At 41.4% G+C, this 237,524-nt stretch overlaps 8 protein-coding genes across 17 annotated transcripts; 4 read left to right on the forward strand and 4 right to left on the reverse strand.

Moving 5' to 3' along the window:
- Window positions 1-2,124: 2,124 nt before the first annotated feature.
- On the reverse strand, window positions 2,125-15,915 carry YKT6 (YKT6 vesicular SNARE protein). 2 transcript variants are annotated; one of them, XM_087969740.1, is made up of 8 exons: window positions 15,741-15,915; window positions 13,572-13,705; window positions 12,458-12,540; window positions 11,704-11,804; window positions 10,551-10,655; window positions 9,476-9,541; window positions 7,702-7,803; window positions 2,125-4,697 (listed from the first exon to the last, which is right to left on the reverse strand). In XM_087969740.1, exons 2-8 carry the CDS (start codon window positions 13,673-13,675, stop codon window positions 4,662-4,664), a joined length of 597 nt encoding a protein of 198 aa, XP_087825866.1. In that variant the 5' UTR covers window positions 13,676-13,705; window positions 15,741-15,915; the 3' UTR covers window positions 2,125-4,661. The 2 variants fall into 2 exon arrangements, with proteins under 2 accessions (XP_087825866.1, XP_026527172.1); XM_026671387.2 differs by having other exon boundaries at window positions 15,805-15,913.
- Window positions 15,916-19,016: 3,101 nt separating this feature from the next.
- GCK (glucokinase) lies at window positions 19,017-59,363 on the forward strand. 2 transcript variants are annotated; one of them, XM_087969989.1, is made up of 10 exons: window positions 19,017-19,145; window positions 42,211-42,373; window positions 42,627-42,781; window positions 43,375-43,494; window positions 44,400-44,495; window positions 45,573-45,672; window positions 47,846-48,029; window positions 49,637-49,792; window positions 51,457-51,690; window positions 56,948-59,363. In XM_087969989.1, exons 1-10 carry the CDS (start codon window positions 19,101-19,103, stop codon window positions 57,090-57,092), a joined length of 1,398 nt encoding a protein of 465 aa, XP_087826115.1. In that variant the 5' UTR covers window positions 19,017-19,100; the 3' UTR covers window positions 57,093-59,363. The 2 variants fall into 2 exon arrangements, with proteins under 2 accessions (XP_087826115.1, XP_026527175.1); XM_026671390.2 differs by lacking the exon at window positions 19,017-19,145 and adding an exon at window positions 38,766-39,032.
- Window positions 59,364-62,065: 2,702 nt separating this feature from the next.
- MYL7 (myosin light chain 7) lies at window positions 62,066-67,292 on the forward strand. The gene is made up of 7 exons (XM_087969805.1): window positions 62,066-62,124; window positions 62,805-62,915; window positions 63,596-63,671; window positions 65,290-65,394; window positions 66,264-66,342; window positions 66,487-66,535; window positions 67,033-67,292. Exons 2-7 carry the CDS (start codon window positions 62,880-62,882, stop codon window positions 67,132-67,134), a joined length of 447 nt encoding a protein of 148 aa, XP_087825931.1. The 5' UTR covers window positions 62,066-62,124; window positions 62,805-62,879; the 3' UTR covers window positions 67,135-67,292.
- A 5,292-nt stretch (window positions 67,293-72,584) lies between these two features.
- POLD2 (DNA polymerase delta 2, accessory subunit) lies at window positions 72,585-84,880 on the forward strand. 2 transcript variants are annotated; one of them, XM_087969721.1, is made up of 11 exons: window positions 72,585-72,979; window positions 74,606-74,842; window positions 76,325-76,446; window positions 78,706-78,829; window positions 78,946-79,060; window positions 80,102-80,300; window positions 81,186-81,266; window positions 81,376-81,533; window positions 81,937-82,064; window positions 83,043-83,144; window positions 84,578-84,880. In XM_087969721.1, exons 2-11 carry the CDS (start codon window positions 74,641-74,643, stop codon window positions 84,751-84,753), a joined length of 1,407 nt encoding a protein of 468 aa, XP_087825847.1. In that variant the 5' UTR covers window positions 72,585-72,979; window positions 74,606-74,640; the 3' UTR covers window positions 84,754-84,880. The 2 variants fall into 2 exon arrangements, with proteins under 2 accessions (XP_087825847.1, XP_087825848.1); XM_087969722.1 differs by having other exon boundaries at window positions 72,875-72,970; window positions 74,604-74,842.
- A 33-nt stretch (window positions 84,881-84,913) lies between these two features.
- On the reverse strand, window positions 84,914-119,299 carry AEBP1 (AE binding protein 1). 2 transcript variants are annotated; one of them, XM_026671392.2, is made up of 22 exons: window positions 118,187-119,299; window positions 112,454-112,855; window positions 111,335-111,385; window positions 110,267-110,338; window positions 109,319-109,390; window positions 105,700-105,786; window positions 103,996-104,073; window positions 102,719-102,775; window positions 102,043-102,135; window positions 101,681-101,752; window positions 101,161-101,270; window positions 99,213-99,352; window positions 98,555-98,639; window positions 97,753-97,897; window positions 97,399-97,490; window positions 96,974-97,097; window positions 93,374-93,570; window positions 92,455-92,634; window positions 91,268-91,610; window positions 90,473-90,612; window positions 89,418-89,517; window positions 84,914-86,813 (listed from the first exon to the last, which is right to left on the reverse strand). In XM_026671392.2, exons 1-22 carry the CDS (start codon window positions 118,449-118,451, stop codon window positions 86,254-86,256), a joined length of 3,465 nt encoding a protein of 1,154 aa, XP_026527177.2. In that variant the 5' UTR covers window positions 118,452-119,299; the 3' UTR covers window positions 84,914-86,253. The 2 variants fall into 2 exon arrangements, with proteins under 2 accessions (XP_026527177.2, XP_087825806.1); XM_087969680.1 differs by having other exon boundaries at window positions 103,996-104,076.
- Window positions 119,300-142,850: 23,551 nt separating this feature from the next.
- On the forward strand, window positions 142,851-153,887 carry CAPG (capping actin protein, gelsolin like). Of its 2 annotated transcripts, XM_026671399.2 has the most exons (11): window positions 142,851-142,988; window positions 143,310-143,562; window positions 144,875-144,909; window positions 146,712-146,884; window positions 147,343-147,497; window positions 148,388-148,555; window positions 148,909-149,058; window positions 149,618-149,710; window positions 151,697-151,829; window positions 152,416-152,504; window positions 152,745-153,887. In XM_026671399.2, exons 3-11 carry the CDS (start codon window positions 144,887-144,889, stop codon window positions 152,808-152,810), a joined length of 1,050 nt encoding a protein of 349 aa, XP_026527184.2. In that variant the 5' UTR covers window positions 142,851-142,988; window positions 143,310-143,562; window positions 144,875-144,886; the 3' UTR covers window positions 152,811-153,887. The 2 variants fall into 2 exon arrangements, with proteins under 2 accessions (XP_026527184.2, XP_026527183.2); XM_026671398.2 differs by lacking the exons at window positions 142,851-142,988; window positions 143,310-143,562 and adding an exon at window positions 143,576-143,768.
- A 9-nt stretch (window positions 153,888-153,896) lies between these two features.
- Window positions 153,897-170,808, reverse strand: LOC113414481 (matrix metalloproteinase-17-like). Of its 4 annotated transcripts, XM_087969709.1 has the most exons (12): window positions 169,889-169,972; window positions 169,738-169,810; window positions 166,583-166,820; window positions 165,668-165,800; window positions 164,834-165,011; window positions 163,914-164,197; window positions 162,465-162,641; window positions 161,363-161,453; window positions 160,157-160,239; window positions 158,919-159,071; window positions 157,422-157,676; window positions 153,897-154,696 (listed from the first exon to the last, which is right to left on the reverse strand). In XM_087969709.1, exons 2-12 carry the CDS (start codon window positions 169,797-169,799, stop codon window positions 154,404-154,406), a joined length of 1,947 nt encoding a protein of 648 aa, XP_087825835.1. In that variant the 5' UTR covers window positions 169,800-169,810; window positions 169,889-169,972; the 3' UTR covers window positions 153,897-154,403. The 4 variants fall into 4 exon arrangements, with proteins under 4 accessions (XP_087825835.1, XP_087825838.1, XP_087825837.1 ...); XM_087969712.1 differs by lacking the exons at window positions 169,738-169,810; window positions 169,889-169,972 and adding an exon at window positions 170,581-170,808; XM_087969711.1 differs by lacking the exon at window positions 169,738-169,810 and having other exon boundaries at window positions 169,889-170,041.
- Window positions 170,809-179,902: 9,094 nt separating this feature from the next.
- On the reverse strand, window positions 179,903-209,800 carry DBNL (drebrin like). Of its 2 annotated transcripts, XM_026671394.2 has the most exons (14): window positions 209,669-209,800; window positions 207,932-207,987; window positions 203,800-203,912; window positions 200,739-200,813; window positions 198,715-198,861; window positions 196,786-196,863; window positions 195,727-195,878; window positions 193,588-193,642; window positions 193,005-193,073; window positions 188,640-188,748; window positions 186,941-187,096; window positions 185,124-185,245; window positions 184,193-184,292; window positions 179,903-182,100 (listed from the first exon to the last, which is right to left on the reverse strand). In XM_026671394.2, exons 1-14 carry the CDS (start codon window positions 209,749-209,751, stop codon window positions 181,961-181,963), a joined length of 1,455 nt encoding a protein of 484 aa, XP_026527179.2. In that variant the 5' UTR covers window positions 209,752-209,800; the 3' UTR covers window positions 179,903-181,960. The 2 variants fall into 2 exon arrangements, with proteins under 2 accessions (XP_026527179.2, XP_026527180.2); XM_026671395.2 differs by lacking the exon at window positions 193,005-193,073.
- Between the last annotated feature and the right edge of the window lie 27,724 nt (window positions 209,801-237,524).

The following is a 237,524-nucleotide window of genomic DNA, read 5'->3' on the forward strand; positions in this document are numbered from 1 at the left end:
TTTTTTTTTTTTTGGCATTTCTTTTTCAAGGGGAGGAGTTGGAAATGGGGGAGGTGGGTATTCGAATAAACATGCAAAAAGGGAGATTTCACAGTGGGGGGGGCATAATATAATATGCTTGTATGGTTTTCTGTGGAAGACTAACTTGAGAAGTGTCTCTACATCCATGTATATGAAAAAACTTACAAGCCGCATGTTGAAACAGGTGTTTCATTATTAAACATTAATGTACCAGGGTTGCCTCCCCTTTGATGTTCACCTTGTTTACTGTGGAACTCAGTACATTGCTGGGGGTATTTTTAGACTGGGGGAGGGGGTTGAATTTTCTTTTGCATGACCTTAAAGAGAAGCAAAATCTGTGTGTGTGTGTGTGTACACACACACACACACATATATCTCTCTAGTGAGAACTAAAAGCAAAGCTGAGCTGTTAAGTCTGTTCTATGAATGCTGGTGGATCTTTTTTCTTCTGACTTAACTTTCCCTTTCCTTTTCTTACCATTTCACTGTCTTTTCTTTCTGAGCCTTGTAAGTGTAAAAAAACCCCAACCAATTCTGACTTTGTTTTTGTCTCAGAGAACTGCAAATAAAATAAAATTTAAAAAGAAACACATGCACACACCCAAACATGAAAAGGGGACTAGAAACATTAGGGGGGGGGGAAGTGTCTTGAGTGTGTTTCTGAGCTTTTATAACAAGCTTTCTTTTTTCCGTATCCTGCTTTCTACATGCTACCAAGTCGATTTTAATATAAAAATGCAGCTGTCAGCCTTCCTAGGGAAGTAAAGAAGGAAAATATTCTCTGTTTGCAATACACACTTGAAATCTGCGTTCATGTTTTCGAGCATTTTACGACTTTGCCACAGTTAAATGAATCACTCCAGTTCTTAAATTAGTAGCACCGTTGTTAAGTGAATCTGGCTTTCCCATTAACTTTCCTTGTCAGAAGGTTGCAAAAGGTGATCACATGATCCTGCAACTGTCATAAATGTGTCAGTTGCCAATCATCTGAATTTTGATCACATGACCATGGGGATGCTGCAATGGTCATGTGAAAAATGGTTATAAATCCCTTTTTCCAGTGCCGCTATAACTTTGAACAGTCACTAAATGAACTGTTGTAAGGCGAGGACTACCTGTATTGATCAGAATAATATCGATCATTCCAGGAAAGCTTGAATTGATGAGTACTTTCAAGTGAAGCCTTGTGCAGTGTCCCAGCCTCCTTCAGGAAATTTTATTTGTGGAGGATCTAAGTAGACTTTGGCCTGCTCTGCCTCTGTGAGAGGAGAAGATTCCTAAGGTTGGGCTAGCTGCACTAGATCCCATTGAGAATATAACATTAAATGCAGCAATTTAAGATATTCATTCTTCGTTGATCATTTGACAGACAGGCCAGATCTGCTTGAGTGTCATTCAGCTTCAGGTTATAGTTCTTGGTTCCCTTATTTATCACATATGATCATAGAAAATACCTGCTGGGTATTGGAACAAGCTGCTTTAAGGTTTAAATACTGTTTTTCAAAGCAACCCTCAGCTAGATTGGCACAATAAAATATTCAACTAAAATAGGGTTGTTTCATAGTTTGGGTGTTGGGGAACTCTATTATCTCATGGGGTGGCTCACCAGGTAAGGCACTGGCCTTGTCGGCTGGAAAAGCCAGCAGCTCAAATTCAAGCCCTGGGTCCCCTGCAACAGGGATGACTTCCCATCTTTGCCCCAGCTCCTGCCAACTTGGTGGGAAGGTAACAGTGTTCTGCGATGTCATGCTGGTCACATAGCAGCAGAAATGTCTTCAGACTGCATTGGTTCAATGGCCTTGAAACAGAGATGAGCACCATCCTGTCCCCTACAGTCAGCAATAATAACAGGTGAAGTAAAATCTGCAGGGACTCGTTTTTACCTTCTACCTTATTACCACACGAGGTCCTAATTTTTGGTCATAATAGAAATTGTTGGAACATTGTTAAATACAACATACAGGCATGGAGTTCAAAAATATGCAAACGCAGCCAGTTTTTCTGGAAGAACATATTGCAATATTGGAAGCATATCTAACAATTGCACCCCTGTGAGAAATATGACCAACTAAAATCCCCCCAGAGTTAATAAGACACAACCAATTCTAGATGATCAAGTGACAACTTTATAGATATATTCCAATAACCAGTACATACAGACATTAAGCAATATTTATTAAAATACAATCTTTAGTAAAAGCTTCCACATTAGAAAGAGGTTAGGAATTCATGAGCCTAAGGGGCAAAAAAAATATAATGCAAGCAAGTTTCTAGAGTACTGTACATTTCAAATCACAGAATGAGAGGAGGAGGACTCATTTTCTTTTACAGCAAGTAGTAGCGAAACTCACTGCAGTGTTCCACCTACCCTCTTAATCTTTCGGAGGAAAGTTAACAGTCCACAAGGAACTGACCACTGCAGAAATGGACTTCACAGAAAATACGACAGCCCTTAGGTTGATGCATCTGAAGCAGACATTGGAGGAAGAAAAAGAATTAAGGCTGGTGATTTCTGGCACCACAAGGGTGCTGCATCAGATCTGCCAAGGCAGCCTCTGCACGAGTTCTTTCAACCAGGTGTCTTCCCCCAAAAAAGACCTCACAAAGCAAAGTAGCCAAGTTGTCAAGTCCCAGGAAGTACCCAGTCAAACAGAAATGTGTTCAAACCCCAGGTTGCTCACTTGTTCCACTTTACTGTACTTTACTAAGTTGATGAATATATATAAATTGCACGGAAGTTGGCTCAATAAGTTATCAAGAGCTGATGCAACTGTGCATGACGGACACGTTTTAAGAAAGGAACAATGCAAGCCATAAATACAATTTCTCCTCAGAGTCACATCAGGAACCTTCAACTTTGCCTTAAATTGCCTTTTGTCATTCTGGCATTTTGTCTTCTTGGCACTAACTGGTTCCTTGCTAATGGGCAAGGACAACTTCCTGGTTTTTTACGTCTCTCTTCTGGAATGGAGAGATGGCTCAGTGAGTGATGTCAGTTTATCAACGGAGTTAGGAAAGCTGTGCCCAAGATGTTACATCTTCAGCCTAGAAGATGGACATCTGTCCCTACTGGATTAATATATCGGAGGAGTGATCATTCCACCATGGGTGGGTGTGCACAAACATGCCATTGAAGGGCAAAAGCTCCAAGTGACATGTTTTTCCTATTGCCTAGCTGAATTGCTTCACAAAGGACTCCTGGTTGGGGATCAGCTGACTTTAAGGGACATGGTGTGCAGACATGTCCAACCCACTTACAATAAAGCAAAACATTGGGAAGGAAGGCAGAAATACAGCTGTAGAACGGTAACCCTACCCACCCTGGCCTCCACCCTACAAAAGACAGAATGGGCCTTAGAGCCGAGATGCCACTGACAGAAAGACAAAAGCATTAAATAACATTTCCTACACTTACACAAAACCAGCAGGGACAAATTCTCCGACCATGGGAGAATACAGTCTTGGCCAAAGACACCACAAGACAACGCCAAGCTGCGTGGTTGCAGCAACGAACACACTGAGACCCAATACAGGATAGCTCATACTCTACAAGGCTCTGGTATAATGGCGAGTGTAAAACAGCAGCTTATTCTTTTGAAGGCAGCATGTTCAAGGAGGGCTGCTTACCAGGGCAGGTTCATCATCAGGACAGCAGCCATAATACATAGAGTGGGAAGGTATCCCGGGATTGCAATACAGCTCCCCATTCATTCCGCGTCCTGCTGAATGGTGTAGTATCACCAAACCATCAGCTTAGATGAGTTGCCAGCTTTTCATCAATAAACCCAACCTAAACAAACTGGAATATCCAAGAGCAACTGAAATCCTGGGTTTGATCAGTGGCAACGATACCGGATAAAAGAGGGAGCTAAATGCTGCTACTTATATCCTTGGCAAAAACAAAACAAATTCTTGGTTTGGGAAGGTTGGGAAGAAGTTTCCCACCTAAAATCAAGAGAAAACTTAAAAGCATGTACATATCTATATTAGTCCTAAAACCGCTTTCCCACTTCTTTGGAGTAAAGTATAATTCTATATTACAAAGTATAATCAGTTCTTGAGCTGCATTAGAGATCTTTTTTCTTTTTTTCATGCAGAACGCAGAGATCCATGTTCTTTGAACAATTCTGAATGGGTTCAAAACGGATTGGGTTTTGCTTCACTTCCAAAAATCAGCACCCAACATTTTAAGACACAAGGACACTATGCAAATCCTGGAAAAAAGGCATTTCCAGATGGCCAAACTCTTTTTCTTACTCTTAAGTATGCACGAGTCTACATCTGTTTGTAGTTTTGGAAAGGAGAGCAGCAAATCCCCACACAGATATCAGCCAATGACCAAAACAGGAATGTGTGTAAGCACCAGGATCCATTCTCAACTCCCTTTGTGTCACCAACCTAATATCCCAGATACACTCTTGCCATGAAAGTTCTTTTTTTCAAATAAGGTTTCAATTTCATGGAGCCCCCCCAACATGGTAGCCTATTTCTTGCCTCCAGTGTGGCTGTGACGGCTGAATCTGGGAACATCAGCTGCTGCTGTAGTTACATGTAGGTGCTGCTGCCTCTCTCCAGGAGTCATGAAATCCAATCCAATCCAGATAGTCCAAAGCGGTGGTGAAGGTACACGGTGGATGGAGTCACATGATGTCACAGCATGAATTCTGCTTCCGGGCCTTCCATGTCAGGAGAGGTGGGAAGAAACACACACTTATTACAGGTAGTCCTTGACTTACAACAGTTCGTTTAGTTCGAAGTTACAACGGCACTGAAAAAAGTAACTTATGACGATTTTTCACACTTATGACTGTTGCAGCATCCCCATGGTCACGTGATTTACATTCAGATGCTTGACAACTGACTCATATTTATGACAATTGCAGTGTCCCAGGGTCATGTAAACCCCTTCTGCCACCTTCTAAGAAGCAAAGTCAATGGGGAAGCCAGATTCACTTAACAACCGTGTTACTAATTTAAGAACTGCTGTGATTCACTTAACAAATGGGGGGGGGGTCATAAAAGGGGGTAAAACTACTTAACAAATTTCTCACCGAGCAACATAAATTTTGGGCTCAATTGTGGTCATAACTTGAGGACTACCTGTAATTATTTATATTAGGATTTATTATTGAGAGATGTCTCCTTGGGGGAGTGTGGAAGCTGCAGTCCCTTTCCATGATGGAGAGCTATCCTGTGAATCCATGTGTCAAAAAATGCACTCCTATGCCAGTTTTATATATATTATTGGTCATGGGTACCTTTATAAGGCACTCTTCGGTTTAAAAACTCCAAGAGTTGCTCATAAATTATACAAACAACTCTTTAATAATGAAAAATTCCAGTAACATCAGAATGAGTGACAAGGTAATGCGAGTGGTACTTCCATCATAATCTACATGAGTGCACTGGGGGAGGGGAGCTGTGTGGGTGGAAATAATGCTTAAAATATTAAAACTTTACTTTTAGGAATCTGAACTTTACTTCAGATTCCAGCCTCTGGCTTGTAAGTAACGTTCTTTGACATGTTTTTGTTTCTTAACCCCGCTGGCTTTTGGAAAGGGGGGGCTTTTGTAACTGTCCATTGTGGCAGCCATTTTGCTAGAATAACTACAGAATTTGCAAAATGACTAATATTGCCCACTGATGTGAAAAAAATTGGGAGGCCTTTTGCCAATGGTTCTCATAACATTAAACTTGCTCTTCTCCAAATTCTACTCACTTATTACAGGTAGTCCTCAACTTACAACTGTAACTGAGCCCGGAATTACAGATAGTCCTTAACTTACAACAGTTCCTTTAGTGACCGTTCAAAGTTACAACAGAGCTGAAAAAAGTGACATGACCGCTTTTCACAGTACAACCTTTGAAACAATCCCCATGGTCATGTGATCAGAATTCATATGCTTGGCATTGCAAAATGAAAAAGGTCTTCTGCAGTCAGGACACAAGCCTAAGATTGAAAATCTTGTCAGATGTTACATCTTTTCTATCCCGCTCTATGGAGTGGAGAATTGGTCTCTGACAGAAAGTCAGCTGAAGAGACTCAGAAAGTCAGTTGAAGAGCATTTGATATGTGGATTTATAGGCGGCTATTATATATAAGCTGGGTTGACAAAATTAGAAATGAGGTAGTGATAAGCTGTCTGGGAAAGCCAAGGGAAATCATCAAAACCATAAAAAAATAAAAGCTAGAATATTTTGGACATGTGATGTGACACCTGAAAAAATACGGCATACTTCACTTCATCCTCCAGGAAAGATTAAAGGCAAACAAGGTCCAGGTAGAAGAACCACCTCAGGGCTTCAAAATCTAAAGGACTGGTTTTGACAAAACTCAACAGCATTTTTTCGTGTGGCTGCTGATAAAAATAGGATCGCCAATGTGATCGCCAACATCAGATGACAGATATGGAGGAGGGAGGAGGAGGAGGAGGGAGGAGGAGGAGGAAAGAGGAAGGAGAAGGAGGCAAGTGGTTGATACTTATGATCATTGCTATGGTCCAAGGTCACGTGATCCCCTTTTGCGAAGCCAGGCTCACTTAACTCATCAATTGCAGTGATTCACTTAACAAATGTGATGAAAAAAGTCATAAAATGGGGCAAAACTCACTTAACAAATGTCTCACTTACCAACATAAAATTTGGGCTCAATTGTGGCCGTAAGTTGAGGACTACTACTAAAAGTCATGCTGGTCATGAATTGGGTTATGATTTTGTGAAGTTTTTGTGGTGGTTGTTAAGCAAGTGCACTGTACACAAGTGCAAGTGTACACAATGGACACTTTTTGCTAAAAGCAAATACCAGTTTCTGACCAAAAAAATTGTACCTTAATCATTTGACAGTGAGATCCTTCAAATGTCAATAAAAGCTATCATAAAAAATAAAATAAAAGTCATCAAACACTTAAAATATGATCATGTGATCACAGGGGGAGGCACAGCTGTCAGAACTTCGACTCTGGGTTGTAAGTAGCCCTGGCTACATCCGTTGTAACTTCTAAGGCTCACTAAGCAACCAGTCATAAATTGAGGACTACCTGCATAATAAGGAAGCTTTGCATTCAGTAACAATTTCATTCTACTCAAAGGCATCTTTTACCAATCTTTATGCACTTTCCCAATGAGTAACAGTTTTTTGTAAATGTATATTCATAAATAACTACTACTACTGTATTTTGGCTCTAAATGTGATGTATTAACATTACTATCTCCCGGCATTTGCCCTAAAGATGCTTTTCAAAAGGTGAGTTGTTGAGGCCACTTGGGGGTTTATCTGTGTCCTCAGAGTCTCTTGAATCAGAGTGCAAATGGCCGTGGAACGTTCTTGGGACTGCTGAAAGGACCATGCCATAGATAAGAGATAGATGGTGTCATATCCACCCCCCTCTGTTGAGAGAGGGCTGTTCAATTTTAACCTAAGATGGTCTCTCTTTCAAACCAGTGAAAACAAAACCTTTTCAAGGGAAAAAACAAGAAAGCTCAGTTGCCTTTTGAAAAGCAACTTTGGAACAAGTGAGACCTGAATGATTGAGAATCTCCATAGACACTTACGGCATTTGATTTTGCAGGCCACAATCTCCACTGACTAAAAACAACCCATACATTTATTGCCTCATAAATAATTGCAGGAAGATAGGAAACACTGTCTATATTACAGAACACTGGCCCAAATATACTTACAGTTTTGTAAAAGGCTTTTGACTGATTTCCAAGAATCTCTGACTTGGCCACTAAGTCATCCAGTTTCTCTCCTCGTTCTAACAAGGACTCCATTGTATTGTGCTAAATGGGAAAAAGACACAGCTGAGAGATAGAGATCCCTGACGTAGGAACCCAGCTGCAGAAGAGGCAGCAAACATGGGAGCCTATGAAGTGGTGAAGCTCCGATCGCCCTGTAATGCCTCAGAGCTTAATTTCCACATTTTCCCTTCACCCATCCTCTCAGCCCCCGTTATCAAGCGTTTACGGTTTCCACTTTCCTTGGTCTACCACTACCACCATCATTAAATCCGTTCTTCCACGTTTACTTTAGTCTCTGCCAGAATGCTATCAAAGAGCTATTTAAAGAAATTTACCCCCAAATAAAAATGTTTGTCTCAAAGGAATAGTTTTTGCCATCCTACAAATGCCATTGTCCTAATATTTTAAAATTAGAAACACAAATGTGCTTTCTCTCCCCCTGTGCTAAAAATACAATACTCTAGAGACCACAGACGATAATGGTGGCTTTCTTAAGGAAGGACACAAAGCAGGACATTCAGTGTTTTATCCCACAAGTCAAGAACCTATTCTGTAGTATTTCATACACAGCACACCTTGTGATCTTAAACGGTGGCCTATAGATGTTTGTTCCACTCACAACCTGTTCGCCTGGATGTGGACTATCTGTTGCTCTTGCATGACTTTTAAAAACTTTTATTTTTATTTAGCATTTGACAGAAATGTTTAATTTCCAGCCTCTCCCCATCACTTTTCAGCAGTATCAATTTCCTATTTGTAATCAGTGGATCACTTTAAATTTCTAACAAGCCAAAATGATTAGGGTTCATTTTGAAGTAACTGCAGTGTAGCAGAAACAATATTTATATTTGAATGTATCTAATACAAGACACATGAATCAACTGCTTACAATCCAATCAGTGTTAATTTTGATGAAAATTACTCATAGCGGGTCTCTCAACTAAATAACTCTATTGCTCCACAATACACAAAGAATCCCAGGATTTCAGAGGGATTTTAGGACTGACTATGCTCTAAGAAGGTTGAGGTCACACTATTGACCAGCCACTGAGGATACACTAACTACTGTTCTCCACATATTGCTAGAATGTTTATTCTAGAAAGAGTTTGAACAACCTACTCTGCGCACCGTGTTATCTGTTCACTGAATGGAAATCCCACCATGGCATTCAGGGCAATGGTGGGGAAGGTGGCCTCCTTGAGGAAGGACACAAAGCAGGACATTCACCGTTTTACTCCACAATTCAAGAAGCATTTTGTTCATTACTGGTATCTGAGCATCTCTGATGACACCATAATAGCCAACAAAAAGGAGGTCACAGCTAAGATAAAAATTAGTCATGACCTACTTTTATCTAATTGCATCATGTTTTCATCTTGTCTTGAAGAATTACATGTAATCATTAACAGACTGAATTAAAAGCTAGCCAGAGTCAGGAACATCTAGAACTATATTCACATGTACAAAAAAGAGAGGAAGTTTTGTTTTTATATAACATTCACAGCCTCAAAATAAAAGGATTCTGAGGACTTTAAAATAGGACCTGCATTTACTGAATCTGTACTCTGAATGCCATACACAGATCCCCGTGCCAAATAAATCTCCTCACTAAGGTTTTCCCCTAGAATTTGCTTTTTTAAAATTATTGTCCTGCTTCCTAATTTTACTGACATCTAGCAATCTCCATATTAACAGCAAGATGCTGACACTTACCAGGATAACTTTGGTCTCATCCAATTCGGCTTGTACTTTTGTCATTGCATCGGCATCACGAGGATTCTTAAAGAATGATAAAGACTTTTATTTGATGATGTTCTTGGCATGATACTAAAAATTGTCATTAAGGTGTTTATACAGCATTACAATGTAATATTTAGGAGAGGCAATTTCTTCAAGTATACCAAAGCCATGCAAACTCAGGCCGTACCGTGCCCTGAACATCAGATTTTATTATGATAAATATTTATTCCCTCTGCTCTTATCTCAGCAACCAACCACTACTATGAAACATAATTTAAAAAAAACAGGTTCAGTCAACAATGTGAGATCAGAAATATTAGGAAAACAGCCTAATGACAAGAAACAGATTGGTTTCTTGTCAGTCAAGAAACTAGTATGGTTTTTTTTTTTTTTTGGGGGGGAGATAATACTATTACAGATTGTAAATTTTAAAGGTTAAATCACGCATTATAGGCATTGTGGACTGAGTATAAATAAAATCAATTTCTGTTCATCATGTGAAGGTAAAAGACATTGGATTGAGCAGTGTAGAGAAGAGCATCAAACAAATTAGGGGACTGGAGGCTAAAACATATGAAGAATAGTTACAGGAACTGGGCACGGTTAGTCTAGGGAAGAAAAGGACCGGGGGAGACAGGATAGCGGCTTCCAATATTTGAGGGGCTGCTATAGATAGGAGGGAGTCAACCTATTTTCCAAGGTACCACCAGAAGGCCAGACAAGGAATAATGGATGGAAACTGAACAAGGAGAGATTCAACCTAGAAATAAGGAGAAATTTTCTGACAGTGAGAACACTCAAACAATGGAACAGCTTGCCTTCAGAAGTTGTGGCAGCTTCATCACTGGAAGCATTCAAGAAGAGACTTGACTGCCTGAATCTGTCAGAAATGACAGGAGGCCAGGGTCTCCTGCTTGGGTGGGGGACTGGACTAGATGACCTACAAGATCCCTTCCAACTCTATTATTCTCAAATCAAGTTATTTTTCTGATTTCTGAAACCTTTACAGATTTTTTCTCCCAACAATTTATATTCATTCCAACCATACCTGATATTTACTAAGGTATCCATCCAATGCTGTATAGGTTATCGTTGTTGGAGATCCAGAAGGCCAGTCTATCCTATTAACTTGCCTAGAGAATTCATCAAGTACCTACATACAGAAGACCAAGAGAAACCTAAGAATCCTTTTATGCAGATTTTCAAAGAAGTCTTACATTCCTTTGAAGGAATTCTACACAGCAGTCCCCAAAAATAAAATTAGATATTACATTTTTGTTAAAGCTCATAAATTCTAGAATTATATAGCAGGAAGGGACTACATGAAACGAAAAGCAGAAAGAACAGTGACAATGATTAACAATATTCCCTTTTGACACGGACAGCAATGACTCAGACAATCTGATGCTAGTGAAACAGTTTATTATTAGACTTCTATGTTGTTCATCTCGCCGAGGTAATAATTCTACACGTAAGAGTTTATTTAAACCCAATTCAAGTAACAGAATTAAATTTGTGAATGCATTTTACATACAGTTTAGTGGACTTATTGAAAGTATTCTAAGACACTTAAAAGTTTCCTCTCTGTCTCTGAGTTTTGTGTCATTTGGGCAGATTTTCTGGTCCTAAATTACTTTAAATTTTTTGTTAGGCAAAAAGCTCTAAAACCTGGGTGCATCTTGGAGAACTGTGGGCTTAAAGCTCCAGAATTCCTCAACCAGCATAGCTATTTCTAAACATTTTGGGAGTTGAAATCAATATATCATAAAATTGCTCTGGTTGGGAAATGCTTCTCTACAAAAGATGCTGCTTGCATACAAGAGCATACAAGACTGAAATGAATTTTAAACATTCATTTTAATGCATTTTTTTCTCCACCAACCTCCCCTACATCATCACACACAGTCACATGTGACAGTCCCAATGGGAGCATTGCTTTGTAAACAACTTTGTTGCTGCTGCTTTATATCTAGCATATTTCATTCCCTGGTTTTTCAAAATCTTTATTAATTCTAAATGACATTTTACCCTACGCTAGGCTTGGATTATGAAATATGATTAATGCAAATTACTTTAATGTGATGTCCGAACTAAGTCAGAGCTCTATTTCAAGGCAATTTTAACTATGAAACGCCTACTCTGTGTTATCTTGCAGTCCATCTGTAGATACTCAAATCCTCCCTGCACAAGCTGGTATTTACCTTATCCAACAATGTGAAACAAACCCGGGATGGATATTCATGATCTGCAATTACCACTCCAGCCAAACCATCATTCCGTACATAAACATGGCAGAGGTATTCTGAAATGAAGAATAACATGAACAATGTACATTTTTCCCATAAAAAATTCCACAGAATTTGTGAAAAAGAACCACAGATGTGTACAGATTCTCCCAATTCAGCAGTCCCTTTGTTTATTTTAGGTACAAGATGGCTGAGCTCTTTAAGTCTCACTCTGAACATAAGATTCATTTTGGAAAAAAAGAAAATCCAGCTTCCAAGCAGAAGGAATAGGAATCTTGCTTTTGAAATTTTCACGTAAGATTTAACAGCACTGAACACTATACACATTTCATCTTCTGTTATTACAATTTACCTTACAAAAATATCAGAATATGTAATATGTTTGGATGAAGTAGTCCTAACTCAAACTATTAGCAGTGTGTAATCAATATTTTGACCAAGAGGAGCAGTTTTAGAAGTAACATTTTCACTGTCTATTACTTGCCAGAAATTCCTAAGAAAGTCAATTATTTAATTTGACCTAGAGAAATCATCCAGAACATTCCCTTAGATAACTTCCAACATGCTTTTTTCCCCTTAGAGAGCAGTAGTTATCTACATCTTATTATCTGCATTATTCTCAATGTTAAGACCTACATTTAATATTTGCAGATATACACACCCTTATTTATTATAGTTCTGTCTAAGGCAGACTACTGTGTATGCCTACCTTGTTCCTTTACAGAAGCTCTGCTTCCAAGCTCTGAACGTTCTACAATCAGTTGACTTGTGAAGGTCATAAATTCTTGAACGCTTTTAAATAAATAATTTTAAAAATATCACAATTAGTTACTAAACCATCTATATTCAAATGCACTGTAAAGAAAATAAATTTTATTAGCAGCATCAGCTGCTAATAAAAGATAATTACATCATAAAAATTGTAAAAGCACATGATGTAGGTAGGAGACCACCAGGCTAAGCCCAAGGGAGGAGTCAAGTGCATCATCAGACTGGAGTCCAGCCCACCTTGAATTCCACTGATTCTTATCTACTGCCAATTTGCTCTGACAGTTGGTAGTTCAGAATCTTGTAAGAGTGTTTGGGTGTAATAAACCTGTATTCATTTGAACCATTCTGACTCCTGATTTCTTACACCAGACATATGGTTTTATTTTTTAAAAAAAAGATTTTCAAAAGCAGCATACAAATCATTTAAAAGTGTACGAATCTGTAACAGTAAAATAAGGCCACGGGTAAATGAATAGAAAAAACTAATCCTTTTAAATAGGAATTCAACGTATGTTTTAATGAGTAAATGTTGTCTATGGTGCAATACAATAAGAGTGCAAGTAACTTCAAAATATGAAAAGAAAAAAGGAATTCTGATAAACTGATATTGTTTTCTTTTCAAGCTCTGGTAGTTCCATTTTACGATATAATTTTGCAGGACGATAGACCCAACATTCAAAGGTCAAATGCAAAACTATATTTAGCCATATATATTTAGAATTAACAGAAACAGCCTAACAAATTCAAAACTGGTAGCATTCTGCTTACAGCTATAAGTATACATGAATGTATATGTTCAGATTTCCTCAAATAGGAAACAGTGTTAAACCTTAACAGAATTCATACTGAGGTGATGCACTTTAGAAACAGAAGCATGAATGTGAGGGCTATCATTTAGCATTATTTTTCACTACTTGGATTTAGAAGTTACATCAGGAAAAAAAGTATTACATCTTGAATTCAATGCAACAAATTCAAAGGGAATGTCATAGTGCGGTTACAGGAAAGCATCAAGGGGAGAAAGCTGATCCTAAAATGAAGTGAAGTCTTACCTGGATCTCTGGAAGAAGCTAAATGATGAGATATCATAAGCAGCTTTCAGTAAGTGCACTTTGGGATCACCTTTGTAAAGAACACTTAGACTGTAAAGCTTCATCTTTTTATCTGTTCAACCTTTCTTGACAACCTGAGCAAAGAAAAAAAAACCCACCTACCTTAATCAGTAATAAAGTAAAATACCACAAGGATAAAGGCAAACATGAATTCCTAACCAGAGATCTATCAGCCTTTTACATGGATACTTTTTACAACAGAAAACAAAGGCTAGCAAAACAAACTCTTGTATTAAACACAATGTGCTTATTTACCTGCATGATTGTCCTCTGAATTAAGAATGAAATTACCCTGCAACTAATCTTGATATTAAAGCAGCTGATTCATAGGAAGCAGAGGTGAGTCAGAAATGGCACTACAAACTTGAAGGACAAGTTGCCTGATCTAGTTAGGAAGCAGTAGGTAATCTACTCCCAATCCAGGATGATTTGGCATTTATTCATTATTCCAAATTCATTCTGCCATCTTTGGCCCATATGGGTAATCCTTGACTGGATTCCCTTCTATCTCATTTCCATTCCTCTGCATGATAATCCAATTCTAAATGTAGATGACACAAGGTATTTTTCCATACCAATAGGCTTCCCTTCTGAATTTTCTAAAATTTTTTGAAGAAGTCTACGGTTTAAACATCACATTTCCCGATTGGTTCCTGACTTCTCAGGTGAGTGCAGGTAGTCCTCGGCTTACAACAGTTTATTTAGTGACTATTCAAACTTACGTCACTGGAAAAAGTGATCCATGACCATTTTTCATAGTTACAACCATTACAGATCCCCATAGTGACATGATTAAAATTCAGACACTTGGCAACTGACTCATATTTATGACAGCTGCATTGTCCAGGAGTCACATGATCACCTTTTGCAACCTTCTGACAAGCAAAATCAATGGGGAAACCAGATTTTAGAAATTACATCAGAAAAAAAGTATCAAAAACCATTAATTTATCAACTGCAGTTATTCACTTAATAACTGTGGCAAGAAAAGTTGTAAACTGGGGCAAAACTCACTTAACAAATGTTTCACTTAGCAACAGAAATTCAGTGATGGTCATAAGCTAAGGACTACCTGTATGTGAATAGTGACCAGCAACCCTTCACTCAAAGGGGGCAAATCTGAAAGAGGTTTGTAAGGTTAAAACTATTTAACTTTACAAAGGAAAATCCAAGAGCAAAACCCCAGAAAAACTTCCCATATTCCTACACAAATACATCAATCAAATGTTATATGCAAATTTATTTCAACAAGACCATTCAATTTTCATTTTTTCCCATGAAGGTGAAAGACTCTAATCTTCGACTTAACAAACTTTAGTGACTGTTCAAAGTTACAATGCAACTGAAAAAAGTGACTTACAACCGTTTTTCAGTTATAACTTCTGCAAGCAATCCCAGGGTCATGTGATCAAAATTCAGATGCTTGGCAACTGGTTCAAACTTAAGACCATTGCTGTGTCCTGGGGTCACATGATCCCCTTTTGCCACCTTCTGACAAGCCAGGTCAATGGGGAAGCCAGATTCACTTAACTGGATTACTAACTTATTAACAGCAGTGGTTCATTTAACAGCTGTGGCAAGAAAAGTCGTAGAATGGGGCAAAACTTACTTTAAAAAGGTCTCACTTAAGAACAGAGGGGGTTTTTTTTGGGGGTGTAATTGTGGTCGTAAGTCGAGGACTGCCTGTAGAAGAAACACCCCCCCCCCACCCCACCCCCAAAGAAAGGACCCAAGTGAGTTTTTGAAAAACGACTCAATCCACAGGGCTGCTTTCTGAAATAAAGGCCCGCCCTTTGCCAAAAAAAAGATGGAGACGATGAGCCATTCGTTCGTTTTAAGATTTGTTTTTCCACGCTCCATTTTAAGGCCCCTCCCAGACCCAGAAGCCAAACCGAGAGGCCGCCATGTCTGTCCGCACCCACCCACCCCCGCTGAATTCGCACCCCCGTCGGCCACTCCAGTCTCCAGCTGGGCCTGAAGGAACCAACACACCCTGGGCCGCCCTTAGTAACAAGCCCTTCCCGACTCCAACCCCCTCAGGCAGCTGGCTGGGGATAATAGGCGTGGGTGTCCAACCAGCCCGGGAGGTCTCTAAGGCAGTAACAGTACCGGTGTGGGGGTGGGGTTCCTCGTCCCCGCCCGGTAGGCCGCTTCGCTTCCCGCAAGGACCCACCTCACGACCCGAAGGGAGCCCGCCTCAGCCCCGCGTTGCCTCAGAGACGGCTGAGCGGCCCGAAACAGTGATGGAAGCGGAAGCCGGCACGCCCTTTGACCCCGTGACAGAAGAGCCGGAAGAGCTGCCAACTCGACGGCCGGCTGAGCCATAGAGTTACGAAAAATGTAGAGCTAGGAAAGGGGAAGAGTCGCCCCGCGCCGCCTGCTGCCGCGTACGCGGCTGGACATTGCTCGGAGCTGTTGGAGAGACAGCGTGTGGCGGCGGGGGTGGGGGGGTGGATATCTCTCGGGATCTCCCGCTGTCAGACTGTCCTTCTCGTAATCTCTAAGTAGCATGGGCATTGTAGTTCGCCACAACGGTGGAGTGCCCCGTGAATAGGATTTGTAAATGCACGACCACAGTTGAGTCCAAATGAATAGGACGCTGCCACAAAGAAAAGGGGGTCAAATTACTCTCCAAAGCACCAGGACAAGAAACAATCAATTGAAACTAATCAAGAAGAGAAGCAACCTGGAATTAAAGAGAAATTTCCTGACAGTGAGAACAATTAACTAGTGGAACAGTTTGCTTCCAGGGCGTGGGCGCGCCATCACTGGAGGTTTTTAAGAAGAGGCTAGAGTAGACAATCACTTGTCTGAAATAATATAGGGTCTCCTGCTTTTGAGCAAGGGGCTGAAGACCTCCAAGGTCAAGAATATAGAACTATATTCCAGCTCTCTCTATATATATATTCTGGGATATATTCTTGGATATAGAAGAACGTTGGTTGCAACTTTCTGGGGCTGCTGTATCGTGATCCTGCTGTTTTAAATGCTGTAATAACATGCCAAAACAACATGCCTTTTTCTAAATGTCAGGAACAAGGCAGTGGCATAGATGGGGAACAATTTCTGCTTTGGTGCAAGCAAGGATCTTTGCACGTGAGAGTGCAATGGCTGAGACCTGTGCAATGAAAGATTTTACTCCACCTTCCTTCTCGTCACCACAGTCCAGCTTCTCCACAGCAAAATGTGGCTGCAGCAGTGTCTTTTGCCACGATTGGCAATTGAAAAGATGTTTGTTCCTCTGTGAGCACAAAAATTGGACAATTACACATCAGTTCAACCTCATGGAAACATGGAAGAATATCATGCAAAGCTGACAAAATAGGGAGAAGCACAATAAATACCCTGTTTCTCCAACAATACGGCCTCCCCAATAGGAAGTCCCAGCATGTTTTATAGGCATGAAATGAAATTAAGCCCCTCCCCAAATTAAGGCCTATATTAAAACATGTGAAATGGAGGGGAATGGTGGGGGGCTTGCCGTTAGGAAGTACTTTGTTGCACACCCGGATATGGTGCTGCCTGCGTTGACCCCGATACGAAGTGCCCCACCAACGCCGAGGTCAACATTCAAGCCGTCGCTGCCCGCCCGCCCAAAGATGCAAGGGGGGGAAATTAAGTCACCCGAAAAAAGACAGCCTAGCCATTTTTGGGCTCAAAAAAAATAAGACCGGACTTATTATATGAGAAACACGGTAGGAAACACTACCATTTTACATATTGTAGATAAAAAGCCACTCAGATCTTCAATTGCATGTTTCTTGGAGATCCTTGGACATTTTGGGACTATTGGGTTTTTTATACAACTGAATCTTTTGTACTTGTAGTACAAGTGCTAAGAAGGCAGAAGACCCAAACTTACCAACCAAGAGGTGTCAAGATTAGCTCCAACCCAAATAGATGAATTTAACATGGACACCCTCCTCTTTGATTCCATAACTCACAATAGGACTGGCTCTTTTTTATTCCTCCTCCTAATTGTACTAATCTGTCAACAGTGGAACCTGCTCAGGTTATAATTCCAGTCAATCAGAATAGATCTGGAAGGGACCTTGGAGATCTTCTAGTCTAACTCCCTGTTCAAGTAGGAGACCCTATTTAATTGTTCTCACTGTTGAGAAGTTTCTCCTTAATTCCAGGTTGCACCTCTCCTTGATTAGTTTCCATTCATTGTTTCTTGTCTAGCTTTCTGGTGCTTTGGAGAATACAGGTAGTCCTCGACTTACAACACGATTGAGCCCAACATTTCTATTGCTGAGACACCTGTTAAATGAATTTTGCCCCATATTACAATCTTTCTTCTCACAGTTTTTAATTGAATCACTTCACTTGTTAATTTAGCAATATAATTGTTAAGTGAATCTAGCTTCTGCATTGACGTTGCTTGTCAGAAGCTGGCAAAATATGAGCCAGTTGTTGAGCATCTGAACTTTTATCATGTGACCATGGGGATGCTGCAGCCATTGTAAGTGTGAAAAATGCTCATTGTTTTTTTTTCCAGTGCTGTTGTAACTTCAAATGGTTACTAAATGAACTGTTGTAAGTCGAGGACTACCTGTATTGAAGGTAGATATGAGTAAACTGCAAAGCTATTTCAAGAGAAATGGGTGCTTCATTCTAGGAAATGCTCGCTTGATATTGCTAACTCCAGGTTGGTTGTGGAAACACCTTTCTCCCTTTTCATAAATATATGCCCACTGACCTTCCGCCTTTCAGAGAAGGATGCTGATGACCAACTACAGGTTGCTAAGCTTGGCAATTAATTGGCAGAGGCAGCTAAAAAAATAATATGGTTGCTATGTCCATTTGAATTAAGCCCTATTTCCATGGTAGCTCTTCCACATGACAGCTTTAATAGAATGGAGAGAGTTGATGTGCAGTGGAACTGCAAAAGAGTTTCGTCCATTACTATGGCAATGCAGTGTTAGTCTTGAGACTCATCCCCGGAAGTAGGCCTTGTGGACCGCAGAAATGACACAGCATCTCCAAGCACTAAAGTAAATAAATGTAATGTGTCCAGAAGAGTAACTTAATCAAGAGGACGTCCCAAGCCGGGTTACTCAGGAGGCAATTTTTCTCACTGTGAAACAGCTCACGACTTTGTCTTCACCAAAATGTTGATGGACAAAAGGGATCTTTGGGCAAGGGAGATATCTGCTCAACACCCCACAAAGTGACTTTGAGAGGAACAAAGTCAGAGAAATCCCCAGGCAAGGAGAAACCCAGAGACCAGAAAGTTCATCGCTTCAAACGTCGTTTTCCAAAGGAGATGAAGTAACATTTTGCCTGACATAAAGCCACCAGAGACAGTGGAATAACGTCAAGAGGCAGAACAAGGAAAGCTGCCTTCTTTGTTAAGGGCATACAAGGGTGTGGTGGGAAAAGAGACGCATTTGGCCTTGTTTATTTCTGGACCTTGGGCAGATTGATTTAACCACTGTCTCCTGGTCGGTGCTGAGAGTTGCCCCCATGCTGGATCACAGAAATAGGATGGATAGCTCCCAGAAGGAAAGGGTAAGGTCCTATCTTTGTTTTCTCATTCTGGGAAGTCCAGGGTGGGGCTGAGTTTTGCAATTTTGAAGGCCACTCACCAAAAATTAAGATATGGGGGCATTCTTTAAATGGAGGGGGATACAGTGCAAAGCTGTAACCAAATGCATCTAGGTTTATGTACCCCAGTGCAACAGTCTAAGGTTTGACGCAGCAAAGAAACAAGGGAGATTTTTGAGTCATTACAGGTAGTTCTCAACTTACAACCACAACTGAGACCAGAATTTCTGTTGCTAAGTAAGATGATTGTTAAGTGAATTGCACCTGATTTCACGATCTTTTTGCCATGATTGGTAAGTGAATTCCTGTGGTCATTAAATGAATCATGTGGTTGTTAAGTGAATCCAGCTTTTTCTGTGGATGTTGCTTGCCAGAAGCAGGCTGGGAAGGTCCCAAATGACAGTGGGATGCTGCACCTGTCGTAAATACATGCCAAATATCCGCAAATACCAAATATCCGAATTTTGATCATGTGACTATGGGGATGCTATGACGGTCATAAGTGGGAGGATCAGTCATAGGTTACTTTTTCTCAGTGCTGTTGTAACTCTGAACTGTTGCTAAATGAATGGATGTAAGTTGAGGATTACTTGTACCCCACTTGATTGCATCTGATACTATGAGCAAACCCTCAATGTGGATAGCAAATGAGGCAGATCAGTGGGATAGGAGAAAAATTCCATCCCTTTCAGTTGAAAGAATCGGGAAACTTTATCCTCTAAATTCATCTGGATAACTTATATAACAGCAAATTAGAGATACCTTTTCAAAGTAAGATACAGGCTACAGACTTGTCTTTCCAAATTTATTGAACTACTGATTGTTCTGAAGTTCAAATGGGCACCCCAAGAGCCCAAAGATTTTGTTAGCCTTGAGAATCCCCATTCTTTGATTTAAGAAGTTAGATTCCCCTTGAAGGTATTTTGCTGTTTTTCCCATTTTTTTCTACTGAGCTCCCTAAATTGGCTGCTTCCATTTTGACACATCCTAGTTGTCTTGCAATACAATCAGTTTATAAATGAGGCTGAACTATAGCGACATTTCTATATCAATCAAGCCTGAAAGTGAACCTATACACTATGTTCAAGCGACACCCAAGTATCCTTGTTCTCAAAAGATCCTGAGGAACCATCTGGGGATACTGCTGAAAAGTTGAATTGAGGTAACTAAAGCCTGTTTGTTCTTGGCCTCTGGTAACTATACATACAAGTGGTAACACCATATGAAGATGTACTTACATATAAGCCATAAGGGAGGGAATTGCCTAGTCTAGGAATAAGATTTCAGGAAACCAAAATTAGAAGCACGCCAGTCAGATATTTGCACTTTGCTCAATGTAATTTTAATGCCTGGACTTTAATATTTGCTGTATTTTTGAATTGATATAAACAGGTTCCCTGAATTTGCATGAAGTGGGTAACCTAATTAAGCATAGCAGGAGTTGCTGGGTTTTTGCATATGTGTCGTGTCCGTCGCAGGGAAGGAGACTCGGGAGCCAGTGACTTAGTTCAACTCTTTATTAAGTCCCGAGATCGGCTCGGGCTACAGAATAAAAGCGGCGGCTTTTATTCTCTGGCCGCGGCGGCCGAGGCCAATGGCACCGCTTTGAATCTCCCGCGATTAGTTTCCACCAATCGGGGGGATTCGCGGCGGGCCAATCAGTCGCGGCTCGCTCAGCCAATCAGGTTGTCGTGCGTTCTGACCAATCACAACGCGGCGCTTGCAAGTATGTTAATGGATCGTACAGAACACCCCTCCCCTCTTGGTATGGTCCTACGTAACGTAGTCCCGTAAGTAGGCGGGGCTCCGTACTTGCCTACTTGACCTGCGCAGGTTAGTTGCTGGTTGGCCTTCGGCCGGTTCGGTCGGGTTCTGTGTCGCTCTCTGCCTCGTCGATGGAACCGCCTGGAAGTGTGAGCCGGGCCTTTCGTTGCAGCTCCCTCCCGGTCTACCCGGGTTGGTTGAGCTGCTGTTGTCGCTGCTCCCGCTCGGTCTTTCCGGGCTGGTTGAGCTGGCCTGGCTGCTTCTCCCTGGTGAGGCTTCGAGCTGGGTGTCGGTTGGTAAGTATTCCTGGTTTCTTTCTGGTTGGGGTTGGTTCCCGGGGCCTTCCCTCCCCTCTTGGTTTGTGCTGGGGAGGTTCCCTTCTCTTTCTGGGTGTCTGTCTGTGCTTGTTTGCGTGTCGGTTGTGTTTCCCATGGTTATTCTTGATCTTATTTGATCGATGTGTCGTTTCCATTCTTGTCCGTCGGTTGTCCGTAGGCGGTACGAGCGGGGACCCGTTGCTGGGTTATCGTCGCCGGTATCCAGAGGGGGTCCCTCTCAGGTTTTTTGCGTATACCGTGTCGCCTGGTGTAAATGTTCGGTACCTGCTTGATGAATCGGTGGGTTTTTCAGGGTTGTATGTGGGGTGCAACCTATCCAGGGGGGACCTTAGTTTCCTCCCCATTAGGAGTTCTGCGGGGCTTTTGTTGGTCGTTGTGTTTGGGGTTATGTGCTGGATAAAAAGAAGTTTATTTATTTTTTCCTGCATGTTTCCAGTTTCGATTTTTTGAATTGTTTTTTTCGTGAATTGGACCATTCGTTCCACCCTACCATTCGCCGCCGGATGAGCCGGCGCTGTCAGGGCGTGCCGTATTCCCCGTTCCGCTAGGAATTTCTCGAATTCCAGAGCGGTGAACTGTGGTCCGTTATCTGACACGACCACGTCTGGGAGGCCGTGGGTTGAGAATAGTCTATTGAGTTCTCGGATGATAGGGGGCGTGCATAAGCGCACCAACGTGCCTACCGTCCCTGTCCTATTGTTTCTCTTATTCTTTTATTTTTCTTATATGTACCCATTTCATGTATTCACAACTATGTATACATTTATACTTATTATCTTGTAAACAATTGGCAAATCAAATAAATAAATAAAAATAAATAAATGATGGCCTCGGTGGTGGTAGTTTTCATGTCGCTTACCTCCAGCCAATTGGAGTAAGCGTCTACCGTTATGAGGAATGTATGTCCTTTTGTGGGTCCGGCGAAATCTATGTGTATCCTGGACCACGGTCCCCTGGGGGTTTCCCACTCCCGGATTGGGGCGGCGGGTGGGCATGGTCTGGATTCCTGGCATTGCTTGCAGCTAGCCACCCAGGCTTCAATTTGCTTGTCCATCCCTGGCCACCAAGCGTAGCTTCTGGCCAGGGCTTTTGACCTGACGATTCCCGGGTGCCCCTCATGTAACAAGTCCAAGAACCTTTTTTGTAATTTTTCTGGGATTATCAGCCCTGTCCCCCCATAATATACAACCCTTCTGCGTGGAAAGTTCCAATTGTTTGTTTTTAAAAGTCCTGAATGTCTCGTCGACGTCCTTTTCCGGCCAGCCCTTCTCCGCCCATTGTAATACCCGCGCCAGACGTTTGTCTTTATTGGTTTCGTGGGCAATGTCTGCGCGGTTAGGGGAGGTTGGGTATGGCCTCGATGCTCAAGGTGGATGTTGTGGGTGCTGGGTCGGCGTCCAGGTCGGGTAGTGGTGTGCGGCTCAAGGCGTCTGCATGTGTGATCGTTTTGCCGGGTCGGTGGATCAGCCGGTAACTGTAGGCGGCAAGAAACTCAGACCACCTTGTCATTCTTGGAGATAGAATGTTCGGGGTGGCCTTGTTCCCTGCCAGGATGCCCAACAATGGCTTGTGGTCCGTGATGATGGTGAATGTTCTGCCGTAGAGGTACTCATGAAATCTTTTGATGGCGGCGATGATTGCCAGGGCTTCCTTGTCGAGTTGGCTATAGTTCCTTTCCGGCTTCGACAAGGTTCTTGAGTAAAAGGCGATGGGTGCTTCGTTTCCGTTTGGGAGTGTGTGGCTGAGGATCGCCCGATCCCGAACGGTGATGCGTCGCCGACGTGACTGTCAGCGGGAGGGTCTCGTTGTATTGGATGAGGACGACATCCGATGTGAGTAGGTCCTTGGTTTGGTTGAAAGCAGTTTCCTCTCGTTTCCCCCAGGTCCAGGTGGCTGTTTTATCGAGCAGCCTATGCAACGGTTCCGCCGTGGTTGCCTTTTGGGGTAGGAAAACATTGTAGAAGTTAATCAGCCCAAGAAATGCCTGCAGTTCTGTTTTGTTCCTTGGTCTGGGGGCTTCTTTGATGGCTCTGATTTTTTTTTCGGTTGGGTGAATGCCGTGCCGGTCTAGGAGATATCCTAGGAACTCGACCCTCTCTGTATGCAGCTGGCATTTTTCTTTTTTGACTTTAAGCCCGGCCTCTTTGAATTTTGTTAGTACCTCCCTCAGGCGACCCTCCAGTTCTCTTTGGTTGGCTGCTGACACCAGTACGTCGTCGAAGTAGGGCACCACCCCCTTGATTCCTTGTAGGAGTCTTTCCATGAGGCTCTGGAAAATTCCTGGGGCTACGCTGACTCCGAACTGGAGTCTCTTACAGCGGAAAGCCCCCCGGTGGGTGACTATGGTCTGCGCCTCGGCGGTTTCTGCGTCGACCGGTAACTGTTGGTAAGCTTGTGCCAGGTCGAGCTTCACAAAAAACCTTGCCTCCCCAGTGAGTGTAGGAGGTGCTGCACTACTGGGACGAGGTAGGCGCTTTGTTGTAAGGCGCAATTTAGGGTGGCCTTATAGTCCCCACAGATTCTCACCGACCCATCGGGCTTGACTGGGGTGACTATGGGGGTCTCCCACCGGGCGTGATCAGTTGGCTCTAGGACCCCCTGTTTCATGAGCTTGTCTATCTGCTCATCGATCTTCGGCCGGAGTGCGAAAGGTACCCGCCGTGGTTTTAAACGTATCGGAGGAACGCTGGGGTCTAGATTGAAGGAAATAGGGGGCCCTCGGTACTTGCCTAGGGTGCCGTCGAACACTTCCTGGAAGTCCCTTGCGAGTTGCTCTTCCCAGTCTGCCTCTGCGATGCGGTCGATGCCCGTCACTTCGATTCCAAGCGGCGCGAACCACTGTAGTCCCAAAAGGCTGGGGCGGTCTCGGTCCATGACCGTCAGGGGAAGCTTTGCTGTGCGCCCTTTGAATGTCACTTTGAAGTGTCCTGTTCCGACTACCGGGATGCGGTTTCCTTGGTAGTCTTTAAGGATTAACTTCTGGCTTTCCAGCCCCCTCTTGTGGATTCCGGGCACCAGGCGCTTGATTTCCCGCCATGCAACCATGGAGAGGTAGGACCCGGAGTCCACCTCCATTTTGCATGGCTTGCCCTCGATGCCCACTTCCACGTATACCTTCCGGGCGTCTGCGCTTGATGAATGGCCGATGACGACCGTTTGGTGGGTCTCCTCTCCCCTCCGGTCCTTGCCGTCCCGTCGGCCCCGTCCGTCCCGGTTCCAACGACTCTCGGCTTGTCGATCCCTGGGCCTGGGGGGGGGTGCCGTCTCGTCTCCGGCCGCTGTTTTCTCGTCGTCGGGGGCTGTAGGCTTTCTTAAGGCGGCAGACTCGGGCGATGTGGCCTCTCTTATCGCAGTGTCGGCAGATCGCGTAGAAAGAACGGCACTCCGATCGAGGGTGGTCACCTCCGCACCCGGCGCATTGGGTCCCCGACTTACGACTCCGTCGATCGCGCCGGTCCCGTTCTGTCTGGAGTCGATGGATGTCCTCCTCTTCATCCGTGGTGTTGGAGGCGGAGTCGAGGTCGCCATGGTGGGTGGTGGTTTCCCGGTGGCTTGCTTCTGGACGCGTCTCAGTTGTCGTGCTCGCCTCGGAGGTCGTGGCTCGGTCCCCGGTGTTCTGTCTCCACATTCGAGCCGCCGATTTCCGGGTTGCCTCGGCGGCGGTGGCCTCGGCAAGGGCGTCTGCGAGGGAGATGTCTCCTCTTGCCATCAGCCGGCTTTGTAGGACCGGGTCTTTGAGCCTGAGGACGACGCGGTCTCGTAGTGCCTCATCCATGTCCGTGAAACCGCACAGGCCTCCTAGATTCCGTAGGTCTGCCACGAAGTCGCTGATGCTCTCACCCGACTTCTGGTCCCTCCGGTAGAAGTCATGCCGCCGGATGAGGGTGGGCACGGCGGGAGCATAGTGGCCTCGGAGCAACGGTTCGAGGTCAGCCCAGTCCATCGCCTCGGGTCTCGCAAGGGCTTTCGCCATTTTAAACACTGCGGGCCCGCAGTGTGTCAGGAAAACAGCCCTTTTTTTCTGCCCGTTTGCGTCCTTGAGGTTGCTACTCTCTAGGAACATCAGGAACCGATCAATGTACGATTCCCAGTCCTCAGTAGCTTGGTTAAAGGGTGCGGGCAGTGCGAGGCTGGCCATCTCGACGGTCTCGTTCCCTCAGGACCACGTGCTCGGTGGGGATCAGTTGCGGAATCCCATCCTCATCGCCAGTGTCGTGTCCGTTGCAGGGAAGGAGACTCGGGAGCCAGTGACTTAGTTCAACTCTTTATTAAGTCCCGAGATCGGCTCGGGCTACAGAATAAAAGCAGTGGCTTTTATTCTCTGGCCGCGGCCGCCGCGGCCAATGGCACCGCTTTGAATCTCCCGCGATTAGTTTCCACCAATTGCGGGGGATTCGCGGCGGGCCAATCAGTGCGGCTCGCTCAGCCAATCAGGTTGTCGTGCGTTCTGACCAATCACAACGCGGCGCTTGCAAGTATGTTAATGGATCGTACAGAACAATATGTGTGTTCCTTATTCTACCATAAGTTCCATTATGTCAGGACTCAGAAGGAATTTAGTGGATTTTTAAGGGATTTTGCTAGTATGCAGTCCATTTCCTTGATCCAGTAATAACTTAGGATGCGGTTGCACTAACACAGGAAGGATGGTGTAGATTTTCACTTAGGTCAGCAGAATATATAATGTTAACTCAGACCAATTTGCTCTTGAATTAGGTCACTGTGATATGACAAACATTTTTTAAAAAACCTTTTTATCTGAAGGCTCAAATGTTTAAAGAACGGTTGCGGGAATTGGGTATGTGTAACTTAATGAAAAGAAGGACTAGGAGTGACATGATAACAGTGTTCCAGTATCTGAGGAGCTGCCACAGAAAAGAGAGGGTGGGATCCAAAGCACCTGAAGGCAGGGCAAGAAACAATGGGTGGAAACTAATCAAGGAGAGATCCAACCTAGAACTAAGGAGGAGTTAGAACAATTAATCAGCTTGCCTCCAGAAGTTGTGGATGCTCCAATGCTGAGGGTTTTTAAGAAGAAATTGGACAACCTTTGATCTGAAATGATATAGAGTTTTCTGCCTAAGCAGAGGGTCGACTAGAACAGGAGTCTCCAACCTTGGCCACTTTTAAGACTTGTGGACTTCAACTCCCAGAATTCTTTGCTGGCTGAGGAATTCTGGGAGGAGTTCTGGGAATTCTGAGGAATTCTGGGAGTTGAAGTCCACAAGTCTTAAAGTGGCCAAGGTTGGAGACCCCTGGACTAGAAGACATCCAAGGTCCCTTTCAAATCTGCTATTCTGTTATTCTGTTCTTTAAAGGAGATGTTGGAGAAGTTATTTTTCCTCTGTGTAGAACGTTTCTTTTCCTCATGGAATAAATGTTCCGGCATTGCAGAAATAAGTATAAAACTGACAAGCACCTTAAAAGAGGAGTTCTACCTTCTCTCCAGCAAGATAGAAAAGCCTTTCCTATAATGAGGTGTCCTGCTACCACTTGCAGAAACTGTCTTTCTCATGTAGTTTCATCACAAGCTTTCTCATAGATTATTGTTTCTCAGACTTGCCATGAATCAACTGGCAGCAGTTTTATAGCAGGTTTTATAGCAGGTTTTGCCAAAACAGGGACGCTATCACTTTACCTTGTCAGTCAACAAAATCCAACGTAGCTGAAGGACATCGCATTAGGAAAAGTTATTTTAGAGGAAATGACTCATGAGACTTTGCACCCTTCTTGCAGAGGCTGCAAACTCTCTGCAAGGGGAACTTCTGCTTAATCCTTTTCCAAATTCAAAGTTTTTGGCAGAGCCAGTACATGTTCTAGAATGTCCACACATCAGCTGGATTCTCTGCTTTTTCATGGAATTATATTGGTGACAAAACAGATATAGATATGATATCCATCCTCTGGGGAGAAGTAATTTGTTGGGTTGAGACACAAATTTATGAAAATATGAACATCATAAACTACTAAGGCTACCACCTAAAGAACACATATTTGGAGATAAGGCTGGTGGAGTACAATGGAACTTATTTTTGAGTGGATGTATGTAGGTCTGCATCATAAGTTTTTATGAACTGGATGACCATCTTATAAACGTATAACAAATCCTACTCCTTTAAAAATAAGATTTTGTTTTTTAACCCATCAATAGTAAATTCCCACAGATTGGGTATGGAGTATATTGGCATAATTAACGGTAAAGGTAAAGGTTCCCCTTGCACATACATGCTAGTCATTTCTGGCTCTAGGGGGCAGTGCTCATCTCCGTTACAAAGCCGAAGAGCCAGCGCTGTCCCAAGACATCTCCGTGGTCATGTGGCTGGCATGACTAAATGCCAAAGGCGCTTGGAACGCTATTACCTTCCCACCAAAGGGGTCCCTATTTTTCTACTTGCATTTTTACATGCTTTCAAACTGCTAGGTTGGCAGAAGCTGGGACAAGTAACAGGAGCTCACTCTGTTATGTGGCGCTAGGGATTCAAACCACCGAACTGCCGACCTTTTGATCAACAAGCCACTTGTCTTAGCCACTGAGCCATCGCATCCCTCACTTTCATAATTAGACAGTGCTAATTTTTAATTTGCAAGTAATGTGCAAGAGGATTATTGTTGACAATGAAGGAGGAATTAAGTTGTGGTGTGATGGTAGGTTTGTTCCATATAACTCACATCAGCAGAGGGTGCTGCTCTACTATCCCACATCTCCAATTTCCATTTCGTAAGGGACCAACAGTCTAATCAAAGAACTACCAAGAAGAAAACAACGCTCCCATCACTTCTCACAGGCAAGTTACTTGTATATAAACAGAGCACAAACCCCACTCCATTCTAGCACTGATGATGTTACTTATTTGGGTGATGAAATGTCTGCAAGCAAACAACCAAACTCAGAAAGCATTAAGGACCTCACAGTTCAACCCTGAGCTACAAATATTATTTTCTATTATTTTGCCTTTTCTACAATATTTCTGCATTAAACAGAGAGGTTTTCCTTGGGGTAAGAGCAGAGGTGGTATTCAGCAGGTTCTGACCAGTTCTGGAGAATCGGTAGCTGAAATTTTGAGTAGTTCGGAGAACCAGCAAATACCGCCTCTGACTGGCCCCACCCCCATCTATTCTCTGCCTCCCGACTCCCAGCTGATTGGCTGGGTCTTCTTTCTTTGCCCTGAATAGGAGAACAGAGCTGGAAAGCAGGTTAGTAGGGTGGAGTGGGAATGGGATTTTGCAGTAACCTTCCCCCTGGAGTGGGGTGGGAATGGAGATTTTACAGTATCCTTCTCCTGCCAAGCCATGCCACTCCCACCAAGCCACGCCCACAGAACCGGTAGTAAAAAAAATTGAATCCCACCACTGGGTAAGAGACACTCCTAAAATTTACCATCCAAATTAATACTAGGAATCTATTTGTCTTTGGCTACTTCCCGTAAAAGCATTTTATAAATCACAACATCTTCTGTGATTTCTCATGCAATTTCCTCTTATCAATATTGTCTGAGCAAATACTGCTTACCAAGTGCAAGATTTCCAGTCAGGAAAATTAGATTCTGTGTTTTACATTCTGATGAGTCTTCCTGCTTCAGCTCAGACAGTCTGGATATTTCTGAACAAACAAAATAAACCCAAGACACAACTTCAAAGCATACAACAATGGCTTGCATTCCACAGGTGAGTGCCAGATCACCTAAAAAAACATATACCGTACATGCCACTGGGTAATGCAGGATTTGTAGTTCACAGAGTTCTCAAATATGCATCACTATGTTCATGTTGTTAGTTCAACACTTTCTAGGTACTGACATCAGCTGTTGCATTATATTGCTAAACTAATAGTTAAGTGGAACAGGCCAGGCCTTTGGTCATTACATGATCTTCTAAATATTAACTCTATGTCAGGAATAACCATTCAACAAAGGAAGAGAAATGTCAAACAAACAAAAAACACCCTCTTTGGATCCCATACAAGGAATAGGAAATTCTAAGTTTGTACATTGTTCGTTCCATTGCATAATACAGATGACTGATTTCTTCCACAACCTTTCCCAAGTTAATTTTAACATGAATTTGGGCCAGGTTTGTGCATGGAGAGAGAAATAAACTAGAAAATACTTTTTGTATAAATCAGCAACTGGGAAACAAGATTGTTTATTGAAAAAGATTACAAAGAAAGAAGGAACCTACATTCACATGACCCATGAATGTGCCCCAAATCATGATTTATAAATATTGGAAGCTGGATCAAGATAAACTGGGGGAGGGAGAGATATTATGGGCAGCATAGATTAATATCTAATATGAGCCTATCTGACAACAACCATAACATATGGAAGATTGTGATTAGAATGTAAGAGAAAGAAATGGATATAGAAATGAAATTGAAGATAAATAGAGATGTTAAGTGAAATGAAGAGAAAGGGGAATATGTAAAGGTCAGAATGAAAGTGGTTGGGGTGTTTTTTTTGGAGCAGTTGATGCAGAGAAGTGAAATGAAAAGTTCAGTTGGGAATGAAAGGGTTAAAATGATTGTTGTGGTTCACCGGCAGCCTATGCAGATGGCAGTGGAATCGGACAGTGGGGAAGAACGGGGACCAGTCCGGGAGTCTGGAGAGGAATCGGATGAGGGTCCTGCGTCCAATGCAGAGATGGGGCCAGGACCATCTGGGAGTGGTGTGTTGATTCCGGAGCTTCCAGAGTCTGGCAGCTGTGAGGCAGAGGAACAAGGGGAGCCTCTTCCCAGTGCACATGTGCACAGAGCTGCTAGAAGGCAAGAGCAGCTGAGACAAAGTATTACGCCTTGAATTACGCCGTCTTCGGTCTGATTTAAGTATGGTATATAAAATCATACATTGCAATGTCCTACCTGTCAATGAATACTTCAGCTTCAGCCATAACAACACAAGAGCAAACTATAGATACAAACTCAAGGTTAATCACACCAAAATTGATTGCAGGAAATATGACTTCAGCAACAGAGTGGTCAATGTCTGGAATACTCTACCCGACTCTGTGGTTTCTTCCCCAAACCCCAAAAACTTTAACCTTAGACTCTCTACTATTGACCTCACCCCTTTCCTAAGAGGTCTCTAGGGGGCGTGCATAAGCACACCAACGTGCCTACCGTCCCTGTCCTATTGTTTCTTTTATTTTTCTTTTATTTTTCTTATATGTACCCATTTCATGTATTCATAACTATGTATACACTTATACTTATTATCTTGTAAAAAATTGACAAATCAAATAAATAAATAAATAAATAAAATAAAGTAGGCGACTCGGGAGTAAGGCTTGGAGGTGATTGCCTCTCCCATAAGGTATAAAGGACAGGCAAAGGTAAAAAAAAACCTTTGTAGGAAGCAAAGTCGTTCATTTTGTCAGATTAAAATTAAAGCTCTGTGTGGACTTTGTACTTTGGTTGGTTTTTTTACAGTACATTTGGCACTTTAGTTGTTGGCAGCAATTCAAAGGAGAGAAAGGTGGGTGCTTATCTCGAGGGACTGTTTGGGACTCATTATAGGCCGGGAATGAATATTGAAATAAAACAATTGTTTTAACTAAGCGCGTGCTTAATTATGATCTCAGGAAGCCTTGGTCAGAACAATGATTGTCAGAAAGTTTGAACTGGTATCACTGAGATTACTGGAATTCATAGAAGATTGATAGCTGCATAGTATGCTTTAGTGAATGGTGATAAGAAAAGAACTAGATATGAGTTTCAGGAAAACTTCTGCAAGGTTCTGAATGAATGAAATTCAGAGGAAAATGTTACTCTGTTAGATCACATAAATGGAGAAACAGGAAAGAGACAAGAGAATAAAGAATAAGTACTTTTGCCATCTGTAGACTCAAGAATGAAGGAAGGAATGCCAATTGTTTGGTGGCGATCTATTTAGAAGAAAGTCTGTTTATTTTGAATCATAATTTAAGTATTTTTAAGTCTCCTGAAGTTGTCATAGCAACTGTTCTGCAAAGAAGTCTAACTGGGTGTTCTTTCGCTTTTATTCTTATTCTCCATTTGAAAATGTTCGTTTCCAATAACAATTTTATTCTTGCTTAACCTCTGAGCAAACACAATCACCTTTTGGCTTACCTCACAAGGTTGATTGCAGGCAATCATTATGTTTACACTTGTTAATATAACCAGGGCCCTAGGAAAAGGACATTTCTATTTCTGGGCTTAATATTAATGCTAGCTTAATTATCTGATGATATGCATAGATACACCAAACCTTAAATTCAGATTAATAAAATATAGTGTTAAAATACTGTAGTATGCTATGCCCACAATTACTTTTTTGTGGCTTAATGAATTGATGCCAACCTTGGGGACTTTAAGATCTGTCAACTTTCAACTCCTAGAATTCTCCAGCCAGCATGGGGAAGTTAAAGTTGCCAAAATTGGACACCCCTGGTTTAACGTACAAGACTGGTTCCATTAACAACAAAGGAGATGACATGAAACCTGGTTCCTTGAGGTACCATCTGCCTTCCCATAACATTTGCCTGGCAGTTTTGACCCTGCAGGGCTGGCAGCCTCAGGTTCCTTCATTTGTACTATTCATGTCTGAATGACATTGAACCTCAAAGTATACCTTCTCACTGGCAAGGTTCCTCCTGACACCTCTTCCCTTCCCTTCCCTCCCTTTCTTTCTTCTTGTTAGCCTCTACTCTGAATTTGTTTAGAAGAGTTGTGAGGACCTGGTCCTTCACCCAGGTTTTTAGTGAGGGAGAGTGAGAACCCTGCTTTATTATGCTTGCTGTCTTTTTTTCTTCATTTTTAAAAATGTTTTATTATAATTTATTTGATTATTATGAGCCACCCTGTGTCTGTTCCTCAAGAAGAAGCAAATGGGAGAAAGATTCAGTTGATAAATGAGTCCATCCATCCTATTACTTTGCATGTACTCTATTTGCATGACCTAAGTTGACCTAAGTTCCCGTCATAAATTTCTTTTCCAATAGCAAGTATTGATTAAATGAATAGATAAATTAATTAATAGTATGGTAAGACTGGATGAGCCTGGGTGATGTCCCTATTCCCTTTTTGGCATTTCCTTGACTATTTACCAGAAGAAACCAGTCACAGAAAGAATGATGATGAAAGAGAAGCTGGTGATCTGCAAATAACTGGAATGAAACTGATCCAAGTGAAAATCCATTAACACATAAAGTCTCACAGGTGGTTGATTTCTCTCCAACCCAGCTACGCAACCTGGAGAGAGAGGGAGAGAGAGGATTGCCCATTGCAACCTTCTGCCATAGTCCAGGAAAGGGTTGGCTCATTAGCTTAAAAAAATATGTGCAAGCCACACGTGAGCATTCAAATAATGGGTTTGCCTCAGGAAGCAAGTGTTACACATTGTGGGAAGTTTATAGGGGACTTACAGAAAATACCAAATTACTGTGTGTTCCACATCTGCAGAAGTACAAATAAAATCAAAATGAACTTAAATGTTTGAGAATAGTTACAAGACAAACATCTTTATAAACCATGTAGAACTAGACCTTCAGCATGTTTCACGATATATGAAACACAGGAAAACATCATCTAGAATTAATAGACACACTGACTCCTCTTTTTAAGCTTTGTCTTTGTATTTACAAAACAATTTGCCCAATTACCTGTATTCTTTCACCATGGCATCTGCAGTGGCTGAAAATTGTAAATGTAGCAGGTTTCCTGACATGTTCTACTCTGAGTAATAAATAAAAAGGAATGATGACAGAATGTGTACATGAAGGCTCTAGATCAGGGGTGGGCAAACTTTTTGGTTCGGGGGCCGCATTGACTTTTACAATTTGACAGACGGGCCGGGTCAGCACAAGATTTTTGGGAATCGCCCCCCACCCTTCCCCCCTTCTCCTCCTTCCCTCCCTTGGAGGCCCCTGAGTCAGGAGTTGCTACCGCTGGCGCGACTCATGCGCTCCAGTCCCGCGTTGCCTCGGGAAGGAAAGGCAAAAGGAAGAGCCGCGGCGGTGCTTTGCAACGGGAGCAGCGGCACCGGAGGCTCAGGCTCAGCGGCTCCTGGTTTTGCCTTTTCCTTCCCAAGGCAACGCGGACTGGAGCCATGCGGAGCTGCACCGGCGGTAGCAACTCCTGACAGCCCCAGCCGGACACCTGAGCGGAGCCCGGGCGAAACTGCCTGTTGCTGCTGCCGGAGCACCGCCGGGTCGCCTCCTCCAAGCAGCCTGTGGCTCGGGGCCAGGCGCGAGCGCCCACGAGTTAAAACGAAGCGGAAAGTTGCTGGGAAGTTGCTCGGGTGCTGGGAGCAGGCTTTTAAAGTGCCGCCCGAGCAGGACCGCTGAGCCGGGAACGGGGCACCAAGGCAGGGCAAGGGTCCACCAGCAGCGGCCTAGCTTTAGGTGGCTCCAAGCAGCCCGCCCCCCGCCCGCGGGTGGAACCCTTCCCACTCCTCGGCGGGAAGACGCTCCAGCCTGCAAGCTTTGCCTTTGCAAAATTTAAGCCTGGAAGCCCCGGAAAAAAAGGGGGATCGGCAGGGACTCACCTTCGAGAGGTCGCACTCAAGGTGATTTGAACTCCCAGCCGAGGCTTTTGCAAATTTATTTTCTTTCCTACCCCTAGATCGCTCCGCACTGTTTTGCAGCTTTGGGGGCCACGTGGCACAGGGCAATACGCCACGCCCAGCAATTTTTTTTTCAGGGCGGGCGGATTGGACAGACCAATGGCAGCAATTTTTTTCGGGGCGGGCCGCATTGGACAGACCAACGGGCCGGATGTGGCCCGGGCCGTAGTTTGCCCACCCCTGCTCTAGATGCAGAAACAAATCAGTAGTGTAACAATTTTAGGAAGAAGACAAATGGGCACTAAAAAGAAATGATAGTGTTGTGCAAGTCTTTGCAATTCTCTTTTTCACATAAGACACTCAGCAAACTTACCACTGCTTAATTCTGTAGCTACTGAATTCAGTATCGTCTTGTCCTTTCCATCCTCCTGTTAAGAAGGATGTGTTCCATTAGAGGTTGTCAATAAAGGAAAATATTGCTTAGCTTCAGTCTCAAATAACCAATTGTGAGATACTTGCTTTTCAGCAGCACTCGGAGGAAATTGTACTAGCAAGAGGCCAAGAGAGCAAGCAGAGAAAGGAAAAAGCATATCAGCAAGGCACTTTTCCCCGTTTGCTTAATCCTCCCTGCCACTGCCTTTCTTCATGATTCCTGTCTTATCGGTGCTGCTGGAAAAGGAATTACACCACTGCCAAATGAATGCTATTGAAGCAGTGGTAGGATTCAAAAAAATTTATTACTGGTTCTGTGGGCATGGCTTGGTGGGTGTGGCTTGGCTTGGTGGGTGTGGCTTGGCTTGGTGGTCATGGCTTGGTGGGCGTGGCAGGGGAAGGATACTGCAAAATCCCATTCCCTCTGCACCCCACTAACCTGCTTTCCAGCTCCGTTCTCCTATGCAGGGCAACCAAAGAAAACCCAGCCAATCAGCTGGGGCATAATGGGAGGCAGAGAAGAGGTGGGGGCGGGGCCAACCAGAGGTGGGATTTGCCTGTTCTCCAAACTACTCAATATTTCTGCTACCAGTTCTCCAGAACTGGTCAGAACCTGCTGAATTCCACCTCTGTATTGAAGGATTATCTTAGACAAGTATCTTGAGGGAATGAATTTCATCAGCACAAGAATAGAAAGTGCTAAGAACAACAGAGTGTCCAATCATGAATACAGGTAGTCCTCGACTTACGACCACAATTGAACCCAAAATTTATGTTGTTAATGGAGATATGAACTTTGCCCCAATTTATGACCTTTCTTGCTACAGTTGTTAAGTGAATCACTGAAGTCATTAAGTTAGTAACACGGTCATTAAGTGAATCTGAATTCCCCATTGACTTTGCTTGTCAGAAGCTCACGAAAGGGGAATCACATGATACGGGACACTGCAACGGTCATAAATATGAACCAGTTACCAAGCATCTGAATTTTGATCATGTGACCATGGGGATGTCACTTTTTTCAATGCTGTTGTAACTTTGAATGGTCACTAACAAACAGTCGTAAGTCCAGAAATACCTGTACATGATACGGATGTCATCATGCTGTGATCTGTAAATGTTTAAAATGATATATGGGAGAAGATTTGAAACAAACAAAATGTGCAGCAGTATTTTGGAAAGAAGCAGACAGGTATGAGGAGAATTGTTCTGAGGTACATTAGAAAGAACTTCGGTAATCCAGGGGCAACCACACCTTTCATACAGAAAAGGTTAACTTGAAAAGATTTGGAACAATGTATTGATAGACGGTGTGTATGTAGTTCTCCCTCCTTCTCTTTTTCCCTTCTCAGCAACCCTGTGAGGTAGGCCGCGTTGAAAGAGACTGACTGGCTCAAGTGATCAGTGAGCTCCCATGACTGAAGTCACTGTATACTCTTATGTAATTTATTTTACACTGCCATGCAATATAAATGAGAACATATTTATTTATTTGCCCAGAGTCACTTAGGTGAGACACACAGGTAAATACAGAAAATTAATAAAATAAATTAATTGGTAATAGATAAAACTGCAAGATTGGGATTGACTGATTGATTATGTACCATCCAGTCTTTTTCAGCTCCTAGCAAACACATAAGGTACAGGTAGTCCTCAACTTACAAGAGTTCATTGAGTGACAGAAGTTACAATGGCAGTGAAAAAAGTAACTTAGGATCATTTTTCACACTTACGATCCTTGCAGCATCCCTGTGGTTCCGTGATCAAAATTCAGAGAATCAGCAGCTGACTCATACTGTATTTATTGATGGTCCCAGGGTCATGTGATCCCCTCGTGCGACTTTCTGATAAGCAAAGTCAATGGGGAAACCAGATTCACTTAACAACCGTGTGACCAACTTAACATCTGCAGTGATTCACTTAATAACTCTGGCAAGAAAGGTCACAAAACTCACTTAACAAATGTCTCACTTAGCAACAGAAATTTAGGGCTCAGTTGTGGTTGTAAGTCAAGAAGTACTTGTAGTCCTTTCCACGCTGAACTATTCCTAACCTGGTCTTCCAACACGATCACTTCATGCAACTGTATATACAAATAAGCAATATATTCTGCATTTCTAAATCTTATATAGTAATGTTCAGATTTCATTGACAAAGGAAATTCAGTTTAATTTCAATTGATTCATTTTTTCCCCTTCAAACAGTTGTCTGCTTTTCCAAGTCTAAAACCAATTGTTGCTTAATGCCAATGACTAAGATCTCATAAGGAGCTAAATTGTGCCTGGTTAGAAATCAAAATACAGGGTGTGGTTTGAAGGGAGATTATAACATAAGTTAAGGTGACTTTCAAGGTTGGAGGTCTCCTTTGGTCTCCTGTTTTTTCTCTTATCTATTTGAACAGCACATGTAATTTAGAATGACTCTTTTTCATCAGGTAAATATTTTAGTGCAGCATCCAGGTTTCTAGTCAACCATTAACTCCAAGACCTAGTTTCTCATCCAAACAATAAATTATCTTCTAGCTTGAACCCTTCAGACAGTAATTCATAATCCTTTTTTGTGGTTAGAACCTTTACATAGGCAACTAGCGCACTAGGACAGGAATAATAGATTTGGAAGAGACCTTGGAGGTCTTCTAGTCTCAATATTTCCAGTGTTGGAGCATCCACAACTTCTGGAGGCAAGTTGATCGACTGATTGTTCTAACTGTCAGGAAATTCCTCCTTAGTTCTTGACTGACATCTTTTTTTCCCTAATTATGGATCTATTTTATGATCAGCATTCCCACTATTACTGAAGTTCGAAGTATGAGTTCGGTTGTTCAAAAAGCACTACTCAAGTTCCTCAAATGTTAGGTCTAGTTGGCACTTAGACAGCAGCTCTCATGCGACAATGGGAAGTTGAAAAAAATACCTTGGCCGAAGGCATTGGTTATCTCCTAAGGTCCTTGGCTATGGAAAAAGGCCTAGGATATGTTAAGGTCTGACTGTTCCCATACAAATTGAGCCGTACTGGAAATATTTTTAAAGAGTCCTGTCTCAGGTCGTTTCCTGTTGTAGAGGGAGAGAGGTAACCGTTGAATCATGCAAATATCCCTCCCCTGCTAACTCATTGGGCTTCTTCTCTGTTGACATTGAGACAACAGGCAAAAACTGTGGTTTTCCAGCCAGTTTTGGGAACCTTGAGTTTCAGATAACATTTCATTAATGATCTGATTCAGTCTAGGAGTTTGTTCCTAGATAATGTATCTTTTTTCCTACTATTTTTTTCAATTGCTAAAGAAGTACATAAAATTGGGAGAACATTGTAACCCAACACTTACAAAAGCCCCATAATGTTAGATAGAAGTCTTATCTAACACATGATATGACTTTTTTCCCTCTATCTCCATGTATGAACATTTATTTTTTATGCAATATTTTTGGTTTATTCATGGATTTGACGTATGTGGATTTTAAATTTGACAAAGGAAATTCGGTTAAATTGATTGATTCATTTTTTTCTTCCTTCAATTTGTTCATTGCCTTTTAAGCTATGAATTTTTAAGGATATGCATATAACTTCTCAGTCATGGGGCTAATATGTATAGTACACATTCATACTTCCAATAAATGAACTGGTGTATAAATAAAGGAAACTAGAGATATTTATGCTACAGACATTATGGAAAATGAGTAGAAATTAATGTTCAAACTTCTTAGTTTTGCGTGAAAAGAATTAAACCATGACAAATCACCCTGTAAAGGGTAAAGAAATTAGGCATAGATGAATACAAGTAGGTATGAAAACAGTTATTTATTTATTTATTTGTTTGTTTGTTTGTTTATTTATTTATTTATTTATTTGATGTATAAGATAACCCTGGGCGACATACAATCATAAATGCAAACATTTTGGAATGTTTTATGGAAAAGTGTTTGTTAGCAGAATTGTGGTATCAAGGAGTCGTGGTAGTGCAGTGGTTAGATCGTAGTACTGCAGGCAAACTCTGTCAACAGTTGGAGTTCAATTCTGACCGGCTCAAGGTTGACTCAGCCTTCCATCCTTCCAAGGTCAGTAAAATGAGGACTCAGATTATTGGGGGCAATATGCTGACTCTGTAAACTGCTTAGAGAGGGCTGTAAAGCACTATGAAGCAGTATATAAGTCTAAGTGCTATTGCTATCTCAATGGCTGAACAATTGCTTTGGACAGGAAAAGTTGATGCCTGGTCGCAGTCTTGTCTATTCCTATATTGATTTATTTAAGGGGCCATAAACGTACCAATTCCTTGCTTGTTTGAATGGGTTTTCACCTTGTGCTTAGTCATGGCTTGTTTCAACATTGTTGGCAGGTTTCACCCATAATGCTGAGGTATAAAAGCATGATTAACAATCCACGTTGCCCAGAGCCACCTAGAAGCTGAAGTCCTTCAAAATCCCTAAGAGGCTAAAGGATGAGTTGTCTGGAATGCTATTTGCATCATTCTTGTTAGTGTTGCAATAATGGGTCTCTGTTTTCTGTGCTGCGTTGGTAGTAGCTGGTGCTTTTTTGCCTCTGCCTGATGAACCTTTAATCTTTGGGGTCTAGAAACGTTGCCCCCAGATCTCAGCAATGCTCAGCCTTGAGCTTAAGCAAACAAAAGAAACAGGCAGCTGAATTGCCTTGTCACTTTCAAAGACCAGGTGGCTGAGCGTGTTACAGGAAGGGAACAGGTTCCAGTCTCTCTCTTGCAGCACAGACCCTCTTTCGTGCTTGGAGAATTTTGAAGACTATCACCGTCAGTGATGAAGAAAAAAGACTTTGAGACTTTGAGACTGGTAAGAGGATACTCTTTCTCCCCAAAACTTTGCTTTTAGGCTTTAAGAAATTATTTCAAGGAAATTGCCTTATTATTTATAATTTCTGAGTGTGTAACCAAGGGATGGAGGTGGTGGGATTTCGGTGAACGTAGAGTGCATTCCCTCCTTTCTGAAGTCTGTTTCTCTTGCCTCCAGGTCTGGATTTCTCTACTAATTTGGGGCCAATTTCCCTGGAGTTCAGTTGCAAGTAGGAGTGAAGTTAACTGTTAGACAACTGTTGGACAACTGTTAGCCATACCCAAAGAAACTGAATAACCACAAAGCACAGGATGCTCTTAAGCATGGTGATATGTAAAGAGGATTTCAGTGCTCTGGTGTACAAACCGTATAGATATGAGTCTAGGTTTACCTATCATCCTGAGATGTTTTAATCATGGTTTATTGAAGAGTAGAGTAGAGAATAGAATAGAAGCTGGAAGGGACCTTGGAGGTCTTCTAGTCCAGCCCCCTGCTCAAGCAGGAGAACTATACCATTTCACACAAGTGACTGTCCAGTCTCTTCTTAAAAATCTCCAGTGATTTCTGAAGGCAAGCTGTTCCACTGGTTAATTGTCCTCATTGTTAGGATTTTTTTTCTTCAATTCCAGGTTGCTTCTCTCTTTAGTTAGTTTGTAACCATTGTTTCTTGTCCTGATCTCTGGTGCTTTGGAGAATAAATTGACCCCCCTCTTCTTTGTGGCAGCCTCTCAAATACTGGAATACTGCTATCATGTCACTCCTAATTCTTCTTTTCTTTAGACTAACCAGACCCAAAACCTGCAGCTGTTCTTCATATGGTTTCGTCTCCAGGCCTTTGATCATCTTAGTTGCTCTTCTCTGAACTTCTTCCAAAGTCTCAACATCTTTTTTTGTAGTATGGTGACCAAAATTGGTTGCAGTATTCCAAGTGTGGTATTACTAGGGTTTTGTAAAGTGGCACTAATACTTCGTATGATCTTGATTCTGCCTCTGTTTATACAACCCAGGATTGTATTAGTTCTTTTGGCTGCTGTTGCACATTGCTGGTTCATATTCAAGTGATCATCCAAAGTTCCTCTCACAGTTGCTGTTTTTGAGCCAAGTCTCACCTAATCTGTACACTAAGTGCAACTCCTATGGCTTATTAACCAATTTGGGTTTATTAGGGTGGGATTATGCTTTGCAGTAAGCCTGAATTAAACTAACCACAGTGCAGCAATGAGGGAACCAAGTAGCTTTGTCATCTCAGTATCAGCCATTCAATTCACAGTTGATGGCAAAAGGAAACATCTCTTTCACACACTGCTTCATAAATGTCTGGAATCCTCTACTCCAAGTGGGTTTTACTGGTTTTGCTTTAGTATGTTACCCATACCCCTATGATTTATGGCTGTGTGTGATCTGTGGAAACACTCTGAACTGGGATTAACCAAGCAATGACTAGATGGAGAGGTCCTCAAACTTTCTTGATTCATAGCACACTTAGTGTCCCCCTATTTTTTTCCTAGAGCTCTTATCCCAAAACTGTAAACTATCTTGAGCTGGTAGTTCATGACCTTAGTTCATGCCCCTTTTGAGTTTGCTACAACATTTTGTGGGTATCTTGACACACAATTTGGGAACCATGTCTGTTTAGAACGCAATTCTTGTTAAAGGCTATGAATGAAAGCCACCTGCTTCTCACTAGTTGTCCATGTTCAATAGACAGGACACTTGCTCTCTCAGGTGCTGGAACAAGCAGTAGAAGATGAACTCCTGCTGCTTTCTGATGCCCCATGGTTCTAAGATTTCTAGTGATATCTAACTGATCATGGTTGGAAATAGAATACTAGGGGGTGTGAAATATATCTTCTCCTGTTTGCCTACAATGGTATTGGGCAAATGTCCTTTGTTTCTGAAACAAAGTCTCACTAAGAAACATGTATTCTTATGAACCAGCAAACTATTATAAACTGTTATACTTAAATAATGTAAACTGCTCCGTGATGGCACAGTGGTTGGAATGCAGTACTGCAGGCTACTTCTGCTGACTGCTGACTGGCTGCAGTTTGGCTGTTCAAATCTCACCAGGCTCAAGGTTGACTCAGCCTTCCATTCTTCTGAGGTCGGTAAAACGAGGACCCAGATTGTTGGGGGCAATAGGCTGACTCTGTAAACTGCTTAGAGCGGGCTGGAAAGCACTGTGAAGTGGTATAAAAGTCTAAGTGCTATTGCTGAACTATTTGTTGAATCAGTGTAATATTAGTGTACTATTACTTGAATCAACATCCATAGTAGCATGGATTTAGAAACACATGCAATCATTACCCCATCACAGAGGTCAAGAAAGATCACAGTTTAATGGTGCAATAGTATTCCAACCTGACTCCAGTCTCCTTTGGTTGTCCAAAAGTGGAATCCTGAGAGACTAATGTAAATATTTAGAGTTTATACTAATGTTAGGCAAGATTTTGAAGGTTTTAAAGAGCAAACTGATCAATAAAATGCCCCCTTGTCTTAATCAGTTAAAAATAGAAGTGAGGGAGGAAAGTGCACGCTATTTTGATTGTATGATTATTATTTAATTAGCCGTCATTCCATAAGTAAACTTACATAATCCACCTTAACTGGGCCAGAAAGACAATGATTAAAAAAAAACCTGTGCATCTGAATTAGAATTGTAGAATTGTGGATTTATGAGGTCCTTGTATTCTTAATGTTTTTCCCCCACTTATGTTGACTAACAATCTTGGGAAGCAGCTGTAAATTGGAATCAGCGGACAAAAAGGAGAGAGATTCTCCCCCACCCCAATACTCAAGAAATTTGAAATGCAGAAAAACACAACCTGATTTTCTCTCTTGTTAGATCATTTGTTGGTTTAGATATTTTGTTGCCTGTCATTTATTCATTGCATTGATACCGGGTCCTTCAGATAATCTAGAGCACATAGTATTTAGCCTTTATAAAAATTTCACAACAAGGGAAGCTAGCCACAATTGTAGAAGTAGACATGGATTGCCTAATAAACTCTGTAGCCAGGGAGAATTGGAAGATAATTTCCCTGAAAAGTACACAGTTGAGAAAGCGATTTATCCAGATGCAGATACAAAAAAGAGAAGAAGGGGAGATGAAGATTATCCACTTTTAAAGTACTTCTTTGCTTCTTCTTGAACCTTTCTTGTATTTCTCCTCTCATAGGTGGAAGAGATCCTATCTGAATTCCAGCTACGGGAAGAAGATTTGAAGAAGGTGATGCGTCGGATGCAGAAGGAAATGGACCGAGGCTTAAAACTGGAGACGCATGAGAAGGCCTCAGTGAAGATGCTTCCCACATATGTACGGTCCACACCAGAAGGATCAGGTACTTGTTGCCTCATTAGAAATGGATGTTGGGAGATGCAAACTTAAACACTTATTTTTTTAAAATCTCCTTGGCATTGTTCAAAGACTATCCTGGAATTGTAGTCCTGGGCTAGAAATAGGGGCATGCTGATATTAGCCATCATCTTATTGAAATGCCCAATAAATCAACCATGGGGTTCATTTGGAGGCAATTGATCCAGGTTGCTTTCCAAAGACATAAATTGACATGGTGTCATACTCTGGGGTTACAGAAGTTGGAGATTTCCTGTCTTTGGATCTTGGAGGTACCAATTTCCGAGTGATGCTGGTCAAAGTGGGAGATGATGAGGAAGGGCAATGGAAGGTGAAGACAAAACATCAAATGTACTCCATTCCAGAAGATGCCATGACAGGAACTGCTGAAATGGTGAGTTGATCATCAGGCCAAAGGAACCAAATGAGAGGTGGGCTGGATTTGCAAAACACAATAAGCTATTAAACTTATATGCTGCCCCTTTCATTGATAAAGCATCTCTGCATAGCAACTCAAAAGAGACACAGTCTATGGAACTTTATATATCAGCCAAATGCCAAAAAAGCTTCAAGTTCCTACAATTACTAGAAAGTCAGCGCAGTGTAGTGATTAAAGTGGATGAACTAATACTAGGAAGATCCAAATTCATTTTTGCCTTCAGTCATGGAAACACTCTGGGTTTCCTTGGTTGCTGTAGAAATAAAATAAAGAGGTGGTCATTGAACCAATGTCTAAGTCAACAGTTAATCCAAAGTTGTGTAGAAGACGGTCTTTTAACAGCTATTACATATTATGAAAATAGCAAATTATCAAAGTCCTGCCTGTTATTGGAAGGATGAGGGTGCCTTGCTTTTACCCTAGGATGTTGTGTCTTGTTCGTTGTCAAAGAACTTGGGTTCTTGAATAAGCATTCTACAAGAAGTGAAAGAAAATATTCATTGAAGGGCAATAGAATTTGTGTGTGTGTGTCTCTCTCTCTCTCACAGCTCTTTGATTATATTTCGGAATGCATCTCCGACTTCCTGGGCAAACATCAAATGAAGCACAAAAAGCTGCCTCTGGGCTTTACATTTTCCTTCCCTGTTCGACATGAAGATATTGACAAGGTAAGATCTGAAACCAGGAATTTGGAATGCTTTCTGCTTTTGACTGCATGACTTTCTCAATGGAGCTGATGAATCATTCATAATCATACATCCCAAAACTATAGGAGGGTATGATGTTCCTTCTGTCTCTATATGAGGGAAGCTTGGGAAAAATATGCTAAATCAGAAAACAATCAAACAAGTAAAACCCAGTCCCTTTGTGCTATGGAGGCTCAGAAGATGATCAATTTCTATAGAAAGTGACTTCTATTTTAAAACAAAGCGAAGCACTTTGATGGTGTCAGCCTTGAAATGAAGCATAAAACCTACATAAGTATACAGGTAGTTCTTATCTTACCACCATTCCTTTAGCAACTGTCTGAAGTTATAATAGCACTGAAAAATTGAGTTGCACTAATGTGCAAATCTGCCAAGGGAAATGTATCACTCTACTAATGTAAGTAGATTCATTGTAGGTGAGCTTCCAGACAGATTCTTCAGCAGTGAATAGACCATGTTAGCCATGAACCATTGTACGATTTCTGCAGGATTGCAGACCTTTTGAAAAATTATAATAGCCTCACTCTCCATTGTTGCCTCATCTCCTATAAGAATATTAAAGAAGGCAAAATACTCAGTAAATATAAATTTTAAAAATCTCTTACAGCAATGTGAAGAGTTTGTGAGAATGTCATCATTCTCATGTGAGATCTAGTCCAAGATGATCAAAACCAGACAATCTGCAATTATTCTCCATTGCTGGTACACGGTTGCCTACATCTGCCGGCCCTTCTGATTACAATGTGGCTTTTTTCTTTGCTTGAGACAAACTTTTCCTTAATATATTGACCCATATTGTTTGTTTCAGCCAAGTTGTGCTTGTTTTGCAAAGTTTCGTCTGATTCTTTCCATGTCCTGATTTGTAGGGCATTTTGTTGAACTGGACAAAAGGCTTCAAAGCATCTGGAGCTGAAGGGAACAACATTGTGGAGCTTTTGAGAGACGCTATCAAGCGAAGAGGGGTGAGAGGAATAATTTGGTAATGTTTGATGCCTGGCTTCTTTTCAGCTAATTCTCAGGGTCAAGAAAAGCAGCCTTCTAACACGTTGGGCAACTTACTCATTGAGCATAACCCTGTCTACTTGCTCTCTAAAAACTGTGAGACTAAAATAAGATGTTTTGATAAGGAACTGCAGAAAAATGTGGGAGAAGGGAGCCATAGAAATGACTGAACCTGTCCTTTATTCCCTAAGCTTAAGACCACATTTTTCAGGCACTGTCATGTAAGATGAAGAACTAGATGGACACAATGTCGTGCTTTGCTTTTAGCAGCAGAATATTTAGGGTTTTCCTACCCCAAACGGCAGGCATAAGACTGTTACCTTGCCATTTATGAAGATTTTTAAATTGGAAATGTCAAGGGTTAAACTTCCAGCATCATATGTGAAGGAACAAGATCTTAAAAACATGGCAGTGTCTACAGAGAGATCTGAAATGAATTAATTATCTATGATACCAAATGGGGGACCCTAGGAACAAAAGAGAACAATTTAGATAGAAGTAATCTTTTTTGGGAGACTGGAGGTAGGGCCCACCTCTTGATTATGTTACTTTCTGATTAGTTTCAGTTCCCTATAGGTACAGAACAATCCAGATGCATGACATCTCCTAGACAATAAGAGAAAGGGATAGATCTCTTCTCCAAGGAATTTATAGCCTATTCTTCAACACAAAGGAGGTGGGAGGAAAGGGAGGGGAAATAAGAAGGTTAGGAAATTTGTTTCCCTCTTCCATGATTCCAGATTTGCAAGAATGCTTATAGAATGGCCACCTTCAAACCCAATGACACATAACAAAAGGAACATAGCATTTATTTTGTGGTGTGGTGTGACAACTCTTCTTTTGGTTTTGTGCAGAATGTTAGGAAAATCCCAGAGAAATTTACCTTAATCTCTAGCCAACTTCAGAGACAACAACCTCCAACCTCCATCCTTGGAGTTATCTGATGGTATCTTTCTGAGAAGGTGGTCATTCTACATGTGTTATTTCTTGAGATGTCCTTCTAGAAAGATAACAATGCTTTTTTCAACCCACTGCAGGATTTTGAGATGGATGTCGTTGCAATGGTCAATGACACAGTAGCAACAATGATCTCCTGCTATTATGAGGATCACAGATGTGAAGTTGGCATGATTGTGGGTAAGTGGACCTACCATGTTCATATACTCCCCCCAGGCAAATCCATTGTAATCTGAACAACTCCTTCTTGCTGATTCAAACAGAACCCAGTCTTACAGGGAGGCTGCCTTAAACCTTCCTAGCTTGATATTATCCTGGTGGCCTCCACCGGTCTTAGTCAATATGGCCATAAAATGTGTCGATTGGAGATTAAGGGAATTATAGCTAAATATGTTTGGAAAACAGCACATCCAGCCAGTGATGTGATTTGTTGAACTAATAGTTCACCAACAAATTCTGACTGCAGATGTTTATATGGATATTGTAGAAAACCATGGACATTGCCATTTTGGATTATGGCCTTTCCCCAGTGCTATAGCTTCTAAAAAGCTGGGTAGTGGGATGGAATGTTGTCCAGATTCCAGAGGATCAAGAGACATCACAGTTTAGATAGTTTGTGTGGGAGAAAGAGGGTGAAGATGTCTCCTTCCTAATAGTTTCCAAAGCATATATTTTACAGCGCTTTAGTTTGCTTTAGTTTGTCAAACTGCTTTAGCTTTAGATTTCTGTCTATAGGTGAGGAACAGTGAAGGAAATTGCTTGGAAGAATCTCAACGGATCTTTCTTGGGTTTTGGAGCCTGATAGCACAATTAGTACATCTTTACAAATAGCTCCATCTCCATTTGCTCGAGCACTGATATATGTTTAATGATGTTCCTGTCGGATTTTTGAAAGAACACAATGGGAACAGAATGAACAGGCTTTTTCCTGTAATGGGCAGGTGCTAAAGAACTACAAAGTGAGGCAAGATTTATTCATTTATCTGAAGATGAGTAATGTTATTTGCAGTACAGAGAGTAGGTTGCCTGGAAATTTGTGTTTTGGGTTGCTTCCCCCCACCCCTTTAGCTCAGGTGCTCAATATGGCCAAATTCTTATGTGACTATTATTATGATATGACTATTCTGGAAACAGCTGTTATATATCAAGTGGACATTGCCAAGCGGTACTTTTTTACCAGCACCCGAGGTCTTTCTGACATTCTAAATATATATTAGTTGCAGCAACCACAGTAATGACTCTGCTTCACTTGATTAAATGCTAACTAAGAGACTTGCAGGTGTTTTACAACACAGGAGTCAGAAGCACTCTGCACAATCTCCTTCTGCAAAGTTGTAAATTCTACATTGTTGTCAGTATGGAGAGTCCTTGACTTAAGTCTAGTCATTTAGCCACCATTCAATGTTCCAACAGATGTCCCCCAGGCTACTTACAATCCAGATTTGAAGTTCTGATGTCTGCTCACACACACACACACACACACACACCCTGCCACAGTTATACGATTACATTTTGGGTGCTTGGCAACCAGCCCACATTTATGGCTGTTTGCAGCATCACATGAATAAGATTTATGACTTTTTTTTTGCAGGAAACCAGCATTTATTTCCAATTTCTAACAAAAACAAACAAAAATGGATTTGTCTAATGATTGCAGTATTTGCTTTCCAAGCATTGCATTTGCTTAATGACCATGCAAAAAAGTTGTGAAATTGAGTGTGATCACATGGTGATCTACATAACAACCAGCATGATGTACAACTATAATTACAGTCCTAAATAGAGGACTACATATATGTGTGTTGCATAATTTTCATAATGTAATTCTCTTACCTTTAATGAAAAGAAGTACTAAGGGTGACATGATAACAGTGTTCCAATATCTAAGGAATTGCCAGAAAGAAGAGAGGTTCAACCTATTTTCCAAAGCACCTGAGGGCAGGACACGAAGCAATGGATGGAAACTAATCAAGGAGAAAAGTAACTAGAACTAAGGAAAAATTTCCTGATAAATTTCCACAATTTATCAGTAGAACAATTTGCCTCCAGAAATTGTGGGTGCTCCAACACTGGAGGTTTTTAAGAAGACGTTGGACAACTATTTCTCTGAAATGTTATAGGGTTTCCTGCCTGAGCAAGGGGGTAGGCTAGAAGACCTCCAAGGTCCCTTCCACCTCTGTTATTCTGTTACTCTGTTATCAACATTAGCCTTTATATGTTCCTGAGATTAGTTGGACCTGGAGTAAAATGTCAGCTTCCAAAAATCTTCAACATAATAGACATGTCAAGGGTCTCCCAATGATACTTGGACTACCGTTGACTGGGAAAATCTCTTTGCCTCTCCTTCTCTTAGGCACAGGATGCAATGCTTGCTACATGGAGGAGATGGAGAATGTGGAACTGGTAGAAGGCAATGAGGGACGAATGTGTGTGAACACCGAATGGGGGGCTTTCGGAGAGTCGGGAGAATTGGACGAATTCCTCTTGGAGTACGATCGTGTGGTGGATGAAACCTCATTTAACCCCGGTCAGCAGCTGTAAGGAATATGGCAGATATAGTTAACCTAATTGTTTATTCTTCTCTGATGTACTGGGGAACAGGAACAGAGCACTGAAGCTGGCATGAAAGCTGTGGTCTCACCATAACATCTAGGCACAAGTCTGAGTTTGGGAGAAGGCAATTCCTTGTGCTATCAATCCTCTGCATGGTGCTAATTTTAAGATCAATGTTTCTCAACCTTAGCAACTTTAAGATGGGTGGTCTTTAAGTCCCAGAATTCTGGAAGTTGAAGTCCAAGTTGAAGTTTGAATCATGGAGGTCCATCTGAAAATTGCCAAGGTTGAGAAACACCTTGGCAATTTTTGAGAGAGTAACATCTGCTGTGCTTTTCTAAACTTAAAGTAAAGGTGGGCACTTAACTCTTGAAAATTACTTTGTTTTAGAAGTAATCTGTTAGGGTTCATGTGCAGTGGTGAATAGGGCTTAATCCAGAGATAAGTGGGAACCCTTGTTTGTTTGTTTGTTTCCTTCTTCTTTCTCTTTCTTTCTTTCTTTCTTTCTTTCTTTCTTTCTTTCTTTCTTTCTTTCTTTCTTTCTTTCTTTCTTTCTTTCTTTCTTCCCTTTCTTTCTTTCTTTCTTTTTCTTTTTCTTTCTCTTCCTTCTTTTTCTTCCTTTCTTTCTTCTTTCTCTTTCCTTTCTTTCTTTCTTCCCCTTTTTCTTTCTTTCTTTCTTTCTTTCTTTCTTTCTTTCTTTTCTTTCTTTCTGCCAGCCCTCCCTTCTTCTTCCTCTTTTCTTTTATCCAACATCCAATTTTTCTCTCTCCCAAACAGCAGATTGCCAGGGAAGAAACAGAGAGCTCTTACCAAAATCTGGACTGATTATGTGCACATTTTAATAAGTACTAGAATCACATGACATTCTTTGGGCTATATGTAGTCCATACTTTCTGTAGAGTAGCTTTGGCTAATCTGGCCACCTTAAGATGGTTTGGAGGTCTAAGATATTGGGACAAAAATGGTTATGATATAAAGAAAATGCCCCAGAATAGAGTTTTTTAACTTGGTATGTCTAAGCTTGTTGGTGTTATGTTGGTAACTTCTAGATGTGGGAACTTCAACTCCCAAATTCTCAGTAAAGGCCATGTTGGCTGAGATTTTGAGAGTTGACATCCACACATCAGGAGGATGTTCAAGTTGAGTAAAGCTGCTTTAGAATAGAAGTAATAACATTCATGGTTTCCTTTCTTGGCCTCATAGTTAAAAGCAGGACTTGCAAAAAAAATATATAGAAAGAAACCCTTCTAATACTGAAAACATCATAGACCTGAGATTTAAACTGGCACAAATGACCTGTGCACACACTGGTTACTGGAAAAAAGAAGTCAAGTTAAGCAAAGAGGGAAAGTGGTTGTTTTTCCTTCGTTCAGAGAAAACAACCCCTGTTGTTAGGCAATCAATCTTCCTACATGAGTGGATTTTGTTCAAACAAACTCAAGTGATTTCATCTGACACACTAACACACTTAACCTTCCCTATTATATATATATAAATGATCTCCATGCCTTGTGGGTGTTGATGTGTCTGCCTTTTTTCCTTGCACAGAGTTTTTCCTGTGTGTGACCAAACTGTACCTTCCTTTTTCCAGATTTGAGAAGATCATAGGGGGGAAGTACATAGGAGAGATTGTACGACTGGTGCTGCTAAAACTGGTCAATGAAAACCTGCTCTTCAATGGAGATGCTTCAGAAAAGCTGAAGACCAGGGGATCGTTTGAAAGTCGTTTTATCTCTCAAATTGAAAGGTAGTCAATATGTACAAAGTTTACTTGGGGCACTTTGGAATCATCAGGAGAGGCTATTGGTTGCTCTTCTAATAGTTCTTAGTGAAAATAAGTGGGAAGGTTGTTTTGATGACACAAGCAGGTTTTTGAACACCCTGGAAAAAAATATTGCAATGCAGACTGGTGATTCCTCCTCTTACCACTTAACAATATATCAGGCATTTTAGTCCTTTGTTATTTAGAATTTTATCCATTCTTCTGCAGTAGTTTTATTCTGTTTTAGCTTTATGTTTCATCATCATAATAATAATTTGGTTTTCAAAAAAGAAGGTGCTGATTTGCAAAAAGAAAAATCAATGTGCACTATAAACTCTATACTAGGGGATGAATTTAAAGTACCATAGGCTCTTCTAAAGTGGCTGAAATCTATCTGTCCAAGACAGTGGTGGGATTCAAATTTTTTTACTACCGGTTCTGTGGGCGTGGCCTGGTGGGTGTGGTAGGGCCTGGTGGGTGTGGCCTGGTGGGCATGGCAGGGGAAGGATACTGCAAAATCTCCCATTTCTACCCCACTCTAGAGGAAGGATACTGCAAAATCCCATTCCCTCCCCACCCCACTAACCTCCTTTCCAGCTCCTTCTCTTGTGCAGGGCAACAAAAAAAGACCCAGCCGATGAGCTGGGACTCGGGAGGCAGAGAATAGATGGGGGCGGGACCAATCAGGTGGTATTACGAACTACTCAAAATTTCTGCTACCGGTTCTCCAAACTACTCAAAATTTCCACTACCGGTTCTCCAGAACTGGTCAGAACCTGCTGAATACCATCTCTGGTCTGGGAGTATAAAAATTCCAACAGAGTCTCATCCTTATCAATTTTCTTCTGCAAATATTATAGACTCTTCTGTTAATCAGCCATGATGAATAACAAGTCAAAATTATCTGCCGTTTTCTAATTCAGATTTTCGATTGAGGCTTGACAGATTTTCACTGAACCGTTCATGAAATTTTCATGATGTGGATGGTTATATATGACCATCAGTTCCATGGTTGAGAAGGAAGAGGGTTTTTTTTTTATTCATGCAGCAATAGATTTTCTGCTTTCCAAGGGAATACTGGGCTACCTTCAGTATAGATTACTCAAAAAAAAGAGGGGGGGAATGCCAATCATAGATTTCCCCTGGAAATTGTCAGGCAGTAGGTTAGATTAGAAAGCCAAAAAACGTTCAGTCAGAAAGCAATGACAAGCCACCAGCTTAATGCTATCAAGAAAGCTACATGGATGTATCCATAAAGTCATTTCTGACCATGACTCAGAGGAAATTTTACTTTTAGGGGGATGCAAAACAATCTCAGACCAGAATACTTCATCCTCATGTTGTCCTATTTCACGATTCCACAATGGCCATTCCAGTTATGCCGGAAACGGGCCAACCCTCACATAGATTGTTCCAACCTTGAACCTTTTGCACAGCTGTATTTACAATCATCACCTAACCATTCTGCTTTTCTCTAAATTCTCAGTACAGTCTTGCTTCCTATTCCCCTACACTCTACAACTGGGGTTGGCTCCCTTACTGGCCTTGCTGTATCCATCTGATAGACATGATTCAGAAAAGCTTTTCTTAGAATAAAATTAACTTGTCATTCTGCTGCCCTAAGTTTTATATTTCCATTTTGCTTCCAGTGATGCCGGTGACTGCAAGCAGATTTACAACATTCTAACCTCTTTTGAGCTGTTGCCCTCTGCAATGGACTGTGACATTGTCCGGATGGTCTGTGAGAGTGTCTCCACACGGGCTGCCCAGATGTGCTCAGCTGGGCTGGCTGGAGTCATCAATCGCATGAGGGACAGCAGGAACGAGGAGAGGCTGAACATTACAGTGGGCGTTGATGGCTCAGTCTATAAGCACCACCCCAGGTGAAGCCTTGACACAACAGCCTTGTTTTCCTTTTTTTTAAATATAATTTTTATTTTATTTATTTATTTTTTAATTACACAAAATTTAAAGTTTATTAATTTTTCTTTTCTCTGGTTTGTTCTGGTATGCTTCTAATGATGATGTCAGAGTCACCCAGATCAATTATAACAAGTGTACATACTCTGTAGTACTTCCCACAAGCTGTTCCCAGTTCAGAATTGTTGCCACTGAAGCGATGGACACCAGTTTTGACCAACATAGCATAGTACTCAATTTCTGATTTTCTCAAAGCAGGACAGTTATTGGCTAGGGTAATCAACTTGGTTTTGCCCTGCTGAATCATTTTCAGAGTTTGTTTATAGCCAACTACATATTTACCACTTTTCTGAAGCTGAAGCCTATGGACTCTAAAAAAATATTTTTTATTGAAGAAACAAAATGAAAACAATGGAAATGGAAGGAAAGGAAAGATTGTAAAGAAGTAGCTTCCGATCTTTTTGACAGCATTTATATTTTACCCTATCTCTCTAAGATAACATCATAATTTCCTTCTTGCTAAGCTACTCTTTCTAATCTTCAGGCTCATAAATCCCAAATTCATTTCTCTCTTTTTTTCCAGCAAAAATCCATAAGGAGTTTCCAATAAATGTTGTTGTTGCTCTGTCTCTAATGAACAAATTAATTTTGTTATCTCTTCTAGTTCTGTTATCTTCACCAACGATTCCTCAGTTGTCAGTATTTCAAAATGTTTCATTTTTTTAAAACAAATTTTATTTCGGTTTTCCACATTTTAAAAAGTCTCTTTTTAGTGAACAGCATGATTACAGGATCATCTTTACATACAAATATGACCATAGTTACGTATACAATTTTTATATTCAACTTCTTATCCTAACAATGCTTTTATACATTTTCTACTTTATTATATTATTCCAAATGCTTGCCTCATTATTTAATTCACCAATATTTCTCATATTTCATAGTTATTATACTTCAATACTTTTAACTGTCATATTTGCATATTTCATCACATATTCTTATAACATCCATTCATAAAATCTAATTTAATACAATCATTCTATAAAATTAGTTTCCCCCTTAAATTACCAATTTTAAGTGTGCCACCTTGTTCTGTCTTTAGACAGCTGGCTGAATATAAAGACAGACAGACAACTCTACAAAGGCTTCCATACAATGTTTCTTTATTGAGTCACCAGGCATCCTCAAATATAACTCACGGTTATGTCGAGATCCATCTAATGTCCAATTCTTTGCATAGCTGATTTCATAGTGTAAAAGAATAGTGATCTTTCATCCCATAACAAAGGAGCAAGGGGGTGAGGCACCAGCACGCTGCTGGGGTCCAGGCAAGAGTGAAGGAACCTCCCCCAACCCAACCAAGGGTCAATTCAGTGACCAATCAGGATTACAGATATGACCACATGACATGAACTACATTTCCCAAGATGCATTAACTACATTTACCATGAGGCATTCCCTTAAGGGGACAGCTTCCGATTCTAACTTAACTATCTCAATTCCCATTACCTATATACTGTCTGGACAGCACACACCTCTAAAGTTTACATATTCACTAATTATCTCTTTTAATCTCAATGAACATTTAACTTTTATTACCTAAAAATTGAAATTAATAATCCTTTTAAAACTACATAGCAAATATAAATCAGATTCTGCATGGTTTTTTCCCTTCTTAAATTCATAAAAATTATTTACAATTTCAAACTAAAGAAAACATATTAATCTATTCATTTAATCCTAAACTCTGATATTAATTCCATTCCAGCTCTCTTCCTATATCATTTCAATTATTTTAATACACATATTCCATTAATTATTCCATTCATCTTTATATCATTAAACAAAAAAAAGCTACTTTCCAGAACTAAAAAAAATCTACTCCATTACAACCCCCCTCATATTTCATTTCAATTATTTCAATATATTTAGTAAACATCTTCCATTAATTATTACATTCATCTCTATATATATAAGAAAAGAGCTTACATTCCAATACCAAAGAATATCAGTTCTATTTTCCATCTTAATAATCTATATATCCCTATTTCCTACAATATTCATAACTTTAAGTATATTTAAAGTACTACTCCTCATCTTGCAGAATCCCCTTTTAAGATATTAATTAGCCATTGTCTTTATGCCTTCTAAATAAACAATTCCTTTTCATTTTTTACAATTCCCATATTTCTTTGTTTCCAAATCCTGCTTCTTATCCCTTCTTTTCCCTTTCATTTTCCCCTTTATTCTGCCACTCCAGTTTTTATCCCCCTCCCTATTTATAGCTTCCTTCCACCGTTCAATTTTCTGCTGTTTCTGTTTACCTTTTTTAATTTTACAAATATTCCCTTTTTTATTTAACTTCTTACGTCTCATATTTTTATTTCCCACTCTTCTTCTCCTTCTTTGCAGAGTTCTTTGTTCCCGATGATAGTTCTGTAGTCAGCTACACCTCATCTTCCATCTTTTGTCTTTGTTGTCTTTGTTGTTCATATTCTAAGATCACATTTTCCAAAAAATTGAAAGTATAACCCAATGATTCATCTCATTCTTATAATATTTCTTTCATGTTTCTGAGGTCCATTTTTAATTCCAGAAGAGATATCACCATTTTACATGTTTTTGTCTAATAATTTAATCTAAATAGTGTCTATGAGGTTAGTTTCCAACAGTCAACTTTTGTTTTATTCCTCTCAGATTTGAAGTTCATAACTAGTCCAATACCAAGTCCAGCCAGAATCAACAATTCAGGGCAGAATCTTCCTGCCTTTTTTTTTGTTTCAAAGTTTTAATTTTTCAAAGATCTTGTTATATTGTATCAACCCTTAAGATTTTTAAGAAACAGTCATTTAGTAAAAAAAACAAGTTAACTTTAACCATTAAATGGCACTTTTTATCATAACAAATCTTCACCCCCCCTTTTTTTAAATTCATCTGTTCGAGGCTTCCAAAAAAAATCAAATCCAATTGATATTGCGTTTTCTCTTTGACAGTCACAAATTCAGCCTTATTAGTGCTTATATGGTAACAGAATATATTTATCCAAATTAGTTAAATGGTTTCTTTTTCCAGCTTCTACCTTTTTCAGTTCAAAGCCCCACCACTGTCAAGAAACAATCCACACCTTTTTTTATCTCCTTTGTCTTCACCGCTTTAAATCCTTTTTTTAAAAAAAATCTTAAAAATTAATCCTGGGGTACCTTTCATTTAGTTATAGCATCCCGTTTCTCCTGCTGTCCGCTTCTTTCTCTCTCCAGCACAATCTTATTCCGGCTTACTCTTCCCCTTCAGGGTGGCCATTTTAGACCACCGCTTCAGACTTCTTCGGGAGGGAGCTTTGCCAAGCCAGGGAGGGGGTTTGTGACCCCCCTTTACCCGGCTGACGGTCTCCCCTTCCTCCAACACCCCTATGAGGCAGCTTCTGCCCCAGATCTAGCTGGTCGGGGCTCTCAGACGAAGAAGGATGGACCAAGGCCACGGACAGTCGTGGTCAACAGTCCGTCTTCAGGGACGTCTAAAACCGGAAGCCCAAAAATGTTTCATTTTTGTGCATATAACACTCCCAAAATAGTAATCATATATCAAAATAATCCTCCATGGCTCTTTTCTAATTGCCTATCCATTAATCCCAGCAAGAAAAGTTCTGATTTCAGTTGAAAGTTGATCTTTAAAACCCTTTGTATTATATAGTATTTAATTGAAACAGAAATTGTTGGGGTTTTAAAGTCTACCAAGTATGACCCTTCACGTTGTCTAAATTTGAAAGATCCTTATACAATCTAGACAACTTTTCTGGAGTCTTTTTAGCAACATATATCATTTGATAAACTTTCTAAATTATAACATAATGCAAATTTCATAATGCAAATTTCAACTATATATTTTCTCACAATTCCATCTCTATAGTGGGTCCAAAGTTGTCCATGTTATCACACATACTTTCATGATACAATTTTGGTTTCCTGGTGTACAGGGGCCTTTCAAATGATCAGATATTTGATACAGTCACACTGAAATGTTGCCAATTGTGAAAAAATGTCTAGGATCCCAGGTGAAGGTATTATGAGAGGATTTTGGTGTCTCAGAGGACTGGACAAAATATTTGATCCCTCAAGCAAAACAGCATCCTAACAATCTAAACTATCTCTTGAGGGACCAAAACACTAGACCAATGGTTCTCAACCGATGATTCATGGACCCCTGAGGGGGCTGTGATGTCATCACAGGGGTCTACAAAGGCTTGAAAAAAAGTTGTGCTTTAAATCTTAAGTCTTGGGCATCCAGGGTCATGGTCCATGGCCACAAAAGGTATTTAAACAGGGTCCATGTTGAAGAGAATGTTGAGAACCTTTTCGAGTAAATGCAAACTTTTGAATATGTGTTACAATCTGATTTTCCCATTGTTTCTTAGAATCTGGCATCCTCTGCATATCAAATACATAATTTTGTGTGTGTGTGTGTGTGTGTTAGTGCATTCATGACTTTTTAAATATTGTCCATGTTGCAAATCCATGGGCTGTCCGTGGGAATGAGAAGAGTTACAGCTGAAAAGCCATAGGTGAACAAAAGATTAGAGGTGCTTTCATGCATAACATGTAGCTTGGCCCTTATTCAGCCTGGTTGAAAAAACTGCTGCCAAAGACATTCAATTTGCTCCAAAACAGCTCCATATTGTGACAACAGCAAACTTCAGAGTACCAGGCAGGATATCAGAAACAATAACTGGAAGACGAAACACCTCACTTCCGTGTTTCAAGCTCATTGTTGAGGCTTAACCCAACAAATTGGACTCTTGAATGCCACAAAGGGCCTGTCTACATGTCTAGGCTGCTTTCAACACAACCTGCTTCATCCTGGATAAAATGAAACCTGAAATATGGGGTGGATAGGAGGGATCCATTTTAAGAAGTGGGAGGCTTACCAGTTCATGTTGTTCAGAGTTCTGCAGATCTAGCAGAGTGTTGTTCAATTTATACTCCAGAGTTTCCTGAAACCCAAACAATTTAACCAGGTTTGGTTTTATAAACAAGGTCACCATGTTGTGTTAATATAGCTGTAGAGTTGCAACATTGATGTCTGCATGGAAGGGCTCTGAAAACCCTGCCTGTGCAAGAGATTTCTTCTCAAGTTTGGAGAAGACTAATTCAAGAGGGTGATTCTGAAAACACTTACTCTTCCTTTCTCCTCCTTCTCTTCCTGTTTTTCTTCTGTTCACAGTTTCAAAAAGCGTTTCCATGCATCAGTCAGGCAACTCACTCCGGGCTGTGACATCACCTTCCTGCAATCAGAAGAAGGCAGTGGCCGAGGAGCCGCTCTCATTTCTGCTGTAGCATACAAAATGGCTTGCATGATTGCCCAATGAGATGGACCATGGAAGGAAGGCTATCTTCAAGGAAAGCATCTCTTCTTTTCAGTGACCCAGGATGTGGTGTTTGGGATGTGCCAGGAGCAGGACCAGTAGGAGGAAATTTTTCCTGGGGAGTAGAATGACCACTGGACAGCTGGATGATGGCTGGATCAACATTGGGTTCCTTCTAATGTCTATTTGTAGAGAATGCAATTATTCTTTCAAACTTCAACTTTTCCTTTTTCTTCAAAATCTCCTATAATGCATGAGGGTGGGAGGGGGATATGGGTTAGAGTTTAACTAATGAATTGAGGGGTGTTCAATTTATGTATTAAAACAATTCATGTAATTCTATGGTGGTGTTAAGTGAACAGGGAGGAAGTTAATTTGTTGGGAGCAAATTTGCTCAACAAAAAGATCTTGACCAATTGGTCAATAAGAAGAATAACCCAAAAACTGTTTTCCTAGTGAAATGATTATTGGAGCCTTGTTTTATAGAATGCAGAGCATTGCACTTAGAAGATAGCAAAGGAAGGCACAGATACCAAGTCTAAAGTGTAGAATCATCCAAAATGTACTACTGGTTTCTTTAGAAAATTTGATTCTAAGGAGATTAAAACAGATATCATCTCCATTTCAATGTTTCTAGGAAATGTTGGTGCTGATTTTCTTCCCCAGGTAGCTCTTAATTCTGTCTTAATGTAACTTGGGCTATATTATCTCCCCACTTGCTTTCAACCACAGCACAAAGATCCCCTGCCATAAGAACCTCTTTTTTCCACTGGATTCACATGGCACTGCCTTCACTTTGTCCCTAACCCATTTGAGACTGACTTATTTGTGGTTAGCCACAAATATTTTCTCCTATCCCCTGACAGATGCCTTGAAGCTGCTCCTGCTAAAATCTGTTAGACTTTGCCAGCCTTGTCCTGGAGAGAACTCAGGGCGATGACTGGGATCAAAGACATTAGAAGCAATAAATGGATCACAAATGAGAACAGCCAAACTCACATTCCTTATAGTTTTCTGTCAGCTCAACGCAGGTGGAATTCAACTGATGAACAGAGAAAGGCCCTAAGTGAATGTATCAAATCTGAACTTGAGATACTGTCTCCAGAAATAGTACAACCCAGATGTTTGAAGCTTCATTTGCTTTCATGACATTACAGATCTAGGTCAAACGTGAATCCAGGAGGCCTGAGAACAAACAGATTATTCTCTATACCAACAATGACGTTAGAAGAGTGGGAGAGAGGCAGAGTGACAGGCTCATTAAGCATCTGGCTGAATCCAGGGGTTACATTTTCCCCTAGTAAATGTGGGCTTAGGTAGGATTCACTTGTGTTGGGCTTTAACACCCAGATTTAATTTATTTGCAGTAGAGGTTAATTGCCATTTCAGTGTGATTGCCCATAAAACATTAGACTACCACACTACCTATTGTTAACAAGCATTGGAAGAGTCTTGGCAGAGTATAAAAAAATCAGTCCTGGAGCCTTACATCCTTATCATTTCCTAATTTTCTTTTTCAGCTTTTATTTTTTAGCTCTGGTTCTATTTTTAGAGACTGAGAAAAATAGAAACTGCAATACTTCCTCTAAAAACACAGATCCCAGACTGTCATTTGCTAACTATGAAACGGTTTTGCAATTTCCCTACATGGCTGAATTTGGGCTGAGCAATGATTTGTTGATATTCAAATAATGAGCCGATTAATGTGGAGTTGTAGTTGGAAAAAAAATGCCAGTTAGTAAAGACAAGGATGATTTGTGTTGCAGTGGCTGAAATTGACAATTGGGTGAATGCTATAAAGATTCTAGTCCAGATGTACTTGAGATGAAATAAAGAAAGATTTATGGGTAGAGTAATGAAAAAAGTTGTGGGGAGATCCTGGAGCAATTTGTATGAAACACTGGGTAAGATGAAGAATGTACAGGCCCTTGACATAAAATCAAAAAGATAAATCAGAAAGATAAATTGATGAGCAGGTCAGAAAATGACAAACAGACACATCTATTTCCTGGATGTTTAGAATACAAACATATTTGCACAGTTTAGAAGCACACATAATTCTGCTTTTTTAATGGAATATCTTGCCAATCTCCATTTTCCCTATTGCGTTTTTGGTCATACAGTTGCTTGGCTTAGGCACACTTGCTTTCTTATCACTGGCATAATATTGTTTATTTTCCTGTTTTATTTTACTTCTGAATCCTGCTACTTTTCCATAGTTTTGGAGGGCCTTTTATATTAACTCACCTACATTAAAATAAATTAAAATATGGGTAAAAGTTATTCCTGTGTCATTCATTTTCCAATGATTATTCTATGCACTAAATCGGAATACAATACATAACTGCAGTATCTGTAAAGAAGTAGTATACAGAGAAATCCCAGGCAGGCAGGCAGATATGAAAGTCAGCCTTACTCTTTATTTATTTGTACAGGATTTCAGAATGGTTATTAGAGTGGGGTATGAAACATTCAAATACACAAACAGTGATGAGAAACTTAGGGAATAATTTAATAACATTCACTTGTAGGGTATTTTTAAAAATATGAGTATATATAACCGTGATGGCGAACCTAGGCCATGCGTGCCAGAAGTATCACACAGAGCCATCTCTCCGGGCACAACAACTGTCGCCTGTTGCTCTTCCGGGTTCCAGCGGGAGCACGAGAATCCAGAAGAGCAGCTTCTGGCACACATGCACACGCCAGCCAGCTGGTTTCGCACATGCAGGAGCACCGGAAACCAGTTCCCCAGCATGCATGCCCATGCTGGCCAGCTGGTTTTCACACGTGCATACACGTTAGCAGTGCTGGGATTCAAAATTTTTTACTACAGATTCTGTGGGTGTAATTTGGTGGGCATGGCATGGCTTGGTGGGCGTGGCAGGGGAAGGTTACCGCAAAATCCCATTCCCTCCCTATCCCATTAACTTGCTTTCCAGCTCCGTTCTCCTGTGCAGGGCAACAAAAGAAGACCCAGCCAATCAGCTGGGACTCGGGAGGCAGAGAAGGGATGGGGGCAGGGCCAGTCAGAGGTAGGATTTGCCAGTTCTCTGAACTACTCAAAATTTCCGCTACCGGTTCTCCAGAACTGGTCAGAACCTGGTGTATACCACCTCTGCATGTTAGAAACCGGAAGACCAGCGCGCCAGGAAGCTAAGCCTCTGGTTTCCAGCACTCCTGCACGTGCGAAGACCAGCTGGCCAGCACGTACATGTGCTCTGGGGAGCTGTTCTTCTGGTTTCTGGTGCGCGCATGCACGTATGCTCCCATTTCAGCGCTTGGTGCCAAAAAGGTTCATCACCACTGATATATAATAAAATGAATTGCTAGTTATTAATATTCCTAAAGAATATAACATATAAAAGCATCCAGGGAATGCATCGAAAGAAAAAGAAGATGTAAATATAAGAGACTGCTTATAATATAAAAACGCCAGTATTTATGCTGCAATGGTAAATTTCAAAGTTATCATTTAAATGAAAACAAAACACAACTCATCCCATAATAGTGGCAACTAACATGGTAATCCTGCTAAAATAAATGGGAAAATCCCACTGGGGGGCAAATGCACTTAGAGTTAGGGTTAGGTCCAGTGGTGGGATTCAAATTTTTTTACTATCGGTTCTGTGGGTGTGGCTTGGTGGGCGTGGCAGGGGAAGGATACTGTAAAATCTCCAGTCAAAGGTGGGATTTGCCGGTTCTCTGAGCTACTCAAAATTTCTGCTACCGGTTCTCCAGAACCTGCTGAATACCACCTCTAGTTAGGTCTCTATGAATTCGGAAAACTAAATGGACATTGCCAATTGATTCGGAGCACATTGCTATGCTTAGGTGGATACTGGCTTTTCAAGCCTGCCTTATCTACATTTCCTGGCAAAATACATGGAAAAACTCCATCAGGGGGCAAATCCATTTAGAGGACTAATCTATTAGTTTATTGGCAGGCTCACTCCTGAAGCTTAATTTTCTGAAAGTCTGATATTTAAAATATTGTTTTTAACTTTAAAATTTAAGTTTCTAATTTTAAAGTTTGGAGCGATGAATGGCCTGTAAACTCTCATTGTGGGCAAAAAGTGCAAATGAACTTGATTGCCCAGTATTGGGGGTGGCTTATAATATTGTTTTTCTGTTCTTCGTTAGTCAGCCTAGTGGGATCCTCACTGGTACATAAGGAATGACTCTAGCAATTCCAGTAGATTTGCTTTAAGTAGGAAATTCTAGTAGGTTTTCTTTAAATAATTTCATGAATAAAAATGGTGGTAAAGTAGGTGTGTCGTACAATCAACTGTTAATATATATACTGCACCCATTGGGATCAGCCAGGAAAACTCTATTCAGAAGGGAATGCTCAACCTGAAGATCCAACCTTTTTCCATCAGTGAAATGCTATTCCCTGGGCCTTATCAATCATTACAGAGTCAAACAACCAAGTTTGGCTGTCTTCTGCAACTGAGTTCCTAATTTAGCTCACTAAGAGATAAGCTCTGAGATATAGGCTGAACTTACCCGCAACACCAACTGGACAACCTTTGTTCTTCAGGAGGAAACCCAAGATGGTGAGTAAGACCATGTATCCATTGTTGTTCTGTTGTATTTCTTGCAGTGGTTGAGTTTTGACTGAAGACAGTTCTCTCCCCCTCCCCTGTACCACATTAACTGAGCTGAGGAGCCTACATACATTTTTTCAGTCCATAGAGTGAACAAGCAAGCCACTTTTGGGCATTTAAGCATGCAAATAATAATAATAATAAGCAAAGAAACATGCTCCAGTCATGCTGGAAAGATCTCATATCTCTATGGTTGAACACAGTTTTTGTAGAAATTCAATAAGCAATTGCTGAATCAAAATAAAATTGTGGCATGCTTTAAGGCATAATGCATCTGCTTTAACTGCTTCCAGGGATAATCCTGATTTTTTTAAAAAAAAGATGTTTCATTTTGGTACTCAGATTTCTCGGATCCTTTGCTTTGCATGGAGACACTGTTACGAAGAAGGGTTGCGTGGAAGCAAAGAAAGACTTTTTTGCAATGGGTAGTGTTCCCCCACCCCTTCATCCAGTGAGTTCAGTGAATCTACAGAGGGTATAGGAACTGAGAATGTCAGAAATGTTGTGTATTTTGTTTCTTTTGTACTTTACAAGAATGTAGGAGCTAGTACATCCGTTTGGTTGTTCTCAGCAGTGTTTCTTAAAGTGTGGTCCTAGGACCTTTTCAGAGCTCCTCATTATATTTGCCAGATATGGAAGGTATCTGCAAACTTTTAAAACCAGGGCACTCTTCTCATAGTATTTTTATTTGCTGAAAAATATAGGGTTGTTTGGGAACAATACTATGTTAATCCAGTGGTGGGATTCAAATAATTTAACAACCGGTTCTCTGCCCTAATAATTTCTTCCAAAAACCAGCTCACCAAACTGCTCAGAAAGTTAACAACCGGTTCTCCTGAAGTGGTGCAAACTGGATGAATCCCACCACTGTGTTAATCTCTAATGAGTCTATTGCTTTTCTTAACCTGAATCAATAAATACATTCCACGGCATCATTAAATTTAATTTTTAATATAGTCAATGTTGATAAATATAACCCTTGAAAGAAAAAACATTTTGACGAGTCTGCCATAAGTTTTAAAAACAGGGAATGGTTCTGGAAGCAAAAAGGTTAGCTGAGCCTTAGGATTGTGGATTTTCTATTGATCCTTCTTCCTTTTTCCAGGCTAGTAGAAAAGCCGGGACCCGAAGCAAAACTGCTGCTAAGCGGGCACAGAGAGGTTCTTCCAACGTCTTCTCAATGTTTGAGCAATCACAGATCCAGGAGTTTAAGGAGGTGAGCCAATCTAGGATCCTGTAGCTAAGAAATTTTCAATCAAAACTGTGTCCAGCATTGCTTCTTTTTAAAATATTTATGCTGTTCTCTTTTAAAGCCATTTCAGCAGCTCCTTTATTGTAATGATGATTATGCTGTACTCGTTGTTCCTTTAAAAGGGGAATTTTTCTTGCAGGCTGCTTGATGTAGCTAAGGATAATGATGTTAAGTGCCATGTGAATAATCAGATTTTAGCCATATGGTGAGTGGAGGTAATTCTTATCTTGAATGGGAAGATGTTTTGCCCTGTTTTATAGCCAGTTCCCTCATTAATATGAACAATAAAGGAGAGGGTATGAAACATATTCTAGGGATGTTTTAATTTATTTAAAAAGATTAAGTACATTCCAAATCCAGTTTTGGTGCAGCCGCTTTATTTTTCAGACTGGGTTTATCACTTGGTGTTGGTGATACAGGCTAGGAAAAAAATATTTGGAAGATATTGCATGAAAGTGAAGGAATAAATAAAAATAACACTTGTGGCTTCTGTCAAGCATCAAGGATGTCTACGCTCTTAAAAGAGCACACTCGCAGGAGAGATAAGAGTCTGAAGAATGTGGTTCCTGAGAATACAAGGCAGGAACATATTTGTATGAGTAATTGTACTTAAGGAACCTGACTATGTTTGCTTACTCCCCAAGGCATTCAGTTGCATTGACCAGAATCGAGATGGAATTATCAGCAAATCTGATTTGAAGGAGACATACAGTCAACTCGGTGAGTGAGTTTACTGTGGTTATGAAACAACAATCTGAGGAAGTTCAAGAATTTTTTCTTTAGTAAAGATATTAACAAAAATAAAAACAGCCTGGCATTTTCCTGAGATTTGACGGCCAGTTTTCCAGCAGAATGTCACAAAATTCTGGTCTCTTCCAAACTTGAAAGCCAGATTGAATCAGATAGTATGTTTATCTACTGCTTTATTCATGGAAACAACTAGGACATAAATTCATAGTAAGTGTAGCAAGATGTAAAGGGTTATACTAATAAGGCCCAGGTATAGTGGAAGATAAATTAAACCATCTAGCTGGTTTAACCATGGCTGGCTGGGGAATTCTGGGAGTTGAAGTCTGCAAGTCTTAAAGTTGCTAATGTTGGACACCTCTGAGTCGGACTATTTATTTAATTTGTTTAGTATTGCTTACTCCGACCAGGAACAGTTTTACAGGTCTCAGGTAGAGAGAAACATTTCTCACATTTTCCTTTTCAGCTATCACCCCTCCTCTTGTTCTTTCCATGCTAGAGACAATAGGAATGTTTTCTTTGCAAAAAGAGAGAGAGAGAAAGAGAGAGAGAGTCTTTTAGCATTTGTTCTGCTCCCCTCTGCTCTTAATTCCTTCTTTTGAAGAATTTGTTACATTTCTCTGGACCGAAATGCAACATTTGCAGTGATCTTTCAAAGTGGAAGTACAGTGAAGGGGGGAAGATGAGGAGAAAGATGGAATTTGCTTATCTGTAACACTAGCTGTAGTTGTGTTATTTTTGGAACTCTAAGTACTCCTCTTCAATTCTGGATGGTGTTACTGTTAATAAACAGTTTCATAAGATGGAATGAACTTTCCCTTTTTATCATGCATGCAACGACTGGTATACTGTGCTTTAATTTGACATTGGAAGACCCATCCAAGGACAGTCTTTTGTTTCAAGGCATTCTTTCCTTAGAGGAGAAGAAGAAAATGTGAAGGTCATAGGACTGGATGTGGCCCCTCAATTCTAGGATGCAAGATACCAAGATGTCAAAGTATTGCTTCTAAAATTATAATTGTTAATGTGCAGGAGAGAATGGTTACTGATAGAAAGAGAATATTTGTAGCTAGGGGTTGAACTACGGGGCTCTTGGAGCTCTCTGAGCCTGGTTGTTTCCTTGCAAATGTTTCATTACCAAACTAGGTAACATAGTCAGTGCTAGTGGTTGTAAAATTATCACGTTGTATATGAACTGGTTCACTGCTTTGTCCTGGTATTGTCTTGTCCTGAAGGCCATGTTAAGGGAAAATATACCTTCAAATGATGCCCTCTCTGAAAAGGCAGCTATTGGAAGTCTGTTGGTAAGTAGAGATGTTATCAAAATTCCACATATCTGATATTTTCCCGAGATGTTGGGAATCTGGATTGTTTCCTCATGATCTAGAAGACCCCCAAGGTCCTTCCCAACACTGTTATTCTGTATAAAAGTGAAAACAAAGCATTCAGGAATTGTGCCTTGTTCAAACATTCCACATCTGCTATACTCTGGAAGGAACTTTAGACTCACAATTGGTCAAAGCAAACAATAGTCAATATAGGCCATTGTTGCAGCTAGGAATGTTGACTGCGATCAGCTTTCTTTCTACAGGCAAAATGAATGTGAAGGATGAAGAGCTGGAAGAGATGCTGAAGGAAGGGAAAGGACCAATTAACTTCACTGTCTTCTTAACACTCTTTGGGGAGAAACTGAATGGTAAGCGAGCATTATCATATCTTGGAATTTGCTCATTAATCAAGAGGAGTTTCAATATTTTCCTTTTGTTCCAACACTCCCAAATTTCCACTTCTTCTTAGAATGTTGATATATTCTGTCATTTCTCTCCCAAGACAAGAGGAACATCTTCCCCATACAAGATTCACTGTTTAGCTACAGTTAAGTGGCAGAGTCCCACTATCATGCATGCACAAAACTCCAGACTTTATCTAACACATTTCCAGGGGAAAAAAACTTTTATTTGAAGTCCTAGAGAGGTGCTGGCAGTCAGGGGCTGCAATTGCACCTTATATTTAACCAGGTTTAATAAAGCTTTAACAGAGGGCATTTACACCACCTAAATTTGATTAAATTTAATGGGACATCTGCAAAATAAGTAAAGAAACTTGGGAAAGTGCATCTTTATTTACTAGCGGATAAACATGTTGCACAAAACCAGCCTGTTTCAGTGATTTTAAATTCAATGTATAGTACCAGCGCAGGAAATCAATTAATTCAATAACCAGGTTAAGTAAAGATTCACATCCCTGGGATTGTGGGGTGATAAGCAGCATCCTAAAGCCTTGGATCCATTTTCTGGAAATCTCATAGTTGTTGTTTTAATGTGATAGAAGAGGACAAATATTAAATCCATGACAATAAGCATATTCTATTATAATTCAATTTAAATAGTATGAACTCCAATTTAGCTTTATGATACTAATTATTTAGAAGGTTGCTTCTGTATCCTCTAGCCTGGAAAATTTTGTCCACACTTGATTTAAGCAGTATCGAGAGCCATCCATATCCAATGAAAAGAACTCCAAAAGGCAGTTTTATCTGTTCCTAAGTAACCGTATCTTCTTTAGGCACTGATCCAGAGGAATCCATCCTTGCTGCCTTCAAACTCTTTGACCCAAATGGAACTGGCTTAGTGAACAAAGAGGAGTAAGTTCAAGAACTGTGTGCTTGTGTATGTGTTTTATTATCCCTTCAGGCCTTCTATTGAACAACCAAAACCAGAGTTCTGTAGGCAACATTTTCAACAACACTGACACTTTTTAACAACACTTTTAAAAAATTGTTTTCCAGGTTTAAACAACTTCTGGTAACTCAAGCTGACAAGTTTTCTCTCGAGGAGGTGAGATAATCCTTCTATCAAAATCCCTTCTTTGGCACAAATTTTTTTCTCACAAGACCAACCAAACCTAGGAGATGCCTTTCACTCATATATCAATTGATAAATGCTTGATACTGATAGAATTTGTTTCAAAATGGCTACCCTTGGCTACATGTTCAGACATGATACATGGAATTTTTAATTTTACTTTTCAGATCCTGAGGTTTTGTTATTTAATCATTGCATTAGATCTATTTAACATATCATATCTATTTTCTTTTTTCAAAACACCTCACCAAATGTTGGAAGTTTGCTGTTGATTTTTGAAAACTTTATGCTGGTGTTCTCAGGAGCTGTTGGAAAGACTGAGGACGCCTGTGTGACCAATGGGTTGTTTACCATTGGCCAGGGCTTTGATGGAGAGAGGAATCCTCAGGGATCTTACTGCAAGACCTTCAAAGGTTGATTGACTGTGATTTCCCATACTTACTCTAGTCTCTGGGTTTCTTCCTATCTAGGTAGAGCAAATGTTTTCTCTTGCTCCTATGGATGTAGCTGGAAACATTGACTACAAATCTTTGTGTTATATCATCACACATGGAGATGAGAAGGAAGACTGAAGACTTGAGTAAGGCAAGGCCTGGAGGCAACTCCCTTTCACCCACCCTACTTTGTTAAAGATTACAATAAACAACTTCATGAAAAACAATGAGACCTTGGTTGTGACAGGTGGGAGAAAAAGATGAAGGATACAGAGTAGAAGTACCTCTTGTGTTTGTGTGGTGGCTAAGGATTATGGATATCGTAATACATCCCATCTGGTGGGCACCAGATTGGGGCAAAGACGTGGTTGCAACTCAGTGACTTGCTAAACAAGTTTTGGTCTTGTTAGTCCCAAACTTGGGCATATGCCAACCCAGGGCCAAGAAAAATATGGGTTGCCCACCTTAATATGGATTTCTTCAGCTTTGCGATGAGATAATAGGCCAGTTCCAGCTCCATTCTGGGATGGTCAGAACAAATGGGGATTAAGTTAGGGATGCTATCCATCCTGCTCAGCAAATGCCACCGAAGATTCCTCTTTTCTGCATATGCCAGTCCTACTTTCTGTATCCCAAGATAATACTGCCGCCTTTTAAAGAGACCATGTTTAACTTGGAAAGTAACTGCTGCCAGATAGCTCTTGGCTTATTTTTAGCTGAGTAGACCTGGGCTAAAATGAGAATTTTTCAACCCTTACACTGCCACCACCAATCTGCAAAAAAAAAAAAAAAAAAAAAAACTTGAGTAGATTTGGTGTGGAAGGAGAATAAACTCATGTTCCACCTTTTGGTTTTGAAATGACGATGGGCATTGGGAGAGCAATCGCAACAGCACTTAGATTTATATACCGCTTCACAGTGCTTTACAGCCCTAAGCAGCTTACAGAGTCAGCATATTACCCCCAACAATCTGGGTCCTCATTTTATTGACCTTGCCACAACCTTGAACCTGTGAGAATCGAACTGCTGGCAGTCAGTAGAATTACCCTGCAATATTGTATTCTAACCACTGCGCCACCCTGGCTGGTGAAGAGAGAAGGACACAAGGCATAATGATGATGATCATAATTCTTTAGATTTCTTATTTGCTCAATCATCTATAAGTAGCTTTCTTGTTCAATCCCTCTAAGCTATCATATTGAATCTGGCCCCATCCATTGAGAAGTGTGTATTTGTAGTGGGGAATAAAAGGGAAGCAAATGACGAAACAGACATCTGACAGTTGCAATGCAAACTCTGCTCCCTTCGCACTTGCATCATGGTGTAGTTGTTTCCTTTTTGCTCTTGGCCTTGATGATGATGTGGTTGGTGTTATTGTGGAGTTATTATGTGCCTCATGCTGCACTCTAAACTTTCCCTTGTCTTTCAGCTCTCCAAATTGATTGCAAGTGAGCTTTTCAAATAATGTTTCTGGGAAACCAGTATTTTGATTCAGTTTCTCTGGAAGGCTAAATTAGAGGTGAAGATAATAGTGTAAACAAAATTAAAACACATGCTATTTGTCATATAAATATAAATAGCACTGACAAGGAAGCTCAGAACTGAGTGGACGGGATGAGAGAATTTAACTCTTTCCCACTCTGATTCACACCAAATTCTCTTGTAACCACATAGGTTACAACCTGTATTTTAAAGGGAATGCAAGTCATTTGCTTAATTGAATGGAAGACAGCCCTGTCCTTAAGATGCTCAACTTAGGAAGAGTAAAGATTAAAATTAAAATTTTGTCATCTTTTACCAGGTTCTTAATTAATTTAAGACCCACTCAAATATTTTTAAAGGTAAATATTTGGTCTAGTTTTCTTTTCAAGTAGATAGTATATCTACTTTGAAGAGGCATGATTTTTACAGCAGACTATGGCATAAAAAGTAAAATCAGCAGATTTATTTGATCTCTGACAGAGATCATATATTAATATCTTTAAAATGGGAAAGAACAAAATAAAAATCACTCCAATAGTACACTAAGAGTGTTGGTATCTACATGAAACATGGAGTGCTGATGGTCAACTGGATAAGAACAGAATGAGGGAGTACATGCATCTGAAGAATGTTGGTTCAACAGCCTTGTTGATTGCAGAGCAGGAGAGAAGCATATCTTAGATTTATATGCACCCATTCTGCAAAGCAACTTTTGGCAGCTTATAAATTTAAATAACAAATAATAATGTCTTGTAGAAGGCAATTACATGTTGCACTCTTTTGTTGCAATATCCACTGTAATAGCAGTTCCATAAGAAGTGAGTCCTAAAATAAAAACAATGCCTTTAGAAGAATGTACCTTTTTGTTCATAAACTTTAACATGTCATTCCTGACACATCTCACTGTGGAATTTTTATGGTCTCTTCATCTCCTGGCTGTCTCTCCCAGAGGTGATAGGTTCCGGTCATCTGGGTTTCATCCCTCCATTGTATGATGTGTAGGTTATACAAATTCGATATAAGATTAAATATATTCAGGTTACATCAAGAAGGATTTCTTTATCAGTCCCCCCCCCCCCCAATTTCTTCTTCCATTGAAGAAATGACAGATACACAGATCTGACACTTTGCTTGTTGGAAGCCATCTGAGAAGATTACAAATTATGATCACATGACCCAAAGCAGGACAGTGCAACCATGGTAAATACATGCCCAAATTTTAATCACATAACTCTGGAGATGTTGCAACAGTCATAAGTGTGAGGACTAGTTGTACATTTTTTCAGTGCTGTTGTAACTTCAAACAGTTGCTAAACAAATTGTTGTAAGTCAAATACTATCTGTAATAGTCTTCAGATAATGAATTGAGGATTCCAGCTGAATCTCTTAATGGTAAGCATAACTTGAAATATGGAACCAATTACTTAAAGGTGGGGTATTTCCTCTTGTTGAATGTGTCCAGCACTTTGTCAGGGATACTTTAATTTTGATTTATATGCTGAACAGATGGTTCAGTCTATGATTCTTTGATCTGGAAGAGATGTTTAAAATTGAGGTGAAAACTTTGAAATCCCAGTGGTTTCAGACAAGGCTTTTGCCATCTTTTCTCCTGGTTTTATGATTATAGATGATTTATTAAATAAGCTGGTATCTCTATTTTTGGCTTCTACAATGAAGCCCAAATGTATCAGCAGCACCAGCTAATGGCTAACGTAAGTGTATAGATTAAAATCATAATCTGTAGGTATTTTTCTTTAATTCTCCAAACACTTGCTGCCATGTAGTCAAGCCTAACCATTCTGTATTTTGTTTTTTTTGGGGGTGTGTGTTTTTTTACTTTATAGCAATCTCTCCTCCCTTTAAGGGATAATACACATTTGGGATGATTTGCTATTTCAGGAGAATGTCAGAAAACAGTTATTAGATGCTCTCTGATTTCTGTTGTGGTGGAGTGAGTTTTATCTATCATTTCTAAACATCAGAGCATGGTACTGTAAAAAGTTAGCATCTACCCCTCTCCTAGAAGAATGAAATATTTTGAGAAATATTAAAAAGGCAGGATGAAATATTTCCCCTAGAAGAGAAATAAAAATCCTAAGGGAGACAGAAACTCAGAGCTCCAGCTCCCTGCCCCAAGCAGATACTAAGCTGAGGCCAGCTTTTAGAAATGCAGATTTGGTCATCCATTACTCCCTGCATCAAGGTCTGAACAAAATAAATAGGATTATTTATTTTATTTATTTGTTTATTTTTGTCAATTGCTAACAAGATAATAGGTATAAGTAAAAACATAGTTATGAATACATGGATACATATAAGAAAAATAAAAAAAATAAAAGAAACAATAGGACAGGGACAGTAGGCACGTTGGTGCCCTTATGCCCTCAGCGATAATAGGAATTGCCCAACACCCTTTCACAACACAAGCTCCTTCATTGTATCATCTCAGTTGCACCACACCCTCCAAACTTCGACCAAACCTGGAAGCTCAGACAACCTACAGAACCAGCTATGGCCCCTACAACAGCCAATAGAATACATATTCTGGAACAGAGGAAGCTCAAGTTCAAAGCCCAAGAGAAGATATAAAAACCCACCCCTCTCAACTCCATTTTGTCAGCTGCCCAGAACTCATGTGGTTCTGCTTCATCATTAAACCATCTTTCCAAACCGCCTCCATGTTTCCAGTATCTTTCTCCCGGCTTGGAACTGAACCAAATGGATATTCAGCAGGTTCTGACCAGTTCTGGAGAACCAGTAACGGAAATTTTGAGTAGTTCGGAGAACCAGCAAATACCACCTCTGACTGGAGATTTTACAGTATCCTTCCCCTGCCACAAGCCACGCCCACAGAACCAGTAGTAAAAAAAATTGAATCCTACCACTGTCCCAACAGTATTTTTCACAGAATGAAATAAGACCCATTTCAAGCTGCACTCAGGGCAGATCATTTTGGTCACCTCTTGTTAACAGAAGTATTAGAAAACTTGGAATGCTATCACTGGTGACAGAATCAGTAGTACGTAAGGAAACCTGGCTCTCTTTTCTAGCTTAAATTGACTTTCTGTGCAACATGGATCTGAAGGAAATGCAAGCCTTGCCTTTTATGCCTTGGTAGAACTATCTTTCAAAAGAGTATTACTCACAGAATATACAATATAATAAGCCCAAGGTAAGGCTAGTAGATGCTTTGGAAAGTGTTCGTTAGGCAAGATGTGGTCAAATGCTTCAATTGAAGCCAGATGTTCATTGATCCTGAACTCCAAGCCCAAATGACCATGGAGACCAGAGCCACAAAGATAATTTCTCGACACTGTAATTGAAAACACTGAAAGCAGGATATGGCCATGCTATAAACATAGATACGAGGGCAACCGGTTCTCAGATCAGTTCAATCTTTCAGATGAATGAAAATATGCTGTAGCACCAAATAGAAATACCAATCTAACTCATTTTTTAAAAGCCATGTTGTACAGGTCCTGCCTGCCTTCCTTCCTTATTCATTTCCTAGTTGAATTATTGTAGAACCACCAAAAGGTATTGGGGCACCGAAATGCAGCTGTTTTTATAGGGTTGTTTTTTTTGAACAACCTACAACTGTAAGCATAGATTTCTTCTAAAACAGTTTATTATCCTGTCTTCCAGTGTTCTAATCTAAAATACTAATTTCCGGGTTAAATGAAATACTCTCTTGGTCTTTGAAATTGCTGTTCTATCTAGCCACCATCCTTATGTCCAGCATGGCTGGAGTGACCCTTAGAATAACTTAGTATTTATCTTCCAGGCTTTCACTGAAGTTTCTCCCCTTTACTTTTTATAGAAAGAGTAAATATCCAGTGCTTCCGAAGTCAGTCTGTGTTGGGGTTCTAATCTAAAGGGTTTTAAGGATATGGTTTTTCTGTGCATTTAAGGAGAAGAAACCTCGCATGAATCCAACACGCATCACACCCTAAAATGGATTCAGCGCATGCGTTGTTGACAGCCCCCCCCCCAACACGCCCCCTTCCGCGTGCCGCAGAGCCAGCCGTTCTAAAACGCCCTCCTGCGGGGCGGTGTCATAGGAAAAGCCCTCCCCTCCCCCCTCAAAAAACCGACCCGGAAACATCAGTTCAAGGCGATATCGCTCTACATGTGAGTCCATGGTGTGATTCTATGGAAGGAGGAAAGACTGCGCGGCGCCTCTACGTCACTTCCCGTCGGCGTTTCTCAGTCCCCGCCTGGGATCTGCCTTTGGGTTTGGCGCGCTTTTCCTCTTCGCGCGCGGTCCTCCCAGGTTTCTGAGGGCTAGATCGGCGCGAAGGAGCCGCTGACAGGCTTTGACGGGGGAGATTTTCTTTTCCTCCGGGTTAGCTCTTGAAGCGGAGGGGGCGGGAAGACGGCGTGAATTTGTACGGCAGGTGAGGGAGGGCAAAGGCGCTCCAACGGCGGTCGGGAGCCTTGAAAGGAAGAGCTGAGCCCGGCAGGCGGAACAAGGGAAGCCTTGGGACTTGGGCTTGGCGTGGTAGGTTTGCATGGGTTCTGCCTCTTCTTGTTGCTGCTATTATTTTTTGAATGTATCAACCCCCCAATTCCAATGGACTCTTGCTCCCTCCTCCTTGCAGAGTACTGGCATGCAGGGAACAGAAGGTAACTGGCATTTCTAATCTAAGAAAGATTAGAAATGCCAGTTACCTTCTGTTCCCTGCATGCCAGTACTTTGCAAGGAGGAGGGAGCAAGAGTCCATTGGAATTGGGGGGTTGATACATTATATATATATATATATAAAAGCGAAATACCCCTCACGCATCATCACAAAATCTCCAGAACCGTAAAGCCTACAAACTTGAAATCTGGCACTTATGTTCCTCGTGGCTTCTAGGTGCTCACTAAGAAAGGATTTTTCAAAATGACCATCAGAGCGTTAGTATTTCCTATATTATTATTAACATGCTCTGATGCTAAGAAGTTCTACTCCCCCACCCCACCTGAAAAGAAATCTCTTCCAAATGCAAAACACAAGCAGAGGAGAGGAGTTTCAGTTTTACTTTCACAGCTGCAAGCAGTTTTAGTAAAAACAGTTGAGCTAAGCCACGCCTAGGCTTCTTGCTGTCTCCTTGCTCACACAGCAAATACTGTTTCAGTTTCCAAACAGCCCTCAACTCTCACACACTGACAAGACGCTAGCCAGATGAATACCGATGGATGCTGGTAGGCAGAGGCACAACTTTTCCCCCTTATTCTTCCAAAAAACTCAGCCTGATCACATAGTTTCTTAGCAAAGCACAGGTATAGCTAGTATTGCATAATACTATATGAAAGGATGCTTCACAAGCAGTAGCTTTTACATCACCAATCTCAGATCCTGAAATTTAAAGGGGCTCTTGAGTCAGCCCCAGCTCAGGACAGGAGTCAATGTGATAAATGGCTGCCAAAATTAACATCAGACCAACAGTCAAGAAGTACCGGTAAATAGCATTCCAATCAAGGAACTGCCTAAAAAGCTAACAGTAAACAAGCCAAAAGACCCCCAAGATCACCCCCACCAACACTGACAGGGCAAGCCCCTAGAATATAAACTTGAGAGGAAATCCCACTTCCTTAGTAGCACTGAAGATGCCCCAAAAGGTGCTTTTTCAAGAGGCAACTGGACTTCCTTGTTTTTCTTTGAAGACGTTTCACTTCTTGGATGAGAAGCGAAATGTCTTCAAAGAAATAGAAAGTCCAGTTGCCTCTTGAAAAAGCACCTTTGGGACAACTATGTTCTGGATGACTGAGAATCTCCATAGACGTTTAGCATGGATGATGTTACCTAGTTCAGGTAATAAAATATCTACAAAAAACAAGCTCAGAAAACACCAACTTCAAATACCTCTTCCACCTAACAGGGTCATTTACTGAGATGGGTGATTATAGCAGTCAATCAACAAGCAAATAAATAAACATGTTCTTAAAGGTTTAACTTCTTGTGAGTTTCAGCTACTTTTTGAGATACAAAAAGTGGCAGCTGGTGAAGTAAGCTACATCTCATGAAAGTTTATGCTTCTTAAGAAAAACATGCTATGTCAGAAAAGGTGCTACCAGATTCCTGATTTCAAGCTCTGTAGAGTACTTCCCTGATTACTCACCTAATTTCTTCGTCTCCAACAGAAATCGTCTACGTAGCTGCTTAATTCTGCAACACAATGTTCTCAGAGCAGGGTATCCAGTCTGCACAGGGCCTCTTGACTTCCACCTTTGCCCGCGTGCCCATCTCAACGTATACCAACTGCTCCCAGAATTTCAGGCTTGGGGAGCGAACTTTCAATCGGCAATACGCTCACATCTATGCTACACGCCTTATCCAGATGAGACCGTTACTGGTGGACAGAGCCAGGCATAAATGGGGTGAGCTTATCATCCTAATGAAGTCTTGTTTTGTGGACAGTGCAGGACTTTGACGACGTACGTAGTGTCGCAGTATTTTTTAAAAATCTTGATATGTGCTTACTTTTATAATATGCTGGTTTGGAACTTCTATTGAACATCCTTCCCCCGAAAATAATACATAAAATCTTACATTGTGAGCCCAGAAACTAGACAGATGTTGGACTTTCAAGCTGGTTGACCAGAAGTAACCCTTCTAATTAACAGATAACAGATAACCAGAGTTAGAAGGGACCTTGTAGGTCATCTAGTCCCCCCTGTCCAAGCGGGAGATCCTACACCATTTCTGACAAATGGCAGTCCAATCTCTTCTTGAAAGTCTCAAGTGATGGTGCACCCTCAACTTCCGAGGGCAAGCTGTTCCATTGGCTGATTGTTCTCACTGTCAGAAAGTTTCTCCTTATTTCCAGGTTAAATCTCTGCTTGCTCAGTTTCCATCCATTATTCCTTGTCTGGCCTACAGGCGCTTTAGAAAATAGCTTGACCCCTTCCTCCCTGTGGCAGCCCCTCAAATATTGGAAGACTGCTATCATGTCTCCCCTGGTCCTTCTCTTGACTAGCCAAGCCCAGTTCCTGCAACCGTTCATTGTATGTTTTAGCCTCCAGTCCCCTAATCATCCTGGTTGCTCTTCTCTGTACTTTTTCTAGAGTCTCAACATCTTTTTTATAATGTGGTGAACAAAACTGGATGCAGTACTCTAGGTGTGGTCTTACTAAGGCTTTATAGAGTGATATTAGTACTTCCCTTGATCTTGATTGTATCCCTCTGTTAATACAACTTAGGATTGCATTAGCTTTTTTGGCAGCGGCTGCACACTGCTGGCTCATGTTTAGCTGGTTGTCCACTAAGACTCCAAGATCCCTCACAGTTACTGCTATTGAGCCTGGTTTCACCCAGTCTATACTTTTGGTTTTTCTTGCCTAAGTGTAGGACTTTACTTTTCTCTACATTGAATTTCATTTTGTTAGATACGGCCCAGTATTCTAGTCTGTCAAGATCCATCTGGATCTTGAGCCTATCTTCTTGGGTGTTAGCTATTCCTGCCAGCTTAGTATCATCTGCAAATTTGGTAAATTCCCCTTCTATTCCCTCATCTAAGTTGTTAATGAAGATATTGAACAGTACTGGCCCTAAGACGGAACCTTGTGGCACCCCACTGCTTACTTCCCTCCATGTAGACTTAGACCCATTAAGGACTACTCATTGAGTATGGTTTGCCAACCAGTTGCGAGTCCATCTAGTGGTGGTGCTATCTATTCCACTTTTTTCTAGCTTACTAAGAAGTAGGTTGTGGTCTACTTTGTCGAATGCCTTGCTGAAATCTAAATATATTATGTCCACAGTATTTTGCTAATTTAGTCACTGTGTTGAAGTGAATTAATTCCACATCATAGGCTCTTAACATTTTCTCATATTTAATCCATTGTCTACTTTTCCTAAAGGGAGCAACATTACAGTGAAAAAGCTATGTGAGTTGCAGATCTCAGAAAAGTGTTGTGTGGTGGGAACACTCTTCAAGTGCATGCAGCTTCAGCCTTCCATCTTACGGGAAATCAGTGAAGAGGTATGAGAAAAGAACCTTGCAGGTTTCATTCAAGAAGCATGGGAGGCGTCAAAGGCAGGCTCAGATATCTTCTGCATCTAAAGAGTCTGCAATTGATTTTCAGACCCTTTCAAGTTTTGCAATGGCCTTTCTGGACTCACAGTCCTAGTGCCTTGTATAATGCTGGGGTTAAGAAAACATTCCCTGAACAAATTCCTCTTGCATAATAATTGCTCAGATTTGTGAGCAGAAATATAAATTTTCTGTCTGGAAGGACTTATTGTCTGTGAAACAGACTTATTGTTTTAAAAAACTGCTCTCTTGCACAATTGGCTTAACATTTAGCTTATTTTGGAAAGACAGTTTATGAGTAATATTAAAATTGTCCCAGTAAGACATTCAGACATGACTTAATGGCAAACGTGTTGGAAATTTACCACCAAAAATTGGCTTTAAAAGCTATTGATTAGATGGATAACATCATTTTGTTGGTTTGTTTCATAAAACCCACTTGCTGTGTTCCTGAGTGCCAACAAACAAAATAGAAACATATTAGGAATTACTGTTGATCCATTAGTCAGGACAGATTGGGAAATCAGAGCTATTCATTCTAAGATTATTTTGCCTCATAGATCTGTTTTTTGTGGTTGATTCATTGCTGTCTTGTCAATGACTGAAAATATCATAAATCCACAGGGCTGTTGATGATTTCAAAAGTATTATTTCAGAATGTTAAGAGTCTAATGATAAAAATGTGGGAGGATTCAGCCATTTCCAATTGTCTGTCTGTGCATGGGATGTTGGAGAAAAATTGTGGGATCAGGGGGCAGGTTGTTTTTGCCAACAAATGCCAAGTTTTTCCTGTGGAGGAAAAGGCTTCTGCCAGGACTTTTTGAGTTAAATGCACAGTGGAAACTTGACTGTTTCCTGTTTATTGAACATGTGGTTCTTCAATCTTCCCTTTAACTCTGCAGTCTGAAGTTACTTAGTTATCTATTTACGGTCTGCAGTATTTTTTTCTTAAAATGCCGCCGACATAAAACAGAATTTTATTTGCTGTAAACCACTAGTGACAGTGGTAGAGAAGCCTCTGCTCTGCTTACCATGGGAGAGCAATAGAATATGTGATAATTCCTAAAAAATATTAGCAGGCATTTCTGAAGGTAGTATAGGATGGTAATCCTCGATTTATGACCACTACTGAGTCCAAAATTTTTGTTGCTAAATGAGACATTTGTTATGTGAATTTTGCATTTTACGACCTTTCTTGCCATAGTTGTGAAGTGAATCTGGTTTTCCCATTGACTTTGCTTATCCAAGATCACAAAAAAAATGATCGCATCACCCCAGGACATTGCAACTGTCATAAATAGCATCCAAATGTAAATCATGTGACCATGGGGATGCTGCAATGGTCGTAAGTGTGAAAAACCTTTATAAATCACTTTTTTCTCTGCTGTTTAATTTTGAATGGTCACTAAATGAACTGTTGTAAGTTGACGACTACTTCTAGAATAAGAGGGTATTAAAAAAGTATCTTACAAGCCACAGCAGTGCTAAAACTCAAACTATCAATTTGAAAACTATAAAAAAAAATCATTGATGGCCATAGGATAATTCAGTGCTTAAGCAGCTTTCCAGAACAGGTCTTGACGCTCCCTAAATGTAAAGCAATGAGAGATGAGTATGTTGTATCCCATCCAAGTATTTTGTTCCTAGACTTTTAAACACCTGTGTTCAAGGTTCAAAATGTATCTGGTGGTCATCTGAGCTCCTAGGAGCCATATGTTCAGCTTCTACAATGCAGCAGCTGCTGACTTAACCAGGGGAGGATGATTTCAGTGTTCTCAGAAAAGCTTGATAAGCAACTGTATCCATACATTGGTGCTCTCCTTGTGTCAGCCAGTCTGCCTTCCTTATCTGATTCTTGAATTTAAGAAAAGTTGGAACAGAACATTGACAAAAAAAACCTGTAGTCTAGAATTGCAGGCAATCTTTTGACTACATGCAGATCATTGGGGGGAGGGAGGTGCAGGAGAGTGACTGGAAGAAACTTCATCAGTTTGCACTATGCTAAATTGTTTATGTTCACCGTAGCAATCTTTTTGTGAGCCTCTTTAGGCCAAGAAGTGATTTAAAGGTCCTTAGGCCAAGAAGTGATTTAAAGTTAAGCAGCTTAAAATCTGTGCTTTAGCTCCTGCCAAGTGTATCAGAAGCTCAGCATCAAAGCTGGTGCGCATTTTCTTCTTCCTCACAGCAAGACTCTGTTCATCTTCACAGCACAACCTGCCTCCCCATCCTCCCCGCCTCAAATACATTCACGAGTCAGATGAACTGATCCTGGAGGATGAGCTGCAGAGGATCAAACTTAAGGGAGAGATACCGATTGACAAGCTGGTGACAGGTGGGCTGATGACCCTGTTTTGAGCTTCTTGCCCTTGACATCTTTTGAATGCCTGGCTTTTGTGGAGGCAAACGTTCCATTCGATTGCTCACATCTGTCCCTTTCTGCTGTTTCAGGGACCATCCTTGCCGTCTATGGTACAGAGAAGGACGATGGCAGATTCCTTGTGGAAGATCACTGCTTTGCAGATATGCCAACCCAGCTGCCTATGATGGGGCCCAGCACAGACAAGTGAGGCCCCCTATAACCTTGTCCCATGACAACCTCTGCTGAAGCAGTCCAGGGTTCTCTGTCACTCAGAATACAGGTAGTCCTCAACTTATGACCACAATTGAGCCCAAAATTTCTGTTGTTCGGTGAGATATTTGTTAAGTGACTTTTGGCCCATTTTATGACCTTTCTTGCCACAGTTGTTAAGTGAATCACTAAAATTGATCAGTTTATAACTTGGTTGTTAAGTGAATCTGGCTTCCCCATTGACTTTGTGAGTCAAAGGGTTGCAAAAGGGGATCACGTGACCCAGGGACACAGCAACGGCCATAAGTGTGAACCGGTTGCCAAGTATCTGAATTTTGATCTCATGATTCATGGGGATTGTAACTGAAAAATGGTCATTAGTTACTTTTTTCAATGCCATTGTAACTTTGAACGGCACTAAGTGAACTGTTGTAAATCAAGGACTACCTGTACTTTTTCCACCAATTGCCAGTCTAGAACTGGAACAAGGAACAGGCTCCCAGGTTTGTTCTTGCAAGTGGCCATCTGCAGAGATACAATTCCTCAGAGATCTCTCCTTAATGGTGGATCAATCAATAATTACTTAATTTATGTGTCGGCCACGCTATAAGTTCCCCATCTTCCTTTGGTGGTATGGACCTTGGAGTAGCTACGATGGCATCACTGAAACTTAACAGCAAACTGACAAAACACCAGGCACCCTTTTTGGCAAAGAAAGTAAAATAGATGCATGAAACCTTGACTAAGGGTAATGCACATATTGTCCTTTTTCTTTAAAAACAACAACAATCCCTCAGGATAAATGAACCTAAAATTGTTCTCCATTCTCTGGTGGCAGCATGGCATCCCTTTACCCTCATGGCTGCTGGATGCTCATTTACAGGGACCATCTTTGTGGCCGAGAGATCCTAGTGATGGGCCGGCTTCCCTTCTTTCCTTAGAAGTTTCTTTGTTAAGTGTCCCGACATAAGCCATTTCCCAAATACAAAGGCCACTCTGTGTTCTGACCGCTGTGGCTTGTATTTCACCTTGCAGATTTGTCTTGCTGGTGTCAGGCCTGGGCCTTGGTGGCAAGAGTGGAGACAGTCTCCTGGGCATGCAGCTTCTGGTGGACATGGTGACAGGACAGCTGGGCGCAGAGGGGGAGCAATCCAGCGCGGCCCTGATTTCTCGAGTCATACTGGCAGGCAACTTGCTTAGCCAGAATACCCAGAGCAGAGACAGCATGAACAAGGTGAAGGTGTCAGAAATGTGAGCCACACTATTGGTGTGCATTGCATTTATGTTGTGTCTTTCTTTCACTCTCCATTCCAAAGAGGATGCATTTATTTATTAGGTTTATTTTTATCATATCATTATTGTAGTGTGAACAAGGCGGTGACCGTTGCTAATACTCCCTCCTATTTTCCCCACAATAACCATCCTCTGTTGGGCTGAGAGTGATTGGCCCCAAAATCACCCAGCCAGCTTTTGTGGCTAAGGCGGGACTAGAACTCAGTCTCCTAGTGATTGGCCCGTCCAGCTGGCTTTCATGCCTAAGGAGGGGTTAGAGCTCACAGTCTCCTGGTTTCTAGCCTAGTGTCTTCACCACTAGACCAAACTAGCTAAGATGTCTAGTTCTGTTCCTTCAGATGGAAGATCACAGCAAACTCATTGATGATCTTACAGTAGTCAACCAATCCCTGTGAAAATTTCTCAAGAAAATTACTATGGAATATTAAAACAAATGGATAGCTTTAGTTCAAGCCAGGATTCCAACCTATTGTAGTCATGAAATCTCCAATGGGATTTTTATGCTTTACCAATTCAACAGCATTTTGGTTTATCTCCTATTTTGAGTTGGGAAGTTTTGAGCCTCTCTACCAACCCACTCCAGACTGTGCTATCACTTTCTTTGTATGTGTTTCATTCCATCTTTTGAACTTTGATGTTAATCTTGAATATCAGTACAGCCCTAGTCCTTGTTAAAAAGAGATTTAACACAGGGGATATTTCTGCCTTATTAAATAGGGGGGAAGAGCCCTTCAGTATTATCCTTTAGCTTTTCTTGTATTCATTCAGCATTTATTTCATTTCCTTTTAATTCATACTTCACTCTTTTTTGTACCTTGTCATGCAGGCAAAATACCTCACCAAGAAGACTCAAGCAGCCAGTGTGGAAGCTGTAAAAATGCTGGATGAAATTCTGCTGCAGCTCTGTGTAAGTTTTTTTTTCCAAGAAAGGGTGAAGAAGCTTTTTCTGTTCTTCCCTCTGTCCATGGTGTGCAGTGTCCCCTGGACCTAAGGGCTTGCCCACTCTCCCCTTACAGATGTCCATCCCTATCGATGTGATGCCAGGTGAGTTTGATCCAACCAACTACACGTTGCCTCAGCAGCCCCTGCATCGCTGCATGTTTCCTCTCTCAAATGCATACACCACCCTGCAGCTAGTCACCAACCCATACCAGGCAAACATTGATGGAGTCAGGTAAAAACCAGCATCTTTGTTCTGTACGGGTTGTGGGACCAGAATTTCCATCGCTAAGCAAGTCGGTTCTTACGAGAGTCTTGCCTGGTTTTATAATCTTTTATGCCACAGTTGTGAAGCAAATCACTGTAATAAGTTGTTAAATGAATCATGCGGTTGTTAAAACAAATCCAGCTTCCCCCATTGACTGTTTGTCAGGACCATTTTTTTCAGCACTATTGTAACTTTTAGCAGTCATTGAATGGTTGAACATTAAGTGAGGCCTGCCTGTATGTTACTTCTGAGTTACTCTGAAAATATATGAAGAATAAAAATATAATGCATTAAAGTCCCTTCCTTGACATTGTACACCAGAGTTTCTTTTTATTCAAATATAGAACAATTGCCATTTTTCTCTGTGTAGGTTTCTGGGAACTTCAGGCCAAAACGTAAGTGATATTTTCAAGTACAGCAGCATGTCTGATTATCTGGAAATTCTGGAATGGACCTTAAGGATTGGGCATCTCAGCCCCACAGCTCCAGACACTCTGGGTAATATAACTAAGAGATAGCTTTGCTGGGTTTTGTTTGTCTTATTTTAAGCTTTGCAGATGAGCTAAACCAACTCTCAGTTTGTTTGACCTTGGGTGTATTATGGGGGATTAAAGTCTGGTTGCTAGCAAGACCTCTCAAATATGCAGCTCGTGCATTTTGGGGTAAAGGAGGAGGGGATGTTTGCCTGTAGTAGAAGATCAGTGTCTGCTTCCTCCTCTTTGTCTTAATTTCTGTTATATATCTTAAATATATGATTAAATATGAGATTGCTCTATCATAAAAGAGTGCCCATAGTATCTAAGCCAGTGAGAATGCAATGCAGAAGCATAAAACTTGAGTTGCAAATGGAGAATACAGTACCTACATTTTCAACAATATCTCCTAGGGATGTACAGTAGAACATTGTAGGTAGAGCATTCTATGCACAGGATAAAGCATCTGTGCTTTGTCAGTGCATGGAACTGGAGCAGGTGTTAAATCCCTGCCCAGACCTGAAGCATGTGTATTCCAATAGAACTGTTCTGTGGGAGAGAGCAGGGAAAAGGAAGGCTGGATGTATGCTTTGGCAGGAAAGTAAGACTAGATCTCTTGAGTGGGTGTGGAAGGAAAGAAAGCACAGGGAAGATGGGAATGAGGCCCAGTGGCTATGCATATGTGCTGCATTTGGATTCAACCAGAAGGGAGGTAGGAAGGTGCCAGAAAAATCATAGGGCAGAAACACCATGGAGAGAAGGAGGAGCAGCAGAGTGAGGTGCACCAACTGAACCCTACTTACCCTTTCAAATTCCCTTGGTTTTGGCCCAAACCCAAATCAGCCTAAAATGATCTGTTATTTTATAGGGAGGTCACAGCCTGCCTGGAACTATCAATCTTCTGAGGCATATCATGTTGATTCCATGCAAGGAGCAGATCACATGTTTTGCCTTAAGGTTGACGGCCATTTATTTAAAGTCCCTGATCTGCCTTGTCTTTCAGGCTGTTATCCATTTTACAAGACAGACCCTTTCATCTTCAGTGACTGCCCTCATATCTATTTCTGCGGCAATGCACCCTCCTTCAAATCCAAGGAAGTCAAAGGTAAGCTAGTATTGGCAGCTGCGTCTTCTGCAAGACAGGCTTGACTTCTTCCTGGCTGAGACTTGGTGGGGTTTTTCCCTAAGGGTGTAAGCAATACATTGGAAGCCACTGTCCTGCAAAAGACAAAGTTCCACTGCCAGATAGAAAAGAATAAAAGCAGGTTGGGAAGCCCAGGATGCCTCACTTGAGTTTCATTGTCCCAGCAAATATCATGATTTAACCACGGTTGATTAAATGAACATATTTGCTGGATCGCCCATCATGCTAAATCAGAGTTGGCAAAGAGGAACCAATAATTTTCTGGGGGGGGAAAGGTTTTTTTGGGGGCGGACTGCTTGTTTAGTTGCTTTTAAAATCAGTAACTGTTCATATAAATATTAGGATTGACACAGGATATAGACCTGCTCTTTGGTTCCCCCCCTTCTGTAAAGTGGATTGCTCCATGATGGAGTTTGCTGTCTCTTATGGGGTTTGTTGCAGAAAGGAGCCTGAACCATGCAAAACAAAAGGGGTGGAGGGTGGCAGACATTGCCAAATCATGGAATGTTCTCAATATACCATAGAAATTTCTCACAATTCCTCTGTGCAGAGGTTTTGATGCGGCCTTTGTAGCTGTTGCCAGCATAACATGACTGGCTGAAAAAGTTCACCCTTGTGTAACCAAGATGTACTTGAGCCTACAATATTTTGCCCAACAGTCTGGGGAGTGAGTTAAACCAGGCAGAACATTCAGATGCAAGATTATATAGTTTTCTGTTATTCAATGTAAGTCATAAATCTATCCCAATAAGTTAGATAGTTCAATGTTTTTGTAAGTACCGAGACCCTTTCGCATCTGCATCAGTTCTGGTTTTATAAGTTGGTTTATTTTTATTAGATATTTTTGTTAGCAGATCCCACAACAGCTACATTAGCCTAAAGCACTGGAATCTGTGTTATACCAAGAGCTTTGTTCATCCAGCCCACCACCACTTGCCCCAAGTCTACTGAAAGTCAAATAAAAACTGCTCTAGGTAGAAAAAAATGTCAATCCCCTGAATTGCAAGTTGTTTCCTAGAATATTTTATGTCTTTACCGTCCCCTAATCCTTAATCCTTTCTGATGAGAGCAGGGCTTCAACTTGGGAACTGTACAAAGCACACTCTCTGCCATGGTAGTAGGGCAGGAACGGGCAATGTGAGTGCATATTGCAAACACGGCTGAATCTGGCGTCTCCCTTGGTGGCTCTAAAAGTCAGTGGTGAGAGAGAGGCAAATGTTAATACAAACCCTGATAGAGATTAGGAAAGCTTTCTTAAAAACCAACAGCAATCAGAAATGTTTTTCCCAACTTGGGAAGAGGGGGACAAGAGAAAAATACTGACCCTTTCCTCATCCTCACTTGTTCCTTCCAAAGTTCTGATAGTGGCCTTCACTTTACTTCCTCCTTTGCAGGAGAAGATGGACAGAAAGTCTTGCTGGTGACACTTCCTGATTTCAGCTCAACACAGACAGCTTGCTTGATCAATTTGTGCGATCTCACTTGTCAGCCGGTTACTTTCTCGGCCTTTGGTGATGACGAAGAAGAAGAAGAAGAAGAAGAAGAGACAGTGATGGAGACTGGTGACTGAGAGACATGGACTTAGGTCTCCTTCTTTCTGGAACTTGGTAGTCATCCCTGTTCCTGCTTTTTACTGTAAAGTTTGACCTTTGGTTCAGATAGATAGGAATAGAATAAAATATTCTGGTTTGTTCGTATATGTTTGATCTTCATGACCAAAAACAAGGGAATTTCTTGTATAATTCATTTTATTCAATGAATACAACTGTTGGAAAAACAAAAAGGCTCAAGGTGACCCTGGACTGCCTCCTGGGCAGCAGCTGCTTCAAACTTAGCAAATCACAATCTTCCTTCTTGACTGTTGCAATCAAGGCAGCAGCTTTCCTTGATGTTAGGAGGACCACAACGAAGTGATACTGACTTTGTAACTGGGAAACAATTAGGTTGTATCAACTCCTCACTTTGGAAAATACCCAGAATGCTGGGTATATGGGAATTCAAGCCAAATCAAGTGAGCAAAACTGAAAGAAAGTCATTTATGCTTTGGAAACTTAACCTGATTGGCATATTGAGAAGTCAAAAATAGATTTTTCCCCTCAATCAATTTTCAACTTAATTTTTGCTTGGTTCTAGTTATGGCTCTTATTCTAATGCTTTAAGAATTCTTTCACTTCTTAAATAGAACTGGAAAGAAATCTGAATTTTTCATATAGCACATCTCTTTCATAAAAGTATTAAAACTGCAAATAAACAGTCATGGGAGCACTTGGATAAAACTGTTGGGTTGTGTCCCAAATATGTGTCAGTGCTTGATGGGCTCCATTATTTCAGTGGGAAGCATGGGCAAGCAACAGCTGTGGGCCACTGGATAAAGGCCTAGCCTGCTTCTCTCTCCCCATTGCAAGAATCCTACACTGTAGATTACAGTAAAGCAGCTGCCCCCAACCTTTTGGGCACCAGGGACTGGTCTCATGGAGAAAGTTTTCCATGGACCGGAGGGGGCGTGGTTTTGCATGCTCCCTACATCCTATGGATGGGGCTTTGCTTGTTTGCGCTGCCCAGTTGCTGGCATGCTGAGGACCAGTGCTGGTCCTTGGACTAGGGTGGTGGTGCTGGGGACCCCTGCTGTAAAGAACATCATAGAGTAGAATGGAGTAAAAAAAAGTGAATATACCAGAACGATAAAGATTAAGCCAGATTATGTTCTTAGCTTGTTCCCTATTCTATAGTCAGTCTGAGATGTACAATTGGTTCACCTCAACTTTCCATTCAGCAGGGCTTTAGTGTTCCAGCCCTATATAGAAAGCTGAGCCTTTTTATCCAAAGAAGAAAGAGAAAATTGTTCGTTGGAAAGTTGTGTGTGTTTGAAAAATAAGTGATACAAATGTGACGGCTCTTGGAGCCTGCTTAAAGCAAGGGGTTCCTGGTGGGTCCTAAAGCTAGGAGAACGTGCCTCCACATACTACAGTGAATAGATATCACTACCTGCTCCAGAAGAGGCGGAGTAGGCTTTAGGAATGTCTTTAGAGCGTTCCTGGCCTGCAGGCCTCACAAACTTGACAGACTAATCCTAATCGCCAAAGTTCACTGTGTACGTCTCTGCTGTGGTCATGGGAAAGGCTGTGCCAGTCATCTCCGCCTCGGTTATTTCCTCCGTTACGGTTTCCCATTCCGTCACCGTCTCCGTGTAGACATCGGCATCCCAAGAAGTGGCTGATTCTGCTATGGGAGGCTCTTGGCTCCACGGTGGGAGCGTGGTGCTGCTGAACCAGAAGGGAAATGCAGAACTTGGAGGAACGGTGGTGGGAATGCTTGTGTTGGTTTTCCGCAGCCGTTCAAGCATCTTCTGGCGCAGGCGAGCTCTTTGGCGCATCCTCATCCTCCAGCGCATGCGCTCCTTAGGTGTCATGGGTCGTCCCAGCATGGGCCTCCCAAGAGGGTGGTTGCCGTTCATGGCTATGATCTCTCGGATGCGTTTCCAGTTGGACCGTGACAAGATGAAGTTGCACTGGGTGGCTCCGATGTCATAAAAGACGCTGCAGGTTTTGACACTCGGATTGTAGGCCTCGGCCTTGGCTGTAACACGGTATTCGCCAGGATTCAGGATGCGCCAGTAATCGCCTCCACTTGCTGGAAAACAAGAGAGCAACATCTGATGAGCCATGGTGGCACAGTGGTTAGAAAGCAGTATCACAGGCTAATTCTGACTGCCCACTGCCAGCAGTTCAGCAGTTTGAGTCTCCCCAACCCAACGTTGACTCAGCCTTCCATCCTGAAGTCGGTAAAATGAGGACCCAGATTGTTGGGGGTAATATGCTGACTCTGTAAAATGCTTAGGGCTAAAAAGCACCATGAAGCTGTATATAAATCTAAGTGCTATTGCCATGATGCTGAAACTGATTGCAAATAAGGAAATGTGTTCCAGTATTTGAAGGGTTGCGGAGAGTCAACCTATTTTCCCAAAGCACAAGAAGACAAGACAAGAAACAATGGATGGAAATTAAAGAGGGAGAGAAACTAGAACTAAGGAAAATTTCCTAACACTGAAAACAACCAGAGGAACGGCTTGCCTTCAAAAGTTGTGGGTGCTCCATCACTGGAGGCTTTTGGTCTGAAATGGTATAGGATCTCCTACTTGAGCATGGGGTTGAACTAGAAGACCAAGGTCCCTTCCAACTCTGTGTGTATGAAAAAAGGCACATGCGGCTTCCGGTTTGAGCTTCTTCAGCGACAGACCGAAACCTCGTCTCTGCGAGGCTTCGATCCGTGCTTGCCGCTGGAGCGCCCCGAGCTGGCTGGTTTCGGGGCTAAGCCACCCTGTAGAGGTGGTGAAGAGAGGGGAGACTGCCAGCAGGGTTGAGGAGAGCTGCATCTCTCCTCCCCAGCTGGCCATTACTCCCTTTCCCGAAGGCGGTTGCAGCGGTGGTCAGAAATGGCCACCACAAAGAAGAACTCAACCGGAAAAGAATGTGCAGGAGGAAGATAAGAAGAGAAAGTTTTGGTTGACCGGGTCAAACAGCAAAAGGAACAAATAAGGTACCCTGGAATTGAAACTATTAAAAAACAATAACATTGTTCCCTAAGAAGTTTTTTAAGCTGCGAAGGAGAGAGAAAAGGGAAAAGATTTGGTTTTCTCTTTTTCCTATACTGACAGCTAAGAGACTTAAGCAAGAAATTGGAAAAAAATCCACTTTGACATCAATAGGAAGAGAAAGTCGAAAAAGAAATAAGAAGATATAACTCAGGACTATCTGGATTACTTGATGATTTCTGGATTCTTGGTTATTGTTTTGAATGACTAAAATCAATCGGGTGGTTGTTTAAAACTGTTTAAAATGGCTCCACTTTTAGAAGAACTGAAAATGGAACTTAAAAAGTACAAAGAAGATGCACAAGAAGGGAGAGGTTCTTTTGGCTTCGTATTTCAGTTTTTAGAAATGGAGATTTGGAATTATGAGAAACAACAAGAAATGCCTGCAGAACAAGAAGATTGCGACAAAGAAGAAGCCATCTTTAATGAACAAGTAATCTTAGTTAAAGGGGGGAAAGAGAATGGAAAGTTTAAGATTGGGAAAAACAACTCCAAAAAAAAAAAAAAGAGTGAAAAATAAGTGTAAAATCAGAAAGCAACAGAAGAGGGAAATGCAGAAGAGAGAATTAGAACTAGAGAGACAAGGGGGTTAAAAAGGGGAGGGAGAAGATGAGAGGGAAGAAAGAAAGGAAAAGAAGTTATAAAGGACAGAAGCAAAATATAGAGAAACGGCCTATTTAGAGATAATGGGTGAAAACTTAATGGAAAAAGGGATTCTGCAAAGGTACATAAGATAGTATGGTTATATTAGAAACAAATAATTTTAGAAAATATGAAACAATGTATGATTAAAATGTCTGATAAAATAGCTACCGTAATTCAGTGGAATGCTTGTCAATAAATAAATGTAACAAAAGGTATATTTAATGATTTATAAAACATATGTGAAGAGAAATAAGGGAAAAATTAATTATGGAGATTATATGTGTTTTTAATGAAGTATGATATTTAATTGAAAAGAAGTGTTAAAGATGTTAAGATTTTAATGATTATTAATGATAGAACTGAACTGGAATGGAATGAGGGTTTATAATTACATATATTTACAATCTTTTTTTTAAAAAGAATATAGTGTGTATTATAAGAATGTACCAAGCAGAATTCGATTGGAAGTTATGTATTATGTATTATATTGAAGGTCATAAACTTAAGGTATATATTGAAGTTTAAATAAGAGTTGAATGGATGTAATTAAAAGATATAAAGGTGTCATACTCCAATTAGTAACTACAGGAGAAAATTTGTTTAATGAGAAAAGATAATATGAAATTGAAACAGGACAGACAAAAGTATAAATATAATGATTTGAATTGAGATGAGATAATCAAAATAAAATTGAGAAAATTAAAAGAGGGGAAAAACTATATAGAAAATGTAAAATAGTATAAGATATGGAATAGAATACAAAAAGGAGCATGAAATTGAGTTTTGTGTCTGTATAAATAAGTTCAACCCGGGACCATGCTATTTTCAAAAAAGATGTTTTACTTGTATTTTGTATGTGTGAAAACCCAAATAAAACTTTATTAAAAAAGAAAAGAAAAAGGGCACATGCTTTGCAAGCAAAAAGATCAAGGAGATGTGTGTGCTAAGAAGGCTCGATGAAAGGACTTGTATATTTGTCTTCACTATTCTAGGCATACCTGTTTGCACATCGTGTTTGATCCCCATCACAGAAATGGATGCATTTGCAATAGGATCTCCTTGTTGATCTGTCACTGTGCCCTTAATACCGCGATGTACCTGTAAGACACAGCCTTTAAGGTTGGAAAATTACATTTTTATTTTAAATGGCTTAGATGTTGCCTTTCCTGTGGTCATCTACCTCAGATCTCCAGGCTTCCAAAAAGTCCATTAAGCTACTATGAAAAGACAGGTGCCTGCTAAGAACTCAGGTGGCTCACAGAACATGCATGTATTCCAAGTTAGTGCACTAGATATTTTGCATAGTACGCAACGGGGAAAAAAGCATGTTCTGGTAATCTCCATCCACCAAAATGTTTGAGGGTGCTCAGAGAAGGACTGTAAAGGAACTAACCCTGTAAACACTGTCCAACCATCCAATATTTCTACTGTCCTTGAATAGCAGAGACAGAAGAGCTAACCAAGCTTTCAATGCTCCAGCGAAGTACATAAAAACAATGTAGTTTAGCAGATTAGGCACTAATCTTGAAGTAGAGATACTTAGATTTAAATACCTGTCCAGCCTAACAGTTTATTAAGTGACTTGGGGCCAGTCACTTAGCTCAAGATAATAAGTTCATTGGTTTATTGATGGGATAGTAAGTAGAGACTCTGCTCGAGACACCACCTTGAACTCCAAAGAAAAGATGGCTTATAAATGTAATTTTAAAATGTACATTAATCATTTCCCTCTTTTCCATTAAAATGACTATTTGGAGACAACAAAAGAAAGTACAACTATTTTCCATCTACTCTATCCAGCCAGCCAGCTGTGTTGTTGTTCCAAGTTGTTCTCTTCATGACTTGGTGAAGGACACTCACCTTCTTCTACTTCTACATGCAAGTAGAAGTAAAGGTATATTATTGGCTTAATCCTTATTGACTGAGCAGGTTATCAGGTGCACCTGATGTATATTGAGATACTCTAAGCACAAGGTGCTACTGTTCTATATCTGCCCTGTGTATCTGAAAAGGTTTGTTTACTGCCACTCTGTGGACCAATTCTGCACCTCACCTGCTCCATGAATGTCAGCAGAGATTCCTTGTTGTTTTCCCACTCCTGTGGAAGTTCACTTTCATGGGGAAATTTGTCACACCCAGGATAGATGGAGAGCTCCAGACAGTTGGAGTGTAGGTAGCTGAAATCATTCAGGGCTGAAAGAGTTAACAGGAAAAGGACATCACCTTCCACTCTCCACTTAAGGCCTTAATTCCCTTGACAAACTCACTTCTACAAGTTGTACAAAGACTGCAAAGTCAGGATGAAGTGAAATTTAGAAAACCCAATTGATGTTTAAACCCTCAAAGGGTGAGAAACCAAACTTCACGAGAGAACTGCTTAAACAATAAAGATATCCTATTTAATCTCATATTCTATTGGAGATCATACTGATCCAGAAATCTATCTAAACCTAGTGTCACCACTGCACATGCATGCATGCACACACATACAAGATTACAATTCTGAAATTTCCTTATGCCTTTAAATTCTTCAGCTTGCTAATTCTCCGTTCCTTTTTGTGTTCTACAAAATGGGAGGATACTTTGAACCAAAAAGATCAACATTGTAATGAAAAAAATATAGAATGCCTCTCATGTGCTCTATGCAAATTCAGAACCAAGCAGGAGAGGACCAAAAAGGCATTGGACAAACACGAGTTGAAAGCAAAAAGGAGGCAGGAGAACTTGAAAGAATCTTGTTTGAAATGTGTACATCCACATGCAGCTCTGTTTTATCAATAGCAGCACTTCTCCTAACAGATCAAACGGTTGAGGTTCCTTCTGCTTTTCTTCCATGCTTCATACTTACTGCCCGTTTGTGGTTTCCACTTGGCCCCATTGACAATCCCCATTCCATTGGTCACATCTTGATCCTGACAACCTCCACGAAACGTTTCCGTCATTGTGAGATGGGCCGATGCATAGGAAATCGCCAGCCAGCGGAAGATGGCATGGTCTGGGGTCTCTCTGACTTCTGGGTTTTCCTCTTCATAGTCTTCCAGGGATGGTGGCGGACCTACTTCATTCTCATTGATGGACCGAGCCATGTTAAAAGGATAGGTAATGAGTTTCTCTCCCCCTTGGAAGTTGGCACCAAGCACAAAGGGGATCTTCTCCATCCAGGCTAGGATGGCCTTCACCTCAACTGCCACCTGGGAGAAAAAGGTTCCAAAGTAAAGTCATGGATGCTGGAAAGAATGTGATCACACCACAATATTCCAATGAAAAATAAGTATTTTTTTTTCTTGTAAGCCATGATTAAGCTGCTTTTTTTTTCCATTTTAAAAGTGAAGCTATATAAAGTTCTACTTCAGTTTCCATCTCAACTCCTGGTGACTTCAAAAATCAATTTAGTTTTCTTAGTAATAGCACAGAACCAATCTCTCCTAGATAGCTTTTTCAACAACTAGCCTAAAGCCCTGTTCAGCTTTTCTAAAATCAGCCAGCCCAAGCAGATGGAAACAAACAAAAAAGGTTGGGTCACTCTTTTTAACTGATGGAAGCTTGTTAAAGAGAGTTCCAACTTAGAAGTAAGAAGATTTTTTTTATGACAGGGACAACAATTAATCAATGGAATAGCTTTCCACAGAGTTGTGGGTGTTCCATCACTGGAGAGGTTCAAAAATGGACTGGACAATTATTTGACTGGGATGGTATAAGGTCTCCTGCCTTGAGCAGGTAGTTGAACTAGAACAGAGGTCTCCAACCTTGGCAACTTTAAGACTTGTGGACTTCAACTCCCAGAATTCCTCAGCCAGTTGGCTGAGGAATTCTGGGAATTGAAGTCCACAAGTCTTAAAATTGCCAAGGTTGGAGATCCTTGAACTAGAAGACCTCTGAAGTCCCTTCCAGCCCCATGACTCTATATGTTTCTTGAACTGGATTATTTCTGGCTTTAAAAACCTCACATACATATTTTAGGGGTTTTTCCTGCACCAGCATGCTAGTTTTTCCTGCACCAGATGTTCACCCATCTTCTTCTGTCTGTGTACTTACTGCAGCATCTTCTGCAAGGTAGTGATCAGGAATTGGCATGTGGTGGTTGGGGACTCTGTGTGGTACCCATTTTCTCTCTTCTGCAGCCCAGAGGATGCTGTTGAGATCAGGGAAGTTCTCAAAGAGATCAAAGCCTTCTTCATTCCAATGTCCCAGAGCCCAACTCCCTAATTCTGAGCCCTGCAAAGAGGACGGTGATGACGTTATCCATTCAATTGTGTCCGACTCTTGGTGATTGTATGAGCCAGGTCTCTCCACATCTTTCAATCTTACACTAGTTCTTTGAGTTTTTCTATGCTCTGGCTGGTGTCAGTTTTGATGGTATCCAGCCACCATGTTTTTTGGCAGCCTGGTTTCCTTTTACTGCTAACTCTTCCAAACATAATTGCTTCCTCCAGTGAATTCCTCCATGTGACATGGACAAAATGTGTGGGAAAGAGGACATGCTTGCATAATCATATTCATGGGTAGGCCTTACATTTATTTTTTTTTGGTTTTTTTGTTGCTTTTTGAGACAGCCTCAATCACAAGTAGGCCTCCCTATTTTTGTTTGTTCCCTGTGGTGATGATGCCAAAAGCTTTCTAGAAACTGTTAAGGTGTGTATAAAACTAACATGGCAGTTGTATATAAACACTAACTTCAAATTTGCAAGGCTGAAAATTGCTTGGACGCTTTGCGCTCAACTTGGGCAGAAGACCTAATTCTGAAATGGCTCAACCAGCCAACTTTTTTGTTTTTCTAATGGAGAAAGCAAGGAACAGCAGTGCAAAGCCAAAGCAGATCTTAGTGTGCATAAATTTAGAAAGTTAGCAAACTGGTATAATTGTTGTTGTTGTTGTTGGCCCCAGCTCTCCTAGCTTGAGGTTCCCTCCATCTGTCTTTGGATTCCTTCAGCTCAGTCTACCGAGTCAGACTCACCATTTGGCTGGCAATCTCATAGCCATCAGGATTGAGCGACGGGACAAGGTGGATGCGGGTTTCCGTCACCAGGTTCCGGATGCGTGGATTTCCATCCTTGAACTCTTTGCATATAAACTGCATCAGCATAAGCAGCAGCTCCCGACCCAACACCTCGTTGCCATGGATGCCAGCTGTATAGCGGAATTCTGGCTCTCCTATAATAATCCAAAATGAAAAGCTGCTGATACTCCATTAGAAAAGGCAACAAAGAGCCCATATTTACACCAACACCCATCATGCTGTTCCTTCCTTTGGAAACCATGTTATGCAAAAGGCAGAAAGAAAGTAGAGGGCAAAACAAATTAGAAGCACATTTTATAAGGTAATGAATATATTTTCTTTTTATGACCCTATAATCCCTTTATTCAGGGTGGAGTGAGGGTGACTGAATGGAGCTGAGCGTTTACTGGCTGGATGCCCTTCCTGACACCTATGTGGAGTTTGCAGCAGCTATTTTGTCTTTGTGTCCTGTTAGAGAAACCTCTGCTGCTGCCTAGGATTGAACACTCAGCCTTCTGAGTGGTAGATGAGTGCCTTCACTTCTAGGCCACCACGCAGCTTCCACTTTACTTGAACTAATATTATATATATACTATTTACGTATAGCTTCAATTATTTATGACATTATCTCTATCAAGCATGACTACTTTTGTCTTTAATATCGTAATTTTTAGATCTGCAGGTAATCCTTGACTTAGAACTATTTGTTTAATAACTATTAGAAATTACAACAGGACAGAACTTCTGGTTTGAAGGGCTTCGGTGACAGACAGAAATCCGTGATCGTGCGCGGTTTCTGTCTGGGCTCGCCACTGGAGCGCCCCGAGCCGGCTGGTTTCGGGGCTAAGCCACCCTGTAGAGGTGGTGAAGAGGGGGGAGACCGCCAGCAGGGTCTAGGAGAGCTGCATCTCTCCTCCTCAGCTGGCCATTACTCCCTTTCCCGAAGGCGGTTGTAGCGGTGGTCAGAAATGGCCACCACAAAGGAGAACTCAACCGGAAAAGAATGTGCAGGAGGAAGATAAGAAGTGAAAGTTTTGGCTGACTGGGTTAAATTGTAAAAGCAACAACCAAGGTACCCTGGAATTTAAACTTACAAAAAATAACATCACTCCCAAAGAAGAGTTGGAAGCAGCGAAGGAAAGTGAAAAGGGAAAGGTTTGGCTTTTTTTTCCTTCTCTCTCCTTCCCTATACTGACAACTAAGAGACTTAAATAAGAAATCAGAAAAATCCGCTTTGACATCAATAGGCAATTAAGCTGAAAATAAAACAAAATGCCAAAGGGATAATAAAGATTTCTGGACATTAAAATTTTTCTTTTTCATAAGCAGGAAAGGAGAGAAAAAGAATAAGGGCAGGATCTGGAAGAGGGAGGAGACTGCCTGGAATTAAAAAGAATCTACAGTAAAACTTCAACAAGACTACTAAAAGATACATTTTAACTGAAACTTTGCAACTAAATAGTAACCCCAGGAAGAGAAAGTGAAAAAAAGAGCAAAAAAGAAACAGCTTGCATGTATTTGGATTATTTGGCGATCTTTTGATTCTTGGTTATTATATTTGAATGACTAAAATCAATCGGGTGGTTGTTTAAAAATTTATACAATGGCACCACTTCTGGATGAATTGAAAATGGAACTTAAAAAGTACAAAGAAGATGCACAAGAAGGGAAGGGTTCTTTTGGCTTTGTTTTTCAATTCTTAGAAATGGAGATTTGGAACTATGAGAAACAACAAGAAAAGACTGCAAAACAAGAAGACTGGGGCAAAGAAGAAGCCATCTTTAATGAACAAGCAATTTTATGTGGGGAAGAAAAAGGAAAGGGGGGAAAGAGAATGGAGAATTTAAGACTTAAAAAAACAACCAAAGAAAAGAAAAATAATTCGAAAAATAAGTATAATAAAGCAACAGAAAAGGGGAATACAGAAGAGAGAAATAGAGGTAGAGAGACAAGGGGGTAAAAAGGGGAGAGAGAAGAAGAGAGGGAAGAAGGAAAGGAAAAGAAGTTACAAAGGACTGGAGCAAGATATAGAGAAACAGGACCTATTTAGAGATAATGCGTGAAAATCTAACTGAAAAAGGGATTCTGTAAAGGTACATAAGATTGTATTGTTATATTAATAATAGAAATAACTTTAGAAAATTGGAAACAACGTATCATTAAAATGAGGGATAAAATAGTTAATGTAATTTAGTGAAATGTTTGTGAATAAAATAAGTGAAATAAAATAAATGAGAAAATTGAATTAGGAAGGAATGGGAACATTTTAATTAGTTAATGTTTTATAAAATATAAGTGAAGGGGGGGAATTAACTATGTGTTCCCATAGAAGTATGATATTTAATTGAAAAGTAATGTTAACGATGTTAAGACTTTAATGAATATTAATATTAATGATAGAATTGAATTGGAATGGAATGTTGCTTTAATTATATACATTTATCATTTTTTCTTTTTTTAAGAATACAGTGTGTATTTTAAGAATGTACCAAGCAGAATCCGAATGGAAGTTATGTATTATATTGAATGTTACAACTTTAGGGAAAAGATATAAAGGCGTCATACTCCAATCAGTAACTACAGGAGAATTTTTGTTTAATGAGAAAAGATAATAGATAATTGAAACAGGAAAGACAAAAAATATAAATACAATGATTTGAATTGAGATGAGATAATTAAAATAAAACTGAGAAAATTAAAAGAGGGGAGAAGCTATGCAGAAAATGTAAAATAGTAATAAGATATGGAATAGAATATAAAAATGAGCATGAACCTGAATTTGTGTCTGTACAAAGAAATGTAACCCGGGATTACGCTACTTTCAAAAAAGATGTTTTATTTGTATTTTTTTTTCTCTTTGTGAAAACTCAAATAAAATTTACAAAAAAAAAAAAGAAAAAGAAAGAAATTACAACAGGACTGAATAAAATGGCTTATGACCAGTCTTCACATTTATGACCATTACAGCATCCCGACAGTCATATGATCAAAGTTCAGGTGCTTGGCAACCACCATGAATTTATGACAGTCGCAGCATCCCATGGTCATAGGATTGTCATTTGCAACCTTCCCAGCTGCCGGGAAAGCCAGATTGACTTAATGACTGCAAGATTCACTTATCAACCACACTGATTTGTTTAACAACCATGGCAAAAAAAATATCATTGAATGCTATCAACACTTAACTTATTAACACCCTTCTGAAAATAACAAGTAAAATTTGTATGTCATATTGTGCATATATGTATGTATGTATGTATCTTTGGTTATTCGGGTTTTCTCCCGCGTAAAATTGGAAGTATCCTGGCGACGTTTCGACGAAATCTCATTCGTCATTTTCAGGCTTGTGTCTTTGGCTTTGTGCTTCTCATACAAATACCCGCGAAAACCTCAGAAAACATATATATATATATTTCTTAAGTTTATGTTATGTCTCTGTGTGTACACACCGACTCTTCTCTTGAACTAAGACAAAAAGATCTGTGATCCAATCTGCCTAATATTTTGGGATGTCTGCCTCTGTGGGGCCTGGCCTGCCAACGGCAGTGGGATTCTTACCCAGTTCATGCTCGCCTGGATTATCGGATATCTCCATAGCGTAGATCTTAAGTCCTCGAAAGCTTTTGCCAATATTGTAGATGCGGGTGATGGTGGGACATTCTTCATTCACTACTTTCATCAGCTGCAAGGAAAGAAAACAACGGTACTCCCAGCCCGAAAATTAAAGTTAGAGATGGGATTAGACTAGGAGTGGGTTAATGGAAGCTTTTGAACCATTCACAACCTGCAACGGTGCTGAACTCCACCCAAGGAGAATTCATAGGGCATACAATCCATCTCAGACACACTGCTGCACTCAAATTGAAATTGAAACTTTAGTGGATATGTCACCTACTATTTTTTAACCTCTTTACTTGCCTAAATCCTGTCTCCAAAGCAGCATTTCTTGAAGAGTAAAGATCTTTTTCGACATGCATATTTACCTGTCTCATATCCTTGTAGTTGTGATGGCGAAAGTCCAGGTTGTCCACTGATGTCATCACTTCGTTTTGCAAACTGTAATAGTTGTGCATGCCTGCGAAAAGAGAGGGGGAGCGGGAAGGGAAGAACAGATTAAACATGGCTGGAACTTTAATATCAAATCTTCTCCCTTTGATACCAAATGAATAGCTGCTTTATTACCCAGTCAGAATTTTAGCTCCAATTAGAGCAGTTTTGCTAGCAGCAGACCTCTAAGAGTTTAGTCTTTCCCATCACCTTCCGCAAATTACCTTCTTTTTAAATGGTCATTTTGAACTGGACAAGGGACCAAGGACTACTGTTTCTTCCATACTTACTGGAGAGGGGACAGCCCAGAACTTCCAATCTCATACAGAGACTACCATTCCACGTCAATGGATAGAGCCGAATATAACGGGCCACCTTCGGTTCTGGAAATTCGGTCATTACTGGAGTGTCTCTGTCAACATTTCCATAAAAAAGCTAGAAAAGAGAGAAGGAGAAACAGGGAAAGCTTTTTTTGTTTTGATTTTTTGCCAATCAAGAAGATCCAGCTACCATATAATCCTTAAGCCTCTCATTTTTCTTTTGTTCAAAATCTTTCTAATGTACTTTAGCACTTTAGAGTCCTTTGGACATATGTCCATGAAAAGAAGTATTTTTAAAAAAAAATCTGCCACACTTTTCATATCAATTGGTGCTCCCTTGAACAATTTTTAAATAGTTTTGATTGTCCTATGAGTTTGCACCATCAAGCGTGATCATTTTCTCTGCAGTCCTCTGGAAATTAATCTTGAAATTGATAGACAGATTTGCAAATAAAGTAAATAAACCAAAGTAAAGAGTGACTATGGTCCTCAAACTTTCTCAACCCCCTTGAATTCAACAGCACAGTACAGGTCCTGGCTAATCAGGATAAAGTTAATCAAAGATAAAGTCAGACTGACTTTTTCTACTTGACATCCTTTAGCTTGTTAGGACTAGAACCTCCATAATTCCCAGCCCGCAGAGTCACTGCCAATTTTGGGAATTGCTGTTTCAGCCCATCTGGACGCAGTCAGTCAGGTGTGAATAACATTGTTAAAAGACAAACCATTTCACATCAGGCACCAGAAGGCTTTTCCAAGATCAAATACATACCATTTCTTCATAACCATTACTGTACATGAGCCAGTTCTGGCTATCGTTGCTAAAGCCAATGTAGAAAGTGGTGACAAAGTCCTCACTAGGACAGACAAAAGAGAAAGAGAAAATGAATCAATGGGAGCTAGAAAGCTCATTGGAGGCAACATCAGTGTTCTCATCTCTCCCCCTTTTAAGAAAACCAGAATTCTAGTCTTGATGAAGAGAACCTGAATATATGGGAGTGATGCTTGGTAAGGACTCAGAAGCCAGGAGATGGTCCAGAAAATCTTCCTTTCAGTGGCCTAGAGGTGGAGCTCTCGCTTCACAATCAGGAGGCTGTGAGTTCGATCCTAGGTAGAGACTAGATGACCTCCAAGGTCCCTTATTATTCTATGATCTACTTCCACTAATCAAACTGGAATGCCCCAATCCTATTTGCTCATTATAGCAATAATTATACAATAAGCAATTATAAATTCTTACTTAATACTGTACCCATCATCTAGAATTCATTTTCTTCTTTAGTTGCAGAATTGTAGAGCATGTGGAGATCTAATACAGAGCAACACTATATTGTGGTCCACTTTTCCCATCCACATCCATTTATTTCTCCCATTCAACTGATTCTCCAAGACCCCACACATACAGCAGACTTGCCCAGACCCTCACATACTGGAGCAGAGAATCCCGGCCTTGGGTGATGACGCCCGTGAACTTGGTAATTCGCCTAGTATCCACTTGGATCCACTGTGTGCTACTGTCATCTTCTGCACACCATGCGCCATCAAAGTAATCATTCTCATTGGATCCAGCCTGGAGGGGCAAAACATAATAAGGAAAGCACAGAAGTACATCTTTAAATCAGCACTGAACTGATTTAATGCATGCAAAGCATGCAAATTGTTCAACTTTCTGGGAAAAGATGTATTTTAACAGATTAACAGAGTTGGAAGGGACCTTGTAAGTCATCTAGTCCAACCCCCCACCCAAGCAGCAAACCCTACACCATTTCTGACAGATGGAAGTCCAGTCTCTTCTTGAAAGCCTCCTGTGATGCCTTCACAACTTCTGAAGGCAAGCTGTTCCATTGGTTGATTGTTCTCACTGTCAGAAATTTATCCTTATTTCCAGGTTGAATCTCTCCTTGTTCAGTTTCCATCCATTATTCCTTGTTTGGCCTTTGGAAAATAGGTTGATTCCACTCCTCTCTGTAACAGTCCCTCAAATATTGGAAGACTGTTATCATGTCACCTCTGGTCCTTCTCTTCACTAGACTAGTCATGCCCAATTCCTGCGATCATTCATTGTATCTTTTAGCCTCCAGTCCCCTGATCATCCTGGTTGCTCTTCTCTGCATTCTTTCTAGAGTCTCAACATATATTTTTGTGGTGTGGTGACAAAAACTGGATGCAGTACTCTAGGTGTGGTCTTACTAAGGCTTTATAGAGTGGTATTAGTATCTCATTTGATCTTGATTGTATCTCTCTGTTAATGCAACTTAGGATTGCATTGTTTGTTTTGGCTGCTGCCACACACTCTTGGCTCATATTTAATTGGTTGTCCACTAAGACTCCAAGATCCCTCTCACAGTTACTGCTATTAAGCCTGGCTTCACCCAGTCTATATGTGTACTTTTGGTTTTTCTTGCCTAAGTGCTAAGTACTTTTCTCTACATTGAATTTCATTTTGTTAGATATGGCCCAGTGCTCAAGTCTGTCAAGATCCATCTGGATCTTGAGCCTATCATTTAGGATGTTGGCTATTCCTGCCAGTTTAGTATCATCTGCAAATTTGGTAAGTCCCCTTCTATTCCCTCATCTAAGTCATTTATGTAAGATATTGAAGTGTACTGGGCCTAAGATGGAACCTTGTGGTACCCCAGTGCTTACTTCCCTCCATGTAGACATAGTACTATTAAGGATTACTCATTGAGCATGATTTGTCAGCCAGTTACAAATCCATCTGATAGTGATGATATCTATCCTACTTTTTTCTAGCTTACCATGAAGTAGGTTGTGGTCTTCTTTGTCGAATGCCTTGTTGAAGTCAAAGTATACTATGTCCACAGTATTTTGCTGATCCACTAATTTAGTCACTGTGTTGAATGAAGCGAGTAATTGCTAACACCCAGAATTGCTGGGAATTTGGCAGCAAATAAATTTAAATTATGGATGGTCACCCAGTCAGCTAGATGTTTAAACTAGATTTGACATTTTGTCCACCTATTGACCCCTTCCCAAGGATCTAGGGCAGGCAGATGCTGTTGGTTAATACTATTTAATAATATCATTGAAGGATGCAAACTGTTCCTAGTAAAACTGCCTTTTGCAATTGACTGATGATGGTGACTTTGTCAATGCCAATGATGTTCAAGTGGTGTTCTTAATGCTTGGGAATTTGAATCAAGGTATCTATATTACTACTGGTACTATCTTTACTTTCTTCTGCCATAGGTATTCTACTTCTATTCTACTTCTATTTTGTGATTTTTCTCCATTCTTTCTCTTCCCTTCTGCTTTCTCCAGGTATTACAAAGGCCACTATCCAGACTTTTAATTTACATATTAATATCATTTCAGAGACATAGATTTACTACTTGAGATATCAATTCCAGGAAATACCTGCATATTGAGACGTCCACGCTGAGCTCCTAAACCATGTCGCAGCATGGAAGAAGACAAGATCTGATCATCCTCAATTCGATGAGATTCCATTCCAATGGGAGGGCATTCTAAAAATCGAAAGACACAGACAGGTCACACTTGTAGACACTTTGATAAGCAGCTGCTGCATCAGTTGTCCAAAAAAACTCTGAAAGGAACACTTTTGAACCGGTATATAGTCAAGCAAAGACCTTCAAACGGCAAAATACAGAATGATTAGGATTTCACAAATAGATACAATCAGTTGCATTGACGCATCTTTTACTCCTATGTACAGGTAATTCTTATCTTACAACCAGAGTATTTGCCCCCTCTTATACTAAACAGAATCAAGGTGGGGTTACATTGAGTCTCTTTCTCACACTCCCTTCTTTCCCAAGACTGAGGTGCTCATTTCTCATTTGTTTTCTCTCAACAGTTCTTCTACCAACTCTCACATTCCTTTGACAGTGTGATCCCTACATTCCTTTACACTTACTTATTTTCTCTTCTGGAGTCCACACATTTTCATCAGTTTCCCATTTTTTCCCTCCTGTTTTCTTTGGCTTCCCTGCATGCAAGGAAGAGGCAAAAGAGAAGTTATTCAAGTAGGAAAGAAAGCAACCAAGAAGATAAAAGACAGTAATTGAGAAACTGATGCATGAAGGGGAGGCACTGGATAGATAAATGTTAGAGATATCTCTCCAATCTTCTGAAGTCTATGATCCTAAGTTCACTCATAGGAGCTGCTTGGCAGAACCTAAGCACCAATTACTCTGCACCAATGTAACACTAGAGCAAATAATCTTTAAATTACAAGCTCATGAAAATGCTCCTCTCTTCTTTCTGAAGCTTACTCACCTTTCTCCTTGCTTTTCTCCTCTGTCCATTTGTTCTCCTCTGTCTCGCCCTCCTCTTCCTCCTTGCTACTGCCTCCTCCTTTCTTAGGTTTCTCTGATCCAGAGCAAAGAGAAAAAGTGTTAATATCAGGCACTGAGATTCCCAACAGTGCAGACTCAATCTTTCTCACGTTCTTGTTTGTTGGGGCAAATGTACAGATAAGGAAGATAAGTGACTGAAAAGCAATCTGATGGAAATGTTTTAAAGCCAAAGTGGTGGCTTACAATTGATGGAGAAGTGATAATCATGCAGATGTGTTAATTCATGGAGGAAGTTATTGGGGCAGAGTTGCAGGGACACCAATGTTGACTCCCTTCCTTGCTTAAAATTGAGAAGGTTGGGATGGTCCAGTGTGGTGGCCTCACAATCAGGAGACTGAGTTCGATCCTAGGTAGAGGCTAATATTTGGAATAGCCTCATCTACTTGAGCAGGGGTTGGACTAGATGGCCTCCAAGGTCCCTTCCAACTCTGTTATTCTATGTTTAAAACTCAACCTGGGATCTGCCACATCTTGGGTCAACCAGTTCATCCAATTCACATTCCCTCCTAACAACAAACCCCTTCCTGCAGAATCAAGCCAACCCAGTTTCCATGTCCTCATTTGGTTTGAGTTTCTCCTCATCTTCTCCATCTCACCTTCATCTGTTTCACTGGGGAATTTTTTGGGCTCCTGGGGAGGCAGACCATAATCCACTACAGGGGAAAATGAAATCAGAAATGCAGTTAAAGGAGTATTCAGGGTCTCCACAGTTTCACCATCCTTTCAAACTGAGCTATTCCAACTTCATGATAGATATATTCATAGGGATTTTTTTCAATGTGTATATTTCATCAGCATGATTCAAAACTGTCTCCATAGCCTAGATATTCTCTAGAAATATGGACTTTCCTGCCAACATATTTTGGAATGAGATGTTTCAGCATGTTTGTACACTATTACTTTGGATAAGGCTGATCTAAAGACCATGGTGCAGCAATTACATCTGGTCTTGGCCACTTCAGAAATGTATGTATATTGTTATAAATTTCTGAGAAGGCAGAAAAAAAATGGAGCAAATAAATACTCCACTATATAATCATTAATTTAACTTTTCTCCAAATCCTAAAAGGTTAATTCATCCAGGCCTTTCTCAAAGTCATCAGTTTATTTCATGACCAAGTTAGCACAGCCCAGTATGAATAAAGAAGTTTAAAACCTATATTGTAGTCACCTAACTGGTCTTCAGAATGTTGAAGAATATTGCCCTCTTCCACCCCATGGTCCCAGCAAAATCAGTTACAGAGGGAATTTTTGGCAGCAGGGAAAGAAATAACACAATATTCTCTATTGCAATTGCTGAGCTGTTCCATATTAATAGTTTCATAATAAACAAAGAATGAAGTGTACATAAAAGAAAATTCTTGGGACCCTTTCCAACTGGAGGTTCAAGAATACCAAAATGGATGTGCACCTGTTGAAGACCAAGTTGACCTTTCAGATTTATCTCTTCTGACAAAGATCCACTATAATCTTGCTGTGTTGGGAAGTCTACTGAGGTACATTAAAGCAACACCAGGACCCATTCCACCTTCCTAGCTGAAAGGGGGCAGTTAACTGAGGAACATCTCTGCATTGTTTCATCTATGCCATTCTTCCTCAGCCTGGTTCTTCCTGGATGTGGCTCATGGGCAAGATAGCTGGGAAGAAGAAAATTGTAGCCCCACACAACAGTCAAGCACCAATAAGGAGAATTCTGCTCCAAGCCACGTGCTTGCCTAAAAACTCCAATGATCGCTCAGGAACATTGGAGAAATTGCAAAAGAAGAGTCTATGTGAAGGAGATTCATCTTGGGAGAAAGAAATTAATCAGCAGAATAATGCTGATTCTTCTTCTTTTATGACTCTTCCATAAAATACATGAAATAGCACATACCATCTTCATAATCTGGCAGCTGTATCCCTCCATCATAATGACTCTCGAAAGGAGGGATGGGAGGTTCCTCCACCTTCTCTGCTGAGCAAAACAGAAACAGTAGTTGGATTCCAAAGAGGCAACAACTCTTTGGTTAAAGGTCCTGTGGAAGAAGCCTGTTTACATCCAGCTTGAATACTCCAATAAAAGTCCAGGATCATTTTCATTTATGAAAACTTACTTGTTTATTAAACACATAACATGATATTACTGAGGTGAAACTAACTCTGAATTTATCTAGCATCAGTTCACAATATTAAACAATGAATTTCCCAGTCCAACCCCCAGGATCCCACATAAAGTATGTAAACAAGTTCTCTTATTATGGGAACCATCTGCCTTTCTCTTCACATCTGTTAATAAGTCCTTGAAAAGTTTCCACATTTCCACAAGCTTCTGTGGGACTGCAGGAGTTTCATTTCTCCAACTAACCCATTTGTAATAAACACCTCCCCATCTATAATGACAAGTTGAAATGAATGAGGCAGATAGCTGCCAATGTTTCACTCTTGCCAAAGGCATTTCTAAGCAGACCATGCTTGTGGATCTTTTGCTACTACCAATTGTCCCAATATTAAGTGTTTAGAAGAACAGAAACACATGGCCAGCAGACATCAAATTGGAGACCATGAAATATCTTCTGCCTCTCTTGTAACTCAGAGCAGGAGGAAGTGGGTGAAAATTCCCATTACATGAAGTTGATCGGGAAGAGATTATCCAGTTAAAATTAGCTGTGCAACCCTGAGCAATCTGAGTGTGTGTGCATGCATGCACATCTTTGAGTCAGTGTTGACTCTTGGCAGCTGTGTGGACAAGTCCCTGCAATTTTCTTGGCAAGATTTCAGAAGTGCTTTGCCATTGCTTCCTTCCTTAGGGCTGAAAGAGAGGGCTTGGCCCAAGGACACCCAGATAGGTTTGTGTCTAAAGCAGGACTAGAACTTTTGGACTCCCAGTTTCTAGCCTGGTGCCTTAATCACTGCATCAACCTGGTTCTCTACTAATCAGAAGGTTGATTTTTTTTTTAATGAAAAAAGATTGGCAGGCTTCCAAGGTCACCATTTTCCATTTGTGTGTGAAACTAAATTCCTCAGTGTTTTAAGCTTTATGAACTTTCAATATGTACCTAGATAGGGAAGGAGAAACTCTCCCCAAGGAAGTGGAAAGAAATGGGCTAAATATCCCCCTAGAGTGGTGTTTCTGAACCTTGGCAACTTGGAGATGTATGGACTTCAATTCCCAGAACTGAAAAGAGTTGAATGCACACATCTTAAACTTCTCAAGGTTAAGAAACATTGTCCTACAGCACCATGCCCACTACAAACCTCAGTGAGAAACCATAATAATGACAACAATTATTACAATACAACACATACATACAGCAATTATTACAATACAATACAATACATTATAACAATTTGTCCTAGCCATCCACCAAAATGACCACCTATTGCTGATGGTGTAAAAACAGTGGCTTTCCAAGGATTCAATAACTTTCCCAGCATTATCTTAAAACCCCAAGCCAATAAAGGGTCATTTTATTCCTTGCAACACTGTGAAATGTTTCATCATTAGACTGAGAAGCATCTTCTTGCCTGCCTCTGTCTCTCAACCTCCTTGTATTTTTGAACCTTCTGGTGAAATGATAGGGAGCCCAAGGATACCTACTTGGTTTCTCCTCTGGTTCCAGCCTGGGTCTCTCAGGTTTCTTTTTCGATGGTTTTTTGGGTTTTTTCTCACGCCGGACATATTGATCTGTACAAAGAAAAAGGATTTCATCAGAAGGAGACCGGGAGGTTGTAAGGGAGGAGATTCCATCCATGCATTTCACCCTATGTTCTATTTTCTCTTCTTAAAGCTATGGAAGGTCTCAGCAGTTTATTTATTCATTTGTATCCTGCCTGTATTGTTTTTATAAATAACTCAGGGCGGCAAATATATCCAAACACAGCTTCATTCCCCTATTTTGCCCACAACAACCACCTTGTGCAGTGGGTTGGGTTGAATGAGTATGACTGGCCCAAGATCACCCAGCTCCCTTTCATGCCTAAGGTGGAACTAAAACTCAGAGTCTCCTATTATGATTAGCCCAAAGGCACTCAGGTGGCTTTCATGGCTAAGGCAGGACTTGAACTCACAGGCTCTTGCTTTCTAGCCTGGTGCCTTAAACACTAGACCAAATTGGCTCTCTCAGTTAACGAGAGGGACTGTTACTTTGGATAAAATGAACCAGTGGTCTGTCAGATCTGATGTCATAATCTGGGAGTCCTGCAGACACAGAGGCCTCAGCATGCAGAACCTTCCACAATGCTATCAGAGGTGGGAACTCCAGGAGCCGAATCTCACATGACTTGAGGGAATCCAGATTGAGGAAGGTAGTCATATCCAATAAGACAGACTTTCATGGCCAAGTTGGCCAGAGAGTTTTTGAGGTCTCATTGCAACAGATTTAAGGCCAAATGTCATGCTCACACAACATGGGAAAGTCAAGAAAGTCATTTTGGGCTCAGAACAATTGCAAATGTATCTATCAAAACAGCAGAGAATCTGATTTTTTCCAAGTTTATCAATTGCAACTGTTCAGAGTCACTTGAACTATGAGATGGACAGAAAATAAAATAAAGAAAATTATTGTGAATCCATTCTGGAGCCTAACACAACTCTAACAAAATCCAGCTTGCAACTGCATCTCTCCATTAATCCCTTTTTGACAACAGTGCTGGGAATAGCCCTCTTTTGTCCACTCAGTCCTGGAGGGGCAGGGGAATGTGCAAGCCAAAACTTCAGGAAGTGCCAGTGAGAAGTGAGCATATATAAAGTCGTAATTGTTTAACTTTATAACTGGAGAGACGGAAGCATTCAGACTCCTGGGCTTCCTAACTCAGTGGTTGGCATAAAATAAGGAAATAAGAAAATACTTTTTCACCCAACCCTGATGCTGGGTAGATCTACATTTGTTTTGGCAAAATCTCTCTCATCAGTCAAACATTATTCAGAAAACGCTGGGCATTTTCCATTCATGTAGGCCAAACTAAAGCCAGAGCACATGAGGCGGAAATGAAGGGTAAGTCTGAAAGATGAGGGGGAGGGAAAATTTCTGTGGTGCTGAACTGCTCCCTTCTAAGCCAGATTCAAGGCAGTGCAATATGGTAAGCATGATGATGATGATGATGACATCAACTACAACTACGACTACCACTACGCATCCATAATTTCTGCCATGTACAAAAGGAACTGACTTTCACAGCAGAGATCAAGCCAGGATCCGCCTTGATTTCCAATTCACAGCATGGAGCTAAAATAGTTTTTCTGCAGCTCTTAAATGTTCTCTTTCTCTTTTTCTCAAATGCCTAAATGGGAGCAATAGTTTTCTTCTGAAATGTGGCTTGGAGAATTTTCGACGCATGTGTCTGCAGGGCAGAAACAGGCAACATAATGCTCCCTTTATGCTTTCAAAAATTCAGTGCAACTGGGCCATAGCCCCTCTCTTGGTAGAAGATGATCCCAAAAGGCAGTCTAGATTCTCACTGGGGTTGACATGAAAGAGCAGGAAAGAACAGACCTGCTTGGTCCAGGGAGGTGAGGCACAGACAATAAGGAGAATATAGGTAGCCCTTGGCTTAGAGCCATTAATTTAGCAACTGTTCAAATTTACCATAGCACTGGAAAAGGTTATTTACAACAGGTCCTTGCACTTACGAATGTTACAACTTCTCCATGGTCACATGATCCAAACTCAGGTCCTTGGAAACAGCAAGTATTTATGACTTTGCAGCATCCAGAATAATGTGACTGCTGTTTGTAACATTCTCAGTCAATGGGAGAAGTTGGATTCACTTAACAATTGTGTGATTCCCTTAACAACTGCATTGATTCGCTTAACTGTTGCAAAAATGGTGATAAAATTGGGTGTGACTCATTTAAGAACTGCCTTGGTTAGCAATGGAAATTCTGGTCCTAATTGCCATCATAAGTTGAGGACTACCTGGAGATAGTATAGAGCAATCTTTCTCAATTTTGGCAACCTGAAGACGAGTGGGGTAGTTTAGGCAATTCTGGGAGTTGAAGTCCACATGTCTTAAAGTTGCTAAGGTTGAGAAATATTGATGTAGAGCAAAGTTCAAAATATAGAAAACACAGGTGTGTGACCTGCAAAAACAATCAGAACTGGCGCCACTTTCGGGGGCGCCATTAGATCACCCAAAGATTGTCCTATAGCAAAAAACATTGAAGTGGCAGAGCCTGGCAGACCCAGTTGTAAAAATGTCTGCCCATGCCAACCCAAAAAGGCAACTTCTGATGAATCTATCAGAGGGTCACTTCCTACCCTTAACCCTGAAAGATTTCAAAATCCCATGTAACCAAGCAATGAGATATTAGTTCTGTGATCTAGTCCGCATCTCTAGAAGCAGGGAGATGTCTACAGAGATTCTCAGTCATCCATGGTTGTCCCAAAGATGCTTTTTCAAGAGGCAACTGACTGAACTGAACCGAAGAAGCTTCTTAGATGAGAAGCAAAATGTCTTCTAGGAAAAACAAAGAAAGTCCAGTTGCGCTTGAAAAAATACCTTTGGGATAGAAGCAGGGAGGACCCTACAGTACTAATTCAGCATAGCCTCCACCAGTATCAACCAATGCTTAGCTCCCAAATTCCTAGCCACCATAGATAATATAGTTAGGATTCTGGGAGCTGGAAATCCCCACATCTGGAAAGCACTAGATGGGGAAGGCTGACATGACTGATCAGCAGGACCTCTCCAGGATATGATGAATATTTTCCACTCATGGAGATGATGGAAATTAAACCCAAGATCAGTTGCATAAATGTATTTGTTCCACCACTCAGCCAAAAGGCTAAACACTAAGTCAAGTCTCTTCATAAATACATTCCAGATCAAAGCCCAGCATGGATTCTGCAAACTTGAATTAATTTTGCTGGTCCCAGGGCATAGAAACAGGTTTTAAGGATCCTCTGACCATGGCCATGTCATTAATCTTTCACATTATCTTTTTTTTAGTCACCAGATGTTTCTACACAACCCAAGCAGCTTTGTGGCTAGGAAGATTAGGTAACCTTTTCCCATAGAAAATAATTAAGAGGATAGGAATCTCTGTCCAGAGGTCCTGAATTGCATTTAAGAGCATCAGATCATGCCTGAATCAAAGAAACACAAAGAATCTGCTATCCTGAAGCTTTGCTACTCCTCCACCCACAACAGGAGATGGCTACTCCCCAAGAAAGAGTATGATTCGTGGATAGAGTAAGTGAACAAGAATGTCACCGTACAATCCTCGTAGTCCTCACGCTCGATCTGTTCATTGTGGTCCAGTGTTGGTGGCTCTTGTTCTACAGGAAATTCTAGAGAACAAACAAAAAGCACAGACTTTTCCTGAGTTTGTGGGATGTGTCCAAGACACAAAGTCTTGGTTAGTTAGAAAGGCACTGGTTAGTTAGAAAGAGTTAGAAAGGCAATGGTTAGTTAGAAAGAAAATAGGTTTGATTCACTTCAACCATCCTTTCCCAAGCTGGTGTTCTCCTTCCAGGATAGATCTCAATTTCTTCCATTCTCTGCCAGGAGGGACAAAATGTGTAAGACATAGATGTATTAAGTGGTCTACCATGCAGTAATACATCAGAGGTCTTATATTTTTAGCTCTTTCAAAAACTCTGCAAATGTTTTGACTACAACTTGCCAAGACACTTCAATAGCAAGTTGAATATAGAAAGCTTAACTTCTCCCCAAAGCATTAGAGCACAGAAAGGCAGCAAAGGAAGATATAAATCACAATTTGTCTCTCACAGCAGCCCTGCTTCAGTAAAATAACAACTATTCCCATGCATCACATTGACTATAGCAGATAGTTGTGGCTGGCCCTTAAATTCTTCCAAAAACCTGTTTCTAGCATGCTGGCTTTTTACACAGATGACACCAGTTACATTCCACTCTGTAAGAAAATTTATAGTGAAGGTCTGCCCAGACGTAGAACCAGGAATGCATCTATGCAGAATTTTCTAGGATAGCTAAGAAAACTGATCTAATCCCACAGTGGGATTCAGGAGTGCTCTTAGGCATATGCCAGTCTCTGGGTGGCTTTAGAGGACAAGCTAAGAAATTTGTTTGCAAGAGGAGTGAAGAAATATCTTCCTTAATCCACTTTGTGGTCTTGACAACATGATTTAAAGATAGCAAGAGGTGTGAGAAACAGCCAACTTTGGGAATTAATGTCTGTTTACCTGGCTGACTTTCCGGATCTTTCTCATCGGTGGGCGTCTCCTGTGGCTCCGTTGGAGATTCATAGACATCAGCTGAACAAAAAGCACAATCAAATTAGCAGGGATGTAAATACATATATACCTCCATAAAGGATTCATTGCAGGGTGGGATTCTACCTGGTCAGACTGGTTCCATAGAACCGGTTGTTATGATTCTGCCCAGTTTGGAGAACCGGCAAATTGTGTCACTGGCTGGCCTCACCCCTCCCCTCCCCATCCCACCCACTCCTTACCTGGCATGTGCGCCATCAAACTTGCCTGCTAAATTGCTATTTTTCCTTTTTTTTTCCCCGACCATCAGCTGTTCTGCTCTGCCAGGAGATTTAGATTACTTAGAAAGCAGGAAATCATTGGATTTCTTGCTTTCTAGCTAATCTAAAAGCAGAGCTGAACCTTCCTTAGGACTGAAGCTTCTATGTTTCAGTGCAGACTCAGGCAGCAGATTGCAGAAAGGTAGATCTCTAAGTGAATCTGTGATTCTGTGAGCAACTCAATCTGCCTGTCTGCTTTGCTTGATTTTGGGTAAAAGTTGCTCTTTTTTAAATAAAAAATTAAATATTTACATATTTACAATTTTTACATACAAGCCACGCCCACCCAGTCACTTGATCACCAAGCCACTGAATTCACCCAGGGCACTTTGTTGTTAAATCAAGTGCTTCAATGTTAATGCATGTTAATGCTTGAAAACCCATTAAAATGGGAAGATCACCTTCTGGATTAAATTTAATCCTTTCCTAGCATGGTCCTTTTCTGTAACCCTTCAGCACATATGTCAATCCCCAATATTGTTGCTACCTTGAATTTAATCATCCTTGCCCTGTTCATATGAAATCTCTTTGGCTCCTTTCTATCAGGATGACTCTACATTATGCAACTTCCTGATGAATATAATATTTTATCCTAATCAACTGTATTCATGTCTTTTCTCTTTTTCTAAATGTTAAACTGCTTTCCCACATAGTCTTAGCAGCCTATAAATACCTGTTGAGATGTTATTACTATACCCCACAATCTGATTATACTTACTGTGAAACCTGGATGGATCTTGTTTCTCAATTACCTTCTCAGGATAGAGAGCTGCAGGATAAAACAGAGGGAGTCGAAGATGAACATTCTTTCTTCACATCACACTAAACTTTGATTGTTTGGATGTTTTTTATGTGATTCAACTAACCCAGAAGCAAATATATTGCTTTAAGGTTTAGTGTGATGTGTGATACAAGGCAATGAGTGTGTTTGCACAAAACACTATACCCAGATTTTTTTAAAAAACTATGGGCTCCTGAACAAGCTAGGAACCATTCAGGGTCAATCTTGTAGATCCACAAAATAACGATGGGTTGTTTGTCCAGTTTGTGTCTGAGGATGACAATTTTGCAGTGCAACATTCCTGTAGCGTCAGCTCAGTTTGGAGGTAGAAGAGTGAAGATAGAAAATTGCTAGGAGGGAACAATTAAATGACCAAACAGAAGAAGGAAATTAAAAGGAAAATGAAGCAAAAGAGAGTAAGGTCTGGGTAGATCTTATGTATGTGACTAAACTGGCATGTCTCATGATAAATTATGTCTTAATGCTTTGGAAATAGTTCTGAAATAGAATAACAGGATTGGAAGGGACCTTGGAGATATTCTAGTCCAACTCGCTGCTCAAGCGGGAGATTCTATTCCATTCCAGGAACGTGGCCGTCCAGTCTCTTCTTAAAAGCCTCCAGTGATGGAGCACCCACGATTTCTGAAGGCAAGCCATTCCATCGGTTAATTGTTCTCACTGTTAGGAACTTTTTACTTAGTTCTAGCTTGTCTCTGGGATTTAAACAACTTAGAGGAAAGACAGCACTGCAAAGCTCCAAGTGGTGCTTTTTGGCTATGTGTGGGAGAAAGTTTCTGCCTGGGCCTTTGCTTCCAAAATGCCTAATCACTACTTTCAACTAATGCCCTTCTCTAGGGATTCCCAACAAGCATCTTTGCCCCAGGGTACTTTCTTTTAAGAAGTAAGAGAGGGAAGAGAAAGTAGCTTTAAAAAAACAGGAAACAGAGTACGTCTGGGTTCTCTTCTCACATCAAGTCTTGACATTATGTGCAGGCTAAGTCACTGTGTGGTGAAGACATGAGGTTGTATGATGGGTGAGAAATGCCCTGAACTTACATTCGCCCCCTTCTTCGTTGACTCGGGAGAAGTCGTCTTCTCGTCCGTAGGGTAAGAGATCTGGCAATCCATAGCCATCTTCAACTCCTGTTGTGGGTGGGATCAGTGGTGTTTCTGGAAAGTGATACCTCTCTTCTTCTGGTGGAACTGGAGGAGAAGGCCTTTCCACCTTCTTTCCTGCTGCTGGTTTCTTGGTGGCCTTGGGACGCTTCTCCTTAGGTTTCTTGGTGGCTTTGGGACGTTTCTCCTTTGGCTTTTTGGTGGGTTTGGGAGGCTTCTCCTTTCTGGGAGGTTTTGGCTTTGGGGAGCTCTTGGGTGGTTTTTCCTTTGGCTTTTTTGTAGGTTTAGGTGGCTTCTCCTTCTTCCCTTTCTTGGGCTTCTCCGTCACTCTCTCCTGTGTTACTTTGGGAGAGAGAAGATGGTTAGCATCTCCTTTTCTAAATAGAATCCAAGAGTTGGAGAATTTATTACACCGGACACATCTAACTCTTATTCAAACAAATTTTTGGTTATAGACAATAGGCTTACTTGCGAGCCACTCAAAAATTTTTACCCAAACATGCCATAAAACACAACTAGAATCACCATCAAGATAAAGATATGATTACCACCATTGCTCTTTTCTCTCTGATTCAGTAACAAATGGATGACCCCATACTCTGGACACAAAACTAGATTTCATTCAGGATTCCTTATGGGATTTTTCCAAAACTTTTCTTTCTGTAAAATCCTGAACATGAAGGCCTGAACTAGATCTGGGCAAAGGGTCTGGCTCTATGAATCAGAGGCTCTCCCTGGACAGACTGCTAGTGATTAATGTCAACTCATAACCCCAAGAGAGCAACAGCCTCATTCCTAAATTCTGAACAGCGGCATTTCTACAGCCTGTGGGAAAAACACTCCAGGCCAATTTGAGCAACCAGCTGTAAAACAACCTGGCATTTACAGTATACCAAGAGCTTGCCTTGCTGGCAGGCTGTCTCAGAAACCATCATTCATGAGAATTATGAATCCACTGACATCTCTCTCTCTCTCTCTCCTTCTGCCATGAGATACCAAGTCCACGACTAAAGCAAGGTCAGGAATTTGCAGAAGATAAGAACAGATCTAGCTGTCTAAACTCTTCCTGCTGTATCCAAGCCACAAAGGAAATCAAGGTTGGAAACTCTACTGCAGCCAGAACCAAACCAGAATGACAAATGGCAAAGAACAGCAAAGAGTTCTTTGGGGCCATTGTGCCTAAGAAAAGATATGCTTCCAATTCCAACTGAGTCATGTCCCAGCTGGGGTATCCTTCCACCCAGATCCAGACTGCATGGGCAAGTCCTACATGCCAAGCTAAGCAACTGCAGTTGAGATTCATCAGCAATGATCCACATGGGACTCTCTAGCTAGTTCATGGCTCCTAAAAGGGCAGAAAACAACAATGTTAAGAAAGGCAAGCAAAACTATCAGCTAAGAGGGATTAAACAGATGGGGAGAAATTAGGAATGCAGTAAAATCACTTGAATGCATCATCAGAAGGATGTTTCCAAGAACCGATTGGGCTTTCTCCAGCTGATTAGAGCTTTTGAGAAGCCTCACTTGAAAGCTTTGCACACATTACCAACTAAGATAATTTCTGTGTAATGAGGAAAACTGTGCAGACTGTCGTATCAGCGACCTAGTACAAGCTCCTGTTCTGCTGCCAGCACATACTCAGCAGTGAAAGCAAATGTCTCCCACAAAAGTATCTCCATTAACGGAAAGCATCGTTGGCCTGTCAGTGCTCTTACTAAAGACCTCTGCCCCCTTTGTTTGGCAGGCAAACTTTGACAGACCCTGAAAAACAACAGAGCGTTTTCCAACGCTTGAAGAAAGTACAGAAAAACCAGTTCAAGTGAAATGTATTTTTAAAGGAAGAAGCCTTTTGAGCTCTTGTCTTGCCTTCATGGAAAACAGGGGGAAAAGATTTCATCCTGACTTAGGTGCAGGTAGTCCTTGACCACAACTGAGCCCAAAATTCCAGTTGCTAAGCGAGACGTGGTTAGGTGAGTCTCGCCACATTTTGTGATCTTTCCCACCACAGTTGTTAGGTGACTCGTGCAGTTGTTAAGTTAGTAACCTGGTTGTTAAGTGAATCTGGCTTCCCCATTGATTTTGCTTGTCAGAAGGTCATAAGAGGGGAATCACATGACCCCTAGACACTGCAACCGTCATAAATATAAACCAGTTGCTAAATGTCTGAATTTCGATCATGTGACCCTGGGGATGCTGCAGCAGTTGAGTGAAAACCGGTCACTGCTTTTTCCAGTGACTTTGTAACTGTGAACAGTCACTAAATGAATGGCTGTAAGTCAAGGACTACCTGTGTATGATAGAACTCACTGTATGCTCGGTTCCTCCTAACTCTTGATGTCTCATCTCAGGCCTCCAGAGCATCGTTCACCCTTCGCCTAAAGTGAAACCAAAGATCTCCCACTAAGAAGCTGCATGATTGGGTATTATGGGGGGGACCCAACCACCAGTCGCACTTTATGATCTGGAACTGATCAATACTATCCAACCTCCAGCCTCATGGGGTTGCCATGCAGATAACGCCAGAAAGACAGGGTAGAAACCACATTAATTTTCTTTTTCTTTTAAAGCAGGAGGAAAAATTGTATACAGGTAGTCCTCAGCTGATGACCACAATTGGGCCCACAATTTATGTTGCTAGGTGAGAAATTTGTTAAGTGAGTTTTGCCCTACTTTACAACTTTTCTCGCCATGTTTGTTAAGTGAATCACTGCAATTGTTAAAATTAGTAACTTGGCAGTTAAGTGAATCTGGCTTCCCCATTGACCCATTGAGCAACATCAGAAGGTCATAAGAGGGGATCGCATGACCTGGGGACACAACAATGGTCATAAATGTGGGTCAGGTGTCAAGCATCTGAATGTGAATCATGTGACCATGGGGATACTGCAACGGCCATAAGCGTGAAAAATGGCCGTAAGTCACTTTTTCAGTACCATTGTAACTTTGAACGGTCATTAAATGAACTTTGTAAATCGAGGCCTACCTGTACACTGTCTTGTGCCTCTTGGAAGAATGGAAGGTGAAATGGGTTATAAATGAATATAATGTACTACTTATGTTTCATAACACAATGCAATAAAGCACATTTTTGGAGAATGCGTAATAGCATAGGCTTTTATCTAGCTACTGGGAACAGGGCTATCATTCTTGCAGGACTGCTTCCATTGGAGAAGAAATGGAACTGTGAGCCCGATTCCATAAAACAAAATTTAACTAGCTGAAATACATTCATCAACTTTCCTTGTCAAGGGCTTCTGCTCCTATTCTAACTGCAGGCAAGAACTTGCAAGAACTTGCATCAAAGGCATATAATCAGCCAGTTTAATGGGGATCAAATAAGTAGTGCGGTGGTTTCTTGCAGATAAAGATGCAAGAATTAAATCTATACCTCACAACTACACATAGGGAGATCTACCATGGGGCAGAGACTACCCTTGGGGGCACATGTCTAGCTAAAACATTTCCTCCCACAAAGTTGCAGGTGCACAATATACTGTAGTAACTCTATTGGAACAAAGCTGATCTAAGTTCAATCAATGGAAGCTGCCTGAAGACCTAACCAATCTTGCTAAATCATGGTTTTACCAAGTTGTACAACAAGGCACATACAACTGTATGCTATAAAACACTGTTTACAATGTATATTAGCTAGGTTCCTAATCCATGGGAATCCAAAACCAGTCCAGATATGTCCCATGACGAATGTGAGTTGACACCCCTGCTTTACTGCATCTACAATTCTACACATTTCTTTAAGTACCAATAAGAGAACAGAAGTGAAGCTTTTTCTGTCCTCAGTTGTGAATGGCATGCCATGTGGTGAAGAATTAATAAATGCCAGTATAGTACTAGTCATAATATGACATCATATGAGTAATAGGCAATAACTATAAAAGGAGTGGCTGCTGTTCCATAAATATATGCTTTAAAAAGAAAGGAAAGATCACGTATTGGCACGAACCACCTTCCTCTTGGGACACTTCTTGCTGGTTTCTAGGCTTTTAAGGGACGGTTGAAAAAGGAATTGAACAGGAATGGACGAATTGAGTAGACACAACAGGACAGTTAACTGCATAGTTTGCTGATTTCTCAGCCCAAGTGCATGAAGTGGAAAGGAAAAAAAATTGCATCCACAATCATTCCGTGCACAATTCCTGCTTTTTTCCTAATAATGAACAGTAACAATTTTATAATAGCCTCAGTTTTCATGGACTTCCTTAGATGAGTTGCTATCTCCAATTGGCAGCTAAGGACAGCAAATGAACCCCAACAGGAAGAATGGACAATGACTTCACTCCTAAAATTAGAAGTATGCTTTTTGCTTTTCAATAACTCCATTTTCTTTCCATAGGTAGATCAGCCAACAGAGTACAATAGGCTCTTATTCTTGAGAGCTTCTAGCACAATAAGTCTTTAGGATGCAAGAAAGCTACTCTGCTGTATCCACAGATGTTACAAAGGCTGATGTTCCTTGAGGGACCAACCTCTGCAACAAAATGTTGGGTCAAAAGATCCTGAGCCTAAAACCTTCTAGCAACTAATGTAGATTGATTTATTTGCATTTATTCATTTCAGGTCTCCTTATCCTGTCTTCATTTGGGGAACTCAACAGGACACCTAAGGGGGTCTGCCTCATTTTAGGCAATAGGTTGGATTGAGACATGGTAATCAGTTCAGTTAACAAGAGTCAAGTGTTTCCCAGATTGTAATCCAGCATCTTCAACATTAGCCATATAAACTTCCAGAAGCCCTGAGTTCCTAGAGAACAGTAACGTAGCACTCCTGGACTGGGATGAAGAAGAAATGAAACACAAAACTTTCCTAATAAATATTAGCACATCCAACTTTCAGCATCTTCCAAACTTAGTAAATGACCTTTGATTATCTAAATTTACTGTCACTGCATTTAGGGCAAGAGGAGGCTGTGACTCAAAACATTATTTACTTTCACCAATAGATACCATTGTGGAAAGTTTAAAATTCTTCATGCTACAACATTTAAATGTGGTTTGCTGACTATGAGAGAATTGGCCGGGTTCACATATCATGAAAAACAGAGGAAATAGGGACATGTTGGATCTCCAGATGTTGTTGGATTACAACTCCAACGATCCCAGCCAGCAAAAAGAGATGCTGTGTGTTGCATTTCATAGCCTCTAGAAGGCCACAAGTTTTCCATGCCTGGATTAAAATGACAACATTGAACTCAGAAGCTGCAGTGGCTGGATTCCCACAGCACATCAAGATCAAAATAGATTATGACTTTATAAAGGAACCTGTTGTTAAGTCAAGCCACTGATCAACTGTATCTAATCAAAGGTTATCATGTCCAGGGGGCAAAAATTAGATAGCAGCAAGATAACTCTGTGTTGCCATTAAAGAGTTTTGCAGCCCAGATATATGGGAAGCCTAATCTAATCCACAGTATTCTGAATAGCAGTTACCTCCAGGCTGCAAGCCTTTCCTATCATTTCTCCATCCAAATGAAAGTTTAGGATTTACTTCAGGTACAACAAGCAACATTTCTCAAACTTGTTTAAGTTTAAGATCAGAATTCCAGCTGGGGAATTCTAAGAGTTAAAGTCCACACATCTTAAAGTTGTCAAGGTTGAGAAATACTGATTGTAGAGGAGATCTTTGACCAATGAGATAGAATGACATATCAGGTCTCACCTTCTTCGACCTCCTCCGTTGGAGCTTTCTCTCTTTCTGCAGGATTCGGGTTTCCTTGATTTTCGGGAAGCTCCTCACCAACAGCCACCTTTCCTGTCTCTGGCCCTTCCAAGTCCTCATCCCCCTCTCCCAGGAAGCCTTTCAGGAATTCCTCAATTTCGTGGTCGGTCAACACAGACTGGGGTTCCACAGGACTGGGGTTCCAGAGACACAAGATTCCCACCAGCAAGGAAAGAAGCAATCGGGGCCCATCACCTTTCATCATGCAGACGCAGATGGATTGCAGTGCTGGAAGAAGGGCAGGCAGATACGTCCAGGTGATCTGCTACCTGTTTTTCTGGTATAGGATCTGACTTCTCTGGAAGGCGCAGCTGAGTGGGGAAGAGGCTAGAGGCAGAGGGAAGGAGAGAAGCACCAGCCCAGAAATACGGTCGAGGACTTGACTTGAGGAAGGGAACGAGAAGGAGGACGAGTCGATCACAGGCTCGTCGGAAGAACGAGGGAAGTCGGCGTTGGTAGAAGCCAGGCAGGGTCTCCTCTTCCCAGCTCGCCCTGGAGCTCCAACCGAGCAGCTTCGAGGCTTCCGAGCTCAGCGGGCGACGGCAGGACTTGCCAGCAGTTCGCGCCGTCCAATCTCGCGCGGCTGCTTCTAACGGAGCCCAGCAGCGGCTGCCAAGTAGCGAAGGGAAGCCGGAGCGCCCAGAAGGGACAGCGCCGCTTTCCCGCAGCCTCCTTTAGCCCCGGGAGCCTTCAGTCCTGCCGCAGGGAGATCGGAACGGGGGACGCCGCCGTTCCGCGCAGATGCTCTTGCCTTGCCCTGAGCTCGCTCCGTCTCCTCTTGGCAACCAAATGCGGGGAGGGGACCAAGGGCCTGGAGACGGAGGGAGGGAGGGAGGGAGTTGCTGGCAGCCGCGGGGAACCTCCAGATCCAGTTCGAGCAAACGTCGCTGCTGGTCTCCTCCCCTAACTGCGGTCGGTCCCCCTCCCCGATCCGATCCCAGCGAAGGGTGGGTCTCGGTCGGCTTCGCCACGTGGAGCCAGCGCAGTTCAACTCCGCTCCTCCGTTGCTGGCTGGGGCTCCGCGGTGGGTTTCCTCCTCTGCCCCCCAAAGACGCCTTGCGGGAGGGAGGGGGTGGCTTAATTCGCGGGCGGGGAGGAGGGGTCTGTGCCCGATGCCGGGCATTTCTTGTGGGAGCAGGGGGGGCGCTGCGATTATGTGATCGGGAGTGCCACATAAATGAAGGATGGAGGTAGGCAGAGACAAGCAAGCATCTGCCTGCCCAGCCTCAGTTTCAGCCCCATGGATGGAACCAACCTGAAGCTTCTAAGGAGCCCTGGCGATAGAATCGGCGGTGGGGGAAAAGCATTAAGAAACTGCCATGGATCAATTCAGGACAGATGTCAGCGAACTCTTTAGTTTCGCCAATACTGTTTGCTCAAATTGACAGCAACCCTGCTCCCTACAGAGGTCTTCTTTATCTGTTTGCTCAGGCTTCTCTCTCTAGTAGGCCTCCTTCGCCTCTTTTCACTGGCTATAGGCAGTCCTTGACTTACAACCACAATTGGGGACAGAATTTCTGCTGCTAAGCAGAGTGCCTGATTTCATCACCTTTTTGCTATGGCTGTTAAACAAATCGCTATTGTTGTTAAGTGAATTGCAGGGTTGTTAAGCAAATCTGGCTTCCCCCATTCCCTTTGCTTGTTGGAAGCCAGCTGGGAAGGTCACAAATGGGGACCAGAGAAGCCTGGGATGCTGCAACTCTCCTAAATACAGGCTGGTTGCCAAGTGCCCAAATTCAGATCACATGACTAAGGGGCCGCTACAAGGGTTGTAAGTGTGGGGGCCAATTGTAAGTCACTTTTTCGGTGCTGTTGAAGCTTTGCACAGTCACGAAATGAATGGCTGCAAGCCAAGGGCTGCCTGAACTGGTCATCGAATCCAGGAATCTTTCTGGGTCAAAGAGGAAGGAGCTTTGCTAAAGAGTGGTGAAAACTTTGGGGTTCAGATGTTGCTGCAACTTCTCAGGACCAGAATAGCATATGCCTTTCAACGGAGCATCTGGACCACAGGATGCTCTTTCATGCTTCCCCAGAGTCCTATTGACGGCTTCAGATCCATTGCACTGAAGTATTGTGCAACATGGGCTGTCTCCTTCCAAGAAGAAACTGGCCACAACGCTGTAATTGTGGCGTCCTCGGTGCTATACTTTTCCATCCCACATTTGCAAAGACTTTGCTTTGCTGTGCATTTTTGCCACACACAGACCACAGGCTGCCATTTTTATTACACACAGCCTCATTAATGGCATCAACCTCCAAAGAGTGGGCGACTCATGCTTAAGGTTCCATGACTTGCCATTGCAGGGCAGTAGCCGCTGCCAGGAGCAGTGGCAGATTAAGGCTCACTGGTGCCCTAAGCACTGAGAAATCTTGGTGCCGCCACTCCTTTGTACATACCGTGCAAACGAAGCCATATTCTCAACTTTGTGGTGCCCCCTTTGGGCCTGGTGCCCGAAGCATGTGTTTAGTCTGCTTAATGGTTAATATACCACTGGCCAGGAAAACATCACTAAATGGATTCTTGATCATGAAAAGAAAAAGTTCCAATGTGGTTAACAGATCATGGCCAGAAATGATCTGACTGACCCTAAAACTGCATCTTGTGTTGTAGCAGAAAGGCAACATCACTGCAATTATTTGCCAGTGATTTTTCTCCATAAGGTATCCTTCAACCATTGTCCCCTTGTTGGGCTTCCAAAGTCATGTTGCAAGAGAAAACTTCTCTGAGAAGTAGATAGACCTGCTGAAGAACAAAATTCTGCTGAAGAACAAAAAGCAGAGTAAAGAGTAGGGGCTAGAGAGACTAATCATCCAACATGTAGGCTTATATCTTAGATTGAACTACAATTTACTTTAACTCCACTTGTTGAACAAGCTACAGTGGTCACTTTCAAGTAGTAGGCTGTGCCATTAATTATTATTTACATTCGTCACAGCTTCATCCTGCACGTTAAGCCAAAACAAGTCTCATTGGGATTAATAAGTTATATGAAATAATGGACTACTTGTTCAGGTTCCTTGTTGGCAGATTCAAGGAAAGGCTTCAGAATGAAAGTCTATGGAGATTCTCAGTCATCCAGGTCAGGGTTGTCCCAAAGATGCTTTTTTCAAAAGGCAACTGAAGAGTTCTGAACTGAAGTTCTGAACCAAAGAAGCCTCTTAGATGAGAAGCTAAGCGTCTTCAAGGAAAAACAAAGCAAGTCCAGTTGTCTTTTGAAAAATACATCTTTGAGATCAATCCTGACCTGGATAGCTGAAAAAAGCATCTTTGGGATTTCAGAATGAAATAACAACAAAAAGAGACAGGGAATTGAAGGCTATGAAATGTAGAAGTCAGAAGTCAGAAACTACAATGAGAAGAGGAAAATCTATTGGATATTGAGATGACTTTTGGACTTTTGACAGTTTATAATCTCTTTCATCATAGAAGAAATAATGATTTTATTGCTTTTTAAAACTCACACAAACAAGTTAACTTGAATAGAAACAAAGAAGAATAGGAATACTGTCCAGTGTTTTGCATTTATGAATGACATTTGGATCCATTTATGGTGACATCATGAAAGTCATTAAATGAATCCAGCCGCAGTTATAAATTGGAAGGAAATACAAAGGCATGACATCATTAATCATGGGATGCAATGCCTTTTATCTGAGTAGGCATTGGTCCACCAAGCATTTTTTATGCAGTGGTAATCTCCTTGGATCACTGACATAATTTCTTGTGACTTTTACTAATCTTTTGCAAATGGTGCTGGACATGGTTTTGTTTATTTACAAAACTTTAGTGACAAGAATATCCTGCTAGATTAGGTTTAAGATCTACTGCATCTAGCATCAGGCTTCACCAGAGGCCTGTTGCATGAATCTGAAGATAACAGCACTGGCTTTCCCTCACAGTGGAACCACCACATAATAGTAATAGACTTATATACCACTTCACGGTGCTTTATAGCACTCTCTAAGTGGTTTACAGAGTCAGCATGTTTCTCTCAACAATCTGGCTCCTCATTTTTACCCATCTCGGAAGGATGGAAGGCTGAATCAACTTTGAGCTGATGAGAATTGAACTGCCAAAATGCTGGCAGTCGGCAGAATTAGCCTGCAATACTGCATTCTAACCTTGCACTACCATGGCTCTAAAATAAATAATATATTTTACCACCTTAGGCAGAAATTCTCTTAATTCTCTCACTTTCTCATTCTCTCATAATAAAACCAACAATCAAACTAAATAGCAACAATCCAATTTTTCATGATAATCTTCTCAGATAGTCAACTCATATTGCTTTGTGGCAGGATAACCAACATATAGCCAGTTCTGTGAACAACCATGAATGGACCAATTTTCCTGCTTAAAAGCCTCAAAACATTAAAACTCAGACCTGAGTTTTGTTCCTTTCCCTTCCTTCTTCTATTGGGATATTTCCTTTTAAGCTTGGAGGCAACTAGAAGGCATGGAGGATAGATGATAGATAGATAGATAGATAGATAGATAGATAGATAGATAGATAGATAGATGATAGATAGATAGATAGATAGATAGATAGATAGATAGATAGATAGATAGATAGATAGATAGATAGATAGATAGATAGATACTCCACTGTCTCTATATAAAATTAGCTGCCATTGAATAGGGTTCGGTTCATGCTGACTGCATGGAAAATGTTGAAAATTTTATCTCAGTAATAACCTGTAGCTCTTCCAAGGACATTTCGTAATCTCTTTGGTCCCATCCATCTATTTTATCCATTGTCTTCCCCATCTCCTATTTCCTTCCACCATGCTAAAAGGCTTGCCCATTAATCTTTTCACAACACAGGTCCAATATATAAACATTTCTGGCTGAAAAAAATGTTCCTCGGTGTTTTGGTTTTAAAAAATGACTAAATGAAGCTGTCCCACACAACAAATAGTTGGCTCTGAATGAAAAAACTCCTTCAACCTGCTCAGTGAATTCCACTGCAACATCACAATGGAAAGATGTTTACTCAGTGCTCATGAAAGGTGAGTCTATTTTCCACAGATGCCCCATCCTTAGCATGATTCCCATATTGATGTAGAACTATACCTTTGAGATATCAATCTGCAGAAGGTTTGAACTGGAAGAGTGCAGAAAATGGGATAGGCTGACCATTCTTTCATTTGTATTTGTTGAGTTAAGTAAGTCCAATATAGTTAAAAGAGATACATTGACATGTAGCCATATTATTTTCCAGGATAGTATTTCCAAAGCTGGAAATCTCTCAGACAGCATAGTATTCTGGGATCTGTAGTTCTAAAACATCTGGAGGGCTCCCGGATGGTGAAAGCTGCTCTAGAAGTGAAGAAGCATCTTGGATGAGAAGTGAAATGTTTTCAAAGAAAAGACCAAGGAAGTCCAATTGCCTTTTGGAAAAAGTGTCTTTGGGAAAAACTTAAGTTAGTGTAGATGTTTCACATTCAAAACTGTTGGCCAGCAAGGAGTTAACAGGAAGTCTTCTCTGAGGTCTGGGGGTGGGTTGATTACTAATATTAACTGGGCTAATGATGAATAGCTCTGGCTTTAATTAGAAGTGAAGAGGACATTTCAGTCCAAGCACATCCTCCAAACTCACAAGGAAATGAAACTAAATAATTTTGAGCTTTGTTTGATGACCTCATTGATAAAAAAATAATAATTCTGTCAAGGACAAACAAGGCAACACTTTCCTTGCATGCAGAAGAGTCATCAAACTTTCCTTGCATGCAGAAGAGTCATCAAAATGTTGATGATTCCAGAGTAACCTTTTGCTACAAGGAATTGAATACAAGTGGGGAGGAGAAGGCAGCTCACCCAGTTTTATTTGAAATGGCATAAGGTTTCCTGAGCAGGGGGTTGGACTAAAAGATCTCCAAGCTTCCTTCCAGCTATGCTGTGCTCTGCTATTCCCATTCTACTTATGGAGTCTTGCTATTTTATCTTGTATTTATTGGGAGTGTCTGCAGGACTCCGCTTGGACATTGGCTGTGGAAGAGAAGCTGAAGATCTCAGTCTACTTTCTGATGACTCCAGTTAAAAGGAATAAGGACTGAATTTGTTGCACAAATCTAATCTGTGCCTATGAAAATACAACCCACGTATGTTTACTGAATTAATCTCAACACCCGGGTTCCTGCAACACGCGTTATCTAACCTAGCAAGCTGTGCAAATCCAGCCCCTGGTGTGTTGCTTGAACATGCACATCCAAAGCCCAGAGGAATTATGCAGAAAGGAAATCTTGCTCGAATCAGATTGGGGAACACCCCCCCCCCCCCGGCTTCTTTTCCTTAGAAGACCCTGAAGCAAAATACAAAACTGAACATCTGTTCCTGAAGGGGACAGCCTGAAGATGACATCCATTCTGTATATTTCTGACGTTTTCCATAGGGCTATGACATCCAGGTGTCAGCTTTAAAATTCAGCTGCCACATTTTTTTTAAGAGAGTTGGAGGAGTTGAAAAGTTCAAGGTTATTCTGTATGTCGTATTAAGAAATTCCAGTGGCAGTTAATTGGTTCTCGTGATTTATGAAGTGTAGAAGTGGGAGGAGAGAAGGGAGGAGAGAAGGTGGATTCTGTGTAACGCACAAAAATAATTTCACTTGGGAAATTGCCTTTGACATGCCAGATCTGTTTCTAAATAAATCAATTGGAGAGAAAGGTCTCGGAGTGATTGATATCATGGATACTTTCTGGAGGCCTTACATTTATTTCCCAAGTCAAACTTTTATTTTTGAAGGGGCTTGGCTGATACCCCGGAGTTCTTTTTCCTGAGATGGAGAATTATCAACAATCAGCCGAAGTTGGAAATATGCAGGGGGAGAGTATGGGGGCCCTCCCTCTGGAACATTAATTGAATCTGCAAGCCTTTGTTTGGAGGAGATGATGGATGCTTCCAGAATGACAGTAAAAGAAAGAGGTTTGGGAGCTATACCGAAGTGTTTGAACTCAAGAAGTTGTTATAACCCAGAGGTAACCCAGCTGGTTGAAGAGAAATCTTTCTTGAACCCCAGGCAGATTGCTATTCTGTCTGATTGGAGGGAGGAGGCTATACAGATGCCCATTGGAGGAAGCCAGAAAGACGCATCAACTGACAGAGGTATGTCGCGGCCTCCGAGGCAATCCCCTCATTTTCCAGAGGGAATTTTGCCCACTGCAGAGAGTATCCCTCCAGGGTGGGGATTTTATCCAGGCCAGGGGTGGGTTCAATGCCAATGGCAGCCAGCACTAACCCAGCCCTGGTCTGAAGGGGGGTTGCCCAGACAACAGACAGCAGCCACTTCCCCTCCACCTGATCAGGGAACCAGGCTACACCCATCTTCCTCCTGGCCACCACAAATGCAGTCACAACTAGCAGCAAGGCCACAGGGACCCCTATTCCAGAGAGGCACCACCCAGGATACAGGGGGCCTACCCAGCCTACGTACGCCACCAGGCTGGTTCCTTTCATTCCAGTACACCCTGCAGGGGCCTGGCCTGTGGCACCTCTGCAACCACAACCCAGGCTGGACCAAATACCCTTTAAGGCCGTATTTGATGGCTGCCATGAACATTTCAATTACTTCCTCACTCAAATCTGATCCCATACAGAACAATTTGGAGATCAATATGCCACAGAGTGTGATTTGATTACGGACATAACAAATGGAATGAATGAAGGGGATGCTTCAGACTGGGTGGCCCAACTACACAACGAACAAGCCCCCGAATTACACGATGTAAATGGATTTATTCAATTATTAAGACTCAGATTTGAAAATCCAGACAGGGTAGCAGAGAATGAAGAGAAGTTAATGGAAATGAGGCAAGGCAAGCGACCCTTGTCAGAATTTATTTGGGACTTTAAAAGGGTCGCAAGCCACCTCATGGATTGGCCTGAAAGAATGACTTTACAGTATTTTAAAAATGCCATTGATCCAGAAGTAAAGAAGGCCTGTGAAATTAGGGGAATCCCAGAGACCTTACAATCATGGTATGTCACATCCCTCAGCTTAGATCCCAGCATCAACCCACACAGGAAACCCCTTCCAGCAGCCCTCCCTAAGAGAATTGTGGCTAGGAGACCACCAACTGGATTAGCCGAACCTGCTCGTACCCAACCTACCAGGATGCTGAAATGTTACTTATGTGGCCAAGCCGGCCATAGAGCAGCAGACTGTCTGGCCCCTCCTCCTGTACCACAAGCTCCGCAGTCGAAGTCTAATCCAGCTGTTAGAGGTCAGAAGAATCAAGAAAGACCTCCAGCCAAGTGTGGGTTTGCCAAACACATCTGGGAAAGCCCCCTCTGTGCAAATGGGAGCAACGTACCTCCAGACCGCCACCACATCCCTGAGAATCCGACCTGTGAAGACAACCCAATGGTGAGTGATCCCATCATACCTTTTACAGTCAAGGTCAAGTTAGTGGTACCAAACATGGGGGAGGCCGGGGAGTTAGAAGCTGTCATTGATACTGGGTGTTCTAGATGTCTTATCGGCCTTTCCATCGTTGAACAATTGGGCATAAAGACTAACCTGCTAAAACACCCAATCAGATTTGAGCAAGTGGATGGAACCTTAATTGGGGGGGGGGGGCAGCCATTCAGATGACTGAATTGATCAAGATGAATTAGGGCCCCATCGTGAACTCATACGCTTCATAGTGGCCCCCAAGATATCAGAATCAATCATACTGGGACTTGCTTGGCTAGACAAATGGGCCCCGATGATCAAATGGGAGGATGGATTCAGGAAAATCCTCATTGGACCGGGCCCATTGCCCCCTCTTCCACCCACTACAAAGCCACCGATCAGTTTGAACCCAGAGCCTGAGCCAGCATCCATGGCATCCCACTTTCTCCCAGATAACCCCCAGGTACTCGACCAATACAAAGACTTGGCTGAAGCACTCAGTGAAGAAGAGTGTAATGTCTTACCTCCCCATCGAGCCACTGATTGTGCCATAGAATTAGAGCCCAGGGAGAAATTACCAAAACCAAAGATATATTCCATGACGCCTGCTGAAATGACTGAATTAAGGAAATACATCAACAGCAATTTGAAATGAGGTTTTATTTAGCCTGCCAAATCAAGACTAGCTGCCCGTGTTGTTCAAGGAGAAGAAAGATAGCGAGTTGATATTGTCTGTTGACCTTAGAGGCGTGAACGCATGTACCCTCTCCCCCTTATCAAGGACTTATTGAATCACCTGTTGAAGGGCAAGATATTCACCAAACTAGATCTCAGGGAAGCTTACTACCGGGTCCACATCAAAGAAGGAGATGAGTGGAAAACTGCTTTTAACTGCCCTCTGGGTAGCTTCCAATTCAAAGTCATGCCTTTCGGACTTCAGGGGGCTCCTGCAGTGTTTATGCAGCTCATCAATGAGGTGCTACACCCGCACCTTTCTGGGGTGTCCTCGTGTACCTTGATGACATCCTTATCTTCAGTGAAACCATGGAAGAACATGTTCAATTGGTCCGACAAGTTCTAGAAAAACTTCTAGCCGCCAAATTATATGTGAAACTCTCAAAATGCAAATTCCACAAAGAGTCATTGGACTACTTAGGCTACCGAATATCCAACCTGGGGATTGAAATGGACCCTGGAAAGGTGAAAGCGGTGCTGGACTGGCAACCCCCCAGAACCCGAAAACAACTTCAAAGTTTCTTGGGGTTTGCCAACTTCTACAGACAATTCATTCCGTCCTTTGCTGAAGTTGCCCTCCCGTTGACGGAGCTATTAAAAATGGGCCTGTCACTCACCAAACCGAAGCCAAGTCAACCCCTGGCTTGGACTATGGACTGTCAGAAAGCTTTTGAGGCCTTAAAACGCCTCTTCACAGCTGAGCCCATCCTCCAGCACCCAGACGCGACCAAGTCTTTTATTCTCCAAATGGATGCAAGTGATGTAGCGATGGCAGCTGTTTTGCTGCAAAAGGACTCTCAAGGTCGACTGATGCCTTGCGCTTATGTGTCCAAAAAGCTGACAGACGCAGAGCGAAGGTCTGGAAGAAAGAAGCATTCGCCATACGATGGGCTTTGTTGACTTGGAGGCATTTTCTAGAAAGGGGCGCCAGAGGCCTTTGAGGTATGGACTGATCATAAGAACCTCGAGGCTCTAAAGACCCCTAGGAGATTATCACCCAAACAAGTCCGCTGGACCCAATATTTCAAGCGATTCAACTTTAACATTAAATATATCCCCGGAGGGAAAAATGTACTGGCGGACGCTCTGTCCAGAAAACCTCAGTTTGACAGCCACCGAGAGGAAATAGTACAAGCCTTAATTTCAGAAGCTCAATCAGCAGGCCAAGTGACCACTTGAGCCCAAGCCAACTGCAACCCCAAACACCTGGAAGATAAGCTGACTACAGAATTGAAAACGGCCCTATTGACCGACCCTTGGTTCCTGGAGCATCAAACCGAATTGACAATGAATGATGGACTAGCTTGGAAAGGGACTAAGCTTTATGTACCCACAACCCTAAGACTACTGGTACTAAAGCGTAGCCACGACTCCCGGCTGGGAGGCCACTTCGGATTCCTAAAAAACCTACATTTACTGAGAAGTCAGTTCAGGTGGCCAAAAATGAAACTTAATGTCGAGGACTATGTAAAAAGTTGCTCAATTTGTGCCACAATGAAACACAGAACTGGAAAAACCCCTGGCCTCCTGCAACAAGTTGCTGAACCAACCCAACCTTGGGAAGAGATCGCAATGGACTTTATTGTTGAATTACCTAAGAGTGAAGGGAATACGATCATTTGGACTATAATTGACTTATTCTCTAAACGGGCCCACTTTATAGCCTGCAAAGGACTTCCATCTGCAAAAAAACTTGCAAAGCTGTTCGTGAAATGTATCTATAGACTACATGGAGTAGCTCATAGAATAATATCAGACAGAGGGGTACAATTTACCGCAAAATTTTGGAGGGAATTTCTGAAATCCATTGGTTCATCTCAAGGGTTATCCTCAGCTTTCCATCCTGCTTGTAATGGAGCAGCGGAGAGGACTAACGCCATGATTGAACAATACATTAGATGCTATGTAAATTATCAACAAGAAAATTGGGCTGAGTTATTACCTTTTGCAGAGGTTGCTTACAATAATGCACTACATAGCAGCACGGGATTAACTCCATTCCAAATCAACACTGGAATGGATTTTGTCCCGATGCCAGAGTTACCTAGACTACCTCCCTCATCCATGTCCCTAACAGAATGAACTCATTAAAGAAAGGATGGGAAGATACAAAAAAAAGCTTTGACCGAAGCTGCAAAAAATTATAAAAAACAGGCGCATAAACATAGATCCGTTTCAACTGCCTTTTAAAGTAGGGGACAAAGTATATTTGTCGACCAAGTATCTTAGGTTGAAACTGCCCAGTAAGAAGTTTGGTCCAAAATTCTTGGGTCCATTCCCAATTTCAAAGATAATCAATCCGGTCACTGTCCAATTAAGTCTTTCTTGAATATTGTGGAAAATTCATCCAGTATTCCATTGTAGTTTACTAAAACCAGCTACTACATCAATGATAAGACCACCGCCAATTGCTCCCCCTAAACCGTTAATGGTACAGGGGGAAACACATTATGAAATTCAAAAAATTCTCGATTCTCGATTACACCGTGGCCGATTGCAATATTTGGTCTTATGGAAAGGATACCCCCTCTCAGATGCTAGTTGGGTAAAGAGTTGGGATGTTCATGCTGATCAATTGGTTAACCAATTCCATGAGGATTTCCCCACAAACCGAAGGGTCCTCGTGTGTGGGGGAGAGGTGGTTAAGGAAAATGTGTTAACCCCCGTATCTGGTTTTTTTCCTTTCTTTTAGGAGGAGGAGTTTTCAAGGGGGGACGCCTGTCAGCTTTAAAATTCAGCTGCCGCATTTCTTTTAAGAGAGTAGGAGGAGTTGAAAAGTTCAAGGTTATTTTGTATGTCGTATTAAGAAATTCCAGTGGCATTTAATTGGTTCTCGTGATTTATGAAGTGTAGAAGTGGGAGGAGAGAAGGGAGGAGAGAAGGTGGATTCTGTGTAACGCATGAAAATAATTTCACTTGGGAAATTGCCTTTGACATGCCAGATCTGTTTCTAAATAAATCAATTGGAGAGAAATTTCTTGGAATGATTGATATCATGGATACTTTCTGGATGCCTTACACCAGGACCCAAATTTTTAGAAATTAAAAGCACTTTGTAGATATTAGGCTTGCCTGCATACAGACAATTCAAAGAGGTTCAAAGTTTCTTGTACAAAGGTTTTCATTTCTTCCATCACATAAGAACTGATCAACAGTAGATTTCTTGGTTCTCAGAACATTGTTATGATGTGAAGGAGAGACCAACAAGCCATAGTTTTACATTTCTACCAGTACAATTAACACACTGAACTTTATAGATATTTTGTTCCAATCTTCCTCACCTGAATATTCTTGAGGTGGCTGGAAAATTTAGGTATTGTAGTTCAGCAGGTAGGGGGGGGGGGCTGTTAGAACCCTTTTTATGGGCTTTAGAAGGAAATAGCACCAACTTGTGATGGCTGGTTGCTATGACTTCCCATTTTATCCAGTGCATAAAGTAAAGGGGAAAAAACATACCTTATTTTCATCAGAATGTCATATTTTGGTACAACAGTAGAAACTATCTGAGATTTGGAAGAATAATGCACACATTATGAGAGATAATTATTAGTTGTAAAGTATAGAAGAGCCATAAGTCGACAGTTGGAGATATTGGAATTGAACCTAAGAGATTTTAGCAGCATTTTAAGCTACCGTATATACTCGAGTATAAGTCGACCCGAATATAAGCCGAGGCACCTAATTTTACCACAAAAAACTGGGAAAACTTATTGACTCGAGTATAAGCCGAGGGTGGGAAATGCAGCAGCTACTGGTAAATTTCAAAAATAAAAATAGATACCAATAAAAACTTTCACTAGGACAGTTGAGAATAAGTTTGATGTTCACAATTTCCTCTTTGAAAGAGACCAATAAATAGGGAACAAGAAGATGAAGAAAAAGAAGTGTGTTTTTTCACACTTTTCACACTGCAGTGAACAAAAATGGCATCGTAGGAACAGGCTTATTCTCAGTCCAAAGGTTTTTTGTGATTTCTTCCCTGATTTAAGGGAAATTTGGGAAATGATATCACTATCATGAAAGGTTTAATTGATTCACTAACCCAAAAGAAGATGATGATGACAGTGGGAGGCAGGAGTCACTCTCTCCTTGCAAGAAAAAAGCAAGAGCCGTTCTTATGATCTCTCTCTCTCTCTCTCTCCGTAATACAGTCAAGCCCTTTCCAGCACGCGCGATCTGCCGCCGCAGCTTTGTACCTTGCAAATGCAAAATCCGGGGTTTTTGCATTTGCAAGGTGCAAAGCGGTGGGGTGGATCGCGCATGCTGGAAAGGGCTTGGCTGTATACGAGAGAGAGAGAGATCATAAGAACGGCTCTTGCTTTTTCGTGCAAGGGAGAGTGACCCTGCCTCCCACTGTCGTCAACATCTTCTTCTTTTGGGTTAGTGAATCAATTAATTTGGGAAATGATCTCACTATCATGAAAGTCAGTGTTCTCTGCCCGTGGGGCGTTTGAAGAAAACGCCCGCGGCATATCCACGCGTGTGTAAGGGGAATCAGAAATCCCGCTTCAACGCCTAGCACGCAGCTGTGAGCAAATACTGGGAAAATCTGATTGATCAGAAGGAAGGAGGCAAAAGAGGGAGGGGTGGTGGTGGATGGAGGTCCCACTGGTATTTGTGAAACACTTGGTCGGCAGCGCTTAAAGTCAAGGTCCTGGCTCCCACCCACCCACCCAAAGCCACGAAGTCCCCCAATTGCGCAGCCCAGAATTGCCCTCCCCTCGGGGCAGCAACGACACCCGGTGTTTCCTGAGACAAGAAGCTCCACCGTGCAATGAAAGTGCCCTGGCTCTAGGCTCTAGGCTCAGAAAACAACGCGAGCCGCCGCCACCACCTCCTCCCCCTCCTCCCGAGCGGACTGAAAGCAGCTGGAGATGAGGAAACGAAGCTGCGCGGCTCGAGCCGAGCGACCCGGCGCTCGCGTTGTTTTCTGAGCCCGGGGGACTTCGTGGCTTTGGGTGGGTGGGTGGGTGGGGAGCGAGGACGGACGGAGTCCGTGAAGTGGGGCTTGCCTGCCCTTGCTGGCTGCCTCTGCTTCCTTAGGGGCAGGGAAGGGGGCTCATCTGGACCAAGGGTGAGTCTCCCCCTCAGTTTCCCCTGAAGGATCTTCCATCGCTTTTGCCTTCTCCCTACATCTTCCCTCTGTTAAAAATCCCCCCCCCACACACACACACACTTATTTTCGGGCGGATAGATTTCGTGTCTGAGCATTCTCACATGACGGTGGGTCTTTCCCCCTAAAAACAGTTAAAAAAGAAAAACAATATATCCTCATGCAAGAACTTTTCTGCTTCCGATTACCCCCATGCTTAAAAGTTGCAAAGGAAACACGGAAGCAGGGAAGCGGCTGCCCAGCTCCGGAGCTCCACACCATTTTTTTTCAGAGGGAATCTGACTCGAGTATAAGCCGAGGGGGTTTTTTCAGCACAAAAAATGGGCTGAAAAACTTGGCTTATACTCGAGTATATACGGTATGTGCTTCAGTATTGATTGGAAAATAACTGATTTGGCTTGATAAGAGGCATTGATGGGAATGTTAATGCTCAGAACCTGGGGTATGCTGGAGCCAAACTTAATTGCCAAAGGTACTTGAAAATTACAAAACAGCACGAGGTTTTTATTATATTATTCCAGTTGTTCAAAGTGGCTGTGGAAATGTCACCATGATCCAGTGCCATTTGGTAGGATCCAGCCTTAGTAGATTCATTTGCTCAATGGATGTCTGTCTTAGGATGTAAATGGTCTTAGGCAGGGATCCCCAACCTTTTGATGCGCGGCCCGGTACCGGCATCAACTGGGCGCCGCCATCTTTTTGACGAAAAAGTGCTTCCGGTGACCTCACCGAAGCACTTTTCGTCAAAAAGATGCGGCGCATGCGCTCGGTGAGCTTTTTCGGGTAGAAATGGCTTTCTACCCGGAAAAGCTCACCGAAGCGTGAGCGCCGCCATCTTTTTGACGAAAAAGTGCTTCCGGTGAGCTTTCTACCGGAAAAGCTCACCGGAAGCACTTTTTTACCAAAAAAAGATGGCGGTGCCCAGCAACCAGCGGCCCGGTAAGACTTGTTCCGCGGACCGGTACTGGTCAGCGGACCGGCGGTTGGGGACCCCTGGTCTTAGGGACATCAAACATTATAAAAAGCAGTGAAAGGTCACACATGATATTATAGAACTAAGATTGGTGTGAACTTAAGGAACTCCAGATCAGGTGGACATGGGAGTAACTCTTACGTCTCTGGGCCATTTGGCAGGCTTAATCTATGCACCCATTTAATTTCCTACTGCGCTGTAGAGTAATAGAGAGGGACAATGTGGGCACTTAGATCTAAATTCCTTTTTCTGGCACTATAGGGAATAAGAAGGAGCAATGAAGGGGGATCAGATCAATCACTGCTAGCGGGTCTTGGGAGCTACCCAGATTCCCCAGGAGTTGACAGCAGGTCTCTCTCAGATCATGCTGGTGTGCCCCTTTCGTCTGCAAAGCTCAGTTTGTGATCGGGAATGCAGAGGCCATCCAAAATTTGTGCTTTGCATAAGGAGGCCTAATAAAGGATCAGATGGGGATTATTGTGTTTTTCATGAAGGAGGGCAGGCAAAGCTTCCAAGAGCAACATAACTCTTTAGTCAACACATTATGTAAACAGATTATGAAACAGGAAGAATCCAGAGGTGAAAATCAAAGAAAGATGAAGCAAATGATTTACTCAGGGAACTGAGATCCAAATATAAAGAGGATTCTGGAGCAATCCCAATTTTCTCTAATGGAGAATTCAAACGTTTTAAGAATTCTTTGCCCTTAGAGTCACACACCATATTTGGATTAGATGACCCTCAATTTGCTGCTCAATGCTGGACTTTCAGATATTCCCAGAAGAATCTGGTTTTTCGTCAATTTGTAAATCTGGAATGGGCAACCTAACCCTAGCCGTAACCCTCAAATCTTAACATCACACATGCACATGACAACCCCACCTGCTTTGGATCACTGCTCCTTCCATTGCAACCCTTCAGCATCATAAAGTTGCCTTCCTCTTGGACTGTCTGAAGTAACTTTTCCTTATTGATTTCTTCAGAATTGTTATGCACTTTGGAAGATTTGCCTTAATCCAGCCTTCCAGATGTGTTGGATGCAACATCCATCACATCTAATTAGTAATGCTGAAGAGAATGAGGGCTATAATCATACCCATGTGGAAGGCAACAGGTCAGGGAAGATTGCTTTGACACAGCCCGAGTTCAGGAAAATAAATGTCTTCCTCAACTCTATTCTGAAACATTACTAAGCCTGAATGGAATCACAGCACCCCAAAACTTCTGGCTTCATCAGTTCATTCATTCATTCCATGAATAATCATGGCAAACTGGACAATTGGCTATTCTTCTGAGTTGTAAAGTTTGAAACGCAAGAGTTTATTTTGAAAAATGAATAGCTTTTCCCTTTGGAGAATCATATTATTTCATTTGCCTCTTATAAAAACTAATTTGTCTTCTCCCAAAAGTGCTTTTTCAGAAGGCAACTGGATTTTATTTTTTCCTTGAAGATGTTTCACTTCTCATCTAAGAAGCTTCTTCAGCTCTAATTTGTCTTGTTTTCTCATAATGGCCACATCCAGCTGCATTTTCAGGCCTTTCTGCTAAACAAAACTCATAAATCAGTATTATTGTACAAAAATAAATTGATCCAGACAGTACACTGTTCACTAAGCACTTATATATGTAATGTGAAAATATATAAATAAACTGTTAAAAAACCCTCAAAAAACAATCTTTTTATATATACAATTTGTAGGCCACACAACTTCCAATCACTCTGGGTGGCTTACACCAAAAGTAAAAAAAAAGAGTACAAAACTCAAAGAAGAATCCTGAACAGTCCTAGAAGGCACAGAAAGCCAAAGAAAATCCATCCAACTGGGACTCAACCTTTGTCCTGCTCTAGCGCCTGGGAAAATAAAATCTTTAATAGCTTCCTGAACGTCATCAGGCTGGGAACCATCCAGATCTCTTTAGAACTTTAGAAATTAAACTGGGACTCTCACAGAACACACAGACACACAAAACAATCTTATTCAGATAGTCACAAAGACAGGTGACTGTCTGAATAGAATAGACAGGTTCATATCTACCAGAGGTAACTAACTGTCCATGCAATTGCTTGCTCTCCATGGAAAACACCACAGCTCCTAATCAGCACCAGCAGCCACTCATCAGATGGTAATTGGCCAGTGAAGCTGCTTGGAAACAAGGATGTGCTCCCAATTAGTTCTCCCAGGAGAGCCTCCCTGATGTGGAGTAAGTCCAGCACAGGAGGTCTGTGCATACACTTCATTAAGGTGCTGCTCTCTGTAGTGATGAACATTTGTCTACCCTTTGGAGGAAAAAACAAATTATAAGAGAATTTTTATACAAGTTAGGAGGGAGAGCATGATGAGAATTCTGCATTCTGGAATTCTTTTCAATCCTTTTATCAGAGCTACAGAGCCTGTTTATTCTCGTGATGTGTCTTTTTGTGTTTATGTATAAATGCACACTGGGAAACATTAAGTGGGCTTCACATGTTCTGCTCTGGGTTCATATGCTTGGGAGGGAGGAGGCAGCTACCTTTCCAGCCATTGCTCAGCTGTGTCTCCCATAGGATGCATTTGGGAAATTGTGTGTGTGTGTGTGTGTGTGTGTGTGTGTGTGTGTATTTCATAGCTCTTAGACAAATCCAGCCTATTTTCAAAATTGGTCTTATGTTTGCCAACACTTCTCTGTGTAGCAAATCTGTTCTCTTTTCCAAAAGTGATCAGACTGAGTCCTGAGTTGTTCAGGAAATTTCTTTCCAACATTCCTCTGGATTGGGAAGCATAAAAGGGAATAAAAACAAATCCTTTATTTCTAGGTAGGGTTCCTAGAATTCAAAGCTTCCTTCCTTCCTTCCTTCCTTCCTTCCTTCCTTCCTTCCTTCCTTCCTTCCTTCCTTCCTTCCTTCCTTCCTTCCTTCCTTCCTTCCTTCCTTCCAATTCTCCAAATAGATTATTATTCTTAGTTCAAAGGATTTTTTTTTTCAAAAAACCCAAACATAGAGGAATGAAGACCTGGGAGAAAAGAAGCCAGGCAAATACAGAAACAATGCACTGATTAGAGGGCATTGAATCTAGCATCCCAGACCACAAATGAGATGAACTGGGTTTCTGAAGCATTTTGCAAAGTATTAGAAGATTGGGGGGGGCACAGCTTTTTACCCTTCTCCTTCTCCCACACGTATCCTTTCTTGATTTTCAGGTGATCTTTGCCAGCTGCACCCCATCTGGTGCTTACAAAGGACAAATGATGGGTGGAGGAACAGAAAAACATTCCATCTGACTCAATGTATCTGTGTCAACTTGTCCCCTTCTTCCTTGATTTGCAACCACAAAAATGTATTATCAATCTTTTGGTGTCACATGCCTACAAGTAGAACATATACTTTGAAGGTTAGCCTCTTCAACTCCCAAGAGCCTAGTCAAGAAGGTCCATGATGAGGAATTCTGGAATCTGTATTCAGCAACTTCAGGACAGCAACTGGTCTATCCTGAGATAGTTAAACTCTCTTTCACTCTGATGAGAATTGATAGCATTGGATCAAGTTACTATCTGTGGCACAAGTATCAGATAGTTGTACTATCTGAGGAGGAAAATAAGGTGACCTAGACATTACCTATTACACAGCAGTAGTTGACACTCTGGACTCGCACATTGCACTAAGTCAAAATGTAGTTTGTCTGTTGGTGGTTCAGTATGTTGTGCAAATCCAGCCATTGTGGTTTGTAAACCATGCTTTATGAGCTCAGCTAAGAAGCCACAAACAAACCCAATGAACTCTGTGGCATTTCCAAGAGTTACCATCTCTAAATTTCTGGATGGGTGGTGCAGAAGCATGCTAAAATGCAGCCAGGAACAGTTGCAGAATGGTCTATACAATTGAATTGAACTCAGTTCCTAGTACAGTGCTTCTCAACTTTGACAACTTTAAGATGTGTAGACTTCAGTTTCCAGAATTCCTCTGGGATTGATTCTGGGAATTGAAGTCCACACATTTTAAAGTTGTCAAGGTCGAAAAGCCCTCTAGTTTTCTCAGCAACAATAGAGAAGTGCTTTGGCATCAGATTTTTTTAATAAAAGATTTTCATTCAAAAGTATGAAAGTATAAAAGTATAAAATATGAAGGAGAGGAAGGGATCATAATGGAATCCCAAGTCCCACTTCCTCACTTTCTGCAGTTTGGTCCAAATACAGTTCCTTGCATTGCTGCCTTAAAGCTCAGGGTGTGGCTACTTTCCTACTGTTTTTTATAAGTGGAAAATGTGTAAATAATACCATCACAAAGAAGGAGAAGAGATGGGAACAATTTATGGGATGATTTGCAGCTCTCACTCAGCTCAACCCAACTCCTAGACCAGTGGTTGGGGGGGAAAACAGGAGAGATTTGTATATTGCTTTGAGGAAAAGTGAGATAGAAATCCAAAGTATTAATCTGTTAGATGGGCAGGTGCTATGGATATGGGTTACATATGGAAAAGTAGAAACAATTGTTATATGTTAAATAGAAATGCAATTATTACGGCAGGGAAGACAGTGACAGTGTGAATTGTATCTTTGCTAGGCATTCTGAGGTCACCATGGACCTGATATGAATTGCCTAGTTATAATATTTGCACACTGATGTTGCAATGTACATGTCACACACTCATTAAACATGACCTTAATGTACCTGCTATCCCATTACCCTTTTTTGTCTTTCAAGAGGATTTGGACTGAACAACTTTTCAAATAGAAGCTGCTTTAACTAAAGGACCCAATCATTACGATCTACTATTCAAGAGCTTTTTTTTATCATAGAGCAAACTAATTTCTATATAACATACATTTGCTTCATATATTGTGGTAAACAGTTTTGAGAGAGGGAGAGAACTGAACCTATAAAACTTGGGGATCTGTAATGCAAAACTTCTCTCAAAATAAAAATGGTACAAGTGCTGTATATTCATTTTATTGCTGTCACAAGTTGGAATTGGGAAACATGTCTTAAAATTAAAAATATACTGTTATAATTGCATTTCATTGCCAGCAGCCTGATGCCAGCCCCCAAAGTAATTTTTAAAATGCTGTGCTTTTAAAAGGGTTTGGACCATTGTGAGAATGCTTTAAAACCTTCATCAAGTTTTAGGAGAATTTTATTGGCAAAGGAGATGGTGTTTACTTATCCATTTGGCAGTTGCGTTTAAGAATAAAACTGAGTTTCATAGATTCTTCATAACTTCAAAATCAGTGTTATATCTAACATGCTGGTTCATTGGTACTCAATGAACAACCAACCCATAACCACACACATGGCAGCCTTCCCTAATTCATGTTCTTTAGATGCCGCATCTGGAAGGCACAACGTCTGGGAAGGCTTCCATATTGTGATCAATACCCTTGCATTGCAAATGATTTTTGGATCAAATATTTACTACAAGGCTTCTTAAAATAAGATGTCAAGGGGAAGTTAAGGGGAAAATATATATTACATTTGCTGCATGTTTAAAAAGATGGGTTTACCCTTTTATCTGCAAGAAAATATAACTTGGTGACTTTCACGCCAAAAACAGCTCCTTAAATTACTACTTCCTGCAGTTGCTTTTACTCCATAATAAAACTAGACAGGAGTTGTGTTCCTATTTAATGCTTGACTGATACTACAACTCATCTGAAACTCATGTTTTGCTCTTGGAAATATATCTACCTGTCTTCTGCTCTCTGTGTGGTTCAGAAGATCCTGAAAAGCCATTAGTTTGTCCTCCATCAGTTGTATGATGTGTAACGGGGGCAGTGAACAATTTTATACTCTGCTTCTGGATGTTGAATGTGGTCGGTGACAATAGCAGAGAAGTAACTTTCTTCATCCAGCTCAAAGGGAGGTTAAACTAACCAGCAAGAGGGAAGATCAAAGGCAATTTCAGTTCAACTATGGAAATAACCACAAGAAAAAAATAACAGGTCATTCTTTGGAGAAGTGCTCTGAGTTAATTTCCAAAACCCCATACTGCTTCTCCTAGCCCCTAGCATGATGGAACATTTTGTTCATCCAATTCAATCAGGCTGATTATTATTATTTTTTAATAATAAACACATTGTCAGATTTGCTAGCCAGTCATTCTTTTTTAAAAAGCGGACGGCTAGTTTATGGGAGAGTATCCTTTACAAAGCAACTTATTCAGCTGGGCATCTTCCATACATGCAGGACAAAATCTCCCCTCAAATCAGAGGACATCCATGGGCAACAGAAGGTGAAATTCAATGTATTTGGAGGGCATTTGTTTAGAGAAGGCTGCCCTAAGAATAGATCCCCTTATATGTCCTTATCTAATAAGGCCTCTATAGCTGGCCATTAAAACAGAAGCTCAGTTTGCCTTTGTCCCAAGGTGGGTGGGACTGGATCAGAGGTGCTATTCAGCAAGTTCTGACCAGTTCTGGAGAACCGGAAGTGGAAATTTTGAGTAGTTCGGAGAACCGGCGGTAACCTTCCCCCTGGAGTGGGGTGGGAATAGAGATTTTACAGTATCCTTCCCCTGCCACGCCCACCAAGCCACGCCCACCAAGCCATGCCCACAGAACCACTATTAAAAAATTTTGAATCCCACCCCTGGACTGGATCCACATACAAGTAGTCCTTGACTTGTGAGCAGAACTGAGACTTTCCACTACTAAGTAAGGTGGTTAAATAAACTATGCCTGATTTTATTTTTTGCCATGGTTGTTAAGTAAATTGCTATGGTTGTTTCCTCCTCCTCCTCCTCCTCCTCCTCGGTTTGCCATTGCCTACATTCTAGAACTCTGAGAGAGTGACTGCCTCAAAGTCACCCAGCTGACTTCACACCTAAGCAGGACTAGAACTCTAGCTGATGCCTTAACCACCACACACAAAGTGACTCTAAACCACGTTTGGCTACCCCAATGGTTGCCAGCCCCAACCATATTCTATCTGAGTGTGTTATCTGCCTATAGTCATTCTGTGGAGCCATTACATGGCTGTTTGCTTTGATTTAGGAAGTTGTTTAATAAATACCTTCTAGTTTAGTGAACCATGGTTTCTGAACCACCTTTTAAGGTCCTAAAGCTGGTTTTAACATGAGAGGCAAATGCTGCTTTTTCTGAATGCCTTTGAAGGCTGGAGATGTTTGGCTTTTACTTTGGCAGGCAAAATAATTCTTTCCTGATTCTCCAGCCAAGCTGCTGGAATGTGAATAAGAAGATATCAGGGCAATAGCGACTGATCTTAGTTCTGGGCTAAAGGAGCACATCCGCTAAAGTGATCAGAGGGGCCGCCTGCCCCGATCCAGGTCTCCTTTGCTGGGGAAGACAGGAGCAGTTCACACAAAGTAGGAGCAACAGCCCCGAAGGCTCTCTGGGCATGAATGGCAGCGGCGGTGCAGAGAAGACCACTTGCGTCCCTCCCTCCCTCCCTCCCTCCCTCCAAGCTGTGCAGTAGGGAAAGACTTGCTCTGGCCAGAGGCTGATGTGCATCTCTCTCTCTCTCTCTCTCTCCCTCTCTCTCTCCCTCTCTCTCTCTCTCTCTCTCTCTCTGTGTGTGTGTGTGTGTGTGTGTAAAAAGGGGAAATGGGGATCCAACTTGCTTTTAATCTTCTGCTTTCTTGCAAATCCAATTTGGCAGCCTTTCAGAAAGGACAAGATAAAGAGCAGATCCATTGGCAGGAAGTCAGAGAACAAGCAAAGGGGAGCTGTAATGGGTGCAGGAGTAGAAACTCTAAACTGCGCAAGAGTCAAGGAGTTTAATTAGGTCTCTTCAAATTGCAGTGGGTGACTGAGCAAGCTTTTAGACTCTCCAGGGTCCTTTAGCTGCATTCATAAATCTGAGCCTGATTTCCTCTGACTAGCCCTGTATTTGATGCTGTGACCCATTGTTTGCTTTGCCTTTAAGGGTTGTGTGAACCCCACAGGTGTATTCTATAAATAGACCAGTTGGGTTTCACACAACACTCAAAGGCAAAGTGAACAATGTGTGAACCCTGCCAGTGGGAATAAAGAACAAGCAGAGGTCTTAATGGAATAAAGCCTAGGGGAGACCTGCGTCCAAATTTTGATTAACTCATGATGCTCAGTTGCGGATCCTTAGTCCAGCTACCATTCATTCGCTTTACCTAGCTTAAGGCTTTGCTGCGAAGATTTCAGGAATCCAATATTGAAATCTAAATGGAGTTTTACAATATGATGCTCATCTGATATTCGGGGACTACAATTCTTATCATTCCTAGCCCAGTTGCTTTAGACTCTGTTGTTTGATGGCTGTTTTGCAGCATCTCAAAAAAGAAAAGAAAAAAAAGAAAAGAAAAGAAAAGAAAAGAAAAGAAAGAAAGAAAGAAAGAAAGAAAGAAAGAAAGAAAGAAAGAAAGAAAGAAAGAAAGAAAGAAAGAAAGAAAGAAAGAAAGAAAGAGAAAAAGAAAGAAAGAAAGAAAGAAAGAAAGAAAGAAAGAAAGAAAGAAAGAAAGAAAGAAAGAAAGAAAGAAAGAAAGAAAGAAAGAAAAAGCTAGCTTTGTTTACTGCAGGAAATTGCATGTTTGGCAGTACTATTTCTCATTTTTCTTTCAAAAGGTTACAGTGTCAATGGAAACTCAACTGATTAGGAAAAATAAAACAAACACACTGTGTACAAATTGTGTGTGGTGGGCTTGCTTCAATTAACATTTGGGCCTATTTTCATTATTCAGTAGAAGAAGGATAAAGACCAAGCTGAAGGAATAGAAAGGTAGAGTTCAAAATGTTTGCGAGAACCACAAAATTATCCTCCTCATTTTAGTGCATTTTAGTTCAAGCAATTGCTTGAACCCTGTCTACAAACCTTGAGGTTCTCCAAGTTTTCTGATCCCTTTCTACTATGTATTGCTGCTGTTTTGGCTACTTGAGGATCCATCTTCCCATTTATTAAACCTATGGAGTCAGACATCCCTGAAATTTATGGTTCGAGAGACAAACCCAGAAAAGAGATGAACTCAGTAACTAGATTAAATCTGTTGTGTAAACATCACCATTAATCTTGCTAAGATATAATAAGCTAGCTTTCTCCACCCTGATGCCTTGGAGATGGTGTTACACTGCAGAACATGATATTAAAGAAGGAAAAAGAAGAATAACATTGTTCAGGACCCTTTGTAAGGTTGCAGCATAGAAGATTTATTCAAGCCTATACACAAGAATCTGGACAACTAAAGTTCAACGTTCAATTGGGCCAGATAAGAGTCAATAGAATTCAAGAGGGGTTGGATTAGGAACACCACAACAACTTTAAACTGATGACGTGCTTAACCACAGAACTCTCTCTCTCTCTCTCTCTCTCTCTCTCTCTCTCTCTCTCTCTCTCTCACACACACACACACACACACACACACACACAGAGAGAGAGAGAGAGCTCTGTCTGGTCTTCTTTACTCACTAAAGTTACTGAAGTTTGCTCTTACATCCACCATAAAGTTCCACATTGTTTACTCCACTTGAATACCTTACTTGAGAAGAGGATGACATCTTGTGGTTGAGGAAAAATACAACATCATGCATTAACTGTAACCTTTTCAGATCTGCTGCAGAGACCACGAAACGGTGTGATTTTTGCATGTGTTCACTCTCGTTAGGTGCTCTTATACAGTGAAGGAGAATCATAAGCCTGATGCAGAAGGGACATCCCAGGAAACAAAAAATACTAAGGAGTTAAGCTGGTACCTGGCTGTGGGATCAGCTTTTGTTACAATACTTTAAAAATTTATACTGGGAGTAGAATAGAACAGAAACATTATTGGGGACAATGCCCAGTCCATCTGGAAGTAGAAACAACTGAAATTCTAGACGACGGAGGCTTTGTAGTATCCTTGGCCTCAATATCTCTAAATATTTTCATGTCACTGTGATTCCTTCCTAACTCAGGTTTGCAGAATGTGCCAAGCATCCAATGGAAGAATCGAAACCTGAACCAGTTGTGCTTCTGGTTTACCTTCATAAAAATTGCAGTGGGTTGTCTCCTCCGGTATGCCTTTTCATGTATACTTGACATGCTTCAGGGCGTTTTTATAGTCGTTTCCCCGAGAGACTGCCGTGAGAGGCCATGAGAGACAACCCAACGGATGATGCAGAGAGCGCCTGACGGGAAGGCTGCTATGAGTTGCTAATCGGAACCAAAGTGAGTCACCCTCCTTTTAACTACATGTGGCAATCTCTGCCTTTCCTCTCCCCTCCCCTTCGCCTGCAGCCACAAAGAAGTTAGGTTACTGAGCAGTTTGACTAGAGAGAGTCAAGAAAAGTCTCCACCCAGGAAATCTAATCTAATTTCACATTTCAGTGGTGGAGAGCCTTGTTTATACAGGGAGCTGGTGAGCGACGGCCTTGGTGAGTGCACACAATCTTTTTCTCTTGGCGTATGTGCTGATGTTAAAAGGGGTGACAAAGGTGAAGCTGAAATAGTTGGCTCAGCCTGTAACTACAGAAATAAAAACAAAAAACTAACCCTGAACCTCAGATTGGCCAACTAAGGACTTTGCAAACAGCTAGGTTGGGTGGATTCAGCTGTTCTGGGTGGCTTTTCTTTTATATCTTATTCTGTTCAACTGAACGCTGGAAACATCTGAAAATATGGCATTTATTATGGAATGGATTTATTAGTGCAGGGAATAAGGTGGGAATTACTCCATAAGCCTTGGTTCTTTCCAGAATTAGCCTTGACTTCTAAAAACAATAACTTAGCCAACATTGCAAAAGATAATTCCCTCTGCTTCTAATTTGAGCACTTACTTTCTCTAACTTTCCACTATTAATTGTTGGAAATAAGTTCTCAGACTTTTACAAACCGTGGCATGGAATACCTCCCAACTCCTAATACCACCATTTTTGTACAAATCTTCAGCCATGATCTTCAGCGTTACCTGAGCAAGGAAGAAAAAAGGAATCCTGCATCTTGATATCTTTTCTTGCTTTATTATAAGATAGATCAAATAGCACTAATTAAATTCGGTAACTACTTAGCAGGAATCAGTTAAGTGAATAAATGATTTGAGCTGATCATAGGATAGTAGCATTTTACTGGGCAGCTTTTGGTTGTAAGACCAAGAATTGGAAAAGGGGAAAGAGGAAAATGATTTGCTTATCTATCCTATTGTTCATCCATTCATCCCATTCCAATAAGATGCTCACATGGGAGATGTTACTTTCTTCAAGCCCTGCTTCTTAGGATGGGCAAATTCTGGCTTTTTTTCCCCTGCGTGAAATGGGTTCACAAAAGTTAAAACTATTGTTTGTCAGTGTGATTTAATTTCCTGTTGTTTCTTGTTGTGATAATGGTATCAGTTTGATGCTACACCTTTTCATATGTCTTGGAAGGTCACAGCTCCAGTTTGGCTCCTCCTCCTCCTCCTTCTTGAAAACTAGGACTCTTACATTCAATGAACTATACTTACTATTTAATGAAAGTCCTAATCATGTTTGCTATTTCTCACCAGATCCTTGGAGCCATGTATACAGCAAACCCCAAAAGGTGAGGAATAACCTTTATTCTCATCCAATCAAAATCCAGTAACCATTTCATAAATAAAATTGAATATCACAATATTTATAGGTGGTCTGTATGAGACTGTGGGGTTTTTCAGCTGGGTTTAAATTTATGTTTTACTTTCAGAGCCATCTACCATTTTGAAAATCCTTGTTCTGGTTTCAAAAGTGGAATATAAATTGAATTAGTGTTAATCATTAGTTAAGGGTGTAATATTGCATCTGCTCTCTTGCCCCTACAAGAAAACTTTCCAGGCCCTTGTCTGAAACATATTCTTAGTCTGGTTTGAGGCCACATACAAATTATTCCCAACTTGCTTGTAATTTCTTTCTTGAACTTATCTTCGGTAATGAATAGTCTTGGAGAGTTGAGATGTGTGGTGAAAATAAATATTTGAAACAGGAAACCAAAGTGGATAATTATCAGGATATGTTCCATACTGGCATTTCTTTAAAGGAAAAATTAACAATGAAAGCATGTTTTGAGGAAAGAAAGTTTGAATAATATTGTTTTTTTTTATTTAAGAAGTAGGTTTGATTGCATCAAGCAACGTTTCCATGTATTGTTACTGTTTGATCTTTGAAATTATATTAAAACAAGCAGGCAAGCAAGCAGATAAATCTGAACATGTAGTTCCCCCTCTCAGTACTTTTCTTTCATCTGAACAACAGAATTACAGAATAATAAAGTTGGGAGGGATCTTGGAGGTCTTCTAGTCCAATCCCCTGATCAAGCAGGAGACCTTATATCATTCCAGACAAGTGGCTGTCCAATCTCTTCTTAAAAGCCTCCAGTGATGGAGCTCCAACAACTGCTCCACTGATTAATCGTTCTCACTGTTAAGAAATTTCTCCTTAGTTCTCCTGGATTTCCCTCCTATGATTTCTCCAAGGTGAAGACCCCCCAGATTTATTGGACTTCAGTCCCATCTTTCTTCAACTTTGCCTATGCTGGTTGTGGGTTTATGGAAGGATATTCTGGAATGGTATAGGGTCTCCTGATTGAACAGGGGTTGGATTAGAAGACCTTCAAGGTCTATTCCAACTGTGTTATTCTGTTATTCTTAACTTGAAGTCAAGAGCACTGCAAAGCTCTATTCTTTTTCATCCCACCTTCTTGATTCTTGGTTCCTTTTCTAGATATTTATTTATTTATTCATTTATTTATTTTGTCAAGCAATTATAAGATAACAGGTACAAGTATAAACATAGTTATGGAAACATGAAATGGATACAATAAGAAAAATAAAAAAGAAACAATAGGACAGGGACGGTAGGCACGTTGGTGCGCTTATGCACACCCCCTACAAACCTCTTAGGAAAGGGCTGGGGTCAATAGTAGACAGTCTAAGGTTAAAGTTTTTGGGGTTTGGGGAAGAAACCACAGAGTCAGGTAGAGTATTCCCGACATTGACCACTCTGTTGCTGAAGTCGTATTTCCTGCAATCAAGTTTGGTGCGATTAACCTTGAGTTTGCATCTATTGTTTGCTCTTATATTGTTATGGTTGAAACTGAAGTGTTCATTAACAGGTAGGACATTGCAATATATAATTTTATATACTATACTTAGATCGGACTGAAGACGGCGTATTTCTAGGTTTTCTAGGTCTAGAATTTCAAGTCTGGTGGCATAAGGTATTCTGCAACGAGTAGAGGAGTGGAGAACTCTTCTTGTGAAATATTTCTGGACTTTCTCAACTGTGTTAATATCAGATACGTAATGTGGGTTCCTATTTATCCTCTCCTCTTTCTTCCAATTCAATAAACTCCAACCTTCTGTTTGGTAGTGGTTCTGCCTTTGATGCTTCGGCAAAAGAACCAGGCTTGCACATCTGGCGTGTGGAGAAAATGAAGCCGGTTTCTGTTCCAGATGAGATGAAAGGCAAATTCTATTCTGGGGATTCATACCTTGTCCTTTATAATGGCCCAGATGGGCATTCCAACCTGCATATTTGGATTGGTAAGCAAAAGGTCAAAATAAACCTTAAGTCAACAAGTTTTATCTGGGGATGAGGCATTTCTATAGCTTATTGCTGAATAAACCCTATTTGTCTGCATTCATTTCATACAATATATGCTTCACAGATCTAAGGGCTGAGCTAATACAACATACTCAACCAATATTAAAGAAACCATAATAAGGCTTAGTATGTTTTGTAAGCCATTGGTACCTGCTTCAAGGACAATTTCTTGAACCAAATGATGTGATCATGCAACTTGCAATACAATACCCTTTAGCAAGAATGAAGACTTTTCAGAAGTGGCTTCTTATTACCTCCAATATGGGGTTTAAAGTAGGATGTAAGAATCTGACACATAAAACCCTTTCTGAGATAGCTGAAGTTGCCTAGGGGCTATCACTCAACTGGTTGGGATACCTCCTTGCAAAGTAATGCTCTCTCTCTCTCTTTGTCTCAGGTCAAAACTCCTCCAGGGATGAGCAGGGAGCATGTGCTTTGCTCTCCACTCACCTCAACTCCATCCCAAAAGAGAAGCCGATTCAGTATCGGGAAGTGCAGGGGAATGAATCGGATGTCTTCATGGAGTACTTTCCCCACGGCATCAAATACCAGGTGAAAGGAGACTCATTTTTCCAGTTATAGACCTTACTCTCTTTCCAGAGCACTCTTGCTAAACCTTAGAGCCTCTTAAGAACTTTCACTTAGTTAAACATTTGTACCTGTACACTCATACAAAGTTATGCTGTGGAGTTAGTGGAAGACCAACATCTCCTTCAGTCCCCATCAGGCTCATATGAGTCCAGTTGGCTGACATCTTCCCTTTTTTACTTCTTGGGAAACTGTTCTCTATTTTTTTTCTTTTTGCTCAATTTCCTTTCCATTATTTCCTCCAAGTTTAGCTTAAATTTTCTTCTATTGTAAATTGGAGAAAACAATAGTAGAGAAGCTAATTTGATCTACTCACAAAGTCGTTATGCTTCCTTGTGCCTGACACAACAGTCAAAAATCCTAAAAGGTTTCTATGACTCACAGCCACCCCTTGCATTTGATTTATTTTTTTGTTCGCTTCTAGGCAAATAAGGCACACATTCAAATAAAGCTGTAGATTATAGCTAACCACCATCTTCACTTCTCTTTAACACTTTGCTCCTTCTATAGCATTAGGTTTCCCCTTGATGTCCTGATGATGTCAATAGCAATAGCACTTAGACTTATATACCACCCCATAGTGCTTTACAACACTCTCTGGGTGGTTTACAAAGTCAGCATATTGCCCCCAAGAATCTGGGTCCTCATTTTACCAACATCGGAAGGATGGAAGGCTGAGTCAACCTTGAGCTCTGTCAGGATCAAACTCCAGGCTGTGGGCAGAGTTTACTTGCAATGCTGCATTTAACCACTATGCCACCAGGGTTCCTATAGTCCCAAAGAGTCTTTCCTGACCCCTATCTTCAAAATCTAGCCTCTGTACCCCTGTCTCAACCCCAGTTTATGGTCTATAGGAAGGCGGTGTGGAGTCAGCCTTTACCAGAACCCAGACCAACCATGAGCAAAGCTCAAGGCACCAACTCTATCAAGTGAAAGGAAAGAAGAATATCCGGGCTGTGGAAAGAGAACTGAGCTGGACCAGTTTTAATACGGGTGATTGCTTCATCCTGGACCTGGGAGAGGTGAGTCTGAGAAAGGAGATATATACCTGCTAGAAAAAGAATATATGTCATGGCAGTACATGGTAGTGTTCACATGACATTGTGACTCATATATTACCCAACCATATTGCCCATGTTGTTAGCTTGTAGTTCAATGCATCCTCCAAAGGCAATGCATGGCTAAGCTAATATAGGGAAATTTTCCAAGAAGGGTTGTAGATCTCCCAATCTGGCTTTGGATTGGAGATCGTGGGAGTTGTAGTCACAACACTCCTGTTGAATATATGGTGGGGAAATTAAAAGGTGATGGCTAGATGTTAGTCAGCTGGTAGTCTATTGTAAATTGGACAACGGGTTTCTACTTTTCCTTTTAGAAAATCTTTACCTGGTATGGGGGAAAGTCAAACATTCTGGAGCGCAACAAAGCTCGGGATTTTGCAACAGCAATCCGAGACACTGAGAGGAAGGGAAAAGCAAAGATGGAGATTGTTGTGGATGGGGAAGAACCAGCTGAGATGACAGCGGTAAGATTTTTGTGGGGAACAAAGAATATGAAGGGTAGATGCAAATCAGTATCTAGGTTGGCCATTTCCTCGTCTGCCCCTTTCCAGATGTGTTGGACCAAAGTTTTCCTTGTTGTCAGGGGATTGTAGAAGTTGTAGAATTCATCTGAAAAATGAGTCAGGATCAGAAGGCTGGATTAGAAGATTCCAAGAAAAGGTGTACAAAAAGTATCTGAAAAGTTATGAAATATTCTTTATCCATGGATCACTGTAGCATCGGGCAAGGAGTTTCATACAGAGATGGACCACAGGAATCAAAGTTGCTGTTTTAGATTAATTCATGGTATTGATTTTTTCGTACCAAGAACTACATTTTAGTAGTTGATACAGCCAGAATCAGTGTCCTGGTGCATTTCTATTGCACATGGATGAAGAAGTACTTTCTACATGGGAATACATTTCTGGCAGCAGCTGCATGACAAACACTGCATTTGAACAGGACCATGTTAAGGTCCCACTGAGGTTCCAATACAGGAGGGACTCTGATGCAAAGAGATATTGGCATGATCTATTTCTCTAGGTTCTGGGTCTTAAGCCAGTTCTGAAAGAAGGCACCGCTGAGGAAGATATTGTGGCTGATCAGAAGAATGCTATTGCAGCAGTATTGTATAAGGTAATAACCAAAAAATGAGAAGAATTTTACTTGAGGTTGGATGGAGTCTCCAGGAAATTGTTCTCTTGTGGGCACCTTCTGAAATCCATTCATCCTCTCCTTCTCCCCAGTGGTGGGATTCAAATATTTTTACCACTGATTCAGTGGGTGTGGCTTGGTGGGTGCGCTTTGATCATGTGCGCACACTTTGTGTGTACGCACGTGCCAAACACACACTTTGCGCAGGCACAGAGGCGTTCTAACTCACCTCCTGCAAGCCTGCACTCTCCCGGTCGCTTCAGCAGCTGCCGTGCGGCATCTTCTGTGCCACGCAAAGCAGCTGCGCTTCCAATTCAGAGGATCAAGATGAGTATGGGAGCCCAGGTGGGCGGGCAGGCCCAACAGCAGAGCAGTGGAGAGAACCAGTTCCGTCTCCGCTGCTCATCGCCGCTATCAGCTCGGCAGAACCGGTAGAATACCACCACTGACTTCTCCTTCTTGGAGAGGGAAACCTATTAGCTGGTGGTTGAACATTTGAATTTAAAAATCTAACTATCTCTTTAATCGACTATAATGCCCCAGTATAATCCTACGCTGGACATGGTATGCCTTTAAAATGATGGCTAACCACAAATCCATGATGCCACTGGAATGAGAAGGCTTGCTGATGTCTTCCAGGCGGCCCTGCCATACCACAAAACATTAAGCTTACAAGCAAACCTCAACAGAAAATAAACCCAAATGACTTTCTCGGTGTCATTTACTTGCTGCAATTTTCAGTCTGTGGGTTAGATGTGTGTAAATGCACATTCATCTTGAAGTAAAAATGTGGCAGTGGGGGGGGGGAATAGCTGTTTTCTATGATTAGCTGAGCCATCTTTGTTTTTTGCTCACTTTTGTTGCATATTTATGATTTCTGGGGGCATTATGAGGACCCCCGGATTATTTCCAAAGGCAGATATGGGGACTGTCAACTCATAAAGCATTTCTCTGGTCTTTTAGAATTGCCAACAGAAAGGGAGGGGGGAATAGTGTAGCAACTGCAAAATCGAAACTGCTTTCCATGGATGTTTTCATAGATAGTTTCCAGGTGACCAAAGTTTCTGCCATGCAAAATTCTAACTGGAGAGTATGATTGATGACTCTTGGCTATGGGATGTGTCCCATTGGAGAATATGAATTATGATACACCCAGGGGGTGGGGGAAAACCAGGGTCAAGGGTGACAATGAATGTATCTCAGAGTCAGCTACACTCAGGCAGCACCGGCATGTCTTCTCCTAACAAATCTTCTTTGAGCTTTGAAAATCAGGCTAGAGACTCATGATTTAAATGGGGGACTACCGGAGCCCTGACAGGGACTCCATGTGTGGTAGAACTCAGTTTCAAGTGAGTGTATTCATATACATAGACTCTGTCCTTTAAAACCATTAAGCCCAGAGACTATAATTGATCTAGTTACAGTATACCACATCGCACTGAGATCTGGAATCCTGACAACATCCCAATCATGCTTGCTTAGACCAAAGATTCTTCTGATATAGATTTAGATTTGATATAGATTTGCCTAACCCCCAAATTCTACTATAGCTCTCAGAACTGTTTTCCACACTGATTCTGAGGGTTACTCTTCTGTTACTTCTGTAGAATATGAAATTAGGGAATGCTACGTCAGGGTGCGGTCTTGCTTCAAAGTGCTTTCTGACCACAATTTTCAGCTGCTAACAACTGGATCAAAGGTTCCACTGAGGTATTTTCCCTTTGATATTAAGCTGTTAGAAGTTCTGGATGCATTGATTCAGTTTTAAAATGCTGTCCAGCATGTAGGAAATACAGAATATAGGAAGGAATGGGCTCCATGTTCAGGCATTTTACGCTGTCTCCAGGTTAGTGGATGAGAAAATTCTGGCTTTAAAAAAATGCACCATAAAGCTCAAAAGCTGGACATCTACCCTGTGATTATTGGATTCCATTAAGTGTAGTAAATTCTATACTTCTCAATCCTGAGGTCTCTGACATGATGGGAAAAATGAGTCTGACTAAAGTCTCCGAATCCAGTCCATTCCTCCAAGACCAGCTCATTACAGATGACTGTTTCATCCTGGACAACGGGCAGCACGGAAAGATCTTTGTTTGGAAAGGTAATGCCCATCATATGTTGTCTCAGAACTTCTCGGAACCATAAATACAAATATATGCAGTGAAGAGTAGAAGAGTAGTTGAGAAACTTTTACACCAGAAGACAATCTGGTCAATGTTCCCCAAATCATCAGCTTCTATTTATTTATTTTTCTGGCCATCACCACCTTTGACATCATTCCTTTCCCTTTTTTCTTTACAATGATTTCTATGATTGGATAGTGGTTAAGATATTGGACTAGTAATAGGGACGTCCAGATTCAAATCCATCCTCAGTTATTGAAGATCTCTTTCACAGGGAATGGAGGAAAATAAAGGGAGAGGATGCTGTGGGTGCCACCATCTTGAGTAACTGAATGACAAAAAATGGGACAGGGAGGGAGGAAGGGAAGGAAGGGAAGGAAGGAAGGAAGAGATTGCTCTGCCTTTCACCTGCATATAAGCAGATGCACTTATAATTAGGTGGTGGGACATGATAGACATTTCTCTTTTATTGAAAGGACTACCTTGGCTCTTCTAATCCAGTGTTGGCCAAGGTCCCTCTCCCAGCTCTTGTAAATTATCATCCTCCTTCATCTTTATCTGCAGGCCTCAAAGCAAATGAACAAGAGCAACAAGCGGCCCTGAGAGTAGCAGAGAACTTCATCTCACAAATGAACTATCCTCAGAACACTCAGGTAAGGATCCCTCAAGCTTGTGCAAACAGTCTTCAAAATGCCCAGAAAGTTTTCATAAAAGAATGACACACCTCCGCTGACAGGCTCAGAGAAGGTCTAGGATGAAAAGTCTGGAGGAGAACATCAATGTACTGGTGTAACTCAAACATCTGAAGGGTTCTCAAAGAGAAATGGAGAAGGATTTGTTCTCTGCTTCCTTTAGTCTTCTCCGTGTCTCACCTGCTTTTAATCTGGTTCCAGGTACAGATCCTGCCCCAAGGCCGTGAAAGTCTGCTCTTCAAACAATTCTTTACAAACTGGAAGTGAAAGCTTATGCTGGCAGTTCTCTGTGATTGTGCCTTTTTGCCCCATCAACCAACAAGCCTTATTAAATTGGAGAGTCACTGTATCCTCATTGCCTTCAGTATTGTGATAACAGTAGTAGGGCAACCTTAACTAGAGGGACCCTCCCTCTTAATTTTTTTAATCAGTTCCTCCCAATTGTAAGCCTCTTTTTACAAGCTAGAATTGATAAGCAATTAACATGTTCTTGGAAACAAACATTTTGTGAATTAAGGGGGAAAGTTGTGGCTGTTGCCACCATCAACGGAAAACCTAACCAGCACAAATGTAAATTGGAGTTCACTGATAGCTCCTTCTTGCCTCCTCCTTTATTAGTGCCTTTGTACACTGAATTATACCTTTCCTGTTTTCACATAATATATTGAATCAGAAACTAAAGAGACCAGGTTTGACCCAACCAATCAACTCTGCTCTAATCCTAACCAAGTTTAACATTTTGTTTGAACACACCTGTCAGGTTAGATGCGTTGTGCAAACATAGCCAATGGGGTTTTTCATTGCTAGTGACAGCTTGCAATAAATCATTCTAAGAACACCCAGAATTGTATAATTTCATGCTGGTTTTAATAACGTTCCTCCTTTTCCCATGACTTTCTGGGAAAAGACATTTTGTGTCTTTCTTCCCAGCTGGAACCCAGGGACACCCCCCCCCACCATCAACCTGGGTGGGACAAGAAAGATGAGTAGCAAGGGAGGCAGATGTCCTGCAGGGAGTCTGTGCGTATCCTTTTGGCCGGAAGCAAGGACCGAAACTTGTCTAGTCTCAGACATGTTAAGTTGCCATTCAAGATCTATCGAAAGTTGCCTGGTAGGTTGGATCTGACTCCATCTGTCTTAAAACAGCAAAGGCCATGCTCTTATCCACCCTCTAGGCATTCTTAATCTTTCAGTCATCTCTCTTTCTCTTTCTAGTTATAGGCTGCAGTGAAGCTTTCCTGATTAGCTTGACAGGCCCTGACAAGCAAGATTGCATCATTCCACAGCTGGGCTGATAGAGTCAGTGTCAAAAGCAGCAGTTCCTTCCTGCCCCTGCCAGAATTTTTTTTTAAAAAATGGGGGAGGAAAGACTCACTGCTTCCTTTCCAAAACAGCAAATCAGATCATCTTTTGCTCAGGGCGAACTTTTACAGCGTAAAAAAAAACTGACCAATTAGGGAGCAGATATCTTTGGTTCCTTCTATAAAAAAAAGAGCTCCATATTTTCCATTTCCTAGAGTCTACTAAAGCTCTTTTGCCTTGTGGTTGGACATTCTGATAACTTAGTGTCCACCTCCCAAGTCCTTCATAATTTTATACAGACATTGCAATTTGAAGCACATGTTCCTATTGCTCCATATGTTAGGACTTTGATACCGTCCTGTTCTAGCAAAGTGCACTCCCTGAAGGGTGGGCAACCTCAGCCTGCATATCTCAAGGGCTTGTCACTTTCAGTTTCCTCAGGAGCACTCTCTTTTTGTCTGGCCACAGATGTCCAGTGTGATCATCTGAGATAGTGCCTCCACTCGTGCTCAGAGAGAAACACATAGCGCAATCCCAGGTCAATATTCCTCACCCGTGCTAGGCAAGTGCTTGCAGTGTCAGGAGAGCCCAGGGCAAAACACTGAGCAAAGTGGAAGAAATGGCACAAAAAGCAGCACAAAAACATACACGTTCCTCAATTTTCAGCTGAGGGCCTCGGAAGTTGGGTGGAAGATTCACTCCCAGTGAAGGGCTAGTAGGCATTATCCGGAGAGCTTCGACGGTGCAATCCAGCCAATCGGTGGCAATGGAACGAGGGTATCCTGCTTGGAGTTGCAGGGTCTCCTGGTCAAACTTCCAATACTGTTGGCCCTTAAAAACATACACCGTTCCTGCAGAAGGACAGAGAAGTGACAGCAGCAATAGATTGACGCAAAGTTGCAGAAGACCAAGAAATGTCCCTGGAATAATACACAGTACGGGATGGTTTGGAGCAGAAGTGATACAGGTAGTCCTCAACTTACGACCATAGTAGATCCCAACATTTGTTGCTAAGTGGGACAGTTGTTAAGTGAAGTTTGCCCCCCTTTTGCGACCTTTCTTGCCACAGAGGTTAAAGTGAATCACTGCAGTTGTTAAGTTAGTGACACAGTTGTTAAGTGAATCTGGTTTCCCCATTGACTATGCTGCTTAGAAGGTCACAAAATATGACCCCAGGACTCTGCAGCCATCATAAAAATGAGTCAGTTGCCTAGCGTCTGAATTTTCATCACATGACCATGGACATGCTACAAAGGTTGTAGATGTAAAAAACTTTTTAGTGCCCTTGTAACTTCTAACGGTCACTAAATGAACTGTTGTAAGACTAGGATTACTTGTATTGCATCAGAAATAGAAATGTGGTTGCTTCAATGTCCAATATTCCAGCTGAGAATGCTATAGTCCGAACAAGAACCGAGCACATTCAGTGGCCACCAGACGTGGTCTTCAGTAGATTCTGACCAGTTCTGGAGAACTGGTAGTGGAAATTTTGAGTAGTTTGGAAAACCTGCAAATCCCACCTCTGACTGGAGATTTTACAGTATCCTTCCCTTGCCAAGCCCACCAAGCCACGCCCACAGAACCGGTAGTAAACAAATTTGAATCCCACCACTGGTGGCCACGGAAGGTTGTTAGCTGAGCATTAGCAGACAGGGAGAAAAGTGAGACTAAAATGGAACGGAGGGCGTTATTCTGACTATTGTCCATCCTTGGACAATATGAAGCAGCTTCTGCCTCCTGGAATAAAGTGATGACTAGGAAAAAACTGGTAGCCAGAAGCAAGGTTAGATTTAGTGGACAAGCTGGTGTTCTAAATTCAGGTGCATCCCTACCAGGTAGCCTTCTGCTTGCAGCCATTCATTTAGTGATTGTTTGAAGTTACAATGCCACTGAAGAAGGTGACTCACAACGGGCCCTGGCCCATACAACTGTCCCAGCATCCCCTTGGTCGTGTGATCAAAATCCAGGTGCTTGACAACCAGCATGTATTTACAATGATTTGCAGGGCTATGAGATTGCCATTTGTGACCTGCCCAGAGGGCGTCCAACAAGCAAAGTTATTGGGGGAAGCTGCGTTCACTTAATGACCACGTGAGTCACATAACAACCATGACAAAAAAAAAAGATTGTAAAACCCAGTGTGACTCACTGAAAAACCACCTTGCTTAGCCATGGAAATTCTGGTCCCAATGGTGGTTGAAAGTCAAGGACGACCTGTAGCAGTAACTCCATAAAGAAGCATCTAGAAAGGTTTGGCAAAAAGAAGGGGACCCCTTAACCTTTTTTTTTTTTACCAGCCGCTATTCAAACTCTGATTATCAGAGATGGGCTGGAGAAACCACTAGAGTTTTTTCGGCAAAGGTTTTCAGAAGTGGTTTGCCACGGCTTGCTTCCTAGGTGTCCTTCCTGGCCTTCTGTTACAGACCCCTCACATCCTGGACATGAACTGTTTCAACTCCTTCCCTCAAAACGATGCTATAGGGCAGTGATCCCCAACCTTTTTTATGCCGCGCCCGGTATACCGGCATCAACTGACAGCGCCGCCATCTTTTGACGAAAAAGTGCTTCCGGTGACTTCACCGGAAGCACTTTTTCGTCAAAAGATGGCGGCGTAGCGCTCGGTGAGCTTTTTCGGGTAGAAATGGCTTTCTACCCGGAAAAGCTCACCGAAGCGATGCGAGCCGCCATCTTTTTGATGAAAAGTGCTTCCGGTGAGCTTTCTACCCGGAAAAGCTCACCGGAAGCACTTTTTACCAAAAAGATGGCGGCGCCCAGCAACCAGCGGCCCGGTAAGACTTGTTCCGTGGACCGGTATCGGTCCGTGGACCGGCGGTTGGGGACTCCTGCTATAGGGCACTGCACACTAGAACAACTAGACACAAGGACAGGTTTTTTGCTGAACGCCATCACTCTGCTAAACAAATAATTCCCTCAACACTGTCCAACTATTTACAAAGTCTGCACTACAACTACTGTTAATCTTCTCATCACTCCTTATCGCCCCTCCCCTCCCACTTGTGACTGCATGACTGTAACTCTGTCGCTTGTATCCTAATGATTTTTATTGACTGTTTCCTCATATGATTTGATTGCTTATTGTACCCTATGACTATCATTAAGTATTGTACCTGATGATTCTTGACTCTTGACGAATGTATCTTTTCTTTTATGTACACTGAGAGCATTTGCACCAAGACAAATTCCTTGTGTGTCCAATCACACTTGGCCAATAAAAGAATTCTATTCTATTCTATTAAATGGGTGCTTTAGCACTGGCCACACCAGCACCCAAATTGCATTGTGGTGATGCTCAAAATATGCTTCCAAATGTATCCACCAACCGCTGATGATAAATCATGTTTCACCCCTATCTGCAAATCAGGGCCTTTTATTTAATGGGATGTTCCTTGGAGGAGTGCCTTTTGTGCAAAAGACCTGCCTGTCCTGCACTTCTTGAAAGGACAGGGTAGATTGGAGAGCCTGGTGGCATTCCAGAATTCCCAGGTGCTCAGAACAACATGCAATGAAACATCTAAGTCAGCCTAAGTTCAGCTTGGGGGCCACAGCCCAACTCACCATCACTTTCACTCAAGACAGAGTCAACAGAGGAAAACTGCTTCCAGGATTCCTGGAGGAGTGGGGAGGCTTCCTCTATGTGTCTTGTGGTCTCATCATAGCACCAGTGAAGGTCACCCTTGAAGAAATAGGTTTTCTGGTCTGAAGGCCAGGAGAAAGCACCACTGATGCCCCCTTGGGGCAAACCAAAGTCCGTGATTGGCCGAGGATAACCCTCCTCCACACCATTGTCCTTGAACACCCAGTAGAGAGGTCCTTGAGTAAGAAAAGGACAGAGAGAGAAAGAGGATGGTGTGAAAAACAGAAATAACTTGTTATTGAAACCATTAATTCATGATTACCTGCCCCATGAAATGGAAACTTGAAATCATCTCCCTTAGTGCCACCAGGCTCCTGGCCTCACCCGATTTATTTTAAAGAACAAAAATGAGAGGGAGATAACAAGCACGTCACAAAAGCAAATCATCAGCCTAGCATCTTCATCTCTAGAATTGTTCCCAAGATTGATGCTTTTTGGCAGTATGGCCTTCGCCTCTCAGAAGTCTCTGCATTACCTGGTGGGCTGAAGTCCTGTTTCTGGAGAAACAGTACGGAAATATGCTCATTTGTCTCAAATGAGATGGGACAGGTAGACAGCATCTGGAGGGTTGAGGGAGCGGTTAAATCTTTTGGTTTGGAGCAGCAAATAGTTGAAATTGAGGTGATGAATTGGAAGATGGTCCTGGTAATTTGCTGGTGGGCAGTGCCAATTCAAGGGTATATGGTACTCCTCACCTCCCACTGATACAAAGATTTTCATTTTTATAAGGATTTGAAAGGGGGGGCAGCAGCACTGGAGCCCCTTATTGGTGGACTTCTCAGTGGTGCTGATTGACCAGGCTTTAGTCAAAGGTTGCTGGGCAGAGTACAGTTAGTCTTTGACTTACAACCACAATTGAGCCTGCATGATGGTCCTTAAGCAGATGTGCCCAATTTTATGACCTTTTTTGTGGCAGTTGTTAAATGAATGCAGCAGTTATAAAGCAAGTCCATTGTTCGCTATAGAATTTTTTTTTTTTTTGCCTGAAATCAAAAGTAAACCCCAGTTTCTCACAAAACATATTGCAAATCGGGGCCACATGATTACAGGACACTGCAAACAGATGGATTATTACTAACTGTTTTTGGGGAAACCATCTCTCCTAATTTCAAAAGGCCACTAAGCCACCAATGGTAAGTCAAGGACTACTTGCATGTGAGATGAAACAACAAATCACTTCTTATTCTGCAGGTTTTTGTCTGGGCCTGCAGTTGATTATAAAGAGGATGGGTGTGTATTTTGTGTCTGGAAATCACACTAATTGCTTTAAAGTAATTAAATAAGACCGCTTCTTCTGTGCTTGGTCCTGCACTCCGTACATCTGCCATGGCTATTGGCTCAAAAGCACGTCACATTTTACTGGAGCAGGATGTCCTTCTGCCTTTGTCCAGCTCACTTTTCACTTGTGATCTTCTCACCACTGAAGAAGAGGATGCGATGATCTGTAGGTCTCTCATAAACAGCATCCACTTTGTGGAGGGCAGAAGGAAGTCCTCGCCAGAAACGAGTGGTCAGAACTGGTTGGGGAGAAGTGAGATGGCGGCTTTGGGACAAGCGCCAGAAGTACTGATCTGCCACCAGTGCAGGAATAGAAAAAAGAAAAAGATTAGTTTCTGTGAGGACACGGGGCATGGCACAAAGGCAACACAGTCACATAAGTAAGAGGAGTCCCTTTAGTAACTCCAACTTTGCCCCCAGTGTCCAGCTACCTTTGGCTGGAGAAAAAACTCTCCCAAGAACAGTCTTTAAGTGGAGGAAATTCAGTCCGAAAACAAAGTACAAATAAACTATAAATAAAAATCCACACAAACCACGCTGCAGCAACTAACTGGACAGGGCAGGATAAGGAATTGCAGACTTCAAAAGCCAACAAAACACACACAATTGGGAAGACACCAGGAACCCAGATAAGCCTTGACACTAAAAGATAGCTCACAATTTGCTTCCAACAAGTTGCTGTGTGCAAACTCCCTTTTTAAACACTGTGTTCTCAGCTGCAGCTAATGAAGAGAATCAGGGCCCTTTCCTCCCCTGTAAGCCACGCAACTCACATTACTCCCTTCTCCGTTCCTCCCTGTGTGCCCTAGGATGAAGAAAGGGTGGGCCTGGATCTTTCTCCAAATTCCCTCTGCCTTGCTCTACTTCTCCCCTGCTTTGCACAGAAGGACTGTGCCCTTCTCCAGTTTCTTCCACAGCCAATGGAGCCACACTCCCACTCCCCATCAGCTGCTCAGCCTCCCCCTCAGAGCCAGATTCCGACAAGGGCATGACATTTTCCATCTCAAAGGTGACTCTCTTTCCTGGCAGGTGTTTTGGGGCGTGACATGAATGAACATGAGCCTATTGAAGGCATTCAAAAAGGATAAGGAAGAATTAAAAAATAATGATCAAAGGAACTAGAAAGACAGAATGTTTGGGGCTTCTTTTAAAAAAAGGCAGGTAAGCGAAGACAAGATTGAAGTTTGTAAAAAAGTATGTATGATATGGAGGGTTTTGCCCTGCCTGTTAATACTGGAATTTCTACCCAATTAAAAAAGAGGAGTCTGACTCTGAATCTGGGTCTCTTGACTGTGTGCCCAATAGCCCCCCAACAGAACAGCACTCCGGCCTCTTTTGTGCACCCTGAGCGGACTGCTTTGTCTTCAAGGTAACTAACCTTTGAAAAAGAACGTTTCTCCTCGGATCTGAGCAACAGCATCGATGTTGGAGGTACATCGGTCAGGAAATCCTTTTCCTAGTCTGGAACAAGGATATTGGGGGAAAAAAACAACAACTCAGCCAGTGGGGCTCCTAAAAGCTGCCTTGGTTTCATTTGAGATGGAAAAGGAGGTGTGAAAATATGTACATTCTACCCCAATGTAGCAATGTGTATTGTCTTTTTATGAAGTAGATTTTGAGCATATCCATTAAATCTCCCTCTGGATAAAACCAGGGCAGAATACATGAAAAGCACATTCCCACACATCATGTCCTTACTCCAATACTGAATCAGGCTGAGTGGCAGAAGTTATTTCTATATCTCACCTGAATTTGACTAGTTCCCTCTTTTATTCAAAGCACTTTGGGTTCAACAGCTTCAGACCATGATTTAATAGCCAGGCTTACTCTGGTATTATTAACCAGGTTTTGACCACATTTTTGAACAAAATGAGAAAATATGTTTAGTGCTGGATTTCCTAGTTTATTTGTCATCATGGATGGAAAAACAAAATCCTCTTTCGGTAGTCAGAATACCTTACTTACACCTTGTCTTATTAAGAAGAAATATCAAAATCAAAATAGGGTCCTATGTCCAGTTTATAAATGCCTTTGTGAACTCCATGGCTAAATTGGGATTATAACCTGATTTCTTCAGCCTTAAATTTTAATCTAATATTATGCTATCGTTGCATAAGAAAGTGGCATTTGCTTAAATATAAACTGCTTTATCAGACAAAGACTCAAATTACTGACTATATTAACAATGATAAGAAGTGTTATTTATAAATAAGGACTTTATTGTTACCTTTTAATCTCTGCAAATTAGCCTAAAATTAACTGTAGTAAAACAAATTTGAGGCAAAGAATTGTAATGTTAGTGCATACAGTCACAGAATTGTAAAATATCTGAGATACAGGGAAATGGCGCATATATTGTGGTTTCTAAATTATGACTGATTTAGGACTTAGTGTGCTGTCTAAAACCAGATAATTGTTGTTTGTTCAACAGATCATGGTCATGATGCATCTTTCTATAGAATCTTTTACCTAATGCTGCAGAGGTGCCAAAGCTGGGATCATCCAATAGATCCGCGCAGAGGCTATCAAAAATATACCTTGATTTACCCTTCACAAATGAACAATATAAAGACTGTCTTCTAACCTGAGTGGAGGGAAATTCTGTGATAAGGAGAGAAGGCCTGGCAATGGAGTGGTTACGTCCTGCTTCTCTGTAGAATGAAAAACTTTATTCCCTGGTTAAAAAAGGAGAGAAACAAAAAAATGTATGAAGAGAAATGAAGAATGTTGGTAGCATACATTGCAGAAAATGGGAATAGAGAGTCCAGACAAATGTAGAAAAGAAGGCCAATGCAAATTAGACTGAAGGCTATTGAACTGCCGCCCACATACACACACAAACACACAGTCCATCACTAAAAGTTGGGCTGGACCTATTTCAGAACTGATAGTGGCACATTTGCATATAGTGATGAGCCACTGTCTGTTTGAATGTTTGATTCTACAGAAAATATGGGAGCTTGACTGATTGACCTTACAAACAATCCTGATAATGAGTATGAATATTATTCATTATATTACTACATAAATAATTATTATATGAATCAAGGATATTAAAATAATGAATTTAAATTAAAAGTAGGGGGGAAAGAACCACACAGTTCTTATTCACTATTTCACCTCTACAGATTAAAGAATGGGTTGGACACGCAAACCAATATCTTCAGAGTTAGCTATTGTAAGATTTTTTTAAAGATTTTAATTGCAGTACATCTCCTTTATCTGGTCTTTATCATAGCTCTTAGATGTCAAGCCTGTTGCTGGTGGATATTAATAGGAATTGAAGTCCATTGCATCTACTGGACCAAGTTGAGAAAGTTTGGCTGATCCAAAGGACTCAGGCAAGGTCTTAACTCAGAAGACAGAATGTCAGATTTGAAAGGGACCTTAGAGATTTCTAGTCCAACCCCCTGCTCAAGGAGGAGAATCTGTATTATTTCAGACAAATGGTTGTCCAATCTCTTCTTAAAAGCCTCCAGTGTTGAAGCACCTGCAACTTCTGGAGGCAAAAATTCCACTGGTTAATTATTGTTAGGAAATTTGTCCTTAGTTCTAGGTTGGTTCTCTCCTTGATTAGTTTCCATCCATTGCTTCTTGTTCTGCCTTCAGGTGTTTTGGAGAATAGCTTGACCACCCTCCACCACCCCCAGCAATGTTTATTTATGATCCCATATTGTTGCACTTACCGTAAAGCTTCTGGATTTCAGCATGATCCTCTATGTGCAACTGGTATTGCAATGGGTCTCCTACTGGTCCCTGGTAATATGGGTGCATGATTGAGTGTCTGGAAGATGAATGTGCTAAGCCAAGACTGTGCCCAAACTCATGAATGGCTACAGCAAAAAGGTCGGTGCCAAAGTCATCTGTCAAACAGTAAAAATCACTGGTTGAATGATCTGGACTGAGTCTACAAAGTGAGAGAATGAATCACAAATGCACAGAACAGAATCAAAAAGACAGCAAAAATATCATCCTGTCCAGTAATCTCCTATAAAGTAATGTATCCACACTGTTGAATCTTTATGGCATCTTGAGAGCTGTGATCAATGCTCAGTCTAGATTAGAAGGAAAAGTACCTATGGATAATGGCTGCCTCCTCTTAAAATGGTTCATCTCCTTCCTTTGTTTTTCCTTGAAATCATTTCACTTCTCATCCAAGAAACTTCTTCAGTTCTTGGATGCTCACCCAAGAAGCTGAAGAAACTTCTTGGATGAGAAGCAAAACGTCTTCAAGGAAAAACAAAGAAATTCTAGTTGAAAAAGCACTTTGAGGCAACTTTGACCTGGATGACTGAGAATCTCCATAGACATTCCTCTCCTACAATTCTCAAACTTTAGCCATTAGGTACCCCAGAGCAGAGAACTGGATTTGCCCTAAAAGTTGAATCTAGGTCTCCATCCTAGATAATGGGACCAGGTTGCATCATAGAGTGAATCTTTGGATACAGGGCAACATCCCAGCCTGCTTAGTGGATGGAGGAAAACTCAAATGGGCCAGACTAGCAGAATTATTTTATTTTTATTTTTCCAATACTGGCTTCCACCAAATCTTCCCCACATGAAATCAGAAGGACAAATTCTTCTTGGTTATGGTGAAAGTCTTAGAGTGCTGTAAAAAGATGAAATAATGGGAATAAACCCATGATCATGATCAGAGGGGGGAAAATTATTTCTTGGTTGAGGTAGACGTTAGGGGCCCTACTTGGGAAGTTTGACAAAACAATGAAAAATCCCTGTGATAGAAGAACCACTTCATAAAATGCATTAGGGAATGTATATTTACTGTGGTGTTTTTTTTGTTTGATGGTTGCCCTACTTCTATGTCACAACTTTAGCAAAGCCTCCTTCTCCTCAGGTTCATTGTAGCTCCTTTTGGGCATTCACTTGAACCCATAGAGAGGTCAGCATGGGGGAAGAAAAGTACATGCAGCCTTCAGGTCACTCAGAGGGTGTACTCACATTCAAGGGAAGTATAGTTGACCTTCAGACCTTTAGGTAAAAGTGGGGTAACAAGAGAAGACAAGGGCAGGATTCTATGCATGGCCCCATTCTGCATCCAATGTGAGCCTTCCAGGGAAACATCTGAACAGGTTTACAGTTCTTAACTACTCCACTACTCCTGAAAATCAAATCACCTGGTGAGCGGAAAGTCCATTCTTCATCCCCATCAAAATGGACAGTGCCAGCCCTCTGGGGGTCTCTGGGAAAGAAAGCATGTGCCACCATCCCACCAGGTCCATCAAAAGGATAACTGTCATGGTGATCCAGCTGGAGGAACTCCACAGAGATGTCAGCAGTGTGGCCGCCAACCTCATGAAAGGTTAATGGTATAGCTTCACTCCAAACCTTTAGGGCATAATAGATCAATACTCGCATCGTCTCTCGGCTAAGACGAGCTCTTCGGGGGTAGCTCTTCACCCTATGGGAAAAATAAAATGTGCAGGTGAAAGCAACAAGAATATCATTTGCTTTCCTAAAGCATACTAAATTTGGCTTGCTTGAAATTTAGTTTTTGGGGGGACTGAGGATGTAGTGTTAACCTAGGACATTTGCTTCATTTATGGTGAAGGGCATTCTGCAAATGCGGAAAACTGGTTTCCTCAAAAACCTTTTAATCATGCTGTGCCACTCTGGTGGTGTAGTCAAAATATTGGATTGGATCCTAAACCAGGTTTAATGAAACACAATTCCTGGCTTCACATAACAGACTACCTCCAAAACAAATAGACTTTATAATGGCTTAACACAATGCCCAGGTTCACTTAGCTGGCAGACTCCATTGCTAGGTTCATCTAACCACAATAAACCAGAAGCTCTCCATTTCCATGTTCGCCTAGTTTTCTGAACGCTGGCACTGAATGACGGTGTTTGTACAAGGTACAATTCTTTTCTCAATCTAATTTCCTACCAAGTTAGTGTTTCTCAACCTTGGCAACTTTAAGATGGGACTTCAACTCCAGTATGCTGACTGCAGAATGCTGGGAGTTGGAGTCCACCCTTCTTAAAGTTGTCAAGGTTGAGAAACATTGCATTAAGCCTACATGTGGATACCTACTTCCAGGAGATGTTTCTTTTGGTCCAAACTGAACCAGCACTGCGCCTCTCCAGACTTCTTCTCCTTTGCCACCTCTTCTTCCTTGCACGCTCTTTTAAAGAAAGCTCTGAGGGGAAGTTGGGGGTAATATCAGGCAAGGCACAGCGAGGCATCCGGATCAGACTCAGTGTGGCATTATCTGCAAGAATTCAAGGGAAGAGAGAGAGAAAAACCCCAGAAAAATTTAAACGTTCGGTCCTTGCCCTGTGTCTTTCAACTGGCTTTGCCTCAATTTCTTGGAAACAGGCAATTCTGGGGCCAGTTTTACTAGCAGAATGGCTTAAACCTAAATCTCTGATGGCATCAAAGGGTCTTTTGACCTGAAATGAACTGATTCTGCAGAGTCGCCTCCTATCATGAGATGGGTGGCATATAAATTTAATTAATAATAAATCTGAAAATTAAAGCAGTATGTGAAACATGAACCCTAGTCCTAGCTGAGACATTAATACTACACCCCATGTAGTCACAGCTAGCAAAGATATATATTTCCTAACAGAATAATGCAGATAATTTTTTCTCGATAGTTTCCCTCATTTTATTTCATTTTAGAATCCACTTTGGAAAACAAACTGTTGTAATTTTGTCTAGAAGCATAAATTCCATACTCTTCTTCACTGAAGATATTCAAGAAATGCCTGGGTCTCTCAAGAATGCTACGGTAGCATCTTTCATTGAAGTTCAGACAGTTGGACTGTCCTCTCTCATTTATGGGTTGAGAGAAATATCCATTGCGAAACCATGGCTCCCCAGGGAGAACAAGCAAGATACTAGCATCTCTCAGTTTTATTATACCTAGAATCCCAGTTTCTGCAATGCCAGCAAAACGTTGCATCACACGAAGGGCTGTTGTCACAGCTTCCCAGGTTTGTAGTTGGCCTGTAGTAGGATCTGCTGGTGGAAGGTATCCATAATGGATTAACCACTCCTAAACAAAGAGGATCAATAGAAAACATGAGGTACTATAGTCCTTACCTTTCCTCCTGAGAATTATAAATTCCTTAAACTGGGCCTCTCTAAACTAATTTGTTCCTGTTGTATATTGCTTCTTTGCCTATGCAGAAGAAAAACCACTAAATTCAATGGGGCCAATTCTCAAATACCTAGCTACAAAATTGCAGATTCTGCATTTTGTCAAAGCCCTGAAAGATTCAGCCAGATTTTTGGAATGCTTGTCTGTACCAAGTTGCTGATTTTTCATTTCTTAGAGTTTCCATTTAATTTGTGAAATGCATTTAACTTTATTAAACAACTGAGCTTTTAATTTGTTTTTAAGATGCTCTCAGGGAAGAAAAATCTCACTACTTTTCATGAAAGCCAACTCTCTAACTTGGTGATTCTTAATCTCAGCAACTTTAAGAGAGATGGACTTCAGTTTCCAGAATTCCCTAGAAAGTCTGTCGTTTAGGGAATTCTGGGAGTTGAAGTCCATATTTAAAGTTGCTGAGGTTGAGAAACACTAGTTTAATCAATGTCCTCAAACCAGCTGGAGAAGAGATGCAGCACAGAACTGGCTTGGCTTTCTCCCTTTGTAGGAGCACCTTGACAACTTAAAAATGTATGGACTTCAACCCCTGCAGCTGGGTGGGGAATGCTGGGAGTTGAACTCCACACATCTTAAAGTTGCCACGGTTGGGAAACCCCCTCTTAGATGTTACAGCTCCCCAGTTTTCAGTCCCTTAGGTTTGAGTCGCTTCAGGTTTGACTTACGATGACTTCTCCGCTCTCAGGGGTGGGCATGGGAGCAGGACTGAGGCAGGTGGAGAAAGATGGCAGCAGCAGACAGAAGAGAAGCCAGTGTAGAAAGACGGCAGGTGACTTCGTCCTTTGCTTTTCCTCCAGGTGCTGCTGCTGAGGCCGTCTGTGATATTTCTTAGGAAAACAGACTTTTCCAGCCTCCATCCAGGTGCTACTCACTGTTTTGGTGAGTTCACCACTTCTTCCAATTCTGGACAAAAAAAAAAAAGATTCCTTTTTTTCTGCAACCCAGCTAAGCTGGTTTATTTTATCTGGGGGGAAAACAAACTCCAGATACAGAATGAGATCAAGGAAGGTTCCATAAATTGGTATTATTTTATATTTGATCCAAAACTTCTATCATATCACTAGCCACTGAGGAAATGGCAAAAATAAGTGAGAACCTTCCTAACTAATCATTTGACAAATATATGAAGTTTGATTAGATCTTCTTCCTAGCAAGATCTTTCTTGAAACTCATCCCCACTAACATTCACTTCTTCTATTTTATCTAAGGGATTCAGCTCAGCAGAGGCAGCAAGCCAGCGATGCAGGGGTTAAGGCGATTCCCTAGAAACCAGGAGACGGTGAGTTTTAGTCCCACCTTAGGCATCCAAGATGGCTGGGTGACTTTGGGTCAATCACTATCCACCATTTTGACTTTGTTGACCCCATTCTGCAAACCCTTCTGCAGAACTTCAACAAGCTCTCTCAATATGAGCACATTTAAGTTCTTTCCAGTTGATTTCCTATGACTAGAGTGGCAGAGAAATCCTTGTCAGCAAAGCAAATTACAGGAAACAGATAATCTGAAAGAAAGAAAAATGGCTGAAGTGCAAGGCCATTTACTCGGACATTTGCTTTACCAGTCAGCCAATGCATGACATACTATCCAGCATAAGGATTGTTGGCACCTTTTGAGTGAAAACATTGCCGCCAGAAAACACAAATACTCAGCTTCAACTTTAGCAACATCCATCTTCCACACTTTCTACTATCTGTGAAATATGTGCTAGAAACCATTTAATTATGATCAAGAACAAAGCCTCAATACTGAAGTTTCTCCAGAGAATATCCAGCTACCTCTTTTTCTACTTTTTACAGAGTATGTCTCTGAATCCAATCTGTCAGTCACTCATCATGTCCTATTTTGCCAGTTATTGTCGTTCCCAGCTCAGTTGAACCCAGAAGAAACAGGGAGTAAAGTAGCCAGTTACTACAGACGAGAAAATACTTGCTCATCCACTCAGTACAATTTTTTTCAGAAAGGACTTGCCCTTGCCTTCTTCCCAGGGTTGAAAGAGGGTAGCTGGCCCAAAGTCAGCCAGCTGGACTTTCTGCCCAAGGCAGGAATAGAACTCATGGTCTCTTGGTGTCTAGCCTGAATCATGACAACAAATGATCTGCCTTAGAAATTATTACTACTTTTCAAATAAAAATAGGTATTGGGGAAGATAGCGACTCACTGTAGGTTCAATTAGTCTACTAATAGGCAGGTCTCAGTCATAATAGCTGAAATAATTCTGTGAGACCTAGAGAGCCATCTCTTTAGACCAACTTTTGATAGATGGATGGCTAACTTACAGCAGGAATGTCTATGGGGTAGGGGGTTGGGTGGGAGTGAGATGCCCAGCTTGTGCATTAGAAGCTCATCTCTTTCAGGAGCATGTAGAAAAGGGTGGGGTTGAATCTTGCAGGTGGCATCTTGAATCTTTTACTGTAGATTCTTTTTAATTCCAGGCAGTCTCCTCCCTCTTCCAGATCCTGCCCTTATTCTTTTTCTCTCCCTTCCTGCTTATGAAAAAGAAAAATTTTAATGTCCAGAAATCTTTATTATCCCTTTGGCATTTTGTTTTATTTTCAGCTTAATTGCCTATTGATGTCAAAGCGGATTTTTCCAATTTCTTATTTAAGTCTCTTAGTTGTCAGTATAGGGAAGGAGAGAGAAGGGAAAAAAAGCCAAGCCTTTCCCTTTTCACTTTCCTTCACTGCTTCCGACTCTTCTTTGGGAGAGATGTTATTTTTTTGTAAGTTTAAATTCCAGGGTACCTTAGTTGTTGCTTTTACAATTTAACCCGGTCAGCCAAAACTTTCACTTATCTTCCTCCTGCACATTCTTTTCCGGTCGAGTTCTTCTTTGTGGTGGCCATTTCTGACCATCGCTGCAACCACCTTCGGGAAAGGGAGTAATGGCCAGCTGAGGAGGAGAGATGCGGCTCTCCTCGACCCTGCTGGCGGTCTCCCCACTCTTCACCACCTCTACAGGGTGGCTTAGCCCCGAAACCAGCCGGCTCGGGGCGCTCCAGCGGCGAGCCCTGACAGAAACCGTGCATGATCACGGATTTCTGTCTGTTGCCAAAGCCCTTCAAACCGGAAGTCAGGTGGTATCTTGAATCTTTTGTGATCTGTCCCTCCCCACCATGGATATCCCTGCTTTATAGGGATTTTGTTGTGGGGGGGGGAGGGAGAAGGGGAAGAGCTATGTACCGTGGCTTTGTGGAGGGAAGAGAAAGGGGAGGAAGGAAGGGAAGGGAAGGGAAGGAAAAAGGGAAAGGGAAGAGCGGAGAGGAGAGGAAAGGAAAGGAGAATGAAGTTTACAAAGACAGGAATTCTATAACTCTGTTGTAGGCATCAGAGGTACTATAGATTTAAATTCAGTGCCATTCCTGCCCTCTGGGAAACAATCTCTGAGAGCCAATTCTTTGTAAAATATACAGGCTCCACATCCTCAATTTTCTACGACAAAAAAGGAGACTTGCATTAAAACTGTCACTTTAGTGATTGGAACACCTCATTCATCAACTGTGCCCAAACATCCCATCTGTGCTCTTGTATTGCTGTTTGCTAGAGAGGCTGCTGTGTTAAAGAGGCTCAGGGATGTCGGTCCGGCTACCTTCCAGGGGAAGAGACCCCGCCGGCATCCCTCAAACCAGTATCAGTCTTTAATGCCTGTCACTGTCATTCTGACTTTCCAAGTCCATACATTTTGCAATCACGCTAAGGCACAAAATGATATACGGCACGTCTCCTTTTGGTTTAACCCAACAAGCAGACAGAAATTATCTAGTTTGCTTTTTTAAAAAAATGTACAAATGAGCTTTTTTTTAAAAAAAGACCATTTTGCTTACATTTCAACAAGACTCCGTTCCCCTTGTCCCCTTCTCTCTGGTTTCTGAAGTGCCTCTCTCATTTCTAGGAAGGCTGGAAATTACAAGGAAGGTGGGAAGGTGATGTTCTCCCATTTTTGCCTTTGAAGAAGTAGGGGGGGCTCCTACTTACCTGTCCAAATGTCCCCCAAAGAGCAAGTCCTGAAGGATCCCCAAGAGCAGCTTTGCTCCACTTCTACTTTTCCTTGGAAGGAGACTGGGGTGGGGCAGGAGGGGAGGGAGGGGAAGGGAGGGGAGCGGAGACCAGTGAGCGAATCTCTTTAGGAGTGGGAGGCGTCCTTTGAAGAACTGGTCTTTCCCAGAGGACTAAACGAACCCACACCCCACCCTGCTGTGCCGGGACTGTTGGGGGTGCAATTCCTCTAATCTGTTTTTGCCCAATTTAACAAGCAACTTGCAAAGGTTTTTGCTTTACTCTTCACTATTCCTCTGGCTGCTGACCATGTTTCTTATCCCCTTTCCCTCAACTCACAAATCTGCCTTCCTTCCTTCCTTCCTTTCTTCCTTCCCTTTCCCTTCCCTTCTTTTTCTTTCTCACTGAATGTGCAGCACATGCACTTAAGGACTTGTGATTTTGTACAACACACTCAGACTTACATCCCCTCTCACCTCTTGGATCTCTTCAGAGAACCAGCCCTCCACTTCCCTCTTTCCAAACCCACCTGGCTTTTCTTTTCCCAACAGCTCACCTGAGCATTTGGCAACTCACTCGGAGCCCCTTTGTTCGATCACAACACTGGTGCCATCCCCAGCCGTAGACACCCCTCCACACCTTGTGCTAGACCCCTGCTGCATTCAACTTACCTGACGCAAGACTCGGCTCCCCAAAGGCATCCATCTGATCGAGGACTTGGTCTCTTCCACCCATCAGGGAGGGGCAGCACAGAGGGGAGCAGGAGGGCGAGTCCCGGGAGGGAGGAGTTGCCTGCAGCAGTGGGGAGCAGAGGATTAGGTCCCCAAGACCTCCTCCCAACCCCATTGCATCTCCTGCAATTGGCCATAGGGAGCAAGGACAGGATTTTAAAAATAGTTTTATTTTGTTCTTTGCTTGTTGTTTTTCTATGCATTCTCATAAGGTACATTCCTGTCTTCTTGGACACTGGAAGAAAAATGTGACCGAAATTAGGAAGTGGATCCTGAAGGAGAGAATAATGCAGTGTACTAACCTTTTCTGTCAGATTAAAAAAAAACTGGGAGAGGAGACCATCCTCCCTAAGAAAAGGAGGGCAGTTTAAACCCCCACCTCCTGCAAAGTGCTTTATGATTTAGCTGGTGTCACAGGAAAAGCCTTTGACTCTCAAATGCATCCAGCTTTTTTTTTAAGTTTGCCAACTGAATGGAAAACTAGCAAAATATTCTCCTTCTGCTGTCCCCAACACGGTGGTCTTGAGTTATGAATTCTCAGCCTTATGGCTATGTAGTCCCTTAAAGCCTCTGGAGGATGTTAGGTTGAGGGGAGAGAATTTTACATCGCATTTAAGTAAATAAAACAACAGCCACGGGAATGAGAAGAGGCCCAACCACAGTGAAGCTGTTGATTGGTTTAAAACGATAGATTTGGAGGAAACTACCAAGAAAAGATCTTCCGTAAAGCCATTCTCAATTCTTTGGCATTCAAAATTGAAAAAGCAGAGAGTGTTCAGTTTCTGTAATTAAAATACGAAGTGGCTTGAACACATTATCTGGATAATATTAGTTCTGCTTCTCATCCAAGAAACATCGTCCATTCTGAAGAAGCTTCTTTTATAAGAAGTGAAATGTCTTCAAGGGAAAACAAAATCCAGTTGCCTCTTGAAAAAGCATCTTTGGAACACCCATTCTTTTTTCAAATAAGAACATTTCTTTAAGGTGATACTATAACAATAGAAACTTAATATTATCCAGGTAATGTGTTCAAGCCGCTTCATATTTTAATTCCATGACCTGGACTGAGAATGACTGAGAATCTCTATAGATGAAAGGATGGGTGGGCCTAGGACATTCATGGTTCTCAAGAACTGGAAATCAATGGGGCTGGAGATCACATGCATTTGTGTGCATCCAGTTTTACATTTTCAAAATGGTCTTCAACCTGTACCTTTCTGGTTCTAAACTCAACTGGGTTTTCTATCTACAATTCTTTCCATCCACCCAGATCATCTGAACTTCACCGGCTGCCTAAATCTCCTTTTCTTCCTTATCTGGTCTGAAACACTAAGCAAATTTCTGTCTGCTTTTCCACAATAGTTAGATGCCTCCTTGTTTTCAACCTGCAACTTGATAATCAGCCTTTATCATGAAGGATCTTGCTTGTCCTTTCATTCCTTTCAGCTAAAGGCTACGCCCATTAACCTCCAAGCAGAGGCAATTGGGCCCTGGAGAGACTTTACTGGGATGCATCCCCTTTAGGAAGCGATGAGTCCAGAATGGCTATTTTGGGTGATGGGGTCAACCGGGGCCTCTGTAAGCTCCAAGCAGAACAATGCTGGTTGACAATGAGGCCATTAATCTGTTGGGAGATGGCTGTGACCAGCTAGACTTGAGGTGGTGTCCATGGTTACACAGACTGTGAGGCTCCTATTTCTCAGCCCTCTCTCTCTGCAGTGGGGTGGGTGGGTGGAGGGGGCGGAGGAATAAAGCCACCCTCAGAGCAGGCAGATGGTGGAGGAACTGAACATGGCGTTTACTCCTAGTAGAACCTTCTCTAGTTCTGGGCACAACGTGGGAGATATTCTATTGAGTAACTTATAAAGAAACTTTATCAACTTTGAGCTACTTACAAAGTAATAAAGGCAGGATAAAAATACAGATACTCCTTAACTTATGGTCACCATTGAGCTCAAAAATTCTGTTGCTAAGCAAAACAGTTGTTAAGTGAATTTTGCCCCATTTTAATTGCTACAGTTGTTAAGTTAGTAACTCAGTTGTTAAGTGAATCTGGCTTCCCCATTGACTTTGGTTGTCAGGAGGTTGCAAAAAAGGGGATTGCGTGAACTGCAATGGTTATAAATGAGTCGCTTGCCAAGGGTCTGAATTTTGATCATGTGACCTTGGGGGCGCTGCAACGGTCATAAGTGTGAAAAACGGTCATAACTCACTTTTTTCAGTGCTGATGTAACTTTGAACTAAACTTGTAAGTTGAGGACTATGTGTAATAAATTGTGGATTTTGGTCCCCAAATGTACTATTATAAATTTGGATACTGAAAACTGCTCAGTTTTCTGGAGTGGCCAGTCATAATAAATGTAATACAACCAATTCAAATGCTGCCAAATGAAGAAAACTCTTGGGAGGATTGTGTGAAAAGATTAAAAGCCCTGTTCTAGCAATGACTCCCAGTTCCTTTGCAGGGCAAAGCCCTTTTTTCTTAACGAACTTGGACTCAGCTGGCCTTCCAAAATTCTCCATAAAATATGTAGGCAGAGAAATGGGGTGACCCTTTCCAAATTTTCCCTGTAGCAGACATTTCCCAAAAACCTCTTAAAAATATGGCACCCCTTAATGACAGTACTGCTATTGCTTAAAAAGCTCCATGGGAATTGTCTCACCCTGATGTCTTTTCTTGAGATTTAATGAAAGCGTGGGAAGCCGGTAAGTTTGCAGACCACTGGAAAGAGGATCACACAATGGAAAACAGGATATTCACAGGCATGCACTCCCGCCTCCTCTCTTGGGCTGGTTTCAAAGGGCTTTTGAAGCAAATGAATTGCAGACCTGCGGTAAAAACCTGGGGAAGAAGACAGTAATTGCTCCTGTACCCCACACATGGAGGCAACCCCTTCCAAAGGGTGGTTCATAATTCAAATGATCGAATGGTACTCATTCAAGGCAGCAAAATAAATCATGAAATTAGAGCCCCAGAATGATTTCAGCATCTGGGGTCCTGCTCCATGGATGTAGGTTGCAGCAAGGCAAAAATGGAGGGTGAAGAGTCCGAAATGGGAGGTCTGAAATAGGCCCTTTGTCTTTGCATCCTCAGCAACGTTTTGCCACCTCAGCTTAGACCCACTGCTGAATCTTATGAAGTCTGATTGCTCATTTTTGTTTAAAGAAGAGATCGCAGGAAGCATCACCAGAAAGTGGTAAGCTTCAATATTCAAGGGCTTCTTGGTACCCAGCTGACAGCATTCTGAGACAGGCCATCACAGGGAAGTTCTAGTCTAGTTGGCAGCAGGACAGGTCTTCTCATTATTATGGGCCAAACGTTGCTGAAAATAAATTAGCAGAAGGGCATCTTGAATGGACACAGAAGTGGCAGCATGCCCAGAACACATGCGGTAGATGAGTCACATCCATGGCACCCATAATAATATCCTGTGGGTGCCATGGGTGTCAAGGCTAACAGTGCCCCATTAACAAATGCCAGAAGCAGATCTCAAAGGGAGGCAGAGAGGGTGAACCACAACTGATCCCCCTGGCAAAGACTCTCCAATGCTTGATCTCAGGACACAAATGGGAGAGATTTCTGGTGCTCATAAAAGGCAGGCAGTTTTTCCATGGAGTTTCTGAACTACGAGGGAAATTAATATTCAAGATATGCATTTTCTTCTTTGAAGGTCTATAAAAAGTCTTCGCAACTTCGCATCACTCAACTTTTTGATATTGCAAATCAAGCAGGTCAGAACTGAAGAATCTTCTTGGATGAGAAACCAAATGTCTTCAAGGAGAAACAAAATCCAGTTGCTTTTTGAAAACGCACCTTTGGGACAACCAGGAGCTGGATGACTGAGAATTTCCATAGACAAATCAAGCAGGGTTCTTCATTATTTCAATTACACCAGCAGAATTTGTGAGCGGATTTTCAGGCTAGGTGAAAAAGGAGTCCTATAGTAGGGATCTCCAAACTTGGCAACTGTAAGATTTGTGGATTTCAACTCCCAGAATTCCTCAGCCAGTAATGCTGGCTGGGCAATTCTGGGAGTTGAAGTCCACAAGTCTTGAAGTTGCCAAGTTTGGAGACTCCTGTCCTACAGCATGCAGAGAAGGGTCCAGGGATTGAAGGGGCAAGACAAGAACACACACCTGTTGACATTTGGGGAACTGTCCTCGTAATATGGCTATGGGAGAGGCAGCAGCATTTACAAAACAACTATGGTCTGGGGAGCACTTTGTAGTTCCTCTAGGATGTTTCTACTTATTAAAGCTCCTGACTCCTAAAAATATGTTTGTGCATAGGGTGGAGGGATAGAAGGTCCAGACTGAGGTCCAGAAGGTGGTTTGGATACTGACATAGGAAAGCTTATAGCATGCAAGGTTGAGAGATGAAAACAGCATCTTTAGACAGATGTCTAGATTTCCATCAAAGCCATTTCAACAGGCGAGCAAAGCCGTTAATGCAGCCAACCTTTTGCAGAATTGGGTCTGAATAGCAATAGCAATAGCACTTAAGACTTACATACTGCTTTATAGTGCTTTACAGCCCTCTCTAAGCAGTTTACAGAGTCAGCATATTGCCCCCAACAATTTGGGTCCTCATTTTACCCACATCGGAAGGATGGAAGGCTGAGTCAACCTTGAGCCTGGTGAGATTCGATCTGCCAAATTGTAGGCAGCTGGTTGCAGAAGTAGCTTGCAATATTGCACTCTAACTACTACGCCACAGAAAGCTGAGAAATGTGCCTCCGTTTGCCCAGTTTATAAAAATAACGCAGGACTGTGCATTTTTAAAATCTCATTCCTGATATTTCAAGTCTCTGCAATTGAGAAGCCCTGACCCGACAGGATTACGCCATTTCATCCTTTTAAGAGGATTGTGGCAGAATCTGGCTGGTATCCTCTCAAGGCAAGATTTCACAGCTCATTCCCATGAAAGCTCATTCAGTATCAGCCCCAATCAGGCAGGAGGGCTGGGGGCTGCGTTGCTTTATATCATTGGTGGAGGAGAGGAAATAGAATGGAAATTCAGTGGGCAGAAACAGATTTTTTCCCCATTGGAAATCGCTATGCTTGATCAACATCTCGTTAAAAGGACAATAAACTGAATAATCTCTATCTGCCACTGCCAATCCTTGGCATGTGAGTTGTCCTAGACATTTAAATGATAAATATGGAACTAAGACTTTGGAAGATTCTGCCAGTTAAAAGAGTCTATATTAAAGTAGATGGAGGGAAAAAACCCTATATGAATTATATAATTTGATTCAACATGTGAGCAATGTGGTGGCTCTTGGCCAAACTGCTCACCTTTGCTCTTATTCATTAAAAGCAAAAATTGGGAACATGGCAATTTTCCCCAATTGTGGTTTGTTCCACACCATGATTTGTTGAAATAGTGGTTACCAATAAGCCACAGTCAACTAGATTCTGCAGCATGCTAAGGCCAACTAAGATGAACTGTTTTATGGCTTAGCATTAGCCCAACATATGAACCTGGCCTGTTTTGGGGGTCTTTCCTAGATTCACAAGGATTCTTGGGCAATAAAAATGTTGAATGGCTCCAACAGCTTGGTTTAGAAATATGTGCACCTACCAGAAAGAAAGATAAAAAGCTGGCAGAACAGAGTTGGGAAGATCTTTATAAGGTAGATTATGTAGGAGGGGACAACCATCCCAAATCTGCCTTTGTCATCAACAAGTATTACTTATATTCAGTTGGATGGACTGAAATACATAGTTGTTTTTAAACTGAGTGACAGCCCCTGCAATCCCCTCCTACCCAAAAGCCAGGTAACAGAAGTAGATACCACAACGTAGATACTACAGGGCAAAAGATGACACCTACAAGTCTAATGATTTACGACATCATCCTTGACTTATGACCACACTTGAGCCCAGAATATGTGTTGTGAGATATTTGTTAAGTGAATTTTGCCTCCTACCTTTTTTGCCACAATGGTAGTCAAGTGTATTAATGCAGTATCAGCTTTGGAAGCCATATTGAATTCCCCCCTCCCATTTTCACAGGCTCAATTGTGGCAGCGTGAGAGCATCGGATCTCAATATGGGAGGGGGGAATTCATTGAAGTATATCTAGTTAGACAAAATAAAATTATTTTGCTGATTCAAGGTCAGGGAGTGTTGCGCATAGGTGAAAAGGAAGTCTTACTTTGGGACGGATGGTGATTGGGCCATGTGATGTGGTGATGGGAATAGGGGATGGATTTGTAGTTTTTTACTTTTGGAAGGAAGCCTGGAAGTTCAGATTCGGGATTCCACAGATGTGTCCAAATAAAAATAACTTTTAAGAGATGTCTGTCTTGGAGTTATTGGTTGGAATGGAGGGTTGCTGGAACGCTGACATGCAGTTGATAAGTTAGTAACTCAGTTGTTAGGTGAATCTGGCTTCCCCAATGGACTCTGCTTGTCATAAGGTTGCAAAAGGGGATCCCATGACATTGGGACACAGCAACGGTCATAAATATGAGCAGTTGCCAAGCACCTGAATTTTGATCGCAGGATCGTGGTGATGCTGAAAAAAGTAGTAACTGTGAAAAATGATCATGTTGCATTTTTCAGTGCTGTTGTAACTGAATGGTTGTAGAGGATTACCTGTACTCCCCTTCTCATAAAACCCCATCAATTCTTGCAGAGATAGAAAGTCCCTACTCTAGGGACTCTGGAAAAAGCAAAGATTTTCTTTCTTTTCTTTTCTGAGGGAGTGTATGTGCCAGGAACCACCTCTTTCTGCATCTTTCAAGTAGTATTAAACATCCATTTGAAGCAAAGAGACATCATGATGCATTTCCCAAGCTGTAAAGAACACTACAATAACGATTTCTTTGCTGGTGGCAGTGGGTCTCAAGGGAGGATCAGAGACAAATGGAAATGAAATTGAGGCCTGCCCTGGATTTGATTATCCACCTCCGTCTCTCTTGTCTTGTCCCTCTCCCCCTCTTCCTATCCACCTGACCTAGTTAACTCAATTAAGCAGCACAACTGCCACCCCCACCCTTCACATCCATCATTTCCAACCAAGAGATCCATGAAAGGTTTGAGAAATCTTACAGTGCAGCAGTAAACACAACCTCTTCCCATCGCAGAAGCTGCTGCAGATGTCACTTATAAGGTTGGAGACAGCACAATCTCAGGTCTTCAGAAAATCAACTTACGGCCACAATTGAGCCCAAAATTTATGTTGCTAAAAGTGAGAGATTTGTTGAGTTTTGCCCCATTTTATGACTTTTCTTGCCCCATTTGTTAAGTGAATCACTGCAGTTGTTAAATGAACACGGTTGTTAAGTGAATCTGGCTTCCTCACTGACTTTCCTTGTCAGAAGGTCCCAAAAGGGGATCATGTGACCCTGGGAAATGGCAACAATCATAAATATGAGTCAGTTGTCAAGCACCTGAATATTGATCATGTGAGCATGGGGATGCCATAACAGCCATAAGAATGAAAAACAGTTATCAGTCACGTTTTATAGCGGTGTTATAACTTTGAACAGTCACTATGTCAGCCTCCAAGAATCATCCTTCTGCTTATCTTTCCGGCTGCCATAGAAATGGGGGGGGGGGAGAATAATTGGACTTTGTGGGGGGAAGGGTGCTGGAGGTTTAAGTTGATGAAATGTAAAAGTTGGGGTGTTTTCTTGACTATGCTTACTTGCTTACTGCGCAGATGTAGCCCCTTATCTAAGCTAAGGTCAACCATCTAAGGTCAACCAGACGTCTGAAACACCACCTGAAAATGCCCCACATGACATTATACACCCCTCAGATTGGGTGGCCAGTTTGAACTACTGGGGGTGGGAACATGGCATAGCTTTGTATATGTGATTTTCGCGCCTTTTGCCTCAGATCTTGTATTTCTTCTGATGCTACCGCTTCAATTTTCAGTAAAAGTTCTTTTCTCTTTAACAATGGAGTCTAAAGTTTTCTTTCTTGGATTTTGAATGGGAGCCTCACTTGACATACTAAATGAACTGTTGCAAGTCAAGGACTCCCTGTGGGAGGAGTTGGCACGTGAGAGGATTTCCTCCCCTCATATTGAAAACGGGTACAGGTTGACTTACAACAGTTCATTTAGTGCTTGTTCAGTTACAATGACACCGAAAAAAGTGACTTATGACCGTTTTTCACACTTACGGCCATTGCAGCACCCGCACAGTCACGTGATCAAAATTCAGATACTTGGCATGTTTATGATGATTGCCGAGTCCCAGGCTCATGTGGTCATCCTTTGCAACCTTCTGACAATGGGGAATGGGGAAGCCAGACTTACTTAACAACCGTGTTACTGACTTAACAACTGTTGTGATTCACTTAACAACTATGGCAAGAAAGGTTGTAAAATGGGACAAAATTCACTTAACATCTGTCTCACTTAGAAACATAAATTTTGGGCTCAATTGTGGATCGTAAGTCGAGGACTGCCTGTACTGGTATCTCTGGCTATCAGTATCATTTATATTGAGGCTAAAAGTCAAATGGGTACTACTGATTGACTCATTAGAAAATCATTCCGTGAGCATACTGGTTACATACATTGCTTTTTAGAATATATCAAGAAATGGAGAATTTGTAGTCTTTTAGATCTTATAGAGCTGTAATTTCCATCATCAAAATAATAGGGAAGACAAACTTATGCTCAAACAAGATCTAAGGAGGTGCTATGCACCGGAGTGCCCAAACACCCACCATTTATCCAATTATGATGCTTTGCTACCCTTCAAGACAATGCTCCCTTTGGCTGCTGTTTTAATTCTGAATCTTGCTGAAGAGTGATTAGTAAATCAAAGTGATATAAAAAAGATAAAACTATAATACAGGCGACCAGATTTACAGATCTACTTCACAGCAAACAATTTTGCTGATAAGGAGCAATTTACTTCATCACAAGATGCATGATAAAAACAAGCAGAATGTCAGTTTGAATTTATGAATTATGTACCAAAAGATACATTTTACAAAACAGTAGTTTAAATTTGAGATTTCTCTTAAGTTTGCCACTTAAAAGGTAAATGCATTCCAATATTTTAGGCTTTATTTCTGCCTGCAGTGGCCATGGATATGTTGAAAATAACAGCTGGTCAATATCTGTTTGCTTACAAGAGCCACACAGGAGAAAAACTTTTCTAACTTTGTTACATTTCTTTTTTTCTGGCACTTTCAGCTGTCTTCCTCAAATTTATCTGCAAACATTGAGACTACCACTCACTTCATAGTTATGGCGAGTAAACTGTTTTCCAAAACTAAAATAAAAATCCAATTCACAGGCTTACTGTGTCATTTTAATTTCTGTTCATTGTTATTTTGTCACAATCTACTAATTTTTCTACCCCACCATAAATCTTCAGGCATAGCCAAAGGCTGGAAAAAGGAGAATTTTGAAAATGAGGCTGTGAAAAGCAGTTGCAATAATCAAGGATTCTATGTATTGTATAAAGAGGATTAAGCAATGGGAGTTATGGCCTTACTCTCACTTCAGATTTTAAGAGGGGTGAAATGACTACCAGTTAAATTCCTACACTGACCAGGGAATGGGTTTAAATCAGGGGTGGGATTCAAATTTTTTAACAACCTGCTCTGTGGGCGTTGCTTAGTTGGTGGACGTGGCTTGGTGGTCATGTGACTGGGTGGATGTGGCTTGGGGGTCATGTTATTGGCTGGGCATGGCCAACTCAGTATCACTCACATCGAGGCACGCATCTCCTCACCTGGCCTCTCATGACTGTGGGGATGCTGCAACAGTTGTAAGTGTGAAAAATTTTCTTAAGTCACTTTTTTCAGTGCCATTGTAACTTTGAATGGTCACTCCACATGAGCAAAGTACCAGCAAAGGAGGGAAAAATAGCTCCAGAGAAGTTCCTGAGACAAGAAGTCTAGTCTGCCAAGAATGTAATAAGGGTTAACGGAGAGGCAGTTTCTGTAAGCAACACTAGAATGTTTCCTTCCTGCCTTCCTTACAGGATTAGGCCAGTAATTTCTTCTAACAACCGGTTCTCCGAACTGCTTAGAATGTGAACAACCGGTTCTAGCGAATAGGTGCAAACTGGTAGAATCCCACCCCTGGTTTAAATGTAATAGTCTCTTCCAATTCACAAATTCTTTGTTCTGCCTGAGTAGAGTTATGAAAAATCTGACACGCCTGTTGAAACTATCTTGAACCAAAAAAACATAAACATTGCTTTTTGGAGGTTAAACATTATGCCTCTATACCGTATAGAGAAGTTGTGGGAAAAACTGGGCCTGAAGATATCTCATATCCAGTTTCAGAACTGGTATCATTCTTGTGCCAGATTTTTTTTTAATATTCTAGTTTTAAAAAAAACACTCACAAAACAGGCAGAGGAAGAAATGAATTCCAATTTTACCACAGCCAAATTTAATGTACTTCTGTCCTCTCAACCTCACCACACCAACACACAAGCATAATATTTAAAGTTGTGTGCACCTACCACAGGCTCAGAGCTAAGCCTTGGTTTGGGGTCAATTGGCTCATTAGCTATGGGGATTATTGAACTGATATCTGGATCTCTTCTGACACGAGACCTATGGAGACAGCCTTTTGCCTTACTGCAAGGATAAAGAGTTTCTACAAATGCTCCAAGAGCTTCCAACCCCAATCAGCTTGCATGTTTAAGTGGCGGAGAGGTCTGAGGGCACCATCTTCCCTAAAGAATTGCTCCACTGAAATGGAATGAAGCTGCACAAAAGAAGCCTGCAGAAAGCATGGATAATTCTGCTCTTTCAAGCAGTTTTCCCTTGGAGCAATTCCAAACAGGCCGTCCTTCAAAAGCAGCTATAAACAATCCATTTCCCCCAAAGCAGCACTCTGGAGTAAGTGGGTTGTGGGCTGCAACCTAAATCAAAGGTAATACTAATGTAGGCATTTCTTAAGATTTCTGTTCTCTCGTGCTATCTTGCAAAGTTACAATAGGCAGATTGAAAAGGACTGACCATTGCTTCCCTTTCTTCAAAAGAGCTCGGATTGATATTCAATGTGACTGAAGAGAGTGGTTTTGTCCGGTACTCTTCCCACTCCATGATCTTCCTCCCTCTCTGAACAAATAGAAGTATTGTGTGTCCCCCAAACTGATATCCCTCTCTATCTGAAAACGCCTGTTAAGGAAAATGAACAAAACAGAAAAAGGATCCACTTCACCAAGCTGAAAGAGGATTTTGCCAGCGATGGGGGCACACGAAGCAATGCCCCCCCCCTCTCTTAAAAAAAAAATCATAACACAGCTTCATCTCCAAGAAGTGGTTTTGAGGAAAGTTGGTCTTTCGGACATTACTTGCACTCGTCCTCCTGGGCGAGCATCCCTTATTGAACAAGTTCCACGTAGTTGGCTGGAAACATCCCAAAGTGACCATCGGGCCCAAAACCTCGCCACCAGCCCTCGTCAATCATCTCAATGTTTGTGATAATGTTCTCAGGGTCGAAAGAGATCTCTGTGTCATCAGCTAAAAGATGGGAAACAAAATATAATCTCTATGTTACTTTTTAAAAAGAAATTATAGATAGATAAATAGATAGATAGATAGATAGATAGATAGATAGATAGATAGATAGATAGAGATAGAGATATAGTAGAGATAGATATATAGAGATAGATAGATAGATAGATAGATAGATAGATAGATAGATAGATAGATAGATAGATAGATAGATAGATAGATATGGTATTCAGCTTTGTTCGGGTATTTTCCCATGTCATTATAGTTGTGCTTTTAAAAGCACAGCTATAATGATGTGGGAAAATACCCGAACAAAGCTGAATACCATACATGTAAGCACCCGCGAAAACTTAAGAAAACATGTCTATATCTAGTATATATATTTTCATACATATATATACATTTTTACGTATATACATATATACGTATATATATACGTATAGTATTCAGCTTTGTTCGGGTATTTTCCCACGTCATTATAGTTGTGCTTTTAAAGTTGTTCGTCTGATGAACACAGTACAGAAGCCTGATGATGGCAGATGAGATTCTGTCGAAACGTTGCTACAACTTTAAAAGCACAACTATAATGACGTGGGAAAATACCCGAACAAAGCTGAATACCATACATGTAAGTACCCGCGAAAACTTAAGAAAACAAATACGTATATACACACACACACACACACAAAGTAACTGGCCCAGTAGATTACAACAGGAGTCACCAACCCCCAGTCCACGATATGGCAGAAACTGGGGCACGCAAACAAGGGAAGCCCCAACCATGGGATGCAGGCAGCACACAACACCACGGCCCTTCTGGACCGTGGGAGAACCTCTCTCCACAGAACTGGTCCCTGGTGCCCAAAGGTTGGGGGCCGCTGGACTACAAGATCAGAATCACACTGACTTTGATCCTGATCATCTGAAGTTACGAAAGTGCTGAAAAAAGTGACTTATGACTGGCTCCCTACTTACAACTGTCCAAGCTCCCCTGCAGTCATGTGATCAAAATTTGAGCACTTGGCAACTAGTATGCATTTATAACAATTGCAGTGTCCTGGGGTCACGTGACTGCCTTCTGTGACCTTGCCAGGGAGCTCCCAATGAGCAAAGTCAAATGGGAGAAGATGGATTTATTTAACAATGGCATGATTTGCTTAACAACCGTGGCAAAAGCTCATAAAATCAGGCGCAACTGACTTTAACGACTGCATCGCCTAGTGATGGAAGTTCTGGTTCCAACTATAGTCATAAATTGAGGACTACCTGTAAACCAGGGCTTCTCAATCTTGGCAACTTTAAGATGGGTGGACCCCAATTCCCACAATGCAGTTCAAAGTTGCAGAGTTCTTAGAAGTGCCAAGGTCAAGAAATTCTTCTCTAATCTCAGTTTATGTTTCAATTTTATTTAAATAACACCTGTAGTAATCTGGGTTGCCTTATACCAAATTCAAGAATTTAATCATTTAACTTCTTCTTTTCTAATGCTGCTTATTCTTTCAATATGGATTATTAGTCCTCCTTTCTGGAGGCTCACAATATCCTGTATTATCATTTCAGCCTTTAAATCTGAGCTGTGCAACCTATTTCTGAAGATCGCATCAGGCTTTTGATGGTGCGCTGGGGCTACATTCAACCAACAGAAGCAGCCTGCAAAGCCATGGAAAAAATAAATAAAGTAGGATTAAGTTCAAGGGAATGAAACATAAAAAGGAACTATTTTCCTTGCGTTTAATACATTCATTCTGCTGGCATGTTAAAAATTACCCCTCAGCAGCAAAAACTGGCCAGGCTTTGTGAGTTGCATTCAATGCTTGGGCCTAAAAACATAAATTCTACCCATATACGTTAAATATTCAAGCAGCCCCAGAGTACATTCTTACTCTGTACAGGCAGAGGTTCAATTTTTATTGCTTCTGTTAAGAGTGAGAAGACAACACCTTTCTATTTCATTAAATATACTGTGCAAACTGCATTTTAAGATCTAAAATGTGGTTTTCTGACTTTCAAATTACTGATCATGTTTTTTTTAATACATAAGGGGAAAAAACTGTTCCTAATATGAGGGACTTATGAAAGCAAAACATATTAAACATACCAGCTTGGTAATCATACAGAGCACGGGCACATATTCCTTTTCCTTCCATGTTAAGGTTTGCTTGGTAGGCATCACTATAATCATAGTTAGCATCTTCAGTCTTGTTCCCAAAACAAAGAAGAGTTAACGAGACAAAGAGTGATATATCGAATCAGAGGTCATCAATCATTTGACCACAATTCATTCATTAAAATGTCTTTTCCAAACCTTGGCCTGCTCCCAATGTGTGGGCCTCAACTCCCAGAATTCCCAAGGGGCAATAACTAAGGTTGAGAATTTTGAGAGTTGAAAGCCACACCTTTGGAAGGTGGCATAGTCAAAGAAGGTTGTACTAACAAACCCCAATGCACATTCTGAGGTAAATGTACGAAACCAGAAACATAAGAGTAATTTACAAAAACATAATTTATAGAAACATGGCTTCATTTCTGAAAGGAATGATTTAAAAGAAGTTGATCAGGGATTTTTGAAGGATTTTTTTGGTCGACATCTTCTTCCAGGCAAAAATCCATGGAAGAAGTTTTGAACAGAATATAAGCACATACATTTCATTACTGAAAGATGTTCCCTAGCCTGGTAACAAAACATTCGGAAACCAACCCACAAGTTTGGAGAACGAACCTTCACCCTCATATTTCATTATGTCATAGGAAGATAACAAACAGTACAGCGAAGGCATGAATGTAAGGTGAGTTGGCCTGTGAGAGTTATATTTTTTACAAAAGTTATATTGTCCTTATATTAATGTAGATTTTTCCCAATTACATTTACATAAGAAAGCATGCTGGAGAAATTAGTGAAATTGCAAATATAAAGTATTTTTTCTTACAGATATTTTGATTTTAAAAATGGACATAACAATGTTATCTTGCTAATTAATGCAGTCAAAAATAATCCAATTTGTATTGACCTTTTGCTAGTAGAGACTAACCTCGGGGGGCTCATCATAGAGAACATGCTGGTTTGGAGGTTCCTCATACACCGCCTCCTGTTCTACCTCTGGTTGGTAGGTTGCAGCTCCTGCCTTGTGGTTCTCCTCCCTGACAGAATTACCTGAAAGAAGCAGTCTCCATTTCAATCCTCAATATTGAGAAATCAAGACTCATGTTCCAGGGTTTATTTCTTCCTTGATCTAATAGCTTTCCCCCCCCCAGGATGCCTCTGCTCAATATCTCTCTTACTCTCCTTTCCATACAGCAAGCTTAGCATGTCTTACTTTGATTTTTATTCTGCCTTTATCCTTTCTACAAGTAACCCAAGGCAGCCAGCTTACCTATAACGCACCCCTCCTCCTCCCATTTCCCCCATAACCACCCTATAAAGTGAATTGGGCTGAAAGAGAGTGACAGGCCCAAAGTCACTCAAGCCAGTTTTCATGCCTAAGGCAGAACTAGAACTCAAGTTTCTGTTTTCTGAGGCATCATCTTAACCACTGTACCAACACATTAACCTTCTTACACACAATGCAAAATCATGGGCTCTCATTTGTTTCCCCTTCCCGCAAGCTTTTCCGATGCAGCAAGAAGAAAGACTGCACCAATGGCCACATGGAGGAAACAGGATATACACACACACACACTACACAATACATGGAGAAACTGGACAGAGAGAGATTTTATAGGGGCAACAATGGACTTCTCAAGCTTTTGAAGAAAAGAAAGATCACCGAGATGGATGAATGAAGCTGCACATTTCACATCTTCTAACCACAACAAAATAAAAAGTAAATCTAGGGAAGGGTTCCTTTTGACATAAGGGTGAAAAGAACAGCTCTGGTCTGTTCCAATGTTAACAAATCTAGCTAAGATTTGGTCAAACAAAGGCTTGGTAAAGACCTTCTGAGAGCAGGACTGGGGAGAGTTTGGCCATGATAAGGTACCCAAGACCTGGGTGCATCCTTGTATTAAAAGAAATGCCGGTACATGTGTGCAAGTTGCATAAAGAGTACAAGTGGAGCTGAAGTTGTCCCAAGCAAAACTGCTTCTTCTTCAGTAAAATAACAGCAATGAAGCAAATAGCTTAGAAAACATTGGACTGGAGCAGCTTTCATAGTCAAATTCAGCTTTCCCGTGTTGGAAGAAAGCTGTACTATACCCAGAGAAAAAAGTAACTGATAAACAAGGTCTATATCTATGCCGCATGTTAAAAAGTAACATAAAAGCCTTCTATTTTTCTAAAACCTGCTTCTCTCGCAGGCTTTCAGGGGAAGGGGATGAAACTTTCCAAGCATGAGCCTGGACACGAAATGGCAGAATTGTAAACTCTCTGGAGAAATCATGGGTTGTTCAAGGGTACTTTCAGGAGCCCCTGCTCTGGAACGCTTTTCCCCCGCAAGGTATTTCACCCCCTAGCCTGAATGTGTTCAAACGAGTTCTGGAAACATGGTTTGTTCCCCAGGCCTTGGGTTAGGAGGGCTGGGGGATCTTCGTGACTGGTGGCCTTCTAATGGCTCCTTTCTGTCTGGCACTTGGCAATGGGGTTGTTTCTTCGAGTTGTATTATTTTAACTGTGTTGCATCATTGATTTTTTTACTCTAAGGGTTCTTTGTAGAGTTGGGAGGCCTAATAGTTTCTAAAACAAGTAAATAAATCAAATAAACTTCAGGTGTATCTTCCAACTGGGATGCAGGGAAGAAAAGTCAGAACTACCATTGGCTATTTAAAAAAAAACAAAAACATGTCTTGCTATTATAAAAAAGGCAATGTAATCAAGGAACAGAAATCACACGCTCTCATATAATGCTTTTACCAAGTTCGGGAACAGGAAAAACTGGAGGTGTGTCGGGACCAGACGAACGAACAACAACAGGAGGAGGAAGAGGAACATCTTGCGTAGCAGGTTGGAAAGGGGATGCAGGACTCTCCACCTGGTTTCTCTCCTGAAGGAAAGGGCTCCGTAACTTGCCTAGGAAAGGAGCCAAGTCAGTCCAGAACACCAACGGGTCAGGCCCGTGTCTCTTATGCAACGAGGCGGCCTTGGCTCAGCTGCTCAGTTACGGCCAAGTTCTATCCATTTTTATTCAGAGGTATAACAGTGTTTGTGACTTGTACACAGAACTAGAGGAAGTCCACAGCTCACAACCATTAGTTTAGTGACTGTTCAAAGCAACAACGGTGCTGAAAAAAGGTGACTTATGCCGTTTTTCACACTTGCAACCGTTGCAGCATCCCCCCATGGTCACATGATCAAAATTCAGACCCTTGGCAACTGACATGTATCTATGACGGTTGCCGTGTCCTGGGGCCATGTGATCCCCTTTTGCAACCTTCTGACAGGCAAAGTCAATGGGGAATCCAGATTCGCTTAAGACCTGGGTTACTTACTAAACAACTGCAGTGATTCACTTAACAACTGTGGCAAGAAAGGTCGTAAAATGAGGCAAAACTCACTTAATTGTCTCACTTAGCAATTGAGCAATGGGCTCAACTGTGGTTATGAGTCACAACTTACGGCCACAATTGAGCTGAAAATTTATGTTGTTAAGTGAAAAATTTGTTAAGTGATTTGTCCCATTTTACGACTCTTTTTGCCACATTTGTTCAGTGAATCACTGCAGTTGTTAAGTTAGTAACATGGTTGTTAAATGAATCTGGGTTCTCTACTGAAATGACTCCTGAACACTGCAACTGTCATAAATACGAGTCAGTTGTCAAGCATACTGAACGTAAATCAAGTGACCACTGGGATGCTGCAATGGTCGTAAGTGTCAGGTGAGGCTCCATTCAAATTCCAAGAAAGAAACCCTTAGACTCCATTGTTATAGAGAAAAGGACTTTTAACTGGAAATCAAAGTGGTAGCATCAAAAGAATTCAAGATCTGAAGCATTAGGTGGGAAAATCTCATATTCAAAGTTATGGCCAACGTTTCCGCCCAAAATAGTTCAAACTGGCCATCCAATCTGAGATGTGTATAATGTCATATGGGGCATCTTCAGGTGATGTTTCAGACATCTGGCTCGCCAGGATGGTTGGCCTTGGCCTGCTTAGATAAGCTACAGCTGCACAAGAAGCAAATAAAGTTTTCCCATTGTAAAAACAATTCACCATCTTAAACCTCCGGCACTCTTCCCCCTACCACAAAGCCCAATTAATTTCCCCTCCCCCAGTTTCTATAGCAGCTGGAAAGACAAGCAGAAGAAAGATTCTTGAAGGCTGACAACAAGTATGGAAAACGGTCATGTCACTATTGCTGTTGTAACTTCTAATGGTCACTAAATGAGCTGCTGTAAATCAAGGAATACCTGTAATCAAATTAAACCATGCACCCAATGCATAAGAATTGCATTAGCTTGTATTGATCCAATTCTAAAACCCCAATTATGACACAAGATTTTAAATTTTCACAATGTGTTTGGTGGAGATTAAAGAAAATGGTCTCAGTTGGAAAGTAAGCAAGTCCCCCTGCCGTGTGCTTTCCCTCCTAGCCCAGCAGTGCTCCATGGAATACCTGGCTGGGAGCTGATGGTGGCTGCTGCCTCCGTAGACATGGACCTCTCCTTCTGTTTGAAGATCTCACGAGGATTCACTGATCGTTGAGCTATTACTGATGCGGCTTCCTAAAAAAACAGCCAAAAGGATAACTGAATCCTGATGAAATACACAAATCAAAAGCATGGAAAGGAAGAGGGAACAGCAAATACCACCAATGCCCAGCCTTAGCATGCAAGGGGAAAAGTGCTGCCTTTGGCTGCCTATATACCTTATATAATGTAAAAAAACTGTCTTACTAATAACCATCAAAATCCTTTCCTCAATCCAATGCTGCCAGATGTGTTGGGCAATATAGCAACAAATCGCACAATCCCTACCTAGCATAGCCACTGACCATGCTGAATGATGATTAAAAGAGGATAATCAATAAATCGTTCAGCAGGAAAAGCTCAGGATGCAGGCATCAATCAAAAAGGTTTTATTTGTTGTATGTATACACACCAGGCGGTGCAGTGGATCAGCAACTGATGCTGGGCTTATCAGTTGGAAAGCCGGCAGCTCAGATTCGAGACCTGAGCACCATATCATGGTGAGCTCCGGTCCTCAACCCAGCTCCTGCCAACCTAGCACTTCAAAAGCATGCAAGTGCAAGTAGATAAATAGGTACCACTTTGGTGGGAAGATAACAGTGCTTCATGATGCCATGCTGGCAACATGACCAGGGAAATGTCTTCAGACAGCCACGACTCAATGGCCTTGAAACTGTGCACAGAAGCAAGTGATGGGCTTTAGACCAGTCTCTCTCTATCTCTGTCCTAAACTGGGAAGTTGAAAAATATCTACCTGCCAGCCAATACAGGAGGGAGATTACAGTCTATAATAGTAATGGAGAACCTTTTCAGCACCGAGTGCCCCAACCAGAACACGTGTGTGGGTGCTGAAGCACCGCATGCATGCCTGTTTTTTGCCCATTTTCAGGCTGTTCTTCGAGCCGTTTTTGGGCCATTTTCAAACCCTTTTGGGGCCATTTTTCAGGGCATTTTGGGGCTGTTTTGGGTCATTTTTCAGGGCATTTTTCAAGTTGTTCTTGGCCCAGAAATGGTCCTGAAAAACGCCTTGAAGAAGGCCCAAAAATGGCCTGGTTTTGGGGCCGTTTTCTGGTGCTCCAGCGCCTGCAAAGACCAGGTGGCCGGCATGCCAGAAACCAGAAGAGCAACTGACAATGGTGTGCGTGCCCACAGAGAGGGCTCTGCATGCCACTTCTGGCATGTGTGCCATAGGTTTGCCATCATGGGCCTATAACATTCAATGAAGAGGCTTTCATCTTGCAGTGGATTGATTGGGGATAGGTGTGAAGTATTGCATAAAAATAATAAACATCCACATCCTTTCCCTAAAATTCAAGACCATGGTCCTCAGTTACTCCAAAGATAAAGCAAGCATCCCAAAGGTGCTTTTTCAAGAGGCAACTGGACTTTCTTTGTTTTTCCTTGAAGATGTTTCACTTCTCACACAAGAAGCTTGTTTGGTTCTGAACTGAAGAAGCTTCTTGCATGAGAAGTGAAACATCTTCAAGGAAAAACAACCCAGACCAGGATTACTGAGAATCTCCCTAGATACAAAGCAAGCATCCAACGGTCAAGGTGAAGCTTGCATATGCATACATACCTTTCTGGATACTGCAAAAGACATGAAGGCTTTGGGTCAAAGTATCACTTGTTCATTATAAAAATGGAATGAATGGATGTCAAGGTTTGCCCAAAGATACCACATGAACTCCTCGTAGGATGCACTATCATTTTGCATATTACCTTCACTACATATGATAGATACAGAGTTAAAGGATGAAGGAAAGTCCCTGTGGACAACATTAATCTTCCGCTATGGAAAAGATTCAGAAGGATCAAGGAGTCACAAATGGATAGTCAGGAGGAGGAAGACCCTCATAAACCAAGAGATGCAGAATGGAGTTAGTGAGAAGGTATTCTCAAGCAGTGCAAAGTCAAGAAGAAAGCAACCATCTTGCCCAAATTAAATCCCCTAGTGAATTGTCCAGGCCCCTATGGGAGACCCATAGTAGAACAGGAAGGAGAACAGAGTCAAGTTACCAAGAATCCCACATGCAAATGGATGTCTAATCAAAATTCCATAAAAAATTAAGGAAATAGCCAAGGAAGTACCACCATCAATTGGGGAAAATATCTATTCTCTGACATTGTGAATAGAGAACAAGGTGGACAAGAATCCTCAAGGAAATTCAGCTTGAGAGTCATATGCTAGCAGAATCTTCTTCAACCGGTCACCTGTAGACTATTGGTTGGTCGGCAACCATGAAATTGAAGTGGTTGAAAAGCAACTGAAATAAGTTAAATTTCCCAGTATCCCTGGTATTTGTCACGTATAGTCAGGAATCCTGGTAATTAGTCTACCAAAATTTGGAAGACAGCTAGTTGGGGAGGATTTAGCGATAAGATCTATACAGATAATCCTTAATTATGACCACAGGGACCAGAAAATTCATTGTTAAGCAGGGCAATCATTCAGTAAAACATTACATGAACACAACTGATTTATAACCTTTTTGCCACTGTCATTACGTGAATAAGCTGTGGTCATTAAGGTAGATGCTATGTGACTGTAACTTGTGACCTCCTGATGGCTTCCCCATTGACTTTATTTGTCAAGGCTGCAGGATATTGCAACAGTTAAGTGTGAGCCAGTTGCCAACACTCAGATTGTGATCATGAGATCATGGGGAAACTGCAATAGTTGTTAAAATGCAAGGGATAGTGATAAGTCATGTTTCAGTGCAATCCTAACTTTGAGCAGTCACTAAACAAATGGTTGGTAAGTGAGGACTACCTGTACAGGTAATCCTTGACTTAAAACAGTTCATTTAGTGGCCATTCAGTTACAATGGCACTGAAAAAAGTGACTTATGACCATTTTTCAGAATGATGACTGTTACAGCATCCCCTTGATCCCAGGATCAAAATTTGGATTCTTGGCAACTGACTCATATTTATGACCGTTGTGATGTCCTGGAATCATGTGATCATCATCTTTTGTGACCATCTAACAAGCAAAGTAAATGGGGAATCCAGATTCACTTAACAACCATGTTATTAACCTAACAAATTCAATGATTCACTTAACAACTGTGGCAAGAAAAGTTGTAAAATGAGGCAAATTCATTTAACAAATGTTTCACTTAGCAACATAACCTTTGGGCTCGTGTGGCTGTAACTCCAGGACTACCTGTACAACTGTTTAACAGTTCTGTTATGTCTAAATCAGAAATGTGTTTTTTTTTATACAAAGTTTTATGTTTTTCTATTAACCACATACTATACCAAAAAGAATAGAATAATCTTACTTCCTGACAATTTCCTGGATTTTCCTACAGGGAGTAGAGGAAGTGAACTTGTTCCTTTCCCAACTTGCACACAGAAATCAAAACTGCTGGCAAAGGGATCACAAGTCCATTTCTAGGTCATTTTTCAACAAAAAGCAGGTAATAAAAATGTGGGCTGCTAATTTTTGTGGGGTTATTTACAATGGCAAGAAGTGAGAAACACAGTAACTAAGTTGCAGCCATGATTTTAACAAATCTTGGACACAGGAGGCTTCAGTCACAAAAAAAATATGACAAATTATTATCTTGCCTTTGTTTTCAGAAGCAGGCAAAAACTTAATTGAAAGGGATGACAAGAGTATATAGCCCAGGAAACGAGGATTACTTTTTTGTGACCATGATCCAAAATATTACAGAACAACCAATGACAAGGTTCTTAAGGTAAAAAATATGCAAGATTGAGCAGACAGCAGAAGAAAATGAACCCTGAAAACAGTGGTAAGGAAATGTATTGAACAATCACAATCAATATTTAGAATTATCATTAGAAGGGAGAGGTTTTCTTATCATCAGGAAGATCAGTCTGGCACTTTCTTAGTTATTGGAAAACTATGTATGAGTAGAGCTTGCCTTCAGATGTACCAAGACCACAAGAGAAACAAGGATGGAAGGATTTATGTATCTATATAAGTATCCAGCCTCCCAATGGCAGGAAGTGGTGAGGCAGATACATGAAGATCCTTCTGGGTTAAATTCTGGCTGGACTGTTCATACCTGCCAGCTACAAGAGTGTCCGTATTAAACATGCAATGCTCATAATGATGCATGCAGTGCATTGCATGCACAGAGAATGTAATGAGATTGTTGAGTTGCAGTTGTTACCCAGAAAGTCACCAGTTATCCCTGCTTTGGTCTCATAGGCACCAAGAGAGGATATGAAGAAGATAGAAGTGATACAGATAACACTGCATGCTAATAGACTGTGAAGAATCAGGATGGATTGGCAAGGAATTTTCTCCCGTGTACCTGAGCTTTCTCCACAGACTCACTCCTCCGTGGAAAACCTTTCTTGCTGCGAGCTTCTTCTTGCTCCTTCTGTAACAAAAGATGACCCCTTACACTTATGGTGAGGTCAACCACAGATGAGGGTACGAAGGTGAGGGAAATAAAAGACGCTTGGCTTGCACTGATGATGTCACCTAGTTGGATAATGATACGTCTGCAAGAAAACCACCAAGCTCAAAGAGCATCAAGGATTCCACAGTTCAGTTCTGAGCTACAAATATTCTCATCTACTGAAACCTTGACTTTGTTGAAGAATGTTAAGGAACAACTCTTCCTATGGACCACTGACTCAAGTCATTCAACCGATCAAGAAGAATAAGCAACTGATGGCCAGAATTCCATTTCTACGTACTATATTTTAAATTTGGTGCCAATTATCAGTAGAAACAGCATTTATGTCTTTATGGTGGCATTAAAAGATCTCAGAACTTGCCTAGGAATTCTTTGCTATCTTATGTCATCCTCATAAGCAAGAAAGCAATTCTATCTTCAGAAATCTCTTGTTAAAAACAGAGAGGAAAAATGTGACCATTTCCAACCTCACCCATTGTTGTTTTTCTTGTTCTCTTGAGTTGGCTTCCTGTTGTTGCTGGAATTTCCTGCAGATTTTTAAAAAAATCAAGAGCTGTGGTTAACAAAAATTATGCCATTCGGATCTTAAATTTCTAAACTTAATTGTGTCCTTCATCGTACTTCTAATTTAATCCGATAGTCTATTTGCAACAAAAAAATACACACAAGTTTGTACCTAAACCCATTACCAAAAAGGGAGGAACAGAACTAAATCTGTGATATCAGAACTATAATACTGCAAGAACTTTATTGGAAGCAAACAGTGTTTTTTTTCTGTTGCTGTGGAATATTTATAGAATTCTATTCTAAGAGATGTACCATCCAGAATAGCAGAGCCCTCAAGGACAAGTTTGGCTGATGCCACTATGAAATATGCTGCAACTCTATAGTTTCATTTTCACTATAAATGCTAAAATTTCAAAATGTTCTTTGTGGGAATAAACTTTGACCTGAGCTTGAGCAATGATTAATATAATGCTTTATACATACATGCCTGTTTAAAGGTCACTAAGGTAATGCAAAGAAAAGAGAACAATAAGGACAAATACAAACAAGGAGACAGTTTAAACAATTGCAAGCAAACCTTTACTATATCTAATTATTAAGCCATAATGTAATTATGCTGACTATGTAGAAAAATCTCAATAAAAAGAAGCACTAGAATTTATTCTGGGCTTCCATCCCGAGAACACCAGCCTGTGTCTCATTCTTTCCATGGAAGACCACCACAGTTCTTCTAATTAAGAAAATTAAACTATATATCTCTGTAGTCTTTTAAGGCAGAGGAAGCCTTCATGTTTTTGATTCCTGGCAAAACTGTTGGGAACAGAGCATGCAGTTTCCTTAGCAAGGTTTCTCAGAACTGGCTTGCCATTGCCTGCTTCTCAGGGCTGAGAGAAGTGATTGGCTCAAGGTCACCCAGCTGGCTTTGTGCCAAAAGCAGACTAGGATGCATAGTCTCCTGGTTTCTAGTCTGATGCCTTGACCGCTATACCACATTGGCTCTTTATCTGTCATATAGCATCCTAGAATTTATAAATATAGCCCAAGGGTCCTCAAACGTGGCAACTTTAAGACTTGTGGACTTCAACTCCCAGAATTCCTCAGCCCTGGGAGTTGAATGCAACAAGTCTTAAAGTTGCCAAGTTTGGAGACCTCTGATATAGCCCAATACACAATAAACTGTCAAAATCTTTCTATATTTTTTTATTGAAAGTTAACCCTTAAAAGGAAGAGTGAACACTCAACTGAACTATTTTGTTTTATTCTCAAGAATCTTCAACAAACCAGAAATAGGGGTTTAACTAAAGTTAACAAATTCCACACTCAGCTGGGAGCAGTTCCACACTTGTGGATTTAATTATAATTTCACAACAACCCAACAATTCAATGACTGACAATCAATGACCACAAGTGGGCCCCAAACATATGGCTGATGGCTCTTGGAATTCATTCTGTTGTCTAAATCAATCTTTTTTTAAAAAAAAAATCAATGGTCTGGATTATGTGATTGCAAAACACTGCAAATACAGATGTAAAAATTGCAAGCAGACATGTGAAAAGAGGGCTGAAGGTTTATGTCACAAGTGACCGTCCCCAGCAATTCAGCCTTGTTGCACAGGTAATTTCCGACTACAATTGAGCCAAAAATTTCTGTTGCTAAGCAAGACAGCTGCTAAGTGAATTTTGCCCGATTTTACGACCTGAACTGCCACAGTTGTTAAGTGGAACATTGCAGTTGTTAAGTTAGTAATATGATTGTTAAGTGAATCTGGTTTCCTCATTGACTTTGCTTGTCAGAAGGTTGCAAAACGTGAGGCCACGTGAGGCCAGGACACTGTGACTGTTGTATGTATGAACCAGTTGTCAGGCACCTGAATGTTGACATGATTATGGAGCTGCTTCAAAGGGCATAAATGTGAAAGTGGGCATAAGTCACTTTTTAAGTGCCATTGTAACTTCTAACAGTCACTAAAATGAACTGATGTAAGTCGAGGACTACCTGTATACCAAGGTCCAAAGGCAACTCTGCTTCTCTGGGATAAATATGAAACATAAATTAAATATTAAATTAAAAAGTAAGACCATCAGGAAAACCAGTTTTACTTACCTCTGAGCATCGATCTCCTGCGCGCGCTCCTTGTATTTCCGCTCCCGTAAAGATGCTTCTTTCAATTCCCGATCCCGGCTCTCCTTTTCCAAATGTTGACGCGCTTCCTCCGCTTTCCTTTTCTCTTCTAGCCGGCGATTTTCCTCGTCTTTCTGAAAGAACAAACACATTTCAAAATGAGAACTTATATGAGAGAACCAGGCACGGGAAGAGCTCACAAAAAAGGTGCCAGGTTTTGGACTACCATGCCAGCAATGGGGAATCCTGAACAGGATTGTACCTCACACATCGGGTCTCTCTGTATAAATGGGGCCTCGCATCCTCCTCTCAGTGTGATTGCAGGGTCCCATGTCAAACTCTAGATCACACTGTGACCAGCTGTATCAAGTATTTTTCTTTTAATATAAACCAGGGGCCCTCAAACTTGGCAACTTTAAGACTTGTGGACTTCTATTCCCAGAATTCACCAGCTGAGGAATTCTGGGAGTTGAAGTCCACAAGTCTTAAAGTTGCCAAGTTTGGAAACCTCTGATATAAACCATGCTGTGCTTCAATTGTTAGATGGCCTAAAGTAGACACTGGTATTTGAACACAGATCTTTTAAACATTTAAATTGTGTTTTCTTAATCTAGATGGAATGTTATCATATATAGCTAGTCCATGTATGATATGCCATATACTAAATAAATAAACGGAGAACTTGATACATCTGTTGGAAGATTGGAAGACAGATTTATCATCATCCTTCCCTTATTAAAACAGACCTTTCAAAGAGCTCTAAGACTTGATATGTTTCTGCTCAAGACCAGCATTCTGGGACTTGAAGTCCATAGATTGTAAAGTTGTCAAAGCTGCCCACCCCTGCTATAATGTGTGCACGATGCCACCTCCAGCCACTTGATCCACCTTTTAAAAATCCTGCCTTAATCCAATGGGAAAATCCTCCAACTGTTTTCACTGACCTAAAATGTTGCCTTATAAATGTAAGGAGGTTGTAAATCTCCCAGCAGTTAACTCAAATCCCCAACTGATGTTTTAGCAGCAACATGAAATACATACCTCTGCTTTGGCCCAAAAGTTATCTTTGCCGACCCTTTTAATTTCAGACATAGCATTTGTTTTCTGGTAAACGGAGCCCTATTGCAAAAAAGAATCATGCTGCTTCAGAAATTCCTGGGTTTAACTGCACTTAATTATTAATAATTTATTTGTTAAAACATTTAAAGAAATAAAATACAAAGCTCCATAAAGGAGTACAAGAAGCACGGGATCTAAAGACTAAAATACCAGTATATTTAAAAAGGTTTAGTTAATATTACATTTAAATTCATTTTGTCATTGCTTAATTTGATGTACAGAACTAAATTCATTCATGTCCTAACTGCACTTAATTATTAAGGTGCCAGCAAGCTGTTAATAGGCTTCACTTTTTGGAACCTCAGACATTGAATTAAATGATCATTAAAATGTTAACAACATATTTCTTCTTCTCAACCCATTAAAGGCAGTGAGCATGGACAGCATTAAGCCACTTCCATAACCTTACTTCCCCTTGTGGATTAAAAACCTGAATTGTACTTTCAATGGAAGTTTGGCAAGCCTATTTTACTACCTATGATGCAGTGGCAGAAAACCACTGAGGTTGATAAATTTTTTTTTTTTCAAAATACATCTAAAATTTTACATTTTAACAGTTCTGTGTCAAGCGTTACTTATATTCTTAAATACAATATTTACAATTCTTCTCCATATCAAACTTTGTTTCTCTTATCTAACCATATATTATAACATTTCCCAAACCTCATAGAACTCAGACTCTTCTTTCCCTTTTAGTTTTCTCATCAGTCTGTCCATCTTGGCGCAATCATGTATTTTATTATCATATTTTCTGAAGGTACATCATCTATTTTTCAGCTTTGGGCATAAGCGATTCTTGCCGCTGTTAATATATGTTATACGATGTATTGGATATGTTTCTTTGGGTTTCCTTTAATCATCCCCAGCAAAAAAGCTTCTGGCTTAAATTCAGTATCATACCATACCCTGTAATTTCGGGGGTTGATAAATTCAACCTGAGTGTGGACTCAGAAAGTGGCTGTCACTGGAGGTAGCTGTGTTGGTGGTTATTCCCAAAATGTTAGCCATTGTCAGGCATGGCAATTTTTAAAGTTATCTTTTTACCAGGAAACAATGTAATCAAGTATATAGTCTTCCTCTTTTTCCCCATTATCAGGCTTTTCATTTTCTTAAAATGCCAATGGGGACCTTGAGCATCTCAGAGGCACAGTGAAAAGAAAGATCACGTTAGAAGCTGGTGCGCTTCAGCATTTCAGCATCCCATTTATTGGTTAAAATAATCTAAAACAACTCCAACCAGTGTTGGAGGAACCACTTGTATCCACAAAATTACTGTAGATGGCCCTGATGCAGGCAGCCAAAGAAAATAAGACGTATTTTTTTAATGACCAGAATCCTGAAACCGGATGATTGCAGGTGTTCCAGCTCACAATCCCGCAAGATGTCATTTCCACAAACCTCTTTAAGATTTCAGATTGGATAATCTCCTATGGCAGGGGTCTTCAAACTTGACAGCTTTAAGACTTTTGGACTTCAACTCCCAGAATTCCTTCTCCAGTCATGTTAGCTCAGGAATTTGGGGAGTTGAAGTCCACAAGTCTTAAACTTGCCAAGTTTGAAGATCCTTATCCTAGAACTTCAACCAGGTTATAACATTAAAGTTTTTACGGTATTTCATCCTTGCCATGGCCTGTGATCCTCTGCATCACATGTGCCACGGAGTCTGGAGACCCTGAGGTGCTATTCTCTCACTTATGAGGTGGCCCACAAAAGCTTTTGATAAGCTATCAAGACAAGGCTGCACACTGCTGGTCTACAAAAACTGAAGTTGGATGGGGAAGAAGTCTAATGAATTCCAAAGAAGGTAAAAACAGGGGTCATCTTGCCCAGCCCAAGCTTAGGAGATCTTACCACAGGAGCTTGGGGTCCTGCATCCTGGAACTTGCTCCCTTCTTTATAGAAGTTATAGTTTGCCCCTGAAGCTTTGGCCACCTTCTCCATAATGGTCTCTGGCTCTACATCTTCATCAGCTCGAGCATTTATTGTCACGTGAGCACCCTGGAAGAAAGGAAGTGAACAATTTCCTGCTTGTGATTTCCCGATAATCATCGGGCACACTAGGCCCAAGCCAGACCCTTTTTTTCTTCATTAAGCAACAGGCAAACAAACGTATGTCTTGATGTGATGCTTCTGTTGTGGTTCGCTGGCAGCCTGTGCAGAGGGCAGCGGAATCGGAAAGTGGGGAAAACATGGGCCAGTCCGGGAGTCTGGGGAGGACACGGACGAGGGTCCTGCATCTGATGCAGAGACGGGACCAGGGCCACCTGGGAGTTGTGTGCTGACTCCAAAGCCTCCAGAGTCTGGCAGCAGCGAGGCTGAGGAACAAGGGGAGCCTGTTCTCAGTGTGTGTGTGCGCAGAGCTGCCAGGCGCAGTCAGCAAGCCAGACTGCGTGTCTCTCCCCTGCACCTCTGATTCTGGCTACTACCGCCACCGCAGGCAAACACAAGGTGAGGAGAGTATGGAGCGGCTGCTGCCAGACACCATCGGCTCACCAACGGTTGGAGAGCAGGTTGCTGCTGGTCCTCACAGGCTCCTTGTGGGTCTTGCCCTTGGCCCGCACATGGAGCATGTTCCTCTCGTGCACCTGAGGCACCTTGGCACTGCTGTGGGCCACTGCCACCACCGAGGCCCCCCAGCAGCTCGTGCTGTCCATTAGGCCACTGCCATCACCGCCTGGAGCACCAGGCCCTCCCAGCACAGAGGCGAAGCGGCCAGCTAGAAAGGCCGAGTAGAGGTGGTAGGACAGCCACCGTGAGTGGGCAAAGCCGGATCTCCATCACGTGCCTCCTCCCCACCCCCTCTGCTGGGCCTGGGTGTGCTCTACCACCTCAACTCAGCCTTTCCAGCTGGCTGCTTCGCCTCCTTTGGGCTGGGTGGGTCTGCTGAGTGGCGGCAGCAGTCCGCAGTGGAGCCAAGATGCACCAGGTGTGTGAAGGGAACGCGCTCCGCGTGCAGGCCAAGGGCAAGACCCACGAGAGGGCCGAAAAGATCAGTTGGTGACCTGCTCTCCAACTGCAAGCCAAAACAGACAGTAAGACCAAGTTAGCATGTCCAGTTGTCCACATAGGCAGCCAGCCCGATGGTGGCAGCAGGCTCCGGAGCCACAGTGTGCACCAGCTAAGGGGCTGGCAGGCTGAGGCTACAGCCAGAAATGATCCCCCCTCACACAATGGTTGCCGGGTGTGCAGTGGCTGACGGTTTCTAGCTGTAGCTGCCCTGCTCCCTGCCTCGCCTCCCCTCATCCCGCAGGACGAGCCTCCTATCTCCAGCCCCCCACCCCCCCACCAGAGACCCCTGGATTCCTTCCCCAATCCTGCCCAGTCCCCACAGGCACTACCCACACAAGTGACATCAAACGGGCCACATCCCCAGGCCATGCCCAGCAGGCCACCCTGACCATGCACCTTCCCCCACCCCGGAGGACAGCTACAATGCTGATCCGGCCCTCAATGAAATCGAGTTTGACAACCTTGCCCATGATCAGGTGACCAAAATTCAGGTGCTTGGCAACTTAATTTTATGACCATTGCTGTGTCCCAGGAACATATACTCTTTTTTGGGTGACCTCCTGACAAGCAAAATCAGTAAGGAAGCCAGATTCACTTATCATGTTACTAACTTATCAACTGCAGTGATTCACTTAACAACTATGGCAAGAAAGATCATAAAATGGGCCAAAATTCACTTAACAACAGAAATTTTGGGCTCAAGTCAAGGACTACCTATATTATTAAAGGAGTGTGTGTGTGTGTGTGTGTGTGTGTGTGTGTGTGCATGTGTGTGTACTTTCAACGGGGTTTTTACCAGGAAACAATGGTGCATATGGGAGGGCATTCCACTGCAAAAGGATAAGAGAACAAAACTCAGATAATACCTTTAAAAAGTTGACCACTGAACTGACGTGGTTGGCGCAGGCTCCTTTCCTCACGTCATTAACACCTTCACCAAACTGCCAAAAGAAAACACAGAGAGAATTTAAACCCGGACGCTCATATCATCCTTCATACAAGTGGTGACAGAGAAGGAAATGCCATTCCTTGAAGGATGCCATTCCACAACTCTCATAGTAAGAGTTTATTCAGTTAAGCACTTGTAAGACCAAGCCAAGTTCTGCTTTCTAAATTTAGGTTAGGAAAAATGGGAGGAAAAGAGTATTCCAGATTCTATAAAAAGACTGCCATTTTAAAAAACAGAACATGAAAGATTATCTCAAAAAGTGACACTCCCGTGAACAAAATACTCCTTTTTCCCCTCCCAGAACACACCATTTTTCATGCTTACTCTGTGTACATGTGTGCATTTCCAAAATGTATGTTTGAAAGAGAAAAATGGTGTGTAATATTCCAAATATGACCTAGGACTGAAAGAAAGTACTCCTTGTTCCATATTGCACACATTGTGAAATGCACAAATCATCCTTGCATTCTAAACACATTTTTAACTCATGTGTTTCTCATGACAGATGGGGGTGGGGTGGACTTCAACTCCCAGAATTCCCCAGCCAGCATGACTGGTGGGAAAATTCTGGGAATTGAAGTCCTATCTTCAAATTGCCAAGATTGAGAAACATAACTTTCATTAATCTATTTCCATGAGACGTGAGACACAGTGGTTAGAATGCAGCACTGCAGGCTAATTCTGCCAACTGCCAGGAGTTCGATTCTAACAGGTTGACTCAGCCTTCTATCCTTCTGAGGTCAGTAAAATGAGGACCCAGAGCGTTGGGGGCAATAGGTTGACTCTGTAAACTGCTTAGAGGGCTGTAAAGCACCATGAAGCAGTATATAAGTCTAAGTGCTATTGCTATGGCTATTCCAGGAAAAAATTAACATGCCTTCAAGTTGGGCATACTGGCTAATGACTGCAATATAGGCTGGTTTGGTCTTATTCAACTCATATTAACAGATTAACAGAATTGGAAAATACCTTGTAGGTCAACCCCCCTCCCCCGCCCAAGCAGGATACACCATTTCTGATAAATGGCAGTCCAATCTCTTCTTGAAAGTCTCAAGTGATGAAGCTCCCACAAGTTCCCAAGGCAAGCTGTTCCACTGATTGTTCTGTCAGAAAATTTCTCCTTGTTCAGTTTCCAGGATAAATCTCACCTTGTTCAGTTTCCATCCATTATTCCTTGTCTGGCCTGCAGGTGTTTAGAAAATATCTTGACCCCTTCCTCTCTGTGGCAGCCCCTCAAATATTGGGAGCACTGCTATCCTGTCTCCCCTGGTCCTTCTCTTCATTAGACTAGCCATGTCCAGTTCCTGTAATCGTTCTTCATACGCTTTAGTCTCCAGTCCCCTAATAATCCTGGTTGCTCCTCTCTGCACTTTTTCTAGTCTCAATTTCTAGAGTCTCAACATCTTTTTTTTATAGTGTGGTGATCAAAACTGGATGCAGTACTCTAGGTGTGGTCTTACTAAGGCTTTAGAGAGTGGTATTATTTATAGAGTGGTAATATTGCGGAAGCCTTTCCCAACTTTTTACTCTTTGGAAAGATTGGTTTACAACTCCCCAAATTTCCAGGCAGCAGTTAATGGCTAGGAAAGGAGACAGTTGTCATTACACACAACTAAAATACACTCAATATATTGAGAATCCTGTTCCAAAAGAGGCCTACTCATTTCAGCCTTCAACTAAACACCCATGTTACCTTAACTTTGTTTGTCTTCATGTTCTGAATATTTTGCTGCAAAACTTAATCAATGTTTCTGCAACATGACAGCGATCAACCCGTTTATTGCAACATTCGCTTTCATGGGCCCCGCTTCACTTTGCACACTGGATGAACTATACTGTGATATGTGAATGCTTGTGTGACAATCTATTAATGATTCACATGCCACAGGTTTACCGATGCTGTCATTAACGGAGAACAAAAGGTATCTAAATGTAAGTCACCTTTGCTACAGATAGTCATTGACTTATGACCACAATTGAGTGCAAAACCTCTGTTGCTTAGTGAGTTAAATGAATTTTGCCCCATTTTACAGCCTTCCTTGCCACTGTTGTTAAGTGAATCACTGCAGTTGTTTAGTAAGTAACCTGGTTAAGTGAATCTGGCTTCAGCATTGCTTGTCAGAAAGTTGCAAAAGATAATCACATGACCCCAGGACACTGCAACCACCATATTACTCAGTTGCCAAGCATCTGAATTTTGATCACCTGACCCTGAGGATGCTGAAATGGTCATAAGTGTGAAAAATGGTCATAAATCGCTTTTTTAGGGCTGTTCTAAGTTCAAATGGTCACTAAACAAACCGTTGTAAGTCAAGGACTTACATTCTTAAGTATTGCCCCCTCCATTTATTTCCTTGGAATTTGATGCCATTTGTCTCCAAGGCAACTTTGGGGTTAGTGGTGCTGAACATCCCTCCTCCTGCTGAGACGGAATCAAAGTCTGAAAACTTCTGCCCTATATTTTGGTAGCACGTTTTCCTTCTGGCCAGTTTATAAAATGTTTATTCTTTCCCGAACAGCCCAGTCCTGGATTTAGGGAAGCTTTAGAGCTTTTACTTGGCAGTGTGAAATGCATGTTTATCTTTTAAAAGATATCTAGGAATGTGTGCAATGAGTGCAAACATTAATGATTTGATGCAGCTTTGCTGAGAGAATTAAGTTCTGGGCAGGGGGGTTAAATGGCATAAACATTCCAGGCATTATGTTCAGTGCAGCCTAAATATAATTTGCTTCATCTTAAGTCCAACATTATGCTTACACTAAGCCATAATACAATTTCCATGGTTTTGGCTTACCATGATATGTGAACCAAAACACTGTTTATTAATCATGTATTTCCAGCCTGTTTTTATATCCTGAATGTTCAGACACTGTCAATTTACCTTGAAATTTGTTTACTTTTTATACAGCAAGAAGGACAACATTTTTTAGAAATAATTTCTAACTTTTATGATTGAATGGAATTACATTGTACATACCCAGTTAATGAGCACATATTTTGGCAAACCAGAGTTGGGGTCTTTCACTCGGCAGAATGCATACATTACTTTTCCACTATTGAGTTCTTCCACCATCTCTTCCAGACCACCATCTATATATCATTATTTGAGAAGAGAAATGGGAGGTCAAGTTAAAGCAATTCAATTAAGAATCACCTACAAACAATGTACAGAATATGCTGATCTAGAACCAGAAAAGAACTCCAGAAATTCTAGGTCAATGGTCGCCAACCGGTGGGCCAGGGACCACTGGTGGTCCACACATTTTTTTGGTGGTCCACAGAGAAATATCCCTCCCGAAGCACTCCCCGCCCAAAGCAATTAATCCAGGCTGCGTGGGAACACAACAAGGCTGTGCTGCCCACATGGCCCGCCCACCTGCGGGCCCCCACCCTTCGGCCGAGCACAAACCTTATCTTGAGTAGACCCATGCGAGCTGGAACTGGAAGGTAAGACCAATGGCGGGGGATGGAAATCCACCCCGGGGTGGCTTGCTGATGTTGGTGGGAAAGTCGGTCCCATATTCCAGAGCTGCAGTAGTCACAGGACTGGCCCTTCGGTCATCCCGGAGCAGCTCCTCCAGTCCATGACAGGCTGGTGCACCTGGGTGGGGGAGCAGCTGCTCTGGGATGACCAAAGGGCCAGTCCTGTGACTACTGCAGCTCTGGAATATGGGACTGACTTTCCCATCAACGTCAGCAAGCCACCATCAGTCAACATTCATATTAGTGGTCCGCGGGATTTAAAATTATAAGTTTGGTGGTCCCTGAGGTCCAAAAGGTTGGTGACCCCTGATCTAGGTGATACTTAAAACACCAGACAGCCAACATTTGAAGGGACAAGAGAAGCAATCTTGCTTACAGATAAAAACACTCTGCCCTGGTTCATATGCTATCCTGAGTGATACTATCCTAAAGGAAATCTATCCTGACTGTTCTTTGGAAAGACAGATCCTGAAGCTGAAGCTCAAATAACATTGGCCACCTAATGAGAAGAGAGAACTTATTGGAAAAGACCCTCACATTGGGAAAGAGGGAAGGGAAAAGGAGAAGGGGACACAAAAAGATAAGATGGCTAGATAGAGTCATCAATGCAATGAACAGGAATTTGGGTAAACTGCCCGAGACAGTTGAGGACAGCCAAGTCTGGTGTGCTGTGGTCCATGGGGTTGTGAAGAGTTGGTCCTGTGTTACTTTTTTTAAAGTTACAAGTGCTGTTGTAACTTTAATGGTTGCTAAACCAATGGTTCCAAGTCGAGGACTACCTGAAGGCTAGATTGTTATAGAGCAGGGTACCCAACCGCCGGTCCAGCGGACGATGCAGACATGAACAAGCCTTACCGGGCCGCTGGTTGCTGGCGCCGCCATCTTTTTGGTAAAAAGCTTCTGGTGAGCTTTCGGGTAGAAAGCTCACCGGGCGCTGTTTCGTCATAAAAGATGGCGGGCCGAAAAGCCGCTGATGAGCTTTTCCGGGTAGAAAGCCGTTTCTGCCCGAAAAATCACCAGGACTGCACGCTAATGCCATCATCTTTTATGCAACGGCTGTAACTGCTCCCGATGGGTCACGAGCGCCTTTTGCACCGTCATAAAAAATGGCGGCGCCCAGTCAGCCTTGACCGGGCTGTGGCAGCCCTGATGTCGCCAACTAATCTTGGTTTCACGACATGGCGTCGAAGGTTGGGGATCCCTGTGTTATAGAGGACAAATACCATCTGCCTTGAGTTTCTACTACTAGGCTAATAAACTGTGACTGTTAATATTGAAAGAATAAGCACAGAATTGCAGAACTGAAGGAAGACACAGTTCCCAGGCATGAACGGAACTAGTGAAGGAGGCTCAATATCCATCTAAAAGTACTGCTTAGTAGGCATAAGACAACATTTACTGTGCCAAAAATACTTTGGAAAACCATTAAGTAACAGAACTTCGTCATTATAGTTCTGAGATCAGGAAACATGAAGATCCAGAATATATATAAGGACATGTCCTTGAGAAATTTCAGGCTTCTACTGAGCTGCAATTTAAAACAGCAACCACTGAATCACTTCCTCATCTGAAGTCTTACTCCCTGCCAACACAGCCTCTTAATCTTTGAGGTTCCTTCCATTAAACCATCCTATTCTGCCTCCACATTATAATTACCATTTCTCTTTTTCTTTATTGTCATCATCTTATTATTCAGTCAACTATTTTGGTTCTCTCAAAAAGTAGCCACCCCAAATGTAAAACCAAAAAAGGCAACTGTGGAGTTTTTATTATTTTTCGACTGTTAATTTTTTCCACTGAAAAACCACCAAATACTGAGTTATGTCAGCTACTTCCCTTTTTGTAAAAAAATGCTGAGTTTCTAGATGAGATATTCTTTGCAAGGTTCTCCTTTCTTATTGCATTTTTACCATAAAAAGGATCTTTATGGTACTATGTAGGTATAGGCCAGGGGTGTCCAACCTTGGCTTTGCTGGCTGAGGAATTCTGGGAGTTGAAGTCCACAAGTCTTAAAGTTGCCAAGGTTGGACACCCCTGGTGTAGGGTATAATTTCTGTTCTTGTGGCTTTATATAGAATTTTCTTTTGTAAAAAAAGGCAGACTAAAAGGAATGTTGCTTAACTGAGACGTTGGCTCAAAGGTATAACCATTTTAAAAACTGAAATTGAACATCCTCCAAATTTGAACTTTGGTGATAGAAAATGGTGTGTGTATTCCGCAAATTATAAGGCAATCAAAAAACTCCTAACTTGTAATTTTTCTATCCAGCATTCCACCTGCCACCATGAAACACCTGGAGGTTTAGCAAGACATACATGGGCCTTCCCCCCCCAGTTCAGACAATCAATCAAATCACTTTGAAGTCCGGATAGAGGTAGCCCTGACTTACGTCTGTAATGGAGCTTGCCCAGTATGGTCATAAGTCATGACAGTTGTAAAATGGGTCACCCATGTTACCAATTTTATTACTGTTTTTGCAGCAATTAAGGAACTGCCAGGGTCATTAAGTGAAGCAATAGTTTGTTATGGGCTGGTTTTGCTAAAAACAGGAAATAAATGCAGGTTTTCAACCAAAAAACCTAACATAAAGCATGGTCACATGAAGCGGTGATTTTGCAAATGGCCATAAACGTAGGCCAGAGGCGAAGCATCTGATATGCGGTCATGTGCACTGGGCACGGGGGGGGGAGGGGGGCGGCCATCAGAACTTAGGAACTAGGTCATAAATATCCCCAGCTGATTTGGCATAACTTCATACAGTTGCTAAGTGAGAGGCCATAAGTCAAGGACTGTATAATTCAGGGGTTCTGTTTCTAGTTCGGTAGCCAATTCAGACATCATAACTAGTCTGTTATGCATCTTTCTGTGCAATTTATGCCAATAGGCATAAGCGTAGAGGAACAGAAAGAAACAATCAGAAAAACGTGGGCTTTGCACATTTACAGATTTTCCCATACCTTGCAATTATGGTGGCAAGAGTACAATGACTAATCAAAGGCGAGAATATATTTTTGTAAAGGCAACAGGCTACAGTCATTCCATCCACTAAAAATGTCTTAACGGTGGCATGCCAAAACAAGTATATTTAATAAGCAGTTTAAGTTGCTAAAACTGCCATTTTATATGCAGCTCTTTAACGTACAAACTGGCATTCGGGCTGCTAATTAGCATTTTCCCTTGCAATTTTTTAAAAAAAGATTTTTTTAAAATAAATTCCATTAAAAAAAATGTTCAAGCCACCTATGAACTTCCACACAGATTTGTAGCATGTTTAAAGTATAACATATTGCTTCCTTTCCACTAGAAAACAGCCTTGCTCTAGAAAGAAAAGAAAAAAAACACCTTTGGGACAACCATGACCTGGATGACTGAGAATCTCCATAGACAAATGAATGTGTGACCATCACACCAAAGAACCAGGTTCTAGATGCCCTGCAAAAACCATGGGACCAGCTGCTTTTGGATCCAAAAGCCATAATCAAGCAGTCTCTGCTTTAGAACCTAAGGACAGACAAAATCTAGAATACAGACTTCTTGAGAAACATTCCACCAAAAACTAGAAGCAAACTTTTCGGGCCACATAAAAGTTTGCTTCTCTTAAAGAATGCTTTGCAAAATTCACTCACCTCCAGTCCCTGCCACTCTGAGGTCATTGCTGTTACCCTCATATGTAAAGAGAGCCCTGAAAGCAACAAAGCAAAATGATTGTTATTTTTACTCATTGGACACTGAGGGTAACCTTTCAGATTCAGAATATTGTTGACCTGATGCTTCAATGATTGGATTCTTACATCAGACGAAACCTAGGTTTGATTGTGGTTTATTCAAACTGTTATGTTTTTTCTCCAACCTTTAACTCTTTATTTTTTCTTTTTATATAATTATGTGGTTTCTATCTTTACAATAGTGACAAACAGGAATATGTTTACAGTTTTACAGATATTACCATTTATTTTTAAAACAATCTGAGTTTAGCTCTCTATACATTTAATTAACAATTTTACTACAATTGCAAGCTCTAGCCAGCCTCTTTCCATTGAATACAACTCTTAAATCTTCACTTTTTTTTCCAAATGTATTGCTGGGTCTATCTTTTCTATATATAATTTTATTAAACATTTTAAAAGAGAAGATAATAATTCATGTGAGTTAAGAGAGAAAAAAGAAACCAAAGAGAAAGCTAAAAACAGAAGCAAGAAAGAAAGGAAAAGAAAAACAGAATGGAAAAAGATGCAAAGCGGCTTCCAATTTTTGCAGCAATTACTGTATAAGTACAATTATAAATTTAAGTTTTTCTCCATAACACGTTTCTCTTCTTTCTACAATTTATCCTGTCTAATCATCAAAACTAAGTCATGAATTATTTTCTGCAAAAGTCCTTAAAGCATTTCTAGCCAGCTATGCCAGTGTTTCCATTATCATAATGGCTTGCTCACTTTATCTTGTACCTCCACCAATCTATGCCACTCCTTAAAAGTCCAGTAATGCACTCTCCCCCTCCTTAAACCAGGCGGCTGAGTTCTCATAATAAAGTGAACACAGGTTAACAGAACACAATTATTATTCCTCCCACAAGGTTCTATGCCTTCTTAAACAAAACATGTAATGATTTAACAGGATGGCTGGTTTACCCAACGTGCAAGACAACCAGAGTTGCTCACAGCTGACTAAACCTCAAATTGCTCACTTCTATTTTAGTAAAAAGAGCGTTGGGTCTTATGGAGAACAGCTGAAAAGGGGCAACTTTGGGGCAAACTCCTGTCCAGGTGAGGTTCTGCTGGGATGCCAAGCCCGGAGTCATTGCCCAAACGTCACCTGCTCCCACACACCCGAGTTGCCCCATGCCCAACACCTCCACTCCTGCCCTCTGCCCAACCTTCTTGCCCCACCAACTTCCCCCCATTCTTATTGCGCCACCGCAGCTCGGCGCTTCCTCATTGCCCCACACCGAGGCCATGCTCAGCTTTCCGGGGGGAGGGAAGAAGGCGCCCTTCTGGGCTGCAACCCTCCCCGCAATTCTGCCACCCCCACCCCACATCCCAACCCATCCTCGTGGCTCATCCTGGCTTCCTGGGACGCAGCAGCGCGCATCCGACTCCCCCACGGCGTGCGGGGCCCTCTTGCCCCGCGAATCCCCCCCCTCGTGTCCGGGCTCTGCCATCGCCCCGCTCTCCCTGCGGGGGTGCTTAAGACCTCGCAGCATCGCCGTTTTCTCCCCCTTCCCCAGCCGGCCCTTTCTCTGCCCGGCACTCTCCCCCAAGCCCGCCGCCGGCCCCTCCCAGGCGAGCCCTGCCTCGCCACCCCAAATTGCGGCCGGAGCCAGGTGAGCAGCCCCTTCCCCGCCAGCGCAGCCCCTTCCTCACCAGTCCGTGGGGCTCGCGGAGGCCACGACCCGGCCGTAGGCCTCCTGCAGCGCCGGCCCATTCCGGCTCAGGTTGAGCGCCATGAAGGAGCCACACCACTGTCGCGCCCTCCTTTGCGCACCGCCGCGCAGTGGGACAGGCTCGGCCGGCGGCTTCCGGCTCCGCCCGGCCTGGTGCTGCTGCTGCTGCGGCGGCGGCGGCGACTGCGCTGCAGCGAGGAGGGGCCCCGAGACGCCGCGGACCCGCACCTCCTGCTCGAGGCGCGCCTTCGCCGGGGAGGGCTCGCGCGCAGCCACCCCGGCCCGGCCACGAGAGCGCGCGTGGCTGCCGGGGCCCAAGCTTGGGAGGAAAGGGGGGCGCGCCAGCTCCTGTCGCGGGCAGGTAAGGTTGCCTTCATTCACAGGTGGCAGCAGGCGATACAGCCTCAACTTACCACAGTTAATTAAGCGGCCGTCCAAGGTTGCAACTGCGCTGAAAAAAAGTGAGTTATGACCCTTTTTCACCGGCCATTGCAGCATCTCCATGGCCGTGGGATCCAAATTCATGCACTTGGCAACTGACTCCTATTCATGACAGTTGCAGGGTCCCACGGTCATGTAATTTACCCCTTGCGACCTTCTGATTAGCAAAGTCAACGGGGAAGCCAGACTCACTCAATGTAAGTGTTACTAATTTAACAATTGCAGTGATTCATTTAACAACAGTGGAACTGTCCTAGAATGAAACAAAACTCACTTAACAGAAATTTTGGCCTCAATTATGGTTGTAAGTCAAGGACTACCTGTACTCTCTGATTGGGCTTTGTGTGCATATAAACCCAGAAAATGGCAATGGGTAAATATGGGTTTATCTGGCGGTCAGAAAAACCGAGCACCAAGAGATGGCAGCAAAGAAACAGTAAACATCTTTGGTTTCAATTCATGGATCCTTCCATTATTTGCAGTTTGAAGATTTTATTTTACGCCTGTGAATATTGACGTTGCTTAATAAATCTTGGTCAAGTGAGTCAAGACTTAACCCACAGTGCAAACTGGTAAATAATATTTACCAGTATCTTGGTAAACCTTGGATGTGCTGACTCAAATGCAAAACCAAATTCATGCCATTTTTTGTGCTTGTTTCAAATACTTTATTTTTTGTTTTTAAAATACTCCTTCGGGGGAAAAATTGGAAGCTTGCAGAACAAGGAAGAACTGGATCCAGCATTTTCTCTTCAGCAGGATAAAGTCTTGAGACATTTTAGGTAAATAATTTGTTAATGCCATAATAAAACGTGTAAGCTATCAAAACTGCTGCTGGTGTTGTTTTCTGTAATAACTGAATGATTATATGTGCTGCTCAGATTATAAATTAAGCCCAAAAAGAGTTGTCATGAGTTGCTAAATAAATAGGGGGGGGGAGTCATTTCTGCATTGTGGAATAATTATAGTGATTATTTTTTCAAATACATATTCTTGTTTGCTGCTTTAATTTGGGTTTAAGCACATATCAATGGCTATACAGTAGCTTCCAGGCCTCAAAACTAGATGGGAGCAAAGAGATCTTATGGCCCTGAACTTGAGAGTTTTCCAGCCCAGTTCTGCTGCCCGGTAATCTTTTTTGAGGATACAGGTAATCCTCAATTTATAACCTTTCATTTAATGACCACTCTAAGGCACTTAGAGTGGTTATTAAATGAATTGTAAGTTACTTACAATTAGTCCTCACACTTGCAACTGTTTCAGCACCCACCCCCAAGGTCACATGATCAAAATTCAGGCACTTGGCAACAGTGGCTGCATCCCGTGGTGGCTATTTGTGACTCCCAGCTGGCTTCCAACAAGCAAAGTCAATGGGGGAAACTGGATTCACTTAACCACTGCATGCTTCACTTCACTTCACTTAACTAAGTCAGCTGACCATTATGACAAAAAAGGTTGTAAACTCAGATGCAACTCGCTTAATAGCTGTCTTATTTAGCAACAGAAAATCCTGGCCCCATTTGTGGTTGTAAGTTGAGGGTTACCTGTAGAAACATTTTGTCAAATTATCCTGCATTGTGGCCTGCATTGATGTATGGCTAAATCACACAATGATGCCTGAAAATCCCAAATGTGTTTCCCAGGTAAAAAGAGTAGGGAATCCTAGCTTTGCAAGTGATACGAATTCAATACACCGCAACTGACTACAGATCAGGTAACATTCAAAATGCATGTTGGCTGGGAAATTCTGGGAGTTGAAGTCCATGCATCTCAAAGTTGCTGTGGTTGAGAAACACTGTCCCAATGGGCAAATCTAGCATTAGAGTTATAAGCATTAATTATCTTCACCCAATCAAACAGAACATGCTTTTATTTCTATTCCAGTGGCCTATCTCCATCTTCCTACTACCGTCTATGGAGGAGAAAATAGCACCCATAAACTCTTAGAATTAACAGAGCTTTTCTAACTATCTTTGGTTAAGCAGAATATTGTTTCTTTTTTAGGAGACATTATTACTAAAATGGCTTTGCTTGTGCCTCTAGTACAGTGGGCCCCAACTTTTTGGGCACCAGGGACTGGTTCCATGGAGAAAGATTTTTCCGTGGTCTGGAGGGGATGTAGGTTTGCATGCTGCCTGCTTCTCTTGTTTGAGTGGTCCGATACCAGTCCATGGACCGGGATTTGGGGACCTCTGCTCTAGTAGAGATAACAGAGGAACTGTTTTATGCTTCTCTCTGCATTCACTAGCAGATGTCTGAGTCTCCACAAGGTGGCACAATTGCTCCTCTTGCTTTTTCCCCCAAAATGAAAAATAGCATAGATTTAAGGGTGGCAGGACAGTATTTACTTTAGTCATTGTGGTGAAGCCAAGAACCTTGGAGTGACCACTGTCAGAATTGAGGTTATCTAGCATGTTTTCTAGTTTAAAAAAAGCTTCTTTCAGCCAGCAAATTATAAGTGGGAGGAAAAAGGACAAAGTCCAACTCAGACAGAGAGGGGCCAGCCAAATAGTTTGGACCAGGGTCACAGGAGGCAGAATCCTTTGACTTTGACACAATCTCCATCATAGTGACAGGCTGAGCCAGATGCACTGGCCTCCCATAAGCCACAGCTGCAAAGATGCAACCCTCTTGCAGGAAAACAGTCCCCCCACCCCCTCTTTTAATTTATTCTAAGAAAAAGGATGGCCTCGTAAGGAAAAAAATGGAGCATGGGAAGAATGATTTGGAGCCACAGTTTATATTGTGTTAAGCCACTGAGTGGTGCTTATGTTTCATTCAATAAGAAACCCAGACACTTGCTCTTTGCAAGGGCCAATTTATGTGTTAGAGCAATGCATGCCCCTCACCAACTGGGTTTAAAATTTGTGGCTTAAATTGTTGTTCTTACCTTTGGTGAGTGCTGTTTTAGTGGTGTGAAATATTGTGTTGCTTTGCTGGTGCATTCTTCCTATTCTTCTCAGCTGCAGGAAAGACTGGACTCTTGTAACATGCTAAGCAGTCATGGGCTTGGCTTGGCTTGGGGTTAAGACATGTGAACCCAGCCATTGTGGTCTGCAAACCACATTTTTTTCCTCAGTCGATCCCACTGTGGTTTATTTAATAAACTGCTGTTAAGCAAATCATGGTGTAAAGTATAAAATGGACTGCAGCCTGACACCCTTTCTACTGCCACTGCAAAATGATAAACAGTAAATTTCTAGTTCCAGAAATTAGCATGATCTGAAAACATAGCTGGTCGAAGAATTAAATTTTGAACTGCACATTACTTTACTACTTCAGATCCTGACAATAGCACACTCTGGAGTCTGTATTTAAAAGGTTTGCTTTTAAAATGGTATTCTCTGGCATCAGGAACTGAAGGCAGGAATTAGTACTAAAAACTTTCAAATATCAGCAGGCTAACTATATAGTATCCTTGTAATTTCACCTTTGCATTCAGTTTGGGCCAAAACACATGCATTTCCATAGGCTAGAGCAGGGATTGCCAACCTTTTGGATCTCAGGGACCACGAAACTCATAATTTTAAATCCCACGGACCAAAGACCCTGGGAAAATCCCCAAAAAAGTCTGCAGGAAAATTCCTCACCCCATTTTCCTACCGATTGATTATTCTTTATTTGGGGTCGCAGGATACCGTCTCCAGCTCCATTCTCGGGAGGGGAGAAAGAGAGAGAGACTTTTGACTCTTTGCAAGGAAAGCAGGAAAAGCAGCAGAAGTCTTTCTTTTTCTCCCCCAAACTCCGCCAGAAATGAGCCTTTCTGAGACTTGTTGCGCTGGCGCAGCCTCTTGCAGCAGGAGGCCTTGCAGGGTCCCAAAGACTCATTTCTGGCGGAGTTTGGGGGAGAGAAAGGAAGACTTTTGCTGCTTTCCTTGCATGCAGCCAAAAGCAGAAGAAGAAAGAAGTGGAAAGAAGCAACCTGGTGGCCAGGCCAGGCAAGTGGGGCAAGTTCCCCCCCTCCGCCCTTTCCCCCTCCCTCACTACCTCGTGTTGTTCACAATGCAAGCAACACAAGCTTTGTGTTCCCGCGGGCCATGTGGGCGGCGCAGCCTTGTGTTCCTGCGCAGCCTGGATTAATTGCTTTGGGGGTGACATTTCTCTGCAGACCACCAAAATTTTCTCACAGACCACCAGTGATCCCCAGCCCACTGGATGGCGACCACTGAACTAGAGGGAATAACCTTGACTATAAACATTAATTTAATCCTCTCATTCTTAACATTTCTGCCTTTCGGAAAATCTACATAACTTTTCCTGGATTAACTGCAATGCTATAATACCCACAACAGTGTTTTAGCTTTACCAGTAGTAGGCAAAACAATACTCAATTCATTAAAAAAGGTATTGGGTTGATACAACTAAAGGCAGATAAAAAGAATTCCTATACAGATAATTTTACTGTTTTATACATAAGTTAATGGCCTATGAAACAAAAATCTGAGAATGGTCATTCAATGTGGGTGGATGCTATGTTTCTCTCTAAATCTTTAAATTTAAATCCCTATAAATCATTTTACAGTCTCCCTATATTGAAAAGAGATTGATCAATCTCTTTTTAATAAAAGGGAGATTCAGTAATAAAATGACTATATCCTTCTACAGAATCATCCCTGGAGTTCTTTAGCGGGGAAAGAAATATTTGATAAACAGGTAAGTTTCCAGTATTATGTAAATACGTCTTAAATGAAGAAAACAAGTAGATAATGTAAAGTATAGGAGTCAAATTGTGACTGGTCCCTTAGTGTCCATTTGAAGTTACAACAGATCTCCCTGAGGGTACTTAGGCTGCAGAGTCAAAGTTCCAACAACCGATATACAACCACACACACACACACACACACACACACACACCAATCATGTGATTCCACTCTGGGCACTCAGCTACACTGATAACTGTTTGCAGCATCCTGTGGTCATTTTACAATGATTTGCTGAAAACTGGCATTTCCTTCTGGTTTTTGGCAAAACCGGCCCATTAACGACCACAGCATAACAACCACTGCGAAAAGTCATACAATCAGGTCAGTCATATGGATGACCTGATTTATGACCATCATGAGTTACAACCATCGTTTGATGACTATCTGTATTAGAAATGGGTCTGTGATACAAATTAAGAACAAAACTGGTCCTTTTCTTACAGACCCTTCAGTACCTACCTATCTCTAAATGACTGTATTTTGAGTAGTCCCCCACTTTGAAAAAAATCCTTGCAAATCTGGGGAACATGTATGACAATGTTGTTATTCCTAAGCAACAAATTATCCAGGGCTAACAAAGCCCCTATAGGCTTCCTAATAGGTTGTCCAGCTGTGAGAATCCTCTCTGCAGAAAGGTAAATTCCCTTTTGAGAAAATACCCACTAAGGAAAATATATCAACAGTATTTCTAGCCCTAGTGGTTGACTTGATTTAGAAATGCAATTAGCTGGTCTCTGGACAGAGTTCACAAAACGAGTCAAATCGAAAGCAACCAATAGCTAGCATTAAAGAGCAAAGAGAGAGAAGCCAGAAAAACAATTGAGAATGTAAATTACAGTTTTAATTGTATTGGTATAAATATAATCGGTATGTGTTTATACTGATTACAAGGGTCAAGTTCACAGACTTGGAAGGACTAGATAGGAACTTTCACATGTATGAAATGAGCAAGAAAGCAGGATACATTTAGCTAGGCTCACATATCACACTAAAACTATGTTTTGGTTAAGTACGGTGTACTGAATAAATCACCACCGGCAGGGCTCATGAACAAACCATATTACATCATACTGTGATAATCATAGATGACTTAGTCATTAATATCCATTAACAATGACTATCTGTAGCTCTCCAAGAATTCAGACTGGAATCTTTCCAAACCATGCCTGAAGCTGTTAAGCTCAAGATTGAACCTGGGCTTTCTGTATGTCAAATATGTACTTTGCTCTAACACTTATCCTTTTCTGTTAATAATGGGAAACGGGAACCTAAGACATCCCTATCAGAGACTGGAGAATTGTTGCTGGTAATTGAGGCCACCATTTGAATGGTAAACTGAGATATGTACTCCTCCAAAATAGGTATAACAAGATTCAAGGTGGAATCAGGAAAAAATAAATAAAACTAATGTAATTTAAATCAAAACTGAATCAGCTGAACATAGTTATAGTTATTCTTGCATTTCATCTGTTGCATTACATATTACAATGCAGAGGAGGTTTTAGAAGTTTCCTTGGGTATTCCATCCAAGGAACTGGGATTATATTCTGGTTTTGTAATGTCCCAGGTTAAAAGAATGGTCTTGGTAGTATTAGACAGCTTCCTAGATATGCCGGAAAAGTTGTGGAAATAAGAACTTTAAAAAACAATCCTATTAATTTTCCGTGATTTTCAAAATTACATAATGTGGATCTTTCTCCAGCCAGAGAAATACCAGATCCGAAAGAATCCTAGTTATATTTGTAAAAAACATTCTAAGAAGACGGGTTGCATTCTACATCCAACAGCCTTGATTAGATCTTAGGACCTATATGCCCAGAATGCAAAGCCCACCTGTAAAGGGGATGGCAAATTCAAAATTCTCTAATTGCATCAGTTCAAACTATTCCTGAAAAGAACGGAAATATGGATGTAATCCCAGGACTCAAGACCTCAGATCCTTGCTTCTATCCACCCCGCCCCCCTCTTATCTGGGTAATTATAGACCTCCTGACCAACACAATGGCTGCTATACAAGGCTTCTTTTATGCCCTGCTCACTTGAGATGCTAAGATGGTGTGATAGTGAGACAGCCCATCTGGCCTGAAGTTTTGCAAATGACCATGGTGTTTTTTTGGTTGTTTGGAGAAAGTCTCCAGCTTCTCATAAATGGCAGACAAATTTGCTCCAAAGACTATGTTAAAATGCATTCTTCTAGCTGACAAAAAAGTTTTGAAAAGATTCACATTCCTAATGCTTTGCCTTCTCATAGGACTGGGAAGCAATTATACTCTCATAAAGAGTGCCTATCTAGTACTATTTATCTCAGCTGCATTTGTAAGAACATTTGCTAATTTATATTACTTATGATGCATTAATCAGGCATTCAAGGATACAATTCACATGTATTAAGCCATGGTTTGCTTAACTGGTTTACCTATTTACATTAGGTCTTAAAAATAATTTACAAGCCACAATGGCTGGATTCATTCATGTTAAGCCAAGGGTCTTCAAACTTGGCAAGTTTAAGATTTGTGGACTTCAACTCCCAGAATTCCTGAGCTAACATGACTGGAGGAGGAATTCTGGGAGTTGAAGTCCACAGGTCTTAAAGCTGTCAGGTTTGAAGACCCCTGCGTAAGCCAAAACCACAATAAAATTTATTGTCCCCTTCTCAGTTACCAGTCCATTTTTAGAACTACTGGCTTTCCTGATAAGAACAAAGTACAAACAAGATAGAGTTTATTATTCATATTATTCTATAGACTGTTTAATATTTCAAATCAAGTCAGACTACTATTGTGACTATTTGAATAGTTTCTTTCTGCTTCTCTATAAACTAAAAAATAAACAGTTTTGTTCCAGAAAAGAATATGGATATTTTAAGAAATAAAGTAAACATCTGTAAGCATGTCTATGTCCAGTCCAGGGCAAGATTTGCATCTGCTTTCTTCTGCCGCATAATGTGGAATTCCTGAGAAGTTATTTGTGGGAAGATGAAAATTCACTTAAAGTCAAATCCTTGGAGGTATACCACACACGACTATGCTATGATACGGCTTCAGAAGATGGACCATTGTGTATCTCAGTTGTCTGCACAAGCCAAGCTATGGCTATGTTTGCACAACACAGTAGTCAACCATACTTTAACATGCTATACATACCCCAACCTAAATTGTTATTTAATGGTTCAATCTATGTGCAAAATCAGAAAATGAGATCACTGAACCAACTAGTAAATGTTGGTGGACTCACAACTCACCTTCCTCATTATCAAAAACTGTAATATTACTACATAATTTACTGTGTACATTTTCTCCTTATTTCTTGCTTTGCCTTTAGGAATATACATTAGCTCATGTAGTTTATTCAAATAAGTGTCTTCTTTTGGTATCACATATCCACCCTATTCTAGAAGGCTTTTAGCAACTTTCTTTATTTTTATTTATTTATTTGATTTGTCAATTGTTTACAAGATAATAAGTATAAGTGTATACATAGTTATGAATACATGAAATGGGTACATATAAGAAAAATAAAATAAAAATAAAAGAAACAATAGGACAGGGACGGTAGGCACGTTGGTGCGCTTATGCACGCCCCCTAGAGACCTCTTAGGAAAGGGGTGAGGTCAATAGTAGACAGTCTAAGGTTAAAGTTTTTGGGGTTTGGGGAAGAAACTACAGAGTCGGGTAGAGTATTCCAGACATTGACCACTCTGTTGCTGAAGTCGTATTTCCTGCAATCAAGTTTGGTGAGGTTAACCTTGAGTTTGTATCTATTGTGTGCTCTTGTGTTGTTATGACTGAAGCTGAAGTATTCATTGACAGGTAGGACATTGCAATGTATGATTTTATATACCATACTTAAATCAGACTGAAGACGGCGTAATTCAAGGTTTTCTAGTTCTAGAATTTCAAGTCTGGTGGCATAAGGTATTCTACAACGAGTAGAGGACTTTACTACTACAATGAGTAGCAGAACTTTACAACAGAAGTCTATGCGAAGATGCCTCATGATGGATTCACAGATTGTGTTATAACCTGTTTGTTAGATTTTGACTTTGGGTTTATTAAAAGTGTAGCTTAGTACAATGTCTGAATGCAGCCTATATGATACTATATGTGCTGGAGGTTGGGACCAGGGAAAGGAGAAGAGCAAGGTGATAGTCTAGAGTGGTCTTTTGGTAGAAAGGCAAGATCCAAATGGGAATAACGAAAAGGAGAGCCTTATCGGTACATTGTAACCCTGTTACTTTATTAAAGACTTGTGTCTTTTGATTTGAGATACTTGTTAGCAATTCAATAGTTTCTTAGTAGGTAGTGCTTTTTTGTAATCTGCCTATGCTATAGTTCATCAGGACTTAGATGATATAATTCTATTTACCATGGTTATATAAAGCAAGGAAAATGTATGCCCTACAAATGTTAAACGATTATTCTGATTCCTCATTATTGGCCACTGACATGATAGATGAGCTTCAACTAATTCTGATGATGTGTTGACTTGACACATTGAGTCTTTATGGGACTTAGTGTTTGTGACTTTGTATGTGGAATTAACCCAATCCTTATGTTTAAATAAATATTAAATAAATCATTATTGTTTAGCATGGTATGTAAACCCAACTAATTGTAATTTATGGTACAACCATGGCCACCAACATTATTCTTAGTGCAGATTGTGAACCCACCTTGTGTTTGCATGTAGCATTGAAGAGAAGAGTCTAGGAATTCTGTTAAGAAATGTGCCTGAATAACTATCAACTATTAAATGTTTGAGCAGTTGATATCAAATAATCCCTTTAGATTTGTCCAAAGACAATGTTATTTGAAATTATGTTAAAATCATACTTGATCAGTTTGTTTCCTTGTTCATTTTAAAGATCACACAATTTTAGAAGAATGAACAAAAGTATAAGAAGGTAAAAATACATTTGCAGGCAAACAAATTTTCATCTATTGTTACCACTGGACTCTGCAGTCCTCTCTTAACAGGAATTGCTCCCTACATTTCCTGATGATCTCATGCTAAAATTCTTCATTAGTAGAAAAATATCTGTGACTCCAAACTGAATCATTACTGCCTGAAGAAGAAAAGCACGTTCAGTTGATCAATAGAGGAATCAAAGTATTTTAACAGCACGGGAACACGGCTCTAATATTCTTATTTTTCAGAAGAGGCGCAAGGTCAGATTTAGTGAGTTCCATTGAGCCCCCAATTTGTCAATGAAGAATAGCTCCTGATATTCACTTCCAATAATGCACACCTTTATCGTTCCTTCCTTTCATGGATTCAGCTTTTGGAGATGAAAAAACAGGGAAATAAAAAGCTGCTAAAATGTTCTTCTTTCCCCACAGTTCCTAAATTAGAAACAAAAAAGTTTGTGTTCTGATATGAAACAGTTTCTTTTTTAGCTAGTCAGATACATTGGGAGTGGGATTCTGAGGCTGTTTTCTCTGAGGAATTCTTCCAGGCCCAAAGGAGACTCCCATGTCTGCCACAATAGTGGTATTATTAGACCTCTAAGTCCTTGCTCTGTACAGTTAGGATTTAGCATTCTTGTCTGCTTCATTCTCCTGAGATCAAGGACAGTGCAGGATCCAGTGCTTGTTGGAACAAGAGAATACATAAAATTCCTTAGCAACAGGAATGGACTCTCTTCCCATATGAACTTTATGAAGCAATAGGAATGGACTCTTTTTCCACATGAAGTTTATCAAGTAGGAAGGCTATACGTTCTGCTTTACAGAGGAAGACATTTGTCAAGGTTCCGACTGACAAACTCAACCAAGCCAGCAATCCAAGACTATTAGATCTCTTTAAGAACTGTTTTATTGAGTACATCATTTCGGCATGCATGAAAACAAAAACAAGCCTAAATAATTCCTGCAGTTTTCGTATAATTAAAGAATAGATATTCCCCTCCCTCCTTGCCATAGGTCACATTGTCCAGTTAGGTGTTCTGGCATCTCCTGGGTAACTCCTTCCAGTCTCTGGCCAGCATCGGTTGGGATGACCTTGGTTCCCACGGGATGATCTGTTGTTATTGTTTGGTGTGACATTCCAGCCCTCTTCCTCTCCTCCCCCCACCCCCCCACCCCTGTGTGGCAAGCTGAGAAAAGTAAAGATGGCTTGTTTCGAAGTTGAGAGTTGGATCCCCCTGAAAGAGAGAAGCATCTGGAAGACATTAAGCACATACTCAGGGGTTCTCTATGTCCCTACGGAGACCCTTTCAGTTTCTGAATGTATTTCTCGTGAAACGTCTTTATCAATCTGTCTGCTTTCATATTCTGTGCTTTTATCCATCTAGCTTCTGATATTGGGTCTCCCTTCCACTGGACTAAGTACTGAAGTTTCCCCTTGTACAGTCTAGAATCCAGGACTCTCGTGTTCCTCCCCCCACCAATGAGCTATCCTTGCTACTGGTCTTAGCTCTGATGTGGCTTAAGCAGACTACATTAAAACACCGGATGCACTTTCCCCAGTAGACAGGGTAGTTTTAATTCCACTGTGACTGGATTTATAATTTTCACAATGGGGAAAGGCCCTATAAACTTTGCTTTGCATATCTTTTATTTGTAGTTTTTCTTTAACAACCAACATTTTTTGTGGACAGTGTAATGACTGAGTTAATATATTTTTCACACAATGATGACAGTAATAATACAATTACATATACAGAGTTTTTATCTTCCAACTGCTAACATTGATATGCTCATTATAATTATATTCTTTTATGTATCAATATATATTGTACTATTTTCCCAATTTGTACTTGTTTCTTTAGTTTCCCCATATATTGTGGTTCTTCTATATTCACCTCATTATCTCTAAACAATACTATTCTCTCGTTATGATTTTTCATCACTTTCTCCAAAAATACATGTAAACATCAATAACATTTCTTCATACAATATACTTATTAATCAGTTAAGTCACTAATGTTTTAATATTATAAATATCACTGTGTTCCACCACATTTTCAATATCTTAATTTTTTATTAATGCCAACAAAACCAATTGTTAATAAGCTTTAACCAGTCCCCAGATTATATCTCTAAGTCCCCTGTATTTATAATCCTTGAAACTATGTATTCCAGTCTATTTTTGCACCCTGTTAATCATAATAATACATTTAGATATACCTAATCCTAGTCTTCTATCTTCTAATCTTATCATATTAACTGTTATAATAAATTCTATTATATATCCAGGGGTGGGATTCAAATATTTTAACAACTGGTTCTGTGTGCGTGGCTTAGTTGATGGGCATGGCTTGATGGTCATGTGACTGGCTGGGTATGGCCAACTCAACATCACTCACATCGAGGCACGCATCTCCTCGCCTGGCCTCATGACTGTGGGGATGCTGCAACAGTCGTAAGTGTGAAAAACGGTCATAAGTCACTTTTTTCAGTGCCATTGTAACTTTGAATGGTCACTCCACACAAGCAAAGTACCAGCAAAGAAGGGAAAGAAAACTCCAGAGAGGTTCCTGAGACAGGATGTCTAGTCCTGCCAAGAATGTAATAAGGGTTAACAGAGAGGCAGTTTCTGTAAGCAACACCAGAATGTTCCCTTCCTGCCTTCCTTACAGGATTAGCCCAGTAATTTCTTCTAACAACCGGTTCTCCGAACTGCTTAGAATGTTAACAACCGGTTCTAGCAAATAGGTGTGAACCTGTAGAATCCCACCCCTGTATATATCTATATATGTACTACTATTTTCTCAATTTAAACTTTCCCTATATTTCTATTGGTTTTTAATATAATTACTATATTACAAAGTATTAAGTCTCTATCCATCATCTCTCAGCCTTTTTAGAATTTAATTATTTATTGATTTTTGGGTGATTCTTTTATGTTTCTTTCTTGGAATCCTATATGTCTTTCTAGCATTTTTGCACAGACTAATTGTTTCTCTGCCTTACCCTTTATCTCCTTCTGCTGCATCTTTTGTATATCCATCCATAACTCTTTATTTTTGGAAAATCTTTCTTTCCCCCCTCTATTCTATTGTAAACTCTTAAAGGATTATCTATTTGATTTTTAATATTTATTCTTACTGTCTTTTCAGGGTTTTTATCTGCTTGTAATTTATTTTTATCTTCTTGTAGTTTATTTTGCTTTGTCTCCTTCACGACTTCTAATTTCTCATCTGTCTTCTGTATATTATATTCATCTTTTCCCACCATTTGTTGCGGGCCTCCTACTTTCACATCTTTATCTTAAAATATTCCCATCAACTCCTTATAATTCTTTGTTGCAATTTCTAACATTTCCTTATAGAACTTTAATGTCTCCTGCTGGGTCATTTTGTACCAAATTAATATACCTCTAATATTCCAGTATCCCATATCTAAAAACTCCAGAAAAAAACCCAATTGTTAATAAACTTTGGTCAATCCCAAAATTATTCCTCCAGGTCCCTTAAATTTCTAGACTTTAAGTGCTATAGATTTGTGCTTTTCAATCTTTATAATTTCCAGTTTACTTCTTCCCAATTGTCCAGATTTTAAAGTCCTATTTGTCTTTTCTTGTTTTTCTTCTTCTTTTCTCTTCTATTGTTTTTCTTCTTTTGCTTCATAGGATGATCTGTCATGTGATATTAATAACCCAAATCCAGCTTAGCCAGCCAGGTTTCTTCAAATCTTTCAAATCCACTTTTCAATGCAGTTCCAATAAAGTTATTAATGTTTAGTTTAATTTTACATGTAATCTTCCACCAGTAGATGGGTCTCCTGCTCCCAATTGCAGCATTTAACAGAGTATAAAAGTCAAAAACAGCTTATTGTCATCCAATCAGGTGGGTTAAAAATAAAGTTTAGAAAAGCAATTTCTCCCAATAATCACTTTTCACAATGTTATTTGGCTTTTCCAGTCTTTCAATCATCCTTTAGGTATTTCTTTTATTTCTAAGTCTTTAATCCTTAATCTTCCTCATTAGTTTTTAGTCTTTAATCATTCTCTATAAATCTAATCACTGCTTTTTTATGTTAGGAGATCATTTTTTGGAACTTTTTACTTGGGTTAAATCTCTAAGATTGGAAGTTGGAAGTTATCTCACCCAGTTTCACTGCTCTGTCCACACACCGCTCCAGAACAAGGTCTTAGTGTCCCAGTTGTCCCAGCTTGTGACTGACCAAAATGGCCATTGTCCCTGCTGCCGTTCAGGAGAGCTTTCTTTGGATTGAGGGAATTGCAGTTTCCTCATGATTGATGAAGCTCCTCTCCTTTCTTCACCACCCTTCCACTGTGGCTTAACCAGTGGTGCATTTCAAAAATTCTTACCATCGATTTGGTGGGCATGGCTTGGTGGGCCTGCTTTGCATGCACACACATACTTTGTGCATTAAATGCACACTTTGCACAGGCGCAGAGGCTTTCCGACTCACCTCCTGCAATCCTGCACTCTCCCTGTCGCTTCAGCAGCTGCCATGCGGCAATCTGCTTGCCAAACAAAGCAGCTGCACTTCAAAAGCAGGACATAAAGGTTAGTATGGGAGCCCGGGCGGGCAGGTGGGCCCAACAGCAGAGCGTCGGAGAGAACCGGTTCACTCTCCGCTGCTCTATGGCACTACCAGCTCAGCAGAACCAGCCCAAACTGGTAGAAAACCACTGGGCTTAACTGCATAGGGTCTCCCAGCAAGCAGTTGCAGGCTGCATTTTATGGAACCCGGCAGAGCTCCGCTATTTTCCATCCATTCTTGCTGCAACATCAACCGGAAATCCAGGCCCTATAAACTTTGGAGTCAGCTTTCAGCAGGGCAACTTTAATTTCAGATACTTCGTAGACAAATACACTTTCTCTCCTATGTGAAACGGTTTCTGAGCTCACCTCTTGTCTGCCTGTATTTCCCAAGTCTCATTCAGTTTATATTCCTCCATGTATTTTGCAAAGAACCCACCCACTCAATTAAGCTTACTGAGGAGAGGGGTTGCCAAGGGTACTCTGGCATGGGGACAAACTCCACCCCTGTGACTATTTTGAATGGGGTAAGCCCTGTGCTGCTATTGTTATATGAAACTTCAGCAAACGGTACGTCTCCACAATTAGACTTCTGATAGTTGACATAACACCTTAAGCATTGTTCTATCATTGCTTTTGCTTGTTCCATGGCCCCATTCATACTTGGATGAAATGCGGAACTAAGCCCTTGGGAGGATCCTATCAACTTACGAACTCTCCAAAACCTAGCAGTGAATTGGCCCTCCCAATCCAAGATGATTCTTTTTGACACTCCATGCAATTGATACATATGCTGAACATCTAGGCCAGTCTCTGGGAAGACAGGAGGCTCAAGCAGGCTATAAAATGGGCTTGTTTGGAAAAGAGGTCTATCACTGTCCAAATTATGGTGCTTCCCTGCTCTCTGGGAGTTCAACTATAAAGTCCATCACTATCTCTTGCCAGGGCCTGGTCGGCTCTGTTGCTTTTTGTAACAGTCCTGGACTCTTCCCTGGTCTCTTTTTCATTGCTGCGCACATTGCACAACTTTTTACATAGCTCTCTATATCCTTTTTCATTCTGCCCACCAAAATTGTCTTTTCACCAAATATAGTGTTTTTAAAAACCCAAAGTGGCCAACTTACTTGGTGCCATGATTCTGCTGCAGGACCTGAATTTGCAGGGCACTAGGGACATACAATTTGTCCCCCTTCCATGTCAGTTCTCTTGAGGTCAGCTTCCTCCCTCCCCCTTGTGCCCAAACCATGGTTAGATTGCAACTCCCTTTTCAGTTGCTAGGTCAGCTTGCCACTGGGGTCTGATGTTCTATTTTTAGCTTGCTGCCTCATGGTCACCTGGGCTGCTCGCTGTTTGGGGGGATGATAGTATTTACCACTTCTTCACGCTTGCTTTTGTACTGCAGCATGCAGGACAGGGCATCGGCTAAAAAGTTCTTCCCTGCTGGAATATACTTCAGCTCGAAGTCAAACTAATTGAAGCATTGCGCCTATTGGATTTGTTTTGGTGAAAGCGTTTGGGGGATTCTCAGTGCCTCCAAGTTTTTATGGTCAGTCCACACTTTTGAAAGCCCTTTATTCCCCTCAAGGAATTGGCACTAAGTTAGTAGTGACCACCTCACGGTGAAAGCATCTTTCTCCCACACCACCCAGCGTCTTTCAGTCTCAGTGAATTTTTGGGAGGTATGAGCACATCATTGCAATTTGTCCTCTTGGTTTTTCCTGGAGGAACACTGATCCCATTGCTACATCACTGGCTTCAGCCTTGGATGAGGAAGGATTCTTCAGGGTTTGAGTGTTTTAGGACTAGCTCCTCTCCAAGCTGTCTCCTCAATTCCTTGGAAGCCCCCTGGCACTCCATTGTCCAGTTTAGTGGCTGACTCGATCAAGGTTTCTCCCCATACTCCCATTTTTAACAATTCGGTGATTGGCAGGGTGATTTCACAAAGGAGGGGTTACATTGCCGGTAAAAGTTTGTGAACCCCAGAAAGCTCTTCAATTGCTTGCGGGTTCAAGGGACTTGCCATTTTAATATGGGTCTTACTTTCCCCAGGTCCATCTCTATCCCATTGCACAATACACGGTAGCCCAGATAGTCTAGGTGAGCCTTGTAAAATTCACATTTGAATAGTTTGACATACAGGTTTGCCTCCAAGAGTTTCTTGAGGACCTGGCGCACCAATTTAACGTGCTCCTCCATCATCTTTGTAAATGAGAAAGTTGTTTAGGTACACTAGTACCTCTTTGTACAGGTAGTCATGCAGCACCTCATTAATTAGCTGCATGACTACCTGCTAAGACCCTTAGAGTCCAAATGGCATCACTTTGAATTTGATGCTTCCTAACAGACTGCTAAAGGCTGATTTTCATTTGTCACCCTCTTTGATCCTCTGTAATACGCTTCCCTTAAGTCTAATTTTATGAAGATGTTACCCTTGGCCACTTGGCCCAAAATGTCCATGAGGAAGAAGGGGCACGTTTTCTACATATACTGTTTATCCCCTAAAAATCCACACACAATCTAATCAACCCATCTTTCTTCTCCTTAAATAGCAATGAGGCTACCACATGGGATTTGGCTGGTTGAATAAAACTCCCGGCTAGGTTTTTGTCAATGTGACTCCTCAGCTCCTCCATCTCATTTGGGTCATAGAGTGTTAGGATATGTGCAGAGTAACCCTTGTATAAAAAGGATATGCACACGGAAACGGTTTATGAGAACAGTTATGAATAAATATACAGCCACACAGAGTTGAACAAGTTGTGTTAATGTTTACTTGAAGAAATAGTACAGTCCAATAAACAGTCCATGTCATACATGTTTTTTACAGTCCAGGAATATCCAGTTATAAAGTCTTCTTACCGATTTCACGTCTTTTACAGCAGACAAATATCAAACCATAATACAACAAATATTACCTTCGATATCAACAGAATATCAAAATAAACAGAGTTAGTCAGTATTGGTCCATAGTCATTTAGTATCAGTATTAAGAGAGATCATTAGTGAAAAAGAGAGTTAAACCATGATCTATAGCTCCCTCTTATGGCAACTTGTAGCATAATTAACCAACCAGAACACAGCATAATACATTATAGTATTTTTCCTTAAAGCTACAAACATATATATTTGGAGTTTATATATTGTCAACCCAACTACGTTATTTACATATACATAACATAGAGTACATCTTTGTTTTGGGGAGCAGGATTTTGATAGCACAGTCAGAAGGACAGTGGGGAGGTAGGATGTCTCATTCCTTCTCACTGAACACCTCGCCCAGGTCCTTTAGGAAAGAGCAGCGTCCCTGGCGGCTGTTCTGAGGTGGCCTTCAAGCCTTTGGCCTCCTCCCTCTTAACTCCCTGCTGTTCTGCCTCTCCTCCAAGGTTTCTTATTGAAGGGGGGAGCCTCTTCCCCAGCTTCATCTTTCTCTCTCCTTTCTGCCACCATATGGTAGACCCCCACTTATCTAACCAGGACAGCCCCAGTATTACTGCCACTGTCATCTTCAGCGCTATCATAAATCGGATGGTTTTTTGATGCGGGCCTATCTCTAGCTGCATGGGATCTGTCAGGTGTATTGCAGGGGAGCCTGTTAGTGAGCCATCTACCTGCTCAAACTTCAAGGATTGGGGCAGTTTTCTATCTCATATTCCCAGCTTCAGCACTATCCGCATGCTCATTAAACACTGGGTGCAGCCTGAGTCTATAAGTGCCTCCATCTTTCCCTGGGCTCCTGATTTGGGTGCTACAATCTTCACCAGGATTGAAAAGGGGCGGATGGCTCCACTTACCATTGGGTTGTTATCCCTTTTGTCCTTGCCATTGTAGGGGATCAACTGCTGGTCCTCCTTGGCTGGAGTTCCTCTCCCTTGCGGCTAGGGGAGGAGACTCCTACGACTTGGCACGCTACACTTGATTTCTCTCATCCCTTCCACTGCATCTTGTTTGAGTTGGGATAGGAGCCCTCGTTGCTGGTCGGTGAGCAGGTACCAGTCACTCAGCCGCCCTATGGCCCTGCTGGCCACATTGAAAGCACAAGATGGTCTCACGGGTGAGGGCAACCGGGGAGTCTGGCCACCAGCACTCTTGGCTCTTCTTTGGTTTTGGCTTGGGGGGGGGGTGGTTCATGCTTCTTATATTCTCTCATGTCGAGATCTATCATTGTCACCATCCAGTACCAGTTGTGGATCCAGTTGGGTATTCCCCGGGACAGGCAGATGTGAAATAGCTCTTGATTCAAGCCCATCTCTAAAGTAATGGACCAGTAGCCGCTTCAGCCAGTGCTTCAATGAAACTCCTGGATGTATTCTGCCACCAGTAGGCTCCCTTGTCTAAGAGAGTATATTCGACTCTGAGTCATATCTCTGACTCCACTTACCAGACTTGGGTCTTATCTTCGAACCTGGCCCTTAAACTCCACTAGGAAGTCATCGATGTTCCCCAACTCTGGTGCTCCTTTCTCGTGGAGGCCTGTCACCCATTCTGCTTTCCCTTTGAGGTTGGCAGTCATGGCATTGACTATTGTCCCCTTGTCAGGGTAGGTGGGGTGTACCAGCCCAGGTGGGCCCACACCTAGTTTAGGAAGAACAACACTTTATCTGGGCTTCCGTTGAACATGGTCTTTATCGGTGGAGGGTTTACAGGTGGAGGTGGAGGCCCCTAGTATCCAGGTAACCAGCCAGGCCCAGGACAGTAGGGCCACAGCTGGCACCATCCATTTTGGTGAGGGAAGTAGTCAGCGGCACCTGCAGGTGGGCTCACAACCCAGTGATGCCTTACAGGGCTCTGCCTTGGGGTAGGGCTAGCTGAAGTGGCGTCTCTGCGGAGAGCTGGTCACTCCTGCTGCAGCAGTTGGGCTTGGGCTCCAACTGGCTGGAAGCATGGGATCAAACGGCTCCATTTTCCGTACCACCTCCACTTTGTGCATGTCCAGGTGGAGGAACTTCTCTCTCAGCTGCTCCACTGATGGGCTACGGCTGGCAGTCAGATATCTCCACTCTGTGTGATTGTCCCACTCCACCATCCTCTTCACCCTCCACCTCGGCGCCTGGGCGAACGAAGTCCGAAGGGAGGTCAAGGTAAACTCAGCCTCGGCTGTTTTTGTGCTCTTCTTTGCCAGACATCCTCCTCCATCTAATAGAAGTCCCCAGTCACTATGGTTTCTTCCTGCACCAATTGTTTCTTGGTCGTCTCTGATTGAGCTTTTGGTCAGGCTACCACTGCCTGGGCTCCAAAATCTGCTTGGGTCGCTCCCTGCACCCCCTTCATTGGACCCAGGTTTTTCCGCACCCCCCCCCACCCTCCATGAGGCCTGCCTGGCTCCCAGGTAAGTGTAGGGAGGCTGCCAGAAAGCTCCAGGGAGGTGTTCTAGGCCCCAAACTGGGCATGGGGGGGATTTTTTTTCCAGCGCTGCCCCCCTGTGCCCTGTTTTGGCTGCCAGGAGGCTCCAGGGAGGCCTTCAAGGGAGGAAGAAAGGAAGAGAAAGAAAGAGGGAGAGAGAGAAGGGAGAGAAAGAAAGAAAGAAAGAAAGAAAGAAAGAAAGAAAGAAAGAAAGAAAGAAAGAAAGAAAGAAAGAAAGAAAGAAAAAGAAAGAAAGAAAAAGAAAGAAAGGGAGGAAAGGGAAAAAGAGAGGGAGAAAGGGAGGGAAGGGAGAAAAAGAGGGAGGGAAGGAAGAAAGTGGGAATGGAAGGGAAGGTGAATGAGATATGGATGGAGAGATGGAGGGATTGATAGAGGGAAGGAGGGAGGGAGAGAAAAATGAGAGGAAGGAAGGACCACAAACCCTGGCACTAGACACAGCTTCAGAGGATGCTTTGAAACAGCATAGCAATCCAGGGCTGGAAGGGACCTCAGAGGTCATCTAGTCCCTGTCTCCATCAGGAGACATCTGGGTTATTTTGGTGTCTCACCCAGTCACATGACCACCAAACCATGCCCACAGAACCGGTTGTTAAAAAAATCAAATCCCATCCCTGTTCCCACGGGATGATCTTTTGTTACTGTCTGGTGTGACATTCCAAGCCCCGCCCCGCCCCCAACTGTGTGGCAAGCTGGAAAAACAAAGATGGCTGCGGCAGCAGGGTCCATTTTGAAGTTAAGAGCATCCCGTTTGAAGGATGTTGAGCCTGAATCATGTTCACACTTAAATAACCTTAAGGACAGCTAAATTTGGTGTTGGAGAAAATGTCTGAGAATTTGATTGATGGCTGTCCAGGAAAACAAGCAAATGGATCACTAAACAAATGAACTGAGTTCTCATTCAACACACAAATGATCAGACTCCACCTACCCTATTTTGGACACTTTATACAATGATCAAGCTCTCTGGAGAAGGTTCTAATGCTGGGAAAGGTGGAAGGAAAGAGAAGAAGACAACAAACAACAAGGTGAATGGCCGTAGTAGTGATGGGTGCACTGCTGGAAGGCCTAAATGGCCAGGTTAGGGACAAGCTGTTATAAAGAAAAACCTATATACATATGTATGTGTATACACACACACACACACACGTATGTATGTATGTATGTATGTATGTATGTATGGTATTCAGCTTTGTTCGGGTATTTCCCACGTCATCATAGTTGTGCTTTTAAAGTTGTAGCAACGTTTCGGCAGAATCTCATCTGCCATCATCAGGCTTCTGTATTGTGTTCGTCAGACGAACAACTTTAAAAGCACAACCATAATGATGTGGGAAAATACCCAAACAAAGCTGAATACCATACATGTAAGTACCCACGAAAACTTAAGATATATATATGGGGTTCCCAACCTATAGGTAGTCCCCAAGTTACGACCACAATTGAGTCCAAAATTTATGTTGCTAATTGAAACATTTGTTGTGAGTTTTGCCCCATTTTACAACTTTTCTTGTCACAGTTGTTAAGTGAATCACTGAATTTGTTAAGTTAGTAACATGATTATTAAGTGAATCTGAATTCACCATTGACTTTTCTTGTCAGAAGGTCGCAAAAGGGGATCACGTGACCCCAGGACACGGCAACGATCATAAATATGAACCAGTTGCCAAGCATCTGAATTTTGATCATGTGACCATGGGGATGCTGCAAAAGTTGTAACTGTGAAAACAGTCATGTAACTTTGAATGGTCAATAAATGAACTGTTACAAGTTGAGGAGTACTTGTATGTATATTATGATGGTTTAGGTTGAAATCTGTTATTTGGAGGACTGCCAGGTTGCCCAGTGTTCATCAGATGGGGCCTAAATCATGAGCACTGTAAATAGAACACAAAAATCATTGTACTGCAGACTCTGTGTGGCTTCTCCAGAATTTTGTCTCAATCATCTACGGGTGAAAGAGCGGGGCGGGGAGGGGGCATGCGGGGAGAATTAGCTTAATCCCAAACCAACGTAATCAGACTGGAACTAAAAATAACCATTATGAAATTAATTGAGTCATTTAACTGAATTTCCCTTTCCCCCAAAATATGCTATTCCAATCCTGGCCATGACCCGGGTAAGCAGTTAAATATGCTCTGTGACTTTGTTTTCTCCTCTTATATATATTTTTTCTGCAGTGGTGTAATGTTAGTAGAGGTAAATGCAGATCCTGTTCATGATTCTGAATTGTATTTAGTTCAAGGTTTTTTAAAAAAAATATGTGGCTGAAAAAATGTCTACAAATCACTTTTACATTTTTTAAATATATGAGGCCACTGACCACACTGGGTATAAGTGTTGGAAGGTTACTCTAGGATGTTTAATATTCATTTCTCCTTTGATTTCCTGTTTTCAAGCTTTTTTTATTTTTTAAAAAACAGCCCAATATATGCAGCATGTAATTGCAGCACAGCTTAAATAAATGTGGCCAGTGTATTCTGTAATTGCTACATATCAAATAAAAACGGTCATACTTCCAAAGCTATTACCTAAAACCTCATCATGTTAGTAAGTTGTTGAGAACTAAATTAATCTCTGTAATTTCTCTGGAATCCTAGTACAAATATTTTTGGATCTAACCCCACACCTTTTGTGTTGCACTTTGTTACGTGCAGTACCTTTAACCTTACTATATCCTCTTCTGCTCTGGCAATTATACTCCCACAATTCCCTGGAGTTAGGAATGCCAATCCATTTGGAAAGTGCCAAATTGGAGAAGATGCTCAGGCCTGAGGTGCAGCAAGGATAACTGCAAGGTGAGAAAAATCAGGAAATGAATGAATGTTGGGCTCTTCTCTCCATGTCCAAAGAACTGGTATCTCAGCTTAGCCACCGCATCTCGTTCCATAAATAAATGGGCCACAAAAATCTAAATCACCAGATGGCAGCAAAGAGATACAGAAAACTCTTTAGTTTTTTTCTGCCATCTAATGGTTATTTCTATTTCGTAGCCCAGATCTAATAGCCTAGCCTAAGGAGATATAGAAACCCAGTCAATAGTGATTGATTGAATAAACTATGTTTAAGCAAAGAATGAGTTGGAATGATATGTGAAGCTTCTTTAAATATGGGTAGTGTATACCCATCTCAAAACCGTTGAATAAGTAGGAATGAGTTCAATACAGGAGTGAATGATTAAGAAATTATACCATTGCATTTTGCCCAAAATGCAAATGAAGCTCATGGAAAAGATCACAGAGAAATCCATACATGCTGATAATGTTCATAAAAACAGAACTGAGATAGCTGCAAGGCCAGTAAAGAAAAGAGGGTAATTGCATCACGTTCCTCTAATGAAGGTCTGCACAAACACAGCATCATTTCTTTGCAAGAAACATGTGTCAGGAAGAAGTTAATCCCACACCAATATTCCAGATGTGGTTAACTCTTTTGTTCCTAGTGTGATCCAGGGATAATTGCTTACAGCCAGAGTAAATATTTGCCTTAGTACCCATGCTGAGTTCTTAGCAGCTGAATGACTAGTTAGTCATTGTAGCCATGGATGGACAGACAGACAAATATGGCAAGCTTACTCAATCAAGGCCCCTCTCTATATCTTGGACTTCAACTTCCAGAGTCTGCTGCCTAGAAATTCTTCAAGTTCCATCCAGCTCTTCTAGAGTGCCTCAGGAAGATGGCATTCCATTTATAATGCCTTGCGTGATTCATGGCATAGAAAGACAATAATTTAGCCAAACTGGCTAGAAATTGTGCAGTAGCATTCACCCAGGTTTTGTTTATCAGAATCTTAGGGCGCAAACCCAGCCAGTATGCTTTATAGCTATCATGTTGTGCAGTTCCTTTACAGTTAAACAAAATATGGCTTTGTGGTTTATATGAACATACTCTGTAAGCTAGAAGGCCATCAGGGTAGGAAAGTCAGCACATACGAGGACAGAATCTTTCCATTAGGGTGTTGTGGTGATTGAATAGCAATAGTAATAGTACTGAGACTTATATAGAGCTTTACAGTGCTTTGCAGCCCTCTCTAAGCAGTTTACAGAGTCAGCATATTGCTCCCAACAATTTGGGTCCTCATTTTACCCACATCGGAAGGATGGAAGACTGAGTCAACTTTGAGCTGATCAGGATCGAACTCCTGGAGTGAGCAGTGAGTTAACCTGCTACACTGCATTCTAACCACTGCGCCACTACAGCTCTTGAACATACATGTAGCCTATATGCCTCAAATGAGATATAGCAGGAAAATAAAGCATTAGGCCTTTTGAAATACTCTTTATTATTACTGATGGAAAGTTACACTCCTATTTATTCAATAATGGTGATAAAATCTATAAAGCTCTAAAACTGCCTGGGTCAGAACAGCGTTTCCAATGTTGTATAAAAACAGTAAAAATATTCATGAAAAATCATCTCATCTTCATACACCGTTAAACCAAACATATGTGATTCTGCATATAATTATCCAGAAGTAACATTCACTGAATTGTAGCCAAGCCCGAGTTTACATATTATGTTACAGTTCATTCACGATTGGCTATGACATCTGAACCCTGTTCATAGTTTGCAAACTACATATGGCTTAGTGTGATCTTGAACCTAGATATATGTTGTTTATTCAATCATGGCTGTAATAAACCATACCAGTAGCTTAACTCAGTGTGAATTGAAGCTAACCATTGCAATACAAATTCTGAAATGAGAATAAAAATTTTCATTTGCCTTGCCTTAATGTCTCTCAATTTTCTCCCGTTGTCTCCCATATGCTGAACAGTACAAAATAAGTAATGATCTGTTAACCTGTATCTTACAAAGTATAAACCATAGTGATGGCAATTCATATTTCTTCATATTTCTAAACTGCCCACTTTAGATTGTATCAGTAGCTATCTTCCTCCCAAAACAGGAGTTACTGATTTTTTACTATTGTTAATTCTATTGCTTAATAATACGCTATGTTAGCTCCTGCTTTTATTCTTTCACTATGTTGACTTTTTTGACCCACCCGTACTAATAAGAATCCACAACGTGAAGGCTTTCACTAGATGAGCAAAAATATAGGGTAGATGTTTGTGCACTGACTCCTACTGAAAGATAAAACAAAGACAAAACATGTCACATCGTGTACATACAAGCCAAAATATATCACACTTGGTAGTAATTCTTTCCAGCTCAATTAAAGAGTCTTTTAAGAGATTAATTAAGACATCATGTAAGAACAAGTCAGCTTGATTGCAGGCATCATAACTTTTAACTTTGCAGCATGAAATATAAGTAATCCTCAATTTACAACCATTCATTTAGCAACTGTTTTAAGTTACAATGGTACTGAAAAAACTGACTTCAGACCAGCTCTCTCACTTACCTTCCCAGCCAGTTTCCAACAAGCAGTCAACGGCTGAAGCTGGAGTTACATAACGTGATTCACATAACAATTGCAGTGATTCACCTAACAACTGTGGCCAAAAAAAGGTCAAATTGGACACGACTCACTTAAAAACTGCTTGCTTTGCAACCCAAATGCTGGTCCCAATTGTGGTCATAAGTCAAGGACTACCTGTAATTGGGAACATGATGCAACTTCTTTTGGTTAGAAGGCTGTTTCGCAGTTTTCCTTGGGTAATATGCTGGAAATTTATTCTTGGCAAACATGCCAATAAATCTTATTGGTGTACTGTACCTCAGTCTATTCTGACAGTGAAAAGTTTAAAAACAAAAAGAAGGTAAATATGTAACATCCTGTTGACACACCAAGGTAAGCCTGTGACAAAGTATTAAAATATTGCTAAGGCAATCTGGGTGAACTAAGTATATATACACATTTCACTTAGCAGAACAGTGATCACAAAAGAGGCTCCTTTTTCTATGAAGTGGCTCAGGGAATCCTTGTGAAATGAGCAGAGAGTGCAATAGCTTTCCCACGTCTGTTATTCCCACGTCTGTTATTATTGCTTGATGTATTTGGGCTGAAATTTCCATTAACCACAGTCCATGTACACAAACGTTCAGTGAAACTGGAGGGTGCTTGGTACAGAGAATAAAGGACCAGTCTCTTAAATTATACCAACTTCAAACTATAACTAATTTAAAAAAAACCTTCAAAGACTTTAGCAAACGTCCCTGTGTGTTTTATGCCATCTGACATAATAGGACAAAATGTTAAAGGATTCATTTCACAACCTCTTTGCCCAGTTCAATTTGGGATTGTTTTGCACTATTGGATCCATCCCACTAATATTTAATTAAAAATACCAATATCATTTCTATTTTGGCTTTCTTTATCCTGGCTATCCTCACTTTGAAATGTCATTCAAAAGCTAAGTAAAATATTGAGAATACACATACTTTAAAGACATTTTTGGTGCCCTCCACATCACATTTTATCCAACATTTCAGACTTATTGTGAAAACTTAGGGCAAACTTAAAGAGTGGATGCCATTTTGGAGCCATTCATCCAGATGTTAGTGACAGGTGCTACTGAATTGGCTTGAATTCACCAAATTATTGGTGGCATTCCCACCAGGCTCAAGGTTGACTCCTTCCATCCTTCCGAGGTGGGTAAAATGAGGACCCAAATTGTTGGAGGCAATAGGCTGATTCTGTAAACTGCTTAGAGGGCTGTAAAGTACTATAAAGCAGTATGTAAGTCTAAGTGCTATTGCTATTTTGCCCTGGCTGTACACTAATAACAACTCATCATTCCCTAAGTACTCTAGTAATCTTTTTGATGTTATTCTTCCACCTTTTTTCTACTTCACTCAATTTTGCCAAACATAATCTTTTTTCCTTATGCATATTCCACTTGCATCACTTGCTCAAAATCTGTTTACCAAACATCACTTCAAGGATGAACAGTCCGCTTTTCTTTGCTTCAGGACTAATTACATCCAAATCTGTATCTTAAAAAATCTTACCCTTTTTTCCCCTTGGTTCAGGTTTTAGAATGTGTCAACATTAGGAAGACCTTTGCTTTACAATATTTCTCCCTTATCTTTCATGATCTTGTCTACATTTGTCATAGCTTTTCTGCTTTAGAATTAATCTCCTTTTAATTTCTACAGTACAGTAACCACCTTATCTTCATCTTATCCATTTTATCAAAGAAGTAAGATAAGAAATTAGACAGGAAATCCAAGGAACAGTTGCTGGGTTAAAGAGAGGTAGGTAGGTAAGTAATTTCACTGCATGTGCTGTTAAGTGTTTTTCCCTCAACACTTTGTGCTAATATAGCCAGAGGCAGCAAATGTCATGTTGAAATAACTGGAACCAGAAGCTAACCTATGGTAGTAATAGCCAGGCCTTGAAAGATACCAAATTTATTTTTAAAAATGGCTCCATTCAATCACATATATGAAAGCCTCATCCCATTTGGTGCCACCCAAATACACAGGTCTTCAGTTCTTGTAATCCACAGAATATGGGATATATGTCAGATTTGAACAATAAATGCCATAAAAAAATAATAATAGCTGGCACCAAAATGTTTGAGCTGGAAAACAGCACAACAAATCGCAAGCCTCAAATGCAATTCTTTATTAACATCTCTCCTATTCTCATACCAGTGCCACTTGGCAAAACTCTGGTCTCCTTTGCCTTTCAAGACATTGTTTGGGGCTCGTTTTAGAAATCTGTTGAGGGCATTAAAATTCCTGTGGAAATTAAATTTCTAAGAGAAAAATGCATGTAAATACCATGCATAGTGAGAGGGTGAGTGCATGTGTGCGTTTTACTCACTGCTCTTGTAGGTGTTGTCTAATTGGCAACTTGTTGGACAGTGTGTTTGGGAGTTTTAGCCGCTTTGCCAAAAAAAAAAAGCAAAAAAAAAAAAAAAAGCAAGCAGCTGGGTAATGGCTGCAATTCCGAGCGCTCGGCAATTCGT

This window comes from Notechis scutatus, chromosome 7 (assembly GCF_049901735.1).
Source record: "Notechis scutatus isolate UNSWTSFEM ecotype Mainland chromosome 7, rNotScu1.2, whole genome shotgun sequence".
Taxonomy (NCBI): Eukaryota; Metazoa; Chordata; class Lepidosauria; order Squamata; family Elapidae; genus Notechis; species Notechis scutatus.

What these genes read in the sequence shown, in the direction of transcription:
- CAPG (XM_026671399.2), top strand. Translation starts at nt 144,887, where the DNA reads ATGTATACAGCAAACCCCAAAAG. An exon ending in TCATCCTGGACCTGGGAGAG is followed by an intron (nt 148,556 to 148,908) that starts GTGAGTCTGAGA and finishes TTTTCCTTTTAG; the next exon opens with AAAATCTTTACCTGGTATGG. An exon ending in AAAGATCTTTGTTTGGAAAG is followed by an intron (nt 151,830 to 152,415) that starts GTAATGCCCATC and finishes CTTTATCTGCAG; the next exon opens with GCCTCAAAGCAAATGAACAA.
- GCK (XM_087969989.1), top strand. Translation starts at nt 19,101, where the DNA reads ATGCTGGATCACAGAAATAGGATGGATAGCTCCCAGAAGGAAAGG. An exon ending in GTCCACACCAGAAGGATCAG is followed by an intron (nt 42,374 to 42,626) that starts GTACTTGTTGCC and finishes CTGGGGTTACAG; the next exon opens with AAGTTGGAGATTTCCTGTCT. An exon ending in ACGCTATCAAGCGAAGAGGG is followed by an intron (nt 44,496 to 45,572) that starts GTGAGAGGAATA and finishes AACCCACTGCAG; the next exon opens with GATTTTGAGATGGATGTCGT.
- POLD2 (XM_087969721.1), top strand. Translation starts at nt 74,641, where the DNA reads ATGTTCTCAGAGCAGGGTATCCAGTCTGCACAGGGCCTCTTGACTTCC. An exon ending in GCAGAGACAGCATGAACAAG is followed by an intron (nt 80,301 to 81,185) that starts GTGAAGGTGTCA and finishes CTTGTCATGCAG; the next exon opens with GCAAAATACCTCACCAAGAA. An exon ending in CACAGCTCCAGACACTCTGG is followed by an intron (nt 82,065 to 83,042) that starts GTAATATAACTA and finishes CTTGTCTTTCAG; the next exon opens with GCTGTTATCCATTTTACAAG.
- LOC113414481 (XM_087969712.1), bottom strand. Translation starts at nt 170,777, where the DNA reads ATGGCCAATTGCAGGAGATGCAATGGGGTTGGGAGGAGGTCTTGGGGA. An exon ending in AAAAGAAACATCTCCTGGAA is followed by an intron (nt 164,198 to 164,833) that starts GTAGGTATCCAC and finishes TTTTTCCCATAG; the next exon opens with GGTGAAGAGCTACCCCCGAA. An exon ending in ATGGACTTTCCGCTCACCAG is followed by an intron (nt 162,642 to 163,913) that starts GTGATTTGATTT and finishes ACTGTTTGACAG; the next exon opens with ATGACTTTGGCACCGACCTT.
- MYL7 (XM_087969805.1), top strand. Translation starts at nt 62,880, where the DNA reads ATGTTTGAGCAATCACAGATCCAGGAGTTTAAGGAG. An exon ending in CTTTGGGGAGAAACTGAATG is followed by an intron (nt 65,395 to 66,263) that starts GTAAGCGAGCAT and finishes TATCTTCTTTAG; the next exon opens with GCACTGATCCAGAGGAATCC. An exon ending in ACAAGTTTTCTCTCGAGGAG is followed by an intron (nt 66,536 to 67,032) that starts GTGAGATAATCC and finishes CTTCCTATCTAG; the next exon opens with GTAGAGCAAATGTTTTCTCT.
- AEBP1 (XM_087969680.1), bottom strand. Translation starts at nt 118,451, where the DNA reads ATGATGAAAGGTGATGGGCCCCGATTGCTTCTTTCCTTGCTGGTGGGA. An exon ending in GCGTGAGGACTACGAGGATT is followed by an intron (nt 105,787 to 109,318) that starts GTACGGTGACAT and finishes TTCTTTGTACAG; the next exon opens with ATCAATATGTCCGGCGTGAG. An exon ending in TCCAGGCGAGCATGAACTGG is followed by an intron (nt 93,571 to 96,973) that starts GTAAGAATCCCA and finishes GGATTATTATAG; the next exon opens with GAGAGCCAGAATTCCGCTAT.
- DBNL (XM_026671394.2), bottom strand. Translation starts at nt 209,751, where the DNA reads ATGGCGCTCAACCTGAGCCGGAATGGGCCGGCGCTGCAGGAGGCCTAC. An exon ending in CAGAGTGGCAGGGACTGGAG is followed by an intron (nt 203,913 to 207,931) that starts GTGAGTGAATTT and finishes AATGATATATAG; the next exon opens with ATGGTGGTCTGGAAGAGATG. An exon ending in CAGTGGTCAACTTTTTAAAG is followed by an intron (nt 198,862 to 200,738) that starts GTATTATCTGAG and finishes CCTTTCTTCCAG; the next exon opens with GGTGCTCACGTGACAATAAA.
- YKT6 (XM_087969740.1), bottom strand. Translation starts at nt 13,675, where the DNA reads ATGAAGCTTTACAGTCTAAGTGTTCTTTACAAAGGTGATCCCAAAGTG. An exon ending in GTTTCACATTGTTGGATAAG is followed by an intron (nt 10,656 to 11,703) that starts GTAAATACCAGC and finishes TTCTGTATGTAG; the next exon opens with GTACTTGATGAATTCTCTAG. An exon ending in CAAAAGCCTTTTACAAAACT is followed by an intron (nt 4,698 to 7,701) that starts GTAAGTATATTT and finishes CTGACATGGAAG; the next exon opens with GCCCGGAAGCAGAATTCATG.